General features: G+C 42.6%; 1 long non-coding RNA gene and 1 other non-coding gene across 3 annotated transcripts; both read right to left on the minus strand.

The window, feature by feature from the left end:
* Positions 1–47143: 47143 nt before the first annotated feature.
* LOC149873099 (uncharacterized) lies at positions 47144–168747 on the minus strand. Of its 2 annotated transcripts, none has more exons than XR_016441270.1 (5): positions 168584–168747; positions 67443–67519; positions 61429–61493; positions 53587–53645; positions 47144–48026 (listed from the first exon to the last, which is right to left on the minus strand). It is a non-coding gene; the product is annotated as an uncharacterized LOC149873099 (long non-coding RNA). The 2 variants fall into 2 exon arrangements; XR_016441268.1 differs by lacking the exon at positions 168584–168747 and adding an exon at positions 99642–99818.
* A 46676-nt stretch (positions 168748–215423) lies between these two features.
* Positions 215424–215495, minus strand: TRNAP-UGG (transfer RNA proline (anticodon UGG)). The gene has a single exon. It is a non-coding gene; the product is annotated as a tRNA-Pro (tRNA).
* Between the last annotated feature and the right edge of the window lie 72863 nt (positions 215496–288358).

Genomic DNA, 288358 nt, shown 5'->3' on the forward strand with positions numbered 1-288358 from the left:
CACCCAGAGATCAAGAAAAATGCAATTAGCATACACTGGAGAAATTGGAGTATGCTGTTATGAGGACAGTGCTCACTCTTAAACAACTCAAAACTCACAGACACCATGACCCAAGGTCTACTGTTTTGCAGGGCTTAGAATGAGGCTAGATGAAGTGATAAATAACAAGCATATCCACAGGGACCTGATAATGAACTTGCCCCACAGGAAATTAAATACATTAAACTTCTGAGGTGTGAACTGTTGCTTTCATTTTTCACTCAAATTCTGTTTCCATCATCACATATTAGTTTCTTGATAGCCATATAATACAAAGTTTGGCCACACCATAGAAACAACTTTTTCCGGGATGACTTCCTATAGTTTGTCAAATAACAAGGTTATATAACTCAGATCTGGCAATGTTGAGATTTTGCTGTCATTTACATTAAGAGAATTTTTTAAAATATATCTGAAGTGGCCTTCTGTATATACAAACATGGATGCAAATAACTTACAGTATTTCTTCTAACATTTTGGAAGTCTCTAGACCTGTCCTCTTTATTTCCCCACTCAGTTCTCAAAATACAGGGTTATGTTTTGTACTTTATGTCTGTTGACTTAATGGACATATATTTTTTTACACTTTCAGACTACTCCTGCTCCCATAAAGGAAAGATGTGGAGGAATTCACTCCCCCTCTTTCACACTAGTGCACTGCTCTCATAAATTATAATACTTGCCAAAATCACTTAGCTAGCCAGAAGAGAAAGTGTTTAGTGCAGCTATGGTATACACATATTTTAATCAGGAATCCTGGTTTTCTCTGATTTAAAAAAAAAATCCCCAATTTTCAGTTAAAAAAAAGTAACCCACATCCACAGTTTCCGTGATTTAAATGAAACACCCCTAAATATGTGTGTGTGTGTGTGTGTATAGGTCTTTTTAGGTCTGTGGTAGCACACAAGCCTCTCCATCATATCAAAGTTATAACCAGGGATCCTGGTTTTCTCTGATTTAAAAAAAGCCCCTCTTTTTTTTTAAATCAGAGAAAACCAGGATCCCTGATTATAACTTTGATATGGTGGAGAGACTTGTGTGCTACCAAAGACCTAAAGAGCAATGCCATTTGGAGTCTTGTACTCCTGATAGAGGCACCCATGGTAGCACAATTATGATTGAGTTTTCCAAACCAACAGCAATCCAAAAGTAAAAATAAAGTCCTGCACAGCTGAGAAGGCAGATGAAGAAGGCATACTTCACAATGACTATAAAGTGGATGAGGGCTGCAGTGGAATAGAAACCTTCAGTCATTAAGGTTTTACTTACCATCTAATTAAGGTTTCTTCCCACAAAGTATTCTGTGGTTTCTGATGCACAACAGGATCCCCATGTTAAAAGACATGCACAGGTATCAGTCATCCTAATATAAAGGGACTGATGTCAACAGTACAGGAAAGCTGCAGACCACCATCTGAATGCCCTCTCACAAGACCTGGCACTGGGGACATGTTGGAGATCTGAGAGTAGTCCATGTAGTTTACACATATACAGACATGCTCGGAAGCTAAAGGCTGCAGAACAGTCCCTATGAAGTTTAGGGTTAGGGAGGGACTTAGAGCTTTAGAGCTTCTAGATGCTCTAGTTTAGATCAAGAACTCCACCCTACCCTGCAGCAGCCCAAAAACAAAGGGTGTTTAGAGCCTACTTTTACAATCTGCACCCATAGACTGAGCCTTTTTGTGCCATAAGGCAGGATCTCGGTCAGCATTTTTACCTTTGTTTTCAATAAGAGAAGGATCAGTTTCTTCAACTAACCCTCTATTCAAGGGATCTGTAGAATTTCAGGACCATAAAATATGATATACTGTGAAATGTTTTTACTGAACACACTTCTCATTAAGTTTGCTAGTTTGTTTGGTCTACTTTTATTCCTCACATCTTGGATTCCTTACATCCATTTTATGGTCTCATGCAATGCTTTCTATCTTTGGAAAAGTGTCAGAAGAAAAGCGCACGTAACAAAATTGAGCAAGCAAATATTTTACCATACAGCTAGCTCAGTGCAATGTTTCAGTTTTTAAAAATAAGTAGTTAAGTAAACTGTATAGAAACATAAATAGGATGGGGATCAGTTATAAGCTGGAGAATTAAAACTGAGAAATAGCTGAAAATTTAAAAAAGCCAGTTTCCACTGTTAAAGATATGATGTGCATTAGCATGTATATGGAACTAATCTTGGTACAAGCTCGCCTTATATTATTTCCTTATTAGTTAGTACTGGAAAACCAGTCAAAACAAGTGTATTATGAGCCAATCAGATAAAACAGATGCAGGACAAGTTGTTGAAAAAGCAAGACAAGTTGTCCTTGATAAGAGTTTTCTTTGCATGGGAAGTCCATCGGTAGATTGTTTTCTTTCAGCCATGTTAACACATCTTTACCATCTTTAATTAGCCTTGCACAAATTATATCTGAGTGCAGTGGCTCTGGAAACCTAAGGAAGATTTCTTTTTGTGGCATGTCTAGAAAATTACCAAAATTAGCCTATGTGTGAACCATGGGAAAGCAAGTGCCAGAGCCCTGCAGTCCTGAGGGGAAAAAATGTCCTACAGCAAGATGATTTTTTTTTCCATAATGAGGAAAGCTGATTCAGCTATCTCTGCTGACCTAATATAGCAGTGGGAGAGAGAGAGGCATTCCCAGACCATTTAAGACTTTTGAAGACACACTAATACCTTGAACTCCACCCAGAGACCAATGGCAGTTCAGTTCCCAAGAGAAGTGGAGTCACATGCTTCCAGATGTCTTTTTAAAAAGAAGACACTGCACTTTGCATCTCTGTCCATCTCCAAATGGCTTTCAGAGCAGCTTGAATGATGATAATATAGTAACAGTCTAATCTGGAGGTAAACAAGGACTTACATAACATGGCCAGGTCTATATGTGGAAAGAATGGCCACAAGTGCCTGCACAGGCACAAAAGGTAAAAGGTGGTTGGGTTACTGTCATGCCATGATCATCACGCAGCAGCTTGTGATTCTAGATCCCCAGCAGCAGACACAGGACAGAATTCTATTGCAGCTAGTCGATAACCAACGTGGAGCATGTAACCAACACTGAATTACCCAACTAAAGTGTAAAGGTACCTCTAGTACCTGCTCTGGGCACATAAGAGAGACGGCTTTGTGCCGCTGGAGCATGATCCTATTTGTATAATGGGAGCACTTACATTCCCTATCATAGGGAAGATAGAATCACACCCACACTTTAGGCAATTCAGAGTTATGCCCATTCTCCTTAAGTCGGGGGGGAAGGGGAGAGGGGGGGAAGTTACCTCCACTATCCTCTCCACCTGCCTTTCCCAACCCATCATCACTACTTACATCTTATTGCCTCCTTGAGTTTGGTTCTGAATTGTAAAATAGTCTAGGCCCAAACCAAAGTTTATTGAAGGACATAAACTTCTGCTCTAACATGAAAGGATACTAAGCAATCTCTTTTAAGAGTATCACAAACTTTTACATCAACATGGCACTCTGCTGAAGATGTCCTGCCAGGTACAAAGCTCCATTTGAGTTGAACTCCCTGGGATAATAAAATAAAAGCTTCTTGTCCATGGAAAAGCCATGTCATATGTTTTTGATAAAATGCACAACAGATTAAGCTGAATCCAAGAAGGATAAAAGGTTTTATAAAGTACAATGTAATTATATTTATAGAAACTACTGAAAAAATTAACATTATATAATTCTTTAAAAAAGGTAAAATAATGTAGGGAAAGAACCATTTGTCCCTCTGGATCCTTTGTAACATTGGTGGGGCACTACGCTATTTATTTTCAAATGGAAAACACACATGCTATCAAAGATCTAGTGCCAGACAAGTTGGCTTACAAAGTCTTTGCAGCATTTCAAATGCTGATGTTTATCATAAACACAGTGCTCATTCACTAGGGAATCTATCCAGACATGCAACTGCCATGAACAACATATCTAGTACGATTGCCATTTGCCATTCTTAAAACAAAACCCCAAACCTTAAAGGAATAAAAAAAACCCAGGCTTGACAGAAAAGGGTATTTTTGAAGATGATGATGCGAGGAGAATCTGTGTGGTTCAAGCCCACAGACATGAGCCAAGGTACTTCTAGTTAGGGATCTTTTCAATAACTTTCTGAATCTCCATGTTGGTCACTTAGGGTGGGATACAGAACATAACGTAGACTACGTGTCTGCTAGATAATCTTATTGAAATCAGAGGCTGAGGAATGCCTTAGTGTTACCACCGTTTAGCAGCATCTGGCCTGAATAGCATGGAAAAACTGATACTTAATTGTCATCTCCTCATGTACTCTTTTTTGTCAGCTATGAATTAGGAGTATCTGCCAGTTTCTATTAGTTGTTTTTAAAAGAATAAAAGCTGCCTTGTTATTGACTATAAGGCCATAGCAAGATGTGTAATGGGAATAAGGGTGCTGGAATGAAGTTAATACCACCAAAATGGAAGCAAAGTCAAAGAGCTCTCACAGTGGGAGGAAAGAGATAATTTCCATCCCAGAATTCTGAAATAAATACAGTGTGACATTGCAAAACCAGTATCAAGTATTTTTAGTAAACTTATCAATTCAGGCTGGTGCCCTATGATTTAAGAATAGCAAACATAGTACCTCTAAGTAAGAAGTGGAAAAAACTGATCTGGGCCTGTTAGGTCTTATGTTAGTACTGTTGTCTTGTCTCGAATGCTACTGAACACACCCTGTCTCTCCATTCCCCCATGTACTCTAAATCTGGACCTACACTGGAAAAAATGCTCAGGGGCATTCCTTTACAGCTATCTTTGAGACCTCAGCCTTTAAGGAAAAAACACTGGTGATGATCCCAGAGAGGCATCACCAACACAAATCTATTTTTAGAGAATGTGGGTGGGTATTGGTTGGTCATGCTTAGTAGTACACTGTCCAGGACACACCCCTTCCAGACCAAGCCTTAGTCTGATCTCAGTAGTGTGTAATGTGTTTAAATGCATTGTAAAAGAAGGAATAAAGACATGAAGACCAAGTGGAAAATGGGCTACTGTGCAACATGGCTTTACTGTAGTTGGATTTGTGCTAGATTAAACTGATCATTTTAGGACAATTGGTTTTCTAGAGAATGGAAATGCAGTACATATAATTTATCTGAACTTCACATAGGAAATTGTAAGTGAATCTGTAGCTGGGTAAGGAGCTGCACAAAGAGAAGGTGACAATGGGTAGTGTAGAGAGACAAATATCAGGCTGGAGGGAAATTGCTAGTGGAGTTCTTAAGGATCAGTTGTGGGGCCAGTATTGTTTAATATTTTTGTTAACATCCCTGGAACAAAAAATAGGAATGTGTTAATAAAATTTCCTGATGCAGCAAAAGTGGTGGGCATTGTCAGTACAGTGGCGGATCAGAACCTCATACAGAAATGAATGACCTAGTAGACTGGAAGCATTGAAATGGAATGATATTTAATAATACAAAACAAGAATATGTATTTAGATACTAGTGACAAAACATGCAGTCATAAACTAGTAGTTTGTCAGTTGGAAGCAACTGAGAAAAAAAACTTTGGTATGCTAGTTGATCACAGGATGACTATGAAACATTATATTAAGCACTGAATACAAATAGCACATACTCTATGCTACATAGTTTTCAAAGATCTGGTTCTGCTGCTGAGACTGCTCTCTTTCTAGCAAAACTGAGATCTTGAAATCTTTTTTTGTGAATTGTGTTTTATAACATCATATAACATGGCCCTTGAAAGTGCCAGGCATCTCTTAGCTGCTTGTATTTGAGAGTTAGGGATGTATTTGAGAGTGAGGTGTGGTACACTTTGAACTAGCTGTACTTCATTATTAATTAGAAGTACATTTTTTAAGTATGTTCTCTCTCCAGTGCACACCACATACCTCTTCATGGGCTGCCACACTGACAGGGTGGAGAGGCTTGCATGTACCCATGACCCTAAGAGTCTTGAACTCCTGGTAAGATCACCCACAGCAGTTAGGTCAAAGGTGATATATGCAGCATAATATAAAGACCTCAGTGGTGGAGAGGGTGAATAAAGAAGGCATATACTTCTCAATGGCTGTGAAGGTGGATGAAGGCTGTAGTGGAAGAGTAACCCCAGTCATGTTGGATTTCCTTACCACTAGGCACAGGTTTTTCTTCCACCAAGATCCATGCAGTTGCAGATGCACAACAGCCTTCTCACATAAAAGAAGTCAAGTCACACACACCACATTAAACAATCACTTCCAAAATCCTTCAGAGAAGATAAGCAATGTAACTTGCCCTTGGCAATTTCATCTATATTCCTAAAGACATATTCATATATTACTTGTGAAAAAAGTAAATATTAAATTGAAAGAGATATTTACATATGACCTTTCCAGAAAAGAACCCCTGAAATTTTGGGCATGACATTCTGGTTATTGCTGGAAAAGTGAAATGACAAACAAGCTTTTTTGGCACAGGATCTGAGTGGGAAGAAGAAAGCTAAAGGCAGTTGATACAAAACCATCAGCTTTTTTTATCCATACCATATTGTCCACTGAAGGAGACAATTGGTTTTGCTTTGATTAAAAGCAGATGCTTAAAGCAGATGTATGAAATTCAAGAGAATAGAGCACATGCTGATGAAATACTTCCCTTTGAGGCTATTGGGGCAATCAAAATAGGTAAAGCATGCATTCAGGTCCAGATTTTAAATATTTTGTACAGAGAAAAATATTAGAATGTACCTAGTATGCTGATCCCTGATGGCTATAAGAAACAGCTTTGCATTCCTAAAGTCTGGCTGTATAGTCAGACATCACTAAGAAATAACCCTGGGCCATTCAGAAGAGAAATACTCAGGCTTTTGGCTTATGATATCAATTAGATATTTCAGTTACCATGGATGCATCTATATGAGACACTTTACTGCACAGTAGCATAGTTTACTGCACAGTGAGCATATGCATCTACACATGGACACGCTTCCTGTGCAGTAAACTTCACTACTCATGAGAGAATTTGCTACCTGCAAATGCAAGTGTAGCAAAACCCCCAGTTTTTCTTTTTTAATACATACACACACACACACACACACATATATACACATACACATACACACACACATATATATTTGTGATAGATATGCATTCCCTTCCCTTCCCTTCCCCAATGATTTCTGGCTTTTCTTTCTCTGCCTCTTTATTCCCTATAGACAAGTATAAGCAAGCTCAGACTTAAGATCAGCTTTAACATTTTTATTTTGGTAGCAAGTTTTTGGTTTTGGATATCCACTGTTTTACATTGTATTATTATCATTTTCCGATTGATTTAATTGTTTCATATGGATATTGTATGGTTTAGGCCAGTGTTTGTAAGTGAACCGAAGTAATGTCTGTCAAGTTTCTATTTTGTATGTCAAGTATCCATCTTATGTCCTTTGCCCGGGCATCCCATGTGTCGCAACAGCATGAGTCACGTACCCCTCCCATGTAAATTGGTTCCCAGATGAATGAGAGTGATTGGGAATGATTGAAATACAATGGTAGCAGGCCTCTATTGAATGGCCTGTAAGGACTGGGCCATCACCTCATATTGATTCATCCAGGAACCATGGACCTCACCCAGGAACAGAGACAAGAACCCAGCATTTGAAAGACAAAAGACCCTGCAGAACCAGCAATACCCCACCATTACAGACACCCGAAACTGCACATCCCTGCATGGAGCACACATGCTCAGTAAGCCAGGGGCTGATCCTTGCCTAGGCATGCCTCCTGTCACTAGGGTCACACAAGGTCTGCCTCTATAAAAAGGGGCAGTGAAGACAGACCCAGTGGGACACCCTCTCCATCTGAATCAGCACCATGCCACACGACCTATCCACCCAGAGTCCCTGCCAGTGACCCCGCTCTAGACATCACCTACTGGACAAGGACCCCTTTCCAGTCTGGATAGGTAGCTATCACCCCCCCACCCCCACTTCAACCAAGGACTTGGACTCTGCTTCTTTTCCCTACCTGGACTCCAGCCCTTCCACTGAGTCTCTTTCTCCTGCTGCCATTGTGAGTGCGTGCGTGTGTGTGTGTGTGTGTGAACCAATAACTTCATGGGGCTGTGTAGTGTGTTGTCTGTGTTATTTGGACCCGTAAGTTGGGTTTTGCTTTACTATGGTTTGGCTCTGCTCCAATCTCTGCTCCTCTAACTTCTGTCTCATTTCTCCCTCTCGTGCTTCTGGCTCACTGCCACCTCCAACACCTGTCCTGAGCTCCTCTCTGTCGCCAAACCCCATTTCTTTGCCACTGTCTTATCCCCACTGCCTTTTCCTTTTCCTCTGAGCAACCAGGTTTCTGCCTCAGTTTCTTTCCTGGCGGTCTCCTCCTTGCCACCAGTTATCTGCCCCCTCACCGCAATATCTCAGCTGTCTGCCTCAGTTTCCAGCCCCAGTCTACCTTTAGTAAACCCAAGCCTCAATTCCTCAGATAGCTTCTCTGTAGTCCACTGGTTCTAATCCTGGTTCTGGCAACTTTCACTCCTTACACTTTAACGCTCTCTCTCACCTGAACCTTCCCTCAGGTACCCCAAGCACACATCTACACACTGTACCATCCAAGTAGGAACTTACCTGTGTGTATGTGTAGGTGGGTTGTATGTGTGTGAACTGGTGAGAGTGTGTGTGTATATATATACATATATATGTCATTGTGTGCATGGTATATGAATTAGTGATCTGTGTCTAACTTTTGGGGTGTATAGTGTATGTGCTTGAATTGGTGATAGGTATGTATGTGCCTAGGCTGGTTTGGATGTGTATGTGCCTGAGCTGGTGTTGTGTGTCTGTATGCACCTAACTGATTTGTGTGTTTGTATATGTGCAATTGTGTCACACCCTCCTGTCCAACAGTGCAATATTGAGATCCTGAGAACTGGCCTGACCCCTTAGGGCAACACAAGTAGCAAATTTATTTGTGAGTAGTTACTGCACAGTAATGTATGTGTAGACACCAACCAGGAGCAAATTTGTTCCTGGTCTGCTATGCCACTAGGGGGCCAGCCTGAGTGCAGCACCAGAGCCCCAGGGCTGGGAACCTCTCATGCCCTAGGGCTGGCCTGGCTCTCTGGCAGCCCCAGCCTCAGGTCCTTTAAAGCCTGCCAGCCACCAGCAATACCAACTCCTTCTCAGGAGCTGCCCAGGTGCTCACATGTTGCACCCCTCCAACTGAGGAATCTTTTGGGAGCCACCATCAATGCTGGCCAGAACCAACCAGAGTCATCCGGCATGCCAGCCCTGCCCATGTCATAAGCCCTATAGTGGCAGGGAGAGCCCACCCTGCCTGGCCCCTGGTCCTGGCCCTGACCCTGGCCCTGGTCTTGGCCCCTGCCCCACTTCCCTCCTGGCCCAGCAACTCTCCCCTGGCCCCTGGGTTCTCCCTGCCACAGCATGCAGGGAGGCAGGAGACAGTGCAGAACTTTATTGAGCAGCTTGTGCCCCCACAGCTAGGTGGACATGGGACTCTCACATGCCAAGGAATGCACTGATGCTGAGGAATGCATTGATGCCATTCCAGATGCAGGTGGAGCTGCTCTTGGAGGTCCAGTAAGATGGCCTAGGACATCCTGAATACCTCCAGCCACTGCTTGTCATCCCAGATCAGCTGGACAACCATCCCAGTGGGCTCACAGGTGGCAGGGCTGGAGGCCCAGAAGGGCATGGATGGCCCCAGCAGTGGCATCCAGCAGCATTTCATCAGCATCCCTGCCAGGGTCTGGCCAGCAGGATGGGGTTCAGCTGGCAACTGCACAGTGGTGGCAGCTCTGCAATGACATAGTGTGACTGAGCAGATGAACTAATTTATTCATTTCAACACTTGAAATGAATTCTGTTATAAAAAATGTGGGTATTCCAAACTATACCAATGCATTGCAATTGATACAGAACCATTCTAGTTTAAAGAAAAATTCTGCTTATAGTTTAGTTATTCTTTGGAAAATCATGACTTCACCATGGGTGGAATTTGTCCCTGTAAGGAAGAGCAAAACAATGTTCATTTAAGTCATTTTAATTTTAATATGAAAGTTTAACTGAGAAGTAAAGTAGTGCACTGATCTTGCTCTGTTTCTTAGCAAGGAAATTCTATTGTGTGACTCTCCTGGCAGTTATAGCAATTTTACAGAGAACATGGACAGAAGAGCAATAATACCATTTTATGGGAGTTGGAGTTTACTACAGTTCAGCTGAATTCACAGTAACTCTTACATGTTTCTACTCTTCCAGTAAGTGAAAGTTAAGTTGGATCAGCTTACTACTGAATGAAACAAGGTTAAGTTACCCACTCATGGTGGGAAAGAAGCAGACAGACAAAACAGATACAGCAGATGGGGTGATTAGCACTCACAGGGCACCTGTACATAAGATGTTTACTGCAAAGCTGCCTAATTAGTTCCACAGTAAAGTCTCAGCGGTTACACGTGCAGCCCTATTAAGCTGTAGTAAACTAATTGGCTCCACTGTGGGTTAGTACTTGTAAACACAAGTACTATCCTATGGCAGCATTCTTTAGGGCACAACAACATATGTATAGATGCTGATGGGGCTGGCTGGGGCACTGAAGCCCCCTCCTGCCCTGGCCAGCCCCAACACAGCACATTGAGCTGGGTCAGAGCAGCTCCAGGCTGGCAGGCTGAGCCACCACAGATTTTATGCCAGCTGGGGCTGCTCCAGCCCAGCTCACTGTGCTGGGTGCACATGTAAACATGCTGCCCAGGAACAATAAACTGGTGTTATATGTGTCAGAGTTTATTGTATTGCATTAATTTCACATGTAGATGTGCTCACAGACAATAAATACCAGCTCACCCCAAAATGGTATAAATGTTTATCATAGAATCATCATAGAATCACAGAAGTAGGGTCGGAAGGGACCTTGTAGATCTTCAAGTCTGACCCCCCGCCTGGGCGGGAGAAAAACTGGACTCAAATGAGTCCAGCCAGGTAGGCATCAAGCCTCTTCTTAAAGATCCCCAGGGTAGGAGCCAGCACCACTTCCCTAGGAAGTTGGTTCCAGCTCCTAGCCGCCCTAACTGTGAAGTAGTTCTTGCGGATGTCTTATCTGTCCTCACTCTCTGTAGTCTTCAGATGGCACCTCACATGCTTCTTTAATGTATAATATTTTACATTACAGGCACAAAGGTCCCTATACAGGTTTTTGACAATGCCTAAATGGGACTTAAATGGAAGTCACAAAGAAACAATTGAGATAGACCCTATTTCAGCAGCTGTAAACCTACTAGGACTCATTGTGTTCCTAGACTTGGTCAGAAACAACCTAGATCAACCACTTAAATCCATAAACTGGTATGAGAGATGCCTACCAACCACAAACAAGAGGAAGCCTGACTCTTTAGCTCAAAGATGAGAACATCTTCCTGTCAGGGTGCAGTCCTGAGTTCTGTTGTTAAGGTTATTTTTGTTTCTTACTAAATGCACAGTAACCACTGTGCATTAATGCACGTGTAGTCATGCCCAGTATCATCTAACTAGTAAGCAGGTAAGACACTGTACTGGGAGCTACACAAGAGGCTACACTGTACACAAGAGGTCACTGCACAGTGGTTATTGCACTATTATTTAGTGCCTGTATAATCAAGTACTTGTATAATCACGTACTAAAAGAAGGTGTAGTAACTGGAGTTAGTGTGCAGTAGTGCTGGTGCCTTTTTTGCCTTTTAAGTGATGCTACTGTGCAGTAGACTAATAATACTGTGTAGTAGCGTATTAGGACTTTTGGTGATGTGACGTGCTACCTTGCAGGATTATTTGGCTACTGTGCAGTCAGCATCTCACATAGAAGTGCCCAATGAATAGATTTTTTGCAAGTTAGACAGTACATTTGATTATTTAATGTTATTTTGGGATTTTTTTAAAGTAGCCACTTATTTGCATGTAAAAAAGAATTATCTCACTGAGGGCCTTTTAGTGGTAACATGAGTGAGAAGGGGAAAATACTGCAACAGAAAGGAGACATAGTATAGGCGGCTATAGGGAAATCTGATCTTTCTCAGTACTTAAACTGAAAAAGTATATTAGGAGGTCATAAACACAATCTCTTGTTCTTTGATATTACAACATTTGTAGAATGCACATGCACTCACACACACAGACTTTTTTCATCTGCTATCTATAGGATGTTCTGACATCTCTAGAGCTTGTTATTTGCTCTGCCATCCATTGGGGGGGGGCTTTATATTTTGTTTCTTCCTTGATTTTACTGTTCTGTTAGAAAAGACCCCTTTTGTGCCATGAACTACATACTGTAAATTGAAAAGAAAATTTCCCACAAGGTTTAAGTCATAGAATAACAAAATCATAGAAACTTAGGGTTGTAAGGGACCTCAGGAGGTCATCTAATTAGGCCCCCTGCTCAAAGCAGGACCATCCCCAACTAGATCATCCCAGGCAAGGTTTTTTCTAGTTGGGTCTTGCACAACCATGCTGTTCCAGTGTTTTACTACCTTCTTAGCGAGAAAGATTTTTTCCCTGATATCTAACCTAAACTTCCCTCACTGCAACATTGATCTTTGTTTTGTCACCTACCACCACTGAAAACAGTCTAGCTCCATGCTCTCTGGAACCATTCTTCCAAAGGCTCCTGCTGAATCTCCTCTCAAGTCTTCTTTTCCAGATAAAATAAGCCCAGTTCTCTCAGCTTCCGCTCATAAGTCATGTGCCCCAGCCCTCAAACCATTTTCATTTCTCTCTTTTGGATTCTCTCCAGTTTAACTACCTCCTTTCTGTAGCAGGTGGCCCAAAACGGAACACAGTACTCCAGATGTGGCCTCACGAGTGCCAAATAAAGAGAAATAATCACTTTCCTTAATCCGCTAGCAATGCTACTACTAATGCAGCCCAATATGCCACTAGTCTTCTTTGCAACAAGGGTACACTGTTGAGTTATATTCAGCCTATTGTCCACAGTAACCTGCAGGTCCTTTTTTGCCGAGCTGTTGCCCAACCAGTCAGTGCCCAGCCTGTACCAGTGCATGGGATTGTTCCATCTGAAATACAGGACTTTGCACTTCTCCTTATTGAACCTAATGAGATTTATTTTGCTCCAATCCTCCAATTTGTCTAGGTCTCTCTGAATCCTAACCCTACCCTCCACTGTGTCTACTACTCCCTTCAGCTTGGTTTCATCTGCAAACTTGCTAAGGGTGCACTTTATGCCATCTTCCAGTTCATTGATAAAGATATTGACCAAAACTGGCACCAGGACCAACCCCTGGGATACTCTACTTGATACTGGCTGCCAACTAGATATTGAGCCATTGATTACTACCCTATGACTCCAATGATCCACCCAATTTTCTTTCCACCATACTTCCTTAGCTTGTGTGTGAGAATGTTGTGGGAGACTATATCAAAAGCCTTCCTAAAGTCAAGGTATATCGCATCCACTGCTTTCCCTGCTTCCACAGAGCCAGTCATCTTGTCATAGAAGCCAATCAAGTTGGTCAGGCTGACTGTTCTTAATCACCTTATTTTCCTCCACGTGCTTAGAAACAAATTCTTTGAGGACCTGCTTCATGATTTTTCCAGGGACTGAGGTGAGGCTATCCAATCTGTAGTTCTCCAGATGCTCCTCTTTGCCTTTTATACTATATTTGCCCTTTTCCAATCATCTGGAACCTCTCTTAATTGACATGAGTTTTCAGAGATAACAGCCAACAGCTCTGCAATCACATCAGCCAACTCCCTCAGCACCCTCAGGTGTATTGTTTCCAGCCCCATGGACTTGTACACATCTAGCTTTTTAAAATAGTCCCTAACCTATTCTTTCACCACTGATGGCTCCTCTCCTCCTCCCCAAACTGTGCTTCCTGGTGCAGTAGTTTGGGAGTGGACCTTGCCTGTGAAGACTAAGGTAACAAGGCATTGAGCACTTCACCTTTTTCCACATCATCTGTCACTACATTGCACCCTCCATTTAGTAAGGGACCCACACTGATCTTCCTCTTGTTGCTGACATACTTGTAGAAATCCTTTTTTGTTACCTTCACATCCCTTGCTATACAACTCCAATTACACTCTGACTGTCTTGATTTCATCCCTGCATGCCCAAGTAATATTCTTATGCTCCTCCCTAGTGATTTGTCCAAGTTTCCATTTCTTGGAAGCTTCCTCTTTGTGTTTTATCTCACTGAAGAGTTTCCTGCTAAGCCAAGATGGTCTTCTGCCATACTTGCTATTCTTCCAATGCATTGGGATGGTTTGACCCTGGCCCTCAGTAAGGTTTCTTTAAAATACAGCCAGCAGTCCTGGACTCCTTTCCACACTCAGACTGGCTTCCCAGGGGATCCTGTCCATTAGTTCCCTCAGTGAAACAAAGTCTGCATTTTTGAAGTCCTTAACCATGATGGTGCCTCTCTGCATCTACTTACCTCTAACATTCTGTTTTTGCAATCAAGATGGTTTTTGTTCTTTAGAAGGAAAGAAATATAAGTCTTAGGTAAGATTTATTGCTATGAGACTGTTCTCATGATGGAGTGGTCTTGGACTAATAGAAAATTAGGGTTGGAAGGGACCTCAGGAGGTCATCTAATCCAATTGCCTGCTCAAAGCAGAACCATTCCCCCAGCTAGATTATCCCCAACTACATCAGATGAAGCTTTGACTAGCCAGGTCATAAAAACCTCCAAGAATGGAGATTTCACAGCCTCTCTGGGTAACTTGTTCCAGTGTTCTACTACTCTCCCAGTGAGAAAATTCTTCCTAATAGCTAACCTAAACTTCTCTTGCTGCAACTTGAGACCATTGTTCCTTGTTCTGTCATCTGCCACCACTGAGAACACCATCCTCATTCAAACCTCCCTTTAGGTAGTTGAAGGCTGCTATTAAATCTGTCTCAGTCTTGTCTAAATACTAAATTTAGACAAAAACTGCTTATACTAAATACAAGCAGTTCCCTCAGCCTCTCCTCAGAAGTCATGTCCCCTAGCCCACAAACCAGCTTTTGCCCTCCACTGGATTCTCTCCAATATGTCCACATCCTTTCTATAGTGGGGAACCCAAAACTGAACACAGTACTCCACATGTGGCCTCACCAGTGCTGAATAGAGAGGAATAATCACTTCCCTGAACCTACTAGCAACACAGCCACCAACGAAGCCCAGTATCCTGTTACCCTTCATGGCAATAAAGGCATACTGCTGGCTCATATTCAACTTATTGTCCACTGTAACTTCCAGGTCCTTTTCTGCAAAGCCACCCAGCCAGTCAGCCCCCAGGCGGTACTGGTGCATGGGATTGTTCCGTCTTAAGTGCAGGACTCTGCATTTGTCCTTGTTGAACCTCATGAGATTCCTTTTGGCCGAATCCTCCAATTTGTCTAGGTCACTCTGAATCCAAGCCCTACCCTCCAGCATATCTACTACTCCCCCCAGCTTGGTGTCATCTGCAGACTTGCTGAGGATGCACTCTATGCCATCTTCCAGGGTGCTGATTGAACAAAACCAGCCCCAGGAATGACCCTTGGGGCACTCCACTTGATGCAAGCTGCCAGCTAGACATCCATCCTTGATTACTACTCTCTGAGCCTGGTGCTCCAGTCAAATTTCCATTCACCTTACAGTCCATTCATCCAACCCATTCTTCCTTAGCTTGCCTGCGAGAATGTTGTGGCAGGCCATGTTGAAAGCCTTGCTAAAATCAAGGTATACCACATTCCCTGGTCTCTCTGCATCCACAGAGCCAGCCATCTCATCACAGAAGGCGTTCAGGTTGGGCAGGCATAACTTGCGCTTGGTGAATCAGTGCTGGCTGTTTCTAATCTCCTTCTTGGAACTTAAATCCCAAGATCACTAAAGTCAATTAAAATATTCCTTTTAACATAAGTGTACTTCAAAAAAGATTTGGTGAAATCCTGGGTTCACTCAAGTCAGTTTTGGCTTTGCACTCAACAAAGGCAGGATTTCACTCTAAATTGTTTTACCAAGTATTTAGTAAGTGGTTGCTGATAGTCTAATGGAATCTTGTAGAGGCACAGAGAATTTTCGTTCCTGTAATTCAGTTCAGGTTACCTCTTAATAAACCAGTTATATTTTTCATTTGCTTAATGACTGCTAATTATAGTTGCTTCTGCACACCACAGCTTTTAGTTCATCTTAATGTATTAGATAATCAGGGCACAGAAAAATCAGTCATTTTTCAGATGCATTTGGCATCTCCCACAGCTCTTGTGTTATTTCATGTCCTCATTGTTTTGTGATTCACCTTCAGCTCTTATATAGTCGTTTGTCTGTAATGTGGTGGAATTTATTAACCCTCCTACAATACTGACTTTGTGTGCCTATTTGAAGAGGTAATGCTGAAAAGACTGCTGTTATTTAGGAATGATCTAGCAATGTTGGCTGTGGAATATAATAGAAAAAGGAATTTGTTTCCTCCTTTTTACTTTTCTGAATTTATTGCTATAGTCTGAAAACACAAAACTATTTCAACCAGGCCTGTTTGAGAACCTGAGAGTGTCAAGAAATGATAAAGGAATCACTAACATTTTGCAAAGTGAAAAAAAAAAAATCCATCCAAAGTTATCCCCCTCTTATTCTGCAAAGGGGGACTGCCCCTATGGATGACCTATAGAAGTTTATGGAAACAGATATTTTTAAGTACTTATTTATTCTATGGTGTAATATGCATGTTTTGGAAAAATTTCTACAGAAATACTTTTGAGCCATATTGGTTTCATCTTTCTTCAGATCTGGTCTTTAAAATTTCAATAAACATCTGATCTTTGGAAAATAAGCTGACATGTTCCAGGGATTTCAATGATATATCTGTCATCCAGATCTGCTTGCTGCAAAGAAGCTTAGTGGAATTTTAATCACTTGGCTTTTCAGAAGAGAATCAAGAACTGTCACAGTGGTGAGTGGGTCATTTATTACAGCAACCCAGAAGTTGCTTTAACTCAGTGGTGGCCAACCTTTTTTGGCAGATATGCCAGAAATTTTCTCTGTAACTTCACTGGTGCCACTCTGATCCCCTTCACCTGCCAAATCTGCTGCTGTGCTTTATGATCCCTGCCCATTGATCCCTGCCTAATCTGCTGCCTGCCTTATCAGCTACTGTGATGCCTTTCCATTCCCTGATCTCGTGTGTGTCACACATAATGGCTACCCATGCCAATTGTGGCATAAATGCCACAGGTTGGCCACCTCTGCTCAGGTGAACTTATACTTGGACTGCAACTCCACAGGGATCAAGTAGGTCCCTTACAGCCGTTTTCTTCAGCTCACCCCAACATTCCCTTACTAAGCAGTAGTATGAGGGAATTTGGACTGAGACTGATTTTTATTTTGAATGTATTTCCTGAGGACTAATAGTTCAAGGCAATCAATAGACCTGATTCTGATACATTTAGCTCAGCATAAGCCAAAGGCAACTCCATTAGGTCAAAAGATTTATCCTGATACAAATGATAAGAAAAGCAGGCCCAACAGATATAGGGTGGGTGCCATAAAGTGTCATCAAATACAAGGAAAAATGCACATCAAAAATCTTCCTATCTTATTATAAGTATGCATTTGGATAAGGAGCATGGTTTTATACACAGCTCCCTGGAAATCACAGAAAATGAAGATCAATGGAGTTCTTTCAAGTACAATTATTTTTTTATACAGTCACTCTGGGCAGTATTCTTTTCTCCTGCCTCTACTAAATGGAAAATTGGTGACACAAACTAGGTTTGTTATCAAGAGACAGTATACGAGATATTAATATTTTATGGCAAAGACTGCCCAGACACAATTCTCAAATAAAAGAGTACAGATGAATACAAATGTATACTCTTTTCCAGCTGTAATTTTTACTGGGCTTTGAAGAAAATCCAAGTACAGATGTGCTGAACAATAATGATCATAGCAGAGATGGATAAAATGTTTTCTTGGCAGCCAAACTCTGGTTTCATTTTTCTTGTTTCTTCTTCTTGCATTGCATCATGTTGGCATAATATCACAGATAGAGACAACATGAAGCACCCTCACCCTGGCATACAGCAGTGAATTCTGAATGTCCAAAGGAAACATTGCAATGGGTTGAACTTGTTCACCTCTCCTTCTGCCACTTCATTTTTAACCCCCTATATTAAGAACTTGAAAGGTTAACAAAGTTGTTACTTTGCATATAGTCTAGCAAATTAATCCATAATCCCAAATCTGTTGTTTTTTTCTATACTCTTAAATTCTATTTGTCATGAAATCATGTTGAATCCTTTCTGCTCTGCCCTCTTGCTGTCTGTGGCGTGACTGGCTGACACTTTTCTCCCCCTCTGTTTCAAACTAAGGGATGGAACAAACTACCAAACTAAGTTAAAACAGAAAAGATGGGGTAAAACCTCTCTCTTTTAGATGAAACATTTGCTATCCATTTGGATAAAGACCACGCAGTGGGCATTTTTGGGGAACTGTCAGTGATCAGACATGAAAGCAGCTGTGGTTAGGCTATGTGTATATTAGGAATAATGAAAACATTGTATACAGTCAAAGAATTGGATGAATGGCAAAGGCATTGTGGGCAATGCTACCATCAAGCTGATGTGTCCTATCGCAGGTGAACCATTTTCATGTCACACCCTCATCTCAAGAAAGGAAAATATTCTCTTTGTTGTTGTAATAATATAGAGCCCACAAATGTGTTAGAAGCATCACAGAACACACAGAGATGGTTTTTCTCTCACACAGAGCTTATAGTGTAAGTGATAGACAAAAAGAAAAAAGGAGAGAGAGAGAATGGAAAAAAAATCATGTTCAATTTTTTGGAATACCTTTCACCCTTTCTTCTTTCCTCTTTTTTTCCAAGATGGAGGAAAATCAAAGAAAAATCAAGACAAAACTATTTGAAAATGTTTAAATGAAACAGTTCTAGTTGCATTAATTTTTTTTTGACAAAGAGTAAAGGTTATTTATTAATTAGCTCAACAAAAGTGGATGTTATATACACCCCATAGGCAGTAATGAGGGAAAACTACAGTTTACTGATAAATGTATTCTTTGACGTTTAGTAAAGTGTTTTGTGTAGATGGGTGTACAAACTGAATAATTTAAACAGAAACTTAGTCCTTTTTTCTGTTTCTTCTTCATACACAACACCTCTGATTTTTACAAATATGTTCACTTAAGGACTTTGACTGCCAGCCATTCTTGGACAGGGGGCTAACAAACATCTGTTTATCACTTGTGTCCCATTTAAATGCTTCAGAACAAAATGTACACAGGCCTTAGTCATTCACCTAGTCATTCACAATCAGTCATCCCTATCCCCAAACTGCAAACTGTTTTGGTTTTTTTGCTTACTAGGTGGATGGCTGATAAATTATTATCAAGTAGGAAGTTGGAGATTTCAAGATGGCCAGGGGAGATCTCTAAGGCATACTTTTTCCCAAACACATATCTCTATGAGCTTTCATTAAAATTTTGCACTGTGCAAACCTATGCTCAAGTAAAAGATCACAAATGTTTCTAGAAAAAAAAAGATGGCTCTGGATACCATGTGGATGAAAATGAACTTGATGATCAAATAAGTATGTGTAAATACTTTGCAGAATTCACTCTCACTCATACAGCTTATCGTAAGTGTAGGTATTACATCATAAGACTGCACACCAAAATAACATAAAAAAGGATTCTCAGTTTATTAGTATGAAATATATCCAGTCAGTGTGATTCAGACGTTGAAGACATGCTGCTTACATTTATGATGCACATACCATGTTTTACCTATGTATGCATCTCTGCTGTACTAATATCCACTCTCTTTCAACTTGACAGATGGGCTTGCATGCAAATCATAGTTTAACTTGCAATGACTCAGAATTATGTCTTCTGCAAAAACATGTCTGAAGTACTGATTTCTGAATCAAAGCTTCTCGGTGTATATTATTTCAAAGTGGTTCATAGGATATAGGTTTTCAAAGAGTTGCATTAAAACCATACATTTCTGATTAATATCAGTGAGGAACTATTATATGGCTAAACTGCTTTGAACCTTTTCGTTGGTAGTTTATAGCATGGCCAATGACATGTGGTCCTCCCATTCCAAACAGATGGTATCTTATAAGTTGCAGGAGAGTCCTACTGCAGTCAGCAGGCACCAGGCTGGATGGTTCTCTGAATCTGCACAGCACTTCATTGTGATCTCTGTAAGATAATGTTCAATCTCTGTACAATATCTTTTTTCTGTTGAATATGTAAGCTCAATACAGCTTACAAAATATACAGATTGATTATCTTTTAACACATGCAATTTTCTCAGGCATAATGAAAATTGCACTCTCATGTTATGGTAGCTCTGTTGTGAATCACTGCACCCTCTAAACATGAAAGGCGCTTTTCAGAATTGTGAAGCACCTCTTTAGCATGTCTGATAAAAGTAAAACCAAACAAAATGCAAGAACACAGCCAAAAACTCCTTTTTTAAAGCATTTTTAGAAGTGCTTGCTATTTAACTGTGCCCTAGGTTATACCATTCCCACATAATTACTAAAGGTAGGACTTAGAAAAGCTATAAAAAAGTCCCCAGCAAAAGTAGAAATGGAATGATGGGGACAGGATACAAGACAGTGTAATGATAGACAAAATGGGGAATGTAATAATACAGCTCACATATAATCTTGTACGACTAGGGTTCAAATCTCATTATTTTTTTACATACCCTAGTGGCAGTTTTCCAGTCATGCACGTCACATATTTGACACTCACAGTTTTCAATTCCATTACCTATGCACTGTGGCTGAGCAGCTATGTGGCTACATAGGCACATACACTGGGTGTGTACATAAGTCTAAATCTTACATGGCTAAATCCCATAACAGTGGATGTTAGAGACCAGAGGACAAAGCTAGTACCTAATCTGTGGTCTGATGGTTAAAGCACTGTTCTGGGAAGTCACAGTAAGGTAAGTTTAAACCTCCTCTGGATAAAGGAGGGGAGGAGAGATAGAAACTGTGAGTTCCCTAACTACTCAGCTATTGGAGCTAAAGCACAAAAGGGCTATCCTCCTTCTCTTTGTTTTCCTCAGGACTTATGCTGTACATAACTGAATACTTGCCCAATCAAGCAATCATCTGCTCATGTTGCCATTTGGGCTCTGTAACATGGGGTCCTAATCCATGTTCCTGAGTGCAAGAAGAAGGCTTCAATGGGGTGAACTGCAGAGCTGTAAGCCTGCTAGTAGGGTGCAGGCTGCAAGGGCAGACCACAAGGAGCAGACCACTAAGCCTGCCAATTAGGAAGGTGTGGAGCTAGGCAGGGGATTTAATAAGAGCTCCTATATTAAGTCAGTTATGATCCAGGCTAGGCTCAGAAAAGTAGTTCTTCAGGACTAGAAAGAGACACAGGAAAATAATTTTGCTTATAGTTTGGTTTCAGGGTTTGTGTAAGCCATGAGACACAGAGTGGCCTTCAGGGAGATGGGAGGCCACTGAAGATGCCCAGAGGGAGGGTATGTGTTTCACAGTTTGGGGGCCAGGGCATGCCTGGTTGGGGAAAGTCACTTGACAAATATGCAAAATCCAGGAGCTGGGTTTCCAGGGAGCCAAGAGACAGGATGTGCCAGACATCAGAACTGGAAGACCTTCTCTTTGTCTCAGAACTTTAAAAAAAAAAGAGGATGGAGCTAGACTGATCTCAGTGGTGGCAGATGACAGAACAAGGAGCAGTGGTCTCAAGTCGCAGCAGGGAAGGTTTAGTTTGGATATTAGGAAAAACAGAGTGAAGCAACCTCAGCGGGTTACTCTGATGGTCTGAGGGCAGCCTTGCAAACTTATCAAAAGCACGGCAGATGATAGCAAGGGTAATGCCTGATAAGCCAGAGTGCAGAATGGACTTAAAGGGCTTGCCATGGTGTGCCACAGCTGCCTTCAGAGGTGGAGTCCCATTACAGGCTCATAGAGGATAACAGGATTTGGCCCTAAATGCTGATAATGAAATTACACATTTGAATGTATCTATTATAATTCTTTCATCACTATAATAATCTGATCATTAATTGCCTTGTATTTAGCTGTTTGTAATATAATTGCTTAAGCAATAATGTTGGCCCTTTATTGTCTTTTTGAGAAAATCAGAGTGCAATGTTTTCCTTCTTACAAAGCATAGAAATGGCACTTGTACTTACCGCTCAAATAATTAGTACTACAATTAGCATTCAAAGGATTCTAAAGGCTGTTTCTGCAAAAACTCGGCAAACCTCCCCACTTCTCACATCTCTGCAGGTGCTCAGTGATTTCAGCTTGTCTGGTTCCAGACATTGGTTTTGCCAGCTAATTGTGTTTATAACAATAGCTGATGTTGAGCGTGGGAAACTATGTTCATATGTTTTCACTGCCTGTATCCTGATTCAGGATGTCTACACACAGAGCTATGGTATGATAGTACACTGGTATCATAACAAGAGATGGGGTCAACCAAAACTCCAGATCTGAAAGTCCTTGAACTCTGAGATGGTTCAGAAGCCTAGCTGTGATCTAGATGTTAATTCTGTGGCCTATATCTTTCTTACTGTGAACAAGGGTGCTTTGGGAATCAGCTATTAGGGACAAGCAGAGTGGGGAAATAGGGCGGGCAGGGAACAGGGGAAAAGATTAACTCTTTAAAATGCACATTTCTGCTGATGACTTTTTCTCTGAACACTTTAGGCTTTGTCTTCATGGGGAAAGTTTTTCTGGATTAAAACAGGCTGACATTTTTAAGTGCAATTTTAGAATACCTACTGCAAAATAGTTATTCTAATAAATTTCCATCAGTGGGATTTTCTTACAGACAATCAGGACACTGCAAAGTCACCCTAGTATACAATAATAAAGATATAGGCCATGAAATTCAGATCTAGTTCAGAGCTAGGATTCTGAATTACCTTAAAGTTCAAGGATTTTCAGATCTGGAGTTTTGGTTGAACACAGTTTGTTATGAAACTAATGTGCTCTGATTTCATGGCTCTCTAAGCAAACATCTCGAATCAGGACACAGATAATGAAATGAAATCACTGCAACAATAAAGAGATCATTTGAGGATGATCTTGGCATGCATATTGAAAAGGGAGTTTGCCAAAATGAAAAATTGACAGAAATTAATAAGAGTTCTGTTGGACATTCGACCACCAACATTTGGCTGAACTACAGTTAGATATTACAAGAACCACAGTAAGTTTCCTATCCTCTTGCTGTTTTGCAGAAACATTTACAGTCAACAGGGAAGAATGCTTGACATTACAGATGTAAAAATAAAATTGACCATAGGCAGAAAGCTGTGAAGTACACAAAATCAGGAAACTAGAGAAAGTTCAGATTTTCCAAATTCTTTCCATTACAATAAATGTAGTTACTAGTTATACTACGAGCTGGCAAAGCATTTTCAAGCAGGAATATGATTTGTAAATTGCCTGTTTTCTTTCCTGTCTAATGTAAAATATAATTACAATGTGAAGAGCTAGCGGACATTAATAAAATTTATTTTTTCTACAGAATTTATGGCAATAACTGTTACAAAATGTTACTCCAATATAACAACCAGCCTTGTCCCTAATGTAGACTACAACAGCAGTCAGCCACATATCAGTACTTTTTTATATTCACAAGACATTTACAAAAGTTCTGAATGTTTCTTAAACCAATATAATGCTGCTTCCCAATGAGATGAACCTCCCAACTTATCCCTGCTGCCTGGAGATAAACTGCAAAAACCTACTTCCCAAAGTCAGTTTTAGTTATTGGCACTTGAACAGGCTGCTTTGAGTGAAGATGTTATTTTCAATCTGCATTGAAAAAAACGAACAAAATGCTACTAGTGTCAAATGCTGAATACATTTATTCAGGATAGAAGTCAGAGTTGTATATTTACTTGGAAACACTTGGTCAATTAAGTTGATTAAAACATCTCTCAAGTAACCAATGTCAACCACATACAAAGATCTTTGCTTCTTTAGGAGTGTCTTCTTGTCAGATAAATGGCACAAGTTGATAAAATTCCCAATTATTTCTCTTCCTGATATTCATATTCTAACCTCTTCTCCTTCCATGACAGAACTTTTCTAATTATTTCCCACAGTTCTGCTATTGTTCTTTAGACAACCAAACATCATTCCCCCATTGTTCATTAACATGCATTTCCTCAGAAAAAATGACATATCCTGCACAGAGCACATATCTGATTTGTTGGACAGGGCATGGGTTAAGTGCAGTGTAAATAAATATTTAAAAACTGGAATAGCTAAGATGCTGTTAGGACCCTGGCTTTGTTGGCATTAGTGAAAAGAAACAACTTCACCGTTAGATCAATCCATGCATCCCATATATAACACAGTCAAAGCAGTATAAAACAATCCCTTCCTTTCCACGCAACCCCTCACTTAAAATTAGATCAAGCATATCAGTGACTAAACTTTATCTTCTCTTCTTAAATATTAAAATCTAGGTTATTCACCTGAGGAAGAGTGATTGGGTGGTGGGGGCAAATTCCTTCTCTGATTCACCCTGACAGCTCAGTGATACAAAAAACCTTTTCTCCATTTGCCAAGCCACTTACAGGTAATTTATGCAAGGAAAAATAATTATGCTCCACTCTCACTCAATCCTTTTATATGAATGGTATATAGATTAATGATGAATTGAGAGCAGTGTTTGAAATGACAATAAAACCTCTCTTTAGTTTGATAGTATACATTAGATAGCTTTTATGCTTTTTAAATTTTTGAAGTCAAATGTGACCTTAGCTTTGATTATTATAGTCAGACAGTTTCCTGTAATACAGACCATAAGTATTCCAGTACAGCTACTTAAGAATACAGCTAGCAAAAGAAACTATATTAGTGAATTATTAAGGAACAAACTCTCAGTTAACATGTTCAAAACTCTTTGAATTTATCACCAAAAGTCATATTACAGTTTGAGACTCTAAATGCAATTTAAAGAACTGCTCTCAAATTAGTTTGAGATTCCCCTTGCAATTTTCTAGAACAGACATATAAAAACACATGTACATGGAAATATTTTCGTTATTGGTTTTAAAAAAAGTGAAATGAAAATATTGTGGCTTTTTAAATTAAGTAGTCTCCAGCAGAGTGATGAAACCAAACATAACATTTATTTAATGGTGAGAAGCAGGAAGTGAAAATCAACACTTAACAGAAAGGGAACCACATTAGTTTAGCTTTACTGTGTGAGACAAACACAAAGAAGGAAAGAAATTGGATAAGTAGTGCAAAGTAAATGAAATATTAGGTTTTTTAAGAACAGTATAAATGATTTTAAAAATTAGTAAGCACAAGATGTTTTAGGATATATATGTGTTTTACTTTTTACCATCAATATTTCAAAGTGAAAACATACTTTCTGTAAATGTCAGCCCTATGATACAGAAGTTAATGGATTAAACAGTTATTCAAAAATGTTCGCTCCTGTCTTATTGAACAATGATGCTATTGTTTAGGAAATCCTCAACAGGCAGTTGTACTGGCCTCAACCCAACCCTTCCCCCCTCCCCAAAGGTTTGTGCTTCAGGCTGCAAACAGATGTTGACTTTGTACCACACTGAAGATTTTTCTGGCAGTGCAAAGCCCAAGCAAACAGTCATCCATGCCCCTTGTCACATCACATATGCCCCAAATCATCCCCACGCCACAGCAAGAGGCTTTTTTACAATGTGTGTCTGTTTTCTCTCCATCTGCCCCAGGCAGGTACTATCAGGGCTTCAAGGGCCTGATTCTGCGTGCCTTGGCTTCCTGTGCAGGATCAGGCCCCTGATAGCCAAGAACCACTTGCTCCAGTTTTCCTGCTTGCAGAAACACACCCCGGGAATCCCCATGCAGGTGTATCACACTCTTGCACCCCAACTCAAGACAATGGGCAACATCTGTGTTGTCTATGAAACATCAGCTGTGCCAGGACACATCCAAGGATGATATATGTTTATATCTTCAGAGACATAAATGCTCAATTTCGCTGAGGGGTAGATGAATAGCAGTGTGGCATAAAGAAGTGCTATACTGAAACAAACCAGTCCTATGCTAGTGGCATCTGTCTCCAACAGTGGCAGGATCCAATGCTTTAGAGGGAGAGCATATAAACAGGACAGAACCCCACCATAACCCTCCTGGCATTCACTTTCACTGGTTTAGAGATATACTCCTGAATGCTCTGTTTAATACCAACTGTTGGATCTGCCATGCATGAATTTGCCTAGTTCCTTGAACCTGGCTGTACTATCTGCCTCTACTGCTTCCTGTGATAAGGTTTCATAGTTGGTAGGGTCAGAAGGGACCTGAGCAGATCATCAAGTCCCACCCCCTGCCATGGCAGGAAAGAGTACTGGGGTCAAACGACCCCAGCAAGCTGTTTATCCAGCCTCTTCTTAAACACCCCCAGGGTAGGAGCCAGCACCACTTCTCCTGGAAGTTGGTTCCAGATCCTAGCCACCCTGACCGTAAAGTAGTGCCACCTGATGTCCAGTCTGAATCTACACTCTGCCAGCTTGTGACCGTTATTCCTGGTCACTCCTGGCGGTGCTCGGGGGAACAGGGACTCCCCCAATGCCTGCTGATCCCCCCTGACTAGTTTGTAACAGGCCACTAGATTCCCCCTCAGGCTTCTCTTGTGGAGGCTGAACAAGTTCAGGTCCCGTAGCCTCTCCTCGTAGGGCCTGCCCTGCTGTCCCCTGATCATGCGAGTGGCCCTCCTCTGGACCCTCTCCATGTTGTCCACATCCCTCTTGAAGTGCGGTGCCCAGAACTGGATGCAGTACTCTAGCTGTGGCCTGACCAGTGCCGCATAGAGGGGGAGGATCACCTCTTTGGACCTGCTCGAGATGCATGTGTGGATGCATGACAAGGTGTGATTGGCCTTCCTGACTGCATCCCCACACTGCCAACCCATGTTCATCTTGGCATCAATGATGACTCCAAGATCCTTTTCTGCCTCTGCACTGACGAGAAGGGAGTTCTCCAGCCTGCAGGTATGGTGCTGATTGTTCCTTCCCAGGTCATCACCTTGCACTTGTCGGTGTTGAAACCCATCCTGTTCATATCCGCCCACCCCTGTAACCTGTCTAGGTCCAATTGCAGCCAATTCCTCCCTTCTAGCATGCCCACATGCCCCCATATCTTAGTGTCATCAGCAATTTGGACAGGGTGCTTTTTACACCCTCATCCAAGTCACTCCGCAAGTTAACTATGCGCTGCATAAAAAAGTATTTTCTCTTGTTAGTTTTAAACCTGTCTCCTGCTAATTCCAGTGGGTGTGCCCTAGTTCTAGCACTCTAGGACTTGGTGAATAACAGTTCACATTGTCTGAACCTTTTATGATTTTATAGACCTCTGTTATATCCATCCCACCCACCTCAGTATTTTCCTTTCCAAAATGAAGTGTTCTAGCCCTTTAAATCTCTCTTAGCATGGCAGCTCCTCCAAACCCTTGATCATATTCATTGTCCTTCCCTGTTGCCACGTGATATTGCAACACAAAGCCAAACAAGTTACTTTTAAAGGTCTGTGCAATATTTTTTTTCATTTAGTCCACAACATAGAAGGCAAAACCCTTCCATATTCTGCAATAAAAAGTAAAATACTATGGTTTCACCAACATTTTCCCCCATTTTCTATGCTACCTTGTGCCCAGCTCTGCTCAAAAGCTCACTCCTGCAGTGCCTTTGCCTGAGCAGCTGACCTTGCTCACCAGGGAACCTCATGTAGACCCCAGAGGGTACCTCGATTACCTTCAGGGTGTCCCCCAAACTCCCCACCATTATTTTGGATGGTCTTTCAGTGAAGGGGGTCCCCTTTGAGGATGCCTCCAGAGTGGTCATGCATCCCAGAGGATGTTCACAGGGCTCAAACCTACACTTTGGCCATATGCCACCCTTGGAGACAAGCCTCAGGATCTTTTGTGGCTATCCCCTGTTGATATCTTCCCAGTCCCCATGTATCCTCCCTCGCCTTGGGTGCCTCGGGCTCTGGCCAAAACCGGAGGGTGTGGTGACACTCGGCCTTTGGGATTGCCCCTTTCAACACCCTGCACTTTCTACAACAGATGCTGTTGTTCCTCTCCATGCTCTCATGTGATTTCTTTCCCATCTTTGACCCCAGGCTGGAACAAAGGGCTCCACTAACCTGCTCTAGACAGGGAACTAAAATAGATCAGCCCGAAAAAGGAAAACACAACTGATCCCTCACCACCATAAAACCCCAGGGCCCAGAAACAACTCAACGTGACAAAATAGAAACTGATAACTCGACTACAAGAGCAATGAGACAAAGGAAGAACAAAGCAGACGAGGAGTAACCACGGCGAGAGTCTTGTACTCCCTTAGCCTCTAACACCCCTAAGCTAGCACACCCTTGGGGTTGGGGTCCACGCCTCCACCTCCAGGACCTGCCTCTGCCCTGGAGCTGTGGCACCTGTCACGTCTGGGAAAAGCTCCCACGCTGGCTCTCACTGTAGCCGCTGCTCGCCTCTCCACTGGCTTCTTTGATCCCCGCCGGTCTTCTCCGGCACAGAGATCCTTCGCAGCTCCTGCTGCTGCTGCTGCTGCTGGCCTCCTTGCTGGCTCCTTTGATCCCCACCAGTCTTCCCTGGCTCAGAGATCCCTTGCAGCTCCTGCTGCCACCACTGCTACCACTGCCACTGCCGGCCTCCCTGCTGGTGTCTTTGATCCCCACTGGTCTTCCCCAGCTCAGGGATCCCTTGCAGCTCCTGCTGCCACTGCTGCTGCTGACTGCAGTGGCTGGATGCTCTCCACCCGATGGTTCCCCGGCAGTCCTCCAACCCTCGGCATCCTCTCTCCTGTGCTTTTGAGGCTGATTTTTATCTTCACCAGGTGACGCCTCTTCGTTATGTCACCCGGCCCCAGCTGGAGATGGGCATGGCTGATAAACCACTTGGGCGGTTTTCCAAGGCACGCCTCCTCACTCCTCTAGGCCCCTGCAGCAGGTATGTTTTTTTTTTCCTTTTTCTTCGGTCTGGGGTCTGCCTCTCAAAGAGGCTTCCCCCTTGCCTGATCCTGAGTCCCTGGGACATACCTAAAGGAAGAATTTTGCTTATGAAAGCTGTCCTTATATTACTATTTGTTGCTGTTCTGCCACACCACGAAGTCCCTGCTGCCTCACTTAGACTGTCCCTTGGGATGTCACCATTCATGAACACTCTATTTTTCCAGGAGAACTTATTCTATGTCTCACAGTCTACCAGGACTCTGGAAAAACCTTTTTTTCCCTCCTACATTCTGCTTTCCAGAAAAAAAGAGGTGCATGTTTTATTTGGGGGTATGTGGTATGTGAGAAAATAGGGTAATCTTTCCATACACTTTACCAATGCTCCTCTACCTGTCTATCTATATTGCTCTACATATTCAATTCACCTCACATTGCTCCATATCTGCCTTCAGTTAAGCATACATAACACCTCCCTATAACATACTCAGGAAAACAAATCAATTAACGTTGTTTGTATGTATGTGATTTTTAAAATTAAAATCTCAGTCATGTACCCCACATATCACTGGCCTTTTGTTTCATATAGCCCTGAACATGTCTATTACTTATACCATTACTTAAGCAGACACTTCTCTATCTTATCCTATTCTAACTCTGTTATTTCAAGCTTATGTTAAAAACACACCACAAAGATGAAATCAGCATAAGGACAGTGTTGTGGTTTGTATTCTGGAGCAGGGCTCTGGAGATCTCAGTTCAAAATCATTTTGGCTCAGCCACAAGCTTCCTGCAAGATAGTAAACACTTCTCCTTTTCTAGTATCTAAGTGGGGATGATAAAATATTCTTTGTTTCCTGAGACTCTTTGGTTCGGGGACTGCCTCTCACTATGTGCATATACAGCATTTAGCTGTGTGTGAGTCTTTAATACAAGTAATAAATGTTGCTCAGAAGTTCCTGATTTGCCTTTCATGGTTCCTCTTAGCCACAGCAAGGTGAGTGCAAGGTAGATGAACAGCAAGTTGTTATTTTTGCAAGTAAACTCAAACAGAAAGCAATTTCTTTTACTCTGTAAAAGGAAATACAAGTAGCATAGAAACAAAATGCATGACTATGCCTTGAGATACTTAAATAGCCTTAAGGTAGCTATTTTAAAATGGAGACATCCTGGATCTGTAGAACTGTTGTCCTGTGGGGCCAGACCAACTGTCAGGATCTCAAATTGCACTGTTAGATGGGAAGGTGTGACACAATTGCACGTATACACACACAAAAATCAATCAGGCGCATAGACCTCCACCAGGTGCATACACCCACACTACCAACTCAGGCACACACACGTCCAAAATTACCAGCCTAGGCACATACATACCTATTACGAATTCAAGCACATATGCACTACACACACCAAAAATCAGACAAAATCAGTTACCAACACCCAATACACATACACAGATCACTAATTCATATATCACACACACGATGACATATATATGTATATTCACCAGTTTACACATATACCACCCACCTACACATACACACAGGTGAGTTGGATGGTATGGTGTGTGTGTGCTTATAGTTTCATAGTTTCTAGGGTCGGAAGGGACCCAAGCAGATCATCTAGTCCGACCCCCTGCCATGGCAGGAAAGAATACTGGAGTCAAATGACCCCAGCAAGATGTTCATCTAACCTCCTCTTAAACACCCCCAGGGTAGGGGCCTGCACCACTTCTCTTGGAAGTTGGTTCCAGATCCTAGCTGCCCTGACCGTGAAGTAGCGCCTCCTGATAGCTAACCTAAACCTACCCTCTGCCAGCTTGTGACCGTTATTCCTGGTCACTCTTGGCGGTGCTTGGGGGAACAGTGACTCCCCCAATGCCTGCTCATCCCCCCTGACTAGTTTATAACAGGCCACAAGATCCCCCCTCAGCCTTCTCTTTTGGAGGCTGAACAGGTTCGGGTCCCGTAGCCTCTCCTCACAGGGCCTGCCCTGTTGTCCCCTGATCATACGAGTGGCCCTCCTCTGGACCCTCTCTATGCTGTCCACATCCCTCCTGAAGTGCGGCGCCCAGAACTGGACGCAATACTCCAGCTGCGGCCTGACCAGTGCCACATAGAGGGGGAGGATCACCTCTTTGGACCTGCTCGAGATGCATCTGTGGATGCATGACAAGGTGCGCTTGGCCTTCCTGACTGCCTCCCCACACTGCCAGCCCATGTTCATCTCGGAGTCAGTGATGACCCCCAGATCCCTTTCCACCTCAGTGCTGACAAGAGGGGAGTTCCCCAACCTGTAGGTATGGTGCCGGTTGTTCCTCCCGAGGTGCATCACCTTGCACTTGTCTGTGTTGAAACCCATCCTATTCTCATCCGCCCACCCTTGTAACCTGTCTAGGTCTGATTGTAGCTTGTTGCATCCTTCTAGTCCACATCTTAGTGTCATCAGCAAATTTTAACAGGGTGCTTTTTACCCCCTCATCCAAATCGCTGATGAAGATGTTGAACAGTGCGGGCCCAAGGACCGAGCCCTGTGGAACCCCACTGCCCACGTCCTTCCAGGTTGAGAAGGACCCATCCACTACCACCCTCTGGGTGCGGCCCTCCAGCCAGTTGGCGACCCATTTGACTGTGTGGCTGTCTACACCACAGCCCCCCAATTTCTTAATGAGAACGGGATGAGAGACAGTGTCAAAAGCCTTCCGGAAGTCCAGGAAGACTGTATCCACTGCTACCCCTGCATCTAATGATCTGGGGATCGGATCATAAAAGGCCACCAGGTTGGTCTGACAGGACCTGCCACTGATGAACCCATGTTGGTTGCCCCTAAGCATGCAGTCCCCTGCTGGCCCCTCCTGGATGTGTGCCAGCATAATTTTCTCGAACAGCTTGCCTGGGATCAAGGTAAGACTAACCGACCTATAGTTTCCCGGGTCCTCCTTCCTGCCTTTTTTGAAGATGGGGACCACGTTGGCCCTCTTCCAGTCCTCCGGTACCTCACCAGAGCACCACGAGTGCTCGTAAAGTTGTGCCAGGGGACTTGCAATGACCTCGGCCAGTTCCTTTAGAACTCTAGGGTGGAGATCATCTGAACCAGCTGACTTGAATATGTCCAACCCCTCCAGAAGCTCCCTAACTAAATCCTCGCTAACCCGTGGCCCAGGTGTGCCTCCCCCGGGGCCCGAGGGGGGCCCAGCAGGGTGGTGGCTGTTCTGGTCCCTACTTAGGAAGACGGAAGCAAAGAAATCGTTAAACATGTTAGCTTTGCCGTCTGGTGGGACAACCAAGTTTCCCATGGCATCCTGCAAGGGCCCCACATTACCCGGGACCTTCTTTTTATCCCCTACGTATTTAAAAAAGGACTTCTTATTGTCCTTAATCTGGGAAGCTAGTCCCAGTTCCATCTCTGCCTTGGCCTTCCTAACTACCCCCCTACATTCCCGAGCAACTACAGAATAGTCCTCCCTGGTGATGACCCCTTCTTTCCATTGGGTGTAAGCCTCCTTTTTAGCAAGGAGACATTCCCGGATGCTTTTGGTGAGCCACGGAGTCTTGTGTGCTCTCCTGCTCCCTTTTATCCTTGTTGGGATTACCTTCCTTTGGGCTTGGAGGATCATCTCCTTAAGGAGCGACCACTCTCCTTGGACACCTGGCTCCCCTCCCCTCTGGGACCTCAGCGCTTCTCCAACTATCCTCCTTAGCTTGTTGAAGTCTGTCCTACTAAAATCTAGGGCCGCTGCCTTACTGCATGCCTTTGCCACCTTGCGCTGGATGGTGAATTCCAGCAGGCAATGATCGCTGTCGCCCAGCACCCACAGCCCCCTCACCAGGTCATCACCCGTGGCCAGCACTAGGTCCAACAAGGCGTCCCCCATGGTCGGGCTGTGCACCTCCTGGGGTAGATGGAGGTCCTGCACTCTGGCCAAGAACCTACGTGAGCGTTCAGACCTGGCTGACTGCTCTTCCCAGCAGATGTCCGGGAAATTCAGGTCCCCCATGACTACCACATCCTTAGCCTTTGCTACCTCTGTGAGCTGACCCAAGAATTCCTGGTCAAGCTCTTCTCCCTGGTTGGGAGGTCTGTAGTAGACTCCCACCGTTAAGTCCCTTTCCTCTCAACTGCCTTGTACTCTAACCCAAAACACTTCAGAGTGCTCCTCCCCTGACTTCTTGCTAATTAATTAGGATGTGTATTCCTCCTTAATATAGAGCGCCATGCCCCCACCTCTCTTTCCTATCCTGTCCCTCCTGTACAGCCTATAGCCCTTGACATTGAATCAGGCATTTCGTCCTACCATGTTTCCGTAATCCCCACTATTTCCGGGCTGGTGTCAGCCAGCAGGAGGGTGAGTTCCTCCTGCTTGTTGCCCATACTACGAGCGTTTGTGTAGAGGCATTTGAGGCCTCCTGTGGGTGTGTATACTGACCCCCTAGTCCCAGCATTACCCTGGCCCCTCTCTCTTACCTGTTTGTTCGCTTTGCTCGTTGGTCTGGGCTGGGCTGTAGTTGTGGGTGCTGTTTGGTCTGGCAGTCTGATGTTTCCTCCGCCCTCATCTTCCCCCTCCCCCGACGAGCCTAGTTTAAAGCCCGCCGGAGGAGGTCTGCCAACCTAGAAGAGAACACACGCTTTCCTTTAGAGGAAAGGTGGAACCCGTCCCATCCCAGCATGTCTCTCGTCGTGATGTGCTGGTCGTGGCTGAGGAAGCCAAAGCCCTCCTTGAAGCACCATTCCTGTAGCCGCCAGTTGGTCTCCGCGATGCACATTTCATGCCGTCTGCATCGTCCACTCACTGGCAGGATAGAAGAGAAAACCACCTGTGCGCCCATCTCCTTCAGCATGCACCCCAGAGCGTGGTAATCCTCCATAAGGCAATCAGGGCTCCTCCTGGCTGCATCGTTAGTGCCCACATGGACTAGGACCATGGGGTAATAATCGGTGGGCTGGATTATGGTCTGGAGTATCCCTTTCACATCCTGAATCCTCACTCCAGGTAGGCAGTATACCTCGCGTGCTGGCGACAGATGGGGCCCTCCATACCTCTCAGGATGGAGTCACCAATGACGATCACAGATTTCATAGATTTCATAGACATTAGGGCTGGAAGGGACCTCGGGAGATCATCGAGTCCAGCCCCCTGCCCAAAGGACAGGAAGTCAGCTGGGGTCATAGGATCCCAGCAACATAAGCATCCAATTTACTCTTGAAGGTGTTCAATGTAGGTGCTTGAACCACTTCTGCTGGCAGACTGTTCCAGACCTTGGGGGCTCGGACAGTAAAGAAATTCTTTCTTATGTCCAGCCTGAAACGGTCTTGCAGGAGTTTCTGACCGTTCGACCTAGTCATCCCTTGGGGCGCTCTGGTGAACAGACATTCCCCCAGATCCTGGTGGTCACCCCTGATAAACTTATAGGTGGCCATCAGATCACCCCTGAGCCTGCGCTTTTCCAGGCTAAAGAGTCCCATGGCTCTCAGCCTGTCATCGTAAGATCTGTTTTCCTGACCTCTGATCATGCGCGTGGCTCTCCTCTGGACTCTCTCAAGCTTCTCCACATCCTTTTTGAATTGTGGAGCCCAAAACTGGACGCAGTACTCCAGCTGCGGCCTCACCACGGCCGAGTACAAGGGGAGAATGACGTCCCGGGATTTGCTCGAGAAGCATGTATGGATGCACGCCAGCATTTTGGTCGCTTTACTAGCCGCAGCATCGCATTGCAGGCTCATGTTCATCTTGTGGTCAATGATGACCCCCAAGTCTTTTTCTTCTGTAGTGCTAACCAACGTAGCACTGCCGAGCCTATAAGGGTGCTGCAGGTTTTTCCTCCCAAGGTGGAGAACCTTGCATTTTTTGGTGTTAAACACCATGAGGTTCTCGTCTGCCCATTTGCTGAGCTTGTCCAGGTCAGCCTGGATCACCCGCCTATCTTCTGGGGTGGATGCTTTGCCCCAAAGTTTGGTGTCATCGGCAAACTTGGCCAGTCCACTCCTGACTCCAATGTCCACGACGCTTCTTCCTCCTGGCCTTCTTGCCTCCTTCAGCTTGCATGGGACACGGTGTGCGTGGAGTTGCCTCCTCCCCAGTTTCATCCTCTCTGTCCTCCTCCTCCAGGGCTGCCAGAGCTTCATACCTGTTCTCCAGCCGGACTGTAGGAACTGCTGCTGCCATGTCTTGAGCAGCCCTGGGCATGGGAGGTGACCATCTGCCACTTAGCAGTGGAGGGCTCATCTTGAGGTGCATCCTCCTTGGTCGTACAACCCTGCAGGGAAAGAAAATATCTGTCAGTTTCTTCCTCTGCCTCCCTTATTCCCCTCAGCCTGCTAACCTCCTCCTGGAGCTTGGGGTACTTGGGGAAAGGTTAAGGTGAGAGAGTGAAAGTTGCCAGAACTGGGATTAGACCCAGCAGACTAAAGAAAACCTGGACTGAGGAAGTGAGGCTTGGGGTTGCTTAAGGTCAAGTGGCCCCAGGGTTACTCAAGGTCACTGGTGCTGGGGTGGAGACAAGGGGAAAAGCCTAGTGGTAAGAAGGATACAGCCAGGAATGGCAGAGGCAGAAGGCTGGGAGATTGGGACTGGAAACTGAGGCAGAAAGCTGGGAGATTGAAGAGGAGGGTTGGGAGGTCAATAAGACAAAACCCCAACTTGGGGTTTCAAAATAACAGGTTTATTAAACAGACAACACATTACACAGCCCCATGAAGTTATTGGTTCCTACAAGCACTCACATACACACCCACACAATGATAGCAAGAGAGAAAAAGGCTTGGTGATGGGATTGAAGTCAAGGTGTGTAGGGACAGAGTCCAGGTCCTTTGCTTGGGGAAGGAGGGTGGGTGATAGCTACCTATCCTCGGCTGTGAGTTGATCCTCAATGGCCAATCAGAGTCTTCTCCAGCAAGGTGTTGTCCAGAGCGGGGTTGCTGGCAGGGCCTCTGGGTGGGTAGGTGGTGTGGCATGGTGCTAGTCCAGATGGAAAGGGCATCCCCAGGAGTCAGTCGTCACTACCCCATCTCCTATGGGAGGACTTGTCCAGGCAAAAATGTCAGTCCTGTCCTAGAGGGCTCCAGGTGTTCTTACTGAGCATGTGCAGCTTTGGCACAATAGTGGGTTGCCTCATATTTTGTTTCTTGAATGCTGAGGGTGGTTCCAGGGGCTGGGTTTTTGGTTCAGGAATTGGTTTTGATGGTGAGGTGATTTACTAGGGGGTCCTGCTATCATTGTATTTCACTCATCCATTCACTCTTTTGCTTCAGGCATTCAAGGAAAACCAATCTACATGGGAGAGGTTACAGACTTGAACGTGAGTCAGAATTGCAACGTACTTATACAACAGGGCATGGGGACAAGATGGGGACAAGATGGGAACCTGACACACACAAAATGGATACTTGACATCACTCATGCCAACCCACATTGCAGGCCTAAATACATAGACACTTAAGAGACAATAACCATACGGTGTAATACATTACAGTAATCCAACACATACACCAAAACACTATTACAATACCTAATGGTTATTATAAAAGGGGACTTATGTTCACGGGGTTTCAACTTAACTTATAACTACTTATATCTATACCCATAGGTAATACAGGAGGGGAGAGAAAAAGGCAGAAATGATGGGGGGAAAGGAGATGTCATATTTCCAAATGCAAAAGAATGGATTATATACCAAGAAGCCAATAGCTGTTTTAGGAACAAGGGCTACATCCAGAAGAGCATGGACATTTGGTTCCTCAGGGACAAGTCACGGTGGTAGACCTTGCACCACAGCTACTTGTCCCCAGGAAACACTTGTGCCATGCTTGTCTTGGCATGCAGCAAGTTAACCCAGGTGGGGTGAGAGAGGCCAGGGCCAGCACTGGCCTGTCCCCAACAGCCTTACCTGTGGTCCTGGGAGACTCCTGGGGCTGCAGCAGCAGAAATTCTGCCATGCAGAGCCTGGCCATCAGCCAAAGCATGGCTCCAGGTGGCTCAGCTCCGCTTTTGAGCGGTGTATGCTGCCTCTGCATGTGCTGGTTCAAGGGGATATCCAGGGGGTTAAAAAAACCCACAGGAAAAAAATCAGAGCAGTGCATACATGGGCAGTGTGCCCTTGCAGTGCAGAGAACATCTAAATGTGCACTATGTGGTGCCACAGACATATTTGCAGTACCACATATTGCATGGCCATGCCCATCTGGACATGGCCAAGAAGGGTAGTCCCAAAGAAACTGTGTAGTTTTAAAGTTAGGCTCTCTTCAATTACATCACTGTGAACTTCAGATGAAAGAAAAATTAGTGATGTAAAAAATCAGAGCCAGATGACCAGAAACATAGAACTAAATTGTCTGCCTTACATCAGTGTGTGTAGGGTGGGGTATGGATTAAGGGAAGACAAAGGGAATAAGTCTAAAACTGAAGGCCTGCCAGACCTCCCACAAAGGTCTGCCCCCCACCCACAGAAGGCTTCAAACAAAGAACAAAACATGTCCTTTCACATTATTGGGCAACTGTTCCCTTCCTGGAGTCTGTGCACCCATCAAGGGTCAGATAAAAAAAGAAAAGAAACGAAACATAAGAGACTAAAGTAGGACTCAGGCAGAGTTTAGGCACTTTAGTCCAAAGCTGTGATTCTGAACATCTCTTGCTCAGCTGCTGGATCATTGTGAGCTGCGGAATCAGGGTAGCAGGGACATACACAGTGACAACTTCTGGCTGCTGCTGTGCCACTACTGCCCCAGTTGCCTTCCCTTAGTTTTGTTAATGATTTTGAAGGTTCCTGAAATTCATAAATACCTCCCCATCAGACATAAAATTTCCCAGGCACGTAGAGTTGCACTTCTGTGCATACCTTGAATTGACCAAAACTTATCAGGGCTGTGCAGTCATGTGTCCTTCTGATTAAGTCTTCTGAGGGGCTTGCTTTAGTCAGCTTTCTTAGAGAATGCCAAATACAGTATGACATAGTTAGGCTCCTTACAAAATGTAGTTACACCCACCATATCTTTTAAAATGCAGTGGGATGAAGTATGGTGCTGCTTATATTTTTGTAATAGCCTGGACCAGTGCTGCACAAATTTTTGGCCTCTCAGGCCAAATGACTGATGTAAGGCTAATCTGTGAGCCGGATCAGACCCTGCACTGGACCCACACACCCAGATCCAGATGATGCTACCCCCACCTGGGCCAGTGTGTTGGAACTGGAGCCGCATACCCTGCACTGTCTCCACCCAATCCTGCATACTGAAATCACGATGCTGGTGCCCTTGGAACCTGCACTGCCTCCACCCAGTTCTGCATGCAAGAATTGGGGCCCTGCCCATGCCACCTCTGCTGGGCCCCACATATAGGGATAAGTTTCTGGGGGCCCATGCTACTTCTATCCAACTTCAAAAGTGGGGATTGTGCTCCGAAGCTCATGCCATCTCTGCCAGGCTTCATCTACCAGCAATGAAATTCCAGGTCCCCATGCCACCTCTGCCCGGGCCTGTGTGTTGGGACCAGGCCTGTGCCACCCCATGCACCAGTTCTAGCAAGTGGCACCATGTCCCACAGGTTGGATGACAGAATGTTGGGGCCTGGATCTGAGGATACAGCAATTGCACTGAAGTGAGAGACCTGAGTTCTATACCCTCCTCTGCCTGAGGGGGTATGAGAGTGCTGTGTGACCAGGTCGCAAGGATGGTGGGGGGACAACCTTCCTCCCTCCTGTTCTGTGTCACTGCATGGAAAGGATTCAAGATTCACTAAAGTTCATGAGAGGGAGCATAAGTCTGTGCTGTAGTACTTAGACCATGTTCCTTGGAGGGTGATGTTTGTCCTACCTTTAACCCAGTGTAATGTACACATTGTGTAATGTAATGCATTGTGTACATGGAAAATGTGATATGAGTGGGTAACAGAAGGGGAGCAACCTTGTGGAGCCCCACTGACTGTGACCATGGACTACAAAGCCCAGAGGCACCTGGAAGAGGAAGTAACAGTGATGAGAAACCCTACAGAGCTCTGCTGCTGTGATGCTGGACTACAAGTCCAGAGCACTTGGGGGCAACAGGAAGAGAAAGTGAATGGACAGCCCCAGCTAGCTACATGCCAGGAGTTCTGGGGGGGTTAGTGACTGAAGGAAAGGGAAACTTCTGTGCAGCATAGTTGAACCACGAATCGACTACACATGATCCCTGACCTAGAGACCTGCACAGAGCGACTTTGGAGTAAAGACTGATTTTGGGGACACCTCTGGAGTGTGGAGGGGACTGCATGTGCTGAATGTATATACCCAGCTGTACTGACCACTACCTGTTTACTTTCTCTCTAAGTGTATGTTGTTATACTATGAATGCCTATTTACCTTTACTTGTCCCTTCCCATTGGCCTGTGACCCTAATCCCTAGAACACTTTATATAAAGTGAGTAAACCCCTCATTGCTTGTAGTGATTTTGCCTGACACTGCAGGGGCTTGCAACAACTGGTGGCATTGGTGGGATCAGTGGTCATAGGTCATATGGTGCTGGGAAAACTGCTGTTGTAAGTGCATAGTTTTGTCATTGTGTGGACTTTACATAGGGGAGATGGATGCTGCAGTGGGAGGGATGCCCCCATAGGAAAGGAAGACAAACAAGCCCCACCTCCTGGTCAAAGGCTCATATTCAATCCTGCATCCTATAGTGGTGAACAATAAGAGCGGGATATCTGGCATACACAATTTGGCAGCTAGGTTAAATGGATGGGATGAGGCTGACAAGCCAGACTTCCTAGGTCTGCTACTCACAGGGAAGGCGGGGGTAGTCTACCAGGGGTGGCATGTAGGGGGTGCACGGCAGAACACATGCACCCCCTGAGACCGCTGGTGTTAGGCCACGCTCCCTGTTTAGCTGGTGGACAGGGGGGCAGGTGGGAGCAGCAGTGCCCCTCCTGTGAATGCCAGCTGGGGAGTGGGGCGACCAGCAAAAGCAGCCGTGCCACTTCCAGAAGTGGCCATAGGAGATCTGGAAGCAGCATGGCTGCTTTTATGGTGAGTGAGATTGGCCATGGGGAACCACCTCCCCCCCACTCAGCACGACTGGCCACCAGAGGGACTTCCCCACCCAGTTGCTGACTGGTGTCAGGGGATCCACATGCCCCCCACAACTCAAGGGGCATTAGACACCCATGTGGTCTACTATGGCCTCAGCAAGGAAACCAAGCAGGGCTACAAATGCCTAATAGAGGCCCTCAGGAAAGCTTTTGAACCAGCTACAGATCCTATGTGGGCTAGTATAGATTTCAGTACAAGAGTAAGGGCACCCATTGAGTCAGCCCAGGACTTAGGCCTGGTGCCCAGACAATTAGCCATAAAGGAATTCCCACAGTTTAGCTCAGACATGTATGACAGATTTGCCCAGAACCATTTCATACAATGTGCCTGCAGTGGAGAGGTGGAAGCTAAATGTTGGCTGGGAAGACCCCAGAGCCTGAAGGTGGCCATACACTTAGCCACTGACTTGAAGCTGGCACAGCAGGTAGGAGCCCTAAGTCCCAGAGACACAGAGGCCAGAGTACATGTGCGTGCCAAAGAAGATGAACCAGCAGTACACACCCCAACCCTAGAACCATCAGTCCTGCAGGTGCTAATGGAGACTATGTAGAAGCTTCAGGGTAGAATAAACAAACTCCACCAGGCTCTGGACAGTCAGGGTCCAAGCAGATATGGCAGTAGGGGCCTGCGTGGATCACAGCAGCTGGGGTTACATCACAAGACTGTTGGTGGGTGCTGATCCTGTGGTGACTATAACCATTTCCAGAGAGTCTGTCCAGAGAGAAGGTGGTGTCCTGGGCAGGGAAACTGAGACAGGCAATGGAAAAGGGCCCATCCACTGCTGATACACCAAGAGGCCCACAGGAGGATGTAGTAATTGTGGGTTCCACAGGATTGGGATATTACCTGGAAGGAAAGCTAAGAGAGGTCACTTACCAATTTCTCCTGGATTCAAGTTCCCAGGTATTCCTTGTATATCACCAAGTATCGGTGCAAGCTACAACCAGGACAGAAATGGACCTATGACCCTGTAGCCTAGTAGTCAAGGCAGCCAGTGGGGAGGCACTCCCAATCTTGGGGGAGTGGGGTATGACCATGTACTTCCAAGACCACAGATAGCCATGTACATTTCTCATACTGAAAGATGCCAGGCAAGATGCCTTGTTGGGAACCAACTTTCTAAAACAATTCCAAGTCACTATAAACTTTGCTGACTGTTCCTGTTCCTTGATGGGGTGATGTTTTCCCCTGTATACCACAGATTGTCAAACTAAAGTATATGAAGTGTTAGTGGAGGAGAGTCAGACAGCGCCTCCTATAAGTAAAAGTGATGATCACTGGCAGATTGAAGAGAGAGTGCTGCAAGGATAAGGAAGGATTGTTTGAACTGAAGTCTAATAAGCAACTGGGGCCCCTGGTGGGAACTGCAATGGGTAACAGCCACTGAGTTGAGATTCCAGTATGCATTGCCAATATGTCAGCAAAACCACAGGGTTGTTCCCCTTCTGTTATACACTCATATCACATTTTCAGTGCACGTAATGCATTACATTACACAACACATACATTACACCCTGATGTTACATTATGTAGCCACCTGTTTTCATTCCTGTCACTCTCAGTAGGGATTTATGACATGCTTTGAAGAGCTACCCCAGCTAGCTACTCTACTTTGCAGAATTCTTTCTCCCTTTGTTGCCTTTGGTATTCTGACGTTTAGTCAGCTAGTCTCATGATCTTGGAAAAATGACTGCCCAATCTGTGGGATGAGCCTGAACTTTTCTTAAAATCCCAGGTTCCAGGTTACCCAAAGCTAAAGGTCTTAAAGGCCAGGCTAAAAATGTTTAAATTTTATTTATGGAAGAAAGGGATGCTACTGAAGCAATTCAAGGGGAGGTGGATGTGATCTTAGTAATATATATAAAAGAAATCAGTGGTTTTGCTTTGTAGAGATTGAAGAGGGACAATGTTGGCATGAAAGAATCATGAGAAGATGATCACAGTACTCTTAATGGAAGTTTTAATAGTTCAGCTCTCAAGGAAATCTAGTGTCTCAAGTGTGTGGAGGAAGGGTTGTGAGGGTCATACAGGCTAAGTACAGACAGCCAAAAGGCCTGAGGCTAAATTGATACAGTCTTTCCAGGTTAGTCTAAATTCAGAGATGAAATTGAAACAGAAGTGAACAGACATTTACCTTTAATTCAGGAAATACAGCCATATGTCTGCAGTGGCTTAGGCCAGAAGGCAAGGGGGCACTAGAGCATGGCTCTTGGGCAAGTAGCCAGCATGGGCTGTGTGTTCACTTCCTCTTCCTGCTGCTGCCAAGCTCAGTGGGATTTGCAGTTCAAAATCACAGCAGCAGGACTTTGCAGTGTTGCTTATCACTTTCTCTTCCTGCTTCCAGGCACCTCTGGGATTTCTAGTCCACAGTTGCAGCTAGCAGTAAGTTTGAGTGGCAGAAGGGGTGTTTAACCCCCTCCCCAGCCCCACACCCCAGCTGGGGTTTGCCTGGCAGCCCACAGATTGCGCTGCATCCCCAGCCAGTCTTGCCCTTCCCCCTTCCCTCTTTGTCAGCCAACCTTTACTGCTCCAGCTAGGGAGCAGAGGGGCAGGACCAGCCTGGACCAGGCAGCACAGCCCAGCCCAACCCAGCTCAGCCCAGGCCTACAGAACATCCTAGGATGCTGAGGGATTCTGATTTAACTTCAACCAGGGGTCTGGGACAGAAGTCTCATAAACCAATTTGACCCAAATCAGTTAAGTCTGATACTACATTCAACCAGGTTTATCTTAAACCAGTTTCAGCCATTTTAAAACTGGTTCATGTACACTGAACTTCTGTTCTGTTACAGGTTTAAAACAGTTTCGGATCTATTAAACCTGTTTATGTGTAACTTCCATCCCTAGCCACAAAGCCTGGCTATAAGGCTGAAGAAGTTTGACCAATATCTTGGGTGTTGGCTGAAGATTCAGGTTAATTCCCTAAATTAGCACAGACTTAATTCTGCTATTTATATAATGAAAGAAATGATATTTCCCTACTTCACAGAGCAGTTATGAGTTTAAATACATTAAAGATTTTTATTTTAGTTGTTCAGATACTATACTATATATGTACATAAAGATAGCAGAAAGGGGAGATGAAGAAGAGGGTGAGAGATGGTCCTGAGAGATAAGGACAATAATGATATTGTCACCAGTAATAGAGAATAGATATAATAATCATGAGATAAATACAATTCTTTTCCTCTTCATCTGATGTAGTAAGCTGCTGCTTACAAAAGCATATGCATCACTGATATACTCTAATTTAATCTAAAAGGTGAAAGTCTACCCTGCCTTCTGCCTGACTTCAGACTAACGTGAATAGCTACCTCTCTTTGGATAAAATAAAAAGGACAAGTTACTTGAGATAATCGTATTAGGAGATATGGATAAAAATCAAAGAAAATGTATTCAGATTTTACCAAGTGTTGGGATGTTCAAAATAGTCACACTGTTAGTGAATTTTGTCTTTTCACAGGGCCCTTTTTCAGTCCCAGGGCAACATCAGAACTTTAGTGTTTCTGAAGTCTGCACCACCTGTATTTGAAAAAGCCCAGCCTTCCAATGAAGTTGTTAAAGTAATTATTTAATCTTCATTTACAGGCCAGTCAGTCATCTGTGAAAAAGTGTATGCATATGGAGACATAGGCCAAATGCAAGGCAATGAACAGCAGGATTAATGTGGCACTCTCCCATGCTACAGGACCCCAGTGATTTTTTTCATTCCCAGTCTGGCTCTAGAGTTCATGAAAAGAAGCTTCCAAGAACAGCTGGTATTAAACCTGAAACCTAATGACCTTACCAAATATTTCAAGGGGTCTGGTGACTGGGCAAGAGCCCAGGACATCTCAGCCAACAACCATCTCAATTAGCTACAGACTTATTGCCAAGTTGCTGAGACTGATGCGTCTCTTACTTTAATTGATCTCATTCAATCAAAGCCCTTTGAGAACTTGACAAATGGGACCAGACACAGGACAGCTTTTATTAAAAGCTGAAGACAGCAGAAGGCATTATATAGTAGTTCCTCCTTTAGAAAGGAATGGTAATTCTGTTACAGGTTCAGGTCCTCCTCTCAAGCCAATATTTAGGGAAAAAATATTTTGGTAAAAAATATTTTGGCAGAAGGTTAACAGTAGAGCTGACCAAAAGACTCCAGTTCCATTTCACAGCATCTTTCAAAGCTTTCAAAATTAGTTTTCGTTATGCTGTAGAATGAAAAAAAACCCCAAAACTTTTACTTATTATTTTGTAAAAACAGAACTGTTTTTGCAACTCTCCAACCTTTAGTTGTAGTTTCTGCTCTGTCCAATTGAGACCAGAACTTTTTTTTTTACAAATCAGCTAGAGCAAAGACTTGCCTGTCAATATCCAACATCCTAGACCAGTGCTAATCAGTTAGCCATTGTGTCTCTTTCTTATGTTTTTCAAACAGCAACATTTTTTCAACTAGCAACATTTTTTTTAGTCCCAAATGGTCTTTTATATAAGCTTTCAAATAATTAATCCTTTTATACACTTATTTTATTTTAAATTAGGAAACCCTTAAAGGAAAATTGCAATTTGAAATGAAAACGCAAAATTTTTTGTTTAGAAAATGTCAAAAAAAAAAAGCATTTCCAAAACTAAGTATTTTATTTTGAAAATATTGAAATAAAATGTGTTGACAGTATTACTCATCACCCTTTTTCTCAGTGAAAACTTCACCAAACTTCATATAACTTCACAAACAGTTTTGGACCCCCGAATTTGACCTTTTTTTTTTTGGTGAGTTTACCATTCATAGAAAAAAGCCCTCAACTCTAGTTGACATGTCCTCATAGTATGAATTTGTACCATTGATAATTACTTTTTGGGCAAGTCTATGTGTTCATTAATGCACTTATTGCTAATGTGGAAACTAGAAAAAGGCGCATTAGCCTATTTTAATAGGCATTAAACTAGGCATTAGCAAAAGCACATTTTTTGTGATGCTTAACTGCACATTAAAATAAGCTAATGCACATTAAAGTGCACATACAGATGCACCCTTTGAGTACGATTATTGAAAACCTTATATTAATTAAATTTATAATATATTTCTTCAGATTTCTTATAGTAAAGAACTCAAAATTCTTTAGTATGGGACTGCATCAAAAGCTTTCCTGAAGACAAGAAGTATCACATCTAGAGCTTTTACCTTATCCTCCATTAGGCACCCAATAAATCAATCGATTGGCACCACTGCTCTTTACAGACTATGGTGTATGTGCTCATGGGTTCTTTGATGGCTGCTGAGTCCAATCAGTACATCCGTTCCTCCTGCTGCACAATCAGTACAGTAGTTCCTCCAATATAGTCCCACCACAGGTAGGGTACACTCATGAATTAGCAGTGCTCTGAATCCAAGCAGCAGATTCTTTCCTTCTCTGACTCTGGTCATCACAAAACTTGATCCAGTCTGCCTCGCGCTGCCTCACTCCAGCTGCAAGCTGACACTGCCAACCAGAGCGGCAATGTGCACTCCTTTCCCAATCATCCACAGAGATTCCAAAGGATGCTAAGTCATCTTTGCAAGCATCCCAAAATCTGCGCAATGGTCTCCCTCTCTTTTTAGACCCTTCACGAGCTTCAGATTATAGCACATTCTTTGGGATCCTGTGATTCAGCATTCACTTGTTGTGACCAAGCCACTTGAGTCTTTTCTTACTAATCAGTGTTCCCATGAATGACATACTAGCATGATTTAAAACTTCCACATTTGTCACCCTGTCTTGCCATCTTATTTGAATAATTTTATGCATGTATCTGAGATGAAAGCTGTTTAATCTTTTGATATGTTTGGTGTAGGTCATCCATGTTTCTGAGCCATATAGAAGCATGGATAAACAAAAATGCACATCCATCATCTCCTGCATCTGATCACTTTCCATTCTTCATAGATCTAGTTAGTTTCTAAGGTGCTACCCTGCTTTGTCTTCTGCCTTTCCATTTTTCAGGTAATCATCATTCTTGTCCTTATTCTTTATCCTTTAAAAAAGAAAAAGCAAAAGCCTGTCAAATTGCCTCTTACAAACTAACATGCAATCTCCTGTTTTTCCCCATCTGTTGCTCACCCATCTTACCCCTTTAAGCTTAAACCTCTCATTAAGGATTAGCTTGACAGTGAAATACTGTCCAAAATCAATGAGCAAAGGCAGAAAAGCCTCACACACACTCGACCAGAAAACCTCTGTCTCAAACACAACACGTGATCAACAAACATACTAAACTAAATAGTGCACCAATACCACCAAGCAATGGACCACTAATTAGACAACTTCACTTAAGCCCATGGAACAAGAAATCATGCTAAAGTCTTCCATTTTCCACTCTCTGTTTAGTGACCCTTCTGATGACTGGACTCATACAAATACATAGGGCTTACTTATACTAGGACTGACTCCAATATTATACCATAGTAAATCAGGAATAATTCTATTGACATTAACAAAAATGAACTGCTGTAAAAGCATAACTAAATGCAGAATCAAGTCAAAATGATAGTGGGCAAAAAGATTTTTAATCATGCAAAGATAGTAGGTCTCATACACAGTTATATAGCATAAGTACACTATAGAACCTGCTTAACATGAACTCAACTAACATGGCCCTTTCTGTAGCAGAAACAAGCCAAGGACACAACATTTTTATCAAGATGTGGATTTTGTTTCTCTCTGCACTTCATCAACCAAGGTTCAAGGGTATTCTAATTCATGGTCTGGGTTTAGTCCAGTTTTAGTTTACAAGAAACAGAATGAAAGTTTAAACTTTTTACTGGAACAACAAAGTACTTTAAGAGTAAACCTCTGCCTACAGTAAATTTATTGTGTAGGAAAAAAGAAATATTTCCCTTCACAAAGGTTCCATTGTAGACCAAAATAATGTCATTATAAACACTATTGCTTATTACAAAGTAGACTTAAGAGAACATATACAGTAACCAGTGCTCATAAACAAGGCCATACTAGGTAAATCCCTTAGAGATGGTCAGTGTTTGGACTTGTTTTGACATGACATTGATCTTTGTTCCCTGTTCCAAGTGGTCCCTCATAAGACCACATAATGGACTTGATGGTTTATTCAGTTTCTAAGGACATAACGAGGTAGAAAATGACATCCACACTGGAAATATAGAATACATATTGCCATATCTAGCTAGAATGCAATTATAAGACTTTTAAAATGCTCTGAAATTGTTTAATGTCTTTCCATTGCTATGCACGGTCATCTATTATATTTATGTAAATTACAGAAATTGATTATTGCTGAAATAGTAACAACCATATTCATAGACAAGCTTTTTGGTTTTCAAATGTGTATTGTGCAAAATTGTTCCTTCTTACATAAATGCACCTATGGTGATTAAAACCACAGTTTATAGATCTGCAAATGCTCTAGTCATTGATATTCTGTGGAAATCCTTTTTATCCTGTTGAATTTTTATTATGTAATGAAAATACATATTCACAAGTGTTGAAAGATAATTTGGCCATGCATTAGAGTGTTTGCATATGACATAACTATATATGTGTACTCATGTAATTTTGCAGAAAATAATTAGAGATTAGAGGTCTTAACATTTAGACCTACGTGGTTAAGAGATATAGCGATGATCTTAGTGAAAGTCTTAATATTTGGTTAGCAAGCAAACGTCAGATTAGCTGGAAAGAAGTTCCACTTTAACGTACCATACAATTAAAGAATTTAACCTGACTTTTCTCAGGCTTTTGGAAATCTCTCATTCTCACTGGGCATGCTCAGAAGCTGAACACAGGTTTTAGTACAGTCTCATTCACCATTGCATAATCTTGTTTGCATATTCGTCCTGATACTTATGCACTGATACCTATTTTTACAGGGGTCAGTAATTGGTGGTAGAGGATGCAGAAAATGCATTCTGTCACTGAAGAAGAGAACATCATGGACATCCTTCATCAAAGAAGCCAAATCAAAGGAAAGAGGATCCTGGAAGGTGAACAAGTACAGTGAAAAGACCTGTAGGCAGAATGAGACAGGTCAGTAACTGAGAAGTAAAAAAAATGAAAATCTGGGCTAGAGAGGGAATTTTAATATATGGGGAAAGAGGGAAATATGTGGGGAAAGGCCACATATAAGAGGACCTCATGCTTGTAAATCTCTGGCTTTTAATCAAGGGAATTATTAACTGAAATGCTGCAAATAGAGAAATAGTATCCCAGCCATGTGCATATAAAGACTGACTTTCCAGTGTTTCCTCCAAACACTTTCCACCTAGAACCTGTATTACTTCCTCCAAGTTCCAAGTAGGTTGCTATATCTATCCTTTCACTAATATTTGTTCTTGGTGTGTCTTTTATGAAGGCATTGTTTACTTGCTGAAACAAGTAAGACATAGCCCACCATAGGGATATAACCTTTACTGTTATCCCAGCATGGCCTATTAGACTGAATTGTCTTTCAAGTATGCTGCTCTTTAAAGAATGCTAATCTTCAAATCAGTTTTCCACATCCTGATTGTGCTATTTTTGCTAGTGGGGGACTTTCCCTCACCCTGTTTGTGCCCTCATTCTTATTAGAGAAACACAGGATCGTACAACGGGAAAGGTTCTTTTGGGTTACAAGAGTCTGATCTACAATTGCAGGCAACATCATCATAGTTTCATAGTTTGTAGGGTCAGAAGGGACCTGAGCAGATCATCAAGTCTGCCCCCTGCCATGGCAGGAAAGAGTACTGGGGTCAAATGACCCCGGACAGGTGTTTATCCATCCTCCTTTTAAAGACCCCCAGGGTAGGAGCCAGCACCACTTCTCTTGGAAGTCGGTTCCAGATCCCAGCCACCCTGACAGTGAAGTAGCGCCTCCTGATATCTAGCCTAAATCTATCCTCTGCCAGCTTGTGACCATTATTTCTTGTTGTTCCTGGTAGTGCTCGGGGGAACAGGGACTCCCCTAATGCCTGCTGGTCCCTCCTGACTAGTTTGTAACAGGCCATTAGATCCCCGCTCAGCCTTTTCTTGTGGAGGCTGAACAGGTTCAGGTCCCTTAGCCTCTCCTCGTACGGCCTGCCCTGCTGCCCCCGATCATGCGAGTGACCTCCTCTGAACTCTCTCCATGTTGTCCACATCCCTCTTGAAGTGCAGTGCCCAGAACTGGACGAAGTACTCCAACTGCAGCCTGACCAGTGTTGCGTAGAGGAGGAGGATCACCTCCTTGGACCTGTTTGAGATGCATCTGTGGATGCATGACGAGGTATGGTTGGCTTTCCTGACCGCATCCCCACACTGTGGGCCCAGTTCAAATAATACCTTTCAAAAAGTAATAAAACTTCTAAAACCAGCTACCTTTTTGCCCAGACCCAAAAGCCTCTGCTGGTCAGAAACTTTTAATTTCCCACCTAAAGTTACTCATAGCCAGTGATACATATTTGTTCTTGTGCCTTTATTCATAGATTCATATTCATAGATTCATAGATTGTAGGGCTAGAAGGGACCTTGGAAGATCCCCTGCACCAAGCAGGAAAGACAACTGGGTTCGGGTGACCCCAGCAAGGTAACCATGCAGTCACCTCTTGAAGATTTCCAGGGTAGGCGTTTGCAGCACTTCTGGAGGAAGTTTATTCCACAGTCTGGACACTTTAGTTGTAAAGTAGTTTTTTCCTAATGTTGAGCTTGAAATGGTCTTCCAGGAGTTTGTGACCATTATGCCTCATTTTCCCCTAGGGTGCCTGGTGAAGTTGTTCACTGAGCCCTTGATGTATGCCTCTGATGTAGTGGTCAGCTGCTACCAAGTCCCCTCTCAGCCTTCTTTTTTTCAGACTAAAGAGTCCCAGGTCCCTCAGCCTTTCCTCATATGGCTTGCTATGCAAGTCTCTGATCATACGGGTGGCCCTTCTCTGGACTCTCTCAAGCTTTACCACATCTTTGTTAAAAGTATAGTGCCCAGAACTGGACGCAGTACTCCAGCTGAGGTGTCACCAATGCTGAGTGGAGTGGGAGAATCACTTCTTTGGTTTTGCTGCAGATGCATTGATTGGTGCATGCCAGGGTATTGGTAGCCGTGCAGGCAACAGCATCGGCTCATGTTCATACTGTGGTCTATTATTACTCCCAGGTCCCTTTCATTCGTAGCACTGGTCAGGCTGGCATTGCCAAACCTGTAGGTGTGCAGGGGAGTGTTCACCCCAGGTGGAGCACTTTACATTTCTCGAAATTGAACTTCATCTGGTTCTGGTTCACCCAACTTGCAAGTCTGTCTAGGTCCCCCTCAGCTTTAGGGTTTTTTTCCTACTAAAGAAAAGAAAGCTAAATAACCAGGCTCCTTTAGTTTTCAGTTTCCTGACAGTCCTATTAGCCCTTCTCTGCACTTGTTCCAATTTAAAGAGGCAGTCACTTGATTGCATTCAGCAGGGTTTTTTTCATGAAACTCTCTAATAGCCTGTGTCTAGAATGCACATACATCTTGTGCCCAAACATGCAGTGATGGAACTGTTCCATAGCTTAGCAAATTCAAAGACTGCAGCTCATGACATAAGTGCTGTTCCTAAGCCTCCTTCTGAGGTATCACTTTGTAGCTGTACCTGCTCCACAAGGGGCGCATCTACATGTGCTGTTAATGTGACTGAATAAACTCCTGGGCAGTTTATGCTGGAGTTTATTGCTCTTTGGACACTGTGTTTACATGTGCACCTGGGACCACATAATACTGAGCCAGGTTAGAGCAGCCCCAGTGAAAGAGGGCCCGTGGGGGAGTACAGGCAGGGAGGTCAGCCTAGGGCTGCTCCACCCCAGCTCAACATGCTGTAGAGGGGCTTGTTGGGACATAAGGGTACTCTTGTGTGGGACTCGCACTATTGTACATTTGTGGCCCAGCCAGCCCTGTCAGCATCTATGTGTGTTACAGTACACTAAATAACACCGCTGCAAGACAGCACTTGTGTTTACAAGTACTAACCTACAGTACCATTTATTAGTTTACTGTGGCCTAATGGAGCTGCACGTGTAGATGGTGAGACTTTACTCCAGAGCTAATTAGGCAACTCCACAGTAAACATCTTGTGTAGATGTGCCCTCAGTGTCATTGTTTAGTACTGCTAATTTTTTTTTTAATTTATTATTTCAAGTAACTGTAGGTAGGTCTCCAACAATTGCTACTGAGCCTTGTGATGTGTTAACTGGTGCAAGGGTTCACCAGCTTTTGAAGTTTGTGCCCTGTTAGCTGTTCAGGGAAGGTTACCAGGTTAATTACTCAAAGTCCATAAACTGGGTCTGTGGGGTCCCCTGTTGTCTGGCTGCAGAGTGAAGAAGAATGGAACTTATATTTATGTCCCTGGAGGGAAGCCACAGCATGCCAAACTACTTGACACCCTCCCACCATCTCTCCCACCCCAGCTTGTCCGGCAGTGCAGTCCATGACTGCCCCTGTAGCGATCCACATGGGACTCAGGACAGCCTGCACCATGTTCCAGCCTGCGCCTCCTGGCCTGGTCCTCAGTGTGCACAGCTTACTGTTGGGGTTGCTCCTGGTGCATTGGAGAAAACTCGATGCATGGTCAGGACGGCTAGGATCTGGGACCAGCTTCCAAGAGAAGTGGTGCTGGCTCCTACCCTGGGGGTTTTTAAGAGGAGGTTGGATGAACATCTTGCTGGGGTCGTATGACCCCAGTATTATTTCCTGCCATGGCGGGGGGTCGGACTAGATGATCTGCTTGGGTCCCTTCCGACCCTAGAAACTATGAAACCATGAAACTCAATTAATCGAGTCTCCTGGAGCATAGAAACTGATGCGCTCCGGCAGCCTTTTGTCATGTGTATCAGCGTCCCAGCACATCTCTGCGTTCAGAAAAGGTGGCAGGACACTTTGAAATGAAACACATTCAATGAGCTTTAGTTCAGAGTGCTCCACCACCCTTTTTTCAGCATAGGCACAGGCAGGGACACTGAGACATGGGGGCTTTTAATTAGTGCGACCTGCTAATTAAGACTCTCAGCTTGTGTCGCACAACACATGTAAAAATGCCCTATGATTCTATGCATAACTGAACACTAAAAGCAGAAACAGATGAAAAGAAAGTAAGTGCATAATCATTATTAACATTTACAAAATAGTATTAGTTTCTTGCACACATCAAGATGTAAAAGTAGTACATTTATAATTGCATTCTAAGTTATGTTTATTTGAAATATTTTCCCCTTAAATTCAGTAAAAAATAGTACATTTTTAATTACCTAAAATGACATACCCCCAACATTCCAAGGCTTAAAGAAAAGTTCTTGAGAAGAGAAGACTCATAAAAAGACTCAAAGATGACTCAAAATAAGTCATTTTTACACTTTCGATAAGAGTATGGTACATTTTATTAATCTGTATGAGATCCAACATTGGGCTATAGATAGGCTGTAAATAATTAACTAAAGATCATTCACATAAAATTTCATGCTTAACAGCCTGTGAGAAATGTAATAAATACGATAAAAGTTTAAAAGGATATAAAACATAAGAGACAGAAACATACTTTCCAAAGCTTTCATTGACCACAGATAGTAAAATTAAACAAGGGTGAAGGTCTGATTCAGTTAAGAGCAAACGTGGACACCATAGGACTTTCCTTAACATGATATGTAAATGAACTTCCATAAAATTAAGTTCCAGAGAGAGCTTCATCTTGAAATGGTACAGGCAATTCCTCATTGTACATAAAAAAGCTTTGATTCGCTATGGTAGATTGGACGTATGGCCTTAAGTTGGAAATGGTATCTGTTGAGAAGGAAGGTTTTCTGCCAAACATTATCCAAGCTCCTGAGGTCAATAAAGGTGCCAAGTTCCCTGACTGGCATCTCTCTTTTTCTGCTTTCTTTGTAGCAGAATACCTCACAGGCGTTGGCTAGCCTCATTTGTTTGATGCAGTTTTGACCCTTGAGATTCAAATAACTAACCAGGATAACCAAGTTATCAGATTTACCAAGTTACATTTCAGATCTGTAATATAAAACTTCATTTTATTATTTCTTTGCTTCCAAGCTCACTACAAATGAAGCAGATGGGTATTTATGGGATTCTGTTTCTTCCCAGAACAAGTCAAGACATCTGCTTGTAAAAGTTATGATCTGCCTGTTCTTTTCTTTTCTTTTCTTTTTGTTTGTTTTTTGACTAGATCTTTCTTAAAACTGTGAGGATAAATAAAGGAATGTTTATTGGATTTCAGATTAGGAGTATTCAGTGCTTTGGTTAATACTATATTAATAAAGCAAACCAAAACAAAGGTACTTTCTGATACATGCTGTAGTGCCCAGCTTTTGTGTTCTCCTCTCTCCATATGCAGTTTTCTGATATTCAAGTGAAATCCATGCATTGCTGGGTGATTTTAAGAGCAGAATTTTGTCCTGGTGAAACTAATCAGAACAGAGAACTTGATACTTTTTCAAAACATATATTTAAAAAGTTGATGCTTAGATTTTGCTAAGAAACTCCCCCCGTAAAAGAAAAAAAAAAGAAAGAAAACTTGATATCTAGACTTTCTTCAGAAAATGTTTTCCACATGCACTCTCTCAAATTATTCCCACTGTTTTTATTCACTTACAGAAAGAGAAGAGAAGTTCATGCTGTTTTCCTGAATGTGGTGTTTTGCTTCAGCTGATACTTGAGAAAACAAATGAAGAAATGTAATGAGGCATTATGAGAAAAATCTCCATAGACTTAGAATTTAGGTTCAGTTTGGCTAAATGCGTCACGGTCCAGCTCCTACTTTGATGTAAGTTGGCATAGAGCCATAGATTTCAGTGGAACTGTACTGATTTACATCAGCTAAAGATCTGGCCCCACATATTAACACAAATCTCTTAAACCTCTGAAACTGAGCTTCAAATCCAACAGAAACTTTTTTAGGCCTATGATTTTTTTTTTTTAACCTGGAAAAAGGCCCTTTGGCTAGGGACAGACATTCAAAAAGCCTGAGCCTGAACTGATTCATAAATTTATAGATGTTAGGGTTGGAAGGGACCTCAACAGATCATTGAGTCTGACCCCCTGCCCTATGCAGGAAAGACCACTGGGGTCAGATGACCCCAACCAGGTGCTTGCATAGCCTCCTCTTAAAGACCCCCAAGGTAGGGGAGAGCACCACTTCCCTTGGAAGCCCATTCCAGATTCTGGCTACCCTTACCATAAAAAAGTTCTTCCTGATGTCTGACATAAGTCTGCCCTCTGTCAGTTTGTGGCAGTTGTCCCTAGTTACCCCAAGGGTTGCCCTGGTAAATAGAACTTCTCCTATTCCTTGCTTTCCCCCCACTGATGAATTTGTACGCGGCCACAGGATCACCTTTCAGCCTTCTCTTGTAGACATGAACACCGCATACCCACAGATGCTGCCAGAAGCATCATTAGTGGCCAGCAGCGATTGGCGACCGCACACAAACACCACTGGCGGTGTCGGCAGTAAGGGGTAGGTGGCAAGCGGCAACCACCCACAGACACCGCTGACTGGCAGTGTCTGGTGTTTTTTGCAGTGGGTGCACCACCAACTTCAGGGGGTGCACATGCACCCGCATGCACCCCCTAAGCATCATCAATGCTTGCGGAGGCTGAAGAGTTCCAAGGCCTTCAATCTCTCCTCGTAGGGCTTTGCCTGCAGGCCCCTAAGCATGTGAGTGGGCCCGCTCTGAACCCTCTCCAAGTTGTCCTCATCCCTCTTGAAGTGTGGTGCCCAAAACTAGATGCAGTATTCCAGTTGTGGCCTGACTAATGCCACATAAAGGGGAAGTATCACCTCCTTGGTCCTGTTTGTCATGCACCAGCTAATGCATAATAAAGTGCAGTTAGCTTTATTGATCACTTCATCACATTGCTGACTCATGTTCACCTTGGAGTCAACAGTGACTCCAAGATCCCTTTCTGCTGCTGTGCTGCTGAGAAGGTCCTCCCACAGCTTGTAAGCATGCTGGTGACTTTTTCTTCCCAGGTGCAGCACCTTGCATTTATCCTTATTGAACTGCCTCCTATTCTTTTCCACCCACTTTTCCAAACTGTCCAGATCTACCTGGATTCACTCCCTAACCCTCTGGTGTGTTAACTTTACCCCATAATTTGGTATCATCTGCAAACTTGGACAGAGTGTTTTCCACACCCTCAGCCAAGTCACTGATGAAGACACTGAACAGCACCAGTCCAAGGACCGAGCCTTGTGGGACTCCACTGCTCACATCTTTCCAGGCTGATACCAAGCCACTCACCACCACTCTCTGGGTGCAACCCCTAAGCCAATTTGCCACCCACATGACTGTGTAATCATCTGCGTGACAGTTGCTCAGTTTATCTATGGGAATATAACTTGATACTGTATCAAAGGCCTTCTTAAAATCGAAGTACATGACATCCACCTTGATTCCTGCATCTAAGCATTTTGTAACCTAGTCATAAAAAAATCCAAGGTTAGTCGGGCAGGATCTACACACTATGAATCTATGCTGGTTGCCCTTTAGCACTGCTTTCTCTGCTGGACTCCCACCTTAATTTTTTCAAAGGTTTTTCTGAGGATAGAGGTGAGAAAAATTGGTTTATAATTACCCGGATCCTCCTTCCTCCCCTTCTTAAAAATAGGGACCACACTGGCTCTTTTCATCTTTTGGGACCTGACCTGAGCACCAAGAGTACTCAAACAGCCATGCCAGTGACTCTGCTATGACACTTGCCAATTGCTTCAGCACCCTTGGATGAAGATCATCTGGGCCTGCTGACTTAAACACATATAGCTCCTTCAAGTGCCTCTTCACTAAGTTGGTGCTAATAGTTGGTGGGCTGGTTTCCCCGTTATGTATGCCTGTCTATGATCTAACTGAGAGATTTGTCCTGATCTGGGTTCAGGAATACAGAGGCAAAAAACTAACTGAAGAGCTTATCTTTGTCCCCTCTATCTGTCACTAACTGCCCTAGTTTGTCTTGCAGGGGCCCTATGCTACCCTGTGCCTTCTTTTTGCTCCCCTTTTTGTCTCCTTCTGTGCCCGTAGGATTGCTCCCTTTAAGAACAACCACCCTTCCTGGACTCCTCTCTCACCAATTCTCCTGTTTTTAAGTGCCTTGCTAACTAATCTCCTGAGTACACTGAAGTTAGCCTTTCTGAAGCCTAGATTCAATCTTTGCAAGTTAGTCTAACATGGGTAGATTAAACCAGTTTGTAACTGGACAGACATTCTCTCTGGACTGAGGAAAATCAGTCACATGCCTGCAGTAGATCAGGCTAGAAGCCAGGGGGCATTATAGCATCCTTCCCTCCTCTTTCAAAGTGCTGAGCTGAGGGAGGGGGGGTATGCCCAGACTCCAGCATGACACTCTGATTAGGGAAGCATATAAACCCCCAGCCTGCCTGCACTACCCTAGGTTTTTCCCCAGTGGGTGCTCAAGGGGCAGGAATGTTGCCAGACTTCAGACCCCTGCCTGCTGCTAGCACTCTGAGGCAAAGGGGTGGGGTGCAGTGCATGCATCTGTTGATGAGATGGAACTTTTCAACCCCCCTCCCTGCTTCTTTACACTGCCTGCAGCAAACTGACAAGCAAGCAAGCCAGCAGGGGGATGATAACAGTATTTATCACTCCATCAGTAGAACAGTAGTCTCTCCCCATTAATTCAAACTCTTCTTAAACAGCTTAACAGCTGACCTGTTGAGACCTGTTGTTAGTTAGTTCTAAAAATCCCTAAGCGGTTATGCTGTCTGCCTGTTCCAGTGAAATCGGAGACACATGAACACAGAGATACCTCTCAGTATTAGCTAGCATTCTACATGCCTAGGGTCAGTGGGACTAGGGTCCATGCTGTGGGAGATAGGAGGGATGAGTGGGGGATCCCTGCTTGTCCAGGAAGCAGCAAGGGATGGGGCATGGCAGGTACCTCTCTGCTGTACCTGCAGTCTCTGCTGGAACTCCAGCCAGGGAGCAGAGAGGAGGGGCCAGCCCTGCTGTGGAGCAGAAAGGCCAGAGAGAATGCTGGGATACTGGGGGTATCTGGTTTCAGCCATTTTCAAACTGGTTTATGTTTATTGAACATATGTTCTGTTACAGGTTTAAACCAGTTTCTGATCACTTAAATTGGTTTATATGTAATGTCTGTCCTGAGCCTTTGAGTTGGCATTCATTGTTTCAGATGGTTTTGAAGACCCATTATATAGAGCCTGATCCCAAGCTGAGCAATAAAATGGAAAGAAGATCCCTTTTACTTCAGCTGGGATTTGATCAGGCCCATAATTAAATTTCCTTTCCTGTGCATTTCAGTGAGATTTCAGTTCACTCACAGAGTTTTGAAACATGCCTTATTGTCATGTCAGTCATAGCCTGAGATGCATAATTTTCAGAACTACTTTGGCTGATTCTACATCTGCTTGGAAGTAACTGGACTAGAAAGGTTGACTGAATGTCTTTGAAACTCAAATAAATTAATGAATGATTAAATAAATAAATAAAAGAATACTTTTGAGTTTAGTTTGAGTGATGAAGTATGAAAGTCTTTTTAGATTGTTTTATTTAGCATATCCTAAACACTGGTAAATTGGGGGGAAGTGTAACCTTGATCCAAATCACCACAGTTTTACCAACTCTAGAGACAGAACAAAAATCAGATACTGTATCCAAACCAGAGGACTGGAAGAGGGCCAACATGGTCCCCATCTTCAAAAAAGGAAGGAAGGAGGACCCGGGAAACTATAGGCTGGTTAGTCTTACCTCGATCCTAGGCAAGCTGTTCGAGAAAATTATGCTGGTACACATCCAGGAGGGGCCAGCAGGGGACTGCATACTTAGGGGCAACCAACATGGGTTCATCAGTGGCAGGTCCTGTCAGACTAACCTGGTGGCCTTTTACGATCAGATCACCAGAACATTAGATGCAGGGGTAGCAGTGGATATAATCTTCCTGTACTTCCGGAAGGCTTTTGACACTGTCTCTCACCCTGTTCTCATTAAGAAACTGAGGGGCTGTGGTGTAGACACCCACACAGTCAAATGGGTCGCCAACTGGCTGGAGGACTGCACCCAGAGGGTGGTAGTGGATGGGTCCTTCTCAACCTGGAAGGACGTGGGCAGTGGGGTTCCGCAGGGCTCAGTTCCTCGGGCCCGCACTGTTCAACATCTTCATCAGCGATTTGGATGAGGGGGTAAAAAGCACCCTGTTCAAATTTGCTGATGACACTAAGATGTGGGGGGACGTAGGCACATTGGAAGGATGCAACAGGCTACAATCAGACCTAGACAGGTTACAAGGGTGGGCGGACAAGAATAGTATGGGTTTCAACACAGGCAAGTGCAAGGTGATGCACCTCGGGAGGAACAACCGGCACCGTGCCTACAGGTTGGGGAACTCCCCTCTTGTCAGCACTGAGGCGGAAAGGGATCTGGGGGTCATCATTGACTCCAAGATGAACGTGGGCCGGCAGTGTGGAGAGGCAGTAAGGAAGGCCAACCACACCTTGTCATGCATCCACAGATGCATCTTGAGCAGGTCCAAGGAGGTGATCCTCCCCCTCTATGCGGCACTAGTCAGGCCGCAGCTGGAGTATTGCATCCAGTTCTGGGTGCCACACTTCAAGAGGGATGTCGACAGCATGGAGAGGGTCCAGAGGAGGGCCACTCATATGATCAGGGGACAGCAGGGAAGGCCGTATGAGGAGAGGCTACGGGACCTGAACCTGTTCAGCCTCCAAAAGAGAAGGCTGAGGGGGGATCTTGTGGCCTGTTATAAACTAGTCAGGGGGGATCAGCAGGCATTGGGGGAGTCACTGTTCTCCCGAGCACCACCAGGAGTGACCAGAAATAACGGTCACAAGCTGGCAGAGGGTAGGTTTAGGTTAGATATCAGGAAGCGCTACTTCACGGTCAGGGCAGCTAGGGTCTGGAACCAGTTTCCAAGAGAAGTGGTGCAGGCTCCTACCCTGGGGGTGTTTAAGAGGAGGTTAGATGAACATCTTGCTGCGGTTGTTTGACCGCAGTATTCTTTTCTGCCATGGCAGGGGGTCGGACTAGATGATCTGCTCAGGTCCCTTCCAACCCTAGAAACTATGAAACTCTTCAACTTTGATAATTTGAATACAGGCCTGAAGCACCTTTCATTTTGTAAAATAAAATTTGTAACCTGTCTCATCTTGAGCTCTAATTATATCTCAAAAAAGCCACTAAACCAGAGAGAGTAGAGCTAGGACATGGCTCTCAAAATGCAGTGCCAATGTGCCTTAGAAATGTTGTTTTAAGAAATGATACTATTAATCGGGGCAAAAAAGAAAACTATTTTAAGGTCTTGTCCTGCAAGAACATCAAGAGGGTTCCATATGGAAGCAAAGATTCTGAATCTAAGTGGTTTGCAGTATCGTTGATTATTGAACTTTCTTGTACACTGAAGCACTTTCAGAGAAAAAAAACTGTTATTACTACTAGAAGTAAATGTTAAAGGAAAATAAGAAAATCACACATGCAGAAAGTTCATGTTTGACATTTGTTGTCTGCCATTACATAGAAGATAATTCATTTAAAACTGAAAAGGAAAAAGAGATAGTATTGGTGTGGTTTCTTCTGGAGTTCAAGTTGGTGCAGAAAAATGGAAAAATGCCTGTTCAACCAATATAGCTAAGCCTCTGTACTTGGACAATACAGTATATATTCAAGAGAGAAATATAAAAGAAATTGATTTTTTTATGGTCCAACCACTGCAATTAGTTCATTATAGCAGAACATTTTTCAAAGATATGCCAGAGGAATTAAGCAGAAGAGGAATCTTAGTGTGGAATACAGAAACTTAACTCTGATCATAAAACTAATGCCTCCCATGCAATAAAAATAAAGATACTGCCACAGTAAGTACATGCAATTAACAAAGAAAATAAAGCAGTGATGAAAATAATTGTTTGCATCTGTCATCTAGACAACTGTGATTTGTAGTTTCTTATTAAATTTAACTTTTTTTTCCCTCTCAGTTGAAGGAAGAGCTTAAAGAGAATACTTAAATAAACAGAATGTTAAATATCTGAGCTAATTTTTACAATGGATTACAGACATCCACTTAGACTTCCAGAGAACTCACACACTAGGCAGGTACAGTCTTCAGTGTTGTAGCTAAAAGGAAACTTATGAGAGGCAAGGGACATTTTTTGCAATAGATTTCATTGGACCACCTGTATAGCTTAATTTATCTAGGCTTTACATGGCTCCCATTATAACAGTATCTAAATTCCTCATGACTATCCTGTGAAATAAGAAAGGTAGTCATGGTATAATAAAAAAGCCAGCTTTTTAGAGGTATTTAGTTTTCTAAAGATGGGTATGAATGCCTACTAGAATTTTCAAAAGTACCTAAATGTCTAAGTCCCATTGAAATGTGATCCAAAGCTCTTCTGAGCAAGAACAATTTATTAGTGTTTAGCAGTGTCAAGCAGTCCTAATTCAGGTTTCTAGGCACTATTATAAGAAATAAATCTACCCAGAAAAACGAATAGGCCTCATCAGCCATCTTCAGATAAGACAATAATGGAAGACAATCATCCTTGACTACAAGGGAGTGCCAAAGAAGAATAAATAAATAAAACCACCCATTTAGGACCCTTATATGAATCTGTATCCACAATGGTGGTTAAAGGGAAAAACAACAGAAAATTTTGTGACATGGTGGTTACTAGTCTACTGTCTCTCTCTGTTTTTATATTGTGGTTTGATGGAAGTTGGCCTGATGTGGTGCAGCCCAGAGTAAGCACATATGCAATGGAATGTGGTATGCAGCAAACAAAATATTTCAAATGAGACTTTTTGCATCACTTAAGAAATATCTGCTATGTAGCTTGTGCAAGTCGCCACAACTGCCTGTATTTCAGGAAATTGCACTATATGCCTGCAAATCAAAGAGAAGCTTAAATTGCTTTGATTTTAGCTTTTGGAAAGTTTAATTGTTTAGTTGTTTTGATTTGCTATGCATAGAACATTTCCTGTCTGTACTTCCATACATCATTGTCTGCTGAGAAGGGAGAGGATGTTTGTAGGAAACTTACTTTAGAATGGCTTACTGTCAGCATAGTGGTTTGGTGTCTTTTCTATAGAAATGAGGATCTCTCTCTGCTTTGCTTATGAGAGAAGAGGATTCCCTCTACTTGTATCTGTTCAATCAGATTTTACCTGACATTACAGACCAATACCAGGTATAGCTTAAGCTAGATGTAAATATTTCTCTGCAAATGATGTGCCAGCTAATGCCATATAAAATGTAAACTGTCAACCAGTTCACTTGTGATCTCACAAAAGAGAGAGAGAGAAAGGAAAAGACAGAAACATTTAAACAAGTTAAAGCACTTTAGATAATGCAAGAGAGTCAAGTCTAGTGAGATTGTTTGCAGTGTTTTGATGAACTAAGACATTTGGAAAATATGGATGTATCTTCAGGTAAAATATACAAACTCTCATACACTTGTGCCAACTTCAAGGCTTTGATGATCCACCCATCTGAAGGAACAGCAAAATGCAGGTGAGTCTAAAAACAAGAGCAAAAATCAATAAAGTTAAAAAAAATCATCAAATTCCTACCATGATCTTTGTTTTACAGAACTCTAAGCAAACCGCATACTGCCATTTAGAACATTTCTGGCTTATTTGTCATGCATCATGCCTGATTACATTGACAGAACCTATTTGGTGTGATGTGTCAGACACAGAAAACTGTAAAGCTCTGTGGTTCAGTAAAACCCACAGCTAAGAAGATCATGGTTTTTCAGTTAAACTAGGTTTTTATAGTTTATTTTAAAGATATCTGATTTTTTGCTGTCACTCCTCTTAACTTTGCCACTGCTTGGTCAGGGATTTTGAGTCTAATAGGCATTCTAGAAGCCAGATTCTTCAGAAGGTTAGGTGAAGATGAGGGTTTGCAATCCAGCCACAAGTCAACTAAGGCTGCAGCAAACAGCTGTATGATGAGACAGCTAAAGTGCTCCAGCTCTTTGCTGTGACTTTCATTTCAGTGTGCCAGTTCTCCAGTCAGCTGTGTAGGACCATGGCTATCCTCCAGCGAAGCAGAGAAGTGGTGTCCTGTGGAGTCAAAGCAGCAGCAAGCAACTGACTGACTCATGCTTAATCCATCAACCTGTCATATATTAAGTGTGTTGCAAGTGATCCCAATATAAGAACAAAAAAAAACCCATCTAGGTTCGAATGAACTACCCAGCTAGCTGGGTAAATGGACTTTCAGGTGTACAGGAGAACACTGAATTATATGCACTCACGCTGGTAAATGTGACTGCACATTTTCTAATCAGAATATTACAATGCAGGGTTGAGCTATACTGTTGACATCTTTTCACTGCCAAAAAAACACATAATAGAACCTTGGAGGCTGTTCTTTCATGCTGTAATTCCAGCATATCAGAGCAAACTGGATTAATCGAATCTGCTGGAGAATGGAAATTACCATGCTCCAGCGGACTCCAGCATCAGGTGTATCAGCATCCCTGTGCTGAAAAACAGTTGCAGGGTGCTTTAAACTAGAGCTCATTCAATGAGCTTTAGTTCAAAGTGCCTGGCTGACATTTTTCAGTGCAGGTATACTGATACATGTGACACTCTAGGAGCTTTTAATTAGCACAACCAAGAAGAAACATACTCCAGGGACAGAAACCCACCTTCCTCCAACCCCATGCCCTTCCTCCTGGCAAAGCTGTACACCAGGCTGGAATCAAAGGCTGTCTCAGTGACAGTGAGGAAGCAGGGCTAACCCAGGCTCAGGCAGAGCAAAGGAGCTCTGCCCAAGGGTAGAGAACAGCCCTGTGTAATGCCACCGGGGATGGCAGCAATCACACTCTCAGTTAACCCCCAGTGGTGTCTGGCACAGACATTTGATAAAGCACTCTGATGTAAAGTGCTTTATGTTAGCATACATCCACCCAGGGTTAATTCAGAGTGTAGTCCACAATTTTTAAATCACTCTAAGATCCATGAACATCTGTTCAGTTATGGTTTAGAGTGCTTTCTGCCTGCTTAATGCGTGCACCTAGCCGGAATGACTATGAACCGATGGCATGATGCCATGAAAAAAGCCAATGTGATCAGGCAAGATATTTGCAGGATTTAAATAGAAGTATTAATGGCATTATACAGGCACTGGTGAGACTTCATCTAGAATACTGGGTATCATTCTGGCCACCTGTTGTTCACCCATATTCAAGCAGATGAATTCACATGAGTGCAGAAGTGCTATGATTTAGGAAAAAGAAATCCTATGTTATGAAAAAAGGCTTAATGATTTTGGATCACTGCGCTTTGCAAAACAAGGACTGAAAGGGGATATGACTGGTCTCTATAAACACCTTCCAGAGGGTAAACACGCTAAAGGAAAAAAGTCTATTAAATCTCTTTTTGAAGGACACAGTTGGCACACGAACAAATGGAAATTAGCCATAGATAAATTTGATTGGGAAATGAGCAGTTTCCTAACATTAAAGTGGTAAGTTTCTGGAACAGTCTGTTAATAGTAGTGGGGGGCAAGAAACCTACCTAGTTTTAAGGTTAAGTTTGATACAATTAAGAAAGGAGATTTTATGATGCATTTGGCTGTGATAGCTGGAGACTTGACCCAGAAAGTGGCTTCCAGTCTTCACATTCTCATATCATAAAAATCTATCTTTAGCATCCAATGCTTCCTTATAGTATCTTTGTGGAAATTACTGAAAGAGTCTCATAAGTGGAATATTATAGATAAATAGACTCTAAATGACAGAGAGAGATGGAGAGAGACATAGAGAAGGATGAGTTGTATTACAAGTCTAAACCATTTTCTGTGCTGGTAAACTACTATCAACAGTGGATAGAAAATAGGGAAAACCTTTGAAGAGGATGAAAGCAAAAATCAGAGGAACAATTAAAGTAGCTTGCACTGGCCATGAAAAATTGGAGACTGAAAAGGAAGAAAAAAAGATCTTAGCAGACTCTCAAACTCTGAGAGATTCTTGTTGAGTAACAAAAGTAGTCAAATAGGTATCATTTAAAAAGGTCCTAAGTTGTATTGCAGTAATATTATGGATCAAGAAAGTAAAACTCTAAACTGCGGAGAGGCCTCCTTGGATTCATTTCATACAAACAGGAAGCAGGAGCGGATCCAAAGATGTGTGATCACACTGCCACAGTATGGTCCCACAGAGGCTGCACCCTGCTTTGACTGTGTACTCCATGTGCAGTGAGCAATATGAGCTCACCAGTGGTCAACATAGGGTCTGCCTTGAGTCCCTGCCTTCAAGTAGGTTCAGAGCCTGCTGTTTTGTGCTTTTCCTCTCCCTCCTCAGGGGGAAGGAGAGGAGAAGTGTCCAGCAGCAACATTCAGCACCTGCTTTCATGCAATTGTGGAATCTCTCTGCCACTGCTGAATTCAGGGTGGGGAAGAAAGGAGGGGAAGACTCTGGAGCTGCTTAAAAGTCAGGATTTCGGGGAACTCCTGCACCTACCAGCTGATGAGCTCATTGAAATCACAGTACATGTAAACCTCCCATCAGGAGTTGCACTGACATGCTAGTGGACTGAGAGCTCACTGGCATCAAGGATTACAGCAAGAGATTGCTGTATGGCACATGCACAATGAGCTGTCTTTACTATGTATGGGGCACATAGCTGAAGGGGACATGGTTGCACCCCTGTCCCTGACCCCACAATCTTGACCCCATCCATGATAGAAAGGATGAAAGGAATGAGAAATAGAGAGAAATTCAATTGAAGTGACCACACACTAATTGGATTCTGCATGCTGTGCACACCCTTTATGTGTGTCAATATCTCGTGTGTGTGTATGTGTGTGTGTATAAGTTTCACATGCAGACAAGTGCACACATGCAGTGTGCAACCCTCACACCTGTTTGAGGCACTGCAAATCACACATGGCACACGCATGCAACTCTTTGCTGCACTGCAAATTTGCAGCATGTGCCAAAATTTGATAGCGGGAACTCCTGGTATAAAAAAAAAAAAACCTGCTGCAAAAAAAGCAGTGTAGCATAGGCTCCAGGAATGTGTGCTGACAAACACAGAGGCTTGGTCTTCCAGGGAGATTCTCTGCTTACCAGCCAAAGTGTCTTCCCTCCTCTAGTTGTTCCCCAGTTCCTCCAGCACAGTGGGAATCAGGAAGAGTGAAGAAATGGCTGTTTCCCCAAAACGGGGCATTTTGCTCCCCACCAAACCCCACGTGCAGGGGAATGCACAGTGGCAAATTAGTGCCACTCCTATGTTTCCTGCAGCAAACTTACAGCCCTGCTTCTAGAGATGACTCCATGAGATCTTGACAAGAACTTAATGGGTATGTCACCTTTTCTATAACAATTCCACTAGGTTATGAAAAAGTCTTTCATAAGTTTCCATGAGCCACTTCTTCAGACAGCTGTGTTGGCCTCAGGAATTGTGGGACAGATATTCAGAGGGCAATGCTATTTGCAACTATGTTATACACTAAAGGTACAGACCTGAGGCAAAACTGAACCTGGAATGCCCTAGCAAATGTAGGCTTCTTGGTGGTGCTTCTTGTGGTTTTATGATGATTTTATAATGTTTATTTGCTGTTTCCTTAAAGTCTCATCTTGTGAAACCGAGTATCAGAGTTGGAAGGGACCTCATGTATCACTTCAAACCCCTGCATAGATGAAAGACTGTTGTTCCTCAGCTATCCCGTATAGATAAATGCCCAGTCCCTTCTTCAAAACCTTCAGTGAAGAAGATTTGGCAGCTTGTTCTATTGCCCTTCTCGTCTCTCAGTTCAGAAGTTTTTCCTGAGATTTGATCCAAATCTGCTTTACATGCTTTAAAGCCATTGCCACATGTTCTTTCCTTTGTGGAAAGGCAGAACATGATTCTTCATCTCTATGGCAGTCTTTCAAAACTTTAAAAACTGCTGCCATGCCATTCCTTAATTTCCTTTTGTCCAAACTAAATATTTCTCATTCTTTCCTCATATGGCTCACTTTCTATTATATTTGTCACTTGCTTCCAAATCCATTCCTGTTTCTCCAAATCCTTCTTAAAATGCAGCACCCACAACTGGAAACACTGGTCCATCAGATGCCTGATCAGCTCTAAGTACTAGGGTGGGAGTATTACCTTGTATGTTCTGGATACAATACTTCTGTTGATCTGTCCCCAAGTTGAATTTCCTTGTTTGTAACAACATCACCTTACTGATTCCTGTTGTGTTTCTGATCAACCATACCCTCCCCTGCCCACCTCAATCTTTCTCATTATTGCTGTTGTTTAGTTACCCCAACCCAGTATTTTTACTTGTTTTCCCCCTTTCCAAGGTATAGAACCTGACATTTATTTTGGCTGAATTTCATTTCTCAATTCTCCAGTTTATCAGGACCGCTTTAAATTTTAATCCTACTGTGCAAAATATTTGAAACATTTATCTCCCAGTTTTGTGTCATCTGCAGACCTATTCAGGAATTTCTGTATTCCTGAATCCAAATAATTCATTAAACCTGCAAACCCAAAACCAACCCTAGTAGAACTACGCTTCTGTAACCACCTGCTAGCCTGACATTCATCCATTTGTAGTTGTTCAACCAGTTATGTACTTAGCTTCCTTCTGAAAATTGCTTGTGGACTGTGATAAAGGCTTAATAAAATCTAGGTATATATTTATTTCTTTAAGTCCTGTAAATATATAGAGTAGGGTGGGGAAAGATGGAGGGAGTCATCTAGTTGTCATTGTAGAGAAAATCCTGAAAATATGGATGCAAAGACTTAGAAATCAGAAAATGAAGAAATACAGCATAAAATGCATTGTTTTAAAAAATAATGTTTTTAAAACAACATCATGATGGTTTAAGTTTTCATAGTTTGAGAGCTGGACGTGGCCTCCTCACACTTTATCCCTCTCTCTCAATTCTTCTGTATTTTCATTTGAGAGAAATTCAGAGCCTCTCTAGGCCTCACATGAGTGGTTAAAGAAATACCATAGTAAAGACCCCTTTTATTACTTTTATGTAAGACAAATATTGGCTGGGGTACAATTCTTACAGGCACAAACATTTAGAAAACATTACACAGCGGTGAGCAAATATGACTCAAGACATTGAGAGTCCTTACAAATTTAGATCGGCTTCAATTAAATGTATTTTGATTCTACCGAAACATTTACACTTAAACCACTCCCTGCAAAGTAGATTGTTTCCTCTTCATGTTATTCATCAACTAGTTGAGTAACTGCATTTAGTTTGTCAAGATGTCTTTTCACATTAGACAAGCTACACTTAGGAGGCTGAATTAACAAATAACAATTTCCTGCCTAAAATGATCATAAAAATGCCAATCTTTCATCAAATTACTTCTGAGGAAGGGCAAAGATACAAAGAGTTTAACTTTCTTTATGTTTATACTCGCCTTTAGCTATGGAAGCACAAAACTCATAATTTTAAAAAATGACTTCTCTCCAGCTGTTTCTGTAAAATGGACTTACTGTGTTGTGTTGTGTCCACCCTTCAATAAATCATTTTGGTTCTGAAGCAGGAGACCTCCACAGACTTTACCAGATACCTGAAATTAAGCATGATATCAGCAAGATAGTTTTTAAATGATGTAAGAGAAGAAAAAACAATAATCCTTTGATTATTTCCATTATTTCCCGATTAGCACATTGAGAAAATATGTTTCCATCCAAGCGCTGTTCCTTAAGGTGATATAAACACAGCTTTGGTCTGGGTCTCACAATTCTTGCATTCTTTTTTGCCAATCTTCCCCCTACATTGGTCTGAACCAGGTTTTGCTTGGCATTACGTAGAGAAGAACATATAAGGAATCATTCAACCCATCACATGGGTCTCTTAAAGACGACGAAAATGTGTATTTCCTGCACTCGGGAGAACTCAAAAATTACTTGGTTCCTGCTCCTCAGGGACTGTGCGGTGGCCCCAGAAGAAGTCAGGAGAGGAAAGCAAGACCTGAAACCACAGCCCAAACCTTAATCTAGACAAGCAAGAAAAGTTTATTGGCCAGGACATTAGAAAGCTAGACCTCCCAAAGGTGCATGGCATTGATGCATACACCCAGAAACAGTTCCTCCTCAAGGCAGACTGCTACTTTTCCACTGTTCTACATAACTTCTGACTGTTGTCTGTGCACAGAATGGGAAATACCATTTAAAAATGCCCTTCCTGGGTCAGATGACAGAAACTAACCTACATGAAAGGGTGTTAAGGGGCTTACTTAACACATTACCCTTTGCAATCTCTGAGTGAAAAGAAATAACTGCTAAATATTATGATCGAAAGGACCCAAACATTGACCAGAAAATGATGTATTATCTGGATTACTCATAGCAGAGTCAAAAGATACTTATTCCTGGGTCTTGTGGGATTTTCTCTCCTTGTTTTACATATCACAGTTTTTATTAAAAAAATAACATTTAAGCACTTGAAGTTACAGGTTTTGTTACATAAAAACTAGGCATTGAAGGGGAAATGTATTCTATTCTTCCAAACGGCATGAAAGGCACTCAGAACTAATCTTCCAAAGCACAGCACTTGCTCTCAGGATATATTCAGGTTTAGACAATGATTAAACATTAACCCTTGACATGGTGTTGGATTTATACAGCATGACTACATTTTACATTCCAATGTTTATACTGAGCACCCAGGTGGGGGAAAAGGACACATAGTTAAATCCCCTCTGTCCTTTCCCCTCTCTTTTTTTTCCTTGCAAGCTCACTACATTAAATAGTGTATGGAAAATTGGCATTTCAAGTGAATAAAATGAACTGGCAAACAACTAAAGCTGAAAGCAGAGAATGCTGCTGAATGTTAAGCTTGTCTTGTCTCCTTGCAAAAAGAACATGTGTGAATCAATTGGTATAAGATGAATTTTACCAAAATAGCTCACTCCTAGTCAGATTGCCTAAATTACTGATGCCAAGTTGTTAGTTGAAATGTCTGAAAATTGTTTTGTAAATTTAGATTAAAGAAAAATACAATACATGTTCCCTTTTATGCTGTAGTCCCCTTTCTTCAACAGTCAAAAAAAATGTTCCACTTAGAGAAACTCTTCGACTTGTTTTCTCTTTGGGAAACACTTGAGAGAGAAAAGAAAACTCAAGTAGCCAGTGAAGCAGTAAAAGCATCTGAAGTCCTTTGGCTGTTTGAGAAGGTTACTAATCTGATCTTTGCAAAAGAATCTTTCCTTTAGGAAGAAAACCAAACTTTTCTCAATTTAAAATGCATGCTCTTAAATCACAGTTATTTGTTACTCTGTTAAATGTGGTTAAAGTACTTTCCAAAACTGTTTGTTATTAAACATTGCTTTCTTCACAAACATAAAAATATGCACCCTTAATGTATTCTCTAAAGGCAATAAATACCAGCTGATTGCCCTGGAATCCTTTTAGGAAGTTTAAAACAGCTGTGCTGCAATATTGAGTAATAGATACAGCAGGACACTGCTCATAGCAAATCTGGACCTACTCATAATGAAACAAAATAAAGGACATATTTTTTTTTAGGTTTTTGCCACAAGAAATGACATCTCCAGTTATTTTCTGCTAGTAGATGGCTTGTTTGAATGATCCAACAGGCCTATGCAATAAAAATGGTAGAAAAGGATGTAGTTCCATCAGATAAACATCTTCACGGTTCTCAGTAGAGAAAGGCTTCCTTAGATCACCTTGTAAATTTAGTACCTTTCAGCTAAACTCACCTCCATGGTCAAAGAGCCTAAACCAAATCCACCCTTAAGGTAGATGATTGTATGTTAATTGTATATAAGCTTCTTGTGGCTACCCTTGACAGAAATGCTATAAAATCTAACTAGGAGATTGGATTGTAAAGATTTGCAGATGTGCACACTCCTAGAGCTTTTGGAAAGATCTACCTTCCTCCCCCTGCACAGCCCCCATACCAACCTTCCCACGCTCTTGCACTATCCCACTGCACCCTCACCTGCTGCCCTACAGTCCATCTCCCCCACAGCTCCCCACCCCACCAAGCCCCTACAGTTCATCTTTCCCACCAGCCCTATCTTACAGCCTCACAAATTATCGTCACTCTTGGTCACTTGGCAAGCAGAGCCACCCAAGCTAGCTTTCCATGTTAACTGTAGACTACAAACAGCAAAACCATATTCATATGACACTGTCCCTCAGATAACTGGATCTGCACCTCAGTAGAGCTAGCAAGTGCCACACTAAGCAGGCTCTGCTGCTATCCATTCTAGGGCTAGCACATGTGGAGCAGGTTGGAAACTGGCTCATCTCAGGGAAAGGATCAAGTTGGTCTCCCTCCACTGTATCTGCCTTTGAGGCCCATCCATAGCATCTGTGTTCTTTTAGCTGAGCACCAATTCATAATCAGATACCAAACATGCACCAGACCAGTAACCATGCATACTTAAGTATCAAGGGAATCAGTCGTAGTAGCAATCTGAGCAGTGGGTTGGAGCAGAATGAAGATAACTTATGATGGGAAAAGACTTCATCATAAGATTCTACTATAATGAACACAATGGCTCAAGGAACATTTCTCATGTAGCTAGTGTGTGAAAGAATATCCAATCCAAGTATTGTATTGTCACTGTGCTAGAGAATTTGAAGAGAACTTGTTCCAAAAAATTGTCAAGTCATCAATTAAGTTCTTCTGCTCCATTTAAAAACTAGGCAAATTTCCCGCAAATTTATTTTAAAAATTTGGACTATCCCAGTTTCCATCAAATACAGTCTTAAATATAGTTTCTCAAATTTGATGACAGCCTGAAAGCAATTTGACTTCTCAAAAACCCAACAATAACTCTAAAAGGCCATGAGCTTTCCATGAAAACAGTCAAAGAAACAGTGCTAATTCAAATAAACTGGTTACAAACTAGTCAGGGGGACCAGCAGGCACTGGGGAAGTCCCTGTTCCCCCGAGCACTACCAGGAGTGACCAGGAATAATGGTCATAAGCTGGCAGAGGGTAGATTTAGGCTAGATATAAGGAGGTGCTATTTCACTGTCAGGGTGGCTAGGATCTGGAACCAACTTCCAAGAGAAGTGGTGCTGGCTCCTACCCTGGGGGTCTTTTAAGAGGAGGCTGGATGAACACCTTGCTGTGGTCGTTTGATCCCAGTACTCTTTCCTGCCATGGCAGCGGGTCGGACTAGATGATCTACTCAGGTCCCTTCCGACCTTAGTAACTATGAAACCCAGGTTTTTCTTATCCAGGTTGTTCATGATATACTTCATTTGCAGCACAGTGTCAATTCAAGAAAGAGCTGCTCCAGAGACTGCTATACGTTTTACTCCAAGGGCACTGCTTTACCTTTCAGCTGGAGCACAGCTGTGACCCCACACAACTGCCTGGACAGACAGTGCCCTTTGAAAAAAGCTGCAGCAAACAGCCAGAGCTGCCCCTGCACAGCTTATTTGCCACAGCTATAAATGTCCTGGAGATAGTTCACAATCCTCCTTTTTGCCTGGGTTAAGAAATCTGATCCTCTAAAAAATCTGGGTTCTACTGCATTTTAACTCTTTTGAGGCAGTAGGAAACACATAGAAATTATATTCCAGGAATTATTAAGTGAAAAGATGTCTGAGTCAATCTTAGTGAGAGGCAAGGATTTTTATGGTTGGTTATCTTTTATTGGACCAACTACACAGTTGGGATAGACTTAGACAAACTTTTGAATGCAATGCATTCTTCAGTTTATTCATTCAAACAACCCTGGCCAGACATTAATGGATATGTTTCTTGAAACTTCTTAATCTCCTCCCAGAAACATTCGCATCCCTGTTGGGCTTGTGATGAAACACCCAGTGGCAGTAGTGGGAGGTAAGATGATGTATCATTGTTTGCACTGGAACCAGTAGAAATTTCATCACAAGAGCTAGGAAACTTAGTTCCTTCAAACTTAGATGTCATAGTCTACTGGTTCTTTGTTGCAATTATCAACAGCACTAGCCAAAATAAAATAGTGTATGCATTCTTCAGCAGAAGGACTGTCCGTTTCAAGTAGTGGAACAAGAAAATGGTTGATCTAAAAAAGTCACTTCCATACAATGCCAGCTTCCATTTGTAGGGAAACATAATGGGCTGCGTCCTCAGTTAATGTAGAATAGTGTTGTTTGACTACTGACCGTTATATTTTGTTCTTTTACTTAAAAAATGTATATTCATTAAATCAAAAGAAGTAGGAATGTAGTGATTCCCTTAATAAAGTTTCATAACACTTTATAAAACTACTGGATACAAAAAATCATGGACTAAACATAGACGTTGGATTAATGGCACATTATAACCTACCTAACTTCTGATAACTGCAGGTAGCCTGTCTGCATTTTACCAGCTACATTTTATTACCAGTTCAACATTTCCCGCTTTCCCCACCCTACCTACCTATCTCACACCTATTGTCTCCCATTCTCTCTGATCCTCACTGCCATGCATTTGCATTTTTACAGACCCGCATTTTGCACGTTGCCTTCTATTCTACCATGGAGAACCCATAACACCAGCAGACTCTTCCTATGCCTGAAAAAGGGTGTGTGCGCCCGAAAGCTTGCAAAGAACCATTTTTCTATTAGTTCATAGGATCATAGTGTTTAGGGACCTAAACAGATCATCAGGTCTGACCCCCTGTCCCAGGCAGGAACAGGTGCCAGGATCATATCACTCCAGCCAAATATCTGTCCAGCCTCCTGTTGAAGACCCCCAAGGTAGGAGAAAATACCATCTCACTTGGGAGCCCATACAGAGCCTGGCAGCCCTAAATGTAAAGTAATGTCTCCTGATGTCCAACCTGAACCTTCTCTCTATTTGTGGCCATTATCCCTAGTAACCCCAGGTGGTGCCCAGGGGAACAGGGCCTCCCCCAATTTCTGCAAGGGGTCCCCCCCTCTCCTTGAGGGGTTTGTAAATGGCCCTTATCACCCTTCACCAGATCCCTTATTACCCTTCTCTTGTGGAGGCTGAAGAGGTTAAGGCCCTTTAGCCTCTCTTTGTAGGGCTTGCCCCACTGCCCCTTGACCATGTGAGTGACCCTTCCCTGGACCCTCTCTATTTAGTTGGTCTAATAAAAGATATCACATATACTCAAAGAACCTCATCTCCCTATGTCCTTAGACCAACACAGCTACAACCAACAATTCTAAAGCAAGTCCTTTTAGGAATTTAATTTGAGGCATTCCTTGCAAGAAAATTGGAGGATTGTGGGCTTAACTCCAAGACAGTCAGGTGGGCAAGAAACTGGCTACAGAATAGGACCCAGAGAATCATAGTGAATGGATCTGTGTCACCCTAGTGAGAAGTGGTCAGCAGTGTCCCGCAGGGGTCAGTGCTTAGTCCAGTACTTTTCAATATCTTTATTAATGATTTGGATGTGGGGGTGAAGAGCTCACTGGCCATGTTTGTGGATGACACCATGTTGCGAGGAAGTGTGGTCATGCTTGAACATAGGGTACAGTTACAGGTGGACTTAAACAGGCTAGCAAGTTGGGTGGATCAGAACCTGATGAAGTTCAACGTTGAGAAAAGTAAAGTACTCCGCCTCAGGACGAACAACCCCCAACACACCTACAGGCTTTGCGGCACCAAACTGACTAGCACCATGAATGAAAGGGATCTGGGGGTAATAATAGACCACAGTATGAATATGAGCTGGCAGCGCAATGCCGTAGCCAGTATGGCAAGCAATATTCTGGTATACATCAATTGAAGCATCTCCAGCAATGCCCAAGGAGGTGATTCTTCCATTCTACTCAGCACTGGTGAGACCGCAGCTGGACTACTGCATCCAGTTCTGGACACCACACTTTAACAAAGACGTGGACAAGCTTGAGAGAGAGCCACCCATATGATCAGAGTTTAAAAGACAAGCCATATGAGGAAAGGCTGAGGGATCTGGGACTCTTCAGCCTGAGTAAAAGAAGATTGAGAGGGGACCTAGTAGCAGCTTACCACAACACTAGGGGAGTACATCAAGGGCTCAGTGAGCAACTGTTTACCAGGGCATCTGAAGGGAAAACCAGGAGTAATGGCCACAAACTCCTGGAAGATCAACTCCAGGCTCAACGTAAGGAAAAACTTCTTCACAGTCAGGGTGTCCAGACTATGAAATAAACTCCCTCCAGAGGTGTTGCAATCGCCTACCCTGGAAATCTTCAAGAGGAGACTAGACAGTCACCGTGCTGGGGTCACCTGACCCCCAGTTATCTTTCCTGCTTGGTGAAGGGGGCTGGACCCAATGATCTTCTGAGGTCCCTTCCGGCCTTACAATCTATGAATCTATGAATTCCCTGATGAAACCTTATAGTTAGATATTTCTGGGAATATATTCTCTTACCCTCTTCCATCTCATTGCACTCCTCAGGGAGTAGAAACTGACCCTACTACACTGCCTTCAAACACATTGTTTATTACTGGCCAAGGCAGCACCTATGCTTTCAACCACATAAGCCCTTTTCTAGAGAAACTGTCAGGGAAGGAATGGGAGAAACAGGAATCATCCAATGTGTGATGTACTCTGAGCAATATATTATAAGTTCTACAGGAGCCACAGAAATGCTCAGAAGATTCACAGAACTGGAGTGAGATCCAAGCAGCTGTAACTGGCTTCCTGGTAGCTCCATTCTTTCCTTAAGACAGGGGTCCAGCAGTCCTTTTCAAGGAAACATGGTGTAGGAATAAATGAGCCCATGATTTTTCAAATTGTTGGCAATATCAGGAGCCACCAAGGATATTAATAGAGATAAGGAAGGAGGTTGTAAATTGCATGCAAAATTTAAATTCCTATATTACTTTATAGTCTTTGCAGTTACTGATATCAAGGGTACGTTGCTTTTGGCCTGAAAACAATCCACAGGATTTATCCAACCCAGAATTTTCTTAAAATGAAAATAAAATTCACAAATATATTATATGAAATACTATGTTCCCTGACTAACTGGACACAATAATCCATGGATTTATTAATTCTGGATTAGGTATATTTGGCTCTGCCTGTGTAAGCTGCTCAAAGACTGCAACAACTGAAAAAAGCAACAGCTTATCTTACAAGAGGGATATAGTAACATCTGTGCTTTATGATCTATATGGTTCTCTTTTGCTCAGGATGTTCACTCATTCTAAGAGCCTCAAATAATATAGAATTAGCAAATTGACATGAACTTTTGTTTGCCAGTGTCAATGACAAAACCCCCAATCTCTTTATCAAGGGCAGTCATCCCAGTCTGTCTAACTGTCAGTTGAAAAGCATAATGTTGAAACTACTTATAATCCCTCATTCCAATCTTGAGAGAAGGAAAGCAAGAGCCAACCTCAGTTTTGAGTTTAGGCAAAAACTATTACTTCAGATGCACACAGAAGTATATCTGCGGCATCCCTTTAGGATCAAGACTTATTACTGGCATTGGTTATACGTACTGTGTGGTGCAATCCTGGTTCTTTGCTATTGTCCTTTCATTTATTCAGCCATGTGTACATTGAAAAATAGGACTGGAAGGGTCATCAAGTCAGGTTTGCCACAATTATGGACAACTCTGTAACAGATGATGAGCCTGGTAAAATCCACAGGAACATCTGTTTGCTTCCACACACACATACCACAAACCAGAAGTGCACTTCTCCTTAAAAACCCTCTGAGAACCCTAAGACCAAGGACTAGATTTTACTTCACCTATTCGGTATCTAAAAGGTACTAGGCACCTAAGTACAATTCTATTCCATCCTGTTCAAGCTCTGAAAATCTACTGGTGTGTCTATTTTGGTAACAAGAAGTCATCTTATCCTTAAGACTGAGTCCCAAAAAATAAGCAGTGAGGAGATAGACATATCCACCCATTGCTTTAACTGTTTTTCAGGGACTTGAGCAGAGTAGAATAGGATTGTACTTAGGCACCCAAGCCCACCTGTATGTCTGGTATGTAGACTAGAATCTGGCTACAAAAGCCTCAAAAACTCTAACGCAAGGAGAGGGGAGGAAATACCAGGGGGGTCACTAATACTTTGGTCCCCTGGAATGACAAAGAATTCATAAATTTAAATATTAATTTAATCTTATGATCCTAGAAAATGGACTGTGCTCCATGATATAGGGGAAGGCATAACATCCCCATATATCATTGCTAATCGGATCCAGGGGAAATTTTCTTCTTGACCCCAAACTGGCATGTCAGTTAAGCTCCTGAACAGTTTGCTAACATTAGCAACATCTACATGCCCATCCCAAACCCCAGTTTTAGCTGTGATCAATCTTTGATGCTTCAGATGAAGAAGAAAAATCTGTATTTCTGTCTCCTCTAGATGACTACCCTAAGCATGGGAAAAATAATTCCATATAAGATAAATACAGTGCAATAAGTATTGTATTTATATGGGGCAAATTATTTAAGATTGAAAGCGTTTACCTCATCCACATTTCCTTTTTAAAGATAATTTAGAATTTAATGTGAAATACGAGCATACCTATGTTATGCAAAATTATGATAGTTTACCAGTTAAACATTAGGGTTGTGTGAAATGGCACCATTCTGTTTTGACTTGCATTTTGACGGAACAGTGTTTCATTTCAAATTTTGTTTCGATTTGAAACCGCTGTTCCATTTCGTTTCATCCAAACAGTGATGCTGTTTCAATGCTGTTTCAAGTTTCACCCATAGGCTATAAGGGGGAAGCTCAAAACAGCTTCTCTCATCCAGTGAGCAGATCGGGGGCCTGCAACCCCAGGCGGGCTGTGGGGGCTGTGCCAGTCCTCCTGAGGTTGTGGGCCCCTGCTCTGCCTGCCAGATAAGGAAGGAACACTGGATGCTGCTGCCTAGGAATGGTGCCAGCATGTCGCTGGTCCCAGCCAGCAGCACCCAGCTTCTCTCATCCAGCAGGCAGACCAGGACCCCCGGGAGGGCTGCGGATGCTGTGTGATCAGGCTTAGTTCCCCTCCCCAACCCAATGGATCACAACACTGGGGCTCAGCAATTGGGCTGAGTTTCCTTCCCCAGCCCAATGGATTGCAATGCTGGGGAGGGGAACTTAGCAATCAGGCCAGGTTCTCTTCCCCAGCCCAACCCTAGCACTGGAGAGGGGAACTCAGCCAGGTTGCTTTGAAACTCTAAATGTTTTGAAACTTTCAAAACATTTTGACTGCCCTCATTTTGTTTCGAGGCTGTTTTGAAGCCTTTTGTTTCATCTTGATTTCGCTATTTCAAGCTTGAAATGAGTCGAAATAGCATTGAAATGAAACAGGTAGCAAAATTTCGCACAGCCCTATTAAACACAAAGTGTTACGTACTAACTTATTCACTCAAATCAATGGCAAAAATGTCATTAATTTTAATGGGAACACGATTTTAATCCAAGTTTACTTGCTCATACTCACTGTTGTAGCTCAGTGGTAGAATTCTTGTCCCCCATGTAGGAGACCCAGATTTGATTCCTGGATGTGCATATAGCTACAAGCCATAGAGGACTCTGTCTAAAGTGGAGATGGATGGTATGGGCAGCCTCCACTCCTGCCTAGGCATGCATGTTAAAGGTCCTTTCATGCATACACCATGATCCAAAAGGATTGACAGTTGCCTACTACTACTTGCTCATCTTCACTAAGATGATTGATAAAAAGAGGACTGGTGAAATCTTATTTGTTCAGTAACCAAAACCACAGACTCCAGGCAAAAAAAAGAATTAGCAAAGCTGCTTACGTTACAGTAACACTGGCTTACAATCTTACTTCATTTACTGTTGTATTGAGCCTATAGAAATCAGCTGTTCATGTACTTATCTGATCATATGATTTGTGCTTTCAATTCTTACAGGATTGGCCTGTCTAACTTGTAAAAACCTGCATAATCAATATATTTAGCTCATTTTTTCTGAGAATAAAAAAATCCATTACTCAAGTGGAGCTTACTCTGAGCTGACTCAGTTAGCTCGTGCTTTTGGATTCAGTTGTAATAGAATGTGTTGGGGTTTTATTTTTTTTGCGGGGGGGAGGGTTGTCCTTCATGGAATTCAAGGGATCGAAGCACCCTTGTCAGTGTTGCAAGCTACTTTTCAATGCTAAATCTTGTGTCTTCACTTGGGCTTTGTATTGTCCACAACTACATGTATTATCCATTTTCTCAAAAGAAAGAAGCCCACAACCAAACCTTCTTTGAGAAAAATGTGTCATAATTTTAACTGAGACAATGCATCAGTTGACTGCTCCTTAATCTAATCATTAGGCTTGAGTGAGTATCCATTGAAGACATCTGCACTGCTGGTAACCTGGTGAGATCACTCAAAAAATGGTTAATGGAAAACAAGAGACTAAAATGCCCACAGTAATTAGAATAGTTCTAAATTTAGCCTGTAAACTTTTTATTGATTTGCCCTTTCTTCTGTATGCCATTCAAAGGAACCTGCCAGGAAAAAAAAGAGTTTTATCTGAAAGCTGCTCTGTTCTTTCTTTGAAATGACTGGTTTGTTGTTATAATCAGCCAGTACTTCCTTTTTGTTTTCAGAAGGATGATATGATTATCTCACATAATAGCAGGCCTTCTAAGGAAACTTAAAGATTAAACCCCAGTGTCCATCTTTCCTGAAACAGCTTCCAAACTGATAAGGAGTTATTTCCACTCCTGCCCAGAAGTGAGAAGTATGGTGGGTGTGATCAGAGCACTCATTATTAGATATTTCAGTAGCTGCCTTCCATGATGAAGTCTTTAATTAGGGACCCTGAATCTCTCGGGAACAAAATAGTCATTAAGTGGTATCAGGCAAACTAACCCAACTGTGCTAGTATTCTGTATACCCATCTTCAGGAAAGTAATCCCTTTATCAGTTGAAGGCAATTTGATGCATTTTGTTGTTGCCAGTTACCCCCAAATTCATTCTTAGAATCAAAGTGAACACCTGGATTTGTGCAGCAACTAGGATGTGGCAGAGCACTTTCACTATGATAGATATTGCTAGAAAAAGGATGAATGTAAGAGTGAGAAAGGTAACTTACAAGAAATGAAAGACTTTCAAGATCTGTTCTATAAACAAGGATATTTTCCATACAAATTATGGGCCCCTGTACCAGCAGTCAACCAACATACAATCTGTTCATCATTTACTTCACACACAAGCCTTCAAAATAAGATTTATGGGGAATTTAAATATGCGTTATGTGGACCCTGTGCAGAGGGATGAATTTTACCTTCACTGAATGTACAGAAAAAGTACCATGGTGATTCAGACTTATTTATATTGTTCCAAATTTGCTTTTTAATTTCTTACTTCAATTTTGCTTTTAGTTTCCCCAGTATTTTTACCAATTGTGGAATGTATAGATATATTATAGTATATTTAATTAGTACCGTGGCCTCAATAAAGAACATCAAGGATATTCAGGGTGTGAATTAAAGTCTATCAGAGTTAACAGAAGTCTTTCCATTAACTCTAATGAGCCTTGAACCCAGATGTTAATTTCAGATCATTGCTTAGAAAGACTGAAGAGGCCCCTTTGATGCCATAATATACTGTCTCATCGAAAGCCTGTGTGCTTATGAATATAGTAATGAATTACTATAAGTTCTGAGTGTTATATTGAATATAAATGCTTAGTTCTGCATCCCAAACACCCTTAGGAAATAAATTTATTGTGAATGCAAATCTCTTATTTGGATCCTAATATTTCAGTGATTCTCTTTGTTTTCCCTGAATGCACATGCTTTCAACATTTGCAAAAGTGTGTTTTTTAAATACATTCAGAACTAAACAATCTAAAGGTGTGTGTGTGTGTTATACACATATGCATATTTCTCCAAACCATTTCTACCTCCTGCTCCTTAAACAACCAATCCAAGGTTATTCAAACTGAATTTCAAGCGATCGTTTCTGTGCTGAATCCTCTTTGTACTTAATTTTAGCGATCATTTTGGCAAAGTGAAAAGCTAATAAATAGTTCTTTACTATTAAAAGATTCCTGTGTGCTGCTAAAGTACTGTATATTCCACATACAACAAAGTTTATTACCTCCACTCTGGCAAAATGACCTTACATTGATTATTTCTTCACCGAATCATTCAAAGGTTTTACAACAAGCCATTAAAAGTAAAGAGAAAAAATTGTGAGAGTTCTTAACAAGTACCAACTGTTTGTTTTGCTTAAATTACCATCTCACATAAAGGACATTTGGTTTCATGGTATACATTTAGCACACGTACTACAGCACTTGGTTTTACTTTTGCAAGGTTTCGCCGCATTTTAAGTGAAAATTGCAGTGTTTAGTTAAATGACATTGAATGCACTTGCTATAAAGCTTGAATTAATAAATAAATAACTTCCAAGAACTGCATCGTTTTTCAAAGTAAAGAACTGAAAGCTGCTCCCACATGTACCTTCAGCACTATTTTTTAAAAACCATGTCTACTCCATGTAAATAGCTTTAACTAAATTTGTAGTCAACTGGTGTCCATTTCACATGGCACTGTTTTTACTTTTGTCACCACTTATCATCCAGTAGAAGGATAAATTGAGCATATCACACATATAGAAGTAATCCTCTACTGAAAGGATAACACAGAACATTGGAGAAGTAGTGGATCAACCTACTTATAACAAGGCACATTCTATTCCCTCTTTCACATATTCAGATGGATAACAGAAAGCAAAATGAGTGCTTTCCAGGACAATGTGGGGTCACCCTAGAAAAGGATCTTTCCCTTCTACCCACTCTGCTTTTCTTCCCTGTGATCCCTGATGCAGCTACTTTGTCTGTTTCATAGTTTCATAGTATCTAGGGTCGGAAGGGACCTGAGCAGATCATCTAGTCCGACCCCCTGCCATGGCAGGAAAGAGTACTGGGGTCAAATGACCCCAGCAAGGTGTGCATCTAACCTCCTCTTAAAGACCCCCGGGGTAGGAGCCTGCACCACTTCTCTTGGAAGCTGATTCCAGGCCCTAGCCACCCTGACTGTGAAGTAGCACCTCCTGATATCTAACCTAAACCTACCCTCTGCCAGCTTGTGACCGTTATTCCTGCTCACTCCTGGCGGTGCTCAGAGGAACAGTGACTCCCCCAATGCCTGCTGATCCCTCTGACTAGTTTATAACAGGCCACTAGTTATAAGGGGGGCTTCAGCCTTCTCTTTTGGAGGCTGAACAGGTTCAGGTCCTGTAGCCTCTCCTCATAGGGCCTGCCCTACTGTCCCCTGATCATATGAGTGGCCTCCTCTGGACCCTCTCCATGCTGTCCACATCCCTCTTGAAGTGCGGCGCCCAGAACTGGACGCAATACTCCAGCTGCGGCCTGACCAGTGCTGCACAGAGGGGGAGGATCACCTCCTTGGACCTGCTCGAGATGCATCTGTGGATGCATGACAAGGTGCGGTTGGCTTTCCTAACTGCCTCTCCACACTGCCGGCCCATGTTCATCTTGGAGTCAATGATGACCCCAAGATCCCTTTCCGCCTCAGTGCTGACAAGAGGGGAGTTCCCTAACCTGTAGGTATGGTGCCGGTTGTTCCTCCCCAGGTGCATCACCTTGCACTTGTCTGTGTTGAAACCCATCCTATTCTCGTCTGCCCACCCTTGCAACCTGTCTAGGTCTGATTGTAGCCTGTTGCATCCTTCCAATGTGCCCACGTCCCCCTACATCTTAGTGTCATCAGCAAATTTGAAAAGGGTGCTTTTTACCCCCTCATCCAAATCACTGATGAAGATGTTGAACAGTGCGGGCCCGAGGACCGAGCCCTGCGGAATCCCACTGCCCACGTCCTTCCAGGTTGAGAAGGACCCATCCACTACCACCCTCTGGGTGCGGCCTACCAGCCAGTTGGCGACCCATTTGACTGTGTGGGTGTCTACACCACAGCCCCCCAGTTTCTTAATGAGAACGGGATGAGAGACAGTGTCAAAAGCCTTCCGGAAGTCCAGGAAGACTGTATCCACTGCTACCCCTGCATCTAATGATCTGGTGATCTGACCGTAAAAGGCCACCAGGTTGGTCTGACGGGACCTGCCACTGATGAACCCATGTTGGTTGCCTCTAAGCATGCAGTTCCCTGCTGGCCCCTCCTGGATGTGTGCCAGCATAATTTTCTCGAACAGCTTGCCTAGGATCGAGGTGAGACTAACTGGCCTATAGCTTCCCGGGTCCTCCTTCCTGCCTTTTTTGAAGATGGGGACCACGTTGGCCCTCCTCCAGTCCTCCGGTACCTCACCAGAGCACCACGAGTGCTCATAAAGTTGTGCCAGGGGACTTGCAAGGACTTGTCTGGCTACCAGGGCCCTGCATTGCCCCTCATTTTTTTTATAATGATAAGCGTTTTCTTCACCCTAACCTTTTCAGCTCCCCCAGCATTTCCACACAACAACCTTCAGCGGCCATGTTTTTCATTGCTATAAAGGACACCTTATAAGTTGTAATACATACATATCAATATTCAATATTTTCAAGCTTCCCTTGTTTACCTGTCCTCCCTACCTTGGATAAGGCTCTTTGGAAGAGAGTGATCCAGCCTGGGATTGCACTAGATGATTTCCTGGGCTAGGGAAAGACATTCAGAAAGCTGGAGCCTGAATTGATTCAATTTTTGCATGTTAGTTTAACCTGCAAAGCTTGAACCAATTTGGAGGTGGATCAACATTCCTTTTTCATTCCAGAAATGCAGACACATGCCTGTAGTGGCTCATGCTAGAAGCCAGGGAGTATTAAAGCAGCCCTCCCTTCCCTCCCACAGTACTCAGCTGAAGGGGGCTCTGGCCAGGCCCCAGCAGGATGCTCTGATTAGCCCAGCATGGAAATGATAAGAGCGTTTACCACCCCATTAAGAAAACAACCGAGGGACATTATTAGCTACCTACTGATTTTGCCTTTGTCACAGCACTGACCAGAGCCAGCATGTGGTCTGCTAGTTAATACACAGATACCTCTCAGCAAGGCACAGGGGAGAGGGGAATTCCTGCTTAGCAGGAAGTGGTGAGGGGGAGAGGGGGAGCAGCCTGCAACTGTCTGCCAGAGTTTCAGCCAAGAAGCAGAGGGGTGGGTCCAGCCCTGCTGTGGAGCAGAGAGCCCTTCCCAGCCCAGAGAGCATGCTGGGATGCTGGGGGAGTCTGGTTTATCTTAAACCAGCAAGGGATCTGGGACAGACATTACATAAACCTGAATCAGTTAGGTCTGATACTACACTAAACCAGGTTTATCTCAGACTGGTTCCAGCCATTTTCAAACTGGTTTATGTGCACTGTTACATATTTAAACCAGTTTCTGATTACTTAAACTGGTTTATGTATAATGCCTGTCCCTAGCCCTAAGGTTCCTATAGCCCTACTTTGCTATGATTCCCATTCCAATCATATCTGTACATTACTTGAGCAAAGTGACAGGGTATCAGAATATTGCAGTTTCTAGTCAGAGAAACACTAAACTGCATCAGCAGCAGCACTTTAAAGTGGTAAAAATCAACAGTGCATACCAAACCTCAGCAATTAGTCACCACTTACCACTTAGAGCAGCCCTGAGCACACTTCTCAGTAATGCTCGCGGGTTCTCTTGAGACAAAATTGCTTAGAACAGCAGCAGAGCACACTCTCTGGATGGCTCCAAGCTATATATACACTGACTCACTGCTGGGCTTGTATGCATGTAGAGCAAATCGGTAGGGTTCATTTCTTCACTAGTGGTCCAAGTCTCCACAGGGAGGCAGCATAGACATGAGCACAGAGAAGTAGTGAGCCCTGTTAGTCTGAAGTCAGGCAGAAGGCAGGGTGGATTTGCACCTTATAGACTAACTAAATCAAAGATGTATAGCATAAGGTTTTATGAGCCCAAGCTTACTTCATCAAATGCTTCATCATCATCTAGACTGCCTTCAGCATAGATGTGGCCAGTGAAATACTTATGTTGCTGACCTAATTAAGCTATAAAGCAGAAATTTACATGAAGATGCTGGACCCATCCACCAGGATCAAAATGCATGTCTATTTTATTTTTATTTTTTAAAGACATGCTTAAAAATGATTCTGCAAAAATTTAGACTAAGCCATAAAGTGTGTTTCTGTGTTCTGCCACAGATGCCTTTTAATGTGCCTGCCCTCTGTTGTTTTCCTGCCAGGCTAGAACTATAGTGTGAACAACCGGAATTGAAGGTCACAGCAGGAAACTCTTTTTGTTCATCTTTCAATCTGACCTAAATGATCAGGGGTTAAACTGCACTATTATCCTTTATCCTGTAGAAATATCCCAATTCCCTTGAGCTGCTCAGTAGAGTTCTTGGGAACATATTGTTCAAATTTCCCAACAGCTACTCTTGGGTTTCTTTGCAAGTGCATAAATTTTATTTTTAAAGCCAAGAGGGGACTATTGTGATCATTTAGTCTGGCATCCTATGTAACATAGGCCGTGGAAGAATTCACCCTAGAAATTACTGTATTAGCTCCAACAGTTTGTGGCTGAACTACTGTGTATCATTTAGACATCTGATCTTAATGCAAAATTTCAAATAAGAGAGAATCTACCCTGACTCCAGGTGAGTATTCCAAAAGTTAATTGCAATCACCTTTAAAATATTTATTTCTGCTCTGAATTTCGGTCCTGTCAGATGCCAGCTGTGGATACTCCTATGGTTTTATCTGCTAGATCAAAGAGCCCTCTACTGTCAAATGTCTGTTCCTGAGCAGGTATTTCTAGATCATAATTAAATCACTTTTAAACTTTCTAAGTTCTGTCTTGCAAATCCCAATTCCTATAATTTAAAACATATTTAAAACATAATAGGAATTGAGATTTGCAAGCCAACATTAGAAAGTTAAAATGTGATTTGTGGGCTATTCAAAATTCTGTTCTGGCTCATTAAAATGCCAGCATCTAAGTGTATTTTTCATTTAACAGAACTACATTTACAAAGCAATGAAGTGCTCAGGGATTATTTGAGGTTCAAATCCTACTTTTTCTTCCAGTTCTACAAGCTTATTGATATTTTTGCTTTATCCTGTTACTGTTACAGTGTTGATGTCATTGTGCTGGTATTTACAGTGTTTGGGTTTTTTAATCTATTGTCTTCTCAGAGTTATTCACTTTTTATCTTTCTTAGTTGCTTTGGTTGCCAGGATGTTTAATTTATCTGCAAAACATAGGGCCAAGAGAAGGCCTGGTATAGGAAAACATGGCTCTGTTGATTTCATCTAAGTAGAGCATGTTTATACTGGAACTGAATTTAGTTCGATTTGTCTCTAAGACTGATTTATTTTTCATGAAGTGAATTCACGAACAAACTTTTCTCTTGGTTTCTTGTTCCTTCTGCTTCAAGGGGCAAAGATGGTTCTTAGGCAATGGGTGAGGTTGACCACTGTAGAACAAAAAAACCCACCTTTCTTATTCATGCTTTGGATTTTCTCTCTCTTCAAACTCTCCTTCAATAAATCCCATCACACATGAGCAACAGTTTTCAGAAACTTTAAATATTTAATCATTATTTCCTATATTCTCTGATTCAGAGCACAGAGCATGGTGGGGCTTGAGAAAAGGCGTGTTTTTTTCTTTGTCTTCCTGAGATGGTTTAGACAGTGGTGATCCAGCCTTGAGCAGGAGGTTGGGCTAGGGGCAGAAATTACACAAACTGGGTAAGTGATCAGAAACTGGTTCAAATTTGTAACACAACAGAAGGTCAGTGCACTTAAATTGCTTTCAAAATTGCTGACACCAGGTTAAGATAAACCTGGCTGGTAATATCAGGCTTAACTGATTTACATTAAAATGGTTTATTGAACTTATGTTAGAGATGCCCTCCAGATTCAAGTTAACTCAGTTTCCCAGAATCCCAGGATACTTTGTACCTCTCCCACAAACTCCCTCCCCCTCCCCGCAAGACTTGGCCCAAGCTGTCTGCTCCAGCTGAGCAGGGAGACATGGTTTAGTGTCCCCTCAGCTTTTGGCCTGGGCCACTGCAGGCATGTGGCTGCATTTCAGGCAGACAGAAGTGACTATTTATGCCCAATCTGGCCACAGAAAGAAGTCTATAGCTATGACCAAACACAAATGCACAGTTGCAGACAGCTGCAAAACCACTGATTGGGTGAAAATATGAACCCTAATTACGTAAGGGGTCAAATTAAGACATTTTTAACCAGAGTATCCTTTGTAACGTCTGCCTGTCCTGCTTTTTCATACTGTCTCACTGTCTGTTTTTTTCAAAATGGGAGGGGGGAAAGTAAGCCGAGAGAGTTTGGTCTGGGGCTTTTCAGCCCACACCGAAGAGTAGGGGTGCATGTATTGGAGGACCCCTGAGGTGGGGGGGGGGGTCCCATTCACCTACTCCCCCAATGCCAGCAGGGGAACCCCTAGAATAAGTTCCCTCCCCCCCATACTGAAAAAATTGCAACTTTGCAGGGAGGAGGGGACATTGCTAGTGGAAACCAGCTGTAGGCTCCCAACCATCAGCTAGATTCCCCTTCCCCCTAGAACCCCTAGAACTTAATTTTGTCCCGGGGACCATTGTAACTCAGAATACTTCCTGCAAAGTGCTTTCAGTTATAGTGGAGAACTGCATTTCTGTCTGCACCCTGTTCACTTGTTTATCAGTTCAACCTATACTGCTTAGACTAACCTATGGAGATTGAATCAATTCAGCCTCAGGATTTTGACTCTCTGTACTCAGTCCTGAGGTCCTTTTCAACCCTTGATTTCTATGATTCAGTGGATGCCTCATCAAACACATCCATTTAGGACGTTCAAACTCCTGCACCTGTTAAATTGTTTTATGTGGATAGCCCAATGGATTACAAATAGCTGCAGATTTCCTAAATAAAGGCACATTCAGATATGGAAATTTAGGAAGCTCAGTCCATGTGAATTACCCTTTCCAGGGAATTGTCTTTATTATTCTTTTAGCCTAGGGGCAGACATTCAAAAAGCCAGAGCCTGAGTTGACTCAGTCTTTGCAAGTTAGTCTAACCTGCATAGGTTGAACCGATTTGCTAGTGCACAGACATTCCCTCTGGACTGAGAAAATGCAGACACATGCCTGCAGTAGCTCAGGCTAGAAGCCAGGGGGGTGCTACAGCAGTCCTCCCTTCCTTTCCACAGTGCTGAGTTTAGGTGGGGTGTGGCCAGGCCCCAGCAGGACCTCTGATTAGGGAGGGGTTTAAACCCCCAGCATGCCTACACAGTCCCAAGCTTTCCCCTGCTTGCTGTTCAAGGGGTGGAAGTGTTGGCAGGGGTCGGAGTGTTGGCAAACCCCAGCTAACGCTCTAAGGCAAGGCAGGGAGGGAGGACTATTTGTGTGAAGTGCATGCATCTGTTGACCATACTGAGCTTTTCAAGTCTCCCTCTCCCTGATTCTTCATACTGTCTGCAAACTTGATAAGCAAGGAGCCAACAGGAAGGTAATAACGCAGCGTTTAGCAGCCCACCAAGAAAACAGAAGCCTCTCTTGTTAATTCAACCTCTTCTTAAACAGCTTTTTCCAAGGAAGGAACAGAGGGACATTACCAGCTGACCTGTTGATTAGCTCCAAAAAGCCCAAAGTAGACTCTGTCATGTCTACCTTTGTCCTGTCCCAGTGAAACTGGAGATACACACACACACACACACACACACACTTCTCTCAGCATTAACTAGCATACCGCATGCTGGCTAAGGTTCCTGTAACTGGGGTCTGTGCTGTGGGAGATGAGAGGGACGGATGGGGGGATCCCTGCTTGAGCAGCAAGTGGTGGGGTGAGGGTGCAGGGGGAAGCCAGGCAGACCCTGCTGTGCCTGTAGTCTCTGCTGGAGCTCTGGCTAAAGAGCAGAGGGGTGGGGTTAGGCCTGCTCTCCAGAGCAGAGACCCCAGCCCAGCCCAGCCCAGGGCTGCAAAACACCTGGGATGCTGACGGACTCTGGTTTAAATTAAATCAAGAAGGGGTCTGGAACAGACATTTCATAAACTGGTTTGAGCCAAATCAGTGAAGCCTGATACTACATTCAACCAGGTTTGTCTCAAACCAGTTTCAGCCATTTTGAAACTAGTTTATGTGCACTGAGCTTCTGTTCTGTTACAGGTTTAAACCAGTTTCTGATCACTTAAACTGGCTTATGTGTAATATCTGTTCCTAGCCTTGAAAGACACAGATCTATTTATAGCTACTGTTATAGTACTATAGTATAGTTACAGTACTATTTAGATAGTACTGTACTATTATGGAAAAGATAATAAAGTAGACAAATCACTTTTAGAAAAGACTTCACACTTTAAGAATGATTAGTCATGAATCTGTGTGATTTCCCTCAAATGCTTTGTGGAACAAGATGGAGAAAATGATGATAAACTAGATTAAAAAACTGAAATCACATTGTCACTTTTATGTGCTGTCATTATTTCTGAGACAGATAGCAATAAAGATAAGCTCCATACTGAGTACCTCTCTTCCCCCACACCATACCACCCACATTCAAATTCTGACTCAAACTTAGAATGACTCCTGTATCTGTTCAGGAAATTGCCACCCAGAGATTTCCTCAGCATGCTCAAAATCAGAACTGCTGAAAGAACAGATAATGATTTGTTTGGAGGGAGTGTCCTGAACTGGTCTTTTAATCAGTCCTTGAAGGATGGCTTGGCTAATGTTTTCCCATAGTATCATGTACAAAATATTTTCATGTGCTTTGGTTATACTAGATACAGTTGGTCTCTACAGCTAACACATATGTATTATATTTGTTGTAGGGGGAGTACATCTGGGATAGTGAAAGTTCATTTTAATATTTTTTGGAGGACGAGAATTAAGGCTAGCGGATAAGGCCTAGTGGGCCATAAACAATGACCTCAGGACTTTACTGATCGTCATCATCATTATTATTCCACCTTCTCCTACTGCTGTGGAGAAAACGCTACAGGAAAGAGATCTTAGATAGAAACGGATGTCATTAAGAGACTACCTCAAATTGCTACTATATATATAAAACATAGTACTGTTATATCCCTGCAGATCATCTTACTTAAAAAATAGCTCTTTGCCAACTCTGTAAATAGTTCCTAGGTTTGTACTGATGCCTAGAGACCAGGTACTTCTCAGAAGCATTCACAATCCACATATAGACAAAAAAAGAAATTACATTTTACAATGGTGTGACAAACACTGGGTTGAAGACAAAGGAGAGGATAGATGATCATGAAAACATTAAGATTATACGGAGGTTGAGGTGAGTGAGTGATATGTTTCTTCTGGGTGGCTATTCTTTTTTATATTCGTTATGTTAATTAGAGCTGAAGATTCTGGTAGAAAGGCCTGGAATTAGCCATGAAACATGTGTTGTGTATACCAGCTATGAATGTGGCTTTTTTGGTGGATCAAGGATGCTGTGTAAATGCTAGCTTCAAAGTGGCAGTGGGTACCTATCCTGGTAGGTAACTTGGATCCCATTCTATAATAAATTAAGAAACTGGGAGCTTCTTAGTATTCTCAAAGAACAAAGAGTTTGTCACTTACACCCAAATAATGCATCTCTGAATCTGTTAGTATTAAAGGCCAATTTGCACTTAATTCCTAGTTTAGAGGGGGAACACTGTACTAACAACCTGCAATGGGAGGAGATGTAGTAGAACATTCAGGCCTTATATACCTTTATTCAGGCCTTATTCCAGTTATCCCTGTATATTACACTCACAAACTGCAAGCATAGATAAGTAAAAACAAGAGTTAGAACTGTTTTTGATAATCTGCTATACCAGACCAGACCAATGATCCATTTATTCCAGTGTTTTATAACAGTGGCTGGTGTCCAATGCTCAGACAGGTATAAAATTATTAACAAGTCTTCTTACTGAATATGAATAGATCTGCGTGGCAAGCCTTTTCTTCTAAACCTCAGACAATTATATCTGTTGATACATAAGAACTGATAACCCTTACGTATTTCCATATTACATAAGTACTACAGAGTGTCAATAACTGATCAAAGCTCTGGCAAATCAGGTGTTGTGACATCAGGAAGGATGACCTTGTAGAAATACTCAGCATCCATGACAGTGGAGGCCTTTGAGGGAGCCAGTGCCTTTCAAATTCCATCTCTTGCTGCTGCTATTGGGCTCTGAGGAAGTTGTGGGACTTCACTATTTCAGCTCCAGAAGGCACTGAGGAAAGGAGGAACCTGGATCTCTTGCCAGGACCTAGTGTAAGAGGTTGGATAGATATCTGGCTGGGGTATTATGATCCCAGCACTCATTCCTGCCCAGGGCAGGGGGTTGGACTCAATGGTTCAGGTCCCTTTTGACCCTAGAAACTATGAAAGCACAGTGGATCCCTTTGGCTTGAAGAGCAACAGATTTCTAATGACAATAAAAAAATTAAATAATTGATTTAAATGGCAGAGACTAATAATGAATAATAAGGCCCTAGTGACTATAATATCATAAAATGTTGTATCTTCATTCACTTGTTACTATTATCTAATTAGACACTTGTGTAAATGTGTTTGGGTGTGCCTATCATTTTCAACTACCTGTAAAAGGCTGCCTTTCTTGATATGGTAGCATAGGCATGGGCAAACTGTTCAAACTTCCCTCTGGTCATTTACATAATCAATTATAACTTTTAATAAAGAATGATGCAGTGCTACACTATATAGGTAGATGTAGTCAGCTTTCTTTGTGTATCCACTTCTAAGCCACAGTTATACTTCCAGCCTGAGTAGCTGCTGTTCATGGGAACTTCCTCATCATTCTTAACTAGCAAGGAAATATATTACTACAATTTGTGAATGCATCTGTGTAAAATAACCAAAAAGATGGTAGCACTCCATTCAACCCATATTTGGCTTGTCATGTAATCTATAGAACTATGCTACAGCCTGCAATAAACATATACAGTGTTTAGGGAACAGACCAACTCATTTTTATAGCAAGCACATAGTTCATCATCAAGTCACCCATTTCATCTTACAAAGAGGAACCACAAAACACAGCCGTGATGAAGCAAGCTCCTTCACGGAGATAAGCATGTCTGATTGTCTGGACCAATCACTTGCTTTCTCACTGTGACATTCTGCATCGATGGCAGCAATGATCACAGAGACCCAGTTGTGCACCCTCTTGCTCCCTTTGAAATCTGTTGGACAGTGGAAGGAGCCCAGCAACATGAGGAAGGTGCAGCAGCATTGTGAGTACTGCACTATTATTTTCCAGAAGGTATTGGTTGCCTATTCAGAAAACTAAGCACAGAAATAAGCACTCCTAACATTCCTGGGGTTTTAGTTGGAGACATTATTCCTCTCTTCCTGTCCTAAGCTGTGTAGTAAAAATTAATGGCCCAATTCCTTACTAGGTGTTTACCTTGTGTAGTTATTTGTACCAAAGCAGAAAGGGTATAACACTGTCTCTTGTAAGCCCTTTGGCCTTTCCTTGCATAAAAAGAATGGTCTATCCAAAGTATAAGACAAGCCCCCTCTGTAAGAGATGATTTGGGATATGTGGAAATGAAAGCTGGCATGTGAAAAGTATGGTTCAAAAACACTTTAGATCACTCTTGACTTATTCATGCTTTTCCATGAAACACTTGAGGGCATGTCTACAGCACAGTGGCAGCATGCCTTGGCCAGGACAGTCCTGAACACACTTCAACTGCCTGCTCCTATATCAATGTTCTACACCCAGAAACATGCTGGAGATGCCAGTTCGGGGTGTTACTCTGCAGTCACTTTCAAGACCCCAGCCTCTAAGCATGCTTCAGAGTGGCTGCATTGGATGATCCTGGAACAGCTCAGCCACTGTATTTTGGCATTTGGAGAATGTAAGCAAGAGTAGGGATATGGATAAGTATGGGGATGTACCAGCCAGGGCATGCTATTGCCATGGTTCAAGCATGCTTCTATGTCCCATGACAGTTTGGACACTTTTTTTCTACATAACCATGGCTAATTTGAGGTACTGTGTGCTGCTGCAGCCTGAATTCATTTGTATAATCACATAGAAAAATTCCCATCTTTAAACGTCCTGCGGGGTCAGGAGGTCATGTCCACCTAAAATGGCATTTGTAGCATGTGATCATTAATGTGCCATCACTATTGTGCTGTAAAACCCAGTGGAGACAAGGCATCTTGGTTTTACTACACTGTAGCTCAGAGAGGCAATCTCTATACTCTGTGCTCATGGCAGCTCCTTTAGTTTACATCACAGTAAAATAGAAGAACTTGATTTCCACTAAGATTTTACAATAGTATAGGTACATTTTGTGAGACAAAAATTGCCAAATACGGTTATGCCAAACATATTAAAGATCCACTGTGTAAGTGTTCACATGAAGCTGCTAATTCCACCCCTCCTAGATGTCAGGTTAGAATCACACTCCATCTGAAGCTTTTGAGATTGATTGCCAAAGCTTCTTTTCCATATTGCAAAAGTCTCCATATAGCGGAATGATTTTAACAATTTCCTTAACGAACAGAGCCAAAGAGATTAACCACCACTTATCACATATTTGAAGGGGCCCTGGCCTGTAAGCTAAAGGGTCAAAGCCAAAGGCCAAAGGCCATTTGGTAATGAACATTTAAGACCAGTAGAATCCCTGTTTTGTGTAGCTGAAATAGATTTTAATTCTCTCTTATCAATGATCTACAGTTTTTGAAAATGATTCCCAACCAGAGGGGTGCCCGGAGGTCCTTTCAAAAGTGCTATGGGGTGCCATGCAATGTTAGCACTGTTAGGTGTGCAAACATAATTCACAAGCTACACCCAGATATTTCAAACAAGAAAGTATAGTAGCGGTGTAACAAGCAGAGTTGGCTTTCCAGGCAAACCTTGCAAGAATGCAAGGGTGTGGGCACATAGTTCAAAGACTGGGTGGGGAGCCCATCCAAGAATCAGGGCAGGAGTGGGGCAGGGAGCAGCAATCTTACCAAAAACTCCTACACAGTCCCAGCTGAGCTGCTTCTGCTACTGCCATGCTCTACCTGCCCCAGATGTTGCTGTTAAAGCAGCAGCAGCCAGGCATTGCTGTTCCTGACATAGGTATGTTGTGGGGGTGGGAGATAATTCCAACACTGCTGCTAACTTGGAGCCCCTCTTGCCCACCCCTCATTATGCTAATGATCCATAGCTTTAAAAACATTCTGATCTGTTTTAGTCTTCTTGAGTTTTTTGCAACAGAAGAATTGCTCTGCTATTTTCCTGTAGTAAAAGATGTGTGGAAACTAAGAGCCAACATTTTAAGGGTACTGTGAGTCTAAAAAAGGTTGAGAACCACTGCTGTAGATCCTTCCTCCTCTGTTTTCTGCTATTTGCAAACACAAATCATCCTCTCTCTCCACTTCTCTACAAAGGTTTCCATAGCAGAGACCACTTTCCAGACAGGACTCAGGTTACTACAAACAATGGTTTGTATGAAGCATAGCATACTATAACTAAAATGTTCCTTATGAAGTTCTACCATAAGGCTGACAATATCTTTGATTATCACAAGTGGTTAAGGGCCTGTTTTTACATGTCATCTGAGAAGCAACACTGCACTCAGCACCACACAGGCAACTGGATAAGACTGCCTGTCAAGCTTACCCTTACCATGCATGTACAAGGTTCGAAGAAAGTTTAAGAAGCCTCTTCTGTTGTACGTCCTGAGTGTAAGCCAAAGACAACTGTAGAGCTAGGGACAGAAGTTACACCTAGACCAGTATAAGTGATTGAAAACGGGTTCAGATCTGTAACACAACAGAAGTTCAGTGCACATAAACAGCTTTCAAAATGGAGGAAACCAGTTGAAGATCAACCTGGATGGATACAGTATCAGACATAACTGATTTAGGTTAAATTGATTTGTTGAACTTCTGTTACAGATCCTCTCCAGATTAAAGTTATCTCACAGCCCCCCACCATCCCAGGATGCTTTGCACTTCCCCTGCAAAACCCTCCTCACAGGGTGGGCAGGCTAGACTTGGTTCAAACTCTCTGCTTCACCCGAACAGAGAGGCATGCTCTAGCACCACCCCCGTCCCAGCTTCCAGCCCTGGTCACTGTAGGCATGTGACTGCATTTCCAGAATCAAAAGTAAATGTCTGTTCACTTGCTTATTGGTTCAATTTATGCAGCTTAGACTAAGCTGCGAATATTGAATCAATTCAGCCTCAGGTGTTTTGACTGTCTGTAATTAGCCCCGGTGTACAAGACAGGGGTCCTTTATGTGCCCCAGGGAAACACATCAAATGAGAAGGGAAGGTAGGGAACACGAGAGACTATGGCTCCGCCTTCACTCTGCATTGGCTTTCAGAACTAGGATGCTATGGAGAGAGTATACATATCTTGGTGCAGCACACACTGGGCACCTGAGTCTCAGCAAGCTCTGCTAGGAGTTGAGGCTCTTGAAGTGCAGATCTTCCTTATGCTCCCACTGGGTCTGTCATTATATCCCCTTGTGCTGCCTTGAGTACTGGAGCACACCCTGCTTCTGAGTTTTCTCTGTGGTTCTCACTATTAAACTTAGTGACATCATGGTCTGGGTGTAAATTATTTGATGTACATTACCTTATGCCTTTGTTTATCTGCTTTGGAGTAAGGAGGAGCGCATGGGGGAAACTGATAAAATGGTTGTGCTTGTGATCTAATATACAGGTGAAAAATGCAGTCAGGCACAGTGAAAATAAATGTAGTGGGACAACAGTTACTGATAGAAGGTAGAAGAGCAGATCCATTTGGGCAAGATGGGAACACTGGAGGGATGGATTTACTAAGGGGAGTGGAAATCTGATTTGGGGGGAGGAAAGGATGGAGGGAAAAGAAAGACTATTCTACTCAATATGTCAGTGTCAACTGCTGGCAGCATGCTAGTGGGAAGGAGCAATCTGCACTATCTCAGTACTTCCAGCCTGATTTCTAAACCAAAGTACTCCAGATCAGCATCATTTACAAAGCGTCACTATTGAGCTTTCAGAGCCTTGCACTTGCTAACACATGCTAAAGAAAATAGATTATTGATGCTGGCAAGATGAGTACTTTAAAAACAGACAGGGAAGTTGCAGTTTAATTCAAATCCAAACAGAAGCCAGTTATCCAAAGCCAAATTCCTTTTCCAGGCCTTTCATATCACAACAAAATTGCTTGCTTTTAAGTTTTAGAATACATAGTACTCTAACAACCCCTGAGCCAATCCTACTAACCGTTTCACAGGAACAGTTCATAGATAAAGGAGGAGAGCCATTGACTTGTACAATTAACAGTATGTGAAATCTAAATGAAATTTCACAAATAACTTCAATGGGACCAAGATTACACCCCCAGCCCTTTAGCAAAATAGGGTGCAGCAGCAGAGAAATTAAGGCATCTTGCAACAGCTCCAGGGGCAGAAGAAGCTTTGCTCTGGAATTATGCCAAAGGCCCTACCCAGTTTAACCAGGTATCAGTAGTCCCCTGTTCATTTGGGCCTAGGGAGTTAAAGGAGGTTGGATGTAATGATAATCACATCATTCTATGGTAAGCTGTTGGCTGTAGTTGTAATGCCTTAACTACGCTAGCACAATAAACCACAAGGGCTTGCTTGGGTACGCTGCTGGACCCTGATCACTGTTTAAAACCTCTGTTTGGCACTTATGTAGCTTTTAGGCATCTAAGTCAGTAGTGCAACATTACTCCACATTGGTCAGCAGACACAAAGGATGTAAGGTGCCTAGATTCATTTAGACCTGACTTGGACTACTGCGTATGACCTAAAGCAATCCAGAATAGCTAACTTGGGTATCTAAATCCCATGTAAATTCTAATCCAATCCCATGGAAATTCTAAATTACAATTCTTGTTTGGGAAGTCCATAAGATTTCCCCAAATCCTCAGTCTTTAGATGGCATAAAACACAACACACAAAGGCTGCCTACAAACATGCTCGTTTGTCTTCTAATTAGAACGTGTCAGAGCAGACTTGATTAACCCCTTTCTAATTAGAATGCTTCAGCATCACCTCACTGTCACATGTATTAAGCCTCCCCACTGTGTTTCAAAATGGTCACAAGAGCACTTCACCGAGACCTCCTTGAATGAGCTTTAGTTAAAGTGCCCCCACAGCCATTTTGAAACGTGAGGGGGGAGGGCTTACTACGTGTGACAGCGAGCCATTTTAATCAGAGCAGCTGTTGGGATCCACCCTAGTTAAAATGCCCCCCACCTCCAAGCACATGTATAGGCAGCCTAAGTGACTGCCTAAAGCTTTGGTCATGGAAAAGGAGAACCACCCACTTTTTGCCTTATACCTTAATGGGTAGGAAGTGGGAGACCCGGGTTCTAAGACTCACCCAACTATAACTACCACTCTCCAGGAAAGAAACCTTACAGACTATGAGCCTGGTGGAGCTGAAGACTTTCCCCTGTTGAAAGATGACCGTCCCTCTTTTCCCCTGTTGAAGTTGACCACCAGGGTGGAAAGAAATTCAAGAGGCATTGGGCTAGGAAGACAGCATGCAAAGCCAGTGCGACTCTGTGATCTAGTAAAGTCAGCATCCCCCTAAGAGGCAGAAAGGGAGACTAGATTTCTGGTTTCTGTTTCCACTTCTGTTTGTGTGTTTCATCTGATGGCTAACTGTAAACAGTATGGGGAACAGTACTGGGAACAAACCCTCCATCTGTAGGGAGTGCACTCCTACCTAGCCAACTGAGCCAGGCTTCATTTTGTATGCCCTCTTTCTGGCCTTGTGAGTCTTGTGCTCTTCTCCCTGTGGACCAGATTCAGATGGGAAGGATGGAAGATTGTGTTAGCCCCACTCTTAAAGCACTTCCCTGTCAAGAGAGAGACATGGATGCAACCTCCCTCGTGTGGATGCAACCTGTTTCAGGCTGACCCCCTCAGGTTTTCCACTTTCTGGGCAACTGCCCTAATCACTATGCCTTTAAGTAGAAGTTGGATAGGTCTTCTTCTTCTTCTATCAGGTAGACATCTTTCCTCCATGTGAGCTAGACCCTGACATGATCAAAATCAGAGTTACCGTATTTCCAGTTTCAAAAAAAGAGAACACTTGATAGGGGAGGGAGGGGTAATATTACTGGGGGGCAGGTAGTGATGTGATATGCCTGTGCCCTGCCCTTGCCCCTCACTCCCAAGGCACATCCCCTCCTGCCCTGCTGTTGCCCCTCACTCCCAACTAGGGTTGCCAACCTTCTGGCATTGCCCTGGAGTCTCCAGGAATTAGATATAAATCTCCAGGAGACTGTTGAGAGTCACCAGGGAGAAAAAATGATAAGGAATTAAAGGAATATTAAATATTAAATCTGATTTATATGGTAATTTAGTGGGCATGTTTTAAATGTAATATTAATATGCATTTGCCTTCCTGACGTAAAGTCTATGCAACGTAATTTGTAACTAATATAGGCAAGCATGTGGGCACATTCACATTGTGTGCTGCGGGCACGCTGGCATTCCAGAAACCTCCCAGAATAGATTCAAACAGAATTGGCAACCCTACTCCCGACCCACAGTGCCTCGCACCACGAACCATGCTGGTGCCCCTCACTCCCAACCTGTAGCCTCCTCTGTCCCTGCTAATGCCCCTCACTCCTAACCTGCAGCCCCCTGGCACTGCCTGTTCCCTGCGTTCCCAACCCACAATCCACCCCAGTGCTTCTCACTCCCAAACCACAGCTTGCCCAGCCTTCCCAGTGCCCCTCACTCCTAACCCACAGCCCTCTACTGGTGACCCACAGCCCTCTGCTCACCCCAGCCCTGCAAGCGTCTCCTGGCTACCCCACTCCTGTGAGCACAGGCACCATCACAACCAGGCCACACAGCCCCCTGCTGTTCCTCCCCGTTCCCTTCCCATCCTGGATGAGCAGGTGCCTCCCTTGCTCTGCTGCAGCCCAGCGCCAGGGAAAACTTTGATGCTGAGCAGAGCAAAATTCCAAATCCCAGACATTTGTTGATATTTAAAAAAACCCATCCGGATGGAGATGGAAGGATCCAAAAAGAGGACATGTCCAAAAAAGTATAGTAACCCTAATCGATATGCATTAGACTGTCCACTGAGAGAACTGAGGAGTTGTGTGTTCTGGTGGAATAGGATGTGGCAATGTGGGTGGAAAATGATCATTCTCTTAAGATGAAACACACATTTTCAGCAAGAGGCTGCTACTACTAATTTCTAGATGTCTAGAAGGTGAAATAGGATCTCAGCCTTGATCTTTAACACAGTAGAAAGGATACTCAAATACAATAATGCCAGTATGGATTTCCTGTCATCCAATCATTGGTTCTTGTTATTTCCAGTCATATCAAAAGTATTAATCCCTTTTAAACTCAAAGTGCAGGTGCAAAATGCAGCTATATCCTTTTATTTAAATCCACAGAAAAGATTGTCTTCCCCAGAACTAATCACTTCTTCACATGAGAACAGCCTATGTGCATTATTTGGAAATGAAGCAGTGAACACGCGTGTGGCAGAAAAGAAGCACTCAGAGGCCCAGCTGTTCACATGGCCCTTGCAGAGTAGATGACCAGCCTCTAATAAAGCATCTACTGGACATGCCTTTGGGACTGGCATGCTAATGGAAAACAGCAGGGCCTGTGACTGCAGGCTCTCATTTTAGCATGTGGGGTATGCCATATCACAATCAATAATGCTTCATTGAAATGTTTTTAAGTGCCCTGAGACAAATAACTACAGTGAAGGATTTGACAGCTTTTCCATAAATCCTGTTTTTGAAAGAATTTATAGCTCAGCTTGTTTTCATTACCTTAAGGTAGAAGTTGACCTATAAAATTTCTGACCAGAAGCATTGATTCTTTGCTAATGTGAAATATGATTCAAAACAAATTTGGTCTCTAGACTTGGAGAATGTGAGAAGAATCCAAGGAATTTTTTTTGCATCTTGATACATTTGTTCAGAAGCTCAACATAAGAATCAATTCACATTACAAATAAATTGCAAGAACTTTTTCTTCAAAGCTTTTCTGTTAATATCTTAACTGCTGACTAAAGAATGCTAAATTTAAGTCCACAGCACACCATATACAGCATATCCATGGCATGCACCCATAGAACACCATAAAATTGTGTAAATGCATGCACAATAATTTTTTTACAGTGAGAAAAGGAGGTTATGCATAGAAGAACAGATAATGTTATCTGCCTTTTTTAATATCCAGAATTCTTTTTTATTTGCCTGTCTACCTGTCTTTTTAAAGAGCCAGAATTTTAGGTGACATAAATCAGTGTAGCTCTGTTCACTTCAAATTGTTGTGTTGCTCTGCTCACATGAACTGAGCAGAGCAACACAATATTTCAGGCCAGAAGTGGCTCCATTCCTATTATGCAGTGCTCCTTGTCTATGTGCATTTATTGGAGAAGCAAGGGATTTTTGGTGATATCTTTTATTGGACAAACTGTAGAGTTGGGAGAGGACTTATACAAGTTTTTGAGCATGAAGTACACTTTGTGCCTGAAAGATTTTCTAAGATCTCTCCCAACTATATACTTGGTCCACTAAAAATATCACCAAAAAACCTGGCTTTTTGTATTTTTTCTGGACCATCGTGCCTACAACAATATTCCAATCCTGCCACTGTATGTATACATTTACAGAGCAAAAACATAAGTGGTGTCTCCTGGACAATTCACAATGCTGTGCCCAATACACAATAGCTGCCTAGAGAAAAAGCCATCACAATATTTTGCTGGGAAAGAAATCAAAGGAAAGAAATAAGGCAGGAGATCTTGCAAAAACATTTCCAAACTATAAATTATAACAACAATATTAATTCTGCAGTTATTACAGAAGTTAAAAATTCACTCTTACTTCTAGAATATCACTGAGTGAAGATACATCCTGCTTCTCAGGCAAAGCTGTCACTGAAATTTCTTCTAGGTCGTTAGTGTCAAATTAACCTTGTAATCCTGGTAGAATGATGGAAAATAAACTAAGTCCCACAAGTTTTAGCTGAGGCTTACTGAAAGATGTGCAAACCTGAATGTATTTTTGGCTTCCACTGCAAAAGGTTTGACCAGCTCTGTTTCTATACTCTACCCACTTGCCTGGGTCTTTTTTCTTTGTTTCTTTTAGAACAACTCCATATGGAAAGATGTAAATCCCCTTTAGGAAGTGCCTTTTCCTCACTTATTTTATTTCATGGAGAAAATAGCAGTTATTCTATCAATATACTGCCAAACCTTTCCTTGAGTTAAGTCTCCTAGGAAGTGAGCTACCTGAAAAAATCATCTACACTACTTGCAAATGCCTCTCTCAGCCCCGAGGCCAGAGACCAAGTGCTTATATGTGTCTAAGCAATTGCCCAAGGAAGAGAGTTAGGTTATTTGTTTCAAAAGTTTCCAAGAAACCAAAGGGGAAAAACAAGAGTTTGTAATACAGAGTGTTCAAATTTCTTTTACATAATCCCCGATAGTCAACCTTCCCTTTATCAACTGACAACTTTATATAATGAATTGATGGCTCATTCTGGCATTTTCATAAACCATTCCCTCTCTGTGATGCATTGAGGATAGAAGAATAAGCATCCTGGTGTATTTCCAGCTTGAACTAGAAAGGTTTCAAGCTCATTGGACTTTGAAGAAAAGGGGACAGAGTACATGCAACCTCTGCGTGCTGCATGTACTTTTATATATAGTTATTGAAGCTACACTGCCAGGCAGAAGCAAAAAGCAGGCAAAGCTGACGAGCACTGATGAGGGAGAGAGGTAAGCTGTTGTCTGCATTTGGCTAGCACAATCCAAACAAACAGCAGAGTTGTATGTACCTAACCCCACCTGACTTCACATTTCAAGTATAGGAAACCCAAGGTTAATAACGATAGACTAATCTGTTTTGTGTCAGCCACGGCCATCTCTAACATAGGACTTCAGATTAATGCCCTGACTGGCATGGATATTCTCATTTATTTCCTTTGCTGCTACATATCCAAAGCACTACTCTTGTTTGAGAATTATTGATGGAAATGTCTCGGTAAGCAGTCTTCTCCTGGTGTTTCCACTGAAAATACCACAGGATTACTGTCTAGCCTGAAAAATGGAAGAGGTAGGAGGAATGAAAGTTGTGTTTTAGGTTTATCTTTCTACAGTCATTACAGAGACTTTAAGCATTAATAGCAGTTGTGCTGAGAACAGGGAAGTCACTCATTATGTAGGACCCCTGCTGCTAATGCAGCTAAGGAGAAACCTGTCTGCAGTTCAGGACTTAGCTCCAAATCCTCAGCATTAAATCCCTGCACCTTGTGAGGACTTCACTCACAAAGTAGAAGAAATGGTTTACAAGCTTTTTCTATATGGCAGCAAGCCTGGACATTTTTGTTCCTGATCCACCATAAACATTTGGCTCTCAAGTCACCTACACTCAAGATTTATTTTGTTATGAGGCTAGGGGGCACATTTTGGCAGAGAGTCTGCCATGTGCCAGTACTGTGAAAACATGGTCACAGGGGATCTTTCTTAACTGTTCGATCCTGTAAAACCATGCACACAGAACAATCACTGAGAGGCAGGTTGTTCCTGGTCCATATAGTATGCAGCAGGGGTGGGGAGTCTTCTCCCCTCCTCTCAGTGGCTGAGAAGACACAGCATGGTTGTTACAGCATAATTTAGCCCAGATTTTACTTCATAGTAAATTAATTTGATAGTAAGCAGCCAGCTGTCTCTAGCCTGCAGTAAATACTATTACATTGCCTAGCTAAATAGATGGTGGGGCATCCGTTTGTATTCAGCATGACTACCCCCAGATAAAACCAGGTAGGGGAGCAAACACGCAACATGCCCCCCATAGTTACTTTTCCATCTAGTATAATTACTATGCAGTTTTCAAGGGGTACCTTTACCCTGGATTCAAGTGATATGTCTGATAGCATGTACCTGCCCCTCCTATACTACTTCCTTAATGTCATGTTGCGTCTCCATAAGCCAAATCAGTTAAGTCTGATACTACATTCAACCAGATTTACCTTAAACCTGTTTCAGCCATTTTCAAACTGGTTTATGTGCACTGAACATCTGTTCTGTTACAGGTTTAAACCAGTTTCTGATCACTTAAATTGATTTATGTGTAATGTCTGTCCTGAGCCTGAGAAAGGGGATGCATGATGAAAGAAGGCAAAGAGAAGTTAACCTTGGTATAGTTAAGGAACATACCACTTTGACCAAAAGGATGCAGAAGCATCAAAATCCAAAACAAACGGTATTTGTTCTCACCAAAGAGAGCTGCTAACTAACCCCATGCTTGGTGCTTCTACAGGATATTTCATACTCCAGCCTTGAAATACCACAAGCACTTGTAAAATGTTTACAGCCAGCTCTGTTAAACTTATCCCTCTTAACCAGCACCATGTTGGAGGACTTCCTGGAGGCAAATTTGCAGAAGGGATGTTGGTGAGAGGAAACAGAATTGTAAAAAAATATAAAAATGCCTGTGAACAGAAGCACAATGTCTCTTTAGTACCCAATATGGCCTAATTGTGGCCTCTAATATGCAGATGCAGCTCCCTGGAGGACAGAATTGGCAGCTGTAGCTTCAAACACTGCCTATATATATTTCCTAAAAAGTTTGCCACAGCTTTTGGGTTTAGATTATGTGTATATATGTGTGTGTATATAAGTCCAGAACATAACTTTCTAGGAAATTAATTGATTAGACGGTTGGAGGACTATAAATGAGTTCCTCAAATCATGCAAATTACTGTGCAACGATAGATTCATGCTAGACATTGCAGCTGTGGCCTCATTTTCACTTTAGAAAGTATTTTAGCACAGAAACATTGGAAAGTCCCTTTCCCTGGCTGGCCAGCCTACAAGTGTATTAATATTTGGCCTCAGCTCTGTGATAAGCAAGACATCAGATTTGCTGGCTCAGCCAATGAATTATAATCTGCCTGCAGTAATTCTTACCTTTAACTCTGACATTAGTTGATTGAAGATTAAAAGCTATCTCAAGCTGTCTAGAGAAATTTCACATTGTTTGCAGTGCTTTCTACTGTACGGTGGGAACGTGTGGTATTAGTGTTCCCCCCCCCCTTTTTTTTTTTTTAATTGCTTTAGCCTCAGTTTTAATTTAAGTTATGGAGGATATATGTACATTATTCATTTCACCAATTTTTTTCCCAGTGTAATCTCTTTCTGACACTTGCACTATTCTTGGAATGCTGGTTTTTATTGTCTTAGATAAGAGTCATCAGAGAGTTTAACCACTTATGTTAGCCTGTATTACATCAGTCTAATTTCAGAGTAACAAAGACATGGATTATTGTGGTGAGGGTCATGTTCAAAAGAAAATGTAGTGCCTTTCCCACAACCCAGATGGAAAAAGCAGTCTTAGCTACAGCAATGAGCTGCACATCCAGGAGTAGCCTAAGATATATGATATCACAAACTGCAAATCTGGGTCACAAGCACAGCATATGCTCCTTTATTCAAGAAGGCTGATATAAACTATGCTGTATTTCCTCCATATCTAAATGTACATTCAGATTAATCTGAATCTATTTGGATACACCATTATTTAACTGAATGAGGAGCTGCTATGGACCATATTTTGGTTTTTAAAAGTTGCTTTATGTATACAGCATGCTGTTCCTTGGTATTTGCCAGCTCCCAGATATCCAGTTAAAGTGCTATTAAAAAAAAAAAATGTCTGTCAGAGGCCTGTGACCCCATTTCCAACACACTTAGTGTCAGAGGACAACAGAAAGTAGAGGAAGTAGCCCCCTGCTGGGGGTAATTAAGGAGGCTTCTACAACGGGTGTTTTGGATGAGTAGCCCATTGGAATAATGACATAGCCCCAAACAAGGAAACTGGGGAAGGGGCAGCCTGAAAGAAACAAAAAGAAAATAAGAAGTTTCTTTGCTACTTTCTTCCAATTTGGAAAAAGGAAGGCCATAGAAGGAGCATTTGCTAAATTATCTCCCTCTCTCGGTAAACCGAGCTTGTATCTCTCTGAGATTCTAGGTAGACCAGCGGTTCTCAACCTTTTTAGACTCAAGGCCCCTTTTGGACTTTCACTCATTTCTTCACTACAGAAAATAATAGATCAGATCTGTTGCAAAGAACTCAGAAAGTCCACAACCGGTCTTTGATGCTATGGAGTCCTATCTGGAATCTATAGGTTTATCTTGTGAATTGTGCAGGGCTAGGGACAGGCGTTACACATAAACTGGTTTAAACCTGTAACAGAACAGAAGAAGCTCAGTACACATAAACCAGTTTCAAAATGGCTGAAACTGGTTTAACATAAATCTGGTTAAATGTAGTATCACACTTAACTGATTTGGGGCAAACCAGTTCATGAAACTTCTGTCCCAGACCCCTCCCTGGTTCAAGTTAAATCACAGTCCCTCAGCATCCCAGCATGCTTTCCAGCCCTGAACTGGGCTGTGCTGGCCGCTGCAGAAAGCAGGGCTGGCCCAGCTCAGTCTATGGAAGGGAGGGTAGTCCACTCCCAGGCAAACCCCAGCTAGGGTCTGGGGCCAGGGGGGGCGGGTTAAACACCCATTCCCCCACTCAAACTTACTGCTGGCTGCAACTGTGGACTACAAATCCCAAACGCACCTAGAAGCAGGAACAAGAAGTGATGAGCAACCTTGCGGAGTTCTGCTGCTTTAAGTCTGGACTGCAAATTCCAGAGATCTTATAGGCAGCTGGAAGAGATAGCGAATATATAGCCAGAGAGCCATGCTCTAGCACCCTCTGGCTTCTGGCCTGCACCACTGCAGGCATATGGCTGTATTACCTGAATCAAAGGTAAATGTCTGTTCATTTCTGTTTCAATTTAATCCAGGGGCAGGCAATTATTCTGGGCAGAGGGTCACTTAACAAGGTTTGGTGAGTTGTCAAGGGCTGCATGGGTAGCCCTGCCCCTTGATAGGTGCCCTGCCCCCTGGCAATCTTGGGACTGGAAGTCCCACCTCTAACCCCTGACCTTTGCCACCAGAACTCCCTTACTTTGCCCACCCCCACCAAATACGCCTTTAGAACCAGAAAAAAACAAACCATACACTAAAAGTCAAACACATACTATAACATATTTTAATTTTATTACAAAAAACACATTTGCCATGATTTTTGTTTCTGTACTGTATATAGAGGTGATTGCATAATAACTCCAAAAAATTCTTAGTCTTTTATACTATGTGGGGGGGACTGGGTGTGTGCATGTGTGGTGAGAGTGTATGTGTTTGGTGTGTGCCTGAGTGGCGGGGCATGAGGTAACTTTGGGGGGGGGCTGTGTGGGAGGGGTGTAGGGTATGCTGGGGAGTTGTGTGACATTTGTGGGATGTGGTTATGTGGCTCTGTAGTATACTGGTCTCTGAAACATACTGTCCTCTCCTGCAGAGAATGCAGACAACACCGGGGAGGGAGCTGTATCTGTGTGTGTGGTTCGTGGGAGGGAGGGTAGGAGGGGTGTGGGGACCCCCCCCCCGCACACACACTCCCTCCATGGCGCAGCAGCAGGCAGGAGCGATGGTGCTTGGCTCTGGCCAGTGCTGCATGTTGCAGCAAGAAGTGCAGCCCCCCCAGGCTGTTTGTTTCTCTGGTGCTCCTCGCACTTGCTGGGCACAGGAAGGAAGCCCCAGGAAATGGAGCCGGTTGCTTTCCCTGCCCCAGCCCGCTTCAGCACCTGGGGCTTCCCTTCTGTGCCCGGTGAGTACTGGGAGCACTGGGGAAAGAAACGGCCCAGTGGGGGCTGCACTCCTTGCAGCACTGGCCAGAGCCAGGAACCAGGCAGCAGCACCAAACAGTGCCACTCCCCTCCCTCCAGCTGCTGTTGCTGCCCCTACCCCACTGCCTGCCAGGGCTGTGCACCATGGGGGAAGTGTGGGAGAGGTCCTCACATCCCTCTCCACTCACATCCACACCCTGTCCAGATGAGCTCCATGCTACTGCCACCCCCCTGAGTGAGGGCTCCATGCTGCGGCCAGCCACAGCCACAGCCACAGCCACAGCCACAGCCACAGCCCTGTACTCTTTCCCAGCTGCAGCCCTGCCCCTGCCCCTGCCCCCAGCTTTCCAACCCACTGCCTGGAGGGAGCTGGATGCCAGGGAATCCTGCAGCAGGAGCCCCACCTAGTACTAGTGGGACTGGCCCTTCCACCTACAAGGGTGGGAGCAAGGTATAATAGGGTTTGTTGAGGGCAGGTGTAGACACCTCGCTCCTACTGTTGTGGGCTGAAGGGCTGGGCAGGGCAATTCATTGTGGGGCGCCATGGGCCAGATGAAAGTACATAGTGGGCTGGATTCAGCCCACAGGCCTTTTTTGCCTACCTTGATTTAATCTGTGCATTTTAGATTAACCTGCACCCCTCCCCTATTTTGTGCATTTCTTTTCATTCTAAGTATTGGCAGAGACCTAGCACACTCCTTGGGTGCATGGGTGTGGCAAGGCTCAGAGCAAGCCAGAAAGCTGAAGTGGCTTTCTGTAGGAGAAACCTAGAGACTACATCTACATATCAATTAAGCTCAGTGTCACTGAAGAAAGCAAAAGAACTAAAATACCCACTGCAGACTGTAAATATATCCTGGTGCTAATAACTTACTTACTGTCCCCAGTAACCTTTGATCCTCACTACCTCACATCACATTTTTATATATTTCTCACAGTGCATTTTTATATTTCATCTGTCTCATCTTTACCATGGCATTTTGTATTTTATATTTTATACTTTTAAACCCTTAAGGAATGTACTCCCTGTAGAATGAATTTATACCCTGGACTATATTTAAAACTGCATTGAAATTGTAATTGTAAAGTGATAAATCTGTTATATTGGGTAGTTCTATTGAGTGAATGCGAGTGAATGGTGATCATCAGTAGGTAACTAAATGACAACAAAGTGACAACTGCCTAGCCAAAGGAACTCCTATTTTAAGCTAATTAAGCTAAAGAACTGGTTCCTGGAACTGAGCACTCACACTATGGACTACTCCTGTAACCCATGAGAATACAGCCATTAAGTCAATAAGTCAAGAGTAGACTCCCAAAACTTCAGGTACCAGCAGGCAGAGACCCCTGTGACTAACAGCTGTCAGGTACTACTCAAGACCCATGTGGGACAGCGACCTCTAGATTGGGCAGCCAAGATGATGCTGGGGGATCACACAAGTCTGCCAGAAAGGAATAAAAGTCAATGAAGTGTGATGCTCAGTGGTGCCCTCTCATCCAGCACCTGCTCTACTGAGACAGAAGGACAAGCAGGTGACCCTCTTCCAGAGGAGACATCACCTTGAAGGAAGCTAACCAGAGCCTTGGATAGGTAGATATACTAACACCAGCACTCTCACAATCACTACAGCAGCTACTATACACTATACTACATGAGTTTGAATGGGTGAGTTCGTGTGTGCGTGTGCTAAGGTGACCAGTACCACCCATAACTCAAAGTTTGCATTTATGATTTTATTGGTAACTTCACATCCCATCCAATAAACTAAAATTTATTATGATCCCATGAGTAGGTCCTTTGTAGTTTTTGTAGTATTCATATAGTTGGATCCCAAGCCTGATTCAGGTATCTAGTCATTATCAGAAAACAAAAAATGAATAGTAATACTGAAATAATACACTGATTTCAACTGGAGTCTCTTCTGATTTACACCAATGCTCCACATCTGTTTTATCTGGATTGACCTTAACTCTTAAGCAGCAGTCATGATCTAATTCTCAGTTTGCCACTGATGCTTATCTGTCTCAGCTGGTTCATCTGTGACAGAGGGACTGAGAGAACTCAGTGAGGAAGATACTGGTTATGGACACACAGACTTGGAGCCATTTCAAAGGCCAGCAGCTGTTATGTCCTAATTGTTACTTGTACACAAGCTGGGAACAATACAAATGTTGCAAAACCCTCCAACTTTAACACTGCTTCACCCTTTGTTAAAGTTGGAGTACCTTTGCTACATTTGTATTATTCCTGGCTTATCTACAAGTAACAATTAGGATGTAGCAGCTGCTGTCCTTTTGAAACATTCCTCTTTTGAAATAATTCCAAAGGAACATACCCATGAGAGCACAATAGCCTCCCATCTCCTTGCTAACTTTTTCTATGGACTCAGAGACACACTGAATAGGAGTTTGATATACTATAGTTAGAGCTGAATGACATTTTCCACATAAAACTTTTTCAACCTAAAGCGCAGAGTGAGTTGCCTGGAACATGGAATGACTTTGTGTTGAATTTGCTAAACTGCTTCAACTGGAAAAAAAACTGAAAAATATCAAAACTTTTTGTTACAAGCATTTGGAAAGTGGTCAAAACAATACTGTGTTTCAAAACCTACATTTTATTTAAATGCTAGAAAAACTTTTTAAAAGTATTAAAACAAAACAGCAACAAAGACTAAACATGTAATTTGACCTAAAATGTTTAAAATAATAATTATTCTGATTAATCTAAATGACCTGAGGAAGTCCCTTCAAATCCAACTTCTCTGTGATCCTAAAATGAAATTTTTCTTCTAACTTTGTCAGAAGTAGAAATAATCTGAAAAATTAAGTTTGACAGCTCTATCATTGGAGTAAATAAGCAACTGCCAATATTACCTTGCATCTTAAAGAAATAAATATGGAAATCCTGCTAATGCTTACCCATCTCTAGCTAAAGAAACTGAACTGTGTAGTTGTGTAAATGATCTAATGCTTGAATACCATGATCTGTTTTTTTTTTTTTTTTTTAAATCCCTGTGTTCTCTTTTATGTTTCATGTTTCTTCACACTCATGAAAAAGGATAAGTCACAAGCTGAAAATCGGAAGGTTGAAGTGGTAGTATTATTTGTTTGGTATTCCTAAATGCAAAATATTGTGTCACTGTAATCATGTTCCCTGCAAGAACTTTAGAAGTGTTCTTTTAAAACGTCAAAGGATGCTAACCTTTGGTCCAGTTATATTCATTTCTATAAAGATGGGGGGGGAGGGGGGACATTACATTCTGTGCTGTAGTAACTGCTTCTGATTTGACCTTTTTTAGATTGTACATATTACAGCAGGAAGGAAACTAATTTCTCCTAACCAGAAGCTGTAGTAATTGCTGTAATTCAAACATTACAACCTTCAAAAAAGGGAAACACAGAAAAGGAGTTGTGTTAAAAGCAACCTATTTTGCTTTGTTCTTTAACACCACGCTGTTCGTAACACAGTGTGATGCATGATGCTACTTAGTGCACACTCATAATTGCACAGTACGCTACCACTTCATTTGAATGAGCTTTCCCATTTCTTTCCATCTGAATTCTATACATTGTACTCAAAAAGGGGCCTTCTATTTTAAAAAAAACTACAAATATATCTGATATGGCAGAGCAGAATGAGACTTTGAGGTAACAAGGTAGGTTTGTGCAAGCCACACAAACATTTCAGCTATAAATCTTTAAAAGCCTTGATCCAATGCCATTAAAGTCAGTAAAAGTCTTTACATCAATATCAATAAGCTTTGGCTCAAGCTGTATGATTTCCAGTGCTTCCTGTTTCAGATCAAGAGAGAAATGCTAACCTTCTTGTGGTATTTCAGCACTTTGATTTCCAGTTCCAGATGAAACCAGGAATGCACAGGCACACAGGAAAAAAAAAAAATCAAAGCTTTTCAAGTTTCATAAAGGTGCACAGAAAACTAGAATCAGGTTCTTCTCAATGTGTGTATGTCAGCATTTTTGTGAAAACCACTGGAACTTTAAATAAAAACTCTGAACTACAATAGACAAATAGTGTCAATAATTACTTTTTTTTTTTTCCTTTTTGGCCTTGACCCTTCCCTAGCTGATGATGATTAGAAGGCTCCTATGTGTTTCAGTGGCTGAGGACTGTTGCCTATATTCATTAGAAAAAAGCCAAACAGCTAAATACTTACCCATTAAAACTTTGATACATTTGACCCTAAACAACAGTACTTGTCTTTGTAACTGCAAAACATTCTGTACCTAATATTACTTATTTGCACAGAGCAGTTTAATCTAATTTTTCCAGGGTCTAAAAGGTTCACATGCTAACTGCATTTTCCTGCAATAGGGTCATGAGAAAAATCATTCATAATGCACTGTTAGCATTTTTTTCTTTATTCCAAATGGAGTATTTCAAAGCTGCAGAGCTTTTCAATTGTTTTATTTTTCAATTGATAACTTTATTTCTGTTTCGCCTAAAGCACTGAAAAGCTTTGCTGCAATCCATATTATCCATACGTCATAGACTGCATGTATAGTAAATTCTATTTTGACATCAATTAATTTATACTTTGCATCCTTGTATTTGTGTTGTAGGCATAAGCTTTGAAATGAGTATGGATATGAACAATTTTGAACTGTGCTAGCTATAAACAAAGGACAATACCTGTGCAGGGAGAACCAGACAGATAAGCTTCCAAACTAAAACTAATGCCAGAGGCAACTTAGTGAAATGCTTAGACCAGTGGTTCTCAACTTTTTCAAAATCCAAACACCCCTTGGAAAATGCCAGCTCTTTGTTTTCACTGATTTTTAACTATGAAAAAATAATAGAGCATATTTCCTATTGCAAAGAACTCAGAAAGACCACAGAGAGGCAGAATGGTTTTAACATGATGCATTTCTATTGGAACTGTGGGTTTATCTTGTGAAGTAGGTTTGAACACCTGACACTGCTATCATTGTGGCAACTGACTCATGGTTCCAGCTCTGGCTTCTGATTCGGGTAAGACACGTGGCATTCTGATTCTGGTCATCGGCTTGTGGTTCAGCTCTGGCTTTTGTCTCATAACGCTTGTTAACCCTCAGCTTACCCTGTCTCTGGCTGTGGCTTCTGATCCCATCATATTTTGAATTCACCTACTGCTCTTGAATGCAATTCTGACACCAGACCCTTCCATACCTCCAGCTCCCTGCAGTACAGTTAGGAACTGAACCAGTGCTTTGGGTGTTTACCCACTAAGCCAGACTACCCACATCTTGGTTTCTTAATGCTCAGCATGAAGACAGGAAGTAAACAGGCATGTGGACTGTCTTCTATTTTATCTCCTTTACATGTTTTCCGTAGCACACTGGTGAGGCATTTTGTACTGCTGTTGCCTGGTATGTGCCTGCTGAACAGGACAAAAAAAGGACTTCAGTGTCCAAGGGACAGAAGTTACACACAAACTGCCTTAAGTGATCAGGAGCTGGTTTAAACCTGTAACAGAACAGATGTTCAGTGGACATAAACCAGTTTCAAAATGGTTGAAACTGGTTTAAGATAAACCTGGTTGAATGTAGTAGCAGTCTTAACTGATTTAAGTCAAACCAGTTAATGAAACTTCTGTCCCAGGTCTCTTCCTGGTTCCAGTTAAATTACAGTCACCCAGCATGCTTTTCAGCCCTGAGCTGGGATGTACTGTTTGCTCCAGAGAGCAGACCTACCCCCGTGCTCCCTAGCTGGAGCAGTGAGGCTGGCTCATTGCCTGAGTCACTACCTCCTGCCCCAGGCAAACCCCGCCTGGGGCCACGGTTAAACTCACCTTTCCCGGAGTATAGAGCCGCCTTGCCCTGCTGCCTTACTTACTGCTGGCTGCAACTGTCTACTCCAAATCCCAGAAGCATCTAGAAGCAGGAAGAGGAAGTGACAAGCAACCCTGTGGACCTCAGCTGCTCTAATGCCGGACTGAAAATCCCAGAGACCTCGGGGGCAACAGGAGGAGGAACCAAGCACACCTCCCAGGCTGTGTTTATAGTTTTCATGTTTTCAGAGAGAGAACTATTTTTGTTCAAGCTTTTATGAATTCACTGCTACTACCTTCTGCTCCTACCCGGCTCCAGGCAGAGCTCAGGCTGGGGCCTGGCCACTCCCCCCCACTCCAGTATGGGGGTGTGGGGAAGAGCCTTAGAGTAGCTGGCAGCCATGCTTTAGCAGCTTAGCCTAACCTAACCCCCTGGTTAGCTTGGACTAACCTGCAAAGATTGAATTGATTCAGCCTCAGGCTTGTTGACTATCTGTACTTAGTCCCAATGTGGAAACACTCTTGTACAGTAAAAGCAATATAATTCCAATTTAGTAATTTTTCCAAACAAAACAGTTACATTTTCTATCAAACCCCACCCCCAACAAATAAACCTATAAGTTCTGTCCTTTAAGAAGATTTTTGTGTGGGGCTTTTAAAATCTCACTTACTTATGTGGTCATAATTTCACAGGTTTGTGTGACTAACAATGAATTTTACCATATTTTGGTGGTAGAATGATTTTTCCAGTACAAATATGATGTTTGGAAAAGAATCAAAGATTGTATATCATCATTTTCTTGTTCAATATGAATGAAAATGATTTGCAGTGTTAACTGTTGTGATTATTTTTAACAGCATGTGAGTTACTTATCTTACTCACCTGAAGAACTTACATTACCGACCTGAAGAAGAATGCACTGTTTGAAAGCTTGTCCAAGTCCATCCCAACCATGCAGCTGGTCTGGTGAAAGATATCACCCACAAAAAAAACCCTTGCTTCTGGCATATTTCTTGGTCATAGCTACAACATCACTCCAATATTACCAGTTATTAACATTAATATTGTCACCTTTAACATAACATCTTAGGGCAATTGCCTAGAGTGGCCAGTTTAACTAGAAGTGAAGGTACATGTTACACTTAAACCGTAGTCAGTCTGTAGAAAGTTAAGCTGCGTTAAAGTTAGAAAGTGCTGTGAGCAGTCATATGGTAAGAGTTACTGCCATTTCTTGCCTACACAGATTTGATATGCCAGAAGAGGACTGGTGAGCAGGGGCATTGCTAGAAGCTATGGGGGAAGGAGAGGTTGGGAGCAGTGCGTTCTGGGGTGCTGGAGGACTGCAAATTTTTTATTTTATCTCTATGGGCAGACAGAATTTACCCTAACATGAACTAGGTAGCATTTCCCAGCATTATTTGAAGTGGTGTGATTTTGAAATGCTTGGAGGGCACTTAACATGAATGAACAAGCTTTAATATGGAAAGGCTCATGTTTTAAATGCCCTTAGTATGGCCTAAGTGTAGCATGTAACTTCACCCAGCCTGTTCTGTGTAACTGACTTGTCCTTTTGATGTGAAAAGTGTTAGTATTATACAATCTAGTCAGACTTCTGATAAAATCTGCTTCATGTAAATGCTGATAGAACCTCCCATGCTTCCTGTTAAAACTGACCCACTGGGAAGAAAGGAATACAAAAGGGATTGGCCAGTAGAAGAGCATACATAAAATTAAAAGGTCCTTAAGGGTCACATAGGCCAACACCCTCCAGCACAAATCCAGGAGTTATACCCCTGAACTATCTGTTTCTGGTGCCTGTCTAAGCTGACTCTTGAAAACTTCCAATGAAGGAGACTCCACAACTTCCCTGAGGAATCTATTCAGTGCCCTCTTGTTCTAATAGTAAAGAAGTATTTTTTTCCCCCTGAGATCTTGTCTAAATACACATTGTTGTAATTTAAAACTATTCATTTCTTGTTGCCCTCTGCAGCAAGGGAGAACAATTTTGATTCTTCTTCTTTATGGCAACTTTTCAAAAGTTAGAAAACTGTTCTCATGTCCCCCTTAGGGTCCTTGTCTCCAGGCTAAATATACTTACCTTTTCCTTCTTCAGCTTACCTAAATTTCTTTATCATTTTTCTTGCACACCAACTTCAGCTTCTCCAAATTCTTCTTAAAATGTGGAGCCCAGACCTGCATACAGTATTCTAGCTGAACCCTAGCTAAACTATCATCTCTCATATTTTACACTTACTCCTCCTGTCCAAAATTAGCATTGGTTTTGTGATGGCATCACACTGTTGACTCATGAAAGCCATCAAAACCCCCAGATCCTTCCAAGTAATGCAAGTGTTCAGCCAGTTATCTACCAGCAAGTGAATACTCAGCTCACTAATCTAGTAATCTAATACTCCCTCTTGCTTGCTCTCCTTCTGGACCTATGACTCTTGGTTGCTCATTGAGCCAGCTTTAAGAGAGGGAATGGAGGGTGCCGTTAGTTCTGCCTTGCAAACAGCCTGGTGTTCTTCCTGAGAAGCAGGTGATGTGAGTTCAAATGCCTTGGAGCTGAATGAATATGGAAGCCTGGTCTCTCATTTTTTTGGATTAGGGCTCTATTTCTTGAGTAATCAATGGGTGGATTCTGCTGCTAGCTCAGATACACCTATGTGTCTCTTAGACATTAACAGGATCTGGATCTCATTATTTTAATATTAGTGATATCTTTTCCTCCAAGGAAATAGTTCTACTGAAATATATCTATAGCTTAACAATCTGACCTTACTTATCTTAAATGAGTTGTTTATTATGGTATAGGGGTACTGATAATCCCTCTGGAAATGCGTGTCTCAGTTTGATCGTAAAGATTTGTATTCCTCCTTTGTCCAGCCTTTCTTGCAAGCCAAGAGCATTTACCCATCTCAGCAAGCTGTGTGCTATTTATCTATTCTGTTTATAAAGGATGTTATTCCAGCTAACTGGTGCCATCCTGCTTATGACTGGTGAGGTGTAAAGCACTCCCAGATGGGCATGTCTGTGAGCAAAAACAGTAAGCAGTTTTGATGGGCAGAGTATAGAAACTGCTCAGAAACGCTAATTTTGTTTCTCTGTATGTACAAGTCCATCCAAGAATGCTTTCCACATCTGTATTGGTGCTTGTTAGAATTCACCCCAATGGTTTGCACAGTGGTGAAATGCAAAACTTAACTGGTCAAAGGGAGTTGTGTGAATTACCACACTGCTGTCTCTATAACCCTGTGGAATTGAAAAGGCCAGATGAAACTAACTACTGAGTTACAGTGCCAAGATCTCTAGCTGCCTCACCCTTTCCCTTGACAATGTTGAATAGTGATTAACTAATGGCTAATAATGTTAATTCTCATCAACTCAGTTTGGGAATGATTGTAATTTTCTTCTATTTGGGTAGCTAAGAGTGTCCCTCACATTCCCCACTCTAGTGATGATGACTCAGGATAATATAAACCAGTGTCACATGCTGGAAATCACTCGTGCATTTCCAGTAAAGATTGCATCCATGAATAGAGCTGGTTAGATGGGATTTTTGGCAAAACAAAATTTCATTAAAAACATGTCGATTGGTCAGGCTGAGAGGTTTTGTTCCAAGCATCTCAGCTTCAACAACCTTTGGGAAAATGCAAGGAAATCAATCAAACCCCAATCAACCTTGACTGGATTTTTGGCAGGCATACCCCAGGACCAGGAATCATAGAAGCTGTAGTTCACAGGGCCTAGGATGCCAGAAGTACAGCTTCCATGGCCCCCGGGCAATCTGCTAGCTGGTCTTCCCCAGATTTGGGATAATTGGGGAAGATCACTCGGCCAAATCTGAACTGTCACAAAGTATTCTCATGTGTGTGGGTGACCTGTATGTGACCCAAGAAGTCTACAGGCCGATGAGGGGTAAAGCACTGCTCGACCTGGTACTGGCAATGGGGGATGGCCTTATCAGTGACCTAATGATAGAAGGGAAGTTGGGTGACAGTGACCATGGGCTGATCACCTTCACCATCAGCCATACAGCTGGCAAGTCAGTCAGCAATATAGAAGTCCTCGACTTCAGGAAAGCTGACTTTGACAAGCTCAGGAGGCTTGTCAGTGAGGGAGCCCAAAGGGGAGGGGAGTTCAGGGTGAGTGGTTGCTCCTTAAGGGAGTGATCCTCAATGCACAACCAAAGTCTATCCCATCTCGGAGGAAAGGCAGCAAAAGGGCACAGCTGCCTCCTTGGCTCTTCAGGGAACTAGCAGACCTCCTGCACCTAAAAAGAAAGGCCTACAATGGATGGAGGATGGGATCCACCTCCAAGGAGGAATATTCTGCACTTGTCTGGACCTGTAGAAACCAAACCAGGAACGCCAAGGCTGCAACTGAACTCCAACTGGCTACAAGTATCAAGGACAATAAAAAGTCCTTTTTTAGATATGTGGGGAGCTGGAGAAAAAGCAAGGGCAACATTGGACCTCTGCTAAACCAGATGGAAAAGCTGACAACTGTTGCCCATGAAAAAGCCAACTTGCTAAATGAGTACTTTGCATCAGTCTTGAGAGCACCTTGAGAGGTTGAACACCTTAAAGTCAGCTGGCCCTGACAACTTACACCCTAGGGTACTCACGGAGCCAATGAGCATCATGGCCCAGTCCCTGGCATGGATCTTTGAGAACTCCTGGTGCTCCGGTGAAGCACCCAAAGACTGGAAGAAAACCAATGTGGTACCTATCTTCAAGAAGGGGAGGAAAGTGGATCCAGCAAATTACAGACCCATCAGCCTGACCTCTATCCTTGGCAAAGTCCTAGAAAATATTATCAAAGAGACCATTCTCAGCAGACTGGTTAATGGCAAAATCCTGAGGAATAGCCAGCATGGGTTTGTTGCAGGTAGGTCTTGCCTGACCAATCTTATTTCCTTTTACAACCAGGTGACCTATCACCTGGATAAGGGGGGAAGAGATTGATATCATATATCTTGACTTTAAAAAAGCCTTTGGTCTGGTATCCCATGATCACCTCTTGGCAAAACTAGTCAACTGCAGCCTTGGCTTCTCCATGATCTGCTGGCTGAGGAATTGGCTATGTGGTCAGACCCAGAGAGTGGTGGTTGATGGAAGTCAGTCATCATGGTGCCCTGCGACCAGTGGGGTCCCTCAAGGCTCTGTCCTTGGGCCTATATTTTTCAACATCTTCATTAATGATGTGGACATTGGCATCAGAAGCAGACTGGCCAAGTTCTCCGACACCAAACTTTGGCGTAAAGCATCCACATCTGAGGACGGGGAGCAATCCAGGCTGATCTCAACAGGCTCAAGAAATGGGCATATGAGCCTGATGACATTTAACACCAAAAAATGCAAGGTTCTCCACCTTGGGAAGAAAAACCCACAGCATGCTTATAGGCTCAGCAGTGCTACACTGGCTAGCACTTCAGATGAACATGAGGCTTCAATGTGATGCTGTGGCTAGTAAAGCAAGAAAAATGCTACCTTGCATCCATAGATGCTTCTCAAGCAAGTCCCAGGATGTCATTCTCCCATTTGCCTTGGTCTTGGTGAGGCCGCAGATGGAGTACTACATCCGTTTTGAGCTCCACAGTTCAAAAAGGACATGGAGAGGCTTGAGAGAGTCCAGAGGAGAGCCATGGTCATGATAAGAGATCAGGAAAACAGACCTTACAATGAGAGGATAAGAGCTATGGGACTCTTCAGCCTGGAAAAGCACAGACTTGAGTGATCTCGTGGCTACCTATAAGTTTGTCAGGGTGCTAGGCAGGATCTGGGGGAACGTCTATTCATCAGTGCACCCCAAGAGATGACAAGATAGAATGGTCACAAACTCCTCCATGATCATTTCAGGCTGGACATAAGGAAGACCTTCTTTACTGTCCGAGCCCCCAAGGTTTGGAATAGACTGCCACCGGAGCTAGTTCAAGCATCTACCTTGAACGCCTTCAGGAGACATTTGGATGTCTATCTTGCTGGGATCCTACGACCCCTGCTGACTTCCTGCCCTGTGGGCAGGGGCTGGACTTGGTGATCTTCTGAGGTCCCTTCCAGCCCTAATGTCTATGAAATTAGGACCTCACCCCCTCCCAAGATGTAATCAAATATTAGTAAATGGAAACATCAATTTTATGGAGAAGAGGCAGTACTTTTAATTATCTGGAAATTTTTTTAGAAAATCCTAAAATCTAAAAGCCCTGATTCTCATCAGACTCCATCTTTGATACAGAAGCTCTTGTGTCATTTTATAAACATAACACAGCTGCTTTAAAACTATTGGTTGAATTAATGATTGTGTAAAGGGATGAAATTTATCCTCTTCTGAGAAGGTCTTATACATTAGATTATGGTATTTCAGCCATTGACTAAAGGTGAAATAATGAGAAATCCTTGAGTCCAGTTGAAGCTCCTAAAGATGCTGGCCCTGAAATTCAAAGAAAGTTAACTCCAGTTTCAATAGGAGTTAGGCCCTTCTAGATCTTTGAAGATTTGGTCCATTGCACCAATGGCAGGAAATAGTTCTGTGAGCTGCGTGTAGTACAGAAATGTGGACCATAGCAAGGCTCTTCTATACCTATTCAAAGAATGTCCCATGTACTTTTTTGTTTTTTCCTTCCCTCCCAGGTCAGATCTTCTGACTGGCACAGAGATACAGTACAGGGGAGGCAGTGATATCTGATACAACAGTGGAGTGGCCCTTGCACTTGGAGTCCACAAAGACAGAAGACTTAAGGTAGTGCATTGTGTATACCTAAGAACTAAGCCCAATCCAGCACATGGTGGCAATATGTTCAAAGTACTTCATTATTTACATATTCAGAAAATTGTATCTTTCCCATATATATTTCTAATAGCCTTTAGATCAGGATCTCAGCTGAAGCTGTGTATAACACTTCAATTCTATCATTTTCTAACTAGGATAGAGGTGTCACTGCTTTCCTTCTCAGTTTTGAAACATTCAGCTTCATTCAAACCATAGTAGCAGCTCTTTAACTTTCCAGTATGTTACTGAGTATAGACTATTTTGTCTTTGCAGAAGCCAGAAAGACAAAACAGTAAGGCAACTTAATCTCACAACTATATAAGCAGGGGTTAGATTTTTGGTCAAGGTGACTGAATGATGGTGAATAATAGTTATTGAGGCCAACATTTTCTAATCTGAAATTTGATACTGTATTAAAGATGTGATTAGAGGTTTTGAGTACCTGTTTTTTTAAGATGCCTGAACGTGCTTGCTTCTTGTTGTTTGTTTTTTTTTAGGTGGTACATATATTCAGTACTGTCTAACTAACAGAATTTTTATGGTAACTCTAGCGGGCTCCCAAATCTAGCGGTACCAGTCACTGGTAAATGTCAGCCTTAAATAAGCAGCTGGCATGAGAATGTATAAATCATATAAATGAGGCAAAGATCACCAGAGTTTTGGAGAAGAGTCATGTAGCCAGACATGCAAGTAAAGGAGAGATGTTCATGTGATTAAACATCAGAATCCATCACACCTTATTGCCAGTGCAGGGGGAGCTCAGGATCATGATAACAATCCTGGGCTTCTACTTTACCAGCAAGTAACAAGCTCCTACAGCTGGGAGCCCCCTCAGTTAATGGGGCTCCGAGCCACGGGGCAACTCATGTACTCCTGCAGCTAGGAGTTCCATCAGCTGATCTCAGCTCCCAGTTGTGAGGGCTCATAGTGCTCCTCCACTGCTGGAAGCCCCATCAGCCACAGACTCCTAGCTGTGGGCATGCGAGGTGAGACCCAGGGCCTGGGATCTCGGATCAGCTCATGGGACTCCCAGCCCAAGAGCTGATGTTGCACACCCCATGGTTGGAAGCCCCATCAGCTGACAGGACTCCAAGACAGGGAAGCACACCTGGCCACATTATTAATGGCATCATAGGAACCAGCCACAAAGTCATTCCACAAAAACTGTAGAATAACTTTGTGGCTTATTCTTTGTTTTATGACACCATTAATGGCTTTAACTTGTGGCCAGGTTACAACCTAAAACCTGATTTACTGGTTGCAGGACTAATTTGGGGCACACCTGCCATAATGTGTAGCAGGGATCATAGGTTCAGTATAGCACTATCTACCAGGATAAAAATTGTAACACTCAGTTTGACACAGCAAAAACGAGCAAAGGTTCATGTGTCTAAACTATTGCTAACTAGCTATAATTAGGTCATCATCTTGAAAGCTCTGCAGATCTGCTGTTTCAGGAGTACTCCTGCCAAAATAAGTTTGGCACTAAATATGCTATTTTTCAAGTTCTTAGAAAGAAAGATACAACCAAAGAGCAGGTGAAGTACAGAGTTTCTTGGATTGATTAATCATGACGTGGCATAATGATGGAAGTGTACTGAATGATAAAGAAGAAATTATTTCCTAGATATGAAAGTGTTGTGTGAGAATTTAAGTGAGCTGAAGCAGAGATGTGGTTAGGGGTAGAAATGTTGACCGTTTTGCTATCATTGTAAATCACATTGATTGCTTAAAAAAGGGGGTGACCAACCTGTGGCACGTGTCAGAAATGGTACTGACAGACTCTGTGTGTGGTACGCACCAAATTGGGAAGAAGACAGAGCAGGAGGCAGAAAACAGAGCAGCAGATCAGGCAAAGGAAGGGAACTGGATTGGCACTTGGAAAGGATGTAGGACTAATTTGAAGCATACCTACCAAAAAACCCACCCCTCACTGCTTTAAAAAAGGCCACACTCCGGTTAACTGCTCCATTTTCCCCCCTCAGTTCAATGGCATTAAAGCTGGGATAAAGCAGTAATGAATCAGGCACTTTTTAATTAGCACTTTTTTATATGACTTTCAGCATTTCATAGAAGCAGGGAATGCAGGCATTTAGCATCCATATAAGATTAAGAATATAGATGGTTTGTTAGGCCTGTTCACACAAAAAATTATTTCATGAGACTGCTGTCTTTCTTGGCAGTGCGTGGAAACCGTCAGCATTCATTTTCCAGGAAGGGTTACTGCTGCTGTATAATTATAAGTCCAGGCTTACTCTGAGTCTTAGTCTCTTCTGTTTTGTGTTGTCATAAACAAAAACATAATTCATGAACCTCCCCCCCAACCATCTACAGTAGTTTGCATATTCCCGGCCCCACCCCAAGCACTGAATAAGCTCAGTTGCATCTGGTCATGAAGATTAGAAGGACTAAATGCTCCACAGCTTTTTACCTGTATACCTGTGCATATGGGTTATAAACAACTGCCAACTCAGATGAAGGGTGCTGTATATACAACTTATTCAGCTACCAATGGACAAGGAACCACTCCAGCTACACAAGACTGAAAATATTAATTATAATGTCTGTAGATATTTACTGTTTGCACTCACATGGAATAGGGTCCATAGTTCTGCTCACCCCATCTCAAAAGGAATGTAGCAGAAATAGATGGGGTCAGAGATGTTGTAACAGGGCCCTGTTCCAAGATGTCCATGATTCCCCTTGAGACCCCCCTCAGCCCTTTTATTTCTTTGCCTTCAGTGGGCAATCACCCCTTCACCTTGTCTACCATGCCTTAATGAAATGATATTTTCAGAAAAGGGAGGCTGCCTCAGGGCTTCCTAAGTCACATCTCTTCCTTATGAGTGCGGGTGACCCAACCCATTGCCTTGAGGGCTAATTATGTGGACTCTGTCCTTGCCAATACCCAAACCCATGCCTCACTGATGTCACACATGCTCATCAGTCATAACCACCCCTACAAGGTATGGGCTTCTGGCTCTGTTTATCCACTACACCAGTCCCTTGCTGGGCTATGGGCATCCAGCTGTGGCCCTCCAGGCCTTCAGCCCTTCCCCTTAGACCCTGACCCCACTCCTAGGCTAGTTGAGACCCATGGAGTGTGCTAATTAGCATTTGAGTTTGCTCCAACAAGGTTTAATTAGAATGCATTGGAGCAGGCATCGGGCACAAGTCTAGGTGCCCATAATAACAACAGCTTCGGATTTGTAACTGGCCCTTAGTTTAGCATGTCCTAATGATCACTTCCTCACAGTTTCCAGGAATGCACTGGCTAAATTAAGCAAAGCCACTTGCACATACTAAGATCAGGTAGGAATGGTTGTAGTTTTTTTCCTTTTAAATGTCCTTTAAAATATACCCCCACACACACACACCTTAGCTTCTCTGTCCCATTTTCCTCTCTCAAACTATTACAAGCTATCAATATGTCTTTTGAACGAAGGGTAAAATGAAGCAAAATGAATTGTTAAATTTATTCAGAAATATACATTTTTACTTTATTTTCATTGCTGTACTGTAACTTAAGTTTTTATTGCCGACTTGCTTTCATTACTTTCCCAGAACTTTTAATGCATGGTTACAGTTTAATGCAATTGCTTACAAGAGTAAATTTTACACTGCTTCACATAACAACTGACTCACTCCCATCCCTTTTTGACTGAGTATATACTTTTCTAGGATATTTCAAAATAAATGTGCCCCAGAAACAGCTTGCATTTGCACATGATTTTGACTCTAATAAACAGACTGAAACAGAATGTCAGGCTTGTTTTTTGTGGTTAATGATGTCAGGAGAACACATAGAAAAAGTTACAGCCCTGTATTCAGTAAGCTCACCTGGATTGTGCTATTGTCTAGTGAATACATCAAACAGATTTAGGATTTCTCACAGTCATCATGTTCCATGCTCTGTGTGTTTTCATTTGCTGAAACTAGGAAAGAATGAAAAACATCTTTTTGCAGTGTTTTAGTTATATTTTTGGTGGGTTTAGGATTCCATTTCTGATTTCTCATACTGATGATTCTGAACAAAGAAAACACCTCCACATTTACACTTCTGACTTACACCTGTGGATAATGGCTTGGGCATCCTCCATCTTTGAACAACCACCTTTTTTTGTCAAATAGTTAAAAAACAGTATCAATAGTAATTCAGTGATTTTGGGGGGCAGATTTAGGCTTTGCGGGGCTAGCTCTGCATAAAATTTGCTCTTCCCATTCTGATTTAAAATATTTTCCCTGAACTAAAAATCCTAGAAGTAACATTTTCAAAAATGGGTATCTGAATTTTAAGTCCTTAATTCAGATGTAGACAATCAAATAAAAATTGCCCTATTTTCAAAGGTGCTTAGCATCTGTTATTCCTGTTTATTTTACTGTGATTTTTAAGCTCTAAGAGCTTCTGAAAATCAGATCATTTACATTTAGATGCCTAAATAATGGCATTAAAGGCTTACTTTAGGCAATTAAACATTTTTAAAAAGTTGTTTTCAGTCCTTCTTTTTGAAAGTTCCAACAATCATTGACTATTTTCAAAGTCCCCTTTGTTTTAAAAAGCTTTTGGAAAAGCTGGTGGATTATCCAGCTGCAAAAACCTCTAGTAATACCAATAATAACATCCTGAGTAGGTTTTTCTAAAATGGAGTCATATAGCATATGGTGTTTTTTCAACAATTTCCAGTGCTCACAGGAATTGTTGCAGTAATGGGTTGGTATCTTTATTCCAGTCCTTCCTTCAGCTTTTGACCTGGTTTGGTTGAAGTTGTATTTACTTGCACATTTATTATATTTACATGGAAACATCTATATATTACTTATTATCATATGATTAAATAAAAGAAACTTTATAAGAAATAATGTTACTCTTCATTTTGATATTACTGAATCTTTGTGATTTCAGTGTTTTCTAATCCTGTAACACGATACAAGTAATTTCACATGTTATTGTGTAGCAGAGTTGCATACATATATGTAGCACTGGAAATGGTTCATACCCATATACATGTATATATGCAAGCATGTATCAGCACATCTACATATGCATATTAACGTGAAGAAAACTACAGTGCATATCGCACTGGAGTTTATTGATCCTAGGTGCGTCATTTGAATGTGTGCCCAGGACTTCAGCATAGTAAGCTGGGTCAGAGCAACCCAGGCTAGCTGAGAGTCCAGGGGGTCAGCCTGCAAGCCTGGGGCTGCTCCTGCCCAGCTCAACATACTGTGGAAAGGCTGTCTGGGTCACAAGGATGCTTCATTGTGGGGTTAGCCAGCAGGAAGCCTCCGTACTAAAACACTCTTGTGCCACAGCCAGCACTGTCAGCATCTACATATACATGTAAAAAACTCCGCAGCAGGATAGTACTTGTATTTACCTGCTGCAGAGTTGATTAGTTTCCTGCAGCCTAATAGGGCCGCATGTGTAGACGCCAAGATGTTTGCCGAGGAGCTAACTAGGCAACTGCGCAATAAACGTCTCATGTAGATGTGCCCTGTGTATGAAATTTCTGATCCTTATGATGTATTTATAGAGATATATTTGTTTTTATTTAAACATTTTTAAAAAGTAAACAGTAATACACTATGGTTTAGGGTTTTATGTACCTTCCTTCAGATTAAAAAGGATTTGTCTTGTTTATCATAAACTATTTGATTTCTGTACCAAATTTGTATTTCTTATTTTATCTACTTGGGGTTTTTTTGCCATGTTATGGTATAAGGAAGGGAGTACAGTCTAGTGTAGTAAGGTGAGACCGGGGACTCAGAGTGAAAACACCTGTGTTTTTTTCATGGCCCTGTCTCTGCGCAGATGGGTGTATGGACATACCAACTATTTATCACAAAGTTAAAGAGGACTTTATAGCACATGAGCTGCTCCATGCTAATGCCATATGATAAATGGAAGCTAAACTACAGTAATTTAGCTGTCTTTTACTAAAGGCTAACCCAAATTATCTTTCATCTACTGTGGGGTAAGAGGGTACACATGGGAGGTTATCATAGGTCATCTGGTGTGATGATTCCCCACTCTGATTTACACAGGAGTAAATATTTTAAATGTCCATACCCAAAGACTCCTTGCTTCACTATCAGTTTTTGCATTTGTATAGTACTTTGAGAACATCAGATAATGTGCTAGTAAAACTGCCAAGTATAAATCGTAATGTTTTCTGCTTTGCAAGTCTTTCACAGACAGTTTGGCATACCACTTTTTGTATGAACACGAACACTACTTCTGCCCCTTTTAAAGACATCTGCAAGGTCCCTGGGACATATTCTGCTTCCATTTGCACTATGTTATGAATCTTGGATAACTTGAGAATTGCACCCTCTTACATTTTCAACGTGTGTTTAAGGCTCACTTTTGAACTAGATTGTGGCCTGATTCAAAGCCCATTTTAGTCGATGACAGGCTTTCCATTGATTTCAGAAAGCTTTGGTTCTGGACCTTAAACAACGTGGCCCAGTGGCTTAGACACAAGATTTGGAATTAAACATTCTTGAGATCTCATCCTTCCCTCTGTAGCCTTGAGAAAGTCCCAAATATTGCTTTTGACTGTGCCCCTCTGTAAATGTGGGCCTACAAGACCTGCTAACTTGCTTTAGAGAGGGTTTCTTGGATGAATGTTTAGTTGTTTGAAATGATGCTTTTATCATCACTGCTTCTGTTTGCAGCAGTAGCTTAAAGGGGGAACAACTGGGGCAGCAGCCCTGGGCATTGCCCCTCTGGGTGAAGTGGGGAGGTCTCAAAAAGAACACCAATCTGCGCTGCTGGGATTGCTGCTGCTATGCCAGCAGCAACTCAGCCACTGATGCTGCCTCGTGCATCGCCAACTAGGGCACTTAAGTGCCCACTTACTCCTCTGAGCAGCAGCAAGTTGGTAAGAATAGTTGGTTGCAGGGCCAGACACAGGCAAGGACAAACCGGGTGGCTGCCCAGGGCCTGGACAGAAAGGGGGCCTGAAAATGGTAATTTTTATTATTGTTACCATCATCATCATCATCTCTGGTGAAGGGGGGCCCAATACTAAAAGTTCACCTGGGGCTGCTAGGTATGGTGCTGATTGGTTGTAATATTGTTACAGTCCTTAGGCAAGAGCTTCTGTTTCAGGGAAGACTGGTAACAAGACAACCCACTGTATAAGGCAAAGTAGCAGATCCCAAGTTAAAGGTGCAGGATATTTTGTCTCTGGAAACTATATTTGACGGTATTTTTCTTCTACAGTTTGGAAGCCTTATACCTCCACATATACTGCTCAAAGGGAGGGAGTTCTTATAGGAACTCAGTGTTACTGGGTGGAACTCACCCTGCAGGTCTGGAAGTCCTCTGCAGACAGATGGAATTTTAACACTGATATTATAAAGAAAGCCATTTCCAGTCGTCTGTATTTAGCAATGCTAATGATCATGTTTATATTTTTCCTCTCTGGAAGGGCATAAATTATGGGATGTATATTACCCAAACCCTCATCTTTGTGCAACTCTTACAAGAGGTCTGTGTTTATGAACATATAAACCATCTGTTTAGTGTTTGCAAATTAACCACCTGCTTATCTGTATAATCCAGATTAAGATCTAGTTCCATGAAGCCTGTGAGGTCCACAGTAAAAGACATAAAGCTATAGAGGCTATTGCTCGACTCTCTGCAAGAAATGCAAAATACCGTGCAATTACAGACAATGACAGCCGATACAGATTCAACTTTCCTAGTACCATTTTCTTGATAATCCCAGTTCAGTTTCAATTTAAGCAATGAATTGTATTTTTCAAAGAAAAGCCTTGTGAGTACAGATTTTTGTTACTGTGTATAATTTTGCTGTATGCTGTATTTGGCATAATTGAGAAGTAATTGAAATGACAAAGTATAAAACTTCTATGATAAAAATGAATAGATTTATGATGTGCTGCAGGAAATAAGGCAGACTGGCATTTATGGATTTTCCATTCAGAGGAAATACTCTTAGGCATTGTTTATTTTAGCCAATCTTCTCTGCCTTGTTAAGGTTACAATGAGTTTTCATTGCAAGGTCCTATTTTAACTCCCCTATAATTTTGGCTTAAGAAAATAGCTTGGCCTCAAACAACAGTGGATAAAAGATTTTAAAGAAGGGGTTACAGATGGTTTGGTGCATTATCACATGTAACACAATGCAAATTTTTCTCCTAATCACCATTCTGTACCACACCATGGTGAGCCTCTGCCCAGGCTGTTCTGAATCTTGAGAGCACCAAGATATCAGCCAAGATGCTGACACGAGCACAGCAACGTGCACAAAGTTGGTGGAAACTTAAAGTGGAGGAGGAATCAAAAGGAGGGTGCAGCCACCCCATTGCATCCCCTCTGGATTCATCCCCTGGCCTCAGAATTGCCAGTGGTACTTAGAAGGCAAAAAAAAAAAAAAAAATGTTTCTGTATGCTTGAAAGGAAAGTGATTGCACAGTTTTTGAACCTTGAGTTCTGGCAAGTCACCTAAGCATTTTTTTAACATGCCACTGGCTGCCTAAATGCAAAATTATGTGCTGAAACCTGAGTCTACAAGGCAGATTTGTCAATACCAATGCCCTCGGGTACATCTCCTAAACTGGAAGCAGCGAGGCACCTACATAGTGATTTGTATGGGCTAATTCAGTTAGGAAGGGGCCTCCCCAGAGAAGTACAATGTTCTGGAGGGCATCACTGCCATGGTCAGTAAATGTATTGTGCCAACATGCTGTAAATATTTTTAAAAGTTTCTCCCTCAAGCAAAAACTAAGTTATAATGAAAACGCTTTGAAGCCTTTTCTTCACAGTAGCACCTGTCCAGACAGTCTGCCACATACCAGCACTAGATTTTTTTTTGGTTACTGTAAGTTGTATTATTTATGGTTGTTTTCAAAGGCTTTGTTGTTTTATGAAGTACATTTTTGTAAGCTTCATAGAAAATAAATGATGGAACAGAAATTTGTCAGTCTTCTGCCATATTTTGCTAGCTCATACATTGGAAATTAATTCCTTTATTAGTGAGTGAACTTCAAAAATGAAAAATGTATGTTTATCTAAGCATTCAAACTCTAATTCTATTATCTTATTTTCTGGAATAAAGTAAAAATATGACAAAAATAGTGTCAGCCACTCAGCGGTTGGACATGCTTGAGACTGTAATCAAGAAGTACAATCCCCTAATGGCAATCCCACAAAAAAGGGGGTGAAGCCAGCCTGAGATACCAGCTACCACCGCTGTCAAGTATGCTTGAAGAATGATCTCCAAAGCTGCAGTGAAGAGTGCCCAATAGAACAGTTTTATCATTTTATTTCAGGGGTTGGCATATCTTAGCAGGTGGATGGAGCAGTTAAAAAAATTTCGGAGAAGTCAATTATTTTAGAGGCCATGGTGACACCTCACCTGGGGGACTAGTTTGGGGCTCAGGAAAGATGCTCAGGAAAGATGTGGACAAACTGCAAAAAGTCAAGAGCAACAAAAATAATTGGAAGTATAGAAAATCTGACATAAGGGAAGGCTGGAGGAACTAAAATGATGTCATCTGGAGAAGAGAAGACTGAAAGAAACTGGAAACAGTCTCAAAAAACAAAAAGTGTTCTTATGAAGAGGACAGTGATCAACAGCTTCATGTATCCACAGGACAGCAGATGAGAAGAAATGGGTTTTGATTGCAACAAGGGAAATTTAGGTTGGATATTAGAAAGAGATTTCTCATTTTGAGAGTAATTAAGCACTTGAACATAGAAGCCAGAGAGGCTGTAGAATTTCCATCCCTGGATTTTTACAAGTACAGGTAAGAAACACGTCTGGAACAGTTCAGACATGAATGATCCTGCCTTTGGTTGGACTATATGAGACTACTTGAGGTCTCTTCCAGCCCCATTTTTCTATGATCCTGATTCTACAATCTTGTTTCCACAGGAGTGAATAGGAGTTCTGTTGCTGACTGCAACAGTAGCAAAATCTTATTCTTGTATGAGCTCATTATACATGAGAAGTATTATTTCCATGGCATCTACTGTACCATTATTTATTGATCCACCCAGTTATGGCTCCTGTTATTATTTTTATATACATAGGAATAATTCTAGCCAAGGGTTCACTTCTTTAGGGTTCAGATAATATAAAGGAGCTAAAGAAGGGGGGTTAGCTGCCCATTGTAGAACTCCCTTGACAAAGAAAACTCCTAGTTTGTACTTTTTAACATGTGGAGAGAATATTAGGAAAGCTCTGGGGACTAGCAAAATGCAAATGATTTAACCTGCGTTACAACAAAAGTAGAAACAATGTGCTAACCTCACCTCCAGGTTGAAAGTACCACTGAACTTGAATGCAGGGTTTGTGTGGAGGCAGGTGAGCATTTTGCCTTCGTACTTTATGCAAAACCAAGGCATAACCTCATCCTTTAATTATCCTGAATGCAAAGATGACCTGATACTAGCACCTCCAAACAGAGTATGACGAGAGAAGATCATAATCCCACCATCCCCACACAAGTCAGAAGATCTATTTAGGCACAGAGAAGAGTAGGTGTTATTTTTATAATGTGAAATGAGTACCCTGGACACTAAGTTGCAAAATTTGTTAAAATTCCAAGTTAACTCCAGAGAATACATACCTAACAGATTCCCCACTCCTTATCACGTGGAACAGATCTCTGTTTTGGAGAAATGATGGCCTATTTTGTGCAAGGGAATTTTTTCCTTTTTTTCTTCACATCAGTTGTCATTAAAAAAACCTTTGCTATATTGTTGTATGGAGGTATATTTTCCTTCCAGCAAGATTTGTGAATGGGCCTCCACCGTGTTTAATTGGCCACAGAGATAAGAGAAAACAAAGTAAGAATCTCAACAGCATAAAGAACAAGGCAACCTTGGAGAGAGATACCACCAAAAGGCTGCTATAATCCTGCTGTTGGAGTACGAGCATATTACTAAAGGCTAGGGACAGACATTACACATAAGCCGGTTTAAGTGATTGGAAACGAGTTTAAACCTGTAACAGAACAGATTTTTAGTGCACATAAACCAATTTGAAAGTGACCAAAACTGGTTTGAGATAAACCTGTTTGAACGTAGGATCAGACTTAACTGGTTTGGCTCAAACTAGTTTATGCAATGTCTGTCCCAGACCCATTGGTGTTTTAAGAGACCCCCAGCATCCTGGCATGCTCTCTGGGATGTCGGGGGGCTCTCTGCTCCACAGCGGGCTTTCTGGCCAGAGCAAGGGTGGGGCATGGTAAGACACTGGCCTGCCATGGCCCCTCTGTCCCCTCTCCCCTCCACTGGCAAACCCTGCAAGCCACAGCTGGGGTTTGCCAGCCACACCTCCATGGCTTTTCTGCAGCCAGGCAGAGATGCAGTTAATTCCTCCCTCTGTCCAGCTTGCCTGTAGCCACGGAAGGTATTAATTCCACAGCAGGCCCGGTCCCAGAGTGGGCGAGAGAGGCAGCACCTGAACCTTTGAGCCCAGAGCTAAGACCTGCAGGACCAAACTGAGAGGTGGGAAGTGTTATCAAAGACCTGACAATCATCACACACATGCTGGCGATGGAGTTAAGGAAAGTTGCAGACAGCTTCTTGCTAGAAGTTGTAGCCCAAAGAATTCAGAGAGCTACATTTATATTATAAAGCAAAACCTGTATAACCTAAACAAAGACTTTCTGAATGCCTGGCTGTAGGGAGACACTCTGCCCTCAGGATTAGTGAGCCTTATGCAAGGCTTTCTCTTGTCTTCCTGCTTTACGTTTTAAGTTAGACTAAGTTGTGTCTGCTGTGTTTTACTGGGCTGTATCTTACCTTAGGCAAAGATTTTTGGTAGTTACCTGTTATATGCTTTGCAAATCGCTGTGTTCAATATATGCTTGCTAAAGAGAGAGGACTTTTTTCCCCATCCCCACTCCTCAGTGTGGCAGCAGCGCCCCAACCCCCCGGCAGGTGGATGGCATCCTGTGTGTCCTGCTAGTCCTGGCTAGTGCCTGGCCACACTTTCTCTGCTCCAGCAGCGAGGAGTGATAACCTTGGAGGGTGTCTCTCTTCCCTCCCCTTGGCAGTGGCTAGAAGGCATACCCTAGTGCCCCCCAGCTTCTGACTTGAGCCAGTGCAGGCATGTGCCTGCATTTGCTGATTTAACAGAGAATGTCTGTCCAGTTATTAATCGGATTAAGCTGTGCAGCTTAAACTAACCTGCAAAGAGTGAATCAATTCAGGCTCGGGCTTTTTCAATGTCTGTCCCTCGCCAAAGTGTTGGATAGTATGGAAAGATACTCCAGTTAGTTCGTAGTTTTTTACTGACACAAGTTAAAAGATTCAGCAAAGAACTGAAACTGGCTATCTTAATAACTATAAAATACCAAAGCTATAAACCTGAAATATTTCTATTGCATTTGCCTGTGCAACTCAACTATTCCTTGGCTTTGGCTTTGCTGTGCCTTTACAGAAGCCTCTTCACACTCATGAACAGATGTTCCTAATCAGAAAGCGCTTTGGGAAAGACCACCTGCCTACAAAGGGTACTTTTCCCTAGTCCCAGTGGGGGTCTTACAGGCAGGTTTTAGTATGCAGTGAAAAATGAACAGAACAAGAAGCCTGAAAGGAAAGCTTTATTTAAATGAAAGGCTGCAGTGTTATCTGAGGTGTTTTCAACAACGCTAGGAGAGAAGACAAGACATTTTAAATTATTATTCCTGTTGTAGATAGCATGAATAACTAACTTCATGGGAGCATGTAGTAATAAGAAACTTGTCCTTTGTTTGGCTTTTTTAGTTTACTTTGGCAAATCTTGCGATATTTAGAAGGGGAAAAAGTCTAAAGATTATTAAACAGGGAAATAAAAGGTCACTATGCATATTTATTTAAAAAGAGAGTTTCTGAGGTATCACTGAGTGGTCAGTTAAGAATGAATGCTGTGGTTTATAAAGGCCTTTAAATACAACCACAGGAACTGTGATGTGATTTATTGAGGGAAGGCAATCATATCCATGGCATGATGCAATGCAAAAGCGCCTACCTTTTACATCAGGTCAGTCAAATGTTAAAAAATCTCCAATGCATGGCAAAGGGAAACGTGGGACAAACAGAAAACTCTTCCAAGCTTGAAGAAATGAAGGTAAGAGTGACTGCTCTTAGAGGCTTCATATAATATGTTTTGATTGCCATTCATATACAATAGGCTATGGATCTTGCCCCATCCGCCTACAGACCTGAGACATATATAAGCATATGCTGGAGAGCTTTTCTTTTTTTAAAAAAATCTACTAAAACGCTGTAATTCAAAGAATGAAATCTCATGAATCAGACATGGTCTTGGTGAATAAGGTGCTCTAAGTGTCTAGACCAATGAGTATCAGCACCAAAGCCATGGTGATACATGGGGAAACACCTCTCTGAGTCAGGAACATGTGCAGCTTTTTTTACTCCAACAAAAACAAAAGAATTCAGAGATGAAGATTCCTTCCAATCCAAAGTGAATCCAGAAAGTGGATCCAAATGTTGTCCAGAAAGACAAAGAAGGTCTCTTCAGTCTGAATCTGCATAAGGCAGCTGCAAACAACATACACTAGTAGAATCAGGCAATGTGCCATATGAAAGGCCAGCAAGAGACCTAGCAGCAAGTCCACACGCTGCCATTGCCAAAGTTCATCATAGAGGTTGACGTCTTTGCATCTCCCAGCTGCCATACATATCCTGCGTGTGTCCAGAGGTGATCATGGGTCATATGCTGCAGCCAAATGAGTGTAGGAGGGTGATGTAGTGACGCCATGATCAATGCCGCCAGCAGTAGGAAAGGACAAGTCCAAATTAATGTCATACACATGCACAAGCCAACTTGCTTTCTAATCTGTTTGCTATGTAGCAAAGACAAAATCTGCAACTAGGAAAAGACATCTTGTACACACATATGAGAAGTTTCTATGCTGCTACGGCAATGTTAGTATTCAAATGCTTGTTACCCATGGGACACCTTTCAGCAGTTTGGTGTCCAGGAATGCAAAATAAAGAAAGAAAATTGAACAAATTCTTATCATTACAGAATGTGAAAGGAACAAGATTTTCTCTCCATTTTTCTGTATTCAGGAAAAACAGGAGCACAGCAAAGTATGTGTTGTATCTTTAAAGGGCTCCAGATGTCCACATTTCTGATCACTTCTACATTAGACATATTACTGAATCTCTTCACCTCACTGGATAAGCACCCAACTTCTAGAAGTTCTTTGTAAAAGAGCCACAACACATCTGTTCACAGTACTATAGGATGGAATTACCTGCTTTATTTAACTACATCATGAACAAAAGCGGGGTAAAGACTTCCAGTGAACTCTTACTGAATAAAAAGTATTCATAGCACTGTGGGTAAATTCTGTTATGGCCACTTTACTAAAGCCCTTCCCTCATAATTTACAGAACAGGGGTAGTCTTTTAAATAAGTAGAATCCAATTTGCTCTACAAAGAACCCAAAATCCAGACTGGTGGCAGAATTCTATTTCTTCTTGGGCACTTAAATACTAGTAGTTGTCTAGTCAAATAAGTGGCATTTCTGGCACTTATGTGCAGATTCAGTCCTATTACCCCCACACTAGACTGTTACCCTGGTCTTATTACCCCTACACACGTAAGCATGCATGGTTCAGAGGTTCATAGATTCATAGATGCTAGGGTTAGAAGGGACCTCAACAGATCATCGAGTCTGACCCCCTGCCTGGGCAGGAAAGAGTGCTGGGTTCAGATGACCCCAGCCAAATGCCTATCCAGCCTTCTCTTAAAGACCCCCAAGATAGGGGAGAGCACCACCTCCCTTGGAAGCTGTAACAGGGGTGCCTCTTTGGGGTCCATCAACCAGTGGCCCCGCTCACCTGTTATGGGCTAACCGCCCACCTTCTTGACTGCCAAACCTTGTTGTTAATTGATTAATAGATGTAATTAAGCAGGAGGATGTCCATTTTCTGCCCCGATGCCAGGGAGGCGCTATCTGCGGCTCTGTTCCTCCCCTACACCACAGCCCAAGCCTCAAAGATGACATTTATAAATTCCTCTTTATGTTGGGATCTAGGCCACTGTGGGCCTACCTCTTTTTTGTCTAGCTAGGCCTGTCAGTCAAAAAAACAACCTACTAATCAGGGTTTGATTCCCAGGCTCTAGCTCTCAAAAAAAAAAAAAAAACACTCGGGCTCCTGCCCCTCTGTGGCACTGGGGGTCCACTCACCCCTGAATATTGCACCTTCTCTGGTGCCAGGGTCGGCGCACCCAAAATGCTGTGCCCTCTCTGGCGCCAGGGTCTTCACACTGCCGTGGGTCCCCTATGAGGCCTCCTCCATCCCCCTAATAGCCTCACCCAAACCACCGGTCTTAAACAGCAAACAAAACACAAGCCCCTGGGCTATAACATAAATTCAAGCCACCCGGCTATAACATCATCCAAGCCACACCTGGGGTGCTCCAGCCCTCACCTGTACCAGAGGCTGTACCGGCAGTCAGGCCTCTCCCCTTTGGTTGCTCTGGGAACTGCTATCCTGGCCTCAGCCCTGGGGTTTATGTGTGAGCCAGGCCCTGCCCCTCCTGGTCACCTGACTGGCTGGCAGGGCTTGAGCCTTAACCCCTGTTTGACCAGCTGGCTGTGACTGGAAGGTTCTGGGCTCAAAGGGGCCACCCTGCCTTAGTAACACAGTTAGGGTTCCATATTACAGGAGCCCATTCCAAATTTTGTCCACCCTTATCATGAAGAAGGTTTTCCTGATGTCTAGTTTAAATCTGCTCTCTCAGTTTGTGACCATTGTTCCTTGTTACCCCAAGAGGGAGCATGGGGTAGACCAAGCATGCGAAGTGGTCTATGCAGTGCCTGGGCAGACTGAGGAGGCTCAGGGGTAAATACACACACCCACTCAGGATGTATAAGTATGTAGGACAAGAAGATGTAGCTGAGCAGAAAACTATCGCTAGTGGGTATTGGACTCAGGAAAGAGGACCCCTCCCTTGTTTTAGCTGAGGGGCTGGGCCACTTGCCCAGGAAGTGGAAGGCCTCGTTTCTATGCCCTACTCTATTTGGCACTGGCAGCAAGGCAATTTAAGGCAGAAACTGTATCCAGTTTTGGGTTCTATAATTCAATAAAGAGATTGACAAACTATAAAGAGTCCAGAAAAAGTATAATTAGAGATCTGGGAAACATTCTTTATGAAGAAATGTTGGGAAAACTGGCATTAGTCTATGGAAGAGAAGACCAAGGTGGGATTTGTTACTAGTCTTCAAATACTTTAAGGGTGGTTTTAAACAGCATGAAGATAAGACTATTCTTTGTAACTGCAGAGGAGAAGACACCAAGCAATAATCGTGTATTGCAGAAAGGGAAATTTAGGTTGAATATTAGAATGAATTTTCTTACTTTGAGGGTGGTTAAACACTGAAAGAAGCTACACGAGAGGTTATGATATCTTCATCCTTTGCTGTTTTTAAGAGCAGGTTAGGCAAACACTTAGCTAAAATGGTTTAGTCAGGGATGACTTTGCCTTTGAGTGATGGTTTGGACTACATGACCTGTAGTCTGTTCCAGCTCTACCTTTCTATTCTTCTATGACTTCCTAGTACAGTGCTCTAATCAGGGGTTAGGCATTACCCAATCCCCGTCTTTAGTGCTCTTTTTGAAACTTTCACCCTAAGACAGGAGAGGCGAGATATATGGACACAGGAGAAAAGAGAACAAGCTAGAAGGTGTGTGACTTATTGATCTTGCTGCTGTCTGGATAAGATGGGCCCCTAGGCAAAACCCTTTCCCCCCTTTCTCAGTGGGGAAGAAACTTGTCTCCTGCTTGACTTGCCATCTATATTATCCAAAGAGTGCTACATGCAAGAGAAAGTGGCCCCACTTCAAAAGGAGCCTTGGGTATAGGACTGCATGAAGCTGAACTTATAGCTAAAGCACTATGCTGAAATATGAGGGAAATGAAGTTTCCATCTCCCTCTGGACTCTGGGTGACTGTCCTCCACTTCCCCCTTGACCTTCCCCCTCCCCAGTTTTTTTCCCAGACTTACACTCTGCTACATAAATATGTACCCAGCCTGTGTGCAGCTAAGTGTGCACTCAGGCAACATACACACACACCTATATATCCAAGGTGCAGGGTGAAATGCAAAAAACATCCAGAGATGCAGCTAGAAAACTATTATTGCAGGAGCTGACAGAAGTAACATTTTGCCATGCAACTGGCCACAGAAGCATTCTACAGCCACACAGTGATAGCATTTTAAAAAAAGTGCCTGATCATGGGACAAATGAACCCTCATTACATGAGGGTACAGATGAACGTTCTATAAAATGGAATTCCTTCATTAACTTCTGTTAATGTGCTCTGGGAGCACTGTCTTGAGGATGGGAGGGGGGAAGAGACACTAGGGAGTTCCATCTGGGTTTGCCCAGCCTGCTCTACAGTGTGGGGCAGGCAGATTGAAGCTCCCCTAAGGTGGAGGACTCTAATCCACGCCCCCACCCCCCGCCAAAGCAGGCTGTGCAAACCCCAGAATGGATCTCTCTCCCCTGACCTCTTCTCTTCCCATCCTGAGACTGCACTGAAGCTGCAAGAGGAGGGGGCAGGGATGGGGGAAGAAGGTGAAAACAGCCTCTCTCACTTGATTTGCTCCAAAGTTGAGCTCAATTCTCCACCTTCCTAACCCAACAGTGCATATCTGTTGGATTGGGAGGGTTGATCTAACTCATGGCACTTTATGTGAAGTACCATGACTTAGACTGGGGAACTGTACATCTGTCAGCACTCTTTGGCACACAAAAGGAATGGATTTCCTCCCTGGATGATGAGTATTGAAAAGCTGAATATAGACTGGGCTCTCTGAGTCTAGTGCTCTATAGCATGACAGCCAATCATGAAAAGATTGATTCCTATGACTGCTCCTTCTCTGTTGAGTTGGTGCAAATTTAAATAAACTCTTATCTCTCCTCCCATCCAAAGAGAGACAAGACTCGCATCACTTGTGGTTTGGGGACTTTCTTCTTTATTGGAAAGGAAACCAAGACAGCTTTGAAAGGAAAGGAAACCAGTACAGCTTTGAAATAAAACCAAGTACTATATGGTCACATCTACATGGTGGACGTACTGTAGCAGGTAGCAGCACCCTCAGATGTGTCATGCTATTTCGTGCAGGATGCTTTCTGAACCAGAAATAGGGTAGGCACACCTATGCAGAACAGCAGGTGAGTGAGCTAACTGGCACTTTCATTCAGGAGTGCTAATTATTCTGTCTGTACTCCATGCTGGGTGCATCTTCTTGTTTATTGATGTACTTTTGCTAATATACATTAAATTTAGTACCTCCATTGTGAGCTACTAGACAAAAGCGTATTAGCTTATTTTAATACGCATTAGCAAAAGCACATTTTTTGTGATGCTTTAATGTGCATTCAATAGCACATATATAGAGACACCCAGAAACAGCTACATTGCTTTTGGGTCATGAGGCAACCTGTGTAGAGCAGCATAGTGTATTTGAGGGCACCTTTGTCTTTCACAGTAAATTTACCATGTAGGCATACCCCATCAGTTGCAAAGGATTGAACTTTTCACAGGTAGCTATGGGGGCTATTAATGTCATTGCATAAATTTATAGCCATTACAAATGGGCACCCACCATGGCCAGCAATGTTCTCCCATTCATGAGCCTGAACAGTCTATATCCATGAGGAAGTAGGGGTGGCAGACATTCTCAGAAATTAAGGATTGCTCTTGTTTGGCCATCAGTAATAGCTCTGAGACTACAAGAAATTCTAGGATGAATTTGATAAAAATCTATCAAGTTTTTATCCTCTGTTGAGGAATAATGCCTCTTGAGTTCTTTAATCCATTCTCTGAGTAGCAGTGATCTTCTGTTCATAAATGAAACAGAACTCTTCCTCCTTAAAACATTTTGCCAACCAAGCAGAGTGAGTTGCTGCATCTAAAACAAGATAGGATCCAATTCTTTTCTGGAAAGCTTTTCTTGGCATCTGGTTGAGGTGTCCTGTGGGCTATGCAATTTCTCCTTGAAGTGCTATAGTCCCAGATTTTTCTGATACCAACAAGTGACTGAGGGCATCCATATTAGCATGCTGCTTAGCTGCTTTACAAATGCTCATCAACACATGAGATCAAAGGAGTAGTTAGGCATCTGTCATGGTATTCACACCGTTATCTTGTCTGACCAGTGAGCTGTGGTCTGTCCAAATGGTGAGAGTCTTCTCATGGATGTATCAATTATTTTATTCCTGAAGATAATAGCTAGACTTACAAAGTTTCTCCAACAGAAACTTTGCTTAGCTAGTTGTCTATTTTTCATTATCCTTCATTTTATTGGACAATTTTTTTGGACAAAAAACCTGCATGAAGCATCACATGCCAAGATTCCTTTCTTCGCTCATGACCAAAATGAAAAAGTAAGTCCATGGGCCTGAGTTGCTTTTTAGATCTGTGAAAACCTCTCTTATTCCTTTCCATGCTCGAAGGAAGGAGAGAGCCCTTCTTATGGAAGTAGTGCAAGGGAGCTGAAATATGAGGAAGAAACCTGTTATGCTAATTTAACATACCTAACTGTGCTTATGGCTCAGTTGTGTGCTGCGAGTCTGAGATATGCTCAGTGGCCAAGACCTTGTTCGCCACCAGATGAATCCTGTCTTTATCTAGTCTGTAGCTTAAGGACACTGCATCACTACTAGTTCCATTTAAAAGACACATTTTCTTTTCTTACATGAAATTCCACTGCCTCCAATCTTTGAAGTCCCTTCTTTGGTATTAACAGATGTTCAGCATCAGTTCTGCTTGTGCTCAGGATATTATCAGTTCTCACTATAACATATGGTATACCTCTCAACAAATTTCCCATGGCTCTCTGGAAAATTCAGGTTGCTGACAACATTTCATATGGCAATGTACCAGTCTTGTAAGGTTTTTGGGGTGTTTAGAGTGGTAAATGTGTTATAAAATTGCTTCACCCAACTTCACCAGAAAATCCTCCAATTGTGGAATGAGGTAATTGTCTCACTTGGAGACATGACTCACCGTGACTTTATAATTCCGACAGATGTGGATGTTCTTGTGTGGTTTAATGATGAATGCTATAGATACAACCTATCCAGAAAAAACTGGTAAAACAATGATGTCTTCTTCCAGCTTGTCAAATTAAACAACAATCTATTCTCAGAGACTATAAAAACTGGTATTGTTTTCAGATATTTTGTCTTGGCCCCATTCTCATGTAATTATTAGCCATTACCACCTCAAAGGTCACTAACCCTTCCTTAAAAATGGTGGAGTGTGGATCCATGATTTCCTTAAACTGCTAGTGTTTTGCTAATATTTAATTTAAAGGTTTCTTCCTATTTTAGTTTTAGTTCTTGTAACTAGTCTCTGCTGAACAGATTTGCTTTGCTTCCCAGATCTCTAGGACCGGTATTTCTTTTCTTTGGGCTTTTACAATTTTATGGGGCTAAGCACAGAGCCTACTACCTCTGTGATCATTACTGTAGGTGATCAGTAGGGCTGTGCAAAATTTCACCCAGCGTTTCATTTTGAAGCTGTTTCAATGCATTTTGAGCTTGAAACAGTGAAATCGAAATGAAACAGCTTTGAAATGAAACAAGGGAACTCAAAATCCTTTGAAAGTTTCGAAACATTTTGAGTTTCAAAGCCAGGCTTACTGGCTTCAGTGCCAGTCCCAGTTGGCAGCATCCAGCTGCTCTAATCCAGCAGGCAGATTGGGGGCTTGCCCGCACTCCTGAGAGGGCTGTGGGAGCTGTGCCAGGGACCTCCCAGGGGTGTGTACCCCTGATCTGCCTGCCAGATGACAGACTGGAGCTGGGCACAGCCCACACCCAGTGCTGAGAGGATCGCTGCTGCAGCTGGCCCTAGGCAGCAGCATACAGCTCCTGTCATCCCATGCACAGATTGGGGGCACGCACCCAAGGGTGCTGGCAGGCTCCCAATCTGCACATGGGATGACAGGAGCTGGGTGCTGGCGCCTGGGACTGGCAGCAGCACTCATCTTCCCAGCACTAGTCCAAGGTGGTAGCACCTGGCTCCTGACATCCGGCAGGCAGATTGGGGGCACACACCCAGTCTCTGGCACAGCCCCTACAGCCTTCCCAGGGACGTGGGCGAGCCCCTGATCTGCCTGCCTATCACATTTTATGATTCCCCATTATACCATATGGGCGAAATGGTGAAACTGTCGAAACACCAAAACAGTTTCAACAAAATTAAATGGAACAGTGATTTCAAAATGGAATAAAACTCAAAACAAAACTCTGTTCCATCGAAACGGAAGTTCATACAGAATGATGCTTTTTTACACAGCCCTAGTGAACAGTGCTCACTAGTGGGCACAGTCCTGCTTTGCATGGACTTTACATACAGACACAGTCACATACACATGCACATGAATGTGCTTCTGCACCTGCACACGCACACACATGCATGCATGCATGCATGCAGACATGCACACTCACATTCATTAATTTATGTAGCAGAAGTCCTGGTTTCTTCTTCCATTGCTACTAATAATTAACTTGTTTGTCACCTACTGGAGTTCTAATTTCTTTCCTTTCATAGAGTGAATAGTATGTATTTCTTCCTCTGTGCTTTCTTCCCCTTGAAGAGTAGTATAAAGGTGCAGCCTAGTGCCCAGGGCACAATGGTAGCAGCAACTTCCAGTTGTCACTGTTCCAGTTTGGTGGGGGGGAGGGATTTGCTGATTTGTCCCCAAGTCAGGCCCTTAGACATTTTCCCCAGATGGCCTGCCTTAGTTACACCACTGCCCTTGAAGTTAAAAAGCTTTCTCCTTTTTTTATTGTCCTTGGTCTTCTAAGATCTACTTTCTTTAAGTCTGAGAAACGGATTGCATTTTCTGGTTAAAAGTCTAATCCTGAGGTATCAATGTAAAAAAAAAAAGATGAAAAATATGCTCTTCCACAATGGCAATAACTCCCATGAAGCCTAGACCTTCCAACTCACTGTGCATCTTGTTTACTGAGTCACCTTTCTTCTCCCTAAATCGAAGTGCAGGTCTTGTACATTTTTGACTACTGCTTCTATTGCTCTTTAGGTTGGGCTAAGTTTCATTTTGCCTAAAATTGCCTCTGAATTCCATCATTATACACACTGAAAACCAATTCCCCCTGCAGCATATCCTCTGGCCATTTCCAAAAGCTTTTTCCCTTAGGTCTGCCACATATGGATACAGTTTCACCTCGCCTTCTCATGCTATTGTGAAACTTGAAACGTTTTACAGTAATAGGTGGCTTTGGTGCTGTTAAGATCTGTTCTGTTACTTCTATGCATTTACCTCGCAGTTTCTGATGTCATAGCACACTCACGAGAAATAGATTTTACTGCCACCAACAGTGTGGAAAACGGGTTTGTTTGACATTATCTATATTTTCATTTTGAATAAAATACTGGTCAATCTTTCAACATATTCTGCCACTCCTCATTAATTATTTTTTTCCCTCATAAATTGCCGACATTCTTACACCCTTCTCAGCATCAATTTTGTTAAGAAGCCATTCATTAAGCAAAAACCTGTTGATTCACAGTACCACAGACTGAAAATGGCTGCTTTTTAAATTGTATAGAGATAGGCAAGGCAGGGCAAAAACCAGCTCCTTAATAAACAAGGAGTGAGGGAGGGGTGGAGCATAAACCGTAATCCTGCAAACTCCCTTCCCCTCAGCTGACAACTTTACAATAACCCATTAGGACTGAATAACTTATTCATTCTTTATGTTTTCCACTGTTTCCTGTGGCTTCTGAAATTATAACACACGGTATTTGTTATTGTGTTTTTGCTTCCCCAAATCACAGTTGAAATTTGTTGAAAATTGTCTGATTTATCTTTGTAGATAGAAATGTCACAATATAAATGTCACAAATAAAAGAAAAAGCTCTAAATCTCCAGATTTTCATATCACCCTTCCTCTGATATTTTGAAGTGAACCTTTCAGTGACAGAGTATGTTATTATACTGCATATAGAAGGCTAAATAAATAATTTAAAAGTATCCATGTTAAATTTCTGTCTTTAATAGAAACCTTTGGAAAAATTATTTGTTTATGGATAATAACTGCTCTGAAAGCAATAGTACCATATTCATTGGATGCTGAAGCATTTTTAATTTTGTTTTCAATTTTCTTTTAAATATTCATGAAACATGTTTATTAAGATTTCTGGAGCTTGAAGTTGTATACATAATAGGGATAGCAAGGGCAACCACAAAGATAAGAAAGGAGTTAAAGCTTTTCAGCCAGTCTGTCTGAAGATTTGGAATTGAGTAGTTTTACTAAATCAGAAAATACAGAACCTTTTGCTGCATCACAAACCCTAACCCTTTTACTTACTATGAGCAAATTTTGAAAGGATTAATAAATGCCACCCAAGAATAAATGTGACTTTGTTAAAGCCTTCATTTGACTCCTCCTTCATTCTTGATCAAAGTCTCTTTTAACACAGGAAGCTGATCATAGTGGCATTTAAGTACTACTTCCAACATCAAAGCCATCATTCAAAGTGGAATGCAACTAGAGATGCAGGATCAGATTATGGCGAGGCAAAACTGGCACATGAAGAACCTATTTGAATAAGACCAAGACCCAAAAAAGGTCTTAGGTGCTTGCACTTAGCTGGGGCACTCCAGCACCCTCTTGCCTGCAGCAGCAGAAGCAAAAGGGGAGGGAGGACAGCAGGAAGTCAGGAGCCTGTGGGCCACAAGCTAACCTTTTGGGGGGCTCGTACTGCCTATGGGCTGCCACTTGGACAGCTGTGCTTTATCCATACACACTAAGAGGAATAAAAGATGCCCCCCAGCAACATACATTTAAAAAATGCAACATGTGCAGAGTTTCTTGAACCAATGAAGCATCAAGCATCAGCCATGCATAAAAGCGCAGGAATCAAGAATACTGAGCTATATTCTTGAAGATGAAAAAGGTAAGGACACTTGAACTAAATCATATTTCACTTTATCTCACTTTCTACACAAGTGATGCATAAATGGCCACCTAACTGCAATTTTGGTACTTTAGCGTGGTTTGGGACATTATTTCATGCTATGGTGAAATAGTCATTTTGTGTGTGCACCAGCTGGAAGTAAAGATGGAGGGGGTGAGGGTCCTTTGAGCTAGCAATTCAGAATGATACCTAAGGAATGGGAGATTCTCAGGTTCCTCTTACCCATTGGCGGTTTGAACCAGCCTTGCTTGCTTCTCAGGAAAGTGATAGGACCACCCTTACTAGCCCTTGACTTGGCTAGATGTTGCTCTAGCTGATCACCATCTCTGCCTCTTCCCACCCTCCATTTTCAAGGGGATGCACTGCAGTTTACCATTTACTGGATAAAAAGAATAAAGAGCATTGGGAAAATTCCCACCACAATGGGAATCAGAACCCGTGTGGCTCTTCTCTTCTAGAACAATAGCCATCTCATTGGCCATACATCCTCTAGCTCTCATAGTTTCTGGCTCCACATAACTCCGTCTCTTGGCTACTTCACAGGCCAGGTTCATGAAGAAAGGTGGAGAAGGGCTTCAAATAAATATCTAGCCTATAGCCTGGGTTCAGCACTGTACTGACAAGCTGAGAGTACATATTCAAACCTCCTGTGGGTGAGAGTACTGTAGGAGCTGTACCTTCAATTCCCTGGGCATGTGCTAATTACTGGGATGCTTACTTGGCTTTATGTGCATACCTGGGCATTCTTCTGCCTGGCTGAAGCACATCCCTGCTGATCATGTTCAGTGGCCACGTGTGGACTTGTGCACCTGTAGCTGAATCTCAAGCTGTGTGCAAGTCACAAAAATTCCAGTTATATGGCTGCATATGTTTCATTTACATATTTAAAGTAAAATAGGATCTGTCCCTGTATGTTTAAAGTAAGAAGTGTCTGGTTAGGCCACTGCTTCAAAAATTGGAGGTCAAAAATGACTTCCAGCAAATGAAAAGTATCACTAGAATTAGTATAGTATGTCAAATGGGACACTGATTGACTTGATAGGGGAACAAGGTTTCCAAAATATGTAACTGGAGCTAATGCCCAGAGGCAATTATTGTATTTTATTTTAAAGGTTTTGTATATCACTATAGTATCTCAATGCTTAGGCACCCCATGATTTCACTGGTGCTTAGGTACCTAAATTTAACTGTGCCTGAGTTCTTTCCATGTAAATCAATACCAATAATGAGGTCCCTAGTAGATTTTATGGCACTTCTTTACTGCAGTAAAGCCTCTTCCTTAGGTAGTGATTTAGGGGTTTTTTGTGTTTTGTTTTTTTAATTATAATAATGCATCTTTACTGTGTTTTTAAATAAAAGTTGGTTGGGTAAGAGTAAGTCAATGTTAAGAGCCAAAGGAGAATCCAGGGTTCAATATGCAATTGCACATGATTCATATGAACAAGATTACAGAAAATGCATCTTACATTCTCCTCTCAACCCATAAATCTGGCAGTAGCCTGTGTTTTCTATTAATTATGGTCCTTTGGGAAAACCTATACAGCCTAGAAAGGAAAGGGTTTAAAAGTCTGTAAAATCTCCCAGTATCATTTATCTGCTTGTTATTTCTCTTTGAATTGTAATAGTGCACTGAGAAATTCAAGATGTCTGTGGCTTTGGCCCAGATACACACAAAGGACTTAAGTGGCTAAAGTAGGACTCAGGGGGAATTTGGTTACCGAAGTCCAAAAGTGCAGTCTTCAGAACTATCTAGAGAAGGATACATTTTTTGCCAGTAAATTTCTCTAAGAGCCAGAAGTTCCATTTTTGCACATGTGTAGAGGCATCTCCATCTTACCAGTGCAAAAATGTACCTGTCTCACAACTAAGCACTGTTAGAATCGACAGATTACTTATTCACCTGCCAACATTTCCTGATGAACCTAATCTGGTAGGCATTATCAGAGTATTTCCTAAGGAATTCAACAGCTGAATTTGACTGAAGGATTGGAGATAATTAAAAAGTGACTAAATAGTTTTTGGTGGTGGCCAATGAAGTTTCAAGGCTAGTATTTGGCATATGACAAATCGGACAAAAGGGACATGAAATCCTTCTCTTCAAGGCCCATTTAATCTCCTGCCTGAGTGTCAGATGACTTGACAATCAGCATAGGGAGCACAGATGTGCCATTTCTGGTGTATTTGTACATTTCAACATGCCATTGCCCTTTGTGTGAGTCCTGAGATAGCCAGTGACAAACAACAGGGCATGTAGCTATATAAAAAGGGCAAATATTTTAGAATAAATAATTTATTAAACATATAGTCTCTCTTTTCCTGCTTGAAACTTCACTCCAGTTAGTATGTTATATTAATTATGCGGCAAGATGGTTCTATATGTGTTTCTGTAATTTCTTCAAGAGCATCTCATTCTGTTCATTAGTGTTCATGAAAAACAGTTGCTTCGATTGGGCACAGTGATCATGTGATAGTTGCAAATCTTTGCAATTATGCATTAGACGTGCTTTGCTCAAGTATTCTTCAAGATTTGCTTAAAACCTCACTGTTTCAGCAAGCATCTCTGAAAACAGCTGTCTAATTTACCACCTACCATGGCTACATGGGGCTAGAACTTCAGCTATGGCATAGCTCCATTTCTCAATCAGCTTCACTTTCTTCCTCTAACCACATCCCACCTCCTCTTCTCCAGTGGTAACATGGAAAGGAGTAGAATAAGAACATTGTTGCATGGTGCACACATATGGTAAGCTGTGTTAGTCTGAAGTCAGGCAGAGTGGACCTTACAATCCAAACTGGTATGAGAAAAGCATGAGTTTTTGTAGGCAGCAACACACTTCATCAGATGTTGTGAAAGGTCTGCATACTGATGAGCCTTCTCATCTATGGAAATATGATATAGGGTCAGTTCATGCTGACAATGTGATGTAAAGTGCCAGACCCTCTGACCTCAGTTACATTAGCATTCATTCCCTTTGGTTTTAAATCTTTACTTAAAAGAGCAAGAGAACCTTACTAGCCTATTTTCCCATTCTGTTATGTATCATTCTGTATCTACAACCAGAAATGAATAATATTATTGGTGTTTTATGTTAAATTCACCCTTTGGGACTTTTTGTTTATTTTGTTTCATCTAACATTTGGATTAAAAATGAAGAGAAAAATCTTGGATGGAATTTTTAAAACAATAAGTGTCCTCCACCCTTATTACAACATTATTCTTGTTTAGCCAAACATTTTTCTGTAACAAATGATCTGATAATAGAAGTTAATGAGGAAAAGGCTCATCAGCTACCCTGCTAAAAGAAAGAACTGGGCAGGAGATTTGGGGATGGAGGTGGGGAGACAGAGAAAAGGGCAGAGAGGAAGGAATGAGAAATTAAAGGAAAGGACCTTTTGTGTGTAAAGCTAACAGACGAAAAAACGTTACTTAAATCCTTGAAAGAGAGCAGGACTTAAGTAAGACACAGGCCTTATAATTACTTTACTGCTTAGGGGTAAATTTCACAGGCTGTAAATAATAAAGCCTATGGGAAAGGCAAGCAGAAAAGGCTTGAATAGTAGATAAAAAATACAGACTCACCAGTAGCCCTGACAATAAAAGAACCATATGTTGAAACATTTTAAAAGTAAAATGTGACCGTAATTTATATCTTAACCTGCTGAGGTGCATTAACTGGGAGGAAGACATGAAAAGAAGGATGCAATAGTTTCAGGAAGCATTCAAAGACATGGCTTTTTCCAAGGTTTATGGCTGAGTTTTATAGCTAAAACAGTTTGCTGTCTGCCATAGGTAAGCCATTCATGTTTTATTTCTTTTTAGCACTAAGCGGCTTGCTATAGAGGCCCCTTGGGGTGGCACAGCTTTCAAAAAAAAGTTGACAAAAAAAACTTCATCTGTCCTCTGAAGTCCAAATAATTGCGTTCGCTGACCACCAGCCAGGCATATTAGAGCACAAGTGCTCTTCAACAACTTCCAAGACAACTGGAAACAAGATATGTATGTGATAGTTTTAGGACATTGTTGAAATACAGTTTCTCCTCTCAAAATGAGTTCATGGAATCTAAATCCAAAGCCAAAACATTAATACAATATGCTTCACATTTCTTTTTCTTCTATGTTTTAAATATCTCTTTGCCCATTTTTAAGGAGCGGACAAAAATAGGATGAACTCATTACATCAGGCCTGCTTTCAAGTACTGACAAAGGCCACTTCAGCTAGCTAACATCACCACCATTAGTGCAGCAATATTGTGCAATACAGCTATTGGAAAAGTCACATCCAAGTCACATCTTATCCGTAACAGAAGAAATCTGTTGATTAGTATCTAAAACAGGAATATCCATGGAACATCATCACCTAAAATGAAGAATTTTGTTTATAAGCAAGATCTTCCTCCTCAGTTCAAGCACAGAAATGATCAAGCAGCTCATTTTCTGAATATGAAAATATCAAAACAGAAACTCTTGAACAATAAAAAGTAACTTGTGATTCTAGGTCTACAAAATCTTGCACTTTAGAAATTGTATCACTTTAAGGTGTTTAGAAAGGTATGTTTCCCCTTTTTTCTACTCTGTTCTAAGAATAATCATAAGAAAATTCACACAGAGGGAGCTTTTCCAGTAGGTAAGAAAAAGCAGGAGACACAGGAAGCTTATAATGGCAAGTAGTTTGATGTAAAATTGCAGTTCATTTTATACATGACTGCTTCTGATAGGGCATCAAAACAGGTAAGGGACTTCTTACTTCAAGCAACTTTAGTTTAGCTTTAGTTTAAATGTTATAGGTCAGCATGCTTTGGAGTTGAATAAGCAGAACTGAAATGTCAGCTTTCTGCATATACTATGTATTTAATAATTATGTCTATTGATCAGAATACACAAGAGAATGAAACAGACACAGGAATGGATTTTAAAGCAGAAGCTCACAGCCATATATATGAAACTGAGATGTGGTATCAAGTGGAGTTCTCCATGGGTCTGTTCTTGATCCAGTACTCTTTAATATCTTCATTAATGGCTTGAATGAGTGAACACTTAATAAATTAGCCAATGACACCAAGCTGGGTGGGGAAACATACACTTTAGAGAGCAAGACCAGGATTCAAACTGACCTTCAGAAACTGGAAATGGTCTGAAATAAATAGGATGAAAGTCACTAAAGGCAACTTCAAATAACTGCACTTAGGAAGGAATGATCACATATACAAGAACAGAATGAGAAATGACTGGTTATGCTGCAACACTGCAGGAAAGGATCTGGAGACTATTCTGACATTTTCCTTCTCTTCTGTTCATTTGGAAGTCAGATGTAATTTCAAACCCTCCCTAGGTGAGGCAGGGCCTAGGACCCACAGCATTTTTTTTTCTGCCCAATTCTCACAAAACAAAAAAAATGAAAAAAATTCCTATTTTTCCATCCAAATTTTCCTTTTCAGCCTGCTCAAAGAGCAAGTGCTATCTACTCCTGGCCACAGTCTCTTGATATCCAGGGAGTCTGTAATGTTTCCCAAAGAATCCCTTGATGCAGGTAGGGTACTCATTTCCTTCTTTGGCAAGTACATCTAGTCCTTTAGTGTGTAAACCTCTGCAATTTGTGCCAACTGCCTTCTGTAATTAAAGAAACTCCTCTCCTTACTTCCACACCTTCAGCAGTAGTGTAGGTCTTCTGAGAAGTATCTCTGCCCCATGAGCCCTGACACCTGCAGAGAGAGTACCTTCTTGGGATGTGACAGTAGAAGGTGCTGTTGATTCAGAAAGTTTATCCCTTGCTTCTAGCATCTCCGCTTACCTGTCTGAGAAGTAACAACTGAAACTTTATCAAACACCATTATATGCTTAAGAGGCAAACTGTGCAAACATATGTGCTCCTATAGAGGACCCACAGTGCTGCACCTTCCCCTCCCCTCTCCATAGTGGAGGAAAGGGGAGCAGGATGGACAATCTGGAAGGCAGACAATCTGGCAAGCTAACAGCCTGTTACACTTGGAAATGTTTCAAGTTACTTCTGTCCACACCTTGATTTTTGCTGTTTCATAGAGAGAACATCATTCTGACCTCTAGACCCTTCTGCCAGAAGACTGGTTTCCTTCTTTTCCTAAGCTGAGCTTCCCTTTCTGGTCAGGAGAGTCTAGTTGACACCCTAAGCAGAATCCTATTTCACTTTATATGCCCAAATGGCAGTTATCCATCTGTGTAACTGCTGTTTTTGGCTCTTATGCACAGTTTGCAATCCTACTCCATGTACAGTGTGGATGTGTAAGGCTGCACTCTGACAGAACAGGTACATAGCTCTGTACACTCCTTCACTGGATGAGGGGCTGTCACAAAATTGTACCAGGCAAAAGCACATGACTAGTGGGTTTGAGAAACAGGGCATATCTCTGTTTGAGCCCAGTAACCTAATATATAAGGTACTTGTCCATGAAGTGGGACATGACCGCCACCCCCGGGTCTTGAGAGGGTTTGAAACTATATACTTCTGCCTTCCAACCACAGTGAGCTAATCACCAGGCTACCATCTCCGCATTGCCTATTTCATTATCCAGTCCTTCTTTCGAACTTAGCTCCCTGAGCAGCCAAGAGAAGGACATATATGGATCCAGAAGGCAACAAATGAGCCAGATTGTGCAGCTTAGCAAGATGAAAATTACTGTAAAGGAAGAAAGCTCTAGCCTTGACCCCTTACTTCCACAGGACTTCCCCATTGTTCTTTATCTTTTTTAACTAATGAAAACCAAATACAAAGTGCAGTGGTGGAAGAGAGGATGTCTAACTAGTGAACTGGGGATTAGAACCCTAAGGAAAACGGTGGAGGTACAGATTCAAGATTTTTCCAGGGGAAGGAGCCCGACACCTGTATCTCCCATTTCCTGGATGAGTGCTCTAAGCTCCAGGGTTAAAACATAAGAGGACTATCTTCCTCCTGGGTTTTGCTAAGCCAGATATAGGGAATTTATTCTCAGATGTGCATATGGAACTATTGACCTGCCAACCTGAGCGTGGCATACTGTATATGCTCAGTAGCCATCCAGTCTATATCCATACTATATGTGGAGCAGAACTGAAAATTGTGCATGAGTGTCAAAAATGGCAGTTACGTGGCTGGGTAATTACCATTTGTGTGCCTAACGTGAAATGGGATTTGGCCCTCTTGACTAACTTCTGTTGTCCCTTTTCTCTTAAAAAAATCCTCTGCTACATTCATCCCTTCACGGAGAAGAGAGAATCATAGAATCACAGTAGGGTCAGAAGGGACCTTGTAGATCTTCAAGTCTGACCCGCTGCCTGGGCAGGAGAAAAACTGGGCTCAAATGACTTCAGCCAGGTCTCTTCTTAAAGACCCCCCAGGGTAGGAGCCAGCACCACTTCACTTGGAAGTTGGTTCCAGATCCTAGCCGCCCTAACTGTGAAGTAGTTCTTACGGATGTCTAATCTAAACCTACTCTCCAGCAACTTGTGGCCGTTATTCCTTGTTATGCCAGGGGCACTAGGAGAAACAAGGCCTCTCCCAAACCCTTCTGGTCCCCCATAGTGAGTTTATAGACAGTCACCAGGTCCCCCCTCAGAAGGGTGAACAGGTTCAGGTCCCGCAATCTCTCATTGTAGGGTCTGCCCTGTGGTCCCCGGATCATGCGGGTGGCCCTCCTCTGGACCCTCTCAATATTGTCCGCATCCCTCCTGAAGTGAGGCGCACAGAACTGGACACAGTACTCCAGCTGTGGCCTGCCCAGTGTTGCATAGAGGGGAAGGATCACCTCCTTGGCCCTACTTGAGATGCACCTGTGGATGCACGACAAGGTCTGGTTAGCCCTGCCAACTGTGTACTCGCATTGTCAGCCCATGTTTGTCTTGGAGTTAATAATAACTCCAAGATCCCTTTCTGCCTCTGTGCTCTCAAGAAGGGAGTTTCCCATCTTATCAGTGTGCTGCTGGTTACTACTGCCCAAGTGCAGCACCCTGCAATTGTCAGTATTGAAAAACATCCTGTTTTTGTTAGACCACCCCTGCAACATATCCAGGTCTTGCTGCAGTCTTTCCCTCCCTACTAGCGTGATCACCTGACCCCAAATTTTGGTATCATCAGCGAATTTAAACAGGTTGCTTTTCACCCCGTCGTCCAAATCGCTGATAAAGAAATTGAACAGCGCGGGCCCAAGGACCGAGCCCTGGGGGACTTCGCTGCCCACTTTTCCCCAGGTCGAATATGAGCTGTCCATGACCACCCTCTGAGTACGACCTTTCAGCCAATCTGCCATCCATCTGACTGTGTAGGCACCAATGCCACAGTTGCGTAGTTTTTTAATGAGAATGGGGTGGGAGGTGGTGTCAAAGGCCTTGCTGAAGTCCAAAAGGACTGTGTCCACAGAGACACCTGCATCCAAAGCTTTTGTGACCTGATCATAAAAGGCAATCAGGTTGGTCTGACATGACCTGCCTCTAATGAAACCGTGCTGGTTGCCCTTGAGCATCATCCCTCAAACCAGCCCATCGCAGATGTGCTCCTTGATGATCTTCTCAAAGAGTTTCCCTAGGATTGAGGTAAGACTGATGGACCTATACTTGTGTGGGTCCTCCCTCCTCCCTTTTTTAAAGATGGGGACCATGTTGGCTATCTTCCAATCATCTGGCACCTGGCCTGAGCACCATGAGTGCTCGTAAAGCTGTGCCAAATGCCCTGCAATAATCCCTGCTAGCTCCCCCAACACCCTGAAGTGGAGAGCATCTGGACCCACTGATTTGAACATGTCCAGCCCCTCCAGAAGCTCTTTAACCCAGCCCTCCCCAACCTGAGGTCTGGAGGCGTTCCCCTCAAGTCCGTCTTGCATCATGGTGGGGAAGTTCCAGTCCCTGCCCAAGAAAACAGAGGTGAAGAATTGGTTAAAGAGGTCTGCTTTCTCCTCTGGCACAACCACCAGATTACCCAGAGGAACTTGCAGGGGCCCCACATTTCCCAGTGCTTTCTTTATCCTCCCTATATCTTTGAAAAAGGACTTTTTATTATCTTTGACTTTCCTGACAGCCCCCCTACAGGCCTGAGCAGAAGAGGTATACTCCTCTTTGGAGACAGCACCCCTCTTCCACCAGTTGTACACCGCCTTTTTGGCAATCAGGCATTCCCGGATACCCTTGGTGAGCCAGGGCAGCTTTCGAGCACGCCTGCCCCTCTTGCTTCTTGTTGGGATGGTCACCCCTTGGGCCCTGAGTATCATCTTCTTAAGGAATGACCATTCATCTTGGGCACTGAGTTCTCCTGATCTTGAGAACCCTAGTGCCTCTCCCTCAACTCGTTGAAGTTGGCCCTCTTGAAGTCTAGGGCTACTGCCTTGCTGCAGGCCCTTGACACCCTGAGCTGGATGGTGAATTCCAGCAAGTGATGATCGCTATCACACAGGTGGACAAGAATCTGGAGGCCCCTTACCAGGTTGTCACCTGTGGCCAGGACCAGGTTCAACAGGGCATTTCCTCTGGTGGGACTGTGCACCTCCTGAATTAAGTGGAGGTCCTGTATCTCGGCCAGGAACCTCCTGGAACGGTCCGACCTGGCTGACTGTTCCTCCCAGCAGATGTCTGGGTAATTTAAATCACCCATGACAACTACATCCCTTGCCTTCAGTGCCTCTGCAAGCTGGCCCAAAAATTCATGGTCCAGCTCCTCCCCTTGGTTAGAGGGTCTGTAGTAGACTCCCACCATTAGATCCCTCTCCCCATGGCCCCTTTGTATCTTGACCCAGAGCACTTCAACTTGCCCCTCCTCTGACCCCATTCTGCTGGAAGAAGATGTGTATTGCTCCTTGACATAGAGCGCCACACCCCCACCTTTCCTTCCTTCTCTATCCTGCCTGTAAAGCCTATAGCCCCTAATGCTAACTGCCAAGTCGTGGGATGAATCCCACCATGTTTCTGTAAACCCTATGATATCTGGGTCTGAACTGGCTATTCTGAGGGCGAGTTCCTCCTGTTTATTCCCCATACTATGAGCATTGGTATATAGGCATTTAAGGCCTTGCCTAGCTGAGTGTGCCAGCCCCCGATTTGGGAGACTGTCCGGACCCCTGTTTCTTATCTGGGCACTCCTTGTATTTGTCACCTGTCTTGCTCAGGTGGTGTCTCCTCATCTTCCTGCAGCCCCCTCTCCCGGCGAGGCTAATTTAAAGTTCACCGTACAAGATCAGCCAACCTGGAAGAGAAGACACACTTGCCTATAGGAGAGAGGTGAAGCCCATCCCACCCCAGAAAGTCCCCCGCCCAAAAGCATGGGTCATTATCTAGGAACCCAAGGCCTGCCTAGCAGCACCAACTGCATAAGCGCCGGTTAACCTCGCCAATGCAGGCCCTGTGTTGCCATCCCCGCCTACTCACCAGAAGAAGAGAGGAGAATACCACCTGCACCCCCGTCTCCTTAAGCTTGTCCCCCAGAGCCTTGAAATCCTTCATAATGCAGTCAAGGTTGCCCTTGGCCCCGTCATTCATCCCCATGTGGATGACAACCATGGGGTACTGGTCTGCAGGTCAGATGTAGGCCGGGATCCTCTCCGTGATGTCTCTAACCTGAGCCCCAGGCATGAAGCAGACCTCTCGTGTCATGGAGTCAGGCCGGCAGATGGGACTTTCCAGTCCTCGTAGGATGGAGTTTCCAATGACGAGGACCTGACATTTCTTCCTGCTGGTGTTTGCTCTTTGCCCATTCTTTGTCATGTGGGGAGTGGCAGACTGCTAACTGCTGTGGGAGATGTCCACCCATAGCTGAGATCCTGATCCTTACCTGTCTACATCTCTTTACATTCCACCTCTACGCCAGGCCAGGCCATCATGATGAGGGATAAATCAACTTTCCCTCCTCCTCAAAGCCCAGCCAATGTTTAGAAGAGAAATATGAAAAATTCCTCCTCATCCATTTATTTCCTCACCCAGTCACAATTTCAACACCCATTTTGGGAGAAACTCTAAATTAACCAATTTTACTTACCTTTCCCTTCTCTTAGGGCCCCAAGGAGTATTTATTTCTCATCAAGCAAATCAGTCATCCACTGCTGCACTGAGGCATTGGGGACCCTTATGTGCTGACATGGAATCACTACCTTATGTCCTTAGATATGAAGTCACCAGTACAGACTTCTAATTAAATCATACATTCTTATGAGATTCGTCTTCTTTATCATGTCTCCAATCCAGCCTTTCTATGTGACCCGTTTCCAATATTCTGCACAAGCCACTGCTTCTGGTGTCGGTGTTGTCAGATCTTGTGGGGTGCATTGTGGTGCTACAGGCCATCTCAGGAGATGATCTATGGTTTGGTTCTCCTGACAAACACATTGTTTAGTTGTACAGAGGTGCCACGATTTCATGAGAAAGTTGCATCTTCCAAGACCCACTTTCAATCTGTTCAGGCTCTGCCATGCATGCCATTTGTAGTTGGAGCCTAATGCTAACTCCTTACTCAGGGTAATTCCTCACCAGCTTTATTCAACAGCTTTGTTGCCTAGTTTCTCCAATTTTTTTGGCAGAGGGTAGTTCTGGCTAATTCTGGTGATGTGGTCAATAGTATGGTAGAGGACAAAAAGCTATTTCTCAATGAGAGATGACAGTGCACTAGTTGATGTCCGTGTAGTGGGTGGCGGTTATCTTCTACCTACCGGTCAATGTTATCTGCTACTTTCCTTCTGACTAAGGGGGTACTATGCTGCATAATGAGAGTAGATAGGGAACAGGTTTTAGACAGTGTTAGAATTCTGCATGTATTACTTAGGTCAGCATCAATCTGTTCACTGTAATTTGAGTTTTCCATAGGTGGTGCAGGTATATTCAGCCACAGAGGAACAAAGTTCTAAGGCAGTAGTGTGTAGGGTGGATGGATGTGCTCCCACTTGGAATTTTTATGAGATAAAACTTTAGTTACATAAAAGTACCTTTTTTTTATAAGACAAGTATCCCCAGAAAATTTGACATGGAACTGTTGGTGTTATTCTTTTGATACTTTTATGAGTTGACCATCTTGCTGCTTTAGGTTATCCAAAGATATTTGTGAAGAACGGTGGTATAAATTGGCACCATACCAGAAGAGCGAAGCCACTTTCTACAAAATGAGAGTATGTCTTATTTCTGTTTAAAAAATGAAAGTCCATTTCATGGGTTATAGTAAAGGAGAAAATTTGTGTGCAGTTCATATGACCATGCACTAGTTCATGAAATGATATTGTTTTAAATACTTCTGCACAAACAAAACCTACTCTTCAGGATACTGATCTCAAATTATTTTTTTAACATCAGAGTCAGTAGTTAAAAGCTACAGCTTTAGCACCTCAGAGACTGAATGCACAAGAGAAATTAATTTATGACGATATAACCTGAAATATAAGCCAGACTCATTCCAACCACATCTGCACACCAAATGAAAATGTGATGCATTTCAACACCTTGATCATAAGAATGCATCTTAAAATGAATCTGAATAATGTTTAACTGAAGATTTATTCCTAACTAGCTCATTTTCTGTTGACATTAAAGCATCCCCTTAAGATGACCATTTCAGGTTTCAGAGTTGAGATTCCATCATTCTTTTCTAACTGAACACTGACTGCTAAGTGTGACATTATATGTTCTCAAAAGTTTTCATTCTTCTTTGAATTTAAGCAAAACACATGCATATAAATGTCATACAACATATGAAATTCGTTTTTCTAATATTTATCATATGTTTAAACTTTTACAGTAAAAACAATACCAGAAGCATGGGATAAACATAATTTAAATAGGCTTCAAAACATCCCTCTAGGGCCACTACATATGATTAGAACCATTGGTGAATCATTTGACACACAGATATATTAAGTGACTTGATCAAGTTCACAAAGAAAACCAACAGCAACATTGGGAAAAGGACCAGGAAGCCTAGTTGCTAAACACAATGCCAAAATGTCATGTCCGTCTTTGCTGGGGCAGCAGGGGTGGTGATAAAGGAAATATATAAATAGTATACTAAATAGCATGGGGATGGGATAAGGAAATATATAAGCTCCAAATTTCCACATACAGACATTCAAAAAGCCCAAGACAGATGCAATCTAAGTTTCATACTTTAAACACCTTCAGTTGATTCAAGAGTGAACAGAATACAAAATTTAGCTTTCTGTGGTGTGGGGACATATAGGCTGCCTGCACTGGCTGAGGCCAACAGGCTAGGGGCATTCTTGCATGCTTTCTAGAATGTCCCACTGGCTCTCCAGGGTACTGGAGACTCCCAAGCACAGCCAAAGGGACAGCCACCTCCCCTACCCCCCGCTGCTCTGTCAGCCGGAAGAATCACAGAGAATCACAGAGAAGCAGGGCTGGAAGGGACCTCCAGAGGTCATCGAGTCCAACCCACTACCTGAGGCAGATCTAGCCCTATCCAAACCATCCCGTACAAAACCAGAACCTAAACTCTAAATAAGACTGCCCTTAGCCCTTATTCCTTTCCCTGTCTAATGTCCTTAAGCAGTGGTTTCATGAGACGTTAATTATTTGTGATGATGCTGGTGAAATTAGAGTTGACGGTGCACCTCCAAGAAAGCGTATTCTGCTTGGCAATAAAGATGAAACTTACAGAATGCCCTTTTTGATTATGTTATGATTATGATCCAGGGGATGAGACTCATGAATCTCCTAGGAGGCCCCTTCCAGTTTGATGTCCCTGAGAAAACAGGTAACTTGAAGAAAGGGCCACACCAGTCAAAGTGAACAGATATCTACATGGCTTCATATAGTTTGGTACTATTAAATAGTTGTTGTAGACTGCATTTTATATGCTGTAGATCAAAAGGAAACTGGAAATACTTTGCTTTCTTGAAACAACTGTCCTGAAAAAATGCCAAAGAACTGTCAAGGATAGTAGCTCTATTAATGCGTTTTCCAAGGAAAGTATCATATTCAAAGAGTGTAATACAAAAAGGGTAAAACAAGCTTTTTTATAGTTCCCAATAAAGTAAACTTCCAAAAAAAAAGGTCCATTAAAAATGCACCTATTATTGTTATTTTCTTCTTCTATTTAAAATATTTAATCAGCAAAAAATTAGTTTCAATACACAATGAAGTAGTTGAATTCACAAGCTAATGAACAAGGGCAACAAAAATCTGGACTGTTATTTAAGAGGACCACAGCTAACTGTAGGTGCCAGTTCTATGGGGATACTTGGCCTGTGACACATATACAGTATGAGATCCTCAAGTTACAAGTTTTATGAAAAGATCTATGTTTCCTACTGGAGTATGTGAGAACATATTCATTAATTATACTCACAGGATAATTATACACCAGTAAATTAGCAAATGCATTTTTAAAACCAGCTACACTATTCCCTCTTCTTTATAAAGGAACCCCATTATGTAATGGCTGATCAAAATCTTAGAAATGCAAAGAGTGGTGCTGATCCACAGTTTTTCAGTCCAGTACTCTTCTGGAACCTGAATGATACATGTATGAGTAGTAAGAATATATTCCACGTATACTATTCAACTGGGTCTAGAAGCTTTTCCAAATGTCTGCATCTCTGTCCCAGTACAAAGCAGTTTGCAGGATCGTGGTTATAGGGTATGGGTATCATTGTTCATATTTTATTTAGCCTGTATTTTACTTTATTGCAATTTGCAAATGTTCCAGGGAATGGATGTGTGCATTTTTACAGTGTCCAGCAAAACAGAAACCTCAATCCTGATTGGATCTCTTGACCAACTTGCTACTCAAAGTACAATAAAATAATAATAATTAAAAACACAAGTTGGAAAGATCATATTTAAATATTTATTGGAGATCTGGGAGAACAAGATACTCTGTTCATAGGTTCTGGTTTGTATTATGTATTAATTTATTAACTATGGATCAAATTTTCACTGCAGTTTATTCTATAGAATCTCACTAGCTTGCATTGAATAAGGTTATGATGTCTTGTGTTATATAAATCTGGGGTGTGGGATTTGGATCTATATATTTAAAAGTTAATCCAAATTAATCTTAACCTACAATGTAAGCAAATAAAATCTATGAGCCAAATTCTGTTCCCAGTTCCATGCATATGAACTAGAAGCCAGTAGAGTTGCCCACAAGTAAGAAAGGCTTATTTTACTTTATGCATCCTCACATCCAGTTTTTTGTAGCCATCTCCAGAGTAAAGTGTATTGTGCCACATAGGAAGATAGGCCATCTTCCTCCCCGTGCAGCCAAGGATGAGCTTAGCAGAGATTTTTAACTAAACAATGTCTGATGTGAAATTCAAGAGGTTTTGCCCAACTTTAATATACTGCTAATGTATATGTGGAGACTGCTATTGAGTTAATGAGTTAAGAAACAAAATCAGGAATTGCTCTTCATTCTTTGTCCACTAGGAACATTGCCATAGCTAGAGAATAATGTTACTCAGCACTTGACTCACCTCCTTAATAAAGCACAACAAAGGTGGCTATACTAATACTGAAACAAACAGCACCATCTACTGATTAACTAATTTATTATCAGAATATCTCAAGAACATTCTGGGACAACTGGCTAAAGAGACATTTCTCTTTAACAGGAGGTTTTTTTTAGAAATTTTTATGTATGACATGATAGAAGAGAAACTAAAGTACTGCTCAGTGCATAGCCATGAAAACTGGATGGTGCCAATTACAAGAAGAGCAAGCATTGATCATAGGGATGAGCTGTGCACAAGAGAACAGAACAGGCTAGACATTGTTAAGCAAGAAAGGCATATTAACTCGATTGACAGAATTATCATATATACCATAACGCCAGTGGAAAGAATAGAAAATATAAAATGTTACAAGGTGATGTATTCACAGCCTGACTGAAAGTGATAAATCAAGAAACTTTATAGTTAAGGCTGCTTCTTGTTGCTTGAAGTGGGATAGTTATAGTTAAAGCTACTTCTTCATGCTTGAAGTGGGATAGTTCAGTGCATCAAATGTCAGCAACAAGCCTAAAACAAAGAAAGTCTGTCTCCAAGTGTCAAAGGATTAACTTTTCTCTGTTCTGCCAAATTACTGAAGCATACATTTGCAAAACTCTGATATTAGTTTAAACTTGAAGTCTAAAACAATGAGGTGAACTAAGGAGATGGCAGACAGAAGTATTAACTGAATTCTATTGTTATTCTTTCTTGTTTTACTTCCATGTTTATCATCTGGAGAAATAGCTACCAGCTCCCCTTCAGGTATATGGCTTAGTCATGTGGGACCAGTTTTTGCCTCGATCCAGTGCTAGATGCGCAACTGGAAAGGGCTCAGAGAACCTTTTGTACCACTTGTGCCACAGTGCAAGGGCTAAGCATAACTACAGTGCCTGAATTCTCCTGAGTGGCCCCTTTTTCCTGCCAAGTGCATTCATGACTTGAAGAATGCTAAATGCATTGGAGAGGAGACCCGAGGCATGCATTTCTTAGAGTGATATCCTTTAGTGGACCAACTCTGTAGATGGTATAAAGTTAGATAAGCTTACAAATGTAAGACATTCTGTTGGGTCTCTGATTTCAGGAAGCAAGGTACAGCAGGTGATACATAGCATAGGGGAGAGGCTGAGAGAAATTCTTAGGGGTAGCAGACATGCAAGTAGCAGATTACCAACAGAGGCCTATTAAAAGTGGGGAAAGGAGGTCAATCCCACCCTCCTAGTGTGGAAAAAATTAAAAACTTGTGTCACGCCTTGAGTAGGCGCTGCAAGTACCACTCTGCCCCCAAGGTTAGGGACCCCCCAACTCTCCTGCCATGACTTGTTGGTAAATGAAAAGAAGGAGGGGTTCAGTGGTAGACCCGAGGATGGGGTACTCACAGGTGCGCTGCATTGTTCCTCAGGGCTCCACCTTCCCTACACCCCATCCACTCACCAAGTGCTCGGGTATTCTGGTCTCAGTCCCGATGATGTACGTTGGCCCCTTAACTGTGGGGTCCTACATTGACTTCAATAACCCAGCCCGCCACCAGGATGTTGGTGAACCTGAGGGCCTCAGTCCTTGATCTAAACAGGCTGAGCCACAGGTGTCTGGCATCCTCCAACAGCAAGGATGCCCCTTGAATATTTTAATGTTGACGGGCTGGGGAATGCCCATCCCCAACCTGGTACCAGGCACTGTTCTCCCTCCTCTGTTGCGGAGCAGTGCCGGAAATGCTGCCACAGCCGGCACCTGGAGCCTTCACCTGGCTAGAATGCTCCAAGCTGGCTTCCTCTGGCTTCCTAAATTTCCCACCGTGGCAGCTTCAGCTGCCGCAATCAGCTAGCCGCCGCCTCACCCAGGAAGCAGCCGCTTGAAGATCCAGTGAAATACCGGCTTGCATAGCTCCTGCTCTGCCTCTGCCCATCCAGACAGTGAGTTTCCCAGGGTGTGGGGTGCTCTCTGTCCCTCTCTGGGAATGCTGGAGTTTGCCCCCAGCATGCCCGGTGCCTGTGAGGGCTTCTCACCATCACAAGTTGGATGCATTTTGGATAAAAAGTTGGGCCCATATATCAAATATCTGCTAGTCCTTAGCAGTGGCACTCCCTGCATGTGTACCCCCTGAGACTACCAGTGCACCCTCTGACAGGCTACACTCTCTGCTTAGGTGATGGTTAGGGGGGGCAGGTAGGAGTGCCCGTGACCCCCTGTGAGCACCAGCCAGAGAGTGGAAGCACTGGATGAAGTACCATGGCCATTTCTGGGAGCCTGGCTGCTTCCAGGAGTGCTGCAGCCACTTTAAAGTTGATGAGATTGGCTACGTGGGGTTCCCTCCCCTTCCCCCCCAGTTGCTAACTGGTTGCTGGGGGGGCATGTGCCCCCCCTGGGACTAAGGTGGCACCAGTCACCCATGGTCTTTAGAAACCTGAAGAAGAATGTCTTACATTTGAAGGCTTGTCTAACTCTGCCACCAGTATGCAGTTGGTCCAAGGAAAGATATCACCCTAAGAAATTCTTGATGATTTAAAACAATACAGTATAAAAGAAACAAGGCCCATGGCCATCTACCTTCACATTGTCCTCATCACAAGTCTACTTCTTAGTCTGGCCTTTGCAAAAGTAGCTACCAAAGTCAGTGGATATTCATTTCTGCCATGAGACAGAGCATTATTTTTTTCCTGTCCCTAGGTGCATCTACACATGTGCTTTACTGAAGAGTAGACTTACTAGATCCTTAGTAAATTTCATAGATTTCATAGATTTCAAAGACATTAGGGCTGGAAGGGACCTCGGGAGATCATCGAGTTCAGCCCCCTGCCCAAAGGGCAGGAAGTCAGCTGGGGTCATAGGATCCCAGCAAGATAAGCATCCAATTTACTCTTGAAGGTGTTCAATGTAGGTGCTTGAACCACCTCCAATGGCAGACTGTTCCAGACCTTGGGGGCTCGGACAGTAAAGAAATGCTTCGTTATGTCCAGCCTGAAACGGTCTTGCAGGAGTTTGTGACCATTCGACCTCATCATCCCTTGGGGCACTCTGGTGAACAAACGTTCCCCCAGATCCTGGTGGTCACCCCTGATAAACTTATAGGTGGCCATCAGATCACCCCTGAGCCTGTGCTTTTCCAGGCTAAAGAGTCCCATGGCTCTCAGCCTGTCATCGTAAGATCTGTTTTCCTGACCTCTGATCATGCGCGTGGCTCTCCTCTGGATTCTCTCAAGCTTCTCCACATCCTTTTTGAATTGTGGAGCCCAAAACTGGACGCAGTACTCCAGCTGCGGCCTCACCAAGGCCGAGTACAAGGGGAGAATGACGTCCCGGGATTTGCTCGAGAAGCATCTATGGATGCAAGCCAGTGTTTTGGTCACTTTACTAGCTGCAGCATTGCATTGGAGGCTCATGTTCATCTTGTGGTCAATGATGACCCCCAAGTCTCTTTCTTCTGTAGTGCTTTCCAACGTAGCACTGCCGAGCCTATAAGGATGCTGCAGTTTTTTCCTCCCAAGGTGGAGAACCTTGCATTTTTTGGTGTTAAACACCATGAGGTTCTCGTCCGCCCATTTGCTGAGCTTGTCCAGGTCAGCCTGGATCACCCGCCTATCTTCTGGCATGGATGCTTTCCCCGGCGAACTTGGCCAGTCCACTCCTGACTCCAATGTCCACATCATTAATGAAGATGTTGAACAGGATGGGTCCCAGGACAGAGCCCTGAGGGACCCCACTGGTCACAGGGCACCATGATGAGTGACTGCCATCGATTACAACCCTCTGGGTCCGACCACAGAGCCAGTTTCCCAGCCAGCGGATCGTGGTGGAGCCAAGGTCACAACTGGCCAGTTTGGCCAAGAGGTGATCGTGGGATACCAGATCAAAGGCTTTTTTGAAGTCAAGATATATGACATCAATCTCTTCTCCCCTGTCCAGGTGATAGGTCACCTGGTCATAGAAGGAAATGAGATTGGTGAAACAAGACCTACCTGCAACAAACCCGTGCTGGCTATCCCTTAGAATGTTAGCCTGGGCCAGTCCATCAGGGATTGCCTCCTTAATAAACTTTTCTAGGATCTTCCCCAGGATAGAAGTCAGGCTAATGGGCCTGTAGTTAGCCGGATCCACTCTCCTCCCTTTCTTGAAGATCAGCACCACATTGGCCTTCTTCCAGTCTTCGGGCACTACACCAGAGCGCCAGGAGTTTTCAAAGATCCGTGCCAGGGGCTGGGCTATGATGCTTACCAGCTCCTTGAGTAACCTGGGGTGCAGATTGTCAGGGCCGGCTGACTTGAAGGTATCCAGCTTCTCAAGGTGTTCCTTCACAAGGTCAGCATTTATGGAGGGTAGGGGATCCCCATCACCCGGATCTCCCTGTCCCATAGCAGGCATGGGCACCCCATGGGACTGATGAAAGACTGACGCAAAGTACCTATTTAATAGGTTGGCTTTTTCCTGGGCGTCAGTTGTCAGTTGCCCCATCTGGTTTAGCAGGGGTCCAACATTGCCCTTGCTTTTCCTCCAGCTCCCCACATATCTGAAAAAGGACTTTTTGTTGTCCTTGATGCTTGAAGCTAGTTGGAGTTCAGTTGCACCCTTGGCTTTCCTGGTTTGCTCCCTGCAGGACTGGACCAGTGCAGAATAATTGTCCTTGGAGGTGAATCCTGTCCTCCATCCTTTGTAGGCTTTCCTTTTTAGCCGCAGGAGGTCCGCTAGGTCCCTAGAGAGCTAGGAGGGCTGCTGTGCCTTCTTGCTGCCTTTCCTCCGTGTTGGAATAGATTTAGCTTGTGCATTGAGGATCGCTTCCTTGAGAAGCAACCACTCTTCTTGAACTCCCATCTCCCTGGGGTCATGGTCCCTGAGGGCCTGACTGACAAGCCTCTTGAGCTTGTCAAAGTCGGCTTTTCTGAAGTCAAGGACTTCTGTGTTGCTGACTGACTTGCCAGCTTTACGGCAGATGGTGAAGGTGATCAGCTCATGGTCGCTGTCACCCAGCTTCCCATCAATCACTAGGTCGCCGATTAAGTCGTCCCCCATAGCCAGTACCAGGTCGAGCAGCGCTTTGCCTCTCATTGGCCCATTGACTTCTTGAGTCAGGTAGAGGTCATCCACGCACGAGAGAAAGCTTTGCGACCGCTCGGATTTTTTTGAGTGATCCGCTCGGATTTTGCTGTAAAGCATCACAGTCTACACATAAGCTGGGATGCAGCAGATAAACTCTACCATAAGATAGTTTTGTCAGATCAGAGACGGTACCTCTTTATGGTGAAGTAATTACATGCGATCAAATGCATGTGTAGACTATCACAGCAGCTGGCTGGGGCACTGCAGACTAGCCCTGCACTGTAGCACCTTCATGCCCCACTGCTAGCATAGGGCTGTTCCACCCCAGTTCAAATTGGTGTGGTCCCAGACACATGTGTAAATGCTTCACGTGGGAGCAGTTGCCTTCAGATAGAAGTACAGTGGAGTTTATCACTCTGGCTGAATTGCATATGTAGATGCATCCCCTGACAACTAAAACCCAATAAAGACCAGTCTTTTGTTAGCATGTATGAGTGTTACTTCCTAACATTGAAACTGCCATGCCATGCATGTACTTAAATTCTAGATTTTGGAAAGTTATTTTCTCTCAGAAAAAGCAAAATACTCTTGGTCACTCAAATTTCCCCCCCAAGACACAGAACATTCTTTCTGTGCCTGGACAACTCTGCTAGCTACTGCAGAAGGGAAATAACTCCTTGTTATGTGTGGATTGCACCTGGGGAGGCACTAAGATGTGCTCAGGATAGTATAGTGATTGTAGTAATAGTTGGCACCAGAGTGAAAGATGTTAAGGATTATTGCACTTTCCTCGTGACACTTACCTATGCTGTCTCAGCATAACTTATCCAGAGTCTCTCTTTGTGTCTGTGGCAGCAATTGTTAAAGAACTCTGAAGCAGAGTTGGCTGAACTTTTTGTCAGAAGTATTTTTACAACAAAAGGTTTTTCAATTTGAATGAATGTTATCATGGAAAATATTCTTAGTTTTCTTTAGTTTCAAATTTTTCAATTTTTATTAAAAATGTTGAAATAAAACATTTATTTCAGTATTTGATTCTGACTTTTTTATTTTTTTTTCTTTAAATTTCCCTTTTTTTCTCAGTGGAAAAAGAAGTAAGAGTTTAAGAGGAAAGGAAAAGACTATGCAAAGACCTCCAAAACCCAAGTCAATTCTGTCAAGGCACAGCTGTAGAGCCAATTGCATGACAAATGTCACTTCTGTCAGTGCCCATAGGTTCTTACTAATGCAAAATATGACTCCTATTCTTATTCATCAGGTTAACTAGGGACATATCATTTTTTACTGTCCAAAAACTGCTCTGGATCACTTCAGAATGACAGGGTTTTGTAATAAGATCCCCACCTATTTCTTTTTGAGCTGCTATATCTATACTACATCCAAAGTTTTAATTCACTCTTTTTGTTTGTTTTATTTATTGAAGTCTTTCCATTCCTTTGGTTGTAATGGAACTTCTTTTCTCCTTAGGTAATTTAATAACTATGTGGGCGTTGGTTGGATTTCCTTAATCCTGTAAAACAAAGCAGGCTTTCTGTAAGAATAAGGATATTTAATGTAACACTGGCCAAAGAGATACAGCAGTATCTACAACACTTGCTACAGTTAATAGATCATGAAGTATCAGGCAGCCAGAACTCCTTAAACATTTGTATAAAGGGATCGGCTTTATCCAGAAGTTACAAATGGTGTGTAATGATTACACATGAGTTTGCTGAGCACCAAAGGAGTCTCGTATTAACAATAATTCCAGCATAGACAGACCAGTGAATCCCTTCTAAGAGAGTTTATATCAAACTTTACTGCTCTGTCTTACTTATTTAAAGAAAGCACCACTGCATTTTAAAATGTCTAAATTAGCTGGAAATTGTACAACTAATTTAGAATGAAATGAAAAAAGTCTATAAACACAGCCGTCTAGAGAAGACCAAGTGGAGAACTCAGACAAGAATACGAGTCCATTGGGCAAGGTATTATCTGAAGATTTTAGAGACCTGAGTTCAAGTGCCTGTTCTGTCACAGGCTGCCTGCATGACCAGGGATAAATCAGTTAGCTTCTCGGTTTCCTTCTATAAAGTGGGGATGATAATCATTACAATTTTAAATAAATAAATATTTGGAAGACGGGGAGGCACTCAGGGTAAGTATACACAGATATTAAGGGTTAATCTTGAGGTTGTCTGGCTGTCCTTAACCAGCTACAGCACATAAGCTGCCCTTCCTTACCCACATCATACTTTGAGTCCACACCAAAGGTATCTTCACGTTGTTATTATTTGATCATGACACCAAAATGATCCCACATTTCCTTGTGGAGCCTTTTTAGAAATCAGTCTATGAACAATTTGTCTCTTTCTGGGTTTGTCTCTACTGACAGGCATGACAGAGAGAAACTGACATAAGTAAGGGCTGGAACAGTGAACTCTAAGGTTGCTACAGGTTGTCTTCTTATGCCCAGGAAGTACATGGGCAAGTTTCAAACACATTAAAAAAGGGGAAGGCTAGTAGTCAAAAAGGGGTGTGGTCAGCTTCCTATCAAGATATTCAACAGAGCTGCCAGGGTCAAGCTAGACTGCTGCTAGAAGATCAGGTTTAAGGGTTTACATTATAGATATTTGGTAGACTGAGGAAGAGCTGACCCTGCCTGTCTGCTACAAGGACCCACTGCTACATCTATAAGCCAGTATAAATTAAAGGAGGCATGCTGCTTTAAGATCAGGGACTGAACTGATATCAAAACAGCACATGATTAGAGTATGCAAAGACAAGGTCAGACTTGATTTACTGAAAGTGAAATTCTCATCTAAGGATTCAATCCAAGCATCTATCTAAGGCATGAGAGGAAAACATTTAGCATATAATGAAGCAGAAACAAAGACTAGAGGAAAGATTAGATGAAAGTTAAACAACTGGAGTGGGTGGAAGGAAGAACTTATACACATTCGTTCATTCATAGATCCTGAACTTTTGGTGGACCTAGGCTGAGTGTTGTCAATTTTATTTTGAACTTTTAAAAGTTATGTTTTTTTCTCCATTTTAGCTCTTTCCAGTTGACACTTTTAATATTATAATAATCTTGGTAAAATTGCTATATCAACACTCTATGTAGAATAAATCGAAGTTACTTTCACCTTTTATTGGAAAAAACCCCAAGCTGTTCAGAAAATCTCCCATGGCTGAGACATTGTTGATGAATTGCTGATGAAACTCTTTTGCTTCTTATGCTACTTACTGAGAGTGTCTATACATGCAGTTACTGTGCAGTAACTTACTGTGCAATAACCTACTACGCAGTTAGCTATTTTTAGACCAGCATCTACACACGTAGGTGTTACAGCACAGGAACGCTGTGTGTGCACCAACTTGGGATCTCCTGAGTTGGTCCACACAAACAGTTACTGCACAGTAAGGCAGTTACACATGCCTTGCTGAGCAGTAACTACTCGGGAGTATATTTGCTACCTGCATCAGGTAGCAAATTTACTCCTGAGCTGGCGTAAGTCACCATACTTACTGCACAGTATGGGTACACATGTGTAGACACACACCCATACTGTACAGTAATTTTGGGTTACTGTGTAGTAACGGTGCACATATAGACTTGCTCACTGATTACTTTTCTCTTTGGAATTATCGTCTTAACCAAGAGGTGCTAGGATGGCAATTATTTCCTCTATAATCCTTTCAAAAGATTATCTAACTAAAACAGTTGAAACTGTGGTGCATTATAGCAACCTGTGGATTTTATTTTAAATGGAACGTGAGTTATCAATTGTGGGTGAAACAGTGAATAATGTATAAAACCCTCTTTCTCAATGGATATGCCCTCCATTTTCTTGGAATCAGCTGGCATTAACACCCATTATTGGAGACAAACTAAACATTGAAATGAGTGGAAGGTGGAAGGATATTTTACGGTGTAGACTTGTTTTGTTTGTTTGCTTGCCCTGAGTTGCAAGATAAGATTTAGAATTCCATATGTTAGCAAAACTGACCAAAACCAAAGCAAACTTACTGCTTTCAATACAAAATTTTACTACCAGCCCTAGTTCATGCACTCACTTTTTCAGCTTCTTTCTTTCTACGATTTAATAAATAATGTAATGTATAATGTAATATATACAGTGCATTATAACAAAAATAGCTTTTTAAAATGACAGCATAGATACTTGAATCACTTCCATCTCTTTAAATCTTAATATTCCTAGCCAACACTTCAAAAAGGATTTTTTATCCCCCAAATTATTATTAAAGACCAGCTGTTTTATAGAAACTTTTTTAGAAATAGTTAATGATTCCATATTCTGGACTAAATTATCAATTGGTGTGCACCTACACTGAACACCTTCAAGACCAAATTGGATACTTATCTTGCTGGGATCTTATGACCCCAGCTGACTTCCTGCCCTTTGGGCAGGGGGCTGAACTCAATGATCTTCCGAGGTCCCTTCCAGCCTGAATGTCTACGAAATCTATGAAATCTATGAAAAATTACTGGCAGTTGAAATCAATGGAAATATATCAATTTACATATGCTGATGATATGGCATCCTATAGTTATATAATTTTATGAAACAGCCCTTTATTGTAATTCCATTTCCATTAAGGTCTATCTTGCAGGAACAGAAGTAGCTGTGTGTGTTTGTATGCATGTGTAATGTGTATATGCATACATATGTGTATACATACATGTTCAAGGGGAAAAAATATTACAGTAAAAGAACAACGTTGGTTAAAAGAACAAGGATACACAATTTTTGCCACTGAGTAAACACTTTGGGAAGAAAAAAGCCATTTAGATTAAACTGATATTTAAAGACACACTATAATATTTTTTTCCATCACAGTGATCACATCTACATGAGATGTTGACTATGCAGTTGTTACTGCACAGCCATTTAGTACTTGTATAAACAAGTGCTCAATGACTTTTCAGTAACTGGAGTTACTGCACAGTACTGTTGCCAAATGGCTTTTAGGTAACACTGAATGTGTCTACACATTCATTAATATGCTATAGTTATTGTGCATTAAGTTTAGTACTTGGTTAACCAATGTGCAGTAATGTTTACTACTATGCACTAGCACTGGCACATGCCTATTTAGTGACATTTATTGTGCCATAGCTAAATACTACTGCACAGTAGTATATTAGCACTTGCCCGGCATGCTACTGTGCAGTGTTATTAGGCTACTACATGGTTAGTGTCTTGTGTAGATGTGCCAACTGACTGTGCAGTAGCATCACATCATGTATTGCTAGATTTTCCTATTGCTTTGAGGTGTGCTCATTTATTAGGGATACATTTCTAGGGTCTTTGTAATTCTATCAATGTGCTGCTTTTGTTACTTGTGTTTCTATATGGAGCTGTATCTCTCCCTTTGCAAGCCCTCACCTCCAATGGAGCTATCTTGTAGGACTCAGTTCTGTGGGGCTGGGTTCCTCCAGTCCCCAAATCAGTCATACACACAAACACACACAGATTAACGTGACACACCTGACCTGGCCAGGTTGATCAGCATGGACAGGCTGACATGCTCATCGGCCAAGAATCAGTTCATGAGAGCAACAATAACTACAGTCAGACACAAGCACACAGTTAAACAGAATACCTCTGAATCCAGCTGGGTGTCCAGATGACACCCTCGTGGGCCAGCATTCAGTTCATTAGGACACATCTGAGCCAAACTGGGTCAATCAGCCTGTACAAGCTGCTCCCCTTATGTGTTTCAAACTCAGCACGTCCCAATCTTTTGCCCTAACTGTCCTAATAGTGGTAGCCTCTTGATGAGTGGACCCCACAGTATTTCTGGGCTTCACAGGGATCTTTGGCTTAGGTAAAAGAAGCATTACTGCAGAGCAAGTGGGGAAGGGAAGTAGAGAAGGAAAAATACACCCGGTTACCACCAGTTTGACTATAAAAGTTATTTATTGCTAAGTATATGAAATTTATTATGGTACCAGTAGTAATGGACATGCAAGGGAAAACAAACAAAAGCAATTACAATATTACCCTGGTTTCATTGAGTATTTGGGGAAACCTAGCTCAAACTTAATGAATAAAATTCAGGTTCAGAAAGCTATGCCTGGAGAGAAAAAGAAAAAGAAAGATAGAGAGTGAGAGCTAGAATCTCACCATTCGAAGGCACTCGGGTGATTTGTTGATAAGCAAAGTTCTCAGCACAATCCTTGAAGGGAGATGATCTGTTTCTCTTAGCTTCTTGAGAACAACAGCGGATCGCATCAGACAGATTTCTCTCTCTTGAAGCACACTGTTTGCTGCTTTACAGCTTCCTTCTACCCTTAGTCTAGCCTCTTCAAAGCATTCTTTTAATTGTGTAAATCAAGAGGGTCCCAAGCCATAACTGACAGGGAAAATCCTGTTATATAAACAGTTTAAATTTAAATTAATTGCCTTTTTCAGTGACAAGGAGTTATCTGGTTTGGAACATCTCAAGAAACTGATTAACAACCAGGAAAAACATTAAGTTTTAAGGAGTAACCAGACACCTAGGAGCCAGCTTGAAATTATTATGAATATATTGGAAACATCAGTGTTTTGTATTTTACCTGTTGTGAATAAGCCTCAGCCTAGCATGACTCTCAGCTTTTACTGTAGTCTTTTAACAGACTTAAGGGGATTACTTGGAGTGTTCCTAAACTTTGTGGGGAGGACTTCCACCAGTCATGCTGGGGAAAGTATGACAGCATTTGTGGTCAGGGCTCCAACAGACTGGATGCGGTGATGAACCTTTAACTATTGTTCAAATGTTGCCTGTACCCCCTTTGACTCAGGCTCTTGCCTCAGCATTCCCTAACCCGGCAACCTAGTTTTAGTCAATCAAGTTTAAATAGGCCTCCCATACTGGGACCAGGGAATGTACAGCCCGAGATGCCTATTAAACTTTTCTTCTGCTCAGTTCTGGTTAGATGAGGTGTGTGTCAGGGGGAAGAGGGGGAAATAGAAAAAGTCCTTTGTAAGTCCAGCAGGCTGGGTGCCAGGGCTCCCTCAGGAACACAGAGCTGACAGCTAACACATGCTTCATGCCACACAAAGCTACTGTGCAGTCAGCATCTCGTGTAGACACAATCAGTGTCACTTCAGAGAAGAATAAAGTTCTTTGGATGCATGGTTCATTTTCCTATTTTAACATGTTTTAATTTCTTTTAAATGTAATCTTGTTCCCTATTTCATTCTTTTCCCTTTTATTTTAATTATTTAAACTCTTGTTATCTTACTGCATTCAGCTGGAATTGGTTCAGATGGAAATTTTATTTTTATACTCTGAAAGACTTGAGAGTGACAATGCTAATATTAAAGACCTTTCCAAAAAATATTAGAAAACTTTTATTGCTAGATTAATATTTTAATATACTTATATTTAAAGAATAACAAATCATAAAAACAACACATTGCCTTTATGAAATTCAACTAATCATGTAGTTTAAGAAATGATAAGCATGAAAACTGGCATAGTGCTGGGCTATACTTGAAATCAGACTTGTTTGGAAAAAAAGCACTCCTTCTATAGTAGTGTTAATGTTGTAGCCGCGATGGTCCAGGAATGATGCAAATAGCAAAGATTTAGTCCAATAAGATATATCACCCCCCCTAAAAAATCCCTGTCCCCTTTTTTACTATTTTATCCAAAATAGTTAGATTCCTAGGCTTGCCATGCTAGGTATATCACTATGCGTCAATATATGTCAAATATGTGTCAGTATAAACCAGCAAAAATGTGCCCAGTGTATTGGGCTATACCCTATCTCTCTCATTAGGCCTCAAATGTGCAGCTGCTGATGTCCATGACCAGGAGTAGAAGGGCATCCTATCTCACCTATGTAAATGCAGAGTTCTCCTATACATTCAGTAAGTGTACATATACAGCTTGTGTGACCAAGAAGCAAATCCCACTTTTCCCTGAAGGCACACAAAGCTCTCTATATTCATTCATTTTAATGTGCAACACTTAGATACCTTCAGAGAAGGATCCTACATTAAGGCACATCCATCCTGCTCCTTCTGTCTGCACAAGGCCAGTGCATCTTAACATGATTTCCTCTGACCTGAACAGCTAGACATTGACACAGGTAGTGGCATAAGGATCCTCTTCCATAGATAGGCTACTGGTTTGATCACTAGTGCAGGATATTCAGAGACTGGATTCTTGGCCCCACTATTAGATTTGGAATTAAGATCCACACTTCCTGTGTACTAGCACAGTTTTCTACACCAAAACTATGTCATGGCTGTGATCACAAATAAGTTGTACCAATACAAGCAGGATGGGATTGAGGTCTGCAGTAGAGAGGGTGATCTGCAAACAAATGGATTGCAGGTCACTAGCATCCCCACTCCTTTCTGTGTAACCCAGATATCTGGCATGATTCTCTTGGATCGTCACGCTCAGGTGCATTTTTAGAACCAGCATCAGAACAATGACCTTTGTTGACCCCCCACTTTAATTGTGGCAGGTTAGGGTGCTGCCTTGTAGTTGTATGATTTGTCCCAGCCGCCTGCAGAGGGTTTAGATTGAGAGTGTGGTCAGGGGTAGAAAGGTAAGAAAATTTATTAACTTAAGAAAAACACAACTACGCATAGTAACAAGACAAATGATGACAGACAAAAGCAATTCATGTTGACAACTTATCGGCAGTCCCTCTGATGCCTGATACACAGCAAGCTTCTCTTTCCACAAAGTTCAGTAAGGTCAGGCGTCCCCAAACAATGCTGTCTGAGGGGTTCCAGGAAGGACCCTGGAATGCAGTTCTTGGGCTCCTCGAGGTCCACTGATCCAGGCAACAGCTAACTAATCCTTTTCACAGAGCTGCATCTTCCTTCTGAATGGTTTCCAAATATTTCAGCTGATTTGTAGCTTCTGAAGGACACTGATAATGTACGACCACTTAGATTCCTTTTTCTTCTACTGTCCTTAGACTGACCAATACCAGTATAAGCCTTGCATTCCTTTGATAAGGTAATTTTAACTGCACCACAGGGCCTTACTACTTCTAGGCTTTGTTAAATTTACTAGGCTTTACTTTATACAAGGCCTCACTACAGCTTAAACTATAATTAGGTTTTTAGCAACAACTTATAGCTTAATATGTAAAATACAAAAAAACACTTGGTCTAATCTTCATAGAGCCTTCAGCAAGCACTTTTATCACAAAGACATACTTTTCAGCTATCACATGATTTGTGCAGTTTTAATAAGTTAGACAAAAATTTGTATGGGATGGTTTGGATAGCATGATCCTACATAAAGCAGGGTGTTGGATCAACTGACTTCTGGAGGTTCCCTCCAGTCCTACTTTTCTATGATGATTCTGTGATGATGATAATGGAGAGAGTCAGATGGTATCCCACAAGACCGTTTCTTGACAATCAAGAGAATGCTGACTATACGTTTTGAAATGAAGCTGGAGATTTTGAGGTTTGCTACTACCAAAGCCCTGGCCTGTTTATTCCTCCTTCTAGATATAGGTGCACAGTCATTCCGGTGAAGGGTTATGAGTCATGTATTCCAACAGCCTCCTCCTGCATGAAGTACTGCAATGAGGACTGCCACTGAAATACATTCCAAATAATGCAGGCTGAGCATCTATTACAGCCCTGTTGGGAGGGAATTTCAAGTAGAGGGATCACCAAGTGAAGAAGCCTGCTCTCTATCTCACTGTTGTTTCTGCAATTCCCCCAATGCACAAATAACAGTAGAAGCCAAGGCTTACATCTCCCATCTTAGGGAAGCATTCATCTTCCTGAGCCACGGCATCAGGCTTCCTCTTCTTTCTGTCCCCAGGATATTTTTCCACTTGCCTGCCCAACAACCTAGCCTCAACAGGAAGGTGGTCTCCATCCTGTGTCTCCTAGTACATTGCTCTCTTATGATGTAAGAGGTCAGGGGTTAAAACCACCACAAGGGAGGTGCAATTAGAAACTAAGAGCATTTATACACATACCTTTTATGCATCGCAATGTGCTGGAGATCTGCCACTTCAGAGCAGACTTGATTAATCCAGTTTGCTCCGCAAGTGAGTTGATGCGAACTGCACTGCACCATGTGAAGTTGTATAAGTGGCAAAATGCACATCAGCATGCAGAAAATGATGGTGGTGCACTTTTGAACTAAAGCACCTCCAATGTGTTTTAGTTCAAAAGTGCACCACCACCATTTTCTCAGTACTGATGCACATGTTGCCACTTATACAACTGCCAGTGCTGCAGTGCCAGGTGCTTTTCAAAGTGCCCAGCACTGCAGCACTTACATCTGTAAAAATGCCCAAAGTGTTTCCAGACTATGGTAGCTTCTTTAAATAGTAAGATAATGGGCAAAGGATGGATGCATACAAGTGTCAGACAGTTGCTAGGCCTGGTTTTTGGCCATCTGCAGTTCTGGGTGTTTACCTAGCACTTCTATCCATCCATGGCAGAGTTGAAAGACATTACTTGTGTTCATAGCCTCAGATAAAGCTTAGTACAATTAATAAAGGACACATATGCAAACATTTGCTCTTATAGGCCACATCCAGATGAGCAAACACATGCCTGTTGTGGTATCTCAAAACAGTTTGAGATGCTGCAAAAGGCATGACACAAACAAAAAAATGTTCCCTGCATTACATATTTGCAGTGTAGGCTCTAAATTTGATACTGGGAAATCCCTGTATAAAAAATAAAATAAAAAACACACAGGAAAAAAGCATGCAGGGTGCACTCCTGGAGCATGAGGCAACTGAAGGCTGGGTCCTCCAAGAAGGTGCTCTGGCACACAGTCAGAACATCTCTATGCCTGCCGTGTGCCCCTGCTGCTCCAGCACACTGCCTCAGTGTGCTGGGGGAAATAGAAATAAGGGAAGGCTGCAGCAGTGGCTTGAACCCAGGCTCTGTCCCTGGTAAGTAGGGATGTGGGGGGACTATGTGGGTGGGGGATTGTGTGTGGGTTGGGAGGCTATGGGGGGGCTGTATGGGAGGAGTGGGTCTCCTGTCCACTCTCCATACCATGCCCAGCCCCCCACCCCCGCATAATAGCAGCAGTGGTGGGCCATCAGGGTGCTCATGGCCCATGCACTGCATCGCCTGAGACCCAGGAACTGCACATGGCACACAGAGCCAGCCCGGTCTGCCGGTACACACCTTCCAGCAGGACCAGGACCAGCTCTGATTTTTCTATGATAAAATAACCAAGAGCAAATGCTGAAGCATATTGATGTTTAGATGCATTTTATTATGATGATAGAGGCACTGGTAGGCTTCGAAATTGCTTTAAAATGTAAATACATCAATAAAACATTGCCTAACCAATCTCTCTCTATATAGTGATGTTTCATTTTAATCATGAAAGAACGTGGGTTTGGCGTATTTTAATGAGAGAATTTGAGGAGGGTTTTATCAGATCATTTGCTATTTTTGAACAGAGAACACCAGGGTCCCTGCTGTTAAGGCAAGTGGCAGGACCTAGGCAGAGGAGCCTGCCCAGGGCCAGTACTGAGGACCCTGCCAGAGGGTAGATGAGGTGGCTAACTGCCTGGCAATTTGGGACCAGGAGGACATGTTTCGACAGTTCAAAGCTGGCCACCATAATGAGCATATCTTCCGGGCAATAGCTGACCAGATGGCACAGTAGGGGCACCAAAATACATGACAACAGTGCCGCCTGAAGGCCAGCTGTGCAGCCATGCCCCAGTGGCAGCTGTCCAAGAGATGCAGGAGACTCTGCTGCAGTGCCCATACTACAACCAAGGTGGCCATGCAGCCCCCATCTGGGTCTAGCTAGCACACAGCCATGGGGCCACAGGTCCAAGGGGCAGACACTGTCGCAGGTGGCAGCAGGTCACAGCCAGGCAGCAGCTCCCACTGCCAGACTGCTGAAGTGGGTAGAGGGTGCAGGGGCCACTCTAGGTTAGGGCTGCTTCAGCAGTCTAGCTGGCACAAGGGGTAGTGTCCCCAGATACCAACTGGCTGGGCCTCAGAAGCTCCTGAGGGCAGATAGCCCTGAGCTGCTCACCAAGGCAGCTTTTTATACTGCTGGGACCAGCACAGGTGTTGGCCCCAGCCTCTAGCTCCCCCCTGGCAGAAGATCCAGGAGGCTCTAGGCCAGTTCAGTTTTCCCCAAATGGCACAATTTGCCCCACACTAAAGTGCATGTTCAAGCATGTGTGCTGAGGCACAAATCTCCAGCACAAATTTGTGCTACTGTTATTTGAGCTGCTGTAAGTGCATGCACGTGCATGCATGTCTGGACGTGGCCATAATGTTTTTTGTGATAAAAGGAAGTAAGATCAGTTGTAATTTTGCCAATTTGTTTGAATCTACTTGCAATTTATATTTTATTTAATGTTAAATGGAACTCAGACTATGTAGGTATTTAATACCCATCATTGCTTAAGTCTGAACATTCTTGATTCCATTACGTTCCCACTTAGGCTTGTATTTTGGTTTACAAACTGAACTTTGATGAACCATTAAAGATTTGAGCCTTTGATTATACCTGATTTAGCATTCCTGTGACTTAGAAAATTTCAAGGAGGCATTACATTCAATAGGGATGGCTAAGAGCAAAGTCAATGGGGGCTGAGCACTATTGTCCTCAATATATGTTCTCAGAGGCAAGCTCCTAATTATTTAAAAGCAGCAGTGCCAGCATCTGTTTAACAAGAGTATTTTATAAAGCTGTACATTATCATTGTACTTTATTGGAAACAGGGGCTTTTATTTCCACCAGATTTAATAAATCTTTTGGCTTGCTTTTGTAAAAATCTCTCCCTCCTTAAAAACACAATGTCATGCACTCCCCCAAACACTGCTTTATTTGAAAACTGTACAGGTCTTGGCAACACCAGGATTCTTTCTGCAAGCACTGTTTAATTTAAAAGGTAATGAAATGGAAAGGCAGACAGACAGTTGTGTTGTGATTCAAAAGCAATCTGCCCTCAGATCCTTTTTCTCAGTCAGCACTGATGTAGGTAAACAGTCTACATATGGACTGCCTTTTTACCTCCTGATTTTAAATTTGAACCTTTCAGGCTTGAGCAGAGTGCCACCTGCTTAAACCTGGTTGTGGAATGTTGAAAGATGTGATGCACCAACTCTTCTATGGTCTTTTATCACAAAAATGATTCTGTAGATCAAGTATATGCTTTTTTGAGACCAGTAGTCTTAGGAAAACTACTAAGACTAAGACCACTGGTCTCTAAAAAACATATGCTTGACCTAAAGAATCATTTTCAATTAATATTTTATTTACTGCTGCCAATCTGTATTATATTTTACATTGTTATCTTGCCCCTTCCCACCCTTTGCATCCAAACACGTAAGGAGGTAAAGTCCCTTTCTTTCACAGAGTAGTAAGGTATCCATGTTTTCCCTTCCATCTTTCTCCTTTTTCAAAAATGTGATTTTAAAACAAGATGGCTTCTTTCATTCCATAACACCTTCCAGGGTGTTCTTACTGAGCACTCACTGGTTAAATGCTAGAGGACAGATTTCTTCCTTAGACAGCCACTATTATTTGTTGGAAGGCTCACTTTTCCCACTGGCACACAACCTTTGACAGGCTTACATGTCTAAGTCAAGACTAGTTGGTGAAGGGAAACTTAGGCAGTTGTGTAATGGGTGGGGGACAGCAACCTCAGGGGCCGCTTTTGTGTGGGAGGCTGGGGGGGGGCACAAAAGCAGCTACTGCCGCAGCAGTGGCTGACCATGCTACCACAATCAGCATGGCACAAGCTGGCACTGCTCTATGCATTGGCAATTGCCACAGGTGTGCCCTGGCCACTACTTCTCTGAGTTTAGGAAGTTTATAGGAGTGGCATTTTACTTCCCTGGGCTTGTCTAAATGGTAGGTTTTTAGTTGGCACTTACGGATAGGCGGCCATAATATGATGGCTTCCTGTGCATGTGCCAAAAATGCCATGCAGATGACTTAAAAAACTGCAACTTAGATGACCACAGAGAAATGTAATGCCACCCTCAATGTCTGACATACGTATCCTGCTCCTGATTTTTGATTGGTGTTCAAGAGTCAAATTTATCCAAGGAAGTCTGAAGCAGGACTTGGTCATCCTGTGTTTTCCCATTTATGTCTGTGCTGATCAGTCAGTAAAGCAGAGGGTTAAGGGTCTGAAACTAATATCAAATAATACCGAAATCATAGAAATGACATAGTATCCTGAGACTAGCAGTAGCTTTTAAAAAAAGCCTGACGGCCACACTGGGCAGTTCCTAACTTTTATGAACTGAGTGATGGATAGAAAATAGTGTTTAGAGGTTTGCTTTTGGGAACTGGCTTGCAGGTAAAGTAGATATGTATTAAAACAATGGTCCAGAACAATGGCAAGGTGTAGCAGCGCACTAAGATGTGCCTGCTCCTTTAAGGCTGAAACAGGGAGCTCTGCAGGCTAAGCAGAGACCCACAGCTGTGGGTTGTCAGGGCAACACCCTAAGGGGGTAATTGGGCAGCACCTGCAGGTATCCTGTGACTGGAAGGAGGCAAGGTTTGGGGGTATATAAGCCCAGGGCTGGAGCTAGCAGGGGCACTCTCTCTCTGGCAACTGGAAGGGAAGGAGCTCCTGCATGAGGAAGCTACTTAAGACCTGGTGCAGCCTAGTTTACTACCCAAGTGCAGCAAGACTCCAGAAGCCTCCCAGGTACCTAGGGCTAGGGCCATGTTGCCCTAAGATGGAAGTCTGTCCCCTTAAAGGGGCATAGTGCTGTTGTCATTGCTAATGTTTAAGTTAAAGCCTAGGGGCTTATGTTTGTTTTACTGTTTGCACTGGAGGACTGGTATGAGGCTGTAAGAGGAGGTTTGGAGGCCTCATTAGTGCCTGGAGAAAGGGGCATATGATTCAGGTAAAGCCCAGTGACAGGCACCAGAGAGAGGAGTGCAGCTACAGAGGTGCAGAGAGCCCTAGTGCCAGAAGGGTGCAGAGACATGGGGGTGCAGAAAGCCCAGCACCTAAGTTGTGTAACTACAGGGGTGCAGAGCCCAGCTCTGGAGGGGTACAGAGGTGGCAGATAGTCATATAACACCTACGAGGCTTGGGACACGGTAAAAGGGAGGTTGAAGCTATGTATTATACCCTTGGTACTAGGACAAAAAAGGGGCAGCCTCCTGCCTAGAAACAGCTTTTTAATTTTATCAAAAGGCATGGAGGGCGAGAGAGGTGGGCGGACAGCCCTAGGCAGGTGGGAGGGCTGAAATAGTAAGCAGCCTCAGGACTACCCCCTGTCACACAAGAGATAATTGATTTCTAAAAAGCCTGTTTGTGAATTTTTCCTCAAGGCTCACTACGTCTGACAGGCAAGCAGCAAGCAGACACACAGGCTGGGAAATTAAGGACATGTACCACAATGTTCCATAACATGAGATAAGGTGCTATTAAGTCACAGTGCCCAGCTGCAGAGCCCTTGAGATTTCTGGTTTTGGGGAACAGACCAAATTAGAACTGGTAAAGACCAATTTGGATATGTGCATATGATGGGTTTGTGAAACAGAGGAATATGCTGACAAGACAGAATGTGGACAGAAAGACCAATCAACGATGACTATAGATGAAGGGTCATCACAGAGGGGGAAAAGGATACAAAAAGAAGGATTTCCGAGCAGCAAAAGGTCCCCCATGGAGGGGAATGCAAGGCCACCATGGACAAAGGGCACACCACCAGCTGATCTTGCCTACCCCACTGGGGGGGGCGGGTCTGGGCCTCCGATTTCCAGGCTGCTGACATCTAACATTCAAGAGAACTCCTGTACTGGACACATGTACCTGGACTCTGTCCAGCTCTAGGACTGGTAGATATAGAATTGTTTGCATTATTCTTATCTGCTATCACTGTGTATTAATAAAGTTTGCCTATTATTTAACGGAGAGGTTGTGGTCAGTCTGAGGGTTTCGGTCCACCTGGAACAAGGTATCATAAATCCAGTGGCAATACTGAGCAGCACTTAATTTTCTTCTGCTCATTTCTGTTTCTCAGTGTTAGCTTTCAAGTGATAATACTAAAGAATTACACTGAAAGCACTTAGCAAAGACCTCATTAATACCTAAGATGAGCTTTAAAAGGAATGCATAAATTGTAAAACAAATTTTAAAAATCAGGTTCCACAGAAGAATGGACAGATAAACAATTAGAAGACAGGGTAGATATGCACCTTTATAGACTAACCAAAGTGTATGTTTGTGTATACACTTTGGTATGTGTATGTATAAACAACAGCTTGCTACTTTGTGTGTGTGTGTAGACAACTGGGAAAACCTAGAAATGAATATTACAGAGAAACAGCAACTAAAATCACCAGGGTCCCAAATCAGTCTCAGGATGGCTCAGTGAGAACCTTTCAACTAAAAGCAGAGGGAGGTTTCTCAAAACGCAGCAATGTAAAAATGGAAACTGAGAAGTCCAAATTGTCCAATACACATGCTCAATTATATGCTCCAGGTACCAATGTGCAAAGCTATACAGTCATGGAAATCCAGAGCTTACAACTTGGACAGGCACTTTGGAAAGTTTGGGCAGAATGACAGTTGTGTATAGTCAGCAAAAACATTATAGCCTAGATCCTGGGGTGATGGCAACACAAACACGCTTACAATAACAGTATCACAGCTGGGTCTATGGTAAAATCTGTCAGCATAAAGAGGACCAGCTAGAATACAATCCTAGTTTTCATGTATATAATGTACTCCTTGGAATCTCAAAGTACATACTTTAAATACATACTATTAAGAGTAAGTGGTTTTATGCATTTTCCAGAGAGGGGAGGAATGGCATTATAGAGAGGTTGTGAGCTATCTAGCAAACAAACAGAGTTAACAGCAGAGGATCCAAAAATGCTGAGTCTTAATCTTGTCTAAGTGTTGTATTCATGTCATAAGATTAGTTTAGCCCTATTCCTATGCAATGATATTCCCAAATGTTGAAATAGCTAGGAAAACAGAGAAGGTATATTAATGGATGCTTCTGTGACAAGCTAGGGTGTCATTACTGCTGACTAATTTGTCCTCCACTTTCTGTTACTTAACCAGCTACATAAAAAGCCACATTCATTTATTCATCTGTTTCCCTGTCAGAACAGCATATGTAAGATACTCAGTAAACCTAGTATAAACAGTAGCATAACTTGGGAGGGGGTGGGGGTGACCAGGGCAGCAGCCCTGGGCACCATCTTTGGTGGGGTTAGAAGGAGCACAAAAATAGCCACTGTTGCAGAGATGGCTGACCATGCCACCACTATCAGCCCTGTGTGTCATGGAGTCCCTAGGTACAAAGGTGCCCTCCTGTCTCTAAATATAAATGCTTGTGTATAAATGCTACTCTGCTTCCTGATCAGGCTTAAGCAGAACTGAGTTCTCTAAAAATAGGATGTAATAGATGCACTAATATGTAACGGCTGTGTGACATCCTTAGATAAGCTGAGGCTTTAGGACTGCAGCCAGGTGTTGCTTAGAAACCTGTGTTTGGAGAATGACTGAAAGAGTCCCTCATGAGTGGTTCATGTCAACGAATGTGAGATGAGGTGCAGCTGAATCTGCAGACCATCTGAGGGTTTATCTCTCTTTAATTGCATAATAGAGGTGCTCAACCTCCAACCCACAAAGCTGTGTCATGTAGTCCGCTGGGTTCCTCACAGGTCTGGAAATCTGTCAGTGGGAAAGCGGTACCAGTGTTAATTGCCAGTACCCTGCTGCCAGTTTTCCAGACCCATGGAGAACCCTGCAGGTAACATGGACCTGTGCCCTAGATCATGCCAATGTACAGTTGGGCTGGCATGTGGGGTCGCTCCACAGCCAGATCTAAGCAAACCAGGTTGGGCTGACACACTGGATTGCATCCATGGACTGACCTTGCATGCTGATTTTGGACAAGGGCCAGAAGTTTGGGCACCACTGACCTCAGGCATATGAATGCCCACTGAAGGAAGTTGAGATCTGTGTGTCTCTACAGAGCAGATATATTACACCAAGACTCTGATGCTTCAGAGTTCAGCAAAAATGAAATTTAGAAACAAATACATTACAAAGAACTAAGGATGACTGTACGCTGGAAGTATTACTACAGCTTTCACATAAGAATCAAGCAGCATAAAATAACTTTGTAACATTGTACCATCACACTCAGTAGCACAACTAGGACAGGGCAAGTAGGGCACCAGCCCTGCGGACCAGTTATTGAGGGGACACTCGAGTCACCTCCCAACCCTGGGAATCCTTGCCATGGCACATGCAGCTCTGCACTGCCCCTGTCCAGCCATAGGGGCTGGGCAGGGCAGCACGGCACCAAGCAGTGTATCTGGGGTGCAGGGAGTGAACAGATCGATGCTCCCTGCCCGCCCTTGGAGGAGTCTTCGCACCACAGTTGCAGCCTTGCACCCAGTAACATATTTGGGGGCCCTGTGAGGACGCAAACAGGGCAACAGGGATGGCTGTCAGGGAGCCTGGCTCAGGGCTGCACCCACTGGAGCCAACACTGATCTAGCAGCAGCAGCAGCAGCAGCCTTCACTCTATGAAGAACATCATCAGATAGGACTACACACCCACACCCTTCGGCTCACCCCCCACATCCTCCACCTAGCCTGCACTCCTCTCCCCTATCCCAGGGGCTAAAAGAGCTCATTATGCCTCTGATGGCATCATAATGTTTTCTAGTTAAACCAGCCTCACTATGTGGCAGAACAGAAATCACTCCAAACCATTTGAAATAAGGCTCAAACTGTTTTTTTGACTGGTAGTCATAATCATACTTTTATTAATATGTGCTGTCTAGTATGCTTAATATATTGGTAAAAATTAAAATATGCCTTGACTGGAAGTCATACAATAGGTGAAAGGTTGAAATTGTGTTTAACTATAGTGTGCAAGCAAGAATTTAAAAGTAAAAACGCCTCAGGGCATGAGCTTTACCTGCTTTGGTTGAAATCCTGGCTCTGTTGAAGTTAATGGCAAAGCCCTGATTGATGTCAAGAGCCAAGAAATCTTATGTTTAAGTGAACCCAACATAGTCTGGGCAGTTCAGGAAAAAAAATGAATATGTTATCACATTAAAAACAACCACCCCTTGTAGAGTGAAAGAGAGGCTACTTAAGAAGCTTTTTTAATGTACCAAATAGTCTTCTCTGAATATAAGACAAAAACTATTAGGAACTGGAAGTGAAAGACACAATTGCAGCACCATCAAAGCTGTCAGATACTTAAAGCGTATCATAGTTTTAAAAAACATAGTGAAAGGAAATGAGGGGAACTGGATCATAGTGATAATGAAGAACAGGTCCACTGTTGCGCTAAGTTAATTGTAGTCAGAATGATCCCACACAGCTGGACAGGAATCTGGTGAAGAAATTAGTGTTTTGGGGGCTTTCCTCTTCCCTTCCCAGAAAGTTGGAGACATTTAATAGAACAGAGGTGGCAAAGAAGAGGAAGAGAACATTACAGTTACAAAAAGAAGCCAGGCTTCTTAAGATGTGCTCTGTTTTTAGTTCAGGGATGGATTGGACGTTTTTGGCAAGCAACTATTCTAAAACAAGGAAAACAATAATGATATGTTAGCTGTTCTAAGAAAAATGATACTGACAAAAAAGTTTAACAAAAGTGTTTTCAGTCATGGAAAAGTATCTTGAAAGCAGATTCTACTGTGAGATTTATGAAGTTTTTTTGTCTTCCTTTCATTCTTTGATGTTGGTGTGGAAACCATAATCTCACATTTAAACTGGAATAATGACATAGAAAATAAATACTGGCATTACTTAAGGAAGACTTTGGACAAAACAGCATAGCACAGTTAGACAAAAACTCATTTTGATCCTATCCTTGAACATTTATAACACACAGAATACAGCTGAGATCTCTGCACAAGGTATCACCAGTAGGTTAAAGACAGCTTCAGGTTTGAGCCAACCGAAAAAAATGTTTTTGTTTTTATGAGTCTCCTGCTAAAGTAATATTTTATACCACCCACACACACACATACCTACATACATTACAATGCATTTCATTTAAATGCTTTTGGTATTTTTAATGTTTGCTCATCCTTAATTTTTTAATACTAAAGACACCTAGGTAGTGTGTAAAGTTCATTTTATCCCCCAATCTACTATATATAACAAAATGACTGAGGCACTGCATGGGGCTTCAGGAGATAAGAGTTCAATTTATGCATCTTCCCTAAACTTCCATGGAATAACTTTACTGTAACATCAATCCCTACCCTTCAACTTCTCTCTCAGTCCATACTCCAACTAATAATCTACAACTAACAAAAGGGGAAAAGCATTACTATATATTCTTTTCCTTACCCTGGACCCATCTTGTCTAGTTATATTAGGGGTGTCAAACTTATTGGGCCCTGTGGACCAGATCCAGACCATGGAGCTTTCCAGAGGGCCAGATGACCTGAAAGTGCCCATCTCACTAAGCCACATACCATATGGCTTGCTTTTTTTTTGCCCCACATTTATTTCCCATCTTCCCCTCCTAACTGTCTAAGGAGCCAACTTCCACAAAAGGGTGGAAGGTGCCTTTAGCATACCTCGTTCACAGCCTGCTGCATCAACTGGGAGAAATTCATTGTGAGGTTTGTGTTCAAGTCTTTCCTAGACGGGGTGCCAAGAACCTGTGTCTCCCGCTTCCTTGGCAAGTGCCCTAACTACTAAGTGAAAAGTGGGGAGGATCCCTTCTCCTTCACTAGTCATGGGTTTTTTTCCTCTTACTAACATTTCAGGAACTTACACAGAATTTAAAAACCTTCTCAGGGGAGTAGTATTGCAACAAAGCATAAGCATTCCGAGTGGATCCAATCTGAGCATGGTCAAAAAAAAAAGGCGAATTTCTTGGGGAGAGGAGAAGGGAGGAGAGAATGTCTAAAATTTGCCTAAGTGGCTCAAAATGCCATTAATCCACCTGGCAGGAGGTGGACTGGGGCCTTTGCATCATTACTGTGAACAAAAATTAGTTGTACCTATTCTGTTTTCTTAAGATGTTCACATAGTACCTGCTACCAAGCTATTTGAACATCTTTGAGAGGTACATTTAGCAAATGACTAGCATGTTTCATTCTTTCTTCTTCTTCCTAGAGGGGATATTGCATGTGGGTTTTACTTTATTTTCTGTTAGCTGCATATATATTTTTACAAGGAATATCATGTACTAGAAATGGAAAGTAGTGAAATGTAGGGTGACCTAAATTACATCCTGCTAGATTTTATTTCATGCTCATGGACTGTCTATGAATGAGGGAATATTCATGTACATATTCTACATAAAGCACTCCACAAATTTATACACTAAGCACGTATAACTATTAGGTATACAGAACAGGATTGCAACCACTCTTGAGGTGAAATACAGTTGCTGTTGAGCAGGTCTCAGCTACACAATGTTAAAGAATGGGGGGGGTTTACACAATAGTAAAAAACATCTAGTAAATATAGCACAGGGCCCCATTCTACTCTGCACTGCAACAGCAATTTATATAGCTTTTTTATTAATTGATGGCAAAATTGTGCTATTCGACAACACTTTTCATCTCCCAGGAAATGCCAATTTCAGTGCAAAGCCTTTTAATAAGCATTTCAGTGCTTTCTTTCAGAGGTGGCCATATGGTTGAAACAGTAATACAAGTGTAAAAGTTTGTTATCAAACGTAATAAATCTCTATCTTTTAATCAAACTGTTGGGCCTTGATCTGTTTTCTACTGAAGACTGTCATGGAAGTCCCTAGAAATGGAATGAGAGTCTGGGTATGTCTACTCAACAAAAAGAAAGCATGATGTAGCATGTACTTGTGCTAATTTTATTTAGCCAGAACATGTAACAATAGCGGTAGTGTACTTGGATGTACCTATGTATATAACCAATGTACATACCCAGGGTTCCTGGAGAGTTTGCATTGTGGTTGCTCACCCATGCCAATCACCTATGTTAGCTAAATTTAAAGCACGTACTAATAAGCTAGCAAAGAGGCTAGCAAGCCTCTCTATTAATCAGGTCTGTGGACTATTTGTTTCCTCACTTCTGGTCTTCCCTTTACATACAGACCAAAAGAGCAACAGTGGGGATCAGAAGGGTCAATGGTTATAGAACAAGGAATTGTTGAATTGCTGCTTGTGAGTTTCCTGTGCTTAAAGCCTGAAGCATGCAGGCGAGTTGCAAATGCACTGCAGGAGTCAAATTCTTTCCCAGAAGTACAGCAGAACATCTAGGTTTATCCTGACCTGCCTCTGAGTGGTAAGGGGTTTACAGTATAGTTGATATATGGATAGTACAGGTCAACAGATATGAACTTGAGGGAAAGTGGAAATAACATAGATACAGCTTAAGTAAGAATTTTATATCAGAGTAAAATAATTTCATTCTCCTTGAGCCTACCTGAAATAGTCACAGGGGCCGACTAAGTGTAAGCATTCTTCTTGATGAGGAAGTCCTTTTGCTCTAAAATAGCTCACATTCTAATGGGGGAATTCAAAAGTAGCCACACAAGAAACTAGACTTCATGGATCAGTCTATTAGTGCAAAGGGATATTTTCAAGAGTGTCTTTAAATAATGTTTGTGGTTAGAGCAAAGTTTAGACCTACCTAAAATATAGAATTAGAGCAGTAACTGACTATACATCTTCTGAAAGCAACAAACTCTCAGGCATTTGTAATCTAAAATAATACATAATCTCTATGACAACACACTGTGGTAGCAACTAAGAGGACTTCAACATGCACTGAAACACCAGGCCAGGCGTAGGTTGCCCTTGAGGGGTGGCAAATACATTACTGGGCATTCCAGATTCCTCCAGCTGCTAGCCCAGCCGTAATGTACATTAAAAAAATGACAATTCTTGATGACCTTAGACAAGATTAACATCCCCTATGAATCCATGCATAGCTTCCCAGTTGCAGTCTTTGAAAAGGGACTGAACATGCAGTAACTGGATCCAAATGAATCTACAGTGTAACTCCATTTAAATCAATGCAGGGACACAGAGGATTTCAGTTTGGAGTCATGAACTGACTCCAAACACACTGAAACAAGGCAATGAATTGGGTAGATCTTTTCAAAATTATGATTAACAAAACAAAACGTAAGGGAAAGGGAATGCAATGAAAAGGGACATTTTCATTTTCTGGCTTGGAAACAATGGGCAAGCACTTCATATACAATGCAAGTACAACTGTCAACACTTCATAAAAAAAGATAGAGACAGGGTAGGAAATTTGATACTTTAAAAGCAGTGGGCAAGCCCTAATAACTTGGTTGAGATACACACTCAAAGGCTTGGATGCTAATCCATTTTTCTTGGATCTGCAATATTGGTCTGGAGGTCTCATGAAAGCAGTCTCTTTGCCAGATTTCAAGTACTTTATGCTTCCTCTCCCAGCTGGAATGCAAAAGTGCAGAGGCATGTGAAAATGAAAAATAATGCATGAAAATTAAGTTAATCAAATTTAGGATCTATCAAAAAGTTACACTTATTTTCAGCTTGAGATTTTCAGATTTTCAAACTTTCTGGTTTATAGAGCCCAGCTTTCTGTGTATTGATAGCATTTTTGCTGTATTGAAAGCTGTGCATTATGGATTTGTTCTGACAGTTTTGCAACTGACTGCATTGGGAGAATATTTTTCACCAGCTCTATCAATTTAAATATTAGCACAAAAAATAACTTTTAGGCATATACACACTTCAGAAGATAAATTGTTATTTTTAATAGAACTGATCAGAGTCTTTGGGACCCAATGTTCACTGAAGTCAATGTCTGTTTTTCCATCAGCTTCAATAAGCTCTGAATCAAGAACAAGTTCTGTTGTGGCAGAAAGTCAGCAAAACTGTGAGAAGCTGGCTCAGCAACTTTAAACAAACTGTTCTGAGTGGGAGACAAGGAATGCTGGGGGCTTCCAATGAGGAAAATGAACAAAAATTCTTAGTTTGCACTGAGACTCCCCTCTCAGAGGGCTTCGATCTAGGCATTCACTAATGCTGAAATATTTGGGAAATTAGATTTACAAATCAAACTAACTGTTACCTACTTAAGGAGAACTGAATACATAAAATTAAGCTCAACTCCAAGACATCATCAACATAAATGCATGACTCCTTAGCCATTTATTTCATAGTTTCATAGTTGGTAGGGGAGGAAGAGACCTGAGCAGATCACCAAGTCCAACCCCCTGCCATGGCAGGAAAGAGTACTGGAGTCAAACGACCCCAGCAAGGTGTACATCTAGCCTCCTCTTAAAGACCCCAAGGGTAGGAGCCAGCACCACTACTCTCGGAAGTTGGTTCCAGATCCTAGCCGCCCTGACAGTGAACTAGCGCCTCCTGATATCTAACCTAAATCTACCCTCTGCCAGCTTGTGACCGTTATTTCTAGTCACTCCTGGTAGCGCTCAGGGGAACAGGGACTCCCCCAATGCCTGCTGGTCCCCTTTGACTAGTTTGTAACAGGCCACTAGATCCCCCCTCAGCCTTCTCTTGTGGAGGCTGAACAGGTTCAGGTCCCTTAGCCTTCTCTCGTAGGACCTGCCCTGCTGACCCCGATCATGCAGATGGCCCTCCTCTGGACCCTCTCCATGTTGTCCACATCCTTCCTGAAGTGCAGTGCCCAGAACTGGATGCAACTGTGGCCTGACCAGTGTCACATAGAGGGGGAGGATCACCTCCTTGGGCCTGCTTGGGATGCATCTGTGGATGCATGACAAGGTGCAGTTGGCCTTCCTTACTGCATCCCCACACTGCTGGCCCATGTTCATTTTGGCATCAATAATGACTCCAAGATCCTTTTCTGCCTCTGCACTGATGAGAAGGGAGTTCCCCAGCCTGTAGGTATGCTGCTGGTTCTTCCCCCTCAGGTGCAGCACCTTGCACTTATCAGTGTTGAAACCCATCCTGTTATCATCCACCCACCCCTGTAACCTGTCTAGGTCCGATTGCAGCCTATTCCTCCCTTCTGGCATGGCCACTTCCCCCCACATCTTAGGGTCACCTGTGAATTTGAACAGGGTGCTTTTTACCACATCGTCCAAGTCGCTGGTGAAGATGTTGAACAGTGCGGGCCCGAGGACCGAGCCCTGCAGAACCCCACTGCCCACATCCCTCCAGGTCAAAAATGACCCATCCACCACCACTCTCTGGGTGCAGCCCTCCAGCTAGTTAGTGACCCATTTAACTGTGTAGGTGTCGACGCCACAGTTCCCTAGTTTTTTAATGAGAATGGGATGAGAGACAGTGTTGAAGGCCTTCCTAAAGTCCAGAAAAACTATGTCCACTGCTACCCCTGTGTCTAAGGATTTTGTGAGCTGGTCACAGAAAGCCACCAGGCAGGACCTGCCTCTAATGAACCAATGTTGGTTGCCCCTAAGCATAATCTCCCCTGCTGGCCCCTTGCAGACATGCACCAGGTTAATTCTCTCAAAAAGCTTACCCAGGATCGAGGTAAGACTAACTGGCCTATAGTTTCCTGGGTCCTCCTTCCTCCCTTTTTTTGAAAATGGGAACCACATTGGCCCTTTTCCAGTCCTTTGGCACCACACCAGAGTGTCACAAGTGCTCATAAAGCTGTGCCAAGGGTCCTGCAATTCCCTCAGCACTCTGGGGTGGAGATCGTCAGGACCAGTTGATTTAAATGCATCCAGTCACTCCAGAAGTTCCCTGACTAGATCCTCACTGACCCTAGGCCTGGGTGTGCCACCCCTGGGGCCCATGGGGGTCCTGTTGGGGGAGGGGGGGCGACCCAGTCCCTGCTCAGAAAAATGAAGACAAAGAAATTATTAAATAGGTTAGCTTTGTCGTCTGCTGCAATGACCAGATTTCTTAACATGTCTTGCAGAGGCCCCACATCACCCAGAACCTTCTTTTTATCCCCTATGTATTCAAAAAAGGACTTCTTGTTGTCCTTGATCTGGGTAGCTAGTCCCAGTTCTATCTCGGCCTTGGCCTTCCTGACTACCCCCCTACAGCTCCGAGCAACCAAGGTATAGTCCTCTCTGGTGATGGACCCCCCCTTCCATTGAGTGTACACTTCCTTTTTAGCTAGAAGACATTCCTGGATGCTTTTGGTGAGCCATGGGGGCTTTTGCACCCTCTTGCCCTCTTTGATCCATGTTGGGATTACCTCCCTTTGGGCTTGAAGGATCATCTCCTTAAGGAACGACCACTCCTCTTGGCCACCTGACTCCTCTCCCTTCCAGGACCTCAGTGCCTCCCCAACTATTCTCCTTACCTCATTGAAATCTGCCCTCCTGAAGTCCAGGGCTGCTGCCTTGCTGCAGGCCTTTGCCACCTTGTGCTGGATGGTGAATTCTAGCAGGGGATGATCACTGTCGCCCAGGTAGTTGAGCAACCGCAGACCCCTCACTTGGTCATCGCCTGTGCCCAGGACTAGATCCAACAAGGCGTCTCCCGTGGTGAGGCTGTGCACCTCTTGGGTTAGGTGGAGGTCCCATATCTCGGCTAGGAACCGATGTGAGTGGTCAGACCTAGCTGACTGCTCTTCCCAGAAGATGTCTGGAAAGTTCAGGTCACCCATGATGACCACGTCACTTGACCTAACTACCTCCTTGAGCTGACTTAAGAATTCCTGCTCTAGCTCTTCGCCTTGGTTGGGAGGTTTGTAGTAGACCCCCACCATTAAGTCCCTTTTCCCTTGACTTCCTTGTATTCTAACCCAGAGCACTTCAGTGTGCCCCTCCTCTGACCCGTGGTACTCGTTGAGGATGTGTATTTGTCCTTGACATAGAGTGCCACACCCCCACCTTTCCTCCCTGTCCTAGCCCTCCTGTACAGCCTATAGCCCTTGATATTCACCACCCAGTCATGCGTTGGGTCCTACCATGTTTTGGTGAGACCCACTATGTCTGGGTCAGCCTCCTGCTTGTTCCCCATACTATGAGCATTTGTGTAGAGGCATTTGAGGCCTCCTGAAGATGTGTGCACTGGCTCCTAATCTCAGTACTACCCGGGCCCCTGTTTCTTACCTATTTTGTTTCATGTAAATTCGTTTAAAATTTTCATACAGACTTCTCCCCTATTCAGAGGCATCTATGGGCAGATTTTCAGCTTGCCTTTCACACTCTGTATCCTGAGTCTTTAGTATTATGACGGTCTAGGTAGCAAACAAGCATATATAGTGTATATTGATTTAGGGGCTATGAAAACCTGATTAGGAAAAGAAAGAGAACATTGCTTAAACCTTTTGATTTAATATAGATCTAAGCCACAAAGATGGCTTTCAGATTTAGGCCTTCATCAACCAAAGGTAGGATTGCTGGTAATATTCACAATCATAATCTTAAGCACATGTTTTCATGTGTTGCTTGATCAGTAGGCACATCAACAGGGAGTATTGAACTGGGTTCTTTTATTTGTCCCATGAAAGAAATAGGGCCCAGCGGCAAAACTCAGATATAGATCCTAATTCTGAGTTTGTTCCAGTTTTGGAGTGAGGGAGGGGAAGGGTGAGTTGAATTGAGCTCCTTTCTAATTCAGTATTTCACAGCTCTTTTTCAAGACCAGCTAGGGCCAGAACTATAGCAGAATTTATAAGAGGCAACACTAAACTGATGCCAGGTTTTTGAAGTAGAATTCACAACCTTGATTTATGCTGTTCCTATATAATGTACTTAGTTCCTATGTAATGTACTCAAGAGAATTAAGCACGTATGAATACCATCCACAACAGCCAGCCTTCTGAACGGGGGATTCCAAAGCTAGCCAAGAGGAAATGCAAAGAGGATTTGTCTGAAATACCCTCTCTCTTGGAAGTAGGCAAGCATGTGAAACTGGGATTCCTAGCCTGATTCCCTTCCCAGACATAAGTACCTAGGTTAGGGAATATCCAATCACATCACTGTTTTTACTCTTTTCAACCTGACAAGGAGATGGTGGCATAGTATCAAAGCATAAAAGCTTGAGCACGTGCCCAGAAATTTCAGTGTCCCGCATCAGTCATCAGGAATTCAAACCTGTATCTTTCATGTTCTAGCAGAGTATCCTCCCTACCAGGCAGCAGGCTACCCTGGGATGGATAAATGAATGGTAGGGTGGACCTTTTCACTCCTCCTATTGAAGTCAAATTACTGTACAGACAAAAAATGCAGCATTCCCCCAATCCAGCCTTTGTGGGTAGATTGCAACACTTTCTTAGGAAGTGAAAGATAGTTTTGAGCTGACTTGAGCTGCGGAGAGCCAAGAGCCTGTGTCTCCAATCTCCTGGACAGTTCTACTCAGACTTAGAATCCTAACTTTGAGCATGATGTCAGGGTATAGAAAACGGGCACGATTTTCTTCTTCATCTTGTCAATTCAGGCCTAGGGTTTTCCTTGTTCAATGTGCTGGCTGTTGTGAATCTCACTCCTTGACACCTGAACTGCATAGAGGACTTTGGTCCCAGCCCTACCTGGTGAATTTAATTCTACTGCAGGAGCAAGGCACCTAAAAGTTAGGCATGAAAGAACTGAGCATCATGACACTGAAGTCCTTTCTACACTCAGATTTATATATTTATTTAGCCCCTGTATGTCTGGGGCTTGTACTAGTAGTTATCTGTGTTTGTTAGAATTTTATGCATTATTCATCATTAAGAGTAGGAACAGGCCAACTTATTCAAGGTTTGGAATGGGGCTAAGAATTGAAAACAATGTGAACTACTGTACTGAGGATGAAAAGAATGGAGGTCATGGACTTGAACTCTTGCTTTCTTCCTCTACTCCATCAGGAAATTCTTCACCCCTGAAATGTTTCTTTAATCAGTCTTAACATCACATTTCAGAAAAAAAGAAGGTTGATTAATAAGGCAAGAAAAGAAGATTTTTTTGGTAACGTTCTGCTTCTAAATATGGAAATTTTAAACTACCACAAAAGTTAATTTAACTTGAGTACTGTGTCTATTCCTAATTTTATTTTTCTTGTTTCTTTTTTGGCTTATGCTGTCATGTAAAATAAATCAAAATAAGCCTGAAAAATAAATCAACAAGCAACCTGTTTCCTGTCAGTGACACATGGCTGATTGATTTTCATACACAGTAATAGCAGGTTGCGTTGTTGGATCGGATGAGAGAAGAGTTTAGGAAAAAGTTTTCTTAATTAAAATGAAACAGACTTTGATGGAAGGAGCTAGACTCTGTAGCAAAGGTGGCTTCCTCCATAATACTAGTTTATTAAGAACAAGGTTCAAGATTGCTTTTGGGGCCACTATTGTTTTCAGCTTTGATACCAGATTCATAGATTGTAGAGTCAGAAGGGACCCCGAAGGATCATCATGTCTGACCCCCTGCCCCAGTCAGGAAAAGGACTGAGGTCAAAAGACCCCAGTCAGGTGCCTGTCTAGCCTCCTCTTGAAGACCTCCAAGTTAGGTGACAGTATCATATCTCTTGGCAGCCCATTCCAGATTCTAGCCACCTTTACTGTGAAGAATTTTTTCCTAATGTCTAACCTGAATCTACTCTCCATTAGTTTGTACCCATTGTTCCTAGTTACTCCTAGGGGTGCCTTGGTAAATAGCGCACCTCCAACTCTCTGTTGTCCTTCCTTGATATTTGATATTTTCTTTCTTTCAGCTTTGATACCCGAAGTTAAACACTGACTCAAGCCACATTCAAGCATTTTCAGTCATTTCTCAGCACTTCTGAAAGTTAGGCCACCCTTTAGACAGTGTCTCAATTGACCTTCAGAGAGATCACACTCCTGCTCTACTTGGGTTAGAACTTACAGAAACTACTGTAAACACAATAAGTAAGTTAATATTTAAGATTGATCTGGTATTTCCCTAGAATGGGTTGTGGGACTAGAATTCTCTAGAATTTGAAACCAGTTTCAATAACAGGATGTAAAAGTGGAATGAATTTATCTTCAGTTGGGCAAGGAATACAAGGAGTACATGCCAAATGGGTTCCAGAGCCATGCTAAAGTAGGGGTGCTCCCCCCACGCACCCATCCAGGTCACTGGCCAGTGGCAGTATAGACACATAAACATTCCCATGGCATTCCCAGGGCTACATTCAATACTGTGCACTGTTTGGGTATGTGTGAAGCTCTATGTGGACACCCCTGAGTAGATATCTCAAAATTCTGGCCTGGCAAAATCCATGCCTACTATTAATAGCCTAGTAGGTAAGGCACTCTCCCCAGCTCTAAAATGAGAATCAGTTTGAACTGACATCCCTGCATAATGGACACAATAGCAGTCTTCAAATACTTGCAGGGCTGCCATAAAGAAGGAAACACCTTTTCTCTCTTGCTTCAGAGAGTAGGATGTGGACCAAAGGCTTGAAGCTGCAGCAAAGTACATTTTGTTTGGGTATCATGAAAAATGTCTTCACTGTTGGAATAGTGAGGCAGTAGAATAGACTGCCTAGGGAAGTTGTGGACTCTCCATCATTGGAGGTGTTCATGAAAAGGTTGGACAGCTACTGGGTGGGGATAATATAAGTGTAGCTATTCCTATGTTCTACTATGCATATTTCTCATCCTTCTGGGCTTTGCTGATTGTTTTCTCCCTTTCTGCTACATATGTCAGGGTATTTTCAAGCCTCCCGCAGTGGCACTGGATGTTAGCATGCCTTCCTTAGTGTTGGCTCTGGATGCAGGATCCAGATATCTTGTTCCAAGGGGGGACCCACCCTCAGACTGACCAAGACCTTTCCATTCGATAATAGGCAAATTTATTGATATACAGTGATAACAGAAAAGAAGCAATACAAACAATCAAGCAATTCTATATATCTACCATCCTAGGGCTGTCATCGAAGTCAAAGTACATCTGACCAGGACACAGTCTCCACTCTGAGGCTCTTTCTCTTAAGTGTCAGCAGTCTGAAGATGGGATGCTGAGGCCTACACCCCCCCTTCAGTGGGGTGTATGAGACAAGCTGGTTGTATGCCCTCAGTCCATGGTGGCCTCAGAGACCCTTCCCTGGGGATGGAGACAGGAATCCTTCCGATAAGGGAGATAAGAGTGTCCCAGCCTGAGCCCTGCAACTGTGGAGCTAGGGTTGGGAAGTAAGGATCTCCCAACACCAGCCCTGGGGTTGCAGAACTGGTGCAGGGAGATAAAGGCCTCACAGCCCTCCACTCCCTGATCACAAATGTGGAGTAGGAGCTGGGAGATAAGGTTCTCCCAGCCCCCGCTCCCTGATTGTGGTCTCAGAGTGGGGACTTGGATCTCCCTGCTGCTGGGGCAGGGAGACATAGTCCCCACCCAGACTCCTGTAGCAGTGCCCACCCTATCAGCAGGCAGCTCCCCATGACAGGGAGCAATCTCCTGCCCCCTGATAGACAGCTGACCAGGAGCAGATTTTGCTCCCGGTCAGGTGTCTACATGAACACTACAGTGCCATTACTAATCTTGTATAAATTTGCTACTTGCATTTGCAGGTAGCAAATTTACTTGGGATTAGGGAGAATTTACTGTGAATTAAGCATGTGCACATGTAGACGCACATGTTTACTTAGCAGTAAACTATGCTAATGTGAACTTAAGTGTCTCATGTAGATGTGCCCACTGAATAAAATGGATGGAGAGCAGTGCTGTAGGGTCATTTTAGCCCCAGTGGGGGAAGAGGCACAGGCTAGGTCCCATTCCCTTCCAAGATGGCATCTTTCTCACTGGGCCACATAACGTTTAAATTGTTCTCTTCCTCCTAGCCCCACATATCTCACATTTTTGGCTTCTCAGAGGGCAACTTCAAAAGAAGGGCTGGAGAATGGACTAGATAATGTGTGATCTGTGGCTTTGTGGTTAGCACATTGGGCTGAGAAGGTACACATTGGGTTAGAGAGATATATATCCAAACTCCCCCTAAGTGACAACACCTAGAACCTGGATGAATGCACTAATCTAGCAGCAAACCAATGAGCCAGGCACCTGAGGCAGCTGCTGCACACAGGGTCAGTGGCAACTTGCAATTGCTACTGCAGCCACAATCATGTTATGCACCAAAGTGTGGTTGGTCTTGTCTGGGAGTTAGTTACCCAAAACACGGGTGTAGTCCAGGCCGGTTCCCCACAGAGCTAAGGTCCAGAGGAGTGCAGCTGGTGATTGAACTAGACTTAGAAGCCATAGCCATAGTCAGGTAATTTGGGGCTAGAAATCAAAGACAAAGACAAGATATACTGAGGGTTAACTGGGATCTGAAGCCAGAAGCCAGAGCCAGTGGTCAAACCAGAATCACAAGCAGGGAACTAGAATTAAGGGAAAATAGGGGTCTTACTGGAATTGGAAGCTGGGGTCAGAGCCAGGAATGAAAGCAAGGAAGCACATGGAGGAGCAAGATTTTTTCCTTCTGTCCAGACGAGACTGCAGGATTGGCCTGGCTTTCAAGAGCTGGAGCATATGGGGCCTGCTGCCTGTGGCTTGGCCTCATTACAGATTACAATTGTGTGGCATCAGTAAAATCCATTTGTTTACCCCTCCCATGCCCACGTTGGAGCCCATGGCCATTGCCCCTGTGATCTTGCCCTAGTTACTAAGCTATTAGGCCAAATTATGGGAAGCCACCTCTTATTTCTCTAATACCCATGTGTTTTTGCCGGCTACCATTTTGTGACTTGCACTCACACAGGAAGGGCATACAGAGCTGAAACCCAGCCTGGCCAGTGTACAGTTTACTTGAGTATGCTCAGCAGCTATGTGAACACAGTGCATGTGGAGGTAGGATCACAAACTATACGTTAAATGCCAAAAAAATCTCTTGACAAAAGTTCTTTGGGTAAATCCAAAATCTTTTATTAGACCAACTAAAATAGTTGGAAAATTAATTGGCCTAGTAAAAGATATTGGATTTACCCAAACAACCTTGTCTTCCTATGTCCTTAGGCCAAGACGGCTACAGTCTATACCCCCCAAAAAATCTATTGCATGGCTTAGTGATTGCCTGTTGGGCATGTAAAGATAGATAGTGTTTTGCCCAAAATGACAAACAAAAAAGCATACAGAAAGCCTTATACATGAATCAACAAAAAGTCAGCCTCAAGAAAGGAAAGAAATGAAATAAAATAAGTTTTTCTTAGGGCTGTCCACCACACTACTGCTGGAGCTGATTCACATGTTTTTATGTTAGATCTTTATAAAGTTCTGGTGTTCAGTCCTGTACTGTAGCACTGATCCAGCACTTAACTTTAAGTAAGTTCTTTTATGTACATTGTTCACTATGGGAAGGGTGTTCAAAACCCTGAAGGACTGAGGCCTTACAACAAAGCATGATTACATAATATTGAGCAGAGCTGAAATTTAGGATACTAATACTGTAACTTAGTCAAGCTAGGCATTTTATGAATTAAAGGCAAAAAAAGGGCAAAGTATTTATGAAAGCTTTCAAATGTGGAATTATTCTGAAGGCAAAAACTGAGCAACAAGGGTGTCATATTGAAAATACCCTCCACTATTTTGGCTTGCTTTGTATCACATACTCCAGGGTCATACTTTAGCCAGTACAGGTAGAGATTGCTGTAACTACAGGTGAAGCCAGAACTCAGCTGGACCTCATTCCACATCAATCAGAGTGCTGCTGTGTTACCAAGTTACTGAGAGTTATGGCATCATGCTTTACCTAGTTCTGTTACTCACAGTACTCCTTATCTGTTTTCTTCTAAGCACTCATTTGTTACCAAACATCATTTAGGAGCCTAAGTATTCTCAGATATTCTCACTCCTTATAGAACATGCCTGTGATAGGAGATTGGATTCAGTGATTCAGGAGATCCCTTCCAATTCTGTGTTTACTACATATTGTGCCATTCAAACCTTGCACAGAGTTGTGGGAGATTGAAACTAACTTCTGCTAAGTATAGAGGGTTCTGCAGAAGTCATATCTTTATATATCTTCTCTTTTCTTCACACATCCTTTGCAGTACAGCACTGCAGTACTGTATCCAGTTTGGGGCCCCAACTTCAGGAGAGACGTGGATAAGCTTGAGAGAGTCCAAACGAGAGCCACCCGTCTGATCAAAGGCCAAGAGAGCAAGCCTTACAAGGAGAGGCTGAGGGATATGGGATTCTTCAACCTAGCAAAGAGAAGGCTCGGGGGGGGCTTGGTGACTGCCTATAAGTACATAAGGGGGGTGCATCAGGATCTGGGAGAACAGTTGTTCACGAGAGCTCCCCAAGGGATAACTAGGTCTGATGGCCACAAACTTCTAGAAGGCCAATTTAGACTTGATATAAGGAAAAACTCCTTTACAGTCGAAGTGGCAAAGCTCTGGAACAGGCTCCCCCCAGAGATGGTGCAAGCACCTACTCTGGACTCATTCAAAAGGCATTTGGATGTTTATCTTGCTGGGATCATCTGATCCCTACAGACTTCCTGCCTCTGGCAGGGGGCTGGACTCGATCTCATGAGGTCCCTTCCAACACCTAATGTCCATGAAATCTATGAAATCTCATCACCAGATAGAAGTAAAACCTTCATTGGAAAATATTCTTGGCTAAGGACTAGACTGATTTCTGCTATTAAATGTGGCTGTTAAAACCAATCAATTGGGTTGCTGATCATAAGAAATGGGCATATGCCCACTACACACTTTAGTGTATTGTAGAGATAACCCAGTTAGCTCAGAAGAAATGTAGTTGCTGGATCAGGGAGCTCTGCACAAGTTAATAAACCCTGCTTCTCAGGTAAATACTCCCCCATAGCTCTGAATGAACTCTTTTGGCCAGTTTTGGCAAACCCAAGGGGCGGTACTTGGAATCAAATGCTGGGTTCCTGCATGATAGTGCAGAATATATATAAATATATCATTAGCCTGGCCCTTGACATGACTTTTCCATATTTTCAGTATACACAGCTATACCACTAATAGTCGTTTGGTGCAGTGGCACTAAAAGAAGTGCATAGTTTTGCTAGTTATGGAAAGAACACTTTAAAACTAAAAGTTGTTAACCCAGCTTAACTCAGAAGGAAAATCTGGATGGCAATATAGAATCCAGCTAGCCTGTTCTATGGGGAGGAAATGTTTTCATTTGGCCTTAACAACATCCTTATTTTCTACTGATTTATGACAAACAGGATCTTTCTTCTTCCCTCTCTTACTGTGTTTCCATCTCTTTGATAACTTGCCCTAAAAAGCAAAAGGGCAGAACTTTGCCTACCTCCAAGTGCAACATTGACTCGGCCCCTACTCACCATGAAATTCGAAACTATCTAGATACGTAAAGAAAACAATTCATTATATAAACCTCCCCTCCACTCCCACTTTGCCTGACATGGTCTTTCCCCTAGGCTTCTATATCATTGAATGTTCCTTTTGTTATGTTCTTTATTTTACTTATACAGCATATGTAGTCTCACTGGAAAGCCCATATTATGTTGTATCCATTTATGCTACTGTTATCACTTACTGATTATGTTATGCTGCCTGCAGATATCTTTATAATTTTGGATATGGTTCAGCCAAGGGATTGAGACATGCATACTTCAAGACTATTGCCACTCCCAGACATAGGCAGAAGGAGACTTATTGGGTTGGGATCCCAGGACATTGTCTTCATGCAATGGGGAAATCAACTGCACAACAGACAATTAGCTACTGAGAAAAATGACTCTTTAACCAGAAGGGTCCAAGTGTCTCAGTGACACCTGAACTTTTGGGGGGATTTTGGTTACTCATGAGAATGCTCATGCGGAGTCTGGTTGGAGGTGACTATGGAAGCTACCTCCGGGTTATGCTTGGTCTAGGGATCCCAGGCATTAGTGGTTCAATGACCACAGCAGCCAGGGCTGGCAGAAACTGCAAAAAAAATGAATTTTGGAGGTATTGGCAGGTCTCTCAGGAGTCCTAAGGTGTAGCCATATGAGACTCATCTTTCTATTTCTCTTTTCAAATGTATGGTCAGTTTTCCTTGTGTAATTCTTTTCTCCTGTTTTTGTTTTTGGGGGGCTTTTGTTGCTGTTTTGTCTCCTTACTGATTGTTTGCAGAAACAGTGGTTGCTGGGCAAGTGATATTATGGGCAAACCCTCTACATTAAGGGGTACCTAAAATTTGTTTCACAAAGCCAACGAGGAGGCCACCTAGGCTGGCAGAGATCCCCTTGCTGCAGCTGCAGGGCCTGGTATAAGGGCAGTGTATCTGAAGTTTGCCGGGATAAGGAATTATTGCAGGACAAACTTGGTCTGGTCCTTGGACAAGTAGCAGCACAGTGCAGGGGTGGGAAACTTGGGGTTCTGCAGGCCCCTTTCAGACAGATTTGTCACACTTACTACCAGGAATAAAGTCAAGATAGGAAATATCAGAATGCAGGTTGCCTATGAAATGTTAAGTCAGCTTCCTTGAGCACATATACATTACAAGACATGATTAATAACAAATATTTTTTCCTATGAGACCCCTGTCTCAAACACAATGGCTAGTGCATAAGGCAAAGATTTGCAAGAAGGGCAAAGATACCATCATTTGAGGTACTAAGCTGGAACCCAGGACAGTTATGATTCCACAACTCGCTTTCCCATAGACTTCCATGCTGCATCATTGGGTAATACTTGCCCATAACATGTATATGAATTAAGGTGGCACTGATAACTTTCGTTGTGACAATTCTGAACTTTGAATGCTCAACTTTGCAACCTGTTTGTTCATTTTTTCTAGATTTTTCAATGTATTAGTAATATAATACAGGTGCGGGGCAAACTTCAGTAGAAGTGATCCAAAACTGAACTATTGTTACGTGCTTGCAGTACTCAGCTAGATAACACAGTGCCAGCTTAGAGAGGTTCAGAAAGTGGTTTAATAGTGAATTAAAGCCCCAAATACTTGTATACAAACCTGTTATTTCTTATGCAGCTTTATCTCTATAGCTGCTATTTTCATAGGTCAAGTTTTTCTCACAAAGATGATCAGCGGTAGACTATTAGAGCTATTTTGGACTCGTTCAGCTCCTCTGTGAACATATTCTTCTCAGAGAACTAAACTGTAGTAGCAGCATGCATATAAAGACATGCATTTTGTTTTTGTTCCCTTATGCTTCTCCACTCACCTATCTCTAGCCACCCTTTTGTCTTGCCTTATGCTTAGGTTGTAAGCATTCTAGGGCAGAGACTATCTTTTTTGATATATGTTTGTATGGTGCCTAGCACCACTGGCCTAATCTATGACTGAGGCACCGAGGAATTACTCATTACAAAAATAATACAGAGCAGTGTTTGACATGCCCTGCACATCCCATCATTTCTAACCAACTGTGTGGTTTCCAGAAATACCTGTGCAGAACATCTGCCATTCTTCAATCTGCCTCAGAGCTTTAACTTAGAATATTCTCTCCAACACTGATGTCATGAGACATTGCCCAGCAATCATTTATTGCTGTCCAAACAGACAATCTAACAATGCAATGTAAGGTCTCTGCTTCTGTCCGCTCCTCCAAAGACAAAGTATCATGTCTGGTTTAACAGAAGAAGACTGAAGTGATGCATAGCCATAAGAAAACAGAGGTCACAAAATAATTAATTTGTGTATGAACACTACCACCAGCAGCAGGAAAAATAAGAGACAATACTTGTAAGTGGTTAGTTCATATCTACTCTAGCTAGAAACAATTGTAGTTATTAACATGAAAACTGATGGCATTTGGCTCCCCTAAAACATGGGAAGCTCTTGATAGCAGGATTACTTGTTCTGGCATGGGAAGAGCTGTTTATTTAGACTGCTCGGACTCCTCTGAAACTGTGACAGAATCATTTCACCAATTAGATGTGCTTAATTTACTTTAATTGTATTTTTGATCTGTAAAAATGGGCAGTCCCACCAAAGAAACCATTTCTATTGTACAAAGCCAAATTCAACTGAATACTTAATTGAACTATTTCAGAACAGGCTTTCTGCTTCAGTTCCCTAGTTAAAAAGTGAATTGAAAGACTGTTTTACTTGCCAAGCCCTGAGTTCAAGGAATCCATGTTTGTCATTCAACTGTTGATGGTGTACCTCTAACACCAAAGCAGAGCAGGGTGCTACATTCTTTCTACAGTTGTAAGGTTCAAGCCGGTTTTCTTCGAAATCAATAGCTAGTTAAATGATTGTTGGGTCAAACCAGAGGGATAAGTTCATGTTCCTTAATTCTTCCTGCCTCCTGGGAAGCTAAGAAAGAGCAGCCTCTGCAGTGTCCTTTCTTGAGTGGATTACAGCCTAAGATTAGTAGCATTTTGGACAATCACTAGTGTGTTGGCAGTGGATTCAGTTGCTGGATCCCATGTGCCTCTAAGACAGCTGGGGTCATCTCGAGACTAGTCACCATTTTTAGCTTTGGGTCTCTAAGATGCACTTCCAGACTTAGACAACTCATCTGACCCCCTCTTTTTTGGGACACAGGATCCACAGTTCAGCTGTCCTAGATGCTAAACTCAATGTCTCAGAGCTCACAAACACCTTTCCCCTAATTTTTGATCACTTAAATATGATCTCTCACAATTCCACCTCTAGCCTATGGTTTCTCTGGGCTTCTAGTTTAACCTCCTCAGGGACAACGTGGGCAGGAAAGCAAAGAGCACAGGCTTAGCAAAGGGGGTGTTGGTTATAGCCATGTTGGTCTAAGGACATAAGCAGACAAAGAACCTTGTCTGCCAGGCTTAGCAAAGGAATTTCTTAACCACAGTCACTTTTTGGTTAAAAGCACTGGAGAATTACAGACCTTGAAAAAATGTTTTCTAACATGATCTCACCCTTTCTGGGAATCCAAGGTCTGTCCGCATTTCAGGCTGGGAAGTGTCCCTCCTGCCCACTGCTCTCCCATGTTTCCATTATTAGTTCCCTGCTCACCCCCGCACAGCACTCTTCAACAGAATCGCTATCCCCTTTTGCCTCTCTGACCTGAACAGCTCCAGGCCCCATCTCCAGTCAAACATGGTCCACATGCAGACCTCTATGTGGCAAATATTCGGCTCTATTCGGTTTGAATTTGGATTCGGCCTGAATCAGGGACAGTGATTCAATTCGTTTATTTGGATCATTGTCCCTGATTTGATTCGGCCAAATCCGAATCTGAAGATTCGATGCTGATTTGGGGAATCAGTGATTCCAACATAGACGCAGCTTTAAATGTTTTTTTTTAACATACCTTGAGGTACCAGCACGGCTGTGAATATTCTGATGCTCGGGCATATGGAGCACGCCACAGGAGTGGAGGGGGCCCCTCCATATGCTTGGCAGTGAACCAGGAAGTGGACCGGATGTACTTCTAATTCACTTTTTGGTCCACCAGGGAGCATGCTGGGGGCCCCCCCTGCACCTCCCCAGCTTGGCAATCGGCCAAGGGGGGACCCTGGGTGCCCCCGCGACCCAGGAGGCACCAGTTGCCGAGCTGGGGGGGCACAGGAGGGACCCCTGGCATGCTCCCTGGCAGACCTGGAAGTGGACCAGAAGTGCTTCTGGTCCTTCTGGGCCTGCTGCAGAACGCGCTGGGGACCCCCCTGCACTTCTGTGGAACACTCCATGTGCCCCACCATTGCAGTACTCACAACCCACCTGCTCCATAGAGGTATGTAGAAAAAATATTTAAAGCCGTGTCTATGGCCAAATCACCGAATCTCTCCAATTCGATTCAGAGAGATTAAAGGGTCCTCTGATTTGATCTGGATTCAGATATTTGGCCACTGAATCAGGCCGAATCTCCAACGAATTGAATCAGGGGCTGAAGCTTCACACGGCCCTAGCAAATGCTTTACTTTGAGATGGCCATAGACAGCCATCTTGATATCCCCTAGTAAGTAACCTTGTTTGGGGATGGTCTGAAGACCAAAAGTATCATGAAATCTAGGACTGGGGAGCTGCAGTAACAGATTCAGGTTAGTCCCATGTGGATGCATAGGGGAGTTGCCCCTTGGTCCTAATGGTTTGCATTCTGGTGAGAAGGTATAGGGTGGTCAGGGTGTTGCCCTCAGCACTAGATGTCTCAAAGGGACACAACTGGGAGCAGGTGGTCTAAGTCTGCTTTTAGAAAGATGTGCTATCCTAAGTCATGTGCTATAGGAATGCATTGTGAGCCTCTAGAAGAGGTGAGTGCATGCAGCTCCCAGGCCTCATCTACACGTTACACTTTAAGAATGATTAACCAATTAATCACAACTTAAGCTGTGACCCAGTCACATGTTCACTCAATTAATAGCATGATAAAAAAGGAATAAGCCACAAAGATATTATGCAAAAAATGTGTAGTAAGTTTATGGATTGTTCTTATTATGTCATTAACGGAACATGTGGGCATGTGCTCCCTCTGGCTGGGAGCCCCATCACCTGACAGGTACTCAGCCACAAGGATGCACCACCTGCTGCAAGGCCCATAGCTGACCAGACTGGCAACAGGGCCGGAGTTCCACATGCTGACCCTGCATGCCTTGCCAGCTCATGGTGCTCAAAGTGAGGTAGCATGTGCAATGCTGCCCCCAGCTGTGAACCCCATCAGGTGCAGAGCTTGCAACAGTGGGATCCAGTGCTAGGGAGGCCTGGCATCATGATCCCAGGCTCCCCCTGCACCAGCAATAAGGTGTGATTGTATTTGATGCTTGATTCCAAACTCACACCTCCTGCCATGTGGCATGGAAGAAGGGGTGATTGGGTGGATCATGCATCGGATCCTGCCACACCTTTATCTGAATGTTTAGAGGGGCACCCAGTATCACAAAAGATGTATTTTTTATGACTAAGAAGCAATTTGCCCTCAGCCACTCTAGCACCAAGCAGAGCCACACTCTTGCCCTTATGGAATAAATGAACTTAGGTGAACTAATGAATGAGCAATTTCAAAAGACGAACAGCAATTTACAGCTGCTGACTTGTCACTTCCAACTGACTTTACATGCCAATATCTATAGTTACTGATGTAAATGTAGAGAGTACTCACATCCATTTTTCATTAATTAAAGCATGTTCAGGGACATCATATTCAATAAGGAGAGCTTGCAGGTGTTTAAGTTGAAAAATGCAGTTTTCCTGAATGTTTCATCATACACTTTTTGATAGTACTTGCCTGTTTGTTAAAATGATTGATGTACCTCAAACGTTCCAGACTTTGAGATAATTACACATTTCATATGCTCCAGCTGTATCTTCCATTGGCCAAGAAATAATTAATATAAATGGCCATATTCTCCTGCAGTTTCAAAACAGGATAATGGAATTGGTCTCATGAGTTTAAGTTGCTTGTTAAATTTTCTAGCACATCTGAATATAATTTTTTTTTAAATCTTTCCTGTTATATCGTAATAAAATAGGGTCTTCATCTGTAAGTAATGCCAAACTATTTTTCAGAGTCATTATTTAACATTTCATCTATTTCTCTAATGAACATTTAAAGTGCATAGTATCTACTCAATATATTTTGCAGTATACATTCTTGCAATCTGAAATGCATCCAAAATGTACTGTATACTCCAGAGGTGGGCAATTATTTCAGGCGGAGGGCTGCTTACTGAGTTTTGGCAAGCAATCGAGGGCCAAGTGACAAGCAGCCAGGGGCAGATAAATATTAATTTTCTAAACTGTTTAGGAGCCCCATGGGCCAGATAGAATGGCCTGGCAGGCCACATCTGGCCCACGGGCCACATTTTGCCTACCCCTGGTATACTCCCTAACTTGCCTCACTGAACTAGCTAGAAAACTGAGTTAAAATATAGCAGAAGCTATAAACAAATATTTTTTTACTGGAGAGAAATATTTTTTCTGCATATATCGCTACAGCTAATTGCATAAATTAATTTATAAGATTAAAATTTTTAAAAACCTAAGAATGTGCAGACAGATCATTTCAAACAACATGGTGTTCTGGAGGCATCTTTAATGACTGCAGTCTCAATCCTATGGCAAGCTTCCTGTGGCCAAGGGGGCCACCTGCTTTGAGCTGATTGTTAGATTAGGGATTGTGATTTAACTAAGTTCTATCAGTCATATTCAAAAGGATATTTAGATATCTAACTGCTATTTCAGTGTCCAAATACCTGGAATCATCAGGAAAGAGATAGAAACCTACATACCTTCAAGGATCTTAGGGTATATTGTTTAAAATGTCAGTTTTCAGGGCACAATAGTGTGACATGAACACAAAAAAAGGCATCATGGCCTGACTTCAGTGATGCAGTACCAGGCACTTAAAAGTGATGTCTCGCCAAGGCAGGACCAAAAAAAGGGAAGAGTGCAAAGGAGTGGGGAGGAGAAAGGAAATCCCGTCAACACAGTTTTGACTATGATTGATGTATTTTCTTTAACCAGAGACAGTTCATTTCTCTATGGATACATTAAGGATGAAATTCTGGCCTTATTGAAGCAAATGACTTCAACATAGCAAGGATGTCCCAACTGAATAAAAACAGAATTTCTGAAGACCTGAAGTGAAACAGATTTCACTTCTGCTACAAGTTCTTTTCAAAAAAGGAAAAGCTAGTAACTCTCCTTTTGCTGCAAACATCTGTTCTGACTGTGAATGTGGCAAACAATTTTGTTTAGCAGGAAAAGCCTAAGTACCAGGAACTGCACCCTGAGCAACAGCAATAGCAGGGGCCAGGCCAGTTTGACAGTGGCTGTGCTAACAGCAGAAGCATCTGGACCAGCTGCTGTGACTCCTGACATTCTTGCATCCTAAGTCGGGGCTAGTGCCCCGTTTGCCCACCCTTCATTATGCTACTGTTCAGCATTGAGGCACTCTTGCCCTTTGGCTAATACCTGAAACTTAGGGGCATTCTGTACAGAATTTCTCAGTGAAAAATATTGTGGACATTAAGACTATACGGTGAAACCCTACTTAAATTCATAACACTACATGACGCATTTTAGGACAAGTAAAATCATGTATCTTCTGTATCCTATCTTAAAGACAATTCAAGTGGCATTTAAGATGATGTTACCATGTTCTGATAAGCAGCCTCACAAAAGTGAAACTGTGCTAGTTGAACATATGGTCACATCTGCAAAAGCATTTCTATTGCAAGAAGCAGTCACTGCACATTAGAGGGTCCAGTCAAAAGTCTTTCCACTTCACTAAATCATCTTTCAATTTATATTCAAGAAAGACAAAATGTCCACTACATTATCTAAAAATTCTACGGAAGGTCTTCTTGATTGTTTATATTGTATCTTTAGATACCTAAAAGTAGGCCTTCTGAAGGAAAAGAAAGAGAGGGCCAGTAGTTGGTATGTTGACTTGAGAGAAAATTGAAAACCAGAAATCAGTGGTTCCCTAATAGTTTCTCTTTGGTGATCAGACATTTTCCTATAAAGAATCAGACTTGTCAAAAGAAACACCCAGGGGCAAATCCAGGAGGGTGCACTGATGCATTTACACTGCATCCCTTGATTCCTGGTCCACCTAAAGTTTAAAACCTACTGCCTGGCAGTAGCAGCAGTATTTCTAGTAGGGCAGTTTTGAGGGACTCAGCTGATTTCATGCTGAGATTTTTATAATCTCCCTGATTTCTTCATTCCACAGGTGTTAATGATCCCCTCTTTTTTTTTTTAAGTCTCGATGTTCCACCAATCAAGCTATCCTTTTTCCTGCAATTCTGCTGTCTGTTAGCTGCTCCTGGTAATGAAGCTACTATTTCACATCCTTGAAGATCATTTTTAACTCATTCCAAAGAAGATATATATTTTTTTGCTTCAGTTTTAAACTAAATAATATAGCTCTAGGCCCCTAGCTTATTAGTAATGCTTCTAATTTATTTTTAATTGGAGAAAAATATGTGTTGTTTTATCTGCGATGATGCACCACATCTCCTTTTCAAAATTCTAGATCCATCCACAGAAACATCCTTTTTTATTTAAATTAAAACCCTTTAAATATTTCACATACCAGAAACAAATTAAACAGCTACAATTTAAATGAGTTTGTCACACCATCACAATAGATTTCATAGACATTAGGGCTGGAAGGGACCTCGGGAGATCATCGAGTCCAGCCCCCTGCCCAAAGGGCAGGAAGTCAGCTGGGGTCATAGGATCCCAGCAAGATAAGCATCCAATTTACTCTTGAAGGTGTTCAATGTAGGTGCTTGAACCACCTCCGCTGGCAGACTGTTCCGGACCTTGGGGGCTCGGACAGTAAAGAAATTCTTCCTTATGTCCAGCCTGAAACGGTCTTGCAGGAGTTTGTGACCGTTCGACCTCATCATCCCTTGGGGTGCTCTGGTGAACAGACGTTCCCCCAGATCCTGGTGGTCACCCCGATAAACTTATGGGTGGCCATCAGATCGCCCCTAAGCCTGTGCTTTTCCAGGCTAAAGAGTCCCGTGGCTCTCAGCCTGTCATCGTCAGTTCTGTTTTCCTGACCTCTGATCATGCGCGTGGCTCTCCTCTGGACTCTCTCAAGCTTCCCCACATCCTTTTTGAATTGTGGAGCCCAAAACTGGAGGCAGTACTCCAGCTGCGGCCTCACCAAGGCCGAGTACAAGGGGAGAATGACGTCCTGGGATTTGCTCGAGAAGCATCTATGGATGCAAGCCAGCATTTTGGTCGCTTCACTAGCCGCAGCATCGCATTGCAGGCTCATGTTCATCTTGTGGTCAATGATGACCCCCAAGTCTCTTTCTTCTGTAGTGCTAACCAATGTAGCACTGCCGAGCCTATAAGGGTGCTCCAGGTTTTTCCTCCCAATACAATGAGGTGACTACCTTGGAAATGATATTCAAAGTGAAACAGTCTTGTTTCTAGAGGCTTTTAAACTAAAAAGGAATGAGCCATAGGAACCATATTCTCTTGGGGGGAAAAAAACTCACACACTTCCTGCATGAGCTAAAATAGGGAAGTATAGCATTAGTTTATAAATGCTAAGATCTGTCCGTTGGTTTTATTGTTACTGACAGAGGATGTGTGCTTTAATGTACGTAAGCCTATTTTAATGTGCATGAAAGCATCCATAAAAAGCATGTGTTTTCCTTACTGCAAAGTAAAATAGGCTAACGTAAATTAAGCATCACGTAAAAAGCATTCTCTTTAGTTAATGCGGATTAAGATATGCTACTGCACATTTTCCTAGTACCTCCCAATGTAGGTACTAGATTTAATGCGCATTAACTAAAGCATGTTAATGCACATGTAGATGACACTCCCAGAGACTAACATAAAGTAAGGTAGAGTTGGTATAGGCAGAATTCTGCATATTCATTATTTTTTACAAAGCTTAAGCATGTTTGTACATATTTCCATGTTGAACATATGGAAAAATAACTTGTACATTTTATATTTGTTCAGTAACTGCATTTATACATGTGCTCTGTGATTGGGGAGAGGCACTGTAATTGAAGTGGCTCTGAGACCCCTTCTAATTAAAGTGCCCAGAGTGTCTCATGTATCAGCATCCCCATGCTGAAAAATGGTGGTGGGGGTGCTTCAACTGAAGCTCATTAAACACGTTTAGTTAAAGCACCCCATCTCCTTTTTTTAGCACAGGGACACTGATACATGAGACACTGGAGTCTGCTGAAGTGCAGTAATTACAGTATATTGGAGCAGTCTCGCTGCACATGTATAGGCAGCAGAGGTGCACTGATACATCAGTCTCATATCGAATCAGCACCAATATAGGGAAAATTGACAGTATCTGAAACTGGCTTTAGTTGCCTGATGTGGCCAATAATGTGGCCAATAAATGTTCCATGCATGTGCGCAGCCAGGGGCACAGCCAGGCAGCTTGGAAAGCAGCATTAGATTGTAAGTCTGTTGTGGGGGAAGGGGCATGGGGGGACAGATCGGGGCCTCTGTGGTGAAGGGGAGAGTGGAGCAGGGGTAGGCACTGCTTAGCTGGGGTGGAACAGGAATGGGATGGAGCTGTGACCAGGTCACCCAGGGATGGGGGGGGCAGCTACTGTCACTGCACGCACCCCAGAAGGCATGGGGGAGCATGTGCCCCCAGATCTGTGCGTGGGATGGGGCTGGATGTTTCTGTGAGTGGGGTAAGGCTGGGGCTAGGAGCTGTGCAAGGCTCTTCCTGGTGGCGGGAGGGCAGGTTGGGCCAGGCTGTCCTTGGGGTGTGTGGAGGTGGTGCTGGGAGAGGTGCTATGGGGGGGCTACAGCTAATTTTCATGTGGCTGCATCCCCCTCCCTTAAACTACCTCCCAGTGCCACTGCTGAGTGTCCTGAGCACAGCCCAGCCCAGCCCAGCCTTCACAGCGGAAAAAGCCCGGCACTGGCCCAGCCTGCAGTGGCAACCCACCCTCACCCTGCACACAGATCTGGGGGCACACACTCCTCCCCATGCCCCCCAGGGTGCATGCAGGGTGGGAGTTACCCCTGCCATGCCCCCCAGATGAGCTGCTTGCTGCTCTGTCCTGCTCCCCACCCCGCCCCAGCTCAGCAGCACCTGCCCCAGCCCCACTGCCTCCCTCACTGCAGGACCCTCAATCTGCCCCCACCATGCCTCTTCCCCCACACCAGACATACCAGCCTGATGTTGGTCTCCAAGCTGCCCAGTTGCATATTTGAATCAGATTGGTATCAGCCAATATGGCTCCTTAAAAATCGGCCATCATTATTGGCTCAAAAAATCTCTATTGGTGCACCCCTAATAGATACCCTAAGTGCTCTATTCAACTGTACTAGAAAATAATTTGTTGGTCATATGCATAAATTCTTCAAGTCCTGACTAGTCCTGGAAGATATTGTTTGCTACATAAAAGATTTGTTTTATTAAAATGAAGATTATTGGAATCAATATTTATTGCCTAATGGATTGGATTTTTATGCCATCCTCCCCAGAAAGACACAGGGAAGCTCACAATATCAAAGAACTGATAAAATAATGAAATAAAAATAAAGAATACCCAAAACTAAACCCACCTGCTAAAAGCCTTTCCAAATGAAAAGATCTTATGTTGGAATGCATGTACTTGGGTACATACTGAAGTGAGTAAATAATGGTTATAATATACAGTAAATAAGTTGAGATGATCTAATGGCCCATTACTTCCTTCAGAGTTATAAATACTTGTAGAAGTGTCCCAAGTACAAGTTTCCTCTATCCTCTAACCATTCCTCATGAGGTTTCTACTATTCTTAGACTTTCTCTTTTTTCCTACTTAAAAAATAAAAAGAATAATAATTTTAAAACCTCATAATTGTTGCTATTTCCCCACCAAGAACTTTCATACTGGGGAACAAAAAGGAGGTCATGTGCCTTCTTCATGAATCTAATCATTTGTGTCCAGTGCTTAGCTCTGTTAGTCTGAAGTCAGCCAGAAGGTAGGGTGAAATAAATTTTTACCTATGAAAGCTCATGTTTCTCTAAACCGACTGAACCAACAATCTAAGGTGCTATCTAGCTTTATCTTCTGCCTTTCTGTCTAGAAGTTTGCTAATTTTTCTTTTCACAGTTCTCCTTTATGCACCATGCTAGCAAATAAGACAGACAGACTGAAGTAAAGCAGATTTAACTGTGATACCTTCAGCTTCTAAAAAAGAAGTGGAGGAAAATCATCACAAACCATTTCTTCAAAATTTGTCAGATAAAATTATCGAGACCATCTGCAATACCTTCATTCGATAACTCACAGCTATATTAGAAGGGCCTCACTCCCAGGCAGATCCTTGCTCCCCAATCCTGAGGGTGTCCCTAAGGAACTGCAGGAGAGGTGGGGTGGGGATGTGGGTTGGAGGGGAGACACACACAGACCAGAAGAGCAAGGCCTGGACAGAAGCCCCCTTGGATCAGATCACCCAGCACGCTTGGCATTGGAGCTCCCCGCTCAGGGGTTGGGCTGGGAGTAAAAGGGAGCTGCAGCAACCAGCACCACATCCTAGCAGATGACAGAGGCGTTCTGGCCGTCCAGGTAAATGTGTGGTAGGTGTAATGTGTAGAGTTATGCTTCCTGTCCCTGTATTATAAAGCAGAGTGATGGGTGTTTGCTTTTTCTCATACTTCTGGGCTTTGTTGATTGGCATATAGGGCCAGGGAGGAATTGTTTTACCCTCCTGTTGTTACACGTCTCTACGGTTTGGGGGGTTTTTTTCCTTCCTCAGAAGCATTGGGTGTTGGCTGCAACCAAAGCTGGGAATTTGAGCTGGGATGTGCCAATGCCTCTCCCAGAACTCAAACCCAGAGGTTTCTGGCAAGGTGGTCTTGCCCCTCCACACAGGATCAGACCAATTGCTACATTTGGAGTCAGGAAGGAATTTTACCCCATAGTCAAATTGGTATATACTAAGCAAGGGTTACCTTCATCTGTGGCAGACGTCATGGCCCTCTTCCTTGGATTTCTCAAGCAGGAGCAGGACACTGACAGCACTTCCCCTATGGTAGGGTAGGGTGCTTTTGGAATTTATAGGTGATATCTCTTTTAGTTCTGTGATATGGTTGATTATGTATTTTTAAAAATGTTAGATAAGGAATTGTACATAATGGTTTACATAGGAGTGATCCTGCCTCATGCAGAGGGATGGACTACATGATTCTGGAGGTCCCTTCCAGCCCTATGTCTCTATAATCCTAGAGAGTTCTCAATCTTTGATTTGTGGCTTTATGAACTAAAGATAAATAATTTTCCATTCTAGCCTAATGCTATCCTAACATTCTTACAAAAAACCCACCTTCTACAGTTCTCAATACTGAATTAAATACTTGATTACATATTAAATATTATTCCATGAATAAATGACACACAAGCTGAGCATTTTCTTGCAGTATTTGATGCATTTTTTAATTGAATGTAATATGAAAGATCAGATTTTCTTAAGACTGAATTACATGGAATTTTTATTCAAGAAATAGATGATAAAAATTCAAACTATAACGTGTGCTTATAGAATATAAGTATTACAAGAACACACAAAGCATTACATTAAGCCAATACATAAAGAAAAAAATAAATCAAATTAAAATATTCTTAAGAACAAATGACTTTTTGGGCAAAGGCAAGTGTGTACATATAGAAGAATAGTTTCTCTTTGTGTTCAATTCCTTTGCAAACATATCACATATGACATATAGTGGCCTGATTAATCATATATCAATATTAGCACCTAAAGTATACTGGCACCCCAAAATGCATGACATTTTCAAAATAAAGTAGCATATTTATTAATGACAATGCTTTGATTAATGACTTTCTTGAAAGTCAGAAAGTCCTTCATATGTTGCCAATCATGATCCAAAAGCCTTACACCCAGACTGAAATGCTGCTAAGTAGTTTACAAGTTTATGGTGGTAACTGTGACATTTCTAGTAGAAAGGCATCAAAAGGTTCCTGTTTCACTAGAACTGCTCAGAACTGGATATTAACTAAGGAGAAATACCTCTGTATTTTAAAGGCTTTTGATATTTATTGACAAAGAATCAGGCAGATTCAAGTTGCTACAGTATACTTTGTATGAAGTGTTTTTCTAAAAATAGATAAAAGTATTTAACGTTTGCTTTCATGTTCTTATCCTGGTGCTCGTATTTAAATGACAGTTTTGTTTAGGCTTTTAAAAGCACTGAAAAGTTTTAAAGGTGGTCTATTAATGCTTGATATCTTTACTTTGTCTTTTTGTGGCCCAATAAATTTTATCAACTTTTTTGTGTTAACTTCATTTAGTGGTCAATTTGAAAGTTTGTGGAAGTAAATGTTTTACTGCTATGTTTTTCTTTAGCATCACATGGGTTGCATAATAGCATTAGCGTGCCCAAGGCGAATTTTAGGGAGTTGTGGCAGTACAAAGCTATCCTTCTTGGAAAAAATATGTACTTCACAGAGGGAATCAGCCTCATAGGATTGAAAAAGTGTGAGCTTTGCCAGAATTTTGGAACAACTTTCTGTTCAAAGACATGTTCCTTTTGCCCAACCACAATATCCCAGTCAAACAAAATATCCCAAAGATTTCTCTTTCTTTAGGACCTCTGTTTATCCAAAAAGGTATTTCTTTCCTATGACCCTGATTCAACAGTTAAGTATATGCTTAACTTCAGATGGAGAATAAATAGGGAGAGAACAGAAACCCTTTAGAAACAAAGGAGTTCTGTTCATGAAAAAAAATGGAAAGTGGTGTATGCTGGAGTGTGTTGAGGAGTATGACACAGAAAGATTTTTTTATAGGGGATTTTCTAACTTTTCTCTTAAGTATCTTTGGAAAAATGCCATAACAACTGTCAAATTTATATGGAAAAAATGTCAATAAAGCCAAATCAATCTTAATAGGTTTTTTTGTACCTAACACATTCCTTCCTTAACTCCATTAACTCTTGCCTTCAATTATGATTATCTTTTTATTTTCTTTCCTTTATTGCTTTGATTTCACTCTCCTCCAGCAAAGAAAATGACACATGAGTAGGGTGGGAGTGCAGACTATGAAAGGCAATCCTTCTCCAAAGTGAGGTAATAACACTCATAAACCAGTTGCCCACCCTTTCAAGAACAATATGGTAAGGGAACTCAAATGCTTAAGCAGTGTAGTGGATTTTTTAAAGAGCACTGTTCTATTTCATACAGCGTATTTTTCTGCTCCAGAAATATGAACCACCTGTAGCAGAAGTCCTACGAGATCAGCAGAAGTGCAGATTGCCTGTTAATGTCTTAGACCCCCTCCTGCCTGCAGTACATCTTGGGCAGGTTTTTTTTCTATGTACATTTCATGATCCTTACACTAATTATTTGGAATTCATTTATAATAAATGCCTTATGTCTTCCTGTACTGAGGTACACGTGTTAAATGTTCATTGCCTTGTGCATAATAGAGTTAGCAATGCAATAGAATTCAAAATAGAGGTAAAAAAAACCCTTTTGATTGTGGAGTATTTACTTTTTAAAAAGGGCAAGGAATTGTGGGGGGGAAGCATTTATTTGGGCTAGGCTGCATGGCCAAACATATTTCCATCAAAATTACTTTCATTTCTTATTTTGCTTAAAACAGGAAACAAATGTTAACATTGTTCTTCAGACAATTTAATTATTCTTGCATGAGTTATACAACATTATAATAATTTGATAAAAGATACTAGGTCTTTTGGGTGTTTACTTTAAAAATAATTTTTCTTAGTACTTCTAGAAGAATCTCATCTTTAGCCTTTATTTTGCAAAGTCAGTGCCTACGGAGATCTTGAAAAAAAGTATCTTTGCAAACTATTAGGCTAGGGACAGAAGTTACATATAAACGTTGAAGTGATCAGAAACAGGTTTAAATTTGTAACAGAACAGAAGTTCAGTGTGCTTAAACTGCTTTCAAAATGGTCAAAACTTGGTTAAGATAAACCTGGTTGGATGCAGTATCAAACTAAACTGATTTAAGTCTAACCAGTTTACAGAACTTCTGTCCCAGATCCCTTCCTGGTTCAAGTTAGTTCACAGTCCCCCAGTATTCTGGGATGCTTGACAGCCCTGGGCTGGGCTGTCTGTTCCAGCAGAGCAGGGTCTGCCCCACCCCTCTGCTCCCTTGCACAGTGCAGAGCACTCCTCTGGCTGGCTGAGGAGGGGGCTGTGGCTGGGGGACTCCATCTGTGCTCCTGGTCCTGGCTCTGGGGGGGCCAGTGCAAGCCCTGGTGCAGGGTTCCCCCACCCCCCAGCCAGCCCAGAGACTGGGTCCCCTATCTTCAGTCCAGAGACTGAGGAGGGGTCATGGCTGCAGGACTCCAGCTATGCTCCTGGTCCCAGGTGCCAGGGACAGAGCCAAACCCCAGTGTGGGCTTCTCCTGTCTCCGCTCCCCCATCAGCTGGCCTGGAGACAGAGGAGGGTTGATAGAGTCCAGCTCCACTCCCAGATCTGGGCAGGTGGACGAAATCCCCCATTTCAGGCTTCCCCTCCTCCCCACCCCACCCTATGCCAGGCTACTCCCATCTGGGGGTCCAGTGCCAAGCTGAAGGGGTGGGTTTTGCCCCCCACAAACTTTTACTCAGCTGACCCAAAGGCTGGGGTAGGGGTGTGCTTGGGGGAATCACACTGCTCCCAACTCTTTACAGTGACCAGTGGGCTGGGAGACATGATCTAATGAAGGGACAGGCAATTATTTTGCGTGGAGGGCCACTTACTGAGTTTTGGCAAGCTATTGAGGGCCACGTGATAGGCAGCCAGAGGCAGAACAATTTTAATTTTCAAAATATTTTAGGAGCCCTGCGAGCCAGACAGAATGGCCTGGTAGGCTGCATCCGGCCCCCGGACTTCATTTGCCCACCCCTAATCTAGTGCCCTCCCAGGTACTGGTATGGGCCACTGGCAGGGGTCTGGCTGCCTTTGCTGTTTGAAAAGTGAACGTTAGTTCACTTGTTTATTGGTTCAATCTATACAGGTTAGAGAAACCTGCAAAGATTGAATCATTTCAGCCTTGGGTTTTTTGACTGTCTGTATTTAGCCTTAGGATTCCCCATCTATGAAATAATCATTTAAAAAGTATTTACTCTTCATCAAGGGAAGTGTGATACAATATTTCTGCCATTTGCAGAGACTAGCCAAAATACAAAATGCCAGCCTCTTTCTAACTCTTCTTATTTTATGGCAAGATTAGCTGCTGGGATCTTTCAGCTACCTCTAATTTTCCCAAAAATCCTTTTGGACACCTTGTCCAGAAATAAGCCAGTTTAGATTTGAGCCTTTTCAAAGGAAAAGAAAGCATTTTCTTCTGAAACTTAAGATATTCTATTACTTAAATTATTCAGTTACACAGACTTTGACCTCCAGTGCAGGTTGAGAAAGTATGACGCACTGTTTCATAGATACTAGGGTCAGAAGGGACCTGAACAGATTGTCGAGTCCAAACTCCTGCATAGGCAGAAAAGAGTGGTGGGGTCAGATGACCCCAGCCAGATGCCTGTCCAGCCTTCTCTTAAACACCTCCAAGGTAGGGGAGAGCACCACCTCCTCGGAAGCCCATTCCAAATTTTGGCCACCCTTACCATGAAGAAGTTTTTCCTGATATCCAGCCTAAATCCGCTCTCTGTCGGTTTGTGACCATTGTTCCTTGTTACCCCAAGAGGCGCCTTGGTGAATAGAGCATCTCCGATCCTTTGATGTGTCCCCCTAATGAATTTGTAGGCAGCCACAAGATCACCTCTCAGCTTTCTCTTGCAGAGGTCCAGGGCCCTCAGTTTCTTTTCATAGGGCTTGTCCTGTAAGCCCCTAACCAAAATCTGGGCTTGTCTGGGATTTGAACCCAGGACCTCTCACACCCAAAGCGAGAATCATACCCCTAGACCAACAAGCCAGGTGCATATAACAGTCAGCTACTCCTGGCTGCTGGCACTGCAGAGGTTGTACTTGCTCCCTCACCTTTGCACATCTCTGTTCTGCAGAGATACTCAAGGTATACCTGGCTAGTGCAGGTCCTAGAAAAGTATTAATTGAGTTAAAAGACTTCTCAACAGGGCTAATCAGCCAGGGCAAATGGTTCCATTATTATGGCTATTCTGCTTCTAGTATCAAAGCCAGTTTGTTCAGACTTAGCTCAGATATCTCTCACAGTACTGCATTATCCAACTTCTCCCCCTAGGGAGAAGATGAAAGAATAAACAACATGTGCAGATGGTTCATGTATGACTGCAGGTGCTCAGAGGCTACAGTGATGAGCATGTGATAAGATCCCTTATTAGAAAAAAAGAGAATAGAATTGAGTCTACTTACCAGAATCTGTGTGACCGAGGTAAATGGAAAGAACACATAATTTTAAAACGCAAGTCCCTTAGCTATATACTCAGGGCCGGATGCTGAAACTTGAGATTCATCATCTACGTGGTCTTGCCAATTGCTCCAGGCCCATATGGTATTCCTAAGCCCACTAAGCATATCAGTGCAGGTGCTTCCCTCTTCTCAACTAGCATCAGGAACAGTAGTATGAGAATCTCCTTTCTGGCAACAGGTGCTAGCCTAGTACTAAATCCAATGGCCATAGCATCCTTGTTTTTTGGCAGCAAGGGTTCAGACCACATTTCTTCCACAATACTGGTTATCCATTCACTTTGTATGCTATAAGCTTCCCTTGCTCTCAGCAGGCTGTAGTTCTGTTCCTGCTCAGGCACACGCCCTCATCCCAGACCATCTGTATTACAACTTTGCAAAAATGGAGCCTGGCTGAACTGACGACACTTTTCCTCATGCTACAGGTCTTGAAATTAGCACTGCATTGGCATGAATGAGGCACTTTGTCCCTTTCAGAGCTATTGTTTCAAGCTGTCTGGAGGTATCTGGGTTGGTTACACCTGGTTCACATTGTTAGGATTTTCTTCACAAACATGAGTAAGCACTATAAACTTACTTTTTATTTTAAAGTAAAAACTGAACTTCTGGTGCAGCCACATGACTACAGTTGCTGGAGAACTAAGCACAGGACTTCAGGGTATGTCTAGTCCATATCCCAAGAGGCCATCCAGAGATACCCAAGCTGCTCTGAAGAAACTAGATAAGGTACCAGAGGAGATGTAACTTCATTAGTATGGCACTCTGCCAAACTAATCTGTCCTGCTGACAAGCAGATTATACTAGTTGTATTGGAGTTCTGCAGTAATACAGGTATGCTGCTCCCAGTGCCTAAGCCAGTTTGGGTATCATTGCACAGTCCACATCATGTCATGGTAGCCATACCTTTGGTGCCTATTACCTTAATCTAGCCCTGCATACACTGAAGGCTGTGGGAGAAGATGAAAAGTGGGTTTTTTTCCACCCCCCAGGTGACTTGGCTGCAGAATACTTTTGCTATTGTTTCAGTTCAGGTTTACATCTGAACATATGTGTAAGCAATAGATAGAGTCTGCCAGTTGCTGCTTTTAGCTCTTAATGCAACAGGACATAATTCATTTCAGTATTTGACAAACTGAGATCTTTAAACGAAATTGTTTTAGTTTCATATGATTGGAAGTGGCATTTATTTATTCTGAATGGTTTCATGTGCTTGATTTTTTTCTCTGCAGTTTAGCTCTGCTGGTTCCAATAAGCTTTCCAATGTAAAGAAATGACAGTGGGAAGCCGTGCATTAAATGATAAAGCAAAGACTGCTCCATTGTTCAGAAATGATGCACACCTTTTTTCTTTCCTTTCCATTCCTATTCTCCTTCTTTGCCCTATCTTTCAGGGTGTCACCATTTCTAAATTGTATTAGGCAAAGCTAAAATTAAGTGTATTGTTCTGATGGAATGTGTTAGTGACTGACGTTGATTGGTTCTTTGATCTACAGACTATTTCAGAAGTAGTTGTAGTTCTGGGTCTGCTAACCAGATGTCAAGGGGTCCCTGTGTCCCCAGATGCCATCAAGTTGAGTGTAAGGTCTTACAAGCTCAGCCAAAAAAATGGCAATGTGGTTCCCTTGTTTACTGTCTCTCAATGATTTCCAGATCATATGTGTTCCATTTACAAGTAAAAATATGTTTTTTGTTTTCCTGACTACCGACTTTATAAAGACAGCCTGGGCCCTAGGACTTGGGTTTGAGTTCTTTCCTTCTTGTGCATCCTCAAAAATTCTGCGAGCTGAACTATACTCCCATTACATCCATATGATTCCACTTTCTTCATTTATGTCTTTAATGAACAATGGAATAACTCTAAAGTGTTCAAAAGCATGAGACAAGCCACAAAACAAGCCATGAGATCAGCTTAAAAATCATTATGTTTTTAAGAAATAAATTTGAGGTTCGTTTTGCCTGACATTCCCGTTGTAAGCCTTGGTGGTATGTTTGGGTCAGTATTACAAGGTTTTCTCCACAACCATGAGGGCTAGAAACATTTTTTAATTAAATCTGCTATTCACTTGGCATTGAGAGCTGAGAAAAATATTAACATGGATTTAAAAAGTACCCACCATCCCATGCCTATTTAATGGTACACTAGAGTCCAACAAATTGCACGAATCTGTTGAAGTGAACTAGGCACTGAAGAGTTGAAAAATGGAAGATTGTAATCAGGGCAGTGGTTAAATACTTCCATAAGAAATGCTTCACCCTCAGAGAAATCCATGAGGATGCGGTAGCAACACTACAGGATGATGTCCATTCAGATGCCACAGATCAGCTTAAAATATTGGGCAGATCAGCTTAAAAGTGTGAGAACTAGCAATGGGAGTGAGCCAAGGTTAGGATGTCCCAGAGACATCATCACACCAAACCATCTTCACAATGCATGAGAAATAAGCAATCAGGCACATAGCTAAGGTTACGGTCATCAGCCTAGGACCGTGCATAAGCAGGAGAAGGGATTCAGAAAAATGGGTGCCTTGAATGTTGAGCATTGAATAGAAAAGAGTGCAACTTGACATTTCCAGCAATTTGGGGGAATCATGGGGGGGCTGCTAGTTTCAAACAAACCCAGCAAAATTTATGAGCAGAATTATAACTGAGACTAAGGCATTGATTCACTACTCTTGATCCCAAAACCAAACAACAGAGCACGTAGTGAAAGCACACACAGTGTTTGCCTCCAAAGAAATTGAAGATGGCATTATTCAAGAAGGTCACCACCATACTTTTTTGGCAAGGGAAGTGATCTCAACAGGCAAAATAATAAATACTGTTAAAATGCTGCACCTCTGAGAGGCCATCAAAAGTAAACATTATGGAAAGTTGAGTCTAGATCAGTGTATCACCCACACATCACAGATTGAAATGACCACAGTGCCCACTTTGAACTGCATACCCATTTGGCTTCTTTACTGGATCTGGCTCCCTCAAACTTCTGCCTATTCCTCAAGCTGGAAGATTGCTGTTGTAGAATGAGTTTAAGTGATGATAAATGATGCAATGTTAGCAGCTGGTGATGAGTTTCTGAACATGCAGAAGAAAGATTTCTACAAAACAGGCATAGACATGCTGCAGTTGACCAAGTGCATTAATGTTAAAGAGCTCTATAATGAAAAATGAATAGCTGAACACAAATTGTGTTACTTTCTTTGTCCTACTATTAGGTTGAAATGTTGTTGTAACTGTGATGGAAAAATGCAAGAAACAAGGGGTTTGTCTGATATCTTTTATTGGATCAATTTTATAGTCCAATAAAAGTTATCACCCAAATAAGCCTTGCTTTTACCGACTGTCCCACTAAACATTTCTCAACACCTTTTATCACCAGCTTCATGTTGTAACAAGTTCTGTTTAGTAAATAATTTTGTCATTGGTTTACAAATCGCACTATAACCTGAACTTCACCCAACTCTATCTATTCCATCTTTATAATGCTAAAAGGAGTGAAAAAGCCATGCAAAATTAATTTTTTGGATAAAGCCACATCTAGTGAGTAAGAAAGTGCCATTTTTCCAAGGCAACTTTTTCACAAATAGACTTTGAAACCCAGGGGAACCACACCCTCCTTTACCTCCCCGGTTCGGATGAAATTCTTTTCTACCTGGGAGAATTTTTACAATCTTTGAAATCTCCTCTGCCTGAAGAAGGGTGCTTGGACCTGAAAGCTTGCAAAGAAAGACATTTTTTTTTGCTACTACTTAGCTGTTCAAATAAAAAATATCATCTCTAACACAAGAGTTTTGTCTCCTTCTGCTTTTAAACTAAGACAGCTACAAGCTATACCCCCATTTTTCCATAATCACTTTTCAGAGTACAACTATACTATAAAATTCTCCTTCTAATTTCTCTGTATCTTCTCCATGCCAGTCTGTACCCTGAACCTGCCTTTGTGTTCCTGAGATCAAGCTGTGGTTCAAATCTAACTACTTAATTTCCAAATCCTTCCTTATTGCTTCTTTGTGTGTCATGTGATTACTGCTTCACCACCAAATGGATCACTGATGATGAATGTAGTATTAGTGTGCTTAGATGCTGTCCATCCACTATGTGAATTATGACAGCATTTCCATTAGACCTGGATATCAGATGAAAACCAGCAAATACCAGACAAGAATCCTTGCCAAAGGCTTTTGCATGGAGAACAATGCTGATTTTATATGGGTTCAACTCTCAGGGGGATACCAAATGGATATAGTAATAATGTGGTCATTTTCCTTTGAGCTGAATTGGAACTGAAGTATAAATCTTGTTGGGAAGAAATATTATAGCCAGGAGTCCAAACATGAACACTGAAACAGATCTCCAAAAAAGGAAATTTTGGAAGGAAGAAAATTTAGAAATAGTATCCATTGGTTTTGCTGTTAAAAATTAAAGAAACTATTCCCTTTTTTAAGCCCTTCAAACAGCAATCCAACACTTATTGTCATTTCTTGGAGGAATCCATATCATTATCATCACTTGGGCTAGAGGGACACGTTATTCCAGTGCTTATACACGGCAGTTAGAAATGGCTATTATAAAAAAAGTCTATGCCTTGAATTTTTAATTATTTTCTTATTAAAACCTTTGCTTGATCTTTCTTCAATCACTCAAAAGCTCTTCCAACTGTATTTTGCATAGATTCATATTGATAATAATCCCTGCTACACTTTGGGGCTCTCATTATTGCAGTCCAAAAGTGTTACTGCACAAAGTAGAGATGAACCTAAGCTCACATATAACTAGCTCACACAGGTATCAGTAGCAGAGTAGTTGTGGTCTGACAAAGGCTTCAGCACCTAGGACCTTCTCCGGGCTTCAGACAGATTTGTGCAGCCCATGCTGTTGCAGTCTAGCCAACTACTGGCCTGAGTTAGCCAGTTTAAAGGTAGCATAGAGATGTATATAGAGCAGTGGTTCTCTATCTTGTTAGACTCAAAGCAACTTTGCAAAATGTCAGTAGTTAGTTTTTCACTCATTTTTTACTAATAAAATGATTCTCCGGTTGCCAAGATGACAAATAGACCACAGCAAGTCAAAACACTTTTAATACTAGGGACTCCTATTTGAAATCTCTGGGTTTATCTTGTGAATCACATTTGCACACCTTACTGTGTTAACATTGTGTTAGCACTGTAAGCACCAGCCACATGCTTGAAAGGATCTCGAGGCACCCCAGGGTATTTTAGTCCCCTGGTTGAGAATTGCTGATTTACAAAAACAATAAACCCACCTCTGGACTTAAGCTTAGATATATATTTAGTGGGCTAGACTGGATTACAAGTGTAGGCCCCATTCCTACAAATACCTGTGTACTTGCCTAACTTTATGAAGATGAAAACCACTATCAACTTCATATTAAGTAAAGGCATGCAATAGGCCATAAAAAGTAAAAGTGGCTTACATGGTCAATTTTAAGAGTAAATATTTTAAGTTAAGAAGTTTCTTGCAAAGCCTGCAGTATGTATACAAAATAAAACACACAAAAATAAATGCAAATGTTATAGGCCAGACTGTCCGTTCACTCCCGGTATTCTTCGGTTTGAAAAGTTTCCATAATCTAGACTGGCAGAAGGCAAGGAGATACCTTAGAGACTGACTAGTTTATCCAGTAAGGAAACCAAAACTTTAGTGTGTGGATTATGTGACCAGCCAACTATCCTGAGTAGCAAATGGGCAAGCTGAACAGACTGCAAATACCACAAATACTGAAAAGTGTATTGTGAGTGTATCCATGAAATATTCATTAATAGAAAACAGCGCAATCAGAGAGTTAAGAAGAAGCAGGAAAAATAGAGTACTTCTTTATTAACTCACATTATCAGTGTGTGCTCTTTGTTTTATTTGTTTGCACTTGGCCCTGGTACAATAAAGCCTTTATCACTGTATGGCATCCTTACACGTTACTGGAATGAAGAAATAATAACAATAATTTGAAAAAGGACAGGTTCATCTGCATTTTTAAATAAAAACACAGTTTCCTTTTATTTAAAGAAATGGAATTTCCTTTTACCTTTTTCTGACAAACTCTAGAAACAAAGGTAGGTCACTATGCTGAAATACAATATAGTTTGTATATTCCAATATATTAAGAGTGTAACAGTAAATGTAGGTGCTATGAGACATGTAAAGGGAATCAAAAGGCTTGTGTTATAACAGGAAGGTAGAACTGAAAAAACCCAGAAATTCCATCAAAATAACAATATTAAGCCCTCTATTATCCAGGCTGGAACTAGAGCTGATTGGGAGAAACTTCCCTTGGTCCACAATAACTTGCAAGATTTCAACTTTTTTTCTTGTAAATTGGGATAGAATTTCAAATTCTAGGAAATGTTCATAACCAGAGACATGAAAAAAAATCAGATCAGAACAATGAAAAGTGATTTGCTTCACTGACCTTTTACATTTTGTCTTTTTCCTTTTTTTTTTTACTATACATTCATTAACGTTTCAAAAAGGAAAATCATCATAACAAGCCTAAAACAGAGCTCTTTCATTTCAAAAACATCTGATATATGGTCATGTTGGAAATGGCTGGAGTATGAAGCACCATTCTTCTACCAGAGAGCAGGTAAGGTTGCATTACATTGGAAGAAATTTTTGGATTCCTCTGATTTACAGGCCCTTGATTGTAAATCTGCCTTTGCTGGCCTTCCATCATTTGGTCTTTCCCAATTGTATTGCACACACTAAGAAAATCTAAGTCTTTGCTGAATCAAGGGTCCTATCTGTTCTCTGCTCTGTAAGAAATTACCTTGTCCATTCTAGCACTTATCTCAGGTACCTGTAAAGTATCTAAAGAATACTTACTTGTACCCTCAAAAAAGAAGCCTCACTCAATATTGGGTCCTTTGAAGCACATAGATTTGTTAACAATCCGTTGCAGAGCTGATATTAGAACCTGAGACCATTTTCCTGACAAATTAGTATTGGTATTGCTACCTGTGTCTTTCATTATCTGCTACTTGGAAATGGTTGTGCTAGTTCTGCTGAAACTTTCCAAACAAATTCAGCTTGAGGACACAAAAAGCATGAAGATCTTCAGCCTTAAATGCGTAATGATTCTGCTAGCATTAAAAAGGAGTCATAACTGACAACATTAGGCAACTTTAACTATCAGGTACAGCTAGCACTACCACATATAAAGACTATGCAGGAATGGACAAAAGCAAGGCCATATGCCCTGTCTGGGTATACTAAAATGGATCTTGTAGTATGTTCTATAGTTACCTGCACATCTTCTATAATTTTATTGGAGAAGTACAGGCTATTCAAACTATTTATTTTATCGAAACAGAAACCACAAGTACTATCTATCTCTAAGAGCTTAGAATACCTGAGCAGTGAGGAGTTTGTTATTTTGGATCAAATACCTTGACTTTAGCAAGGCTTTTGACAATCTCCCACAACACTGCTGTTAACAAGATAAGGACATACAGACTAGATGAATGTACTGTAACATGTACTTACTGGTTGGATCACCCTGTTCAACAAGCTGTACTCAATGATACAATGTATAATTGGAAAGAGGTGCCAAATGGGATTACCCAGGGATCTGTCTTGGGTCCAGTATTGTTTAACATCTTCATTAATGATATAGATGATGGGATTGAATGCACACTTAGCAAATCTGAAGGTAACAGCAAGTTGAGGGAAGTTTCAGACATTCTGGAGGGCAGAGTTAGGATCCAGAATGACCAGGATAGGTTGGAAAAATGGTCTGCAATCAATCAAATGAGAAGGCCAAGTGCTAAGTCCTGCACTTGGGACTGACTGGTTCACATATATTTTCAATGCAGGTACAAATTAAGTCCTAATTGAAAATTCAAAGGCAGCTGGATTCATTCTATGAATTTTAATGGGCTTTAGTTTAGGCATTAAATGAAAGGTAGCACTTGGTAGAAGTAGGTTTGAGCATTTAGTTTGATGATATTAACTTATTTTCATACACATATAATCTATAGCATAGCACACTTCCATATAAATATTAGTTCACTCCAATGAGCAAAGAAATGTCTCAAGGACTCATTTCCAGTCTCATTACCAATTGATACATAACTGCCCCTTTAAGAGCCAAACATCTAGGGGGAAACGCAACTAAAGTAATACAGTTATTGAAGTACATCCATGGATTACTTAATATTTTATTTAATTCAATTCATACTCACTCTGATGCAACTCTGCCTTTGAAAGTCAGCAATTAATCAAGCTGTTAGGGGGAAATTTTATAATGCTCAAAAGATTTTCACATTGTATTGTAACATTTAGTATTTTGCCAGATTTTGAAACCATAATTTTGAAGAGAACCTCAAAGCTCCACTGCGCATTATCAATTACCATGTCAGCTATCTCTCCTAGTACTGTCTGTAAACCACTGCTATTTGGAGCACACCCAACCTCCTGATAAAGCTATGAAATACTGCCTTGTCAGCATGGAGTTGGACTTTTTTCAATTATCTATTGAAAAGCAAGAGGCCCACATCCAACTCCCCCTTTAGTTAGCTAAGTAGCACTTACATGACCACTTACGTAAATTTTAGATCCTATGATCCTATATGCCTACAAGGCATATAATTTTTTGTAACTGCTATACAAAAGAGGAGTTGCCCATCCCCCAACCTTTTAAACCAATATCCTTCAGGTTAGTGCATAGTAGGAGATGCAGTTTCCAGGCTTCTCTCAAGCAGAGAGCCCTGAACCTACACTTCCCAGCAAAGTGCCTTAACTACCACGTGTCAAAGCAGGACATAGCCAGCCACGTCTGGGACCAGTCAAGGGCTGAAGCATCAACCCAGCTCAGGATGGTGAGCAGAATCTGGGGGACAAACTAGTTCAGGTAGCTGGGAAGTCAATCAGAGAGTGAAGTCCAAAAGCACGGTAAGTCAAAGATATAAGAAGAGTAGACAGGGAGCAAGATTTCCAATAAACTAAGTCATAAAGCCAGGAGATCAAGCCAAGAACAAAGTCTAGGAGCAAGCCAGAGGGAGCAGCAGAGTGGTCATGGGTCAGATAAAGCCCTATTGCCCACACAGTTTCTGTCCCTATATATGGGAGAGCTGACCTCAGCCAGCCATTCTAGTAACCAGGAAGAGGGTGGAAGGCTTCAGGCCAGTCTTGACTAGTCTGGGAAATCAGCTGTAGGTGTGGCAGACTCTGATGAGCAGCCAGGATGCAGCTCCAAGTTCAAAGTCATGTCCTATCATCACCCCCCAGCCCAGTGGTGGCCCCTGGGGACTGCTGATCTGGGGTGATCCGTGGGAACATTCTCAGCAGGTCAGGATGTTTTCTGCTGGTTCCCATGTGTAGTCTTTGGGCCTGTGTCCCTCCAAATTTACTCAGTAGTGCAATTTCTCCACTTTGAATCTAAAATCTCATGGACTAGGTACTCCTCCAGTCCCTGGATTGTTACTGTGGTGGTGGAGGTTGGGTACGGTGTGGGAAAGAATTGTGTATATGTGATCTGAGCAATGACATATGGAATATCAGGTGGATCTTCAGCATACAGGAGAGTTGTAGTTCAAAGGCTATCAGGTTAATCTGGCAAATGATGTGAAAGGGGCCAAAGAAGCAGTGGTCCAGCTTTCATGACCGCTGCTCCATGTGGAAGTATTGAGTTCACAAATATACTTTCTGTCCCACAGAATAGGCATGCACTGACTGGCAATGCTTACATACCTCTTTTGCCCTTCCTAGGTGTTGTTTTAATTCCTTCTCTGGACTTTATCAATGTGATTTACCTACTTCATAGTCATGGGCTTACCAAAATCTGTAGTAAGCTGGAGTACAACACATAGCTGACAAAGAGTAGTCTTTGTCCAGTCAAGGCATGTCTGGAGTTATTGTATGTGTGATCATTAGGAGTTAGAACCAGTTATTCTACTGAAAATTAAGCTAACAATGGATGTATTGTTCTAACATCTAACTGGTCCTCTCAGCCTGCCCATTTGTCTGGGGAGAGTAAACCAATGTGAGATGGGCATAGATTCCCAGTAGGCTCAGAGCTTTATACAAGAACTGGGAGATGAATTGGGACTCATGGTCTGATATGATACAATCTGGGAGGCTGTAGAGTCATATACCATGTGGTCCAATCACAGCTAGGAAAAGTCATTTGCTCATGGAAGGTCCATGCATGGAATAAAGTGAGCCATTTTGGTAAGCTGATCCATTACAGTGAGAATCATAAAGTAACTTTTCAAAACAGACGGGTCTATACTGAAGTCAAGGGACTTTGTGGAACATGGCTGAGACTACATACAGAGGGTCTGGAGGAATCCACAAGGCTTTCAAAGGGATTTCTTGGCAAAGGCCTGCACTGTCGTGTGTGGTTGTGGCCCCCAAAAGTAAGGGGAGGTGAACTGGAGAGTCTTTTTGGTTGCAGGGTGGCTTACTAGTAGGAAACCATGGCTTCAGTGAAGGACAGTTAGTCTAGCTAGGACCAGAGGTACCAAGATCCTATCCTGTGTAAATATGACCCCATCTTGGATGCAGTGTGGTTGTTGTGTGAAGATGGTCTTGTCTTCTGGGGATATTATTTGACTGGTGGCAGCACAAAGCAGGGGGGGCCAGTCAACCAGCAATATAGTGCCAATGAAGTTATGGGGCTTCAGAACATGATTGAGTTTGGATGACCCTTGAGACAAGTCTTTGTTATAATTGGCTTTCCAGGAGAGGGCATCTGCCTCTCTATTTCTAGACCCAGGCTGGTAAGTTACCTAAAAGCCAAATCAGGAAAAAAGTGGCCATCTCTGTTTCAGCATCTTAGCCTGTTGGACATAGTCCAGGTTCTTATGGGCAGCAGAATTTTCACTCTGTGACCACCCCTTCAAGATAATGCTGCAACTCCCCAAAGACTACTCTGATGGCCTAGAGCTCATAATTCAAGTTGTCACCATTTTGTTCCATTGGGGTAAGCTTGCAGGGGAAGAAGGTACAGGGACACAGGACCAAGAAAACTATCTGGGACCAGAAGAATAGCTATGCACTGCCCTAGAAAGGAGGAGGTCTGGCTCCTGGCCTGTTTTTGCCCCAGTGAACAGTAAATACAATACCAATACCAGTACCATACCATACAATTACTACTGCAGACATGAATTAGAGCCCAGGAAACCTCTTTGGAGATCAGTGTCCAGCTCACTGAACCATATACCTTCTGATTTATTTGCTGTATTGGTCAGTCTGCATTTTTGGTGGCATTTTGTCTCCTCTCTCTACTATTCTTCCTAATAGCCACCACTTAATCTTGATGCTTCATTGACTTCTCCTGACCACAGAGACGAGATTCCCTTTACCTGAGACAGAAACAGTTGAAACCCCCACCTCACTAAAGTCATTCACAAAACTCCCATTGACTTAGATATTGACACAGAGCCATAACAGGGCAGTGGCAGTGCACAGGACAATGGTGACTGCTGTGCTGCCAGTGGTTGCAGCATGGTCAGCCACTAGCTGCAGCAATGTCTATTTTTATACCCCCTTTCCTAAGGCCACACCTGGGGCTTTCCAAGTCACACCCCTGCTACACTACTGTATTGACATACTTTTAATTTTGTCCTTGCCATCCAGATGATCCACAATTGAATTTCTGCTACCTTCAGCTTTACCTTCCTGCTAATGCATCCTTCACTACTAAACTCACATTACCACCCATCCCTTTCACCTCCTTCCACTCCTGCCTCTATATCTGCTTAGCATCCCCTTAGTAGCATAATCCACATATCACTTGAACCTCTACCCCTTTAAAACACTGGATTATGTAAAAATTCTAGTCAGCACTGTAAAGATTAATCATATCCGCACACAGAAAACATAACGAGTATGTTGTGTGCCAAATAGCACCTCTTCAATCACTTTGCTGTCTGCTTCATCTCATTCCTTGTTCCTCCATTTTCTGTGCATTTGATATGCTCTTGGGGGACAGGGACCTGGCTTTTCCATTTATCTAGAAACCACTTAGCACTCACTATCTATCCACCTGTGGATAGTGTATGAGGAAATAGAGTTCAGGCAGGAAACTGGGGCCTTCCAGAGAGAAAATGTTGAAAAATAATGGGAAAGAAATTACTTTTTAAAGCTTTATGTTTGAAATTCATGAACTCTTCTGGTAACTAAACACACAACAGCAAAGGTCATCATTAGGAATAACATGAATACAATATACCACAAAAGTGCTGGGCTTTGAGGCAAGCAATGGGATATAATTCACTGCATGTTAAACAAAGGCTTCTGTCACTTCCTTGTGAACTTACTAGGCGGACTACTGTATAGTTTCTCCTAGGCTATTGTTCAGCTGAGTTCATCATGAAGGGCCTTTGTACATGCCACAAAATTGGCATTTAAAGCGGCTTAAATGTCCTTTTGTACTGCTTTAATGGTGCTGCTGTTTACACTCTCGGAAGTGTACTGTGCTTTAAGTGACTTTGGTACGTAGCAAGATAAAACATCTCTAAGGTGTTTTAGTTTGCTACCCTAACAAAGTGCAACAGCCCCATACAGAAGTACCGGGCCCTGCCCAGCTCAGGGACTGTGTGACTCGGCTGCAGCCTGTGCAGGCAAGTTCTAATGAATGGGGAAAAAAAGTAGCGAACCTGATCTTTTTTTTCCCCTCTCCGGAGCCTGCCTGAGCTATTCTGGGGCCCGGTGCTTCCCTCCACAGCTGTGGAGAGGGGCGGGGGTTGGGGGGAGCAGTGCTTCACTCCACAGCTGTGATCCCCCCCAGGACTGCCTGGGCCGAGTGCTGCCTGGGGGGTACTGCTGCTGCCATGGCGGGAAGCACCAGCCCCTCCATAGCTCAGCTCAGGGACCGCTTGTTCCTCTAGAACCCCCCCACCCCCCCAATGAAGGACCCCCACACTTGTGTACGCACCACAGGGGTTTAGTTCAATTTAAACTGAAGCAGTGTTTTTAAAAACCCACCATTTCAATTTAGGGAGAACTAAACCAAATAAAAACCCCATGGCATGCACAAGCACCTGAGGAGTCTAACAACATTATTTAGACCATAAATTGTGCCTGTGTTTGTTCTGTAACACAAAAATCAAGGGTTTGGCATACCGCCCCCCTTATTGGGATTTTCTGAGCAGCTGAATGCATTACCCCTTTTCTGCTATTGTTCATTGTTCAGATGCATTTTGTGGTGTCCTGGGACAAATTGTTAGCACTTCTTATCGTCTGAACCTTTTAAAGTTTTGTCCAGGGACAACAGATATAGACATCTGAAAGATTGCATTTTGTTCCAGAAGAAAATGGTTTCTCCCAGGACAAATGAGACATCTGTTTATAACTTACGATAAGCATAAATATTCAGAGCAAATCATTTTATACTCAGCATATTGTAGAACTGCATAGCTAGGACTCAATAGCTTTGGGGGGGAGGGAAAGAATAGCACATAAAAGCAATAATAATAGCATGCATGCATGTAATTCTAATGTCTGTGGTCATGGTAATCCAAAGAAATGTATATACTTCATAATCAATTATGTATTTTTCAAGCTGCTATAAAACTCTTGTGTGTCATTAATGTATTTGAATACCTCTGTTTTCCTTATTTGAGCTTTTACATCATATTACATAAATCTATGGCTCACCTCTGTTGCATGTATTTGGTTTTTGCATGTCTCACAAGGAGTTACCTCAACAATACATCAAGTTATATATTTTGAATTTCTATGAAAGTTGGTAAAATAGGCAAATTTATTTTTATTTGTCTTTGGACCTTCTATAGAGATCACTGGAAAATTCTGAAGAAATGTAAATATTTGACAAAGGATTAAATATTTTCAAGAAAAGTTCTTTCGCCCTTCCTCTCCACACCCCCCCTCCCCACCTATTACTCATTTCTCTTCATTAGTAGAGTAACAAGATGTCACAAGGCAAGCATTTGTAATGAGGCTCCTAAACAATATTTTTTCAGGCTTCTACAGGAAGACACATTCTGTAGCCAAATCTTTCAAAACAAGCCCTTGCACTTAACTAAATGGAAAGTAATACTTGACAACATACTTTAAACTAATTTAGTTTACCTCCTCTTTGATAACCCGTACTGTTTAAGTGTTGCATATCAGTTAAAACATCTAATGCTAGCAATCAGTAAATTCATAAACTTTCCTTTGACCTTTAATTCCCTCATACCTTTTCAAATTTTCCATCTGTAATTTCTGCTTCCTGTGTTAATAAATCAAGAATGCTGCATCTACACCAAACTGGGATATATACTAAAGGCAAATGTACATAACAAGAAAGATGAGATCTCTGCCAGTTCCTTCAAGAACCTGGGATGAAGTTCATCTGGCCCTTCAGACTTGAATTCATTCAGACCCAACAGAAGCCCTCTGACTATCTCTTTCATTTTCTCCTTCTTCAGTTTGCCCTCTTTCTTACCCAGATAACCCCTATTAGGTGTATGGGAGCTTAATATTATTTTCGTGAAGACTGAGGTAAGGTAGCTGTTGAGTAGCTCTGACTTCTTTGTATCTTTGGTTAGGATTTCTCCGTGGCTTGTTAACAGAGGACCCACAGCTTCTTTGGTCCTTCTTTTTTGGCCAACATATGTATAGAACCTCTTCTTATTGTCCTTAACCTCCTTTGCCAGATGCAGCTTATTATTTATCTTTGTCTTCCTGATTTTGTCCCTGCAGGTTCTTCCTATTTCCTCGTATGCATTCTTGATGACTTACCCATTCTTTCATTTCCTGCGTGCTTTCCTTTTGCATTTGACACATTTTTGAAGTTCCTTGTGCAGCCAGGGGACAGAGGCACAAATTTGGGAACCTGGAAGTGTGTTGCCTGCCTGGAGCCTGAATTCAGAACATCACAGAGAGTCTGCTAAAGCCCATCCATCCTTTGGACCACTACTCCTTCCTGCTTGGCCATGTAGGCACCAACAATACTGCCAGAAATGACACTGAGTGGATAAGAGGTGACTATGAGGCTCTTGGCAAGAGAATTAAGGAGTTTGAAGCACAAATGGCATTTTCATCAATCCTTTCCATGGAAGGCAGGGTCCAGGCAGAAATCATCATGTCCTGGAAGTGAATATGTGTGGCTGAGACAGTGGTGTCAATGTGAAGGTTTCAACTTCAAAAATGGGCAGATGGGAAGATATTCTTGGGAGGAGAGCTGCTACCAAGAGATGGGATCTGTCTGATGAGAATAGGAAAGAGCATCTGTGGGCATCATTTGGCCAACCTAGTAGGGAGGGCTTTAAACTAGGTACCACAGGGGATGTGATGAAAAGCAACAGAGCACGCAGTCCAGAGGAGAAAGTTCTTGATGAAGCAACTAAACTCTGGGAAAGGACCAGAAAGCCACAGGACTACAACAGGTGACACAAAAAGGAAGTTAAAAGTCAAAATTCAAAATACATCTGATGCCTATACACAAATGTGAGAAGTATGGGGAATAAACAAGATGAATCAGAAGTTACAGCCTGTGAAAAGAACTATCATCTAATTGACATTACTGAGACCTGGTAAGACAGCTGTTGTGACTGGAATGTCAACATGGAGGGTTACACTCTGTTTCAGAAAGACAGGGTTGGGAGAAAAGGTGGCGTTGTTGACTTCTATGTCAAAAGCACATACACTTGTTCCCTGGTTCAGGAGGAAGAAGATGGCAAAGCAGAAAACATGAAAGAAGCAGCATTGATATAAGGGTGGGGATTCATTATAGGTCACCTAATCAAGAAGAGGAGGTGGCTGACGCACTCTGCAGACAGATGACAAATCTATCCAAAAGCTGAGGGATGATACTGATGGGAGAATTCAGTTTTCTGGATATCTGCTGAAAGAACTATGAGGCCAAACATAAAATGTCAAGTCAGTTCCTAACTTGTGTGAAGGACAACTTTCTCTTCCAGAAAGTAGAGGATACAACTGGGGATTAATCTATCTTGCATCTTCTCTTGACCAACATGGAAGAACTAGTGGAGGATGTGAAGATGATGGGTAACTTGGGAGGAAGCAATTGTGATAAGCTAGAATTCTAGATACTGAGACAGGGAAAGCATGAGGTCAGCAAAATTAGGATGCTAGATTTAAAAAAGGTAGATCTAATCAAACTCAAGGACCTAATAGGCCTGGTGTCACGGGAGGATAGATTGAAGGATAAAGGTGCTCTGAAGTTCTGGGACCTTGTAAGGGGCACAGTATTGGAAGCTCAACAAGATACTGTTCTAACACAATGGGAGCACAAGGAGAATGGCAAGAGACAAAGGGCTGCTAGGCTCTGGTGGACTTCTGACTGGATGCTATTGTTAAATTCAGTAACTTGGGTGGTTGACCTTTTTAAGTAATACCTCCCCATAGGCAAGAAAGGAGTTTATGTAAGAAACAAGGAACACTTTACTGGGGAAAGGAACGTGACATTAACTTGGGAAAGCACAGCTGGTCGAAACTTAAATTTCCACTACACCACAAATTCTGTCACTTTGATCTTTTCATAGTATTCATAGATTTCATAGACATCAGGGCTGGAAGGGACCTCAGGAGATCATCGAGTCCAGCCCCCTGCCCAAAGCATCCAATTTACTCTTGAAGGTGTTCAATGTAGGTGCTTGAACCACCTCCGCTGGCAGACTGTTCCAAACCTTGGGGGCTCGGACAGTAAAGAAATTCTTCCTTATGTCCAGCCTGAAATGATCTTGCAGGAGTTTGTGACTGTTCGACCTTGTCATCCCTTGGGGTGCTCTGGTGAACAGACGTTCCCCCAGATCCTGGTGGTCACCCCGATAAACTTATAGATGGCCATCAGATCACCCCTGAGCCTACGCTTTTCCAGGCTAAAGAGTCCCATGGCTCTCAGCCTGTCATCGTAAGATCTGTTTTCCTGACCTCTGATCATGCGCGTGGCTCTCCTCTGGACTCTCTCAAGCTTCTCCACATCCTTTTTGAATTGTGGAGCCCAAAACTGGACGCAATACTCCAGCTGTGGCCCCACCAAGGCCGAATACAAGGGGAGAATGACATCCCGGGATTTGCTCAAGAAGCATCTATGGATGCAAGCCAGCGTTTTGGTCGCTTTATTAGCCGCAGCATTGCATTGCAGGCTCATGTTCATCTTGTGGTCAATGATGACCCCCAAGTCTCTTTCTTCTGTAGTGCTAACCAACGTAGCACTGCTGAGCCTATAAGGATGCTGCAGGTTTTTCCTCCCAAGGTGGAGAACCTTGCATTTTTCGGTGTTAAACACCATCAGGTTCTCGTCTGCCCATTTGCTGAGCTTGTCCAGGTCAGCCTGGATCACCCGCCTATCTTCTGGGGTGGATGCTTTGCCCCAAAGTTTGGTGTCATCGGCGAACTTGGCCAGTCCACTCCTGACTCCAATGTCCACATCATTAATGAAGATGTTGAACAGGATGGGTCCCACGACAGAGCCTTGAGGGACCCAGGGCACCACGATGAGTGACTGCCATCAATTACAACCCTCTGGGTCTGACCACGAAGCCAATTTCCCAGCCAGCGGATCGTGGTGGAGCCAAGGCCACAACTGGCCAGTTTGGCCAAGAGGTGATCGTGGGATACCAGATCAAAGGCTTTTTTGAAGTCAAGATATATGACATCAATCTCTTCTCCCTCGTCCAGGTGATAGGTCACCTGGTCGTAGAAGGAAATGAGATTGGTCAAACAAGACCTACCCGCAACAAACCCATGCTGGCTATCCCTTAGAATGTTAGCCTGGGCCAGTCCATCAAGGATGGCCTCCTTAATAAACTTTTCTAAGATCTTCTCCAGGATAGAAGTCAGGCTAATGGGCCTGTAGTTAGCCAGATCCACTCTCCTCCCTTTCTTGAAGATCAGCACCACATTGGCCTTCTTCCATCTTCAGGCACTACACCAGAGCACCAGGAGTTTTCAAAGATCCTTGCCAGGGGCTGGGCTATGACGGTCACCAGCTCCTTGAGTACCCTGGGGTGCAGATTGTCAGGGCCAGCTGACTTGAAGGTATCCAGCTTCTCAAGGTGTTCCTTCACGAAGTCAGCATTTATGGTGGGTAGGGGATCCCCATCACCCAGATCTCCCTGTCCCATAGCAGGCATGGGCATCCCATTTTCTTCCATTTTGAGTTGAAACAAAATTTCAAATTTCACAGATTTCTAGCAATATGTGTTTTCATGTCAGAAATACTGGAACAAGAACAAAATATTTCATTTTGATAACTTCAAAGCACTTCATTCTGGCTTTGCCATTTTCACTTTTTTTTGAAACAAGGCTTTTCACCTTATAAAATAAAATTTTTTTTCATCAAAACATCAGTTAAATAACAAGCTCACATATATTTTCTAAACTGTTGAAGTATGATTTGCCAACACAAAAACTTTTACTGGTAATTTGTCAACCACCTATATAAAAATAAAAAATGAAAAGTAAGCAAAGATATTTAAAGTACTTTTCCATAGTAACTTTGGCAGTCATCCATTTGCCATGTGCTGGTGTGAGTATCCAGTAGACAGATGTTCATGTATTATATCATTTCCAACTTCCACACCTGCAAAACTTCATATATAGTTTGATGACAGAAAGACTTTTAGTCCCAAAGTCCTGAGGTGAAGTTGGGTATGTCATTTTTTAGTTGCTTGGGAAGTGCTGCCTGATCCCAGCCTCAGGTTCCGTCCCCTTCTCCCCTGCCACCCACATTCATTTGGGTCAGGGATGAGCAAAATGCAGCCCATGGGCCAGATGTGGCCCACCAGGTTATTCTATCTGACCCACAGGGCCCCTGAAAAATTTAGAAAATTAATATTTATCTTCCCCTGGCTGCCTGTCATGTGGCCTTCGATGGCTTGCCAAAACTCAGTAAGCGGCCCTCTGCCCCAAATAATTGCCCGCCCCGATCTGGATACATTGCTGTCTTTGGGTACTTCTGCTACTCTATACCCTCGGTAATGGCACAGTCTCATGAGTACAGTGGAGTCAGAGCTTTAAGCAAAAGCCTGGCCACAGGACAAGAACCCTTTACTCTGTCTGTTCAGTTCTACTACACAACCCATTCTGAGCTTGCATATGGTTATGGTGACTCCAAAAGTATCACTGGAATGATTCTGAGTACAAAGCTTATACAAATGGAACTCTCTTCCTCCTCTGTACTTCTTCCTTTTCATAAAATGCTGTATTCTGGGCCAATAGCTTATACAGCTGAAACAGCTCTGTTCACTTACATGTGGGATCAGAGATCTCCTTACCCCCAGACACAAGGCTTGCACAGGTTTGGATTTGAAGATGACACTTTCTGAAGATTTACACATGACTGGACTTGCCTCATTAACTGCCACTATTAAGCTTTTCTCTTGACTGGTTTGATTGGTATATTTCTGACTTCTGTTGCCTGAGGTTCTGTGTATGACGACATACTTTTATATGGTATAAAATGACCCTTATGAACTTATGGGCATGTGAAGCCTCCTAAATATTTATATAATATATTTTACATTAAAGATTGATAAAATATAATCAAACTAAACATACTTTGGTCTTTTAATGGTACACAACATGAACATATGCATTGTACATCAGGACCTGAGAGAATGTCTGTTCACCAGAACACCCCAAGGAAAAACAAGGACCAACAGTCATAAACTCCTACAAGACTGTTTGAGGCTGGACACAAGAAAAAAATTCTTTACTGTTCAAGCCCCCAGGACCTGGAATAGACTCCCTCCAGAAGTGGTGCAGGCATCTACTCTGGACTCATTCAAGAAATGCTTGGATGCTTATCTTGCTGGGACCCTCTGACTCTAACTGACTTCCTGCCTTTGGGGCAAGGGGCTAGACTTGATGATCTTTGAGGTCCCTTCCAGCCCTAACATCTATGAAATTCTGTTAAATCTATGAATACACATGATGCTGCAGCTCTAGCAATTGAGTCTTCTCCAACATGTCCTTAAGCCAGTCCCAGTTCCATCTCTGCCTTGGCCTTCCTAACTGCCCCCCTACATCCCCGAGCAACTACAGAATAGCCCTCCCTGGTGATGACCCCTTCTTTCCACTGGGCATAAGCCTCCTTTTTAGCAAGGAGACCTTCCCGGATTCTTTTGGTGAGCCACAGAGGCTTGTGTGCTCTCCTGCTCCCTTTGATCCTCGTTGGGATTACCTTCCTTTGGCCTTGGAGGATCGTCTCCTTAAGGAGCGACCACTCTCCTTGGACACCTGGCTCCCCACCCCCCCGGGACCTCAGCGCTTCTCCAACTATCCTCCTTAGCTCGTTGAAGTCTGCCCTCCTAAAATCCAGGGCCGCTGTCTTACTGCATGCCTTTGCCACCTTGCGCTGGATGGTGAATTCCAGCAGGCGATGATCGTGGCAGACTCCCTCCTGAGGGGGACTGAGGGGGCAATCTGCCACCCTGACCTCCTAGCCCCCGGGAGTTCTGCTACATCCTGGGGGCCTGTATCCAGGACATAGCAGAGAGGATCCCAAAGATTATCTGGCCCTCCGACCACTACCCAATGCTACTTATCCATGTGGGCACAAATGACACAGCTTGGAACAATCCCGGCTGGGTCAGGAGAGACCACAGGGCTCTGGGACAGGGGCTTAGGGGGTTGGGGGCACAGATGGTCTTTTCCTCACTCCTCCCAGTTGTGGGTCAAGGGCTGAGGAAGGAGAGACAGGTTGAGGTAGTCAACCAAAGACTGCAGCACTGGTGTCGTGAAGGCTTTGGCTTCCACTATCACAGTCCGCTCTTTGGTGAGAGAGGCAGTGCTCTGCTGGGGAGAGACAGCCTCTACCTCACTCTCCTGGGGAGGAGGCTCTTCTCAGCCAGACTGGCTGACCTGCTCAACTGGGCTTTAAACTAAACCCACAGGGGGTTGAGGGGATTCCACCACTGCAAACCCACTGGGCAACCTTTGTAAATCCAACAGGCTAAGGCATTTAAGGGAACCCACCTCTACCATAGCCCTGGAATTATCTGTAGGGAAGGCAGGGACCCCCAACAGGACACTTACCTGCCTGTACACCAATGCCAGGAGCTTGGGGAATAAATAGGAGGAACTGGTCCTCCTGCTAAATAAGAATGACTATGACCTCATAGGGATAACAGAGACCTGCTGGGACTCCACCTATGACTGTGCCACAGGTAGCTATACCCTGTACAGGTGAGATTGTACAGATAAAGGGGTGGGGGTGTAGCTCTCTATGTCAAGGACAGCTACACATCCCTGCAAATTGACATGGGCACCCAGGAAGGATGACTGGAGTCTCTCTGGGTTAAAATACGAAGGGAATGTGGCACAGGGAACATCATGGTAGGAGTCTACTACAGACCTCCTAACCAGAAACAAGAGCTGGACCAGGAATTCACCAGGGAACTGGCTAAGGCTGCACACTCTCAATGCATGGTTGTCATGGGAGACTTTAACTACCCAAACTTCTCATGGGAAGAGCACTCAGACAAATCCAATCAGTCGCAAAACTTCTTCACATGTGTGGATGAGCTCTACCTGACTCAAGAAGTCTATGGGCTGACAAGAGGTAAAGCATTACTGGACCTGTTACTGGCCAAAGGGGATAACCTAGTCAGCGACCTAAGGATCGATGGAAAGCTGGGTGATAGTGACTACGAGCTGATCACCTTTACTGTCTATCACAAAGCTAGTAAGTCAGTCAGCAATACAGAAGTCCTCAATTTCAGGAAAGCTGACTTTGACAAACTCAAGCAGCTCATTGTCAAGGCCCTAAGGGACAAAGACTCGACAGGAAGAGGAATCCAAGAAGAGTGGTTTCTCCTCAAGGGAGTGATCCTGACAGCACAAGGGATGGTCATCCCATCTCAGAGGAGGGGTAGCAAAAGGACACACCAACCCCCTTGGCTCAGCAGGGAACTTAAGGACCTCCTATGCCTCAGAAGAGAGACTTATAAAGGATGGAAGGATGGAATTACCACCAAGGAGGAGTGCTCAGCACTGGTCTGTACCTGCAGGGAGCGAAACAGGAAAGCCAAGGTTGCAACCGAGCTCCATCTGTCTTCACATATCAAGGATAACAAAAAGTCCTTTTCAGATATGTAGGGAGTCAGAAAAAAAGCAAGGGTTGGACCCAGAGAGTAGTGGTTGATGGTAGCGAATCATTATGGTGCTCTGTGACCAGTGGCATCCCCCAAGGTTCTGTCCTTAGATATGTTCTCTTTAACATCTTTATCAACGATGTGGACATTGGTGTCAGAAGCACACTGGCTAAGTTCACTGATGACACTAAACTTTGGGGCACAGCGTCCACACCTGAGGACAAGCTAATGATCGAGGCTGACTTGGATAAACTTAGTAAGTGCATGGACACAAACTTGATGACATTCAATACCGATAAATGTAAGGTACTCCACCTTAGGGAAAAAAACCCCGCAGCATACTTATAAGCTTGGCGGTGCTACTCTTACTAGCACCACTGCTTAAAAAGACTTGGGGGTCATGACTGACCACACGATGAACAACCAATGTGATGTCACAGCTGATAAAGCAAACAAAACTCTGGCTTGTATCCATAGATGCTTCTCAAGTAAATCTCAGGATGTCATCCTCTCATTGTACTCAGCCTTGGTGAGGCTGCAGCTGGAGTACTGCATCCAGTTCTGGGCTCCACAATTCAAGAAGGATGTCAAGAAGCTTGAGAGAGTTCAGAGGAGAGCCATGGGCATGATCAGAGGGCAAGAGAAGAGGCTTTATGATGAGAGACTGAGACCCATGGGACTCTTCAGCCTGGAAAAGTGCAGGCTCAGAGGGGACCTGATGACTGCTAATAAGTACATAAGGGGTGTACATCAGGACCTGAGAGAATGTCTGTTCACCAGAACACCCCAAGGAAAAACAAGGACCAACAGTCATAAACTCCTACAAGACTGTTTGAGGCTGGACACAAGAAAAAAATTCTTTACTGTTCAAGCCCCCAGGACCTGGAATAGACTCCCTCCAGAAGTGGTGCAGGCATCTACTCTGGACTCATTCAAGAAATGCTTGGATGCTTATCTTGCTGGGATCCTCTGACTCTAACTGACTTCCTGCCTTTGGGGCAAGGGGCTAGACTTGATGATCTTTGAGGTCCCTTCCTGCCCTAACATCTATGAAATTCTGTTAAATCTATGAATACACATGATGCTGCAGCTCTAGCAATTGAGTCTTCTCCAACATGTTCTTAAAAGCTTAAAGAGAGAGAAATTATGGACCTAGCCATGCCAACTTTGCTGCCCAAGCCCAATATCACCCAATTTTCAGTATCCAGAAGGGCCATGTCCTGAATGCCTGTGTATGGAACAACCTGGAGCAGCTCCCAAAAATTCTGCCCACAGAACAGGACACCACCGGGTGGTACTGTGGGATGCCAGGGATTGCAGTGGGGGAGCCAGGCAGGACCACTGAAGTTATTGAAAGAAATATATTATTCAATGCAAAAGTTGAAACAACACTGGGGGAAAACAGCCAGAAATGAAGCCTCCCTCCCAGGTCAGCATCATCTGGGGCACTCTCTTTTGCATACTGTCCTTCTTAGGACTCTTTCCTTCTTAGCTGCTTAGTGTCCCAGGTTTAACAGAATAGACAGAGAATGTTCTCAGGCCTACCTAGCCATAACCTTGGTGGTTATAGTGTTCTGCTGAAAAGCAGAAGATGAGGGGTCAAACCCAGAGAAGGACATGGAAGTTTGGTGTCCTACTCCCTTGGCAAGTGCCCTAACCATGAGGCTTTTGGGCTAAAATATAGGTGGATACTCCTTTGTCATTTATACATTCTTTTTTAGAATGAGATAGATTCTCTATATGACTGTATGGCCCAGGTAAGGGCCTCCCAGTAAAAGAACAAGAGAGAGCTCTGTATTTTCTTGGGTGGATGAGAATCAGCAAAGCTTTCCCATCTCTGTTGATACACTGGGCTACGCACTGAGAGAAAAATGAGAGCTGTGTGTTTACTGGATGGCTTTGGATCACACTCCAAAAGTGAGATGCACCATTTTTGTGCTAGCTGTGGGAAAGATTTGGAGGTGGGAAAGGACTTTGACCATAGTGGTCATTTCAATCTAAAATGAGACACATAAGGTGTACACATACTGTACATAAAATTCAAGAACTCTGGGTGGTTGGATTAGGATTGTGCAAAATGACTTGGAAGTCAAAAAAAACCCTGTGCAATGCCAATTAAGGTACCTTAGAGCAGTGGTGGATTTATGGTTAGTGGGGCCCTGTGATCCTTCTCATTATACAGGCAGTCTTTGAACTTATGGCAGGTTACATTCCTGGAAAAGGCATGGTAAGTCAAAACAATGTAAGTCAAATCTGATTTTCCCACAGAAACAATGTTACAATAGGGAGTTACATTCCTGACCAAGGGCCTAATGCCCAACTTTTTATAGAAATGACCATAAACACCATACTTAAATCAACTATGTAATCAACTATAAATGATATACACTGTACAGTACAAAGCTTTCTAAAGTGTACTGTATATAAATTGATTAAACAGGGCAATACAGCAAGTAATCACATAAAATTTTATTTAATCAGAAGGTGAAGAAACACCTTCATCAGGGTCGTGGAATTCAGAAGGGCTTCTGTGGGGAGATTCTGGGGAGACTTAGGACCACTTAATGGCTTTTTGAGAAACTGATCCAGGGATGTTTGTTTTGCTGCTGTCTTTTTCTCATTGTAAATTTCCCTGTAGTGCCGCAAGTGTGAGGACCTAGCACCATTAGGTAATAACATGGGTGTAAATGGCAAAGTGGCGCAAGTGAAAATTGCCGTTAATGGCAACGCCATAAATCGAGGACTGCCTGTAATGCCCCAAGTGCTGTGCCCTTTCATTCTGCATGTGTCAAAATCCAGCATGTGTAATGAGGAAATGAGAAAAAAGGAATTTTCAAATATATAAATCAGCCTGAAAACAAATGCTAGCTTCTAAAATTAGAGACCTAAAGTTTCCTTTGGTCATTTGCATTTCTAAGATTTTGTATTGCTAATTGATTTAAGAATACAATGCCTAGATAAAATTATAAATTGGTATTTTTTTTCTGTTGAAATTCTAATAGTCAGACTTGCAGCAGCAGAGCTTTCCAAAGAGCTTTTTATTGCTAGAAAATATAAACCTAAGTGCTTGATAGAAATCCAAGTAAGTTTAGTCATCTTAGATTAGCCCCACGTTTGAGCTATGTTGATTAAGGGAACTAGAAGAGTGTGCTCCATAGCCAACCTGGCTGTGTCAGCATTACCTAAAGCGTGGACTCTGCTCTCCAGCAGAAAGTGACTCCTGCCAGAAAATGCTTTTGTCATTCAGGCCAAACGGCACATCTCTGGTAGTAGAAAAAATCCTTCTGGTGATATGTGTAGCTAAACTGGCAGCAGCAGTTCTGTGCAGACAGTTCCACAGCCATAAAACACACTGTGGTTTTGGTAGCATTTTAGGTTTATTACTGCACCAAGCTATGCTCCCATTTCTTAGAGAGATACCAAAGACTCTCCTTATAAAGCAGACAGATTGGCAGGGTCTAAAACTGGGCTCATCTTCATTTAATTGGGAGCTGTTAAACTGAGCTCATCTTCATTTAACTGGGAGCTATTTATATATCATCACTTCCACATGCTGCAGGACAGGCCTTTTTTGATCCCTTTCATTCTTTTCCTGACAGTTGCATGCAACTTACAGGTTCATCTTGACAATCCAATCTTATCAAAATCCACTTCAGTAAAGCCAGCAGTTCTCTGTCCCACTGGAATACGTTGTATAATTCTTCCATTGAAGACTTAAATGCTGTGAACTTAACAAAGAACCCATTTCTTCATTTATTTTTTCAGTCTGCCCCTCCAGAGACCTCTCCAAAATACTGTCCAATCTGCCCCACATTCTGCCTGTCCAGAAGTAATGTAACATTCAGTGTGTTAGTGGGACAACTGGCTATTTTTTGTGCACAACAGACAAGTTCTGCAGTGTGTTGCTCCTTCCAAAGAAAAGAATACTATTTGAGAAAAGAGCTTTGAGAAGATATTGGAGGTTCTCTTCTTCTTACATCAGGAGTTTGAAAAGGGAACATAGACCAGCAAGTCATTTTGAAGGAAAAATGGATCTCATTTTAAAACAGTTTAAAACAGCAGCTACAGCTAGCGGGAAGCTGACTTTGTGCCCTCTTGCAGCAAAGAACAATGATGGTTCCTAAACCTGGGCCTGTACAGTTATTGTGGTGACTCTGCCTATTTGTACTAGCCCACCAATAAGTAGGCTGTGAGGTCATATAACAGTACAACTTATTTCAATAGCATTTCTCTGTTTTCTCCCCTAATGCTGCAGTTTGTACCTTTCAAATGGCAGTAGGTATGCAAAGAATGTTATTTTTCAAAAACAGAAATGACCTCCCTAGAAGTAACATATGAACATGGAATTTCAGACCAGACCTTTGGTCTAGTGGAGCTGGTATTCTCCCTTTGGGACTACATGATACTTCATCTTTCAAAAGAAAGCAAGCAAAACAAAACCATAATGCTCCTATCAAGTTATGCAACTTTGTTTATGATTCCTACTGAGTTCAGTTTATGCCCTGCAGTGTAGCACTCTGATTTTATCATTTATCATTACAGATGTTATTGTTAAGCAACATATTTATCTAGCAGTTTTTAAAATTCAACCACAATATTTGACTGGAGGAGCGTCCGATGATAATGCATTCCACAGGTGTACTTTCATACCATGCAAAGAAGGAACATTTTCTTTCATTTGTTCTGAATGTACCAGCTATCAATAGAACTGATTTTTTCTCTTCTCCTGAGTCAAGTTAAAATAAAGTTGGTTCACTTCCGTGATACTCCAAAAAATACATGCAAACAGCTAAATGCAGTAGCAAGAACTTTGCTTTTTTATCTTGGAAAGCTAAAACGTATGAGGGGGAAGGGGAATAGGAAATAAAAGTACAGTTATAAAATTTCAGGAAGCACATTTGGCATATATTGCATATCTTTTGAAAAAAGGCCATGCAGGAATGTAAACAATTGATAGAGAAGGGATTTTTTTTCTAATCCCGAGAAAGTCTATGAAGAAACTTATCAAAGTAATATGACGACTCCAAGCTGAAATTAAAAAATAGCCTTTACTCAGAGCAGGATTAAACTGCAGAGTTGATAGAAAAGTTGATCCTCTTATTTTGGAGTTATGCCTCCTGTTTATTTTTTAAAAGCTTTCATATAATGATTGAAAAAAAGTTCAAATTACAGAATATTTCCTGTTTTCTTGGTTGCAATTTGAACAGGCTACATCACACATCCGATTAAGAGAGAAGAAAACAGTAACATAAGAACATTTTGAAAAGCATCTGCTAAAAGTTACTCTTTGGTATTATTAAGGCCGCTTGACATAATACTAATATTAATAATCAGAAGTGCAATTACATTGATTAGAAGTCTACAACTTGTAGGTCTTCTGAAAATCAAGCCACAAATTAGATGCCTAAATATGAAATCAGGAGATTCACTTTGGACTTCTAAGCTTTGAAAATTGGAGGCCATATAAAAATATTTTTTAAATTTACAGGGAAAAAAATGAATTTGTATCACCAGTGTAGCAAAGTAATATATTTTATTTTAAGAGGGTGTTGAACTGCTTGGATGGGGAGAAATAATTTATTATACTGGGAGTTAAATATCTGATTTTTTTTAGACTCCTGCCAGACATGCAGGTAAAGGTACACTTGCATATCAGATCCCATCCTGCCTTAATGGGAGATGGTAGGATTGAATATCAGATCCCATCACAATCCTAGGGTCCCCTACAACAGCAAGTAGCAACTTCCCATGTCTGGAAACCTGCAGCTTACGGGGCTCTCAGGCATGGGGGTATATAATAGTTGCACCCAGGAGGCACCCAGATCAACTGGCAGGGCTCCCAGCCGCAGGGTGTATCTGACCACAAGCTCAATTAAAGTCATTATAGAAACCAGCCACAAAGTTGTTATATGGTTTTTAGAATAACTTTGCGGCTTATTCCTCATTTTATCCTGTCAGTAATTGATTGATTGAATGGGTGCCAAGTCACAACTTGAGATGTGATTAACTGGTGTAACATGTGGCAGGGGCCTTATATACTTTTGAAAATTGTATTCTGCCTCCATCTGCATCTGTAGAGGCCTAAAAACCACTGAGAATTTTTCCCAAGCACTTTAGGCTTAGGTTAATAAGTAACTTAGGCCAGTAGTTCTCAAACTTCCTAAAGTCACAGAACACTTTCATATCACTTTTTCAACCATGGAACTCCTACCCTTGGCTCTACAGGCCATGTGAGCTGATATGAAGCCAGGTGACCCAACCTGGTAGTGGCCATGCACTGCCTTCCAACCAACTTCACCATTTCTTGGTGGACCCCTGATAATGTATTGTGGAAATCCAGAGTTCTGTGGAACACAGTTTGACTTAGTCATTTTGAAAATTTTACCATAAGGCCTACAATGACATAGACAATTTTATATTTAGGTACCTAAATACATTGTGTGATTTTGCTAAGCAAGAAACACAAAATTATCAGATTCCATGAGAAGCGAATCAGCAACTATATATTTGTATCTTAGTTGGCATGTCTACATGTGCATTTACCTTGGCTTAAATTTACAGCACAGTAAATTTAATAGGAGGAATAGACCATAATCTACACTTACAGGCATTAAAGCACATTAACACTGTGTGTGGTTTGACTTGGGACTAATGTTAGTTCCAAGTCAGTCCATACATACAGTGTTACTGCACAGTAAGGTGTAAACACATGTGTTACTGTGCAGTAACTAATTAGGCGTAAATTTAATACCTGCATAGTGCAGGTATCCAATTTATGCTAAAGTTGGCATAGTTTCATAGTTTCATAGTTTCTAGGGTCGGAAGGGACCTGAGCAGATCATCTAGTCCGACCCCCTGCCGTGGCAGGAAAGAGTACTGGGGTCAAACAACCTCAGCAAGATGTGCATCTAACCTCCTCTTAAACACCCCCAGGGTAGGAGCCTGCACCACTTCTCTTGGAAGTTGGTTCCAGACCCTAGCTGCCCTGACTGTGAAGTAGCGCCTCCTGATATCTAACCTAAACCTACCCTCTGCCAGCTTGTGACCGTTATTCCTGGTCACTCCTGGCGGTGCTCGGGGAAACAGTGACTCCCCCAATGCCTGCTGATCCCCCCTGACTAGTTTGTAACAGGTCACAAGATCCCCCCTCAGCCTTCTCTTTTGGAGGCTGAACAGGTTCAGGTCCCGTAGCCTCTCCTCATACGGCCTTCCCTGTTGTCCCCTGATCATACGAGTGGCCCTCCTCTGGACCCTCTCCATGCTGTCGACATCCATCTTGAAGTGCGGCGCCCAGAACTGGACGCAGTACTCCAGCTGTGGCCTGACCAGTGCTGCATAGAGGGGGAGGATCACCTCTTTGGACCTGCTCGAGATGCATCTGTGGATGCATGACAAGGTGCGGTTGGCCTTCCTGACTGCACACTGCTGGCCCATGTTCATCTTGGAGTCAATGATGACCCCCAGATCCTTTTCCGCCTCTGTGCTGACAAGAAGGGAGTTCCCTAACCTGTAGGTATGGTGCTGGTTGTTCCTCCCGAGGTGCATCACCTTGCACTTGTCTGTGTTGAAACCCATCCTATTCTCGTCCACCCACCCTTGTAACCTGTCTAGGTCTGATTGTACCTGTTGCATCCTTCCAGTGTGCCCACGTCCCCCCACATCTTAGTGCCATCAGCAAATTTGAACAGGGTGCTTTTTACCCCCTCATCCAAATCACTGATGAAGATGTTGAACAGTGCAGGCCTGAGGACCGAGTCCTGCAGAACCCCACTGCCCACGTCCTTCCAGGTTGAGAAGGACCCATCCACTACCACCCTCTGGGTGCGGCCCTCCAGTCAGTTGGCAACCCATTTGACTGTGTGGGTGTCTATACCACAGCCCCCCAGTTTCTTAATGAGAATGGGGTGAGAGACAGTGTCAAAAGCCTTCTGGAAGTCCAGGAAGACTATATCCACTGCTACCCCCTGCATCTAATGATCTGGTGATCTGATCATAAAAGGCCACCAGGTTGGTCTGACAGGACCTGCCACTGATGAACCCATGTTGGTTGCCCCTAAGCATGCAGTCCCCTGCTGGCCCTTCCTGGATGTGTGAAATATGGCATAAGTCACCATATTTACTGTGCAGTAATTTCAGTTGCTGCGCAATAAATGTGCATATGTAGATGCACCCAGTCAGCATTTGACACATATGCAATAGGATTGACTGGATTTACTGAAATAAATGTTCCAAGGCAGATAAGGAATGTGACATATGGTATCAATTTAAGAAAGAGGGGGGAAAGTGTCAAAAAACATGGAAAATAATGGGAAAAATAATAGGAACCAGCTCACACTACTAGCATGCATCTGGAGCAATAAAACTTTGTATTTCTACAAAATACTGTTGTGTCTTTGTCTTGTTCGTGGCTTATTTTGCTGCAAAGAGTTGTAAAGTTGTATGTTAAATGTGAGACAGGTACAGCATAAGACAATTCCCAGAAGTCCCTTACTCTTAACCTCTTACTTTCATCTGGCTCTTTTCATGAACAATACAAATATGGTTTAGACTCCTCCATCTTAAAAAAATTATTCTGCTGACCCCACTTCCCTCTCCACTTACCACTCAAATTCCCTGCTTCCTTTCATCTCTGAGCTCATAGAATATGTTGTTTAGACTTGATGTCTGAAGCTTTCCCCCTCCAATTCCATTCTAGACCCTTGCTAATGCAGCTTCTGCCTCTGTCACTCCACTGAAGTTGTTCATCAGTCTCTTTAGCTCTATTTAAAACTCAAAACCAGAACTCTATCCTTTTCCTCCTTGATGAAACTTTGTTAATAAGAACCATGAACATCAACTATGAACATGCTCTTCTATTTGCTCTTCCCCCATTTTTTCTATGATTCTCTCTTCAGCTAGTTCTCCTACCTCTCTAATTCCTCCTTCAGCATGTTCTTCTGATGTTCAATTTTCCCCCACTTCCAGCTTCCAAAAAGGTCCTTCTTTGGGCCTGACTCTTAACCTTTTTTCATCTTATCTCTAGAGAATCTAATCCTCAGAGAAACTCAACCACCTCCTTGATGATGACTCGCAGAGGTGTTTATTTCTTCCAAAAGTGTCTTCTTCTGTCCAAGCGAATATCTCGTTTCTCTCTCTAACATCTCCTCATGGATGTCTAGCAGTCAGCTCAAGTTTATCAAAGCTAAGACAAAAGTTCTTACATTTTTCCTACTATAACCTCCCCAATATCTCCTTTCTAAATGACTACTATCATCATCCTCTAACCTATTAGTCTGGCCCACAACCTAGTTATCATCTTCAACTCAGGCCTTGTCTCTGGATTCTCACAATCAGGCTTGGACAAAAACTTGCTCATTCTTTGTTTATACCATTTTAAGGTATAGTTTTATCTATAAAGATATAGTTTTATCACAAAGATAAAGCTCTCAATCAGACCCTTATCTTTTATTCCAATTACTGCAACATTTTTTCCTCTGTCCTTGACACATTTACTCTTATCCCACTTATATTCTTTCAGAATGCTAACATTTTTTCTCTCTCTCCCTACCTATCATTTCTTGTTTGCTACTGAGTGGTCAGCTCACAAGTATAATAAGTTATATTATACTATATAACTTGATTATGACATAACTGGTTCAAAGTATGTAGATTTAAGATGGACTAGATAGATCAATATATACACACACATGCACATAGATATACACTTTGAACCATATGATACCATTGGATGGAAAATAGTATGGAAACATTATTTGTAATAGTTTATAGATAAATAAATATATTTGTTCTGTATGAATTATGTATTTATTCAAGTAAGAAACTATTAGTTCTGGCATAAGCAACTCTCAAAAAAATTAAAATAATATTTGTCTATTGTTGCTTCATTGTTCATGTTCAGTAAAAGCTTTCCTCAACATTCTTGGGTCATACATTTAAATATATTCCTCCCTATGTTTTTACAAGGAAATCCTGTTCATGGCAAGCAATATCATCTGCTCAGGGAAGTCATCTTCACAGCTGGCAGTTAAGACCAAGAAAAATAAATATCTATCCAAGATGCACAGTAGGTGTTCAATAACATGTCTAAGTTCTCCTCTCATAACATTCATACCGTAAACCATGTCACTATCAATTCAATTAATTTAATGATTTTTGCTTGGCCTTTTTGCCAAGCAAAGCACAAAAGCAATGTCTGTTTCCAGTCACAGGGCTAGTCTATGATGTGACAGCCAGAACCACAGGGATTAATAAGCAATAAATATGTGCTTCTTAAAGGCATTTGGTATTTTGCCTAAACAGGTAATATTAGTTAATATAAAGCTTGTAAGTTTGTAAACCACAAATGTAACTTGTCTGTCATAAGTTTAACCAAAATGATAAAATTAACTGTTCATGGAACTGACTGGGCCTCATAGACAAAGATGTAGATGTGAGATTAGCTGACCTAACAGCTTCTGCTCAGGGTTCAGCTTTGACAATAAAAAACTGAATCCAACTGCCTGGCTCACCCAATACATTCCGGGAAAGCACATCCCAAGAAAGCATATTTAAATGAAACCTAAAAGGGGTTGGGGCTTAGGCGGAGCAATGGTAATTTCAAACCTAAAGGTGCTGCATTGTAATTTGCTTATTGGATAAACCTGAGTCTAGGTAGTAACCTTTTATGAAAATTTTTAACACCTTTAAATCCCATAGGGAAACAGCTATAGAGCAAGATTGTGAGTGGCTCTAAAGCAAACAGATTAGCATAAGACTAGGTATAAAAAGCACATGCATCAGGTAACCAACAGGAAGGAGGGAACAGAATGGTCATTTCTGTTCCACACCTGGACCCTAGACTTCCAGTGTAAGTGAAGACCAGATCCTGATCAAGGGACCTTCCCCAGTAATCCCTCTGACAGCATCAATCGGGGATGCCTGACTTCACTTGAATCATTTGATGTGTACCTGGCATTGAGGGACCATCGATAAGTTGCCAGCCCATGTCTGTCTATCTGTTGTTTTAAACAGCCCAGTGGCTAATACCCTCACAGTGCCCAGTTGGCCTGCGGCAGAATTGATCTATCTGTTGTTATTATCTGTTATTTACTATTAGCTCTTCAATACTGCATTATCTGCTTATCACATTTATCTTTCTGTTAACTGTTGTGTGTGTGTAAGCTATAATAAATTTGCCTTTACTTCACTCCCAGCTTTGCCTCCTCAATCCAAAACTGAATCAAACAGCCCAATTGGCCTGTGATAAAATTGATACACTCACAGTGCCCAGCTGGCCTGTGACACTATGACCCAGTGCTTATAATGGAGATGAACAGGCCCAAGCATGCCCCTCCCACCTATGTCCACTGACTCACTCTAAAACTGGAAATTCACCAATAAAGGTGCTCCAGGCTCATTCCCAATGGCTGCTTTTCAAGCACTTCACAGACTGAGAGTTTAAGAGCTGCAATTGGGGAGAAGCCCAAACCAGGCTCACTGGAAAATTTCTGTGTTTGGAACAAACACACAAACATCCTCATTGTGATTTGCCAACAGTATGATGTTGACAAGCTATTCAATGACTAAATTCCATGTGAGTTCTGGACCTTGGTCTGAATCTGATATTTTTCCCTTAAAAGATTCTTTCTTTTTAAAACCAACATTATGGAGAAAGAACCCAGTAGTGAATGTAGCACATTGCTCCCTTGCTGTGCAAATTAGTCCTGCTATCACTCCTTCCCTATAGGGAGTTAAGAAGCCTGCAATGGAGATTTCTTCTGAAAGCCACAAGGCATTACAGAATTTTACCTGTATATGGTCCATGTTGCTTTCATATTAGCTCCTCCCAGCTGAGCTTAGACTTCTTTGGGCTCTTATATGCCTATGTAGCACATAATTGGCACTTCTTATAAGAGAATAAAGATTCCGTGGTAGGTGCTGTCACCAGTGGTTGGTGCTGTCTCCTATTTCCTTAACACTTAATTTTTCAAAAGAGCAACAATGCACTTGTTCTAATTTGCTCCAAGTAACTTCTGTGACACTAAATTAGTGACTAAGCCTCTGCTCAATTGAAATTGGATTAAATGAGGGACAGATTAACATGACTGGCATCCTTTCATCTGCGAGAGATGGTGGATATTGTAGCTTATGCTGTAGATGGTTTGCAGCGTCTCAAGTGACTGAATAGTCCAATCAGAGATTTGCATGATCTGTGGCAGTGGTTGCAAGTATATGGCCTGTGATTGGGTGGTACAGGAGTTGCTTGCTTCCTGAAGTCTCTTTTCTCTTCAAGCTGTTGGAGTCAATTCCTCTTGTGAACTTTAATGCCCTGGTGGAGACAGTGACACCACCTATTCTGATCACTTGCCACAGTTTCCCATTGGTCAGGATCAATTCCAAATGACTTCATATCGCTCTTGTATACATCTTTGCAGTAAAGCTTGTGACATCCTGTTGTTCTTGTTCCCTCTGACAGTTTGCCATATAGCATGTCCTTGGGTATACATTCATATTCCAATCTGCTCAGACGGCCCAGCCAGCACAGCCATCTCTGAGTAGGGCTGTCACATTTGGTAAATTTTCTCTTTGAAGAACCTCTGCAATGGCAACTTTATCTTGCCATTTGATGTTGAATATGTGGTGTAAACAGTGCAGACGGAAGCTATTTAACCTTTTCACTTGATGTGCATAAGTTGTCCATGTTTTCCCACCATACATGAAAGTGCTGAGTATGCAAGCTTTGTACACTAGCATTTTGGTCTTCATGGTAAGCTTTGGGTTATTCCATGCTCTTTTAGTTAGCCTGTTGAAGGTGGTAATGGCCTTTCTGATGTGCATATTAAGTTCTTCATCCACTGAGAGGTTCGTGGTCACTGTGGAGCCTAGGTAGCTGAATGTTTGGACTACTGCTAGCTGGTTCTCATTAAGGGTAGAACTTGTGGAACTCCCTGTCCTAGCACAACTGTTTTATTTATACTCATGGTGAGAGCAAATGCCTGACAAGCTCTTGAAAAGCGATCCATGAGTTCTTGCACTGGGTCTTCATCATGGGCTATAAGGACAGCATCATCAGTGAGTAGAAGCTTCCTGATAAGCACCTAACTTTGATCTTTGCCTTAAGTCATGACAGGTTGAAGAGTTTCCCATCCAATCTTGTATAAAGGTACACTCCACCTTCCATGTCTTTAAACGCACGGTTCAGGAGGACTGAGAAGAAGATTCCAAAGTATGTAAAGACAAGAACGCCTCCTTGCTTCATTTCACTTTTCATCTTGAAGCTGTCCAAAATGGACCCATCAAACTGAACAGTTGCTTTCATCTTGTCATAGAAGGAATGTATAAGATTTAACAGAACTGGTGGGCAACCTATCTTTTCTAGGGCTGCAAATAGACCTCCGCTGACAGTGTCAAATGCTTTGGTTAGATCCACAAAGGTGATGTACAATGGTTGGTTTTGCTCTCTGTAATTTTCTTGAAGTTGCCAAAGGGAAAATATCTATGTCTATGGTTGACTTTCCAGCCCTGAATCTGCACTGAGATTCAGGGTAGACACAACTCACTAGCTGTTGTAGGTGCACCAAGATGACCCTTGTGAAAATTTTTCATGCTGTACTTAGTAGCAAGATACCTCTGTAGTTGTTGCAGTTGCCCTTATCACCTTTATTTTTATACAGAGTGATGATGTTTGCATTACACATGCCTTGTGGTACCTTACCAGCTTTTGAGTAGCAGCTGATGAAGATATGGTAGTAGGCTTTCTTTCCTGCACTTGAGACTTTCCACTGGAATACCATCTTTTCCAGGAGCCTTGCCACTTTCTAATAAATCAATGGCCTTGTTCATACTGTTGGCAGTGCACTCTTCTACAGTGGGCTCCACATCTAACTCTGACATGACCTGTAGAGTTGGTACTTGGTCTAGTGATTAACTGGTGATGTTTCTTTCTTGAGGGTATAGTTCTGAGTAGTGTTCAGCACAATAAGATACCTGCTTGCTTCTATCTGTAATGGCTTCATTATGGTAAAACTTCAGAGGGGCAACCTTGTTGACAGTAGGGGCTAGAGCTTTCTTCAGACTATCGTACATGACTTTTAGGCTTCCTGTGTCTGAGGCTGTCTGAGGTTTACTTGGTGCCAGTGGCCAGATCATAGATGTTGAGAAACAAGAAACCAAAAACTTTCCAGCTTGGAAGCTGGAACATCAGGACCACATGTCCTGGCCTGACAGATGATGATGACCTACAGTACATGAGCAGAATATGGAAGTAAGTCTTGACTGACTGTGAGTAGCACAAACTCAACATTGATATTGTAGCACTCAAGGAAATAAGACTTGCAGATGCTAGTTCTATCTGAGAGGCCAATTATACTTTCTTTTGGCAACACAAAAGCACTGAAGAAAATTGTCTACATGGCATCAGCTTCTCTGTGAGCAACAAGGTGAAAAAGCCTATAGAAACACCCATTGGTAAGTGAGAGTGGACCATGTCACAGGGCAACAAGTCCAAGGGGCTGAAAACCCCAGTGCTAGGGACATAGAAGTGGCAGGGGAAGCCCAAAGACCCAGGGAGATGGTCCAGAAAGAGCTGTGACTTGGGGAAACTTACCCAGTGCAGGCACAACAGTGGAAAACAAGGAGCAGTGGGCAGCACCACCTGCACACTTCATTAGTAAACTCTTGGTGCGGCTGGGATGGCACAGAGGCATGATGTCATCTGCCAGCCCTGGAACTGGCTACAAGAGCTGGCATGAGAAGGAGAGATGGGGATCAGTGGCATAGTAGCTGTGTGCTCCCAGCCAGCATGCCCAGCCGTGCTACATTTCGGGGATACTGGGGACATCCCAGAGGGAGATTCTACCTCCCAGGGAAGCGATGCTCAAGACCAAGGAAGGGAATGGGGCCGAGGATCCAAGGGCCCAGCACACATCAGGGATGCAAGAGTAGGGGGAAAACTGCTGCCTCCCTGCTTTTGGTTTTCTTTTGTTTGTTACTCCTGGGGCCTGAGATAGAGGTCATATTCCTTTCATGCCCTTGCCAGAGCCGAGAAGCCAGGAGCTCTCAGGGACTCTGGGAGTAGAAGATTGCATTTTGACAGGGCCAGAAGGCCCATCCAGCCAAAGGAAATGGTCTGAGGGAGTGAGACCATTTCCTCACATTCTATGGGTTCCACAGGCCGAGCATGTCAGAGAGTAATTGGCCATTCACCAGCAGACCCACAGCCACCACGCAAACCACCCAACCCCACTGGAACACACAAGTGGCTTGACTGGGGTGACATGTCACGTAGGAACATGGAAGAGCCCAGATCATCGACCATGCAGCTAAAGACCATCAGCTTGGTGCATGGAAGGTGTGTAGCAGAGGCAGAGCCCCAGTGGTCGTCCATATGGAGCACCTCCAAGTGAGTCTGGGTCAAACAGAAGCCTCTTGCATCTACTCCTAAGAATAAGACATGGCAGATAAACAAGAGGTTTCCCTTTGGAGATGCTGCTCAGTGGACATTAGTGCCAGAGAAAGAGAAATCCCAAGCAAGGAACACCAGGCCACAAACCACTTGGGAGCAGCATCTTGAGCTTAGACATCCACATGTCATTTCATTTAGACTTCAGATGGCCATCAGCTTTGTGAACAACTTCAGTGCTTATGCACCAACACTCAATTCCATCCCTGAAGAGAAGGATAAATTTGATGACACTCTGCACCAAGTTATCATGGAAATACCATCCTCAGAGACTTCAATGCAAGGGTTGATGCAGGCATCAACTCATAGCCAGATTGCCTAGGATGTTTTAGCATCAGCGAGATAAATGAAAATGGTCAACCACTTCTTAAATTCTGCGCCCAAAACCAACTGTGTATTACCAATTCATACTTTGCTGGAAAAGAGCACCACAAAGTGTCATGGTATCATCCATGATTAAGCCACAGGCACCAACTAGACCTTGTTATTGTTAGGAGGAAAGATCTACCTTGAGTGCAGAAGACCCACAAGTTTCACAGTTCCAATTTTGACACTAGCCACTCCCTGATCATTAGCAAAGTGAAGATTACTGCCAAGAAACTACATAGAGCAAAACCTAAGAGCAAGTCCAAAGTCAATATCACTAACACCAAGAGCCAGAGGAAGTGCCAAGAGTTTGTTAAGGCTTTCAAACTCAGCATGTTTGGGAAGTCACTATCAAAGAAGGCAGAGAAAATTTAGGAAAGTTTAAGAACTGAAATCCATGAAATAACTAAAGCTACATTTAGGGAAAAGAAACCATCCAGTATGAAGGAAAATGCAGAACTGTTACCTCTCATCAACATCAAGAACACAGCTTATCTGGAACACAACAAGGAGCCAACTGAGAGCACCAAAGCAAGACTTCAACAGGCAAAAAAAAAGGTACAGAGAACAACCAGACATTGCAAATTAGTACTGGACTAAACTCTGTGATGAGATACTGACATTAAAATAAATGAGAACAAATAAGAAATCTAGTAAAAATAACAGAAGAAGAATGTTATGTCTTGCTGTAAGTGGATTGCTGGATGATAAAAAATGTTTCCTTAGAAAACAATTGATGCTTCATGGTAAAGCTTGAAAAATATTCTGTTTGGAAACAGCTCTATCTGAATGTCTTCCCACATTCATTCATTCTTCAAGCACAACCAGTTTTTTAACAGCCAAGATGAGCTTAAATTTTGAATGTGACCTCCTCAAGGGTGTGAAACTATCAGGTCTCATTTAAGTCTTTAAAATAGTCTTTGACTCAGGCTGGACTACAACTGGCAGTGACCTATTTCCTTACAACTGCTGGACACAGGTCATCAAGTCCAAATCTGAACCCCCAAATCAAATATTAATTCCAATTTTAATCTAATCCAGATCCAAATTTTCATACCACCTATTCTGCTTTTTCTACTTAGAAAAGAATATTCATTAAATGTCCTACTGTACTAGCTACATGTGAATCCTAGATAACACTCTGCATTTTCAACTATTATCTGTGATCACAGCATAACTTGGATCAAAAACTCTACTTAACAAGAACTTTAATTTACAAAATAATGTATCTATAATTGTACTAAGAATTAAATGTCAGGGGTATTTAAGTGCAAGCTGTATTTAAGCGCAAACTGTGCCTGAGAGCATTTATCTAGTTTGTTTCAACTAACTGCATAAGCATTCAGGATACAGCTATACATTAGGAACATGCAATTTCTTGTAATTAATATGTGTAAAAAATTAGTCATGTATTGCTAGGACAGGCAAAAAAATAGTAGTTTATTCAGAAATGCAATTCTGTGCTAACTTATGTTCTGTCTAACTCCCATGGAGTCAATGTGAATATACAAGATAAAGTGATCACTCAAAGTAATGAATAAAGCTACCCATTATTCAGTTTCATTGTTTTCTTCTTCATTCTTATCTCAACCTCTTTATTTAAAAAAGATAATCATACTCACCACTGATATAAAGCTTTTCATTTTCCATGTTTAACCAATCTAACCTAATTAATCTTCTCACCACTGTTACAGTATGATTGTAGATCTCCTCTCGCTATGGTTCTCTTCCCTTCTTACTTTGTATGTGTGTTTCTACCTCTCCTTTGGAGACTCTTCTGCCATACCTTGATGGGAGAAAATAAATAGATCACAAAGAAAAGGTTGCATACATACATACAATGACAGGTATCCCACCTTGGGATCATTGTTGCAGGGCTCCATCTCCCCTCAAACCCTGTCCATGCTCATCCAGTCTGGAAATTCAGTTCTGATTTTCTGGCAGCAAGCCAGATCCTTCACTCAGCTTTTATCTTCAGCAGGATTGTTTGGCCACTAACAAATAATCATTTTATCACCACATAGGTTCAAGGACTCTTACCTAGTCCCCCAAACTTCCATGTAAATGTCTCTTTCTTTCTCTTTTTCTGTTCTGTTGTATAGTGTATCTTTTAGGGAAAGGCTCACAGTCTCCCTGTCCCCACTATCTCTTCCCAATAGTCAGTATTTTTCTAAGATTCACCAGTATTCCACAGGTGATCGCACTCTTTCTGGGTCTGTTCTGAGCCCAGTAAGGTAAGTTAGTGTTGGAATCTGCACCTCCATGTAGACTGCAGCAACCATAGCCGGTTGCTCTCTTTGTCCCCTTCCTGGGAAAACTAACCTTGTTGCTGGTTATTTTGAGGCTTCTTCAGCTCCTGTTCTCCTCTGGCAACCTGCTTCTTTTATTTTTTTGCTTTGAGGCATTGGGACTTATCAAAAAGGGAGATGCCATCTGATGACATCATCTCTCTGTGCCGCATCCCAGGAGCTCCTAACAGGTAAGTGCTTCATGTTCTCTTTGTAACAGGGACTGATGTTGGTCACCCTGTTACATATCCCCCTTTACTTCAAAATTCCTCCCCCTTCCTTTACTAGAATCAGGATCATTTACTTCTTGAATAGAGTCCAGCCTCTTGTCTTTTCCCAAAAATCTTCTGACAGCCAATATTGTTGTTTCCTTCCCTAAGGAGGGGGAGAGAAGATATCTACTGTTGTATTCTTCCTTCCAGGGAAGTGCTGTACAGAGAAAGAAAATGGTTGTAAGGCCAGGGACCATTGCATAATGCAAGCATTGTCTGTTTTTGAGGATTGCAACCACTTAAGCGGAGCATAATCTGTAATTAAGATGAAAGTTCTTCCTAAAATGTAATATCTGAAGAGTTCCATTCCCCATCATCCAGCCAGACATTCCCTCTCTATACCGTGTTTCTTCTCCTGAGAGTTTGCAACTGACATAAGCTATGGGTCACTCTTCCTCTTGTATTCACTGAAATAATATGGCTCTGAGAGCTACCCCGAGGCATCAGTTTGTAGAGAAAATGTCTCCTCAAAATTTGGAGTATACAATACTAAGCCCCAACAAAGAACCTTCTTTACTTTTTCAAAAGCATCCATAGCCCTCATAGACTACTGTAAACCCTTCTGTTTCCCTATTGTCAGGTCTGTTAGAGTGGTCACCAACTCAGAAAACCCTGGGATACATCTTTGATAATAGCTCACTAGCCCTAAAATGTACCAAAGTTGCTTACGATTTTGAGGTGGTTGGTAGTTTCTTATGGCCACAACTTTATTGGCCAATGGCTTAATGAAGCCCTGTCCCACTCTAAAACCTAAATATTGAGTCTCCCTCTGCCTTACAGCACGCTTTCTAGGATTAGCAGTCAGTCCCACTCCTCTCAACTCTCATAATACTTCTCTCAGGTGTTGTTGATGTTGTTCCCAATTGTCAGTAAAAATAATAATTTCAGTTGTGAAATATGATTGATGGGAAGCCAAGATTAGGTCCACTAGATGTTGAAATGATGCAGCCACCCCATGCAGCCCAAAGGGCATGCATGTAAATTGGAACAAACCCCAGGACATGCCAAAAGCAGTTTTTTATTTATCAAGCACTGCCATAGGGATTTCCCAGTATCCCTTAGTTAAATCAAGAGTTGATATGAAACACACCTGGCCTACTTTTTCTATCATGTCATCTATTTGCAGCAGCAGAAATGCATCAAATATAGCCACCGCATTAAGTTTCCTATAGTCCATGCACAGTCTGATAGAGCCATCAGGTTTAGGTACAATTAATATAGGGCTCCTCCATGGGCTGCGTGATGGTTCTATCATTTCTTGTGTTTTCATTTGGTCTAACTCATTTTTCACCAATTTCAGCAAATGTCTGAGTAACTTTCTCCAATGGCTCCTTACTATACAACCTGGAGGGGGTGTTTATATGATGTTCCATCCCCTCTGCCTCCCCTGGCCTCTCACTAAACACATCCTGAAACTCTCTCACTAATCTTTGAAACTTGCCTTTTTGATCAGTGGATAAGTCTGCCCCAATAGCAGGCCCACCACCCTTCTCATTTGTCAGGACAGGGCCTACCTCAAAGTACAGCTCTTGGAAACCCATCTCATTTTGCATGAGCCAGCCTTCTTCCCCATGCCATTTCTTAAGTAGGTTTATGTGATAAATGTGTGACTTATTTGTTGGTTCTGTTCTCCAGACTTCATAATTCACTCAGGCCTACCCCCCATGCCACCTGAAACAGCCCCTGCCATCATGAGAATAATTTATGATTATTGTCCAGTAGGACTACCAGTACCCAGTCCACCTCTTGAAGCTCTCTCTCTCTAGTTTGGCTATTGTAATGTTTGTTTGTTTTTTGACGTATCTGACTTTCCTCTAGGTTTTCCTGAGCAATGTTCTCCACCTGTTCTAAACTGTCTTGAAACTCACGTACCTGCTTCAGTCTATCCTCTCTTCCCAGAGTCTATTCAAGCCACCCCTCACAGATTACATCTAAGAAGCCTCGTGGGCAATGTTCATAAACCAATTCAAATGGCTTACACCCCATAGAAGCCTGAAGTACCTCCTTAATAGCAAACAGTAATGGGGGTATCAGCATCCCCTTTACAGTGCGATTGAACCTTTCAACCAATCCATCCACTTGTGGATGGTAAACAGATATTTTGAGTTGTTGGCTTTTGGGTGTAGCACAAACCCCACTAAGGATGCTAGGCATAAAATTCCTCCCTTGATCTGTAAGAATCTCCTGTGGTATCCCTATCCTAGATATCCATTTTATAAGTTCCTCCACTATTTTGGGGACCTCAGAAATGGACCTCAATGGAGTAGCTTCTGGAAATCTCATGGCATAGTTTACCAAAACTGATATCCTGCACTGGTCTTGGGAAAAGGTCCCACAGTGTCCACGGCAATACAATCAGAGTCTTTCCACTAATGGCAATGGCAAAAGGGGCACCCAGGTAGGGCATATATCAGAAACTGTCTGACAAACTGGGCAAACATAACAACAGGTCTTGACCTGTTTTTAATAGAGGTCAGGCCAAAATACTCACTGTTTCAGCCATACCTCTGATTCATTATGCCCTAGGTGGCCTTCCATAGGGAGAGTGTGTGCTGGCAGTAACAGAGTCTGCCAATATTTCTGCGGTACTAAAAACTATAATACTTCATCCTCCCCTTTCCCACATTCAACCCGATACAATATGCTATTTCTTACCTAAGATCTGGGGAAAACCTCAGCTAGTCCAAGATTCACAACCTCTCCTTCTTGCTTAGCTAACCCTTCCTTAAGTTTGTGTTGGCCTATTGGTTCTTGTCCCTCTTCTTCTCTGAACTCTTCTTCTCTGAACTGACCATTCCTTATAATCTCCTCCATATCTAATGCTGTGTCTGGGGCCATGGATTATGGAATACTCTCTGCCTCCACCCCCATAAGACCCTCAGTTGGTGAGTCTTCTGCCCCCCCTCCTGTAGACTTCTTGGGTCTCTCCATTGTTTGACCCACCACCTCTCTCAGGTAGGTCCAATATACTTCCAACAGCATCAGGCATGGTTAAGTTTCTCCCAGACCCACTGCTATATCTTTAGTTCTTCCCATAAGAGTTAGTCTCGGCTGTCATCTGCAGTAAGTATATGAGTATATGAATACAAATCATACTCAATGGAGGTTCTTCATCTCCAGCCTGGGGAGAAATCATCAGCTCTTATCATAGTCTGTGTACATCTAGTATCTACTGTGTCTGGAAGTACAAAGTCCCCAATCTTTACATCTACTATCAGTTTGGTCCATCACCATAGACCTTTATATCTGCCAAAACTACAGTCCATTTTCTCTTCATGCAGTAAATCCCCTGATTCTCTTTCACCTCTTTGGGACAGAACCTTGCAATGTGACCCTGACTTTCACATCTGTAACTGATTCTTTCTCTAGGTTCGCTGTTCTTGGATTCTTTAACTGGTCCTCTAGCAAGTTCTGATTTTCACCAGTGGTTCTCAGAATCCCCCAGTCTGGTCGCTGTAACACTTCCACCTTTCCCAATTTTATTGCACATTGCCTCTCATTCTGCAGCCATAAAAGCCTCAGCTAAATGTAGGGCCTCTTCCATTGATTCTGGCCGGTGTCTGCTAACCCATTTCTGTGTATCTTCACCCAAGTCAGTAAGAAACTGTTCTAGTGCAAAGATATCCAGGACCTCAGCCACATACTTGCCCTCCAGTTGTATCCATTTTTCCAGTACTAAGTGTATGAGCTAACAACTGAGGTCTCAATTTTTCCAACATTTTATTTTCTCGAAAACATTGCCTATAATATTCAGGAGAAACTTCTAAGCAGTATAAAATTGCTCTTTTTAGTTTTTCATAATCTTTTGTGTCTGCTGTAGACAAGGCCCTGTATGCCACTTGAGCTGGTCCTATTAGTAAAAGGGTCTAGCTGACTGGCCCACCCAGATGGATCCCATCGTCTGATGATTATTGTGGAATGTCCAGGTCATCCTCATACATCATTCTAGGAAGTGTTAGGCTATCTGGTACTCAAGCCATGGCTGTTTATCAAGCCTCCATCTTCTCACTTAACTGGTGATGTGAAAGAATGCCTCTTCTTCTTGAGCCCTTACACTTATCAGTTCCTCCATTTGTGCCTGCTGGTTTTGCAGTATCCTCCAAGTGATACCATGTGCTTGTTGCCAATCCTGAGGCTTGCCTATATAAGTCCCAGCCAGTTCCATTGTCAATCTTTTTGTCTGTTTCTAAGCCTCCAGGTTATCCCTGCCTGGGTTTCTTTGAGGTGTTGAGACTTATCACCAAGGGAGACACTGTCTGAGGACATCATCACTCTGCACCACATCCTGGGAGCTCCTAACAGGTAAGTGCTTCATCTTCTCTTCATAACAGAGATGGATGCCTGTCACACTGTCAGTCAGCCACCATAGGGTAAACAGTATAATTATAAAACTACACTGCAACCTAAACCAAAAGGAGACATTTTCAGTTTCTGTATGTATTTGAACATACAACAATGAACATGAATTCCCTGATTGTTTCAATAAACATGGAATTTGGAATTTGCATGAATACGAACAATTAGTGACCACATTTGAACAAATCTGACTTCAAAGGAATCCATTTTTCCCAGCCTAAATCTAATAATCTACCCTGCATAAAAAACAATGGAAAAATGATTTAGGGAAAGATAATGAAATAGGAAACAAGAAAAATATATAATCATCTAAACAGAATTTCAGAACATTTGGATTTTTTTGAATAAACATGGAAGATAAGTAGAGGCCTCAAAAGCATATATCAGAGGCTAAGTACAGACATTCGGGAAGCCCAAGTCAAGAGTGCTCTAACTTTTGAGCTTTACTCTAAGCACTCCACATTAAGTCATGAGCAAGCAGAACACTTGTTAGCCCATATAGGGTGCAGGGGGATTCAAACTCTGCCTGCACAGACCAAGCCCATCAGGTAGGGGGACTCTCACACACCTCCCAGTGTGCCCTACAGACTCCTCAGGCTGCTGAAGACTCCCACACAGAGCCAAATGGTCAAGCCACCTATGATTGACTGGCAGGAACATCATGGCAGCACACATGGACCTGATGTAGCAGCAGCAGTAGCTCATCATAGTGTGTTCCCTCATGGCCAAGAGCCACCAGCTGGCTGTCCTGCATATGCCCACCCAGCACACTCTGTGCCCACTCTGTGTGTGTGTGTGTGTGTGTGTGTGTGTGTGTGCGCACGTGCATGCGCATGTATCCTGTATACTTGTATTCACCCCACCTCTCCCTGCCAGCACTGGTGGCTCTGGGCCTATACATGGGCAGGCTGTTCAGATCTCCACAATCTGGTTGAGTAGATCCTTACCCACATGGACCAGGAACCATTCCTGGATTAGTGTAGTAGAAGGGCTTTAAGTGCCCCTGCCCTGGCAACAAGCCACAGGTCTCCAGTTCTAGACTACTCTGGCCCTCAATCATGGGCAATGCTGCCCACAACCCAGGCTGGCCAAGCACTATCCCCCTTCCCTACTACTTTCCCAACCGTACCCAGGTCTACACACTGGGACTGCAGGGGAATATGGTCTGAGGAAGAAACTTGCCTCATGTTAATCAAATGTTGAAACTGCCAAACTTTTAGTGTGCTTATAAAACAAAAATTGTAGAACATTGCCTGCTCCAGAACTTGGAACATCTTCTCAGCTAACATTGAGAGAGAGGGGAAAGACCCTGGGTGCACCTGGTGGTTATAATATTGAAGGCGGGAAGCCATGGGGAATCAACTTAAACACAAAACCTTTGGGTGGCAGGGTGAATGTCATGTGAGAAACTGATGCCCCTTCTTAATTAAATGTTGCAGTTGCCAAACTGTCTGTGTATCTAATAAAGAAAAACTCTGGAACATTGCCTGCTCCAGAACTTGGACCCAAGCCCAGGGGGCCACTCCCCCACAGAGGGACCCAGACCTGGAGTGGCCTGACTTGGCAGGCTCATGGGCCTTGCCCCTCGTTCTGAGTACTCCCATGCCTGGAACCTCTTGTGGGCCCTTGACCTACATTGGTGACCACCAGTGGCTGGGGGTAGTAAGTTGGCCCTGGAAAGAGGGCCAAGTCACTGCTGGCTCTGGCATCAGTTTTCAGGCAACCTGGTCCCCCTCCCCTCCCACACTACTTCTCCCAAAGCAGGCCCTGCCAGATGCCTTCCTAGCTCCTTGGACCATGGGTTAGTCGTTCCGATGCACCATACCTTCTGTTCTGGGGCTCCCTCATGCCCCAGCATCTCCCATTCAATGCATGGTGTGGAGCATTCCCCCTCAGCTGCCATCCAGGGCCAGCCCCCATGGGACCCCCATTCCTGTTACCCCAGGGAAGGATCCCTGGAGGGGGCTCTCCATGACATGGTGGTGAGCAGCAGCCTGTACACAACTCCTGCCTGGGAGGTCCACAATCTCTCCATGGGAGGCAATACTGATGCCACTCAAGAGTGTCATAGCTGGATCCAAGAAGTCTTTGACCCTGTCTGTAAACTCCTTATCCTGGTGCTGTGACTCTCTCTGCTCCAAAGCAATGTGCATGGTGTCTCAGAGACAGTGGAATGGCCATCTGTGGACCTCATTCTTGGACCTTTGCAATGTGTTTCTGGGTCTGAACCAGTCATTCAAGTGCTATGATAGTGCAGGTGCAAGCAGTCGCCAGCATGTCCATTCCAACTCACCACATCAAGGTCCATTTAGTCCTCATTTTGCTGGTGCCATTTACACATCTCCACTGCTCTGCAGTTGTTCAGGTTGGATCAGCATCTCAGGCTCCACAACTGGGCCTCCCACACAAACATGGAGTCTGCAGACAAGGGAGACACCAAGAGATGTATGGTGTGTCTGCTGTCCAGACCCTTGGCCCTGCCCATGGCCAGAAGCCACACAACTGCTCATAACCTGGCTCTGACCACACTGTGGAACACCTGCATTCCACCTCCCAGCTGGGAAAAGCCTGGGTTCCTGTGGGGAGCCAGAAGGGCTAGGAACCCATGCATCCAGGTCTTCCCCATGAGCACACCCTGGCCTACCAAGGAGTCATAGTAAACTGTTCCTCACCTATAAACATCACATTCAGAAGGTCACCAGTACAGTCTCTGCACGAGTATCTGCTTTATGACGTTTAGCCAGCATGACATGGTGTGCAAACTTCAAAGTTCTCAGAACCACTGCATATGCAATGCCATATGCCCATGCAGATTACTGTGCTCCTGTATGATCCAGAAATTGTTGCACTAAAAAGCTCAATACTGTACTTAACAGTGCACTGAAACTTATAACAGGCTGAACAACTTACACAGAGATATATTCCCTGCAACCTATGGCATTGAACCAAATGACATAAGAAGACAGACCCTAACTGCTCCCCTGCTGCCAGGTTTATGGGCCCATGGAGAGCCTAGCAGACCAGATACTGTGGCTTTGTGTGTTGTGCTAAATTTAGATAAGGGGAGAACAGAAATAAAATGATAGTTCAGAGTAATCTAGTCTTAAATCTATTCCTACACCATTTTATACCAACACCAAAGGAGTCCCCCATTGGCCACAACCTTGAGAGAGAAGCTGGGTCAAGCTGAACAGACTGAGATCTGGATATGAATGCTTCAGAACAACAGTACAAGATGACCATCTTGGAGACCCCCCTGCATGAATGCGTTGTCCAGCAAGCAGCACCTAATCAAAAGCAGCAATATTTACAAATGCTCAGATGGGGGAGATGGAATCTGCACACTGAAAGATAATACCAGACAGTGGCTCACAGTTGGCCAAAGGGAACAAAGGTGCAGGGACTGGAAACAGGGGTTTTGCTGCCTCAGGTCATTGAGACCCATTGAACCTGGCACTCGGGCAGAAGAAATGAGCTCTGGCCTAGGTTAAACTGCCGCCACATGAGGAGGGGTGATCAAGGTGCCACAACGCTCCTTGAGATGTCAGCAGAATGCAACCAGTGAGTCATGATAGGATCTAGTACAGATGTTCATTACTGTGCTCTAACCTATAGCACTAAGTTTGAAACCACTTCCATCCAGGGTTATCTTAGAGTGGGATCCACCATTCTTACAGCACTCTATGTGTCCTGGCCAAATCTCTGTGTTATGAATGGGAGCTCCAGTGATCACTTGAATAGTACTGGCATACTGATTTAATGTCAGATGAACAATGTGGGAACCTGATGTGATATCTTTATCCATTGAACCAGGACAACACAGGGAGAAGCAGTGAAGAGCTTTCTCCACAATAGCTGATTAATGTCTTGCAGGAGCCACTTTTAGGGGTCAAAGGACAGTCTCCATGCCAACTTAGCTCTTGATTTCTCTGCTGAGACTGCCAACAAGAGTACATGTCCAAGAATTTTGAGCCTTTGAAGGGAGTGTTTTAAACAAAAAATTCTTTTCTAAGAGTTGCTGTGTAGGGTAGAAAAAAATAGGACATTGTCAGATTTCAAAGCCAAGGAAAAAAATTGTCTGGGGGTAGCTTTTGGCATACACAGCCAATTAATTGCAATCAAATTAAGTTGCTCTTTACTGTATTTTGTTCTTGTTAGTGCTTTTTTTTTGCAGGACAGAAACCCTCCACTGTATTTCAAATTCTTCCTTCTGCTCCCTTCCCATATGTCTGCTGCAATGACACCATTCAGTTTTCAGGTTGCTGCAACTGCTCAGGGAAGGCAAAGGAAATCAAGTCCTTAATAGAATTGCTGCATTCGGGGATAAGGGGAGGTGGCGGGGGGGGCACTCTTATTCAGTCTTTTAGAATCGCTTGTTATGTAGGAAAGTTTGGAGCTTTTGTCCTGAATCTTTTCTTCATCAGTTCCCACTAGTATATCTTTTTTCCTGATTCTTTTTTTCCTTTCACCTTTAAGAATATGTTTTTGTTTTTTGTAAGCCTCCCCAGCTGAGATCACCGTTCATCCCTTGCCAGATGTCCTATGCTATGAGTTACTTCAGGTAAAATCACATGAGTAACACCAAGACCAAAAGCCAATGATACAGAAAAAGCTGTAGCTCAGCTCCTCTTCCACTACTTTTGGATGTACAAGATGTACACGTTTTCTTCTTTCTATTTTCCCTGTCCAAAAAATGGGATTTACATTTGCTACGGATGAAACTGCCAGGGTATAAAATAGTGATTTGTATCTCTTTGTAGAAAATTCACTGAAGAAGCAATATACATATAGTAATAAGATTATTGGGAGGGTGGGGCTTAAATAAAATAAGACCAGGAGGAAATAGATCTTCAAATGATAGTGGTAATGCCATAAAATACCTTAAATTTGTCATTCAAGCTGAAATACATGTGTACAAGCTGAAATACATGTGCAGGGGGAGAGGGGAAAAGAGAGAGAGACTGTAAAAAATGGTATTCTGGATTTTCCTTTTTTTGCTTATTTGGGGAAAGCCATCCCATATTTAAAATGCTGTGAGGGACCTTGTTTATTTCCCCCCTTGCTTTCATTTTGGTTCATTGCTTAAGTGACAGAGTTAATAAATCTTCCTTTCATTTCACATACTTGCCCCATTGTCCAGTATCCAGGAAGTAGCACAAAACTTTATTTTGCCAAGTCACGGTGCTCTAACATCGTGTGAGTGGAAGAGTTTCCTGGGGAGAAGGATAAGTAACACTGCATTATTAGATCTCCCAAACTTTGAGCTTAGCAACAGCTTTGTCCCAGAAGAAGGTATTCAGTTTTAGCTTCCCTGATGAATAATGCAGATGGGACTTGAAGTACCAGAACAATCTTCTTGCCATTTATGGATGCTAAGCTACATAAAATAAAGAGCAAGATGCTAGTTCTTGTAAACAGCTATTCTTTGGTAAACATTGGGGAATGCTTTCTTTTTTCTATCCATAAGCAAAGTCTCCATTACGCCTGTAAGAATCAAACAGCTTTATTCTAATTAACTGGGAAGAAAGTCTGTGGTCAGTTCCTCCATGGAAAGAGCAAGAAAAATTCTGAGATGCCTGTTAGGATCTGAAGGTTCATACCCCTCAAATCTGAAAAAGTTCTAGATGTGTGCTTCTACTGCAGTAGATGCTCTGCTGGCATCTAAAATTGCTTTCATAGTCTCTTGGGGTTAGTTTTGCTGATAGTACTAGGGACAAAGTTAGTGAGAGGGAAAATGAAACACAAAATAAACTACTTACACTGAAGTGGCTAAGAAATGGTTATGTAAGACCATTTTTAAATAAGACCAAGCTTCCATTTCTTGAAAATGTTTCATGAGAGAATGCACCCTGAAACTGTACCAGTTCTTTTGCTGTTGTTTTCAGTCAGCATGAAAACTGAAAGCAGTCCAGCAAGCTTGACAATAGGAACTCACAAAATAGTACAGCATGCAGTCTGGGAAGACAGTCACCACTGCCTGAGAGAACTGAGGCCATTTCAAGATTGCCTTATGCAGAGGTGATGTTATGTAAGTCACACATTTTGACAAAGGTTTCCACTGAAGTAGAAATGTTATTCTGAGTGCTGAGCACAATGTATTGAAGGGGCTTCCCTTTGCTTAGATCCAGTGTTCTTGAATCAATATGCTCACTTTGAGAAGCTCTCTAACTATAGACATGTCTATGCTAGAATACTATGCATCACTTGTCTTGTGTTGGCAAAGTTACACTAGGGATTAGAAAAAAAACAAAGCCTGCATGCCCAGTATAGACAACAAACTGAAACATCTGCAGAAACATTTTAACATACAAGATCTCTTAATCCCATCTTTAGCTTTGCTACTGAATTGCCAGCACCAAAAAAAGTCTCCCTATGTTATAAGAAGGAATTGTGTTGAGAGGCTGGTAATTAGGATACCAACTATTACCCCTCATGTATCATTTCTATTTTTTTAAATATATCAGTTGTTCAAAAGCACCTATCATACACTTCAGAAGTGGCTATTGATTTAGGTACTTTGGATACACCTTGGCTAGGGACAGACATTCAAAAAGCCTGAGCCTGAATTGATTCATTCTTTGCAGGTTAGTCAAACCTGGCTAGGCTAAATGAGTTTTGTACCCGAATAGACATCCCAGAAATGCAGGCACATGCCTGCAGTGGCTCAGGTTAGAAGCCAGGGGGCGATACAGCAGCCCTCCCTCTCTTCCACAGCATGGAGCTGAGGTGGAGTGTGGCCAGGCTCCAGCAGGACCGCTGATTAGCCCAGCAGGAAATTGCTAACAGTGTTTATCACCCAATTAAGAAAACAACAGAGGGACATTACCAGCTACTTGTTAATTCTACCTGTTGATTCACCATGGACCATAGCCAGCATGTGGTCTGCTAGCTAATACATAGACACCTCCTCAGCAAGTCCCAGGGGAAGGGGGAATTCCTGTTTAGCTGGGAGCGGTGAGGGGCGAGGGGAAGCAGCCCACAGTCTCTGGAGCTCCAGCCAGGGAGCAGAGGGGATGGGCCAGCCCTGCTGTGGAGCAGAGAGCCCTGGCCATCCCAGACAGCATGCTGGGATGCTGGAGGTGTCTGGTTTGTCTTAAACCAGCAAGGGGTCTGGGACAGACATTGCATGAACCAATTTGAACCAAATCAGTTAAGTCTGATACTATATTCAACCAGGTTTTGCTCAAACCGGTTTGAGATTTTTCAAGCTACTTTATGTGCACTGAGCATGTTTTCTGTTACAGGTGTAAACCAGTTTCTGATCACTTAAACCATGATCAGAATTATGTGTAATTTCTGTCCCTAGCCTTTGAGACACCATAAACCAAACCTGATCTTCAGAAAGTACTGTGAACCAACTCTTGAAAGATCTTAAAATGTCTCAGGCTGAACACCCAACATATGGGAGACATAAATTTATTAATTTACTGCTTTTTTGTCTACTCCATAAAAATATGTGTAATAAACAGTGTCCTTATATAATGAAATGGATACATACAAGAATCAGTTCTCCAAGAAAGGGACAGATATATCCATAGAAAGAACTTATATTTGTTGTAACCTGGATTATTATTTCTTACTGGAATTATATAAGGTTAAAATTATTTTTGTATGGTTTATGGATGGCTCTGGCATAATCATTCTGGAAATTGATCTGTGGTAATGGATATTATGGTATACAATGATCACTTAATGCTTTAGGTACTTGTAAGAGATCTAATGTGTGCGTGTGTGTGTGTGTATCTGTTTCTAACTCGGGTTATACTAATACAAGAACTCTCTAATTAAGGATTTTAGTCCAATCCCACATATTTTAGTATAATCTCAAATGCCACAAATTCTTCTCTTCTCCACCCTTCTAACATGCAATGTCACAAGCACACCATGAAAGTACTAAAATGTTAAAAAGAAGTCAGCATTCTATTGAGAAAGAGACACTCCATGAAATAGCACGCGCTATCACTGTTATTGCACATTGCTGCTCTGTCCCCCAGTTAAACCAATGCTTTCTGTAGTGTTCTGAAACACTCTAATTAGAAATGCTGTCTCAAGCACTTCTCAGAATAATTGGTGATTCTGATCAGCTGCTGAGGAGGTTACTTTTCCACCAGAAAGATCATTCCAATTGAAGAGGAAAATTTACGTTCCATAAAACAAATAATGAACTAAAAAAACCTTTCAGCTAATAGCATCAATCGTACATGAAGAGAGTACATGCCTTTGGGCTGTGAGAACTGCTTGTCTTTCACAGCATGGCTGTTGTGATGTGAAATGTGCACAATGTAGTAAGCATTTCTTACATTTGTTTGCATCATTGCATTTCTACAAACCATGCTGAAGAGGCTGTGAAATGAAGCAGATTACTTCCTGTCTCTTGCTGTGCCTGCTAATAATCCCTTGACATTCACAATTTTTCACAATAAGCTTCATGAACAGTGAGGCAAAAATGTTGACACACATAACAAATTAATTTTAATCTAATTTAGTCCATTTCAAAAGCTCTAGTTTTCTGGGCTGTTGTTGTTTTCATGTATTGCTGTAGTGACTGCATAAGACTTTCAATAGAGAAATTTAGATTCTGAGTCTTTTGAAATTCCAGAGGGATTGATCTAGTGCTTTGGTTTGAAACATTACACAGAGAGGATATACCTGCAAAGTTCAAATCCATATCTAGCTCAAAAATTAAAAATATTCTCCTGCTTCCATATACAAAATTCAGGTGCATTCAGAAATGGGAAATTGTTTCAGGTCCACCATATGCAGTTAAGACCTGGCCTTCTTTTACTTTCATTGATGTAAATTAGGAATAAGGCATATTAAGGCCAAATGAAGCAAAAGTGGTATCAATGGGAGAGGACGTAAGCCAATAAATGTCTGCTCCTTGAAAGTGAGCAGTAAAGAATGATGAAAAATAAACTATTGAGATGGTCCCAAAATTACCAGAAACTAGTACAACTGATTGATATTTGTATCATAGTATCATAGTACTTAGGGTTGGTTGGAAGGGACCTAAACAGATCATCAGTCCGACCCCTGGCCCTGGGCAGGAACAGGTGCTGGGGTCATATCGCCCCAGCCAAATATCTGTCCAGCCTCCTTTTGAAGGCCCTCAAGGTAGGAGAGAGTACCACCTCCCTTGGGAGCCCATTCCAGAGCCTGGCAGCCCTAACTGTAACACCAGGAGAACAGAGCCTCCCCCAATTCCTGCTGATCCCCCCAGTGCATTTGTAAATGGCCATCAGATCCCCTCTTAGCCTTCTCTTGTAGAGGCTGAATATGTTCAGGCCTTTTAGCATCTCTTCATAGGACCTGCCCCATTGCCCCTTTACCATGCTAATGACCCTCCTCTGGACCCTTTCAATGTTAGCCACATTCCTCTTGAAGTGCAGCACCCAGAACTGGACACAATACTCTAACTGTAGCTTGACCAGTGCTGCACAGAGGGGAAGGATTATCTCCCCGGACCTGCTTGTGATGCATCTGTAGATGCACGACTAGGTGCAGTTAGCCTTACTGACTACTTCCTCACCTTGGCAGCTCATGTTCATCCTGGAGTCAACAATGACTCCAAGATCCCTTTCTGCCACCTCGTTGACAAGAAGGGTGTTCCCCAGCCTATGGGTGTGTTGCTGGTTCCTCCTCTCTAGATGCAGTACCTTGCACTTGTCTGCATTGAATTCCATCCTATTCTTATCCGCTCACCTCTGTAATTTATCTACATCTAGCTGGATTCTGTCTCTCCCCTCCAGCGTGCCTACCTTGCCCCACAACTTGGAGCATCGGTCTCTGGAGCAACTAGAGCATGGGATGGCTGTGTGTTCACTTCCTCTTCCACTCCCAAGGTCTCTGGGATTCGCAGTGCATAATTACATCAGCAGGACTCTGCAGGGTTGCTCATCACTTTCTCTCCCTGCTTCTAGGTGCCTCTGGGATTTGTAGTCCACAGTTGTGGTCAGCAGAAAGTTTGAGCAGGGGAATGGGTGTTTAGCCCCCCTCCCTGGTCCCAGACCCCAGCTGGGGTTTGTCTGAGGGAGCAGTTACCCTCCCTTTAGACTGGTCTGTGTCCCCAACTGGGTTTGCCCCCTCCCCCACCCTTTTGTCAACCATTCCTCACTGCTCCAGCTAGGAAGCAGAGGGGCAGAACCAGCCCTGCTCTCTGGAGCAGATAGCCCAGCCCAGGGATGGAAAGTATGCTGGGATCCTGGGAGACTGCGATTTAACTGGAACCAGGAAGGGGTCTGGGACAGAAGTTTCATAAACTGGTTTGACCCAAATCAGTTAAGTCTGATTCAACATGATTCAACCAGGTTTATCTTAAACTAGTTTCAGCCATTTTGAAACTGGTTTAGGTATACTGAGCTTCTGTTCTGTTACACGTTTAAACCAGTTTCTGATCCCTTAAACCAGTTTATATGTAACTTCTGCCCATAGACTATATAAATAATATGTATCACCAGTATCATATCTGTGTAACGCCAGTTCATGGAAATGCAGGTTTCACATAGTCAGAGGCCTCATATAGCCTCATCAAAGGGTCTCAGCCCCATACTGGAAAGACTATTTCTTGGGCTGAAAGTCATTGTTTCCAAATCTAGGCTTTGAACTTGTAAGCACTATCTGCTATCTGCTCTTGGTCTTTTGGGGTTTTTGTAAGGGAATATATACTGGCTAAATGAAGACCATCATTTTTTTCACATTTGCCAAAAAGGTTATTAGGGACCTCCAGGTCATCTACTTCAACCTCCATCAGATATGTTTCCAATCAACATCTTTTTCTCAGTAATTGTGAAAAAATCCACTTGTTATAGTCATAATTTTAATTGTACTGTGAATCATGGCCCCTTTATATACATTAAAACATTGTTGCAGAAGACAGAGGCCAACAAATTCAGATCAATAGGGATTCAATACTAAAGAAGCAGAGGGGTAGCTTGTACACATGTGAGGACATAAATAAACACCTGCATCCATGGTTAAGATGAGTTTCAGATAAATAGATGTTGAACTGTGGCTTGTACTGTACTTCGTTTGCACATCTTAGTTGTTCACATATCTCTAACATTGTACAGGGCATTTTCTATCACTCTCTTTAGTGGTCATCTCCTGCAGGACAAATATTGTTGGACAAACAATGATTGTTCTGGAACCATTAAATACATAACACTGCCCTTTTTCCCATTAAACTACCAAAGATTACAGATATTCACTTTACTTTTGGACCATGAATTCTTTGTCTCGTATTAGCTTGAAATTGGTGCCTTATGGCTCCTATACCATGTTTCCATGACAGTAACATTGTCCTTCCATCTTCTTAACACACCATCGTACTTCTCCAACCTATCACTTCTCCAACCAGTGAATGAGTTCTGAAGTGTGACCAATTCTTTTCAAAGCTTCCAGCTATGAGCCATACCATAGCCTCAAGCTCAAATTTTCTTCTATCAGAAAAGAAAGTACTGCTCAGTCATCTCTTGTCCCCTGTGGTTTCTAGAAATTGCCTTTAATTGTAAGTAATTTCTAGTTTTGGCATGATGTCTGTAAATGAAATTATTTCACAGGACTATAAAACCCAGATAGCTCAATTTGATCTGACAGATATTGTCCAAAAAATAAACAAGTTAACATTTGAAAAGGCCCCAAGGGATACAGCTCAATTTTAGCACATCTGCTCAACTTCCTGGCATATGTATATCCCCCATTATCTTTATTTTATGCTGACTTCTTCTTCTGGTATATACCCGAAAGTGTGAAAAGCTAAACATTGATGGAGATAGATTAGATAGTCTCAGCCCATAAAAGGTACTCCTGTTGGTCTACTCCAAAAGATCCCTCAGCAGATACTAAATGACAGCTCCTCTTTCTCCCTTTTCTTGTAAAGAAGGATCTTATAGGAACTAGCTGTTTGTGGACCAATCCCAAGGACCATCAAGGGAACATTGAGCACCTAGACAAACAATTTTTCTCAAGAGAGGCCTTACCCAGAAGGCATCTTTTAGAAGACCTCAATGGGCATGTCTACAGGTGCATTTACTTCATATTAAATTTTCTGCACAGTAACTTACTGTACAGTAAGCAGGAATAGGGCTGGCACCTACACATACAGGCAACATGGGATTAGATTTAGTCCTAAATCAGAGCAGTATGCCATGTGCTGCTGTGGCCACTGCATGGAGCTCCAGCCTCTGATGACATGGCTACCAACACTTGGTAGCTATCTTAAAAGCACACCCCCAACCCCTGATCCTGGCCCAGCCCTGTCCCTGCCTGGGAGCAGCATGCAGCAGCTCTTTCCCTGCCTACCCTGCCTCCCTGCACCATGGCTGTTCCACCCCCTGCCCCTCCCAGCAGCACCCAGTGCCCTGATGCTCCATGGTGGCCCCTGCCAGCAGTGACCAATGCCCTGTAGTGCTGCTGGCCATGCTGGCCCCACCAGTCCCACCCCTGCCCAGGCCCCAGAACAGCCATGCACCCATGAGCCAGGCCCAGGTCACCAGCTGTAGGAGACTCTGGCTGACCCCTTCCTCCTGCACTACCTGCTCCAGCCTGTCTGCCCTGCTGCCCACACCCCCCTCAACACCCCCACCCTTAGCACCACACCAGGACACAAACATAGGAGAAACCACACACACATTATTAATAGAACAACCCTCCCCATCCTTTCTCCCTCCCCCCTCAATAAACATAGCTGCCTTTCCCCTCCCCCTCACACAGTGCCCCTCCACCTCCCTCCCCACCCACCAATAAAAACCCTGTTCCCCAAACTCCACAGTCACTTCACGTATCTGACCCCATTCCTAGCTCCATCTGTAAGGGGCTGAGGGGTAGAGACCCAGGACAGAGAGCCCAGAAGCAGACAGCCAGCACCCCAGCTGCAAACAGTTCCCCCGCAGGTCCATGGACCACGGTATGGGCGAGGGATGCCTGCAGCTGGCAGGTGCTGCAGAACCTGCTCCAAGGGGATTCCAGGGACCTTCTGCAGGAAGGCAGGTTGGACCCAAGGTACCCACAGGCCTGGGATGGGGGACCAGCTCCCCTGGGTGGGCCTGGGTGACCAGCTGCTGCTCCAGCAGCTCCACGCACTGCTGCTCCAGAGCTGCCAGCTCATCCCAGTGGGAATGGCATGCCCACAACTGTTCCTTCTCCCAGGTGGCCTCCCTGGCAAGGTTCTCCACCCACCATGCCCAGTGGTCCACCACCCAGTCCTCCACTGCAACTACCAAGCACTGAAGCAGGCAGGTCCCATTCTAGCTACACCACTGGTACAGCCAGTGCCTCCACGTGGCTCTAGTGGTGGGTGGCAGTGAGCCTGTGGCAACAGTCCTGTAGGCCCTTGTGGCCTCTTCCCCATGTCTGACCCTGGCCCTGCAGAGACAAGAGACAGAAGAATTTTGTGAGAGTTTGCAACATTTAAGAGAAAAGATGATCCACTCCAGGGCCCATGTGCTGCCTGGCCTCAGATTGGAGGTTGGCCATGTGCAGGTGCCTACGAACCATGGTAACCTGGCTGGGCCCCTGGGCTGGGTGGGTGCTGCCTGAGCCCCTCAACCCTGCTTGCTCCCTGGGACTGGCTTCAGACCACCTGCTTCTCCTGACCCCTTCCCAGGGCAGGCCAGGCCAGACTGCTGGCAGCAACTGCTGCTGTGGCTTAAGCCCCCACTGATTCCCCTTCTCTGCCCCTGCAGGCCCACCACTCTGCTGTGTTGCCATCCAGCCCTCAGCACTTGGACTCAGGGCACATGGGGCTCCCGGACCACTGGGATGAAGGGCTGGCCACACCCCCACCGTCACTGCTGGGGACCTCTCCAGGGAGGTGCCCCAGGGCCGGCACCTGCCATGCCACCTCTGCGCCCCAAGCACGCTTCTGGGGGTGGGCTCCAGCTGGGCTCCTAATGGCTCGGCAGACCCTGCTGGGAAGGTCCCGCATTATTGCACAGTAATGTGTCTACATGCGTTACTGTGCAATAACTAATTGGGTGTAAATTTGATACCTGCATCATGCAGGTATCAAATTTATGCTCAATGTTGTATAAGTCGCCATAGTTATTGCACGGCACCGGGATGCATGTATATACGTGCACCTGTACTGCACAGTTATTTGTGGTTACTGCCGTAACTTAGGTTGTTGCACACTAAACGTGCACATGTAGACACACCAGTGAGGATTTTTATCATATGTAAGATTAGTTAGTGGGAGACAGGAAGCACTCCATTGCTTGCTGATTTCCAGTAGGGACACTAATAAGGGCTATTACACTTACAATTCTCAATAGCTAGGGAATCCTATCTCATCCTGTATTTTGCCCTAAATTACAGATAAATACTTCATTTTGTGTCAACCTCTCTTTTGTCCTGGCGTATCCATCGCATTCCAATACATTCCTGCAAGATAAATTAGGACATGCAGGCAGGCAGATTTTGGACAATAATCCAAAAAGAGTCTATGGCCTAGATTTTAAAGAAAATTATTCTGTAATTAAACTTAAAATACAACAATTTAAGAGTTGACTCATTTTATACTCAGCTCTTTTTTCATATTTTAAAGCAAAACAATGACACAACATGTTTGAGATATAAAAACAATCCTAAAAGCATGTTGAACTTGTTTTATGGTGGTAAGAATTAGACTCCTTGTTACTGGGCATGTCTACTGATGTGCATTTATTGCACAGTAACCAAAATTACTGCACAGTATGGGCATGCATCTACACATGCATGCCCGTACTGTTCAGTAAATATGGTGATGCTGAATTGAACATAAATTTAATACTTGCATGATACAGGTATCAAATTTATGTCTGATTAGTTACTGTGCAATAACACATGTGTAGATGCTATACTGCGTAGTAACACTGTGTGTGTGGACTGATTTGGGATTAAAATTAATCCCAAATCAGTCCACACACAGCGGTAATGAGCTTTAACTCCTGCACATGTAGATGCTGGCCTATTCCTGCTTACTGTGCAGTAATTTACTGCACGGTAAATTTGAACCAGCATAAATGCACACGTAGACACGCCCACTATGTATTTGTAGTACACAGTGTACTACAGAATAAAATATGTTTGTAATACCTTCTACTACAAAGCTCTTAATTTGATTGGGTGTCTGTTGCAATCTTTATCTATATAAATAATAATCTTTATCAATAATAAATAATAAATTATTGTAGTAAATTGTTTTTACAAGAGGCTCAAGAACAAGGGCAATGTGTACATCAGCAATACTGAGTCCCCAGCCTGTGGGCCAGATCTAGCACATGGATCCATGTCATCCAGCCTGCAAGGCTCCGCAAGGGTCTGAAAATGTGGCGTTCAGGGAGCAGTAGCAGCTAATTGCCACTCCACTACTGTCAAATTTCCAGATCTTAGAGGGAGGCCCAAAGACCAGATATCATGGCCCTGTGCACTAAACTGAGCATGTGGGACCATGCTGGATGGCATGAGGCTGAGAAGGGAAGTGTGACATGGCACAGAGCTGATCAGGGTGGCATGGGATTAATCAGGGTGGCACATGAGGCATGGGGCCACGCAAGGCAGCACAGGGCTGAGTGAAGGCAAGTGGGGTTGCATGGGACTGAGCAGAGTCCAAGGGGTGTCAGGCAGGGTGGTATGGAGCTTAGCAGAGCAAAGCAGGCCAAAGTCACAAAGCAGCACGAAGTCAATAAGGGCAATGCAGGGCAGCACAGGGCTGAGCAGGGCAGGGTAGTGCAGTGCCTAATCCCACCATATAAGTCTGATCCGGCTTGTGGACTAGCCCTGAACCACTTATCCAGTCTGTAGGGCCAAAAGATACAGCACAACTGCTGCATTATATAAGAACCTGGACAGAAGTAGAGGTGGGTATGGCAACACTGCTTCTTATTACCTTTACCCTTCTTTTTGAAGACTCTGTTTTCAGTTCCCTATAATGTTGCCAAACTTTAACCAGTTGACCTGATGTTTTCCATGCCTCAGGCTGATTTTTTTAATTTCAGCCAAAATAGTTCAGCTATCTCCAGGAACAAGAGTAAGGAAAATATATTGATACAGACTGAACAGTGAGCATTAAACAAAACACTTAATAGCTGCTAATTATATGAACACTATACAATCTGTAAAAAGGTTAGTATTATGTGGAAAATAAAGTTCATGACCATACAATAAGAGACAATATCATAATGCATTCTTACACAAAGTCTCACTTAAGGTTGTGAAGACAGCCTTATCTTTGGCATTACTTAACTTTTGAAATCTTCACTTTGCAACCCTACTTGTTTAATGTATGTTTTTTTGTGGACTAGATATAATTTACAAGACTGGATGATCAAAGAATCATAGAATCATAGAAGTAGGGTCAGAAGAGACCTTGTAGATCTTCAAGCCCGACCCCCTGCCAGGGCAGGAGAAAAAAAACTGGGCTCAAATGATCCCAGCTAGGTAGGCATCAAGCCACCTCTTAAAGACCCCCAGGGTAGGAGTCAGCACCACTTCCCTTGGAAGTTGGTTCCAGATCCTAGCCGCCCTGACTGTGAAGTAGTTCTTACGGATGTCTAAACTAAACCTACTCTCCACCAACTTGTGGCCGTTATTCCTTGTTATGCCAGGGGGCAGTAGGGGAAACAAGGTCTCTCCCAAACCCTTCTGGTCCCCCCTCTTGAGTTTATAGACTGTCACCAGGTCCCCCCGCAGCCTTCTCTTGTGAAGGCTGAACAGGTTCAGGTCCCACAGTCTCTCATTGTAGGGGCTGCCCTGTAGTCCCCGGATCATGCAAGTGGCCCTTCTCTGGACCCTCTCAATGTTGTCCACATCCCTCCTGAAGTGGGGCACACAGAACTGGACACAGTACTCCAGCTGTGGCCTGACCAGTGTTGCATAGAGGTGGAGGATTACCTCCTTGGCCCTGCTAGAGATGCACCTGTGGTTGCACGACAACGTCCGGTTAGCCCTGCCAACTGTGACCCCACATTGTCGGCCCATGTTCATTTTGGAGTCAATAATGATAATACATAAATACACAAATATGGACTGTTTCACAAGTTCTTTATTGAGAGTCCTATGGCCTTCATTTGTTCACTCTTGCTTTATCTAATATAACTGAAAGTAAAATCAGGCTTTTGCCTTCTTCAGGCAAACTCCATTAAATCTTTAATTTGTACCGGTACATATAACTGAATGTGAAATATTAACAAAACAGTAGGAAACAGAGAGAATGGTAAGATCTCTGAACTGAAAGCATACCTCAAATTTAGTACAGCCTTGTGTTGGGAAGCATTTGTTGATTTGTAGCAATAAGGCTCAGGTTCGGGTTCAAAGCTAATAGCCTCCAAGTGACAGAAATATCTTAATATGCAAAGAAATGCACACAAACAATTTTAGTTAATCAGATACCTGAAAAAAAGATGTAGGCCTTGATCTCTGCTGGTGTGAATCCATGTAGCTCCATTTATTTTTATGAGCTCTCTTGATTCACATGAACCTACACTTTTTTTTACCATACTGTGGTCTGACCTGTTGGTCTACAGATATTTTCATTCTTAAGTCCTTTTGTAACTGGTGACACTTTATGCTAAACTTTTTATTTAGTTTTAGAGATAATAGAAGCTACAATATCATTCTCATCTTTGCCATAGATCTGCCAAGAATGCAAATATTAAATAGGCAAATACCAGACTTTACATGAACTAAGCCTTGCATATTGCATGGAGAGACATATCTTCACTGTGATTTTGGTTATAAAACATGCCCTTAAACAAACACGTAGCAGATGGCAAAGATTTGTCATGTTTTATCTCATCCATCTGCCATATTCCACCAAACCGTGAAACCAATCACATCCATTAAGGAATAAAGCACATGTAAGGTAACGTTCAAACAGGTCATTCTGTTCTGACTTGTCCTTTTCAGAAACATGCACTGTGGTTCAGACTTTCTTAAATTTTACAAAAGATCCATAGAACATGTTGATTACACATTCATCATTTCTTTTTAATATAGTAGTCCCGGTAAAATATTTTTGACCAAGTTAGAACTAACTAACCATTGAAAGTTGGAGCACCATCTGCTTCAGACAGACAAATTACTGCTGCCAGTGTTCAAGTGGCATTTGCATCTCCTATAGATTTGCCCTTTAGCCTACTGATTTCTTTCTTTTTTAATTTTTACTGGGAATTATTTATTCTATCTCTGTAGCAATAAAATAGACTTCCATAATAACTATATTCAGTTCTCTGATCCAAAGCATGCAGTGGACATATAAACATAGCTCTCATTGGGAGAACTCCAGCTTGCACCTGGACCTCATCCTGAGATGAGTTCTGTAAGTTAGAGACTGTGGTCACCATATGGCATACAGGACTACACCTCCTTTTTTATGTATTGAAGACCATCCACTGTATGTTCCACATGAGAGACTTTGACTTTCTATTCTACTAACCTGTAACAGGGAACTCTAACCCTGTTAGCAGGAAAAAGGGCAGCCCCTTTAAATCCAGAACTTTCCAGGTGCAGTCATCCAGTCAAGCAGAGGTTAAGGATCAAGCCCTGCCGGCAGGTCAAAAGGGAAAGGCCAGAACCATATAAACCGCAGACAGAGAAGGTCATGGGGGTGGTAGAGAGGGGAACTCCTGATGACTGTGGAGAAGCTGTAGCAGCCTCGTCAGGAAGAATGTGACAAGCTGAGAGACAGAAGTCCAATTGCATGTAAGCAGGCAGTTTGCCTCTCTTGCCTTTATTTTCTTTATATGGGCATAGAGGTCTATTGTTTACATTTAATGTTAGGGCCAGTGGTTTGTCACTGAGGCTGTAGGGGAGGAGGAGGCCTCATTGCATCGAGGAGTGCCGTGATAGAGGGCTAGGGGTGCAGCACTAAGTCCACAAGCCCAGAGTCACTTGAAGGGAAGCTAGGAGCCTTGAAGCCAGATCCTAGTGGGTAGATTTAGGTGAATGGCCATAACTACAGAAAGAGGGGCAAAGCCGGGGGGGCTGAGGCCCCAACAGCCTAGGGGCACAGAGGCACAGTGTACAAGGGTCGTGGAAAGTATGAAACAGAGGGCCATGAGCCCCAGCAGATTAGAGAGCTAGAGTCTTGGAGTCAAGCCCTGCTTAGTGGGTTTTGACTCACAAACCTAGCTAGAGAGAGGGGGGGTTAGCCCTCAGTGGCTGAGACCCCAACATAAAGAGAAAAATACAAACATCTGTGAGGCATGAGGCAAATCAAGGGGAGGTTGGAATGTGTGTTTTGCCCTTCAGGCAACAGCTCATTATCCTACAGATGGTGATCCTTAGTGGCTGTCTGGGAACCTTTGGGTCAGCCTCCCTCTTTAAGAACCAAGTAATATCAAGTCATGGCAGACGAGCAAAGGGGGAAAGCAGGTCCCCAGAGGAGGAGGAAAATATAGCAAGACTTGAAGGGTGCCCCACTCGTCGGGCTTTAAAAAATGCCACCGGAGATGGCACCCTGTTGTATAACCCTACTAACCCTACTGGTCCTGCTTACATCCTACCTGAACTGTGCTTAAACCAACCCTTTCTTGATTCATGTATAAATTCCTGACTGCACCTTTGCCTAGTCTAAAGTATTGCTTAGTTTCTGCTTCTTGCACCTTGCCTAGCCTGAACCCATACCTCACTCCTTCCCAGACCCTTACCCAATTAATTACTGCCTGTCTCTACTCCCACTGCCATGTCTACCTCTTCCTATCCTAGATGCTCTGCCTTGTCTTGCCTGACCCTGAGTGCTTCTGTCACTGGCTTGGACTTTCTAGTATGCAACAGGCTGCTTTGGTCCTGATTTCATTGTGCCTCTTAGCTTGATCCCTCAGATTCAGACTGATCCTCCTATCTCCATGGTAGCCTGTCCTCTACCACACTGCTTTGAATCAACCACCCCAGTTGATTCAAAGACCAAACTCCTTTGTATAATACTTTGGGGTCTGCTGATCAAAAACTCTGTAAAAGACTGTAGCCATTATTGATTATTATTATATGATCCGATTTTTCATAATACTAATTACACATCTTTTCCATTAATTTCAACTGGGGTTGTGGGTACTTGGGCATTTTCTGGAGATCAAGTATTCTAGGGGCACTACATCATGTACAGGACCTTCAAGTAAGATGTACCTGTCTCCTGCAACAGAGCTACCAGATTAATTGTTCATGTTTCTGCTCTCCACATTACCAGCTTAAAAAAAACAGGAGAAAAGCCCCATAATCACAGGCACATCTAGTTAAATGTCCCCTTGCGATGCATGTAGCAGAAGTGAAGTGCCATAGTTATTAGCAGATGATAACCATTTTGAAGGGCTGGAACCTAACTGTTGCTCAAAGCATTTATACTTAGCTCATCACAAAGACAACTGTATGCCTTGATTATTATTAGAAAAGCCTGAAGGGAACCCAACTGTAATTGCAGCCACATTGCACTAAAGTATTGTACAAATACATAGAGAGCTCTTGACCACAAAGAGCTTTCAATCTAAACAGACAAGATAAAGAAAGCATCTGAATGAGGAAATATTATTGCCTCCAATTTATAGGGGCTGAATTCACCCACAAAGAGATTTAAAAGTGACCTGCACAAGCTACACATGAAAATCAGAGAATTAAACCAAGATTTCTTAAATCACACAATGTTAACCACAAAGCCCTCTCTCCTCTAGTTTGTATAGCAGTCTTGCTGGTTTGGGTCTAATTCTAAGTGACCCTTTTCTAACAAGTCTGCTTTTATAAATAATAATGTCTTGTTATATGTGATCTATTTTTTCTATAACTTAGCTTATTTCCTTAAAAATTCCCCTCTTAAACTTTATCCTAAGTAAATTTTGATGGCTTGGGAGCATCATTCATAATTTTCAAAAAGATTCTTCTTTATTGTTCATTCAGAAGGCCAGTGGCCATAAGAAAGCACTGTGAGAATTAAAGATTTAGTGGAGGACCTAAAGGATAACTAGAGCTGCAGTAGGGATACATTGGATACCTTGGCATCCAAAAAGTTAATTAGTAATATCCTGAAAAGGAGCTAAATGATTTTTAGTGGTTCCGGCACTCAGTTTTGCATATACACTATTAAACTCCAACTGCTGCTAAGGAATGTTCAGATTTCCAAATATGAAACCTTTCCACAAGCTTTATATGCAAGCTCATAAAAGTTTCCAAAAGGACGTTTTTTGAATTTACAATTGTAATCCAAGGTCATAAGCTGTAATTGTCGGTCTCTGATGAGAAACACATGATCTTGAAATTTTTTTGTCAAAAATGGATTTTTTTTACCTCTCCATCACAGATCACTTTTAAAACAACAAAATGTGAAAAAGAAAGCAAGAAAGAAAGTTCTTAAATTATCTGTCAAATGTCAAAGGCTGATGAGCAACAAGTTAAAAATAAATTTTATTTTGAAATAGCTAGAAATTAAATAACACGAGTCAGTATGATTGTATAAAGGAAATCTTGTACAATTATTGGAAATAACTGAAAAGAATCCCTACTTTCCTTACCCAAATTAATTTAGTACCACAAGCAGAAACTGTGTTATCACCTTTCTGATTGGATGCATTGAAACCACAGTTCATGTCCCCTAAAAGTATTACCAGAGTTTTAATTTGGTGACTTCTTTTGAGAACTGTTTCTGGAGTGCCAGTTACCTGTTATCCAATTTACATTTTGAAGTTTCAATCTTACAAGTTCTTACTAAACAGAATATTTTACCTGTCAATAGAAATTCATTTAGTAGGAGGTATCTATAAGACTGGACCTTAGATTGGGCCAGTTTCATATGATATATTCTGCCAACTGTGGTGCATTAGGAAGCTTTATGTGTCTTCCTGATACTCTCCATAAGATCTGTGCATCTGTATATTTTGTATAGGATTTGCCATATGTTCAGGAAAAAATGCTGCTATTAGGATTTCCAGACTTAATTTTACATTATATTTCCATTATATTTAATTTAAGTGCTCAGATCCCAGAACTTATGCTGAGTGATGAATAATGAACAGGTCAGGTAGGTGCTGTCACCATTTCTTGTAACAAAAATAGGGCACTCAATGAAACTAGAAAGCCATAAATTTCAGACTAATTAAAGGAAATATTTCTTATATGCTATTTAGAATTTAACTGTGTCATTCAATGTCACAAGGTATCTTTGAGGGTGATGCTTAACACAGTTCAAAAAAAGGGAAAGATATGAATATAGATAATAAGAAAGATCCACAGAAATAATAACTTAAACATTTAAATGTAAATCATCATGCCTGAGGATATATATCTTGCATGAAGAGAAGACATTTCTCATATGGAAGGCATTTCAAAATTGTCCATTATAGGAATCTGTACAGGTTCTTCAAAAAGATTAGCTAAGGATATGATAGAAAGAAAGAACTAAATGAACCATGTTTCTGGGGTATTGGTTATAGCTCTGTTGCTATAAGGACATAGGCAGACATGGTACTTTGGGTAAATGTGATTTTTTTTTTTAAACCAACTAAATAGTTGGAGAAAAATTGTTCTTTACAAGCTTTCAGACACCTGAAGAAGGGTATTTGTGCCCAAAAGCTTGTAAAGAACAATTTTCCAACTATTTAGTTGGTCTAATAAAAGATATCACATCTACCCAAAGAAACTTGCCTGCCTAGATGAATCACCAAATTCATGCAATATGCCAGGTAGCAATTCTTCAACTGTATAAAGTTTGTCAGAAAAGTTCAATTTGTTGAACCCAGTGTTTTTCTCAGACCTCTTGAGTTTGTTCATAACTCTGTGGCATATGGTCAGGGAATTTGTGATGGAGGTGGAGATTCTGGTCCCTTTGGTCCATCTTCTCTGGACCTTGAGAGCCTAGAAGCTCTAAGTTCCCAGCCCTGGCATAACCCCACAGTCCACAGATATGGGTCAGACCACACAAGCAGGGTCAGGCACACTAGCTGAATCATTGGCTGAAGCTAAAGAGAAGGAAATATCTATAAGACTCTCCTCCTGGAGTTTCCTCCTCGCTGTTTGACTGTGGACAGGCAGGTTTCCCTGTCATGCACAGGGCCATCTTTAACCCCCAGACTAACATACATATGGAAGGAAAATACAGGCAGCCTTGATTTCATGCTGAGTTCTTGTCCTGTGTTCTGGTTCCAGCTTTGCATTTTTGCAGTATATTCTTTGGCATCACGCTTCCAAAGAAATCATAGGTGCTACTGGCCTAAAAAAAAAACAACATTTTTTTGGCCACTGAAAATGCCAACTTTTGCCAAAAAAGAAATGTTTCAAGGAAAGGTTTTAGTTTTGACTAAGTTTTCTCTGAAAAAAGTTCCCAGATACACCAAAAAATTGAAGAGGCATTGGAGGAAACTGTCTGGGATGTGGGACATGATCTGAACCATTTCTTTCTGAACTGTACTGGACAATGTAAGGAGCAAATCATGTATTTTCTAGTCTGTATTCCTCTCTCCCATTATATGAGTCCCTGAACTTGCATATTGCCCTCACAAGTCTCATGGGGATTGTGCTGCATAAGCAGCTGAGCTCCCCTTTCTCCCTGAAGGTAAAGATCTACATGAAAAGTTCAAGGATATACTCTAACCACAATTCTGTTCTTTGAGAATAAAATCATAGATTCAAGGGAACTTTATGTGCATTCCTTATGTGGCTAAAGAAGGACCACTTCTTCCTACCAAGAGTGTTTCTGGCCTAGGACAATAGATGAGTTTGCAATCAGTAACGTGTGCCTTATGTTCCTTATGCCCTGTATTACTTAATTTCCACTCTCACAGCAAGTGTTTTACACACCACTCATAGCACTCTCTCTGAAGAGAGAGCTTCACCTGCTGCAAAAACAGTCAATAACAGCAGATGCTATCCCATGATCAAAAAGCGAAGGAAGAGGGAAAAGTCAATCAAACTTTCAAAGGGTCCATTCTGATTCAATATAAGGAAGGGATAAATGTGGGGGTTTTGACCAGCACTGGCTTACTCATCTCTAAAGACAATCATTTAACCACACACTCTACCCTGAAGAAAGGAAGAATGAGAGCTCACAGGGCCTTTTTATTGTTCCTGAATATACCTTGAAAGCTCTGACATTACTATTTTAAATGAAAGAATTTTAGTTACATGAAAGAAAGGAAAGAATATCAGAGAAATGGTTAAGAAAAGTAGATAAAGAGGGACATAAAATGCAACAGATTTTTATGAGTGTTAAAAGGTTGTTTATGTGAAACATTGTATGTAACAAGGGAACAGAATTATTAAAAATAATGCAACATATGCTTCTCAGCCTGTATAAACACATGGGCTGCTTACAGATGTGGGGAAAAAAGCACAGCATTTTACTTTCAGTTTGGTACGCACCAAATGCAGAGCATGTCCAGACGAGTCATCACATTAGTTTAACCCAGCTTGCCCACCATCTGTATAGATCACACGCTTCAGTGCGCTTTTTGGTGCTTCTCTCTAATAGCTGATTGAATCAGCTTTAGATAATAGTGCCAAAAGCCCTGCTGAAGCACCCAATTTATATAGATGCTGGGGGGGCAGGTAAAACTAATGCTCTTCCTCTTCCAGTAAAGTGTTTGGGTTTTTTTCCACATCTGTCAGAGCCCCGTACTTACATTCTCAGCAAAGGGAGGACATTCTCAGGCTTTATTCACACTACAGCCTTCTGTCAGCATGGGGTGTGAATAATATAGATGAGCTGGCAGAAATACAACAGCCTAGTATAAAGGTGATTATATTGGCAAAGCTGTGCTTTCACCAACATGTTATATTGGTGAGGGATGTGACGCTCCACAGGTTATAACCACAGCTTTTGCAGAATAAATGCAGGTTCTCTAGGAGTGTTTAGTTGCCTACTATTTAGTATCCTCTATTTAGTATCCTACTAAAACCTTACTAGTGCAAACATGATCTTAATAGCCACACTGAAGGCTGATCAAAAGGAAGGTATATTGAAAAGACTATTCAAGTAAGATAGTGATAGAGGTTGAAACTGCTACCAGATGCTCCAGGTCTCATTCTTCTTAGCACTGAAGTGCCTTTCCATTCTTCTGAGAAAGCTAAGAGTTTTAAAGAGAGGCAAATTACATTTTCAGTGACATTTACATATACTTTAAGAACACTTCCATTATTAAAAAAGTATACAGAAGCCTGATTAGTAATTATTTTGCCTCCTGTTTCAATTGCTTTTTTGGAAGAGACTGTAATTGCAAAATAAGTGTACAATAAACCATAAAAACTCACTTCATGACTTCATGACTTTTTCATGAGGACAGGTGTAGAAATAATACATTCTTCTTTACTTGCTGGATTTATAACCTTCACAGATTCTGTCCCTTGTCTTATGTTCTATGGCTTTACGTGTCTTCAAAGGTAATAGAGTCACCAATATGGATGGTTTTTCATATAACCTATGAACTGCAATTCACAAATGTCCTTTTCAGACCAACTTAATAATCCTTCTGCCTTGAACACTATAAACAGCTTAATGGAGAAAATTCCAAAGAATTACATATATATATATAAAAGAAAATAAATATTTAGTTTCATTGTGTTTTACAAGGCACGTATCCCTGAGCAACCACTCTGTTGTTACATGATAAAAACCATATAATAAATACTTCATAGTTACATGCCCTGTAGATTACGAGGTGGTAATTACAGCTGATGCAACTAAATGGCTCAAGGAGTGATCATTATGCAACTTGCAATTTCTACATCATAAGGATTGACTTTAAAGGCAGAAATATTCACTTAATTACCCTGCTGTTTATGGTCAGTAGATACCATATAATTATAGTTAATTCTAGTAAAACCCCACTGAAAGTATGATCCTGTTGAACCAGATTTTTCATCTTTCTAGGAGATTTGATCCTTTAATAAAATTCACTGAAAGTAGTATGTTGTGGTCTTCTTAGTTTTCCAACATGTCAGAATGACCATTAGGTCTAAGTGCATTCCAGATTAAATGAAAGACTTGCCTCTTTGGCATAATTTCCCACCCAATTAATAAGAACAGTGGAAGTAAGAGAAAAGATCCCAGATGGTTGCATGCTTGCACAATTTTTCTACCATAAAAGGGAACAAGAAAGAACTAAAGATGGATCATCCTTCTTATGAAGTGATCCTTTGGCATAGCATGAGATGTTACAGTTATTCTTTATTATTCTTTATTTTCATTTCAGTAGTCACTTGAACTCCTGCAATCTAGGATCAGCATTTGTGACCAGACTTCTGCAATACAGATACAGAATCCCTGAGGTAGCATCATCAAACTTTATTTGGTTCATTAAGTTAATTCTTTCAATAGCTGTTTCTCTTCCCATACTCAAAAAGGTGGACAGGGCAAGACATAAAAACAACAGAACTGTTGAAATGTCCAAAATATTGTACCCAACATAAGATAGGTCTGGCCTAACGGGCCTAGCAATGTCAGTTAGGACTGTGAAAAAAACAAACTCCTAATCAGCATGGCTCTGACTGTGTAATTATTTCAGTAAACACCCTTAACTGTCAAAACCATGTAATGGCCTGAGATCCATCTTTTAATGAAAGTCGAGTTCCTAAAGCTGAAGAAATGGAGACTTTATTTTTTTTCTTTCATACTGACCAAGCTTTTATTTTTTGGAAATTGTTTTATGATTCTTGCCTCAAAAACATATGACAAAGCTTTCCCAATGCAAGGCTCAGTGAAATTCGCCCAACTCTAAGGTAGTGTATAGAAGTCATTACTTACTTGCTAAGCAAGCTGCAGATCTGTGCACAAACCCTATTTAATAAAAATATGACCATGGCACAAAACACCATCAACACTGACATTAGTTCATAGTCTCAGCAGGATGGGAATATGCTGAATAGGCACAGAAACTTAACTGTCTTCTTATCCACTTCATACTTTCTTTATAGAAGCAGGTAGGCGGGGGAGAAATCTTTAACTGATTTAAACTATGACTAGACAGCCAGATCACATGAAATAAATTCCAGCCTGACCCTTTGCCAAGAACTAACACTTAACCCAAGCAGAACCATTTTTAGGGTTTTTTTTATAAACTTCTATTTATTGTTTGATATTTTCCATCACAAAATGCAAACAATACAGAACACAGGACTGTAATGCACCACTAATAATTACATGTCCTAGGCCACATTCACGGCTGTTGTCAATAAATATAGTCCATTGTATTCAACCTGTCCCAGTGGTGAATGAAAATCTTCATGCTGGGTATTTTCAAAAGTGTTCAGTGACTTAAAATATGGCTACACTGTGGCAGCTGCTCATTCCTCTATGTCTGCTCTTGAGCCCTTTGCCTTTGGAATGGTTGAGAGCAGCTGTGGCATGGTCAAACTGGCATATTTCTGGGCTTAAAAAGTATATCTATGGGAGAAGGTGAATGAGGGGCACTATGGGCTGTCTAGCTGGGGTGTGCCATCACAGTGTGAACAGACCCCCTTAGAAGCTCCATTGAAAGTGGTGAGATTTGGGCTTCCAAACATCTATAAATACTTGTTAAAAATCTGCCCACTAATGCTGTAAAAATACATTTAATTTCTCAGCGTTAGTCAACTCTCTTGAGTTTTCTCCTTTTCCCTTGGTTTATTTGCCTTCCTTTTTTCCTTTTTTTTCACGATCCAGAAATGTCAAATACTGCCCAAAAGTAGTTTTAACAAGAATCCTTGATCTGAGCAGAG

Source organism: Crocodylus siamensis, chromosome 1, assembly GCF_052110815.1.
Source record: "Crocodylus siamensis isolate JL-2025a chromosome 1, ASM5211081v1, whole genome shotgun sequence".
NCBI lineage: Eukaryota > Metazoa > Chordata > Crocodylia > Crocodylidae > Crocodylus > Crocodylus siamensis.